The sequence below is a fragment of the Cynocephalus volans genome, chromosome 1 (assembly GCF_027409185.1).
Source record: "Cynocephalus volans isolate mCynVol1 chromosome 1, mCynVol1.pri, whole genome shotgun sequence".
NCBI lineage: Eukaryota > Metazoa > Chordata > Mammalia > Dermoptera > Cynocephalidae > Cynocephalus > Cynocephalus volans.
Genome location: NC_084460.1, coordinates 260,076,936 through 260,365,293, shown reverse-complemented (window position 1 = coordinate 260,365,293; position 288,358 = coordinate 260,076,936). Strand labels below are relative to the sequence as shown.

Sequence of the window (288,358 nt, the reverse complement as noted above, 5' to 3'; positions counted from 1 at the left end):
AATGCAAATAATAATAGTCTGAGATAATTTCTTTGCCCAAGTCTACATCTATTGTACATTAGTATGTGAGACCATTTTGAGCTGTGTTAAGCCCAGTTTATTTTCCTCTGGGGTCTTTTCTCATCATAGGTTTGAAATATACTGAAGGCAAGGAAGTCTTTTCTGCTCTATGTTCTACTATAAATTTTTACATGTAAACTTTAATAAGGCTTGTTTTCTCTGATTTGCTAACATATAAAAATGACTACAAAAACTTATTTAAATTTTTTGTTAAAAATGCAAAATTTAAACCAAATAAACAGAATGCATTTCTTTGCAATATGTGTCTTACAAAAGAAGCTTTTGATATGTAAATTGCATGATTAATATACTAGATTGATAACTAATAAAATAACTGTGTAATTCATAGTATTCAGTTTTTATTTTTATTTTTGTTCCAACAGGTATATGTAATTATTTCAATTATATCAAGTGCATACTTTAGGAAGAGAAGGACTAGAAGAGTAAAGCAATTTTCAACTAGAAAGCCACTGGGTCCTGCTGTATCCACATAGCCTCGCTCCAGGCTAAATAGCTGATCCAGTGGCCTTCTACAGCACTTCCAGGACCTGCTGCAACAGTACATATCTGCTTAGTGACAACAGCAGATCACCCACCCCAACAAGAAACCCACCTCAGCAAGAGGTGCTGAGGGTCCCACTACCAAGGCCACAAAAGCACCGACAGACAACTCTAAGATTGAATACAATTGAATCAATCATACAAAAGCTATGCTATCAAACTCACCCAGATCCAGACTGCCTGAAAAGGAATCCCAAATGGCAATATTAAAGAAACTCAAAATGATAGATGAAAAATAGATAGAAATCACAATGAAGTAAAAAAAAAAAAAAATTCCAGGACATGTATGAGAAATTTAACAGATACAAACAATAATAATAAAAAAAATTTAAAAAAATTAAAAAACAAGGAGAAATCCTGGAACTGAAAAATTCATTTAAAGGAATGAAAAATACAAGCAAGAACATAAACATCAGGCTAGAACAAGAAAAAGAAAGACTCTTCAAACTAGAAGACAAGTTTTTTGAATTAACATCATAAAGAAAAGACAAAAGAATTTTAAAAAGTGAAGAAAACCTGTGAAATTTTTCTGATAGCCGTCAGCATACAAACATCAGTATTATGGATGCACCAGAAGGGGAAGAGAAAGGAAAAGGCAATGAAAGCCTATTTAATGAAACGATAGCTGAAAACTTCCCAATGCTGAGAGATATATGGTCCTACAGATACAAGAAGCTCAAAGATCTCCAAATAGATTTAACCCCAAAAGGACCTTCTTGAGACACATGATAGTCAAATTATAAAACACCAAAGACAAATAAAGAATTTTAAAAACAGCAGAAGAAAAGCATCAAATCACCTATAAGGAATCCCCATCAAGCTAATAGCAGACTTCTCAACAGAAACCTTATAGACCAGGAGAGACTGGGATGGCATATTCAAAGTGCAAAAAAAAAAAAAAAAAAAGTGAGAAACACAAGAAAACCCTGCCAACCAAGAATACTACAGTCAATAAAGCTAAGCATTCCTTCAATAAAAGGAGAAATAGTGTCTTGCCCAGACAAACAAAATCTGTGGGAACACACCACCACAAGACTGGCCCTTCAACAAATCCTCAAGGGAGTCCCACATGTGGAATCAAAAGAGAGATATAGGTCCCCATAAATACACAAGAAAGAATTACTAGTAGAACAGATACATTAATGAGAAAGAAAAAGAAAATGTAATTTATCACTAAAAAAAATCAATAGGAAAGATAAACAATAAAAGGGAAAGAAAGGAACAGAAGAAGTATAAAACAACCATTGAGAAATTAATAAAATAGCAGGAATAAGGCAATACCTTTCAATGACAACCCTGAACAAAAATGGAATAAATTCCTCACATAAAAGATATACTGGCCAAATGGATTAAAAAACTAGACCCAACTATATGCTGCCTGCAAGAAACTTCAATAAAGACACACATACACTAATAGTGAAGGGATGGAAAAAGACATTCCATGCACATAGAAACCAAAAAAGAACATAATTTGTCATAATTATATCAGATAAAATAGACATCAAGCCAAGAACTATGAAAAGAGAAAAAGAAGGACACTATGCAATAATAAATGGATTAATGCAGCAAGAAGATATAACAGTCATAAATATATAAGTACCCAACATCAGAGCACTCAAATATATAAAGCAACTGTTATTGGATCTAAGGGGAGAAACAGACCCCAACATGGTAATAGGTGGGGACTTTAACATTACACTCTCATCTAGAGAAAAAACCGACAGAGAAATATTGGACTTAAACAGCACTGTAGACCAAATGGACTTGACAGAAATATGTAGAATATTTCATCCAATGACAGAATATACATTCTGCTCATTGGCACATGGATCATTCTCCAGGATAGACCACATGTTAGGCCACATATTAAGTCTAAACAAATTTTAAAAGATTGAAATCATGTCAAGTATAATTTTAAGACCACGATGGGATAAAATTTCAAATTAACAGCAAGCCAAACTGGAAAATATACAAATTCATAGAAACTAAACAACATGCTCTTGAATGACCACTAGGTCAAATAAGAAATAAATCACAAAATCAAAACAATCCTTGAAACTAATGAAAATGCAAGCACAACTTATGAAAACCTTTGGGATACCACAAAAGCAGCACTAAGAGGTAAGTTTATTACAATGAAAGCTTACATCAAAAGAATAGGAAGACTTCAAATAAACAACCTAATGTTAAATCTCAAAGAACTAAAAAAATGAGAACAATTTAATCCAAAAATTAGTAGATAGAAATAATTAAAATCAGAGAAGAACTAAATAAAAGAGACCAAAAGAATGATAGAGAAAAATCAGCAAAACAAAAAGTTGGGTTTTTGAAAAGATAAATGAAATAGACAAGACATTGGCTCAACTACCTAACAAAAGAACAAGAAGGTACAAATAACAAAAATAAGAAATGAAAAAGTAGACATTACAACTGATAATCCAGAAATATAAAGAATCATTAGAGACTATTATGAATTATATGCCAAAAAATTTGAAAATCTAGGGGAGATGCTTAAATTTCTGGACAAATAAAAACTATCAAGACTGAACCAGGAATAAGTAAAAAATCCTGTTCAGACCAATTTCAGGAGCAACGAAATTGAAGCAGTAATCAGCAGTCTCCCAGTAAGGAAAAGCCCAGGACCAGATGGCTTCACTGATGAATTCTACCAAATCTTTAAAGAAGAATTAACAACAATCCTTCTCAAACTATTCCACAAAATTGAAAGAGAACCCTTTCTCCCAAACACATTCTATGAGTCCATGATCACCCTGGTACCAAAATCAGGCAAAGACACAACAAAGAATGGTACACATAAATATCCTTGATGAACATTGACTAAAAAAATCTTCGACAAGATATTAGCAAACAGAACACAACAGCACATCAAAAAGAGTATACACCATGATGAAGTGGAAAGAAGATTATACATCATGATGTATAAAAGGTTATACACTATGCATAAATTATTATATAACATGATGATTCATCCCAGGGATGCAAGGATGGTTCAACATACACAAATGAATAAATGTGATACACCAAATCAATAAAAGCAAGGACAAAAACCATATAATTAAGTCAATAGACACAGAAAAAGCATTTGACAAAATTCAGCATCCCTTCACAATGAAAACCCCTAACAAATTAGGTATAGAAAGAGATTATCTCAACACAAAAGAGCCATGTATGACAAACCCATCACCAACATCATCCTGAATGGGAAAAAGCAGAAAGCTTTTCCTTTAAGAATAGGAAAAAGACAAGGATGCCCACTCTCACCACTCCTATTCAACAATTAAGTATTGTTGGTAAATGAAGTACTAACTTCTGGTAAATGAAGTATTACCCAGAGCAATCAGGCTAAAGAAAGAAATAAAGGGCATCCACACTGGAAAAGACACAGTCAAATTGTCACTGTTCACAGAAGACATGATTCTGTATATGGAAAAACCCATAACTTCTATTATAAAAACTACCAGAACTTATAAATGAATTCAATAAAGTTGCAGGATACAAACTCCATACACAATAATCAGCAGCATTCCTGTACGTCAATAAAGAACAAGCAAGAAAGCAAGCCCGTTTAAAATAGCTAACAAAAGAATAAATACATAGGAATGAATTTAAACGAAGAAGTGAAAGATCTCTACAATGATAACAAGAAAGCAGGGCTGAAAGAAATTAAAGAGGACACCAAAAGATGGAAAGATATTCCATGTTCATGGATTGGAAGAAGTAAAGTTGTGAAAATATCTATGCTACCCAAAGTGATCTACAGATTTAATGCAACCCACATCAAAATACCAGTGACATTTTTCACAGAAATAGAAAAAATAATCCTGAAATTCATATACAACAACAAAAGGCCATGAATATCCAAAGCAATCCTGAGCCAAAAAAATGAAACCAGAGGCATTTCACTGCCTGACTTCAAACTATATTACAAAGCTATAATAATCAAAACAGCATGTTACTGGCATAAAATCAGACATATGAATCAATGGAACAAAATAGAGAACCCAGAGATCAATCCATGTATTCACAGCCAATTGATCTTCAACAAAGGCACCAAGGACATAACACTGGGGAAAGGAAAGCCTTGTCAGTAAATCAGGCTGGGAAAACTGGAAATCAATGTGTAGAGGAATAAAACTAGTCCCGTATCTCTTGCCATATACCAAAATCAATTCAAAATGAATTGAAGACTTAAGTATATGTCCTGAAACTATAAAACTCCTAAAAGAAAACAAGAGGAAACACTTCAGAATGTAGGATTGGGCAAATACTTTATAAATGAAACCCAAAACCTCCATCAATAAAGGAAAAAAATAAACAAATGGGAAAATGTCAGACTAAAAAGCTTCTTCACAGCAAAGGAAACAATCAACACAGTGAAAAGACAACCTACAGAATGGGAGAAAATATTTGCAAACTATACATCCCCAAGGGATTAATATCCAGAATATACGAGGAACTCAACGGTAAAAAGCCAAATAACCTAATTTTAAAAATGGGCAAAGAAGCTGAATAGACATTTCTCAAACAAAGACATGCAAATGTCCAACAATTACATAAAAAAATGATTAACATCACTAATCATTAGGGAAATTAAAGTCAAATCCACACTGAAGTGTCATCTCACCCCAGTTAGACTATTATCAAAAAGAGAGAGAATAACAAATGCTGTCACAGATGAAGAGAAAGGGGAACCTTTCTCCACTCTTGGTGAGATTGTAATTTAGTACAGTCATTTTGGAATACAGTATGGAGACTCCTCAGGCAACTACGGATAGAACTACCATATGACCCAGCAATCCTAATACTCGGTATAAACCCAGTGGAGTGGAAATCATCATGTTGAAGGGATACCTGCACTCTCATGTTTATTGCAGCTCTACTTGCAATAGCCAAAAGTTGGAACCAACCTAAATATCCATTAACATATGATTGGATAAGGAAAATGTGGTTATATACCGCAATCTTCAGCCTTAAAAAAATGTGAAATTCTGGCATTCACAGTAACATGGATGAGCTTGGAGAAAATAATGTTAAGTGAAATAAGCCAGGCACAAAAAGTGAAATACCGCATGTTCTTACTCCTAAGTGGGAGCTAAGAAAGGAAGGAAAGAGGAAGGAAGGAAGAAAAGAAAAAGGAAAAGAAAGAGAAAGAAATAGAGAAAGAAATGACCAACCACAATAATACATTGAAATTTCACACAGAGAGAACAAATATATGGTCACTGTGGTGGGAAATGGAGAGAGGAAGAGGGGTCAGGGAGAAATGGGTAATTGGACACCAAAAGGATGATAATGATTTGTAATGATAAACATTGCTAATAGTATGCATTTGATCATCGCATATTCTACCCAAATACTGATAGTCAACTCTGTACCCCATACTCCTCCATAAATATGTATGAACAATTATCGTTCAACTGTTTAAAAAAAATATAAAAACAGAAAAAAAAGAAAAAGAAAAGGTGCCAGGAAGAACTCTTAAAAAAAAGAAATATATATATATATAATATATATACACATATCTATACTTTAATCTTAAAATTGGAATATTCCTTTAGTTGTATGATTACCACTATTTATTTTGCCAAATGTGCATCCTCTGAAAGAGTCAGCACTTGTAGACAGAAGAGTATAAAGAGGAAAGTTGTTTTCTGAGGATTTTTCTTGTTTCTGTTTTTGTCACCAATATGGTCAAACTCTGTCTGGGATCTAGTTCTTTGTTGCTTGGCAACATCTCAGAAAGATGCCAATGGCTTTTGGAAATCTCCAGCAAAAGAACTGTGTTACATCCAGTTATTTAGTAGTCAACAATGATTTATTCTACATTTTCAAATAGACAAAAGAGAGGATTTTGAATGTTCCCTACACAACGAAATGATAATTGCTTGAGGTAATGGATGTACTAATTACCCTGATTTGACCATTAGATATTGTATGCATATATCAAAATATCACACTGTAAACCATGAATACGTACAATTATTATGTGTCAATTAAAATAAAGTTCAGTACATTGGAAACTAGATTACAGGGGTGAGCCTCATCAATTATGTACAAGGTAGTACTCCTTCAGCTTTTCTTCTCCCGGGCTGTCCTTGTCTCTGCAGGCAGCCTTCTTTGAAACAGACTTTCACGAACAATTCAAGTTTGATTTCCTTCTGCAAAACTCATTTTCCCCACAGGAAAATGCATGCTTGCTTTCCTTCACAAATGGCAAATTTTTTTGCCAAACTGACAATGGAATTTCCTTTAAACTTAATTGATAATTTACATGACTTCCCTTTTCCTCTATTACTGCTGAAATGCAACATACAGTAACTGAGAAGCTAATAATATAAAATGCACCTGTGTAACAATATTTTTAAACATTTTGCCAGCTTCATTTATTACCAGTAGTTGCCTTGTGCTTTTACACCTTGATCCCCATATATTTAACTTCCTTAGGGAATAAATGTTATAGAGAAGCTCCCTTTATTAACATTTTAAAAGTTGCATAAAAGCTACATCAGTTGATCCCTTTCTAATATTCTTTATGATAGCCCTAGATCTATGCAAACAGTACCGAACTAAGAGAAACTACCATCTAAAACCTGTGCTTCCTAATTCAGAAGAGTAGGTTTCACAAGTAAAAGTTTTGAGGACTTCATGTATGCACCAATATTAAGCTGTTGATCATTGAAACTATATTTTATATGACTGTGGCATTATGTTGGTTATTATTATTAACAAATAGTAGCCCCTCTACAATGCACACAGAAACTTGGTATAACACGTATTTGAGTAACTTGGTTTGGAAGGAAAAATAATTGATATTTTGAGAAGACAACACAATATATTAAAAGAAAAAGACACAATATTACATCAGTTATTCAGCCAAAAGCTCAGTTGGAGTATCTCTCAAGTAATAGAATAGCTTTATATTTAGAGAAAGATTACTGCATAAAACTCATTAAAATAATAGAAGTGTCTTTAAAGAATTGTCTGTTTGGAGGTGCCACCATATTTCCAAAATAATTGAGTTAATAAGTTTTAGTATATTGATTATTTAAGCAAACATGTAATCTTATATTACCAAATGATTATAAATTCTGCTTCAATTTATGAGTTAAATTTATTAGGGTAGAAGAAAGTAATGAGAAGAAACTACGAATCGGTTTGAAGGAATGTATGTATGGATAGATTGAATGATTAAAAGCTTTCTGAGGAATTTAGTTAGACTTAAAAGTAAAATGCATTTTCCATAATTGATTGAACTGTAGCAAATAAATTGTGTAAAGAGTGTCGTCCTAATCAAAATTTCAGTATTACTGCTTGTGCTTTTTTCTTGCTAGTAACTAATTATTCACATTTTCCTCTTGGTTCTTCCGAATGCTACTTATATCATTTACTAAAGATTTTGTATTAGTTTAGTTAATATTTCTTCAGTGGATAAAATGTAGAAAAAAATTTAATCAAATATCTGAACAAAATAAGTATTTTTTTCAGACTCCTCCAAAAAATTGCATGGTTTCAAGCAAGATTATATATAAATGTAAGACATACATAAATCAATTTTTAAAAAAGCATTTTTACTTGCTTTTTTGTCAGCAACTACTCGTTTTTATGTGTGGATCGTTGGAGATGAAACACCACATCAATGATAAGACTTTAAAGCTTCAACATTGTAAAAGGGAAGAGAAGTCATATTTCAGTCCTGGACATGAAATAATTCAATAATTCACGAAGTACTAACAATTTCTGTTATCAAAGATTATATGATCAAAATCAATAAGTAGACATGTAAGTATAATCTCTGTACTTAAAATATTCATAAATATGACTTGAAGTCTACCTTTAAAATCTACTCTTTCTCATTACAGTATAATATTCAAAAATAAGTCAATTTAATGGTAAGTTACAAAAAATCTTTCTCTTTGCATACAATTTCATACTTGATGTTTATCTAAATGTTTTACCACCTGAAATGTGTCTTCAACTACTCACTCTGACAACTAGCTACTCTTATCTTTTAACTTTCTTTTTCTATGTGTGTGTATATATATATATATATATATATATATTTTTTTTTTACTACATGTATTTGTGGGGTACATATTCTACTGCAATGAGTTTCAGTTCTTAGCTTGTCCTTTTTAAATATAATTAATGTGAAAAAATATGAAATGATTAAAAACAATATTGGTAGTAAATAGACATACTGATTATTTTCTCTTTGTGCATAAGGCTTGTTAATATTTTCTTCAGTCTGAAAGAAATTAAGCTTCTTAACACCAACTAAATTTTCTCAATGTAAGTTAATAAAACAAGTTTCCAAGAATAGACTACTTTTATTTGGAAAATAAAGAAAGAGCATATAATTAATAATCACTGGACCAATTTTTCTGAAAATAAGCACATATAAAGACAAAAATAAGAAAACTCACAACATTGACATTTAGAATTTGCATTATCGGAATCATGACCAAAAATATTCACTAAACATGGTCATTTGAGAAATTGGGTTTAAATACTCAGTAAAGTCAAGAACAGTGAATTAACAATCACTGCTAAAGAAAAAGGGTAAAATTTAAAAGGCTGAAAAAGTCAGTCAAAAGGTGATTTAATCTTTAGGCATTCTTTTTTCTGAAGCTTAGCAATGCAAGGTCTGCTTAAAACACAAAAATAGAGAACAAAACTTTTACTGTCCTGATTGTTTCTGAGGAAGCCTGGTATGGTGCCAGCCTTCCGAGATAGCCCCTAATTATCCCTTTTGCCTAATAGTCACAGTCATGCATAGCCAGTCGTCTCCTACACTGACTATAGGGCTCACTTATATAACCTATAGGATATTATAGAAATCATAGTGTATGACTTCCAAGTTTAGATCATGAAAGACAATGCTACTTTCATCATGCTCTCTCTTGGATTACTCACTCTTGGGGACATGAAAATCATGATTTGGACACTCAAGCAGCTCTATAGAATGATCTGTATGTCAAGAAACTGAGACCTCCTGTCCACAGGCAGAAAGGACTTGCCAGTGATGTGAGTGAGACATCCTGGGATTGAATCCCAGCCCCAATAAGCCTTGAGATCAAAGCATGCCCAGCTAACACTTTGGCTATAAATTCACGAAAAATCCTGAGCCAGAACTAGCCGACTAAGCCTCTCGAAATCCCTGACCCACAGAAACTGTGTGCTATAATAAACATTTCTTATTGTATAAGCCCCTGTGTTTTGGAATAACTTTTACACAGTAGTAGGTAACTAATACACTAAGTTATCTCTCATCTCACCCTCTCACAAAGAACATACTTTCTTTTCCATTCTCCATCTTATAAAACATGAGAAGAATCAGAAGAATGTTACTGATGAATGGGGATAAGATAAGTGATTTATTGACTTCATTTGTAAAACATACTGGGCAAGATACATAGACATTCAGATTCTTGATAGAGGCACATGCTGAAGAATTAAAATTTGCTACACTTTATCAGTTAAAATAGTGAGAATGTCAGGGGGCAGGAAGAGCAGCGGGAACTCCCTCAGCTGAAGAGGACCACATTAGATGAACATGTACCAGACACAGTAAGTTGAATTACAAGCGATCCCTTTAAGCTGTAGTTTGGAGAAAGGGCTTAATGGACAAGGTCAAGGACCACCACACAGCCTGTCTTTTGCAAAACTGTGAATGGGATTGGATCCCTATTCATCATAGACTAAAGATAATAGGCCAATAGCAACCATCTGGATACCAAACATTTATAAACTTTCCCAGAAAATAGAAATATCTAAGCTAAAACAGTTTGCCAGTCAGAACAAAAATTATATTTTGTATACACTTTTTCAATAATATTAAATGCCAGAAGACAATTGAATACTATACTATTCACACTAATTTTGAAAGGATTCTAGAGGGTCAAGAAGGTACACTCATACTGTCATTTATTTTGGACAGTATTTGAATTGTTGCTGAGTCCCTATATCTTTTAGGAACAATTCAGGTCATCTTGAAATCAATACATAAAGACATACACTAGTAAAATCAGTGTAAAAAACTTAAAAACTAAAAGGCCGTGACACAAAAAGTCAGGAAATAAGCATTAAAATCACAGAAATAAAAGTGAGGTTAAATGATTTTTTACAACTGTACTAATCAAAATGATGGCACATGTTAAACAACTATTCTTTGAAGATATATGGTGAAAAAATACATTTGAAAAATCTGTCTTTAAATCATTTGATTATATTATTGAAAAACTGGATCTACATGAAAAATTGAGTGAAAGGGAGAGAAGCAGTAAAATTTCTTGAAGTCTAGGTGAGCATCTATCATTGTTATAATAAAAACAAAAATAATGAAGAGAAGAGCAAAGAACAGTTGAACCGATTAATGAAATGTTTGTGCTGAATTGTCTTTGTAAGAAATTACTTTCTTATGCATAAACAATATGATACATGTTTTCTATGTTAATTTCATAGAGGAAGATCCTCCAGTTTGCCAGAACCTGCTGTTTGACTTTTTCAGTGCCAGTACGCTATTAAATGTTTGTGCATCAGATATAATTCTTATTAATCCTTGCTTTTCTATTGAAGCCTCTTATTAGGGAGATTGTGGCAAAGGACACTTAAAATCCCGATTGTCATTTCTATTTTCTTTTTCCTGAATTTCTGTATTTTTAAAATAAAAATCTTGTATAAGTTGCAAAAAAAAAAAAGTTGACTCTGATTTGTTAATAAAGTCTCAGTTTATATAAAAAAAAAAATCCCAATTGTCTCTAATCACCAAGGCTGCATATATGTATAAATATAAGTCCCAAATTTCAAATGGCCAAATTAGTTTACATCACTTCTTAAAAATTGGCTTTGGATTTTTTTTTTTTTTTAAATGTGATGGGTATGAAATTGGATAACAGCTTTTTTTAGGAATACTTGATATGTTACCTATTCTTAATACCTTCTTCTTCTGTTTGAAATGCCCTGGGTGGATATCTATCTGCCCGTAGTTCTTTATAATTCTCCATTTCACTTTGCATTTTGCATCTACTGATTGATTCTTTTGTGTTAAAAATAAATTTAAATATTCTTCAAAGTATTGATATTTTAAATCCAAGATGTGATTCTCTTATACCTTATTATTATGTTACTAAACACAATCGATGCTTTCCCAATTACTGGCTGAGATTGTTTCTCTGGGAAAATGGACATTTTGATTAAATGGGCGTAGGCAGAAATACTATGAAGCATATAGCGTGACTTTGGAAGGATCGGCACTATTGGTGCCTCCAAACAGCCAGACAGCATAAGAACGCACCGCAACCATGTCGCTTTCCACACTGGAAGCACTTCAGTATTATTCATTGGTGTATTTCTAACAGAGAGTGCAGTTGCACCACTCTGTAGGTAAGTATATATATTTGTTGAATTCTTACCTACATAGCTGGGAATTATTGAAAAAAAATTGTTTCAAGAAAGAGGAAGCTTGGGAAAATGTCTCATGAGAGGGTCAAAGAAATTCCTTTTGTAGCTCCTTATTTTGCTATTTTTTTACGTTAGGATATATTGAATTTAAGCCCTGGAAGATTAGTATTTATGAGTCTGGGCAGACTTTTCATTTCCTCTTAGAACTTTTTTTTGACACTCACCATTAAAATTTATTTCATGTAAACAGTGTTTTCAGAAGATTTTAATATAGTTGCATTTATCAATTCTCATGTTAACTAATATTGGTTTGGGTAAATATGACAGATTTATAAACAGTGCAAATATCAACAAGCACAAAAAATTTTTCAGCTGAAGGGGAATTCACTCTGTATGAGAAATTAGTTTGAAAATAAAAACCTGTGCAATAATTTCTTATTTTCTGTTCCTAAATTTCTCTTCTTGATAGGTTCTTAGTATCTTTACAGATCATTGCTCTAATGTTTATTATGAGAGAAGTTATAAAATTTCCAGTTTGAATATGCTTATGAGATGCAAACTTGTTGAAAGTAAAGCTAAAGACTTGCATTGAAACTTCATTTTCCTATGAAGAAAATAATTTTGCCTAAATGTTTGTACATATAGAAAGTCTGAAGCACAGTAGTTAGCTGTTAGAGGTAGAGGAAGAGAAACTTATAAGCACCATACATGTCCCAAATTTATTAGGTATATGTATATTTTTAATATTAGTATCTATTAATATATATTATGTATTAATTACATATAGTATTACATATAATTAATATATACTATTGGTAATATATATATAAATAAATTATTTGAAGGCTGTCTAGTCCAGATTTGTCAAACTATGGAAATTAGAGGAGCCTAAGTAGATAAAATGTGGTTATGGCCCTGTTTCAATTTCTATTTCTAGGAAAAGAACACTGCAAATTATATAATTATAAATAATTAATAACAGTGTATACGTGGTTATTGATTAGTTTATTTGTCCAGTTGCTATATCAGTCAGCTAAATCCTACTAACAGCTTTCGTGGTTTTGACCATAGTACAGTTTTTTAAGTATTTTTATCTATAGTCATGTGTTGTTTATTAGAGAGATTTTTAAAGACAGGATGCTTAAACAATACTAACTGAAGAAAATAAATAAATAAAAAGATGAGACTTCCGCTTTCAGTTAGGATTTAATAAGTCATTACTATAGCAGCACTACTACTAAAACAATTTAAAAACAAAGAATAAGTTTTCTGGTTATAAACGAGTTAGGGGCATAGAATTTGGCATGCTGCCTTAAAAGTCTAGAACATTGGATAATGTAAATAAAACAACTGTTTTGAGGCACTGGAACAATAAGCAGTGCAGAACTGTGGTCTCTGAAAAAAAGGAAATCAATTTAGTGACCCTAGGAATCCTTTCGGCTTTTGGTCAGGAGAAAAATTTTGGACCTCAAAAAAGAAAGAGAACCCAAGCAGAGACTGGAGCTCACTCTGAGCTCAAAAGACAGAGGCAAGGGTGGCTAAGATTTATGAGGCAGAGTATGGGAGCGAGAAGACAAACTGCCAGGAAGCTAAAGATTGAACAATTCTTTGAACATAGACATGTTCATATTTTATTCAACCAAAGTAGAAAGATCTTGATAACCACTGAGTTATCACTGGAGACTCCAGAAAGGCCACACCTTAGAATGAAATATAAACTAGCTCTCTGGGTACATTAAACTCACCCCAATAAATCATAAAACAGACCTCAGGTGATGAAATTGATCTGAAAGTAGCTTAACTATGGGCCAAAACAAATTTCAAATTCCTCAAATGCAGACAACAAAATCTAAACACTCCATAGCATAATACAAAATGTCAGCACACAATCAAAAAATACTAGACATGTGAAAAAGCCAGGCACAAGAGAGCTTAATAATATCTTAAAAGGGCAGAAAGGAAAAAAAAGAAAGGAACGAAAACAGAATTTTATACTTATCACAAATGTCTTTGAAAAAGTAAACTGTAAATTAAAAGAAAAACAAAACAGTAGTCATTGCCTGCAAATGTTCTCAATAAGAAATTATAAAGGAAGTTCTTCAAATTAAATATGATTGATACCAGAAGGAAACAACAATTTCACAAAGTAACGGAGAGTGCCAGAATTGGTAAATACATTGTCATAGATTAAAAGTTTATTGATTTTTTAATACTTTTGAAAGACAATTGACTGTTTAAAATTGAAAAAAAAAAAAACTGTACGAATGTATCTACAGTGGGAAATTTAAAGCATATGTAAAAATAATTTATATGACAAAAGTATCAAAAAGTATAAAAGAAAATGGAAATTTGTGTAAGTTTCTTATACATGAAGTGGTTTATGTTATTTTAAAGTAGATATGATAATTTAAAGACGTATATTGTAAACATTTGAACAGAAATACACATACATGCATGTGCACAAATCAAAGAATTTTAGCTAGTAATTTTAAAATGAAAATAAAATGGAATTTCTAAAAATAACCAGTAACAGAAAATGAGTAGGAAACTCAGAGAATAAATGTTGTGATGGTAGAATTATCCAAACTGAATGGATAATTATATTAAATACAAATGGTCAAAACATGCCAGATAAAGGTGCTTATTGTCTGATGAATTAAAAAAAAGACCCAAGTAAATGATGTTTAGAGGAAATACATATCATCTATAAAGACAGACATAGGTTAAATTGATAAGGATGGAAAATTCGTATCATCCATACAGTAAGTTTCTAAGAAAGTAGTGTACGTACAGCGAAGTCAGACCTTCAAGGTAATTAAAACAACAAAAGAAAGACAAACCCAAAAAAGACAAATAGATAAATCTATAATTGTATTTGGAGATTTTTTAGCTCTTAGTTCAAGAATGTATAGAATAAGCAGACAAAAAATGGTGAGGAATATTATGGAAAATTTAAATAAAACCATCAATCTACTTAACTAATTGACAACCAATGTTGTCATTCATATGATTGTTTGTCTTCACTAAGTTCACTTGGCTCCATATCTAGTGTCCCTCAAGTAGTGGCAATGACAATATTCCCCCAGTCAGCTATTTCTTTTATTTTTGCTCAATTTGAATTTCAATTTCAAAATTATCATTATTTTTTTGCTTTACTTTAAACTCTGCTAGTCAGTTTCATCTTTTGATTATTTATTTTTGAAAATGTCTCATAAGTGTATCACTGGGAGATAAGGAGGCAACGTGCTATATGCTTTGATTTATGTGCATGAATGAACTGAATAGTATGTAAAGTCACCAATCACCAGTAAGCTGAAAAAAGTGACAGGATTGGTCACCGATCATGACACACATCTATTATTTATGCAGTGATTTGACGAGCTAGAGGTGAAATTTGAACCATAGTTTAGTTACACCGGTGTCATTTAACTAAACATCTATGCCTATCAAAAACCATAACCATGAAAAGTGAAGACTGATTTTTGTGCACTTTCAGCAAGATAATGTTTTAAGTACAAAAAGGACAGAAAAAGAAATTTTACAGTTTAGTCAGTAGTTCTATTATTGGAGCAATTTTGATATTGACTTTTTAAATCTATTTTATATAAATCTAAGGTTAAAGTAAATGAGTAAATATGTTGATGTTATTAGACAGATATCCAGTATAAGAGAAAAGAGACATTTACATAATCAAATATAAAACTGAAGACTTTAATAAAAACTTTATAACGTAAATTTTAGTAGATAAATAAGCATGACATGTTTTGAAAATATAATCCTTAGGTATCAACATTGAAAGGACCTAGGAACAATGCCATATACAACATCAAAATCTTTGTTTCTAAAGACGATTTTAATAAAAGGAACCAGGGATACTTCCAAAAACAAACAGAAAAACAAAAAACAAAAAACAACAGGAAAACTGCTAGTTATAGATCCAAGGCAGCAACTTCTTATGCCAGGAAGCAAGGGAATGTTCAAAGACCAACTGAGGCATGTTGAAAGGAAAGAAGGATCAGCTTGAAGAAAAGCCAACAAAACCCAACTAGATTCAGGCAAATTACGTTACCGTCAAAGTCTGTGGATAAACAGTGTTTTCGGAAAGTTCCAAAGTATTACTCCCTTGTTTATTTGCAATTTATAGAATGAAAACCAAACTTAATAAAGCAGAAATGAAAATCTTAACTAAGTGATTAAACTTGGAATCACTAATACTGGGACAAACAGCTATTTTTGTTGCAGGGAACCCTAAGCATTTTCTAATTGTTAAGCCTTTCCCTTTTTCTACTTGAGAAACTGTTTTAGGAATTTTATGCTCCACTGTAGACTCTGGCCCCGGCCATTTAGCCTGCCTGCTTCCTGGGCCCGCCCTCTGTGAGATAACAGCAGTCTCACACCCCCAGGGGCCAGAGGCAAATTAGGCTCCTGAAGCGACCAATGGACTGTGTCCCACAATCAGCCAATCCAAATTAGCAGGACAGCATCCTTCATTTACATAAGAGGACCTGAATGGGAGCCTGGGAAGGAAAAGGATGGGAATTTAGGCCATAGAAGGGGATCTTTTCCTTTGTTCTGGGAGACACTGGTTTAGGAGTTCTGCTCCCCAGTCCTTTCCTTGCTTGCAAGCAAAAAGAGGCACGTGCTGTAACACTGAACAAAGAGCTGCAACACTAAAATAAAGAGCTGTAAAACTACAACACTGATGCCGGTCTTGGATTCCTCTGTGCATTCGCCCCGCCACATTTTGTGTCTACTGATATGATAAAATGTGCAGTGCACAGCAAGATCTATTAAGCTGTTTGCCAAACACATTCAACTTAAATCTGTAAATTAACTTAAAACTAATTTCCATTTCAGAGGAAAACTTGGAATATAAAAAAAGTTAAATATCATCACAAAGAATTTAACAGACAAATCTAAGATGTGAGACATTCTACAAGACAAATAACTTACTCTATTCAAAAAAGGTAATATCTGAAAAATGTGTTTGTGGCATTTGAGTACTACTCTAAATTAAGGAGGTTAAAAAGATGTGAAAACCAAATTCAAATATGACTTTTGAATGGATCCTGGTTTAAACAAACAATGAACAAAAATATTTAGGAAACAATTCAGGAAATATAAATATAGGCGGATTACTGATTAATATTAGTAAAATCATTAGCAGTTTCTCAGAAGTGATAATAACTTTATAGTTATGTGAGAAACTAACATTTTTAATAAAATTGATCTAATAATGTGATGTCATAATGTATATCAATTACAAAGGACAAAAACTTTAACACTGGTTGAATCTAGATGGTGGGTAACTGATGCACATGATACCATATACTATCCTATACTGATATTCAGTGTGTTGTTCATTTTTTAAATTGTTTTAAAATTTTTACTAAAAAAGGTACAAAAATAAAATAATTAGGAAGTAAAATGATTAGGAATAAATAGGAAATAAAGTATATGCTCCTATAATCTGCTCTTCATTGAGAATGCAGAGAAAGTTTTTACACAGAGACACTTATAACTGAGCTTTCTCAGGCCGAGCACCAACCATAAGTAAAACCTGGCTGCATTAAACCTCTCATTGTCTGCACTCCATGCTCTTTTGATTTTTCCCCTTGTTTCTCATGTGATATGCTCTTTCCCATCTCGGGGATATTGAACTCTGTCTTACGTTTTCTGAGACCTCACGTCTCTCCTACTTCCACTCTTAACTCCACCTACTCACCCAGGTCACACACGAGTACTCAAGCTAATTTCTTTCATCCTCTATAACAGCTCAACTTATACTTCCTCAAATAAGTTTTCTCATATCCATCCAGGCCAGGCATAATGTCTTATGCTCTTGTCACATCTCTCTCCTTTCAGATTATGATCACAAGTTTGATTACATATTTTAACGTCTTTTTAAGGATTCCACATTGATCTTTGCACTAGGATATAAGCTCTGAAGGGGAAAATAGCACATATGTTTTATCACTGTGTCCTCGGATAATAGAACAGTCACTTACACAGAGTAGGTACTCAAAAATATTTTAATATATGAATAAAGAAAAACGTATTATGGGTATAAATTTAAATTTGAAAAAATAGTTACTTTGCCTTCCTCAGGTTTCACTTGATGTAATTGATAAATATGCAAGTTACTTTCAACGTTAAACTCAAAAACACTTGCTAATATTTAACAGCTCTTCTTTCCTTTTGTAGAGTCATCGAGAATAATAGTTTGGAGTTCAGGAGAGAGAAGAGATCAATTGTAAATCCCCAAATGAGGCAAGCGTCCAATACAGAATTGCTCCAACTGGTAAAATTCTGATGTGTTTGTTTATCTTCTTAATACCTTTAAACATACAGTGTGAAGGTCTGTTGATTGTATCGATCATGGAGCATCATGTGGAGTTTTGTGTTACTCCCTTCCAAATAACAGGCTCACCTTGAAAATGTAAAGGTTAAAACATGGTAAATGTTAAAACTTCTTGATTGACAAGCATTTATTTCTTTCATGAGATTAAGTTTCCCCTAAGTCATTGTCACTGATTTTCTTCTGCCAAAAGCTATAAACCTTGTCCAAAACCCATAGCAATTGAATGAAAATAAGGAACAGAAATAAATCAAACCAAGCCATAGGAGAATTGCCAAGGTAATCGGGTTGCTTTTGATATAATATTGCATCCTATCTTATATTTGTTCTAAGAGTTTTGCCCAACATACATTCTTATTTTCTAACATCCAAAACGTAGTTACTAAACTGGCCTTTGAACAATGACATACAATTATATAAGAAAAATCTTTTAAACACTGATCATGTCAGTTTCCTTCTCAAAGAAGTTTTAGAATGTAATTGTGAGGTATCTTTAGACATCATTTGAAACAATCAGGGTTGCTGATCAATGAGTATAAAGTTTCAGTTATGTAAGATGAATAAGCTCTAGAGATCTGCACAACACTATGACTATAGTTAACAGTACTCTAAACTGCACACTTAAAAATCTAAGAGAGTAGATTTCATCTTAAGTGTTATAAACACAATAAAATAAAAATAATAATAATAAAAGGGTTTGCATCAGGTTTACTTTAGCAAACCTAACTAGATGTCTCTTTTATTTACATATTGAAGCTGAAATTAAAAATAAGGAAACCGATAATACATAAATAAAAGAAAATAAAAATTAACAACAAAAATCTGACACAGAACCTGATTTTAATTATAGATTCACATAAGGCTGCAACATTTTTTGTTTGTTTGTTTTAATCATTATTTTTGTTTTTTAAGATTCAGCAAAAAGGGCTACCCATTCCAATTGTCAGTCCACATAGAATAATGCATTCATACTCCAATAATTGTTAGATAACACCTATTTCATTCAACAGTACCCTACACCGTGAATTATCCTACATACAGTCGGATCCAATTGAAGCCTGGCCCCTTTGCAGGGGTAGCATTCAAGGGCAGTGTTTGCAGCTTTCTCTGACCTCAGAAGGATTCTTTTTAGCTGTATCATTTCCTGGCTCATTCTCTTAAACTTCTAGCTTGTCTACCACTTTATTTGATGCCATTGTGGAACTACCAATGTCCTCTTAATTACTTACTACTAAAGATCTTTATTCTTTTCACCAGCACCCTTAGACTTGAATTTTCCTAGGTTTTATTTCAAATGAAGTTCCTCTTAGGGAGTGCTATAGAGCTCTTTGTTCTTATGAACTGCTTCTCTGTGCAACTGCTGTGCAGCTATCTGGGGCCAGGACAATAGCCCACATTTCTCTGAATCACATGCCTACTCTTCCAGTGGTATGCTGGATAGGGAGGGTAGTCCCTGGTTTTGGCTTACCCTTCCTGGCATGGTACCACTGCCATATGAGAAACCAAGAGCAGGGGACTCTCAGGGTCCAGTATTCTTGGCCTAGCACAGCTGAGCCAGGAAATCAGCTATGCAAGTGGGGGCTAAATGGAAGGAGACACAGACTTCTCGGACAAGCTTGTCTGAAATAGATCTTATGCAACATGCAGCTGGGGTGGATGACAACTGCTGTGACCTGTCATCCAGGGAGAAAATTTCACTGTAACCTGTGTCCCAGGGGGATAGAATGCCTTGTCTTCTTGACCACACCTGCCTAGACTAGAGTTTTTGTCATACTGAGTTGAAGAGGAGGGTGGGTGAAATGCCACAGACTCATCCTTCATGCTCAGATTTAGATATTTTTGAATAAATGATTCCCCATTTGCTATATGCCCATATGACAATTTCTTGAGAGCTTGCCTGGTTGCTTTTAATACATATATAATTTTCAGCAGTTATGGTTGTTTCACTAAGGAGATGGTCTATAGCAATCCTCACACTATCATTCTGCATGTGCTTCCTCATGTACTCTTGACAAATACATTTTGAGTATCTATTATAAACTAGCTGTTATGCCAAATGTTATATTAAATGTATTTAAGAAGGATACCTTGAATCACATTATTTGTAGTTTTTGGCTTTCTGTTTTGGCCAACAATTTGCAATTTTTATACTTTTGCAGAACAAATAGAATTAGAACCATTGCTTGACAATTGGTGTTGATCATGTGTCTCTAACAAATCTGTCATGTTTCTCGTGTTTCTGAGAGCTTAAGTTTTTTTTTTTTTTTTTTTTTTTTTTAATTTTATTTTGTCGATATACATTGTAGCTGATTGATGCTCCCCATCACCAAAACCTCCCTCCCTTCTCCCTCCCCCCTGCCCCCCAACAATGTCCTTTCTGTTTGCTTGTTGTATCAACTTCAAATAATTGTTGTTGTTATATCTTCTTCCCCCCCCCCCAGTTTGTGTGTGTGTGTGTGTATGTGTGTGTGTGTGAATTTATATATTAATTTTTAGCTCCCTCCAATAAGTGAGAACATGTGGTATTTCTCTTTCTGTGCCTGACTTGTTTCACTTAATATAATTCTCTCAAGGTCCATCCATGTTGTTGCAAATGGCAGTATTTCATTCGTTTTTATAGCTGAGTAGTATTCCATTGTGTAGCTGTACCACATTTTCCGTATCCACTCATCTGATGATGGGCATTTGGGCTGGTTCCAACTCTTGGCTATTGTAAAGAGTGCTGCGATGAACATTGGGGAACAGGTATACCTTCGACTTGATGATTTCCATTCCTCTGGGTATATTCCCAACAGTGGGATGGCTGGGTCGTATGGTAGATCTATTTGCAATTGTTTAAGGAACCTCCATACCATTTTCCATAGAGGCTGCACCATTTTGCAGTCCCACCAACAATGTATGAGAGTTCCTTTTTCTCCGCAGCCTCGCCAGCATTTATCGTTCATAGTCTTTTGGATTTTAGCCATCCTAACTGGGGTTAGATGGTATCTCAATGTGGTTTTGATTTGCATTTCCCGGATGCTGAGTGATGTTGAGCATTTTTTCATATGTCTGTTGGCCATTTGGATATCTTCCTTAGAGAAATGCCTACTTAGCTCTTTTGCCCATTTTTTAATTGGGTTGCTTGTTTTCTTCTTGTAAAGTTGTTTGAGTTCCTTATATATTCTGGATATTAATCCTTTGTCAGATGTATATTTTGCAAATATTTTCTCCCACTCTGTTGGTTGTCTTTTAACTCTTTTAATTGTTTCTTTTGCTGTGCAGAAGCTTTTTAGTTTGATATAATCCCATTTGTTTATTTTTCCTTTGGTTGCCCGTGCTTTTGGGGTCGTATTCATGAAGTCTGTGCCCAGTCCTATTTCCTGAAGTGTTTCCCCTATGTTTTCTTTAAGAAGTTTTATTGTCTCAGGGTGTATATTTAAATCCTTAATCCATTTTGAGTTGATTTTAGTATACGGTGAGAGGTATGGATCTAGTTTCATTCTCCTGCATATCGATATCCAGTTTTCCCAGCACCACTTGCTGAAGAGGCAGTCCCTTCCCCAGTGAATAGGCTTGGTGCCTTTGTCAAAGATCAGATGGCAGTAAGTGTGTGGGTTGATTTCTGGATTCTCTATTCTATTCCATTGGTCAGTGTGTCTGTTTTTATGCCAGTACCATACTGTTTTGGTTATTGTAGCTTTGTAGTATAGCTTAAAGTCAGGTAGTGTTATGCCTCCAGCTTTATTTTTTTTGCTGAGCATTGCTTTGGCTATTCGTGGTCTTTTATTGTTCCATATAAATGTCTGAATAGTTTTTTCCATTTCTGAGAAAAATGCTGAGAGCTTAAGTTTTGTTCTCCAAGATATGAAGGCTTTATCATGCCTTCCGAATATTATAATTATGCTAGGTGACAGGGCTGAAAGGCAAGTCCCTATTCTGAAGGATACAGAGTAGTAAGTTACCATTCATTGAATAGTGTGATAATTGTTGTAATTGGACATAAATGAATGTTAATTGCTTAGTAGTGTAAGACTTCACAAAAAAACAATGTATAATGGAATCTTGAATTATGATCAGTATTCTACAATTCACATGGAAAGAGTGCTACTGAAAGAGTTTGAGAGCAGAATACGTGCCAAAACAGTGAGTCCTGATACATTGTACTTTTTGTCCGAGAAACTTTAGTGACTGACAATAGCTAGTATACAGGTTAGGTGTGCTGGGATAATAATTTGAGATTACAACTAATATGTTTTTATCCTCTCTCCTTATTTTCATTTCATCTTGTAATTGTATCTCAATTTGGGTGAGATTTGGAAATAACAATTTCCTCTGGCGGGGATGAGGGTGTCGTTAAAGAGGGATTTATAGAACAAAGGTGACACCATTTTAGGCTTTATAACAGGTCTAAGATAGAAAATAAATTTCATTTTTTTTTTACAAATAGTAAGCTAGATAATTTCTTCACTGCTCTGTGATTTTAACGCTATATTACATTTCGTGTTCTCCTACAGGCCTGTTTTTAGACTCTTCCCTCAGTCTGCTTCACTAGACTATCTGCCTCTGTTTGTGCTAGTACCATGTGCTTTTAATTATAATATGAACACTGTTATATGACATTAGAAAACCTGTTAATTTAAAAAATCAGTTGAGGTAAATTAATATGAAGAAACTCGTGTGACTTAGATTTGTTATTTTTAACTCCAAGCATAAAAATACACAATCATTGCCTTTTCAAAAGACAATACTTTCTGCTTTGATGTGGGTTTTATGCAGGAAGTTCTAGATTGTCTTTTGTATAGCGTTCTGCTTCATTTATTGTTAGGTCCCTGGAACTGAGAACCTGACCGAAAGCCTCCACCCTTCGGTTTTGTTTCTCTTAAGTTTCATCCCTCTAAGTTTCCATCACCCTAAGTCTGTTTGCAGAGCAGGCTGAGAAAACTGTACCCAGAATGTAACATTGTAACTGCTTCCCTTCCTTAGCCCAAGGTTTCTGTCTCCCCAAATCTCTGTTCTCATGAACAGGCTGTACCCAGAATGGAACATTGTGACTGTCTTCCTCAGCTAGGACAGGTGCCAATCTTAACCCTAGAAAAGAAGACACCCAACTGCTTCTAGGTGCTTATGCCATTTTTCAGCTCAGCCAGCAGGTCTGCCTGCCGCTTGCTAATAAAATCTTCTTTGATTCCTTTCCCTGGTTAGCATCTCCTTCTTTAGCGAACTTACCTTTGTAGTTAGTTTAAAAATAGAATTTCAAAGACATTTTTGAAAAAAAAAATTGAGTGCAAGAGTCTAGTGTATTTTTAAGAATTTTTTTAGTATTTTCAAAATTGTCCTATCAACTCTTAATTTAATATTAAAAATTTTAAGTGACTCTTTTATTGAGCATTCCCTAAGTATTATACTTCATACCCATCTGAATTCTTTATTTTTAACATTAATATTTTATTAGTTCATATAATATTGAAAATGTGCAATTATAAAAAGCACAACTGTCAAAATTAGACTCAAAGGAAAAGCAAACATTATTCGTATTGTGCGTATAATTCAGCTGTTCATAGTGGTTTGAAGGTAAACTAGAGTGTAGACACAAGTAACCAAAATTCAAATATTTCTTAATCACAATGTTATACAAGAGTGCTTCAAAAAGTTCATAGAAAATAGAGTTAAAAGATAATATGAATCATACCATGAACTTTTTGAAGTACCCTTTTATATTTTACAAAATGTTTTAAAAGAATTGACTTGTGTACTAAGGCAATTAAATAATCAATATTTTGATTATAGAAAAACCCTCTACAAATCAATAGCAGCAATGGGAGACAAATGGAAAAAAAAAGGTAGTGGCAATTCATAGAAGAGAAAACCTACAAATGACCAATAAGCATATTTTAAATGTAAACGAGGGGGAAATCATTTGATTGCATTTACCTAAAAATAACTAGATAAGGGTCTACTGCCAAAAGTTTAAGAAATAGGTATTCAAGATAGAAACTATATCAGATTATAGAAAACCAAAGCATGTGCCATTTTTCATATAAAAACATTTGGCTTTGGATATTCATAGCATATTTATGGATAAAATTAAATAGTAAAAACAAGTTGAAAAGAGAAGCAAAATTCAAATAATAAAGTTTGTTTATTTTCTATGGCCTATAAAAATTGTCACAAATTTAATGTCTTGAAATAATCTAAATGTATTACCATATGGCTCTGTAGGGTAGAAGTTCAACATGGGTCTCACTGTGTTAAAATCAAGCTTGGCAGGGCTACTTTCCCTTCTGGAGGCTGTAGAGAAGATTCCATTTCCTTACTTTTATCAACTTCTAGAGGCTGCCCAGTCACAGGAGTAAATGATCCTTCATCATCAAAGGCAGCTGTCTGGCTATGACAAGGGCTACTGCGAGACTAATGTCCAGGAATCCTCATGGCACCAATTGTAAACAGCTCTTAATCCTGTTCATGATGCCAATTGTAAAGCTAGGCAACCACACCAGTTGTTGGGCTGTTTTACCTGCTGATAATCCTGCATCAACTGGGCCAATGGCTGAGCTAGGGCTGGGTCTGGAGCTCCCAGACCCCTCAAGCCCGTTCACAGACTGGGTCATAAACCCGTCACATCCCAGGCTGGGTCACCAGAACCCCACCCCCCCCCACCACCATGCTGGGTCACCAGACCCCTCCACACAGGTCTATGAGCTAGGCAACTGGCCACATGGTCCTTGGAAGCTTCAGGTCTGGAAACACATGGCCCTGCAGGGCCGGCAGCTGACGCAGTAAACACCAGCCAAAGCGGCGTGGGGGCGCACTCACTCCACCCACACATACAGTGTTTACAGAACCACCCTGATCCAGTCCGAAGGCAAGGGGAGCCTGACCAAATTGTTCCGTTTTGCCAACAGCAGCGATGTTGATATCTCTGGCCATTATGCTGTAGTCACATCCTCTGACTACAGCCAGCAAAGACCTTCCATTTTAAAATCCCATGGGATCAGATTGGGCCCACTGGATAGTCTAGGATAATTTCTTCATTAATTTAATCACTTATACAAAGTCTCTTTTTTCATGTAAAGTAGCATATTCAGGGATTAGGATGTGGACAACTTTGGGGTGGAGGTATAATTCTACCCGTTTTCTACCTGTTAGGGAAAGGTCGTGTGTGCATGACTTTTTATGTCACCTTCCAATAATTGGGGAGCAAGTGAAGAAACTGAAACGTGCGATGAGATACGAGTTTCTGTTAGTTTGAGAACATCAGTCTTATGGTGACATTAATGATAAATTGAATGGCAGTAAGCAACTGTGGCAAAATGCTCATAAGAAAATTCAAAAAGACGCTAAAGAATGGAAATTAACGTGTACAAGGGCACTTCAAAAGTCCATGTAAAGATTCAAATTATATTTTAATTCTATTTTTACAAGAAGTTTTTGAAGTACCTCATAAATTGGATGCCTTTTCTGATGGGGGGACACAGTTAAACATTTCCTTATGTTATATCCTTTTATCTTTTGAATAATTTAAATAACCTATAGCAGTGAGATAGATAAACATGGCATACTAAATAATATTTAGGAGAAGCTATTAACAGGAATTGCTATACAGGATTTTTCACATTACGAGGAAACTCATGGGAGTGGTGATTTCTAATGGTAAAAGAGGGTCTGAAAATTTTAAATGTCTGTTAAATATGACAATATAAAAGCTTTTCCTATAATCAGTAAGAGAAGCCTCACCCATTTATTAGATAAGAAAACCAGACACAGGATTCTAGGAAGTTAGTGAAAGTAAGAAGCAATAATAACTGCAATTTTTTAAAAGAAGCATGAATTTGAAGAGTACAAGGTAAACAGAACAACAGTTGAAATGAAATCAGCACCTTGTAATCGATTGATGGATAACTGTGCTATATATGTATGAATAGACAGACAGATATGCAACGGAATACTATTCAGCCTTAAAGAAAAGGGGTTACAGTACAGCTATTTGTGACAACATGAATGAAATTGGAGGACCTTATGCTAAGTGAAATAAGCCAGATACAGAAAGAAAAATAATGTATAATTTCATTTGTATAACTATGGAAGGTGAGGGATATATTAATTTGTTTGACTACAGTAATCATTTCACTAAGTACTCATATATGTATATCAAAGCATCATGCTGATAACCTTAAATATGTGCAATGAAAATAAAAATTTTAAAACTAATCAATTGAATATGTTTGTTATTAGTAGGAGTCAGTGAACTGGTAAAGTTTCAAATTAAAAGAACAGATTTATAAAACAACGTCTAAATAGAGGTGAATAGTGGGAATCTAGACAAACATTAGTAGAAAAATCCCAACATCTAAGATTATGTAAAACTTATCTAAATAAATAGGTTGAGTAAAAAACAACATATTTATATTGATATTCTTATATCAAAAGATTAACTTAAATGTGTTTAAAGTTTATAATAATATTAAAAATTTAAATAGACAAACTAATAAGGATAAGCAATGTAGTAATAAAATATAAATACTAATTTTTTTTTGTTGTGTACAGAATATAAATGTCATTCAGAATTTCAAAATGACAAAATTACAGAATTTTAAAATTGCAAAAGTTGAAACTCTTTGAAAGATCATAGAAGATTGTAGAATAGAAAATCAAAACACCAGGTAGGGTGAGCTTTGGAAAGAAACAATCATTTATTTATTCATTGTGAAACTGTACACACACTATGAAACTCAGTGAGAATTTAATATGTTCAGAAATGGAAAAGTGATCACAGAAATAGCTAATTTTGTTCTCAAGTGCTAGGAAATGAGCAAAGTGTTTTGGCTCATAATCTGATTTAATTTTCATGAAAACTCCTTAAATCAGTGTCTTTCACAAACCTTATTTTATAGCTGAAGATATTGAACCTTTTAGAGTTCAACCAAGTAGCATAAAATTAGGAAATATTAAGTTATGAAGCTCTCATTAAATTCAAGTCTGTGAAATTCTGGAGTGCTGTTTAATTGATATGTTATGCTGCCTCAGGATGAACATGCCAAGCAAAGAAACACACACACATGAATTTTAAAGGAAAGCTATTATAGGAAAATACAGTAACTCAAAAAGGTATGCTCATTAGTTTTTTAATGAAAATAATATTAAGTAGAACCAAAAAATGGCTTAGAATACAAATAATTCTTTTGAATCTTCACTCATGACAAATGGCTTTATGGTCATTATGACACAAGACAACCCACTCGATTAAAAAAAAGGGGATCTATTGTCTATGTCTATCTTTCCTACCTACCTATCCATCTGTATCTCTAGTAATTTAAAAAATTCCACTTGATAAACAATACTTTTATATCAAATTAGTATTATTATCAATCCAAGATTCAAATATAAACTTTTGGCAAATAAAATATTTTTAAAAAATTTAGAAGTACCTTAATTTCTTACAAGTCTCAGTTGCATCTTCATAAACAGGACAGTATATTACATGACTCAACAAATTACTTCCTTATCGTATCTGAAACTATTAAAAAAAGGAATTCCCTTAACAGTATTGAGAACAAAGCCTTCCTATTGCAAGGCAATTGTTAGATTTAAGGTTGGCTTTACCGTAGTGTCTCAAATACAATAGCGCTATGTTGAGAGAAAAAAGGGCACTTCAATTTGATCAACCACTTTTTGCTAAAACTGTCAAAATAAGGCCAATAAATGGAACTTTTATGTGAAGTTATTCTGAATTTGACATTTTGGCGTTAAGTTATTTTTGCTAACATTTCCCAGAGAATACAAACAGATGCTGGATGGCCATAACTTTGAATCACTCATCATATAATATGTTTTGCTACACGATTTCTTCAAAAAATTGTTATTCACTACTAAGTTAAAATCAAAGAACAGAAAGTGTTTTACTCCTTTATTTCATTGGTTTTTAACTTCCAAAATAATTATTTATTGTTTCTTGCCAAAAAGTTTACCGAAAACATTCCTGCTCATAGAAAACATAGGGTAAAATATTATATTTACTTTTTGCTTCTGCCGTGTTTATTTGTGCTGTGTAAAGTAATTATATTTTTCTGGCAAGGGACTCAAGATGGAAAACTGGTTAATGAAACATGGGTTTGAAGAAACTGGATGAAACAGTGAAAATCCCCTGCATTTTTGGAAAACAGGACCTCAAGTTCATGTTTTATTTTTGGTATCATGTTCACCTATCTGCTGAAATTACGTAACATTGGTCATGCAAAAAATAAACTCAAGAACACTTAATAGAAATTAATAAACATTATTTTAATTTTGTAGAACTAAAAAAATTATTTAAAGGAGGAAAAATAAAGAACACTGAAAAAAACATAAATTCTGATAATATATCATAAATGATGTACTGTATTCGCAAAGATATTTACAATATTTTTATTATTTATCACAATGTGTGGGCAATGTTATATGCTAAGGGACAAAGATTAATAATGTATGGTGTTCATCCTCAAGGAATACATAATGTGATTTTTTTTGTCTTCTGAATTTGTAGTTGCTACCCTGGCAGTTTTTGTCTCCACTCACATTACTCCACGCTCAGCACAAATTGGAGGGTCAGTCTGAACCAGCAGTAAACCAGGCGGTTTAAACTCCAAGCAGTTTAATCCTAAATTCTGTGGATTTCTTCATGGAACTGGAAGTATACAAGACTTCAACTAAGATAGTGAGTGAGAACTCAAAACATTTACAAAAATATGATGGCTGACCTTCAAGGGGATATTTATATAAATAGCAAAACTGAAGGTACTCAAATTTGTATTAAAAGAAATCTGAAGTTAGTGCAAAAGAGTACTTCTTACCATCGGGAAAGGATTAGGTTTTTATGTGTTATTATTTCACACTAGTTAGCTAATACGTTTTAACAAAATTATGAGAGTGTTAGAATAATAATAACTATTATCATAATAGCTAGCATTTTTGAGTGCCTGATATCTTATAGGCACCTTGCAGTTTGCATTGCACTCATTATGCCATTTAGTTGTTAAAACTGCCTTAGGGGCAGGTATTTTTGTCAAACTTCCCATTTAACAGATGATAAAACTAAGGCTTACAGAGCATAGTAAAAAATGATAAACTTCAAATGAATTTCAATATAGGATTAACATGTTAACATGTTAAATAACTGTATATATGGTTATTTGTGTGTATACACACATATATATATACAGACACGTTTATTCATGTACCTGTGTGTGTATGTGTATGTGTGTAGATTTAAATGTTTCACCACAAAAATAAGTAAATGAGCTGATGCGTGCGTTAAACTTGATTTAGTCATTCCACATTGTATACATATATAAGAAACATCACATTGTGTTTACATAATCATGTGCACAATTGCATACCTAATAATGTAAACAAATATAATTAGATATACGAATGTATACAATTATGTTTTGTTGAGCAAAATAATAGTAATAACAAAAGATTTAAATGACAGTGATGCCACAAATCAGGATATGATAAAAGTCAAATTAATTATACAGACAATAAAAATGGTCATCAATCAGTAGACTCTAAAGGCTAATCAAGTAGGTTTCCAAGAATAAGAAACGCCATTTACCAAGAAGGTATTATGTTTCAGTTACTTTTTATTTATTATTTAATCTTTACTCCAAATCTTAAAAAATATATAATATCCTTCATTTTAAAGCTGAGAAATATTAGGGTCAGAAATGTTAAATAACCTGTGGAGTGGTACACAGAATTAAGTTAGTATGATTAGAATTGAAACACTGTTCTCTATCTAGATTTTCCCACTGATTTTTAATGTGAATCAGATTCTTGTCTATACCTCTTTGACCCACACTTAAGTCCCCTAACTACTTGGCTATCTCTAGGAATTCGCTATGTAGAGAGGGGCTTGGAAGCATGTAGTGGGACATGTCAAACCTGTCATATCCACATATCCTCCTGCTTTGTATTAGAATTGTACTGAAGTTTCAGTGGCTTAAGAAACATAAGTGCTTACTTATACTATATGTCCTATATGTCTATATAACGGCATATTTGCCTGGGAGTTGGGGGGTGGTCTCACATTCACAAAGGCTGATGGAAGTATCAAACTCCTGTAGCTGCATCATCAAGACCCCTGGCCTTCTGGTTGCCATGGCAGAAGGAAAGCATGGGGAATCATCAGTGATGTTCTCACAGTGCAGAAGTGATAGATGTCATGTTTCTCATATTTCACTGGCTAGACTAGTTTTTGAAACATCCTCATATGCAAGCAGGATGAAACATATCATCTTTGTGGCAAAAAGTGAAGGAGGACTGTATATTGTTGAGCACTAGTTATGTCTACTGCATCATCCTCTCGAAAAGGTCCTGACATAGAAATTCATGAGAGATCACCTTGGCAAGGTCAGCGAAGGAAGACTTCATGTAGAAGGTACAGGTGCATAGAGTTTTTGATGGATGTGAAGAGGGCCAGCATAAGAAGTAACATAAACTGTACACAGTATAAGATTGCCTCCCTCAAGGCAGAAAACAATCTCTCGTCCCTATGCTGCAGATTGAATGGAAAATAATGATACAGTTTACCACTCCTAAGGATAAACAAAAGTCCTAGAAGATTGAAAGGCTCTTAAAAATAACCATTTGGTGGTATAATATTTTGTAATGGCTCATGGCTTTTATAATTGTTTCTCACAGTGCCTGAGAAAACCAGAGTAAAGCACGGAAAGAAAAACAAAGGCAGCCGTGGAGTCAGCAGTGACAGGCTTCCCACTGAGTGCCATAAGCTCCATTATCTTCTGTCACAGCAACTCCTCAATCAAAGAGAAATAGTGCTCTGGAAGCAGGAGATGAAAAGGAAAAATAAAACATACGCAAATGGCCCAAATTATAGCACAAGCTACACAGAAGACGCACTTAAAAATAATAGAAAAGAGCAAACATTCTGCTCCAATCCATTTCTTAAATTCTAGCAAAAATTAAATCCATTTACTCTTTTACATGAGATAGAATGTGTTCTCTCGGTAATCAAAGAGATGGTTTATTATTTTTTTATTTATAGCTGATATTTCAGAAAGCTCCTGCCAGTATTATAAACAGAAGTTTATAATATCAATCTGTTCTCCTCTTGAGCCTTCTACTCACTGTGCAGAGCATGAAGTGTCACAATTCTTTCATAAATATTTATATAATGGTTGCTGATATATACTTTTACTTCAGAGTGTATATTTATACATGATATGACTAATATGTTTCAATAGGGAAGACTTAAGCACACACACCTTGCTAATCCTTGTAAAAGTGCCTTCTATCTGAAAATTAGCATTTTCTATAAGCTGTGTATGGGCCTACCTATCTCTTAACCATGATAGGAGAGAAAACACCAGTTTTGTATTTACCAAACATGTGAATGAACAATAAACCAAAAATTAAAGAAAATACTCTTAAAGAGCTTATGCAGCACAGAAGCTTTTCTTAATATTTTATGTAATTTAAAAGGAAACTCTGTCTGCTTTTTGAATCATAAAGAGAATTGAAGGCTTTGATTTCTTTATCTGATTTCTTAATTTTTAAGTTACATAATCTGTACACTAAATACAGCTGGTCTACATTAATGACTGTACTCTGAATGACCCAATTTCCTACAATGAAAAGAATAAGACTATGTATTCGTTCAAAAGATCTTTTTCTTGTGTCCATAATTAACCCAAGTTCTAGTCACAATCATTTTAATTTGTCTTTTCATTGCATTAGTACCTTCATATTGTGCAAATATAAGAAAAAATCTTTTGTGCTGAGTCCAAATGGAAATCTCAAGTAACAAGTAAAGTGGAGTGATCAGGGAAATAAAATCATCATTTTGAGCTTATCCCAACAGCATTTCAGTTTTCATTAATATTCTATCAATTTAATACTGTAATCAGATTTTAAGTTCCATGAAAATTCAGTATCCAAGACCTCATTGTTGTTGGTGGGGCTGTCAATTAGTATAGACATTAGAGAAAACAGCATGGAGTTTTCTCAAACAACTACGGATAGGACTATTAGAACTACCATACGATCCAGCAATCCCACTTCTGGATATATACTTAAAAGAATGGAAATTATCATGTCGAAGGGACACATGCACTCCCTCGTTTATCACAGCTCTGCTTACAACAGCCAAAAGTTGGAACAAACCTAAATGTCTAACGACAGATGACTGGGTAAGGAAAATGTGGTTGTATGTACACAACAGAATACCACTCAGCCATAAAAAGGAATGAAATTCTGCCATTCACAGCACCATGGATGAGCTTGGAGAAAATTATGTTGGCACAAAAAGAGAAATACTGTATGTACTCACTCATAAGTGGTAGCTGTAAAAGGAAGAAAGAAAAGAGGGAAGGAAAGGAGGAAGATCACAATAAAAGACTGAATTTTCAGGAGAGAAGAGTCTGGTACTTACTAGAGGTGAGAAAAGCAGAGGAGGAGGAGGGTTAAGGGATAACTGGGTAAGGTACATGAAGAGTAATTATGATTTGTAATGATGACATGCTAATAATATTGATTTGATCATCATATACTGTAAACAAATACTAATAGTCAACTCTGTACCCCATAAATTTATATAATCAAAAATAAGTGAGTAACTTTTAGAAAAAAATAGTTCCAATAAAAAATAAATAATTTTTAAAAGTTTATGCATGAATCATACTGCCAATTCATCATGATTAATACCCCTAAACATAAAACTGATAAAGCTGCAAATTTGTAAGAATAGTCTGGCAATTTGAAAAGTCTTTGCAATATTTTCAAAAAATATCCTATTGAGTCCTTTACTGAATTCTTTGATGTTTTAAGAATACTCTTGAGTTATGGATCCAAATATTACTTTTTGCAAGTCTTGACATCATTGGGGATATTTCTGCATCTCTATAAAAAAATAGAAAATGCTTTGTAATTCAACCAGTGATTGTTATGAATCAGAATTTTTGAGGTTATTAGTATAGAGAATTAAGTAATTGAGTCAACCTAAAAAATTCCTTTATTCAAGTTTCAAGTAGGTTTCAAGTAGTGTAGGCATAGTCATAAAAAATATTACTCCTGGTAACATTTAATCCTCACTACCTGTAAATTACATACTGTTGTTATCCTTATTTTCTAGATCAAGAAAATAGAAGAACAGAGAGGTTCAGTAACATGCTCAAGGTTATTCAGTCCAGTAGTTAAAACCTGTGATTTAATCTCAGGTCATCTGGTTCCAGAGTCTATGTCTCTAATCATTATTACAAAGTGTCAGCTTTTATTTACAACCTCAATTTTTTTTTTTTTTTTTTTTTTGTCTTTTTCGTGAGTGAGTACATCAGCCAGTCCTATATAGGATCCGAACCCGCGGCAGGAGCGTGCGCTCCCAGCGCTGCACTCTCCCAAGTGCACCACTGCTCGGCCCTACAACCTCAATTTTACTCAAGTTTTTTTTTTTTTTTTTTTTTTTTTTTTTGTCCGTTTCGTGACCGGCACTCAGCCAGTGAGTGCATCGGCCATCCGAGTGCGCCACGGGCTCGGCCCTTTACTCAAGTTTTTTGTTTTGTTTTGCTTTCAATTTGGTTTTTCTCATCTATGGGACTTTTGGATTAAGATAACTTATGTGTTAATATTTACGGTCTTACAAAAAAAAAATACACAAGCAGAAAACATTACAGGATGTTGATTTCTCTTTTGACTGAGATACACCATCTGGTACAAGGCGGACTATTAATCTGCTTGCCTGCCCTCAAAGGAAAATCTCTTCTGTCTCTGAAATTTTTGTGTTGCAGCCAAGACTGCTTTTCTCCTGATAACACTAGGATGAAAAAGACAGAAATAGACCATAGACAGGAGGTGTGACTGCTGTCCTTTTCCAACTTATTTTCTTTCGGTTTGCTAATATACAATTCAGTCTTTCATATTTCATCTTGGCCCTTCCTAATCTTCACAGAATTTACTTATCTCATTAGCTTACCACTTGCAATCAAATAAGTTTTCACAAACTGAGCTACCGCGTACCTCTTAAGAAAGCTAAAACCCTCATTTCCCCTGAATTTATTAGAAAACAATACAAGAGAGTGAAAAAACTTATATATGAATGTCTTCATATAACTACATCCTTGTTTCCATCCACATTGTTGATAGCAGCTTCTTCAAATTCAAAGATATTTATTATTGTTTGACTGGTGGAAAATATCTTCCAACTTTTACCACGTATGCACGTGCATGTACACACAAAAACACAATTTATACACATTGATTGAAAAATTTGAACTAAATGTAGTGAAGACTAGCAATATTGCTTAGAAAAATATCTGATATAAAGTAATCTATAATTAAATAATGTTATTATGAATATTGTTATCATTTCTTTTGTGTGTGTGATTTCATTTGTCCTGTTAACATGGCAAAGCCTATCTGATTTATTTAAGCAACAATTATGGAAGGTAACAGTAGAGGAAAATAACTTGATCACCTCTTCATGACTAAGTTTATAAATATTGTTGCAGAAAATGATAGCCACTGTGAGCTAATATAAAGCACAGCATTCTTCTTTTTTGACATGGAAAATTTCACACCTTATTTGAAACTGCAATCCTAGGCGCCCAGGTGTAACATGATTGACCTACTGCAACACATTTCAAGTGAAGAGGAATTCAAGGTTACAGATTTGTCCAGGACATTTTCCAATGCAAAATGAATAAGAGAGAGACTCCAGTTTTATTTGATTTTCAATGTTACTTTTTCCCCTTCTATCTCTTTCTGGGATAGAAATGTGAACTTGAGCAAAATTGTGATAACCTAATTAGCAGACTCATCAAAATCTTCAAGTATAACAGTATGTGTAAGGACTACTAATTTTCTTCTTTGGTAAAGTTTATTCAGTTTTGATTAGAACCACAATTAAGAAGTAAGGTAATGGAGGAAATGCAAATGTCATTAACTTGTTTTGAAAACATTTAATTTAGGTGGACAAGATAATTTTTTATTGCATGATTAAAAATTATAAGTCCTGACCAAGAACATATTTTCTTAAAAGTAACTGAAAACATGTACAGAAAAAAAGAAAAAAAAAAAAAAACTATAAGAAGTTAAAATTATGTTATTTAAGGAACTGCTACTCTTCAAGTGCACAGCTGTATCTTTGATTATCTAAAATTCTACATATTCTTTCATACATTGGAATTTCTTTTTCTGCCTTTTTTCCACATATACTTTTTAATCTTTTCTTTCAAAGCCACTACCATGTCCAATTTCCCATATCACTGAACACTGAAATACTTTATTAATTAGCTGCTTAGCAGCATTTTTACCCTCCATTCTCTACTTGGCTCAATTTACCAATTTATCAGACTATAATTCTTAACACACTGTTGTTAGAGGCTGTTAGTAGTCCAATAAACATCATCCTTCTTTCCTTCTCAAGTTCTCAACAAATTGGAAATTGAGACAAAGGTCTAAAGCAAATTGGATAATTAAAAATCAGTATACCAATAAAGGCAATGTTGGAGAATCTAGTTAATATTAAAGCCAAAAGTGCTTGATATCTGAACTTACTTCATTCCTGAAGACCAGGGTGGGGATAAAGGCGGCTTACTGTGAGTTCATGTGAAATGGTTATTTTCAAATTCCCACTCAGGTAAACTCTAGCACCCCTGGGACAAAAGGAGTAAAGGGACAAAGAGAGCCTGCCTCCACACAGAAGAAAACTTCAGGAGTGGGGAAGAAATATTCTCACTAACAGCTGCTTTCTTGGTGCTGCTGCCACTTAATAATTTATATCACTTTAGCCTTTCATATCAAGTCCTAAATCCTCTGCATTTTAAGACACCTCATAAACTTTTCCCTCCCTCTTCTGACAACCCAATTTCCCAATTCCCTGCATTCTTCCACTATTTTGACCATTGGTGGTCTCTCACCTATACCTAATAACTTATTTTACAAAGTCCCTTTTTCATTTTGTCCTTATGAATCGTAACATTCCACCCGAAGCCCTATATTTTCCAAATCGGCATCCTAAACTATTTAACTTATCATTGATTTTTTTTCTTTCACCAAAGTTCTTTTATTACTAAAACGTTGAGTAATTAAAATTTTGTCTTCTTCACTGAACTGTGAGGCCTTTAAGATCACTGATCATACAAAGCACCTAACACATAGTTGACATAGACTGTTTACTCCCAAAGTGCCATTGAGCAATACAAATATTAAACAATTTTCACATAATCAAAGCTTTGAACATTTTGATGATTTTATTACTGTTTTATAAAAATTTAAGACATGACACTGTTATTTATGATAGATTGAGAAATACAATAACTTTTGTATACTGAACTTAATCCTACATTTCCATGACATTTCCCATCATCAGATCAAACATAAATTGCATGTAAGATAGAAACTGGAGATGTGGAATATATTTTTTCTCACAGGCATGAACAATTAAGGAGGGAAAAATTATCACATTATAAATGGTTAAGTCAAACAGGGTTTGGCAGATTCAGAAATGGTGCTCTGGCTTTTGATGTAAAGGTTTCATGATGATGGCAGTTCTGTGACAGAAGATTGAAGAAAAGTTTGTCTTTCTTCCCACGAATGATTTCCAGATGAAAGAGAATATTGGAATGGTAAGAGAATATCCCAGAGAGATTTGGGAATTGCTTATGAATTGAGAGAACTTACACCCGCTTAACACTACTTTTCTGAGTCATAGACCCCACAAATTTGCTTGTTGCTCTTGTGTCCTAGAGGAAGGAGAACAGAGAAACGGCTCAGTAGGGTGGCTAGATGAAGCTGGTAAATGTTTAACAGCCAGCTCTGGAGGTGAAGGGGAGAGGATTCCCACATGTAGCATTTGCTGATATTTCCCCAGTGTAAATATTCCCATCTGGCTGATTTTGAGCTATTAATATGAAGTCACTGTACAGGGTAACGGGAAGAATTGCACATAATTGGCTCTAGTAAGCTGGTGTGAGCAGCTCCAGCACCACACTGATAGATGAGTGGTGACAGTGTTCATTTCAGGTTTCCTCTGGAGACAAGTTTCAGGGGGACCCAATTTCTAAGCTGCTCATTGTGCTAATAAATGTACTGTGTGTTTAAACCTTCCTAAAATCTACATGTCCATTCATTCTTCATTATTTCTATGCTTCCTAAATTCATGGAGATGCAAACACACATGAGAATAAAAATGGAACTAATGTACAGGAGAAACAAAAATGTTTGAACAGGGAAGGAAGATTGGAGAAGGCGTTTTGACACTGAGTTAATTGTAACTGAATTGAATTAAATATTGACCTAAAGGATGTATTATTTTAGTCAGAATGAACTAGAATATCTGAAAGCAGTTTTCTGTTATAGATTGGAAATAGGGCACATAAAATAAATTAATATTTATTATTAAAATAGTGTTATTGCGCATTATCTGAGATATGACTATGCAGTTTTTGTATATCATACCAGGTGTGTAGAACTGAACTTTTCATCCCAAATCATTTTAATTTCCCACAGTTTTCATTCCTCTCATGCTCATGTCTCTCCCCTTTCTTTCCTTTCCAAACTCCATTCTCTAAGTCTAGTAAAATCTTTCCCCATTTTTCTCTCTCAATCTCTTCATTTTTCTTGTAAATTTCCACTATTGGTTTATCTGCTTCCAATTTTTGCAACTGTTTCCAATGTAGTTTTCATGTTTCCATTCTCACCTCATGCTGTCTATGCTGTGATCTATTAGTTCTATTTTTTTTTTTAATGTTACCCTTTTCTTATTGGATTCACATTTAACTGCAACTGGAGCTGCAGTCTCTTTGCCTGTCCTTTCCTCACAGTGCTCTCCACTGTCCCAAACAAATAATCACTATTCCCTATTTATAACACACACTTTTACATCTTCTTACCTTTATTGGGCTGTTCCCTCTTGCTGAAATACTCTCTTCTACTTATCTCCTTTGAATCACATCTCTCATGTCATTTCATTATAAAGTGACTCTATTCTGTGCACTTTTTTTGTGATACTAGTAAAGACTTACCTCTTTTTATTGTAGATGCTCTTTCGCAGGTATCTACCTGTTGAAAGATGAGATCTTGCAGCGCGGGGGAGATGTGTTCATCTTTGTATTACTCACACCCATTACAGAGTAGAAAAGGTGGCCATGAGATAAATGTTAATGAATCTGGGGTGAAGGATCTGTATGGATACCGAAAGCATGTCATTGTTGATCATGATGTTTTTCCTAGTAATTCTAAGGTAAGCTAGAATAGGGCTTATTTTTTTAGAAGTTTAAGGGGTTACACTAAGAAATTTTAGGGAAGGCAAATGAAAAGTATAGTAGAGCTCAAAGTTTAGGACAGTCATTTCCCATAAATGCTAGCTGTGAGGATATAAAAGCATTTAAAAAAAAAATAGCTGTGAGAAAACAAAATGCATTGTTATTCTCCCAATGCATATTGTGATAATAGTCAACGTTTTTAAGAGAATACTGTCTGGTTGCTTGTTAAATATCTGTTGTATTTTAGGGGGACTTTCTGAGACTTTAATAACGTGTGTTTCTATAAAAATGAATTTCAATTCATTTAAGGCATAAGAAAACTACCCATAGCATCAAAATCCTAGAATTAGAGTATGTACGATTTTGTTATCTATCAATTAATATGTAGTAATATCAATAAAACAACATAATTGCATATGTATTACTTTCTAGACACTGATATAAGTGTTCTACCTGGATTATATTATTTTAGAAAATATTATCCCTGTTTTATAAATGCGAAAATGAAAGTACAGAGTGTTGAGGTGATTTGTCCATGATTGTGTATAGTAGTTTAAAACTTGTATTAAAATTTATGCACTTTTTACTTAAAAGAACATACAGTCACTTGGATGTGCTACCTCTTTAGAGAGTAGTTATTAAGAATTTTTGCCTTTGAATTCAGAAAGTAGAAAGCAGTGTCAAACATATGGTAAGATATTATTTTACTAGCCATTCATAAAAGATTCCAATAATTAATTGTACTCTGTTAGAAATATATTTTGCATGATGGCTATCTATGCAGAAATTTCTATATATAGATTTCCAGTCAGAATTCACTGAATCATGAGAATAATTGAGGGAATTGGCTACTACGTGAATTGTTCTACTTGGCTGGCACACCAAAATCTATACTCAATCCACATCCTCTTCACAGGGGATTAACATCCAGAAAGATTCAACTAGACTTTTAAAATATGTTGATGGCATTACAGTTTGAACGCTTAAGAGGGGAAGAAGCATGTTACCTTTCACATGAATGTCAATAATGTAACTATAAATTTTGTATTCTCTCTGCCTTCCATCCAATGTCAAGAAGGTCGATCAGAACTATGCAAGTGCTGCAAATTTTTCCTAAATGAAGAACACATACAAAGCCTCTAAACAAAGAAGTGCCCTGTCAGCTGTTTCTTTATATAATTATTGTTTCTATCCCAATGGAACTAAGTTTCATTAGAGCAGGGACACACCTAGTTTGGTTCACCATTATATTTACCACTTGCAGCACTGTGCCTGGAACAGAGTAGGCATACGGTAAATCTTGATTGAAACAACTAATTACTCCTACTGATAACGGAAATAGAAGCTACCTGGAACCTACGTTTGTATGAGGTTCATAATAGAACCCGCTAAGGAAATAAGGTACAATATCTCAAACTTGGGAAGCTGCAGCTCTGCAGTGAACATTAGGACAGACTTATCTCTACCAAGGAATAATTTATGTGGACTAGTTTGTGCTAGGATTTCCTAAAGTGAACAATGAATAGGAAGTGCTCTTCTCCTGAAGGATGAATAAAGCATTCAGAAGGAACTGCTTGTGTTGGAGGGAAGTATACATTAGGTATCTTGACAATAGCCATGGCAATGATATCAGTGAGCAGGAGCAACATTGCATGTTGTGATATATTTTGAACTATATTCAGCAATATTTTCAGTCCCTTATCTTTAGCACAGTTTGCAGGAGGAAAATGTCCTAGAAATGAAAGAAAGATGAGTCAGTTCAAGTAATCTAATTGGTGAGAGTGTGTCACAAAATTCCCATGTGTGACCCCTTTCCTGTCCAAGAATAGTGTCCTGGGAAATGTGGTATCATGTTTAAACTGTAGAACAGTTTCATATTTAAAGTTTTATATTTATTACAGTTTGTTTCATCTGTTCAGAAGAAGAGAAGAGGAAATCCTTTTCAAAAAAGGATTTTATGAATCTAAGGAGTATCATAAAAATTTACAAGTTGTTTTTATTAATTTAATGATACCTCTTGTTCACTGTTCACTGTTGTTTATGGAGCTGGAGAAATGCACTATGAATTAAACTAGACATCCTATCAGGGTTTTTATATTCAACTTTGTCAGGACTGAAATCTAAACTCCAAATGAACCTTATGCATGCTATTTGCTCTAAGTTTTAAATTTTGGGTAGCTGATCATGTTTTTTCTAATCTGCAGACACTGAAAAACATTGCATGTAAGTTTCTTGATTAAATACATTATTCAGGTAGTTAAATCTTCAAAAGTATGTCACATGCATACTAAATATTAGATACTAGGCTTCCAGATTGGACTCAGGAATTCCCTTTCAAGTGACAGGATTTTAGCAAAGCTGGTATGTTGTAAAATGAGATATTTGTAATTAATTTCCTTTAAAAATAATGTTGTTCAAAGTTACATTTATTATTTTTACTATTGTGAAAGATAAACTATTATGTTTGTTTTTGATTTGCCTCTTTCTTCATTACTTGATCAAATTTTATTTTTAAAATAAAACTACATACAAATAAATCTATTCTTTTTTAAACAGGCCATTTAATTCCTGAGAATCAAATATTCCAGGCCATAATTTTATTTTTTAAATGTACCTTCAGAAAAATATTACATTTTGTATAACCTATTTACATTATTCTCATACCTTAAGATATATAATTTAAAGCTTCAATTTCATTTCAAAATTGTGTGTGTTTATGTTCGTGTGCATGGGTGTGTGTGAATGTGTTTTGTTTGGTTACATTCCCAGGGGAAAAAAGAAAACAACAGTGCTTGGTAGGTATGTGTGTATATACACATACACACACATGTGCGTGCACACACACATAAGATAAATACTAAAAATCCTTTGTTGAATAAATAAGTGAAACATCAGTATTATCCTGAAAAGTTTCAAATAGAGCCCTTGGAGAGAATTTGCCAGATTTCAAAAGCTAGTAGTGTTATTTTTCTGGAAATGTGATCTTGAGCAAGTTAAGTAAATGCTCTGAGTCTCGATTTCTCCATTAGAAAATAGAGATAATAAACATAGGGTTGTAATGAGGTCTAAATGAGATAATCTACATAGTAAGTATGCAATAAATATTAACTATAATCGTGTTTAAATTATAATTTCTAGAATTAATGAGAATGTGATGGTGATTTGTGAGGTTAATGAAGGTTATTAATCATAATAATTTATTAATTTATCCAATTAAGTGGTCCAGTCCTATGGTATTTGAAAGAACAAAAAGGAGGTAATTTTATATATGTCTTATAACATACAAATGCTGCTTAATAGTTCCATTTTTAAATTATGAAAAATTTTCAGGTATTTCTAAATCACAAGTTCATGTTTTAAATTTTAATTAGTGAAGAATATTTGTGCTTATCAAAGTCTTTTTGTTCTTTATTATCTTTGAGCTTTTTCATAACTTATTCAATATTGAGCAAGGGGTTTCTTCTCCTTTGACCTTAAACTCTTCTGTGAGCTATAGTTAACAAATGTACGTGAATACCTGAAAATTAGAATTAAACTTTTTTTTCAAGTGAATAAATTAAATATGCTTTTTTCCTACGAGGATTAGATTAGAAAAGTTTTCAAGACAAATCTTGTCCAAAAAAGTATAAGAAATCGTTTTAGATGTAAGAATTCAATGGTTTTAAGGAATTCTGTGGTAACTAACAGAGTGTTTATCAAAGCTGCCCATTGCTGTCCAATACTGTAGTCACCAGATACATGAGCACTTGAAGTGTTGTTAGTATGATGAAGGAACTGAATTTTTAATTTTATTTAGTGTTAATAAATTTAATTTAAATTCAACTATCCATATATGGCTAGTGGCATCGGATAGGGCAGCTAAAGTGAAAAGTTGCAAATTGTCAGTTCCACGTGGCAAGCTAGGACTATGATTCCCAATAAAGTACTACTAAAACTAAAAATAAAACAATATACATTTTCATTTTTTATAATAGTTTTATATTTTTTGATAATATTAAATCATGTATTTAAACCCTGGAGGCTCTCCCCTTCATTTTTGTCTTTGTGTGTGGCTTTCTATCTGTTTGTCTGTCTACATACTGTACAATCTTTCTCCTAGTGGTATGTATACAGTCCTTCAATAAAAGAAAGGAGTCCAAAAATATCAGCTAAATATATGTTGCACAGAGTCAGCAAATTTAATCCACATACAAATTATGTTTCTCCTTGTTTCTCGAGATAGGTAAGCATTTATTTTCTCGTTGAATGACAAATATAAACTGTACTGATCTAATTGTACTTTGAAACCTCCATTTCATAGGGTATGGAATTTTGAGAACAAAAGTATTCCTTTATCTCAAAACTCACTGCAACACAATTTAATGTTTTAAACATTTTGACCTACTGAGATTTAATCTATGCTTTCCCAAGAAGGGAGTAATTAATGTTTTGTAAGTTTTCTTAGTTTTGTTTGTTTGTTTGTTTAAGCCATCTGAAGAGAGAAAAAAAAAGCAAAATGTTGGTGAAATGACTTTTTTTTTGTTTTTTGGTCCTGCAGCCTATTGATATGATTTTCTCCCAAGGGCACAGAACCTGAAAACTCCATGTTTAGGGTTTGGATAGGTTTGGGTTATATAAATCATCTGAACCTACAAAAAAGAGTGTCTAGATTAATAAAATGTTTCACTAAGTATGATGAAGTATTTGAAACAATCGTAATTTGATTTACATTCTTCTGACAAGGATTATGGAAGAATTAAATCAATGGAACTATTAACTTTATGAATAGTCATGCTCTGGTGCAGAATAACTAGGAAAAGAAAAAGAGCTCTTAAAAAAAAGATGAGTTTTAGTTACAGATTAAGGCCACCAAAATTTTCATAACATATATTTTGTTAGGATGTTTTCTTGAGCTCAACGCCTCTGACTTGCCTCCCTGTCTCACTCCACCAAGCAGTTTTTAGAGGTAGCTGCAGAATTTGGTCTTATTACAGAAGGAACCTGTAGCACTATCTCTTCAGGAAAGGGCAGGCCGTAACCAGCAATAGAGCACAGATGCCTGGCTGCAAAGCATCATGCCATGTAACCGGAGGTGGGAAAGTTAACACACTAAGACTTTGTGTATTTTAAGGGTTTTTTTTTTTTTTTTTTAATGTCTCTTCAAAACACCTGAATTATTAGGTGCCTTCCTTTTCTTTCTTAGCTAGCTTGTATTAAAAGTTTTGGTTCTGTTAAAATATGCAGATGGATGTGATGTGATAGGCAGTCTGTATAGACTACTACACTCCTTTCCATAAAGGAGTGTATCCCACACACTCCTTTCAAAAAGACAAGATTGTGTGTGTGTGTGTGTACATGTTGTGTGTGTGCATATTCATGTGTGTGTCTAATTCCTGGTGATAGAATTACTAACTGAGGTGGTCTGTGACAGACAACACTGGGGAAAGGGAACAGCAACGTAAATGAAGATCATAAATAGACCAAGAAAGGGCCGAGCCGTGGCGCCCTCGGGAGAGTGCAGCGCTGGGAGCGCAGCGACGCTCCCGCCGTGGGTTCGGATCCTATATAGGAATGGCCAGTGTGCTCACTGGCTGAGTGCTGGTCACGGAAAAGACAAAATAAATAAATAAATAAATAAATAAATAGACCAACAAAGGTTAAAAATGAAATAAAATGTTAAAAAATATTCTGAGAGGTTTGAAGTCATAGCACACTAGTGATGGGTGTAGATCAGTGAATTGTATAAGGATTGTAACTTATTCTAATGTCAAGTAGAAGCATTCATTGGCTTTTTTTATTTGGGAGTGCCATAATGGGATCTAGCTGTGTTTGGGAAAATAACCACGATAGCAATGTGTGAGATAATGTACCAAGAAAAGAGGCTGAAAATAGGGTGAAAAGTTACAAGTGTCTGTAATTGTCTGGATTAGGGATGATGAGGTCCTGAACCTGAAAAAGGTAGGAAAAAAAAAAAATCTAGTTTATTTCCATGAAAATATACAATAGAGATAATATGGAAGTACATCAAAAATTAAAGATTTTGTAAATGTCTTACCCTCGTGACTGGAAATAGGGAAGGACACTTAAAAATATATAGGTAACAAGTAGAGAATGAATTTTGATGAAGATAATCAATTGTGTTTCAGATTACCAGTGCCAGCTCTGATAAATCCAGAAAACACATGTCTTGATTTTGGAGAAAGGTCATAAATACATATGACGGACTTTGGAATTATTCATAGGGAGATTATAATTAAATTTTTTGTGATGAATGATGTTCTCTTGAAAAAAGCTTAATGTTGAAGGGTGGATTTAAAATCTTGGACAGTGGAGTAGTTTTAAATGATTGGGCTCAATTTGTGTCCATTAATTAGGGGTGTTGAGACTGAGGAGTGGGTAATAGAACTCTTTGTTTGGTGGTGTTATAAAGGCCATCAGGCACTAAATTTTGTTCTAAAACTGTTTAATAAAAAGAGCAAAGTCCTTTTTTGTAATATTTAATTTTTTGTAGATCTGATACTTCAAATGTTTTCCATATAAATTTACATTTATAAAAAATGCGTGTAGTAAAATGTAGTATTTGTGTTCACTTAAATTTGTAAATTATACAAGTAAAATAAAATTGAATTTAAAAATATTCATCAGTCTTGGGAAACTTAACTAATTTTGGCTTGATGAATTTTACTATAATTAAAGCAACTAGTTAAAATCCCTTTCCTTATATTATAGAAGTTTAGGGAGAAAATATTTTCCAACCTATATAAATTGTATAGATTAAATCAAATAGTGATTACATTAGGAACATTCTCAAAAAAACAAAATGCAAAAAGTCCCACCCTGTTGTTTTTTTTTTTGACCGGTAAGGGGATCACAGCCCTCTGCATGGTGTGGTCTGCACCACGCTCAGCCAGTGAGTGCACCGGCCATCCCCATATAGGATCCGAACCCGCGGCCTCAGCGCTACCAGTGCCACACTCTCCCAAGTGAGCCACGAGGCCGGCCCCAAAGTCCCCTTTTATAATTTTCTGAAAATAAAATAATATCCAAGTTACTCTAAAATGCTTTAAAATAGCAAGGATGCATAACTTCTGTCATATTATGTTTTTTTGTTATTAAAACTATATGCCAATGCAAGAGACAACTATTAAAAGGTTCTTTTCAGGTAAAGATTTATAAAAAAATTACTGATGATTAGTCATTTCTCATCACTCAGAGCAAAAATCAAATTAGCCGTTTTTTTCCAAAATGTCTTAATCCTAAATATTTCTCAACAACCCCCCTCATACAGCTACCCTAATACAACACACTACCTTCTTCCTACGCTTTTTTTATTTTTCACATTTGACCTTCTAACTTGTTGTATTGACTTTACTTATTTTTCCCTTTCATTCTATATTCCACACAGAAAGGCAAGTAGCCGTTTTAAAATTCTGTTCAATACTCTTCAGTGGCTTCATTTAAAGTAACAGCAAAATATTTCTTATGGCCTGAAACCTTATATAATGTATGTCCCCATCATGCTCCTGCCTCCAAACATACTTGCTTTTCTTTTCTAATTTCAAGTCCTCCAAGGACATTCCTCATCCAGAGCCTCTACTCTTGCTGTTCCATCTGCCTAGAATGACCTTCCTTTGGATATTATATACCCTCCTCCCTCACCTCATTGTTTACTCAGTTAACCCCCACCTCAAAAAATATCAACTATTGCATTTTTCTATTTGCTTCCACTGATTTTATTTTCTTATGAAAATTTTCACTGTATACAATTAAATAAAATAGTAACTACTTTTGGTTTATTGTTGGCCTCTCCCAGTAGAAAAGAATGTCCATATTAGCAGAGTTTTTGATTATTTTATTTGCCTCTGAATTGCCAGTGACTAAAACAGATCATGGTTACTCTATGCTGAGTAAGTATCACTTATTAATACTCATTGTATGAATGGTGATGTATCGAATGATTGATGTCAAAGCTTTACATTAAAGGACACATTCCTATCAATCACAATATAAAAGCATTCAATTGTTGCCCATTCTTCTAGAAAAATACCTACAAGTGTTGCTTCTGTTTTTTCTCTCATGAATTCTATTTTTATGCAAGATTAGAACAAAAGGCATGTGAATAACACCTGGATGGGAAACATTGTTAGTTATATGATCTGTTTTTTTTTCCAATATGCATATTTCTTTTTCATCAGTAATTGAGGAATCAATATTTTATATATGCCTGGAAAAAACAGTCTTTTTATAGCCCTGAAAATCCAGTCTGCACTTATTTTATTTATATATTCCTTAAGATAACCTTGATGTTTTAGCTATATCTGAAGGTGTGAGTATTAAAATTGCATGCAACTCTGTGTAATATTTCCACTATTAAAATTTATGTTGTCTGATTCCTAGAAACTATTTAGTATTATGTATGGAAAAGTGTGTTAGTTGTGTTTTTTGGGATACTTTTAAAAGTTTTCTGGCCAATTTGAGGTATTTCTATGATTAGACCTTTGAGTAAGAGATTGGAAATTCAGATAACAAGATTTTTTATTTGGAAAATCTGAGACCTTAATCTTCAAATAGAAGGCAAAACAGTGGTAATTGAAAGATCTGTGTGCTTGTATTAAAAACTAAGATTCCTTAGCACACCCATAGATGTTCTAAATTAGAATTCTAGTGAGGTGGTCTAGGAATCTTTTTTTATAAGTGCCCTATGTCTTTGTTACTCAAAGTATGGGAATTTTTCAGAAATTCAAAATTCTAATCCACATTCTAGACCTAATGAATTAGAATCTGCATCTTAGCAAGTTCCACAGGTGGTTCCTGTGCACACTGCATTTTGAGAAGCTGTGCTTTAGGCGATTTTGAAGCCTCGCTGGATGTAGAAAACAATGGATTCTAGAAGCTCTGTAGTGCAACATTAGAGACTGTGGATAAAGGGCAAAAATTGCTGGAAGCAGTCTTTCACAGAAATGATTCTGAAATTTGACCATTGATTTCTGTGGCTTTTAAGCTAGAAAAGCTCTCTGTTCTGTTTCATTCCGAAGGATTTATCAAAGCAAAGCACATGAAACTACTAAACTCAAATTGTCTGAAATCAACATTTCTAATGTGTAAGTTCTTTTTTTTTCTCTAACATGTAAGTTCTTAACAGACATGACCTATCCATTTCTGCTTCTTCAAACTCTTACTTTATGAATATTTACTTCTTTAGATCTAATGATAATATATTGCTGTTCACTATAGGATTTTGAATATTTCTTAAAACTGAAGTTATATAGGAGTAGAATTTTAAAAATTCAAGGTAGTAGCAATTATTTAATGACCAGCATCAATGTCCTAAATTCCTCTTTTATACTCCTAACACTCCCCGAAATGCATTTCCCATTGACCCAAAACTCAATTATTAGGAATATCTATATAGAAAAATTTAGAACTCAATAAGCAAAATTAAACCAAAATATATTTATTTAGTTTACTTTTAAGGAAAAACTCATTTGTATAACTATACTCGTATTTAGTACAAAAGAGAAGTTATTAGAATTTATTTAACACCACTTAAAAGCTATAAGACTCCATATGCATATGTTATAAACTTAGAATTTTCTGGTCAATAATATAAGACTCTCTTCAAAGGTGAGGACTCTTACCTATGGAAAAAACAACTTTCAAGAATATTATAAAGTCCTAGAGGAAATTAAGACACCCTCATATAACAGAAATTTGAGAAATAAATGCTATGTGAAGAACTAAAAACACAATTCTATTTTATTATTTCTCATAAATTAGTTTAAAATTTAACTATATACTCCAACACAGTGTCAAAAAATTTCAATAATTAAATTACTCAATTCATCTTTAATGTTTTTGCAGTATATCAAAGTTTTATCCCTCTTTTAAATCAGATGATTTGAGATTTTGATTAAAGCAGAATCACTAACACTGTTCATTAAATTATTAGTATTAAGATCCAACAATAATTAAGATCTAAGGTCTATACCAACTCACACATTTTCATACATCTCATACACACAAACACCAAAAATTCATCTTAGTATTTTCTTTTCCTTAATTAGAGAGTCTTTAAGTTATGTAAATAATTGCTACATCATAGTAAATGTATTTTACTAAGTAATTCATTTGACAACTGTGGTGTTCTTCTCAGAAGAGTAGTGTATGATTTTTTTCTTCTCCCTATCACTCCCAAGAGAAATTGTTCATTCTTTTCGTCACTCTTTTTGTCATTCCTTTTGTCATTTCTAGCTTTCTTAAAAGAAAATACATATCCAGTGATTTCATTACACAAAGGAAAATAAGTGCTATTTTAATAGCTGTTAGAAAGAGAAAAGTGAAATACACACGAGAAATCATGGCATCAGTAAGTACTTAAGAAAATACATATGTCAAAAATTGCTGGACTGGTCTTAGGAAGATATAGATGGCAGCCTCCAGGGGTTTAACTGAGGAGAGTCTAATGAAGGGTCTCCTCACAGAGGTATAGACGGACATAGAGAAAACAGACAAGGGGTGGCCGGCTCCCCAGGGATCAGCAGCAGAGGGAAGCTGATCCCATCCCTCAACTTGAAGGGACACTGAGGGAAGGGACAGTGCTAGAGGTGGCTGGAAAGATGTTGGAACTTGGAAGAAAGGCCTCCACACAGCAATTGTAACCGCAGAACACAGCTGCTGGCATGTGAGGAAATGGAAAGATTAGGACCCCACGCTCCCTCCCTTGGTCAGAGCTTCCTGGAAGTGCATGTTCACCTCTAATGAACCCCAGGGGTGTTGGAACACAATTAGTGGCAACATGTTCTCATCCTGGTCCTTCATAATGTCTTGATAAGTGTGAATATTTTCATTCCATCCATTCAGGTTCAAAATGTACATCTAGGTGAGTTTCTTAAGAAATGAAAGTAAAGGAAAAAAGAAAACAGCATTGGATCAGTGAGGAAATAAGGGCCGACATTCATCTGTTTTTGGTTTTTAATTTAATTGACAAATAATTGTATATATTTAGGGGCTACAATGTGATGTTTAATATACGTATACATAGTGAATGATTAAATCAAGTTAATTAACATGTCTATCACCTCACATACTTATATTTTGTGGCAAGAGATCTATTTTAGCAATTTTGATATATACGTTACATTGAGACAATTCTTTATATACAGGTAATGATAATGACTCTTTATTCTTTTTTTTATTGAAGCATAAGTGATTATACATGTTTTGGGGGCACTACGTTGACTACCATAACGTTTGTACAATGTATGTTGATCAAATCAATATTATTAGCAAATTCATTATTACAAATCACAATTATTCTTTATGAGCCTTATCCAATCTCTCCCCATCCCCTTATCCTTCCCCTCCATCTCTAATAATCATAGATGTGTTCTCTTCTTCTGAAAGATTAACTGTTTCTCTGTTGATTTGTTTTCTAGATGGATCTGTCCAGTGCTGAGGGGTGTTCAGGTCCCCACTATTATCGTAGAGCAGATGCTTCTTCTATGACTCTGGAGTGTGCTTTATGGAGACAGACATCCTCTTCTTTTTTTTTTGGTCTCCGCTGATAACTCTCCTTGTGTCAATGCAATCAAGTGTCTGGCAGGCCACCTGCACGGTGGCTGTGGCTACTGCTGTGGTGTCTGGCCGTTTTTGCAGCAGCCATGGCTATCGCGGTGGCTGTGGTAGGCTACCCGCATGAGCTGGTGTTCTTGGAATGCTCCTTGGCTGTTGCGTGGTTGCAGGGGCGGGAGGGGTGGCGTTCCCTAGCTCCATACCGCAGGACCCTTGGCGGGGGCCATGGCCGCAGTGTGCCTGGTTGCAGGTAGAAGGCTCCACCAATAATTTTCTTTTTTATTCTTTTATTTGTCTTTTATTTTATTTTATTTTTTATTATACATAGATGTGGAGTACAACACTGATTTTTAATAATTATATAGATTGTGTGGTGGTTAGATTAGTATAGTTAGTGTATTCATCACTACAATACACAATCATTCTTTGTGTACATTGACCAATTCCTCATTAGCCCCCTTTCCTCCCCACCTCCCCTCCCCTTCTCCACCTCTAGTTTTCTAAACGTTCAATGTATTACTGTGATTGTTGTTTGTTTCTTTCTTTGTCTCTGTCTCTCTTTATTGTTCATTTGTTTACTTATGGATTCAGCTCGTAGCTATGAGTGAAAACGTGGTATTTCTCTTTCTATAGCTGGCTAAGGAAATTGTGGTATATACCCAATGGAATACTACCCAGCCAGAAAAAAGAATGAAATCCTACCATTTGAAGCAATGTGGAAGAGCCTGGAGAAAATTATTCTTATTAGTACTTTCTTTTTCATCAGTTGCTTTTCAGAGTCCCAAGCTATTTTTTTTGGGGGGGGGGCGGGGGATTTGGGGGGGGTTGTGTTTTTTCACTTCAGTATGCAAACTCTCATTCATTCATTTAACAATAATTTAATGAGCTCCTATTACGTATTCAAAAAACTGGGATGGGTGCCTTGGAATATTCCTGGAAATATTCATATTTTGTGTTTCTTTTTGGATTTCGCTTATACAGGAGGGATGTATTTGAGCAAAGCCTTTCCTTGTTTATATTTACTAGTTTTGAGTACCAAAACTTAAGAAGAGCAACTACAAACACATGTCCATCAGAGTAAAACAATGGGGGTGGTGGAGGGAGATATGACTTTTGGAAGTAAGCATGTTTAGAATCGAGTTAAGCAAAATTAGAGCTAATATTATAAGTTTAAGGTCCCCACCTTAAACTTATAAGGTCCCCACTATTTAAGTACTTGACGAGTTTATAGGTAGGGAGTATCAGACTGACAGAAACTTCACAGCTGCAGTTCCCAATTTGATTTTTCATAAGCCACTGTTATTTAGCCCTTATTACTGCTCACAGATGAGTTTAATCTTAGGTGGTGAAGAGGGTGTGATACTCCCTAATCCTTTGTCTAATAAATTCACTTTTGCAAAAATAGAAAATATGAGTGCTATATGAAGTGAAAAAAGTTGCTTAACTTTTTTAAAAAAACGAAAATCACTGTAACGCTTTTCATTTTTTTTTAAATACAACTTTAAAAATTATGTGTTAGTACTTTGCCTGCAAAGTAGTTTTCCTTAGTTTCTTAGTCTGCAGAATACCTTTATTTCTTTTTTGTTGTTGTTTTTCTTTCTAAGAACTTTCATTCTTCAGTTTTGTCATAAATGGATTATCCATTATTGCAAGTGATTTATACCAGTCAATTCAGTTATGCCAAATAAAACACAACTGTTGATTAAAATTGAAATCATCATGTTCTGAAGTTTTTTACACAAAGAATGTTTGATTATTATAGTTTACTGTGATATATTACATATAACATTTACTCTTGTTCTGGAACATACTTAGATATAAAATAAAACAGTATGATTTTATCTGTAATAAAACTAAATTAAAAATGAAAGCACCTGCAATAAAACCAAATTTACAATACTGAAAATGGTATATTTGCAGTTGCTACTTATTTTTCCCTGTAAATTTCTCCAATTTTAAAAAAACTAATATTTGAACTGTAACTAAAATGAGGTGACTACTTCATTTTAATGACTTAGAAATAAATCACCATATTAAAAAATCTACACAGTATTGTAATTGTTTCTTTTTCTTATTTATCTGGCAATTATTTTTTGTTATTTTGAGACCTTCTTCCCTTTTTCTAGTTGTTCTGACACTAAAAAATGTCAAACAATTTAAAGTTAATTTTCTAACTAAGACTAGCATAATGAAAGTAGTTTCTTCTCAACCTTACAATTTTAATCTATTCTGATTTTAATGTATTACTTTCCTCAAAAACTTCTGAAGGGATTAGAATTCTGTAAATCTTTATCAATTTAGGAAATATAATAAAGCAACACAAAATAAAGGTGGATAGTTCAGTTGTTAACCTATCAGTCAAAATCCTTGTTACACTCAACTCCAGTGTCAGCGTTATGCATAACAAAGTTTCCCGTCAGTCAAATGCTTTTTAAAAAAAACCTTTATTTCATCATATTCAATGATAAGGAGTCTGATTGACAGTTGAGACACATAGTTTGGGGGAAAATGTGTTACAATTAGGTGCACTTCTCTTTTAAAAAATAAAATTCTGATATGGCCATGATTTCACTAGTTGTTTTTGTACTCATCAGAGACACATACTGTAAGTGCTGTGTGCAACTTTTGAAATTTCCTCAAAGTTTAAGGACAAATACTCTTGTCAAAGTTGCAAAGATTCAGGTAATAAGCAGCCCAAACAGATTATTGTGTGATGAGTTCAATTACCAAAAAATGTTGATACAACGGAGGCTGGCAGTCCTTGCTAACTTCCATTACTACTGTTATATAATCATATAGAATGCATATATATTGATATTTTAAATTTTTAATGAATATAAATAATGACAAAAAATGCTTTATGCATATGACATTGGTTAGAGATGCTGGCTAGAGATAAATTTCATGTATATGGTACGTAAATATTATTTTTATTTCTGTCTACAATAGCTGACACTTAATATTTTCCTATTAAAAATTCTCTTAATTTAAAATTCTGAGGATGTTTTGGTAAAATATCTCCTTCCTATCTTGGGACCTATCCAACTTTAAGCAACAAATTATATTCTCAATATTCTTATCTCAACTTGCAGCCCTGAGATGTAGCCCATCCCTATTGCTTCGCACTCAATGTGTATTTCAGAGTGAGCACCACTATAACAAAAGATAGGATTTTCAACATTATCTTAATAAACAAATATGGCATGAGTCTAGTATGAGCCAAGTGATGAGTTAAGCATAGAAAACACAGAAATGAATTTAATAATACCTACTCTGACATTCTGACAATCTCTCCTTTATGTACGGGCTGACTACAGCTTCATCCTCTGATTTTCCTAAATTTCATAAGACTTTAAGATTAAAAAACAAACAAACAAAAAAAAAAGGTCAGGGGATTATTTTGCACTTTCAGGTTAAACAAAAAAAAACACCTGAAGATGCAGTAGTGTTCTACAAATTACTGATGGGGCCTCTTTAGAGAATGTGTGGCAAGCTTTACAGCAGCATATAGCTCAACAGCAACTCATGAAACATTGCAGGCTTCAGTGTGTAGAGCATTATTCTGATGAGTGAGACCAAAATCTTTCATTCAGTCGCTAACTAGATTAACCAATTTTATGGTCATTGCAGCTTACACAGTTTAAACCCAACTCTAATTAGAGAAATATTTCTAATTAATTGAAATATTTGGACACATTCTATTGATGGTGAGGAACATCAATAAAATGCAATATATAAAATAGCAACTTGTTCTGAACTTTCCTCCAAGATAGAATCAACACTTTCTCCAATATTCTGTAGCAACTTTAAAACTCTATTAATGTCACTGTCACATTTCTTTATATTTAAGTGTCTATCATTTACTTCATGTATTATAAGCTCATTCTTATCAGAAATCATGTACTTTCCATTTATACAATTCCTAAATAAAACATTTCACACACATAGTAGATGCTAAAGCATATGCTCTCACAGATCTTCTTTTTAAATGTGCTCCTCCTAACTATAGGGCTATATAAGTATTATCAAATTTGATAGTTACTACCTATCAAATAAGTATAAGGGAAGGGCTCACCCCAATTCCCCAATTCCACAATATCAAGGTATGCCTCCCACAGGAACAATATAATCCCCCATGTGAAAATCTTCTCATTGAGAAATGTCCCTACAGAGACCCTCGAATGGCCACTGTATTGGCAATTAAGGGATATGGGCATTCCAGATGAATTAATCATGGGCCAACTTAACTTTAAATTAATTACAAAGGATAAAAGATGCACTTACACAACTATAGCTTTGGGGGTGCCTTCCATTGGTTATCCTTCAGAGACCTCACGTCGACAATCCTCTCAAACAACAGGAGAAGCCAATACTTTTTGGTGACCTCAGAACCTTGAGTCACTGGAGTTTGGCTGCTCCCTGAGCCTTGTCCTGCCACTCAGGGACAATCGCCCCTTTACAACATTGGTGGTTCATTGGAATAAGGGTAACTCCCAAAGGTTCTTAGCCCTGCTGGACTCTGGTGCCCTGGTTCCCGTTATACTTGGAAATCTGAGTTAACATCCCAAAGTTATCCCATACAATCTATAGGAAAGATTACTCAAGGAAAACAAATCCTAATTTCTGCAACATTTCATTAATGTTCAAAAATGTTTTCATTAATTTCCAGTGTTGGTAGCTCCACTGCCTCTCTCTTTTTCCATTATAGGGATGAATGCATTGGTAGCCACTGCCATTCCAGCTGGAAGAAAATTACATCCATGGCGTTGCTGGTGGGAAAAGCTAAATGGAACCCCATACTGTTGCCGATCCCCATCAAGGTGGTAAATACATCACAATATCAACTAAAACAAGTTACAGAAGAGCTACAATAATCTTTTATAACAAGGGATTATTGTCTCCACTATTTCTCCCTTTAACAGTCCAATTTGGTCTATATTAAAAGTCACTACATGTGAATGGAGATAAACTATAGGTTATTATAATTTAAATGCCTATGTGCATTAAGGCCACCATTCCTAACACTGTCAAATTAACTGAAAATATCCAAAAAGAACCCGGTTCTCATTTTGCAGTAGTGAACCTGGCCAATGTTTTATTCTATTCCAATTTCAGTAAATACCTAAAGCCCGTTTGCCTCCACCTTTGAGGGAGCATCATATGTATACGTACACTTCTCTCCCTTTGGGACACCTGAATAGCCCAGCTATTGCCCACAACCTTTGCCAACAAGCTCTCCAACAATTAAAATTAAAATGTTGCCAAGGTTGGCACTACACGTGTGACATATTAAAGGGGTCTTCTAGAGAGACAGTACAACAAGATTTAAACATTCTAACTCAATATCTACAATTGAAGTTGGGCCATTGCTCTCCATAAAATACATGGGCCTGCCACCTTGGTCAAATTCCTTGGGATTATATGGTTGGCAAAGGATGGAGAAATCTCCACTATGGTCAAATATCATTTGCTCACAATCTGACCACAATCTGACATCTGTGTAAAGTCCCTGGCCACTCTGAACTATGCCTCCTGAAGCCTGTGGACATGACATGAAAAGTCTGGGTTATCCGTGGAATTCTGGATCAGGCGTCTATCACAGTACTCAATATATTCCTCTAGAATGCCAAATTTTGGCAACCTACTGGGCTCTTTTACAGACAGAAGTGCCCGCTGGCCTCTGTTTATGGATGCCATGCACATACATAAGTTCCTGTAATGCCCTGGGTTAGGGATGTTTCTCAGCAGAGGCTCTGCAGGACCATGGATGCCATCCTGTTATAATGGAAATGGTATCTTCAGGGAAGGACTAACCCTGATTCAAAGGCCCTTTCCAAATTACATGGGGGATGTGGCCTCCCCCATGGTCAGCCTCTTTCCCTTGAGGAACAGGTGATAACATCCCTACTACCTGACCCTCTGGCAAAGTGGGGAGCCCCTTGGGGCCAACTGTCTGACATGGAAAGGGAGTCTGTGCACTTCACTGGCACCACCATGGTACACAAGGGGGCCCGCTGGAGGGTCTCACACCTTCCCAGGGGAGGAATGCATTTCCAGCTCTGCCACTGAATTTGTAGCCATATACCTGGCTCTTAAAGAGGCCCTAAAATGTGACCTTCATGACTAAAGAATTTTTACAGATTCTTGGGCAGTGGCTAACGGGTTACCAGTATCATATGGTTTGGGCAATGAGAATGAAATAACTTTCAAATACAAAATAAGCCACTATGGGGCTCCCACATCTGGCAGAAAGTGGCCACAACTGCACTTCCTATTTTTGTGTCACTTGTCTCAATACAATTGTGATACTCCTGAGGCCCACTTCAACACCACCACAGACACCCTTGCCAAACAGGCCTATGCTATCTCGACAGGGAGGGAAAAAAATGTGCCATACCCACTAGCAGAATGGACCCACATAAACTCAGGCCACAGGACACTTTGAGCTTCATAGCTTGGGCCTACAGGAGAGGAACAGCCTTAACTTATTCCTTAGCTAAAACATTGCAGACAATGTGAAGCTTGTTCAGAAACAGAACTCTAGATGCTCCCCCTCTGGGGAAGAGTGCCTCGGGGAGATCATCCTTACTCACTGTGGCATATTAATTAATGTCAGCCCCTGCCAGTTGCCACTAGAGCTACCAAGTATCCCTTTACTACAGCTGACTGTTTCATGGGTCTGCTTTTGGCTTTCCCCACATGCCTTGCAACAGCCATATCAACCATTGCCAGTCTGACAAAATCTATGCTAGTTCCCTTTGGAGCACCACAAATTATTGATTCTGATGAGAGGACCTACCAGTTGGTGCTAGAACAAGGAATACTGTCGAACTTCCATCTGCCCTATTACCCTCAGAATGATAGGGTGATCAAAAGACACAAAAGCCTGTTGATAGATCAACTACTTAAGTTATTAGGGGGGTGTGATCCCCTAAGTAGACCACTATCTTGCCTTAGGCTCTCATTCTATTGAATTCTCTGCCTACCAAATTTCACACACCGCCTCCCAATTATACCAAACCTCCTACATTTCCTCTAGTGTTGGGCTCGAGTGACATAAATTTATGTAGAGGATGATTATATACAAATATTCACAAAGGATAAGTCCTTGCCTTATGTTTACAAACTCCTGCTCCACCTCCCACTAGTATTCACTAGCAACCAGATGTTGGATGAGTAATTAATTATGATCCTCTTACCATAGCAAATCCCAAAAACTTACCTGCTTGCTGCTTGCTCATTATTACCCTGGGGAACTAGAAGGTCCCTGACTATATTTACTGGATACAAGGGATGGCTATTTCGCCCTAGTACTCCTTATCTTTCACAAGAGGTATAAATCATTGCACCAGGCTCAGCAATGGAACAATTTGGGTCACTATTAGTGGCAAAAATTAATTGCTTCTAGTGGATGCCATCCACATCTGAAGATGAGCTGCTGGTACCCAATAATGAAAACCTTTAATCCATACAAGGCACAATAACCTGGATGGAAGTCTCCAAACATCTTTGTGTCTGGAGAAGGCATAACACTCCCTCAGCCACAGCACCCAGCTGCCTACCCTTCTGTTGATTAGATGAGTACTGTCTCCAGAGGTCAAGGCATACAAGTTATTACAATGCAAATGCTCACCATGGCTGTGGTTATTGTATTTATTTTGCTGTTTGAGTAGTGATGCTGTTTACCAACCCCTGAGGGCTACAAACCAGACCAGAGAATTTCCCAACAACACTGTGTTGGCCTACAATTGCACCCAGGGTGGCAGTGAAGAGACTTATGATAGTCCCTTCTAAATTATCTGAAGCCAGCTTGCCACCAAGCCTGGAAAAAAAAAAAATTATACAAACTTTTTATTAAATGGGTCAGATGGCATTAGACAATAGACATTTCTAAACCTATACACAAATGAAATAAAGTTCTTCTTCTATATCAATGGCCCAATGAACGCAATTGAATTAACCCCTGCATCCCAGCTAAATACCCTCCACTCAAATATTCCAGCTGTTTGCAAAACCCTTGACTGCAGAAAAGGACTTCACAAAATAGCCCTCCAATTGGCATACAATTGTGACCAACATATTATCAACTTTGGGTGGAAACCACTGGCTCATCTGAGTCAGAAGCAGCAAAGGCCTTTGTATGTGGTACGCCTAATGATCCACCAGAGCTAAGAGATATTTGCACTTCCAGCAGCCACCATAATATCTATACCCTCTCAGCACCTCCTGCATCCACAGTGCCCCTTCTGATCACCCACAATCTCTTGTGGCACAAGTCAATACTCCCTGATCCATACTATATATGCCTCGAAAACACCTTCCATCCTCTGCATTGTGCTCCACCTGTGATATCTATAAATCCACTACAGAGACTACAGCAAGCCTTTAAACTCAAGAGAGGTGCTAGATTTGCTACCCCATAATGATCCCTGATACACCACCCCTTCATATATATTCCATAGAAGCACCAGGCACTCTAGAATTAACCAGGAATTCAACATTACATTCACCCTTGTTATTACACTTATACTTTCCCAATATAGACTTCATCTGCAAACATCATGTCTTTATGATTCCCATTTATATAAATAACACATTATATTGCCTATGCAAAGGTTCCAACATGAATCACAATAAATCTGGAAATCTTTACACCAAATCCAAATTTAGCACATATTATGTGATAAATAACAAAACCATAGGATTTTATTGTATCCCCCATAGCAAAGGAGACCATTATGTACATTTTGAACTGCCTATCAATTAATTTATTCCCTGAGGACCAAATGCTAAATACCATATATCCATGGCTCGTTGATTTTTCAATACCTTTTACCTATCTGGCACTTCATCATTCCAAAGCTACAGGACCAAACAAGCCATCTTTTCCCCTCCTCTTAGAAGTCCCTCTTACCATGGGCTTCTCAAGATTGAGCACAGGCATCACTGGGCTCAACTGACAAATTCTATATGCTAACCAACAACTGTCAGCCACTCCATCCCAACAGGTGTAAAACTTTTATGGAATATTAAGTCTCATGCAACAACAATTAGATTTCCTAGCCCAAGTAGTATTGGATAATTGATTGGCTTTAGATTACTTACAGGCAAAAGTGGGCAGGTTTGTACAGTACATGTCACCTCCTGTTGCATATTCACTAACAACTCAGGTTAAGTACAGTTTAATCTACAAAAAATGTCTCATGATAGTAACATCTTTAATACCATCACCAAAATTCTTCCACAAATACACAGAATAATAGAAATCCCTGATGTTTTTACATGACTCTCAGCCTATGCCTGGGAGACTGGCAGCTCAAGTATTTCCAAATAATAATTTTGTGTTTATAGCCATCTTCATAATAACTAACCCTTTAAATGCTTAATCTGTTGTTTAAATCATATTATTCCCCTTGCAGTCAATATCTCCAACACCCAAACTGAAACTGTCTTACATTTAAAACATTATGATGAGACATCAATGGATGGATGGTCATAAGTTTGTTTGATGAGATTGCTTCCTCAGCATAGGCTTTTAGGCTTTACATAAATTGTTTAAACCCAGTGGTACCTTGTCACCTTTGGCCTAGTTAAAACTCTCCTCACTGTGTGGTTACTTGCAATGTATCCCCCTTGTACCTCATGTTACTGACCCACAACCCAGAACACCTCACAGTTGCTGACTATAATAAAACATAATGGTCAACACCAGAATCATGCAAATAAGTTCTCCTTTCACATGTGATTTTTCTTTAAACTAGTCAATCCACAACTCCCATGGGAAATTCTAAGAGAGAGTGCCCATGGCTCTTCATAAAGTCATAGTCTCACAAGTCCTCTTTGTCTCCCCACAATTTGGTTGAGTTCTCTTCCATATCCAGACTTCTCATCACCCTCCCTTGGGTGCTCCTAGATTCTCCTAACTTCTCTGGGGCCTGTAAGTAATACATTTCTTCTGTTCCAGACATTTTGGTTTCACTTCCTCATTGTCAGCACCTGACACACATGCCCAAATCTAACTTTCTTTTCAGTCAGGGCTCCATCTTAGAGAGTGCTGTCCTGGTAGGAATAAACTGGATATATGTCAGACAAGAACCAAAAGAACATCTACCAGATTTCTTGTGAGGCACCTCTGGTCATAGGTTGGGCCCTTAGGCATTAGGCCATCTTCTGGGATAAAGAAGTATCTCATAAAAGGTACAATGTAAAGATGGAAGAGCAAATCCCGTGAATTTCTGGTCAGAATAGGACTAGAGCTTATCCACTCTCAAGATAGAGACCTCGAGACCAAATTAAAAAGAAACTAGAACAATAGAAATCATAACAGTGCAAATTATTTTAAATGCATTATTTTAGTTAAACTTTGTAAAGACATAAAGAAGTAGGTACTGTTATTATTGCATTTACAGATGCAGAAAATGAAGATTAAAGTTTATATGAAATATAATATAACCATTATTGGATAGAAGTAGAATTTGAACCAAGAAAGCCTGATTTCCAGGACCTTGCTCTTAACCATTGTTTAATATTCTCCCAGAAGGCTTTTAAATGAGCTGAACGTGAAAATTGTAAAAAATAATAAGAAGAGGGCCGACCCCGTGGTGCACTCGGGAGAGTGCGGCGCTGGGAGCGCAGCAGTGCTCCCGCCGCGGGTTCGGATCCTATGTAGGGATGGCCGGTGCACTCACTGGCTGAGTGCCACACAAAAAGACAAAATAAATAAATAAATAAATTAATAATAATAATAATAATAATAAGCAAGAGGAGAGCTATATCTTAAGGAAAGAAAAACCATTTTAAAAAAGAAAGGATAAACATTTTGGCAAACAGAAAATAGCATTATGAAAAACTGATTAAGAAAGTCAGATTTGAATACAACAGAAAGTCCACATAGTAGTTTTAGAGCAAATAAGTCTTTAGAGTGTAACCCTATTTAAACCAAAGAATATCAAATGATTAAGTTTTTCTATGTCTCTGTTTTTGGATTTCTCATATCTGAAGGAAATGTAATGAATATAGATACACAAATTCTCAATAAAATACGAGCAAAATGAATCCAACAAAACATTAAAAGGATTAGACACTATAACCAAGTAGAATTCATCACTGGATGCAAAAATAAGTCAATGTACAGAAGTCAATTAATTTGATGCATCATATTAACAGAATAAAGGATAAAAATCAGATGATTGTCTCAATGTATGTAGAATAAGAGCTTGACAAAATTCAACTTTCTTTCCTATCTATACACATATTTCAACATCTATAATACTGAAATTCATGGAATCAGAGAGTAGAACTTTGACTGTCCAGAGCTGGTGTTTAAGGGAGAAGTGGGAACTTACTAATGAACAGGCATAAAGCTTCAGTCCAGCAAGATGAATAAGATCTAGAGATCTGCTACACGACATTGTAACTAAAGACAACAATAACGCATCGCACACTTAAACATTGTTAAGAGAGTAGATGTCATGTTAAGTGTTCTTACCACAATAAAATAAAATGAAATATATGATAAAAAAGGAAACAATGGAAATATTATATGAGATAGAGGAGATAGAGCAAACAGATGTGAACTTGGGTCCTTAATCATGTCACTGCCGGTCACGAAAAAAAAATGTCATAGAAGCTATGTACTGGCTTCCTCTGAACCTCTCTTACATGAAAAGCCGTTCAAATGAATGTGTTTAAGCTAGAGTTTTTATTTTACTTGCAGTTAACCAAACACACACTCATATGCTATTGAAGTAGAAAGTTTGTGCAATCGAAGCTTTGTTTATACAGGAAATGCAATGTACTGAGAAATACTACTTGGATAATTTTAACATTAATTTATGTGTGTGGTTAATGGAAAGATATTCTCATGATTATATGGAAAATAGGAAACTGAAAAATGTACTTGTACTCAGACGAGTTCAGAGGCATTTGAAAATTATCCTTATTTTGAAGATAATGGATAATGAAACCATGCACTGAGCTCAGTTCTCCACCTTACGGTTATTTATGAAAATGTAAAAGTTAAAAAAACTCGCATCTGTTCATTGTTTGTTACCTTTGGTTTTCACTTTTTAATTTCCACATCAATTTTACTGATGATTTCTTTCCTGAAACATTTACATTTGAAATTATTTTCTTTACAGACTTCTTTTATTGGCACTTGAAACATTTTGATTTTTCCTATACCTCAGACTCTAAATTAAGGCTAATTCACTTCATTATTTGCAAACAAAGTATCAGTTTCCTATGAATACAGAATTAAAATGATCTGGCTATCCTAAAAATATAGCATGAGTCCACTAAAATGCTTTTATTAAAACAGATGCCAGAATACAAGCCTATTTCTATGTTGCCACATAATTTTGATTTGTTACCTTCCGTTTAAGTTTCAGATTGTGTATACAGAAAGCAGAATCTTTAAGTACATATAAAATTCTAGCTGAATATTTTGGAAGTCAGTACAAACTCATCAAAGATGATTGAGCTGGAGAAAACTGCGTAGATGTTGGTTTTCCACAGATGCACTAAGAATCATTAGTACTAGGTTATGATGAGCTCAAAAACATTTCAACTTTTGAAAATATAAACATTCACAGTAATGGTATGCAAATTACAGTAATGGTGGTAAAAAGTTTTAGCACCATCACAATATTCCATTTTAAAGTAAAAACATCTGTGAAATACAGTAATTCATTTTCATCAACTGACTTTGTATTTTTTCTTCATAGGAACATCTATTTTGTAATGAGCAACAGCTAAAAAGCAAATAAAATTAATGATACTATATCCTATACTCCTTGCTTCAGAGTTGTAACCATTTTATTTTGTTTCTTCAATTTCCTTTTTATATGCAATACAAAAAAAAAAGTTTGTTTTGCAATTACATACTGGCTTCTAGAAGAAAGAGACCAAAGATTCATCTCAGCTCACTTTTGTCCCAGGCAACTTTGGGTTTCCTTGCTTAGTCAAATACAGCACTTGTAGGCTCACAGGTTTCAGCTTAGATCTCCAGTTATGAGTTTTACTTCAGATTTGATATAGAACTATATTATAAGAGGCACAGTGATTATTTTCCCAGGACATCCTCTCCCATATGTCTTTCTAAGCCTGTGTTTGTTGGATAAATCATGGATATGCTGAGTCTTAAACAGCTAGCATTTTCTACTTTTGAGATATAATTTTGATCAAAATTACAGGTTTAATAAAGAAAATTATCTTCCATTATTACTCTATATAATATTAATCAGGTTTTGATTCAGGAATATTTCTAACGATTTACTACAAAATTCAGAACTTTGTCTTCTGACAACCCATTAAAAGGCCTATTTTGAGAGTTTTGCTTACTTTTTGCCTTCTAGAACACCAAAAGAAAACCTATTTCATAAAATGTAAAGACTGAGATGATTTTGTGCATGCTTTCTTTCTTTTTTCTCCACAGATTGTGGCTTTACTGTGTATGTTTCCCTCTCAAAACTTTGAGAAGCACGTTTAAGGTAATAAGGAATTTCATTACTACAGACTGTGGCATTGTGGATGGATTATTTTTTTTAGCCTTCTGCTAGAATGGAGGATAATGTGGTACCATTAATTTTTTCCTCAATCTTGACAAATAAAATTATCTGGAAACCACCACTGTAACACATTGCATCTTCTTTACTACAAGGAACATTGAGTTCAGTGAGTGAGAACGCTAGTCATATAAATGATGTTTTGGAAACACAGTAGTGGAAATGGTCATATGTGCTTAAAGAGTAGAGACAGCATTCCCTCCTGGAGCACACTCTATTGGCAGGGATTATAAATTTTACCTTTGTGCATGTCATCTCCAATATTCTGAGAAGGCTGCCACAATGATACTTCCATTAGAATCTGAGAAGGAAGAAAATTCTATTACCCTCTATCCTGGGGGTAAAGACAGCAACAGTAAAAATAATTTCAAATTCCCAAATTCACTTTGCTCTTTAATCTGATGTAATAACATTGTATTATGAAGAATAAGTTTTAAGGACATACTTTGATGCAGTTTGGTTTCTCAGAAATTTTTAGAGATCTTTTTGAAATGCACCATGACTGGCAGTATAGTAAATTTCTTTCTTATAAACAAAGAAACAGAAGCTTTCATATCTGCTAGGATGTAATACATCAAATTATGCTACATCTCAATAACATCAGGTGTTTCAAATATTTAAAAAATTTGTTTTTAATTGACACATAATAATTGCACATATAAATGTTTATGGGATACGGTGTGATGTTTCAATACACGTACACAATGTATAGCAGTCAAATCAGGGTAATTGGTACATCCAACACCTTAGATATTTATCATTTCTTAGTGGAGAGAACATTCTTGCTATTTTGAAATATATGATATATTGTTGTTAACCATTGTCACCCCACTGTGTATTGGAACACTAGAACAGTGGGGCAATGGCAGAATGGATCTTTTAATTAAAAAAAAAAAATTAAAAAGCTATAACTTAAAAAAAAACTGAAAAAGGAAAATTTCTTTAATGGTTAACTTTTTTAATAAAAGGGAACTATTCTGAATTATATTCTTGAACGGAAAATAATCACTTAAAAAGAAAGCGGATTTTTTAAATCTGTAGAAACCATGTGGAAGAATACAACTGTTCATAAAGAACCTTAGGTACGTGACAAACCACATATATGCACAGACCACAAATAAAATTTTCAGTATTAGTGAATGTTACTGATTTTTAAAAATCTTTCATTTCTAAATTATTTTGTTGTAAGCCATCCAGAAATAAAGACAGATATTATAAGACTAGGGCACGTTCTAGAAATACATACTTTTGCAATTCCCCTTATGCTCCTGTGTGTAAAAATAATTATGAGAGGATATAAGCAAATTAACTAAAGTATTTTAAAACTAAATGGGTTCTGTTATTTATTTACCATAGTTAGCTAGCTTTATGCAAATTATAATGAAAAGGTGTTAATTAAAAATATTTACTTAATATAAATAAGAGTGATGAAACACTCTGGTACACTATGACACAATATTTAATTTTACTCAAACATTTTAACAAAGTTTAGTTTGTGTTGTCTTGCCAATTTGGCTTGTTAGATGAATTTATAATTAAAATTTTTACTCTTTATTTCTAAATAAACCACTTATTAGAAGATGATGGACTACATATAACTTCTGTTTCCCTCCATGAATGATTAATTGCTACAGGAATAAGTGTCCCACTGTAAACTAGTAGCAAGCTAGATAAAGTATATGAAACAATAATTTTCCAATTTTAGACAAAAAAACACTGCAAGAGTGTGATGCCTGAAAGAAGGAAAACAAAATAGATGCTGCAATTGCCCAGCTTATTGTCCAGAGGTAGTTTCCAGGCCATAGCTCAGGTAAATAAAGTGAAACACAGCCCAGCAATGTTGCATGGGTTGAGATGAAAGATATTAGAGCTCAGGGAAACTAAGAATTTTCAGGGTAAAATACCAAAAAATGCAGTTCTTCAGAAAGAGAGAGAAAGAGCACTCCAGAAATCTTCCACAGAGTTTGCTGAAGATGCTGGCTTGGTGGTCATGTACACATGTGAGAGAGGAAATCCTCATGGCTGGGCAAATGACCACCAGGAAGCAGTAGAATGAACAATTCTCAGATATTAAACAACACTGGGAAGACTGTTTTCATAGAGTGCACAGATCTTGAAAGACATTGGGCACTGGACAGAGTCTTCAGCAAAATGCCTTCCAAAAGGGGTTAAATTAGACACAGAACAAAGGCTGCTATGGAGCCACTATTAAAAGCAAAAACAAACAAAAAACTTAAAAGCAAGCTTTGAAAAGGTCAGGTACTAGAGTAAAACCAAGTACCGTTTAAAAGAATACATTGAACTCCTGCAGCCAACAATGTAAAATTACAATATGTGGCATCCAATTAAAAAATTGCCAGGGGCTGGCTGGTTAAACCTAAACATGACTAAAAAGAGTTGATGAATGAGTTCAATAAAGTTGCAGGATACAAAATCAATAAACAAAAATATTTGTGTTCTTATATCCCAACAATGAAGTAGCATGAAAAAAAATCAAGAAATCAAGCCCATGTACAATAACTAACAAAAAATATTAAATACCTATGAATAAATTTAACCAAGAAGGTAAAAGCCTCTACAGTGAGAATTTCAAAATACTGCTGAAAAGAATTAAAGAGGACACTAAAAGATGGAAAGACATCCCACGTTCATGGACTGGAAGAATTACCATTGTAAAAAGGTCCATAATACACATAGTTATCTACAGATTCAGTGCAATCCTGATCAAAATACAAATGATATTCTTCACAGATATTGAAAGGCAATCCTAACATTCATATGGAACAAAAGAAAGCCTCAGATAACCAAAGCAATCCTGAACAACAACAACAAAAAAAGCCTGAGGCATACCACTACCTGACTTCAAATTATTCTACAAAAGTATAACAACAAAAACAGCATAGTACTGACATAAAAACCAGACACTTGGACCAATGGAACAGAACAGAGAACAGAAATCAATCCATGTACTTACAGCCAACTGACCTTTGACAAAAGCACCAAGAATGTACATGGAGGAACGGTGCTACAGCCATATGTGGAAGAATGGAACTAGACCAATACCTCTCACCATATACCAAAATCAACTCAAAATGTATTAAAGACTTAAATATTAGACCCCAAAGCACAAAGATTCTAACAGAAAATAAAGGGGAAACACTTTAGGAGGCAGGACTGGGCAAAGAATTTATGAATAAATCCCCAAAAGCACAGGCAACAAAAGACAAAATAAACAAATGGGATTATATCAAACTAAAAAGCTTCTGCACAGCAAAAGAAGCAATCAACAGAGTGAAAAGACAACCTATAGAGTGGGAAAAAATTATTTGCATAAAAATTTATTCAACAAGAGATTAATATCCAGAATATACAAAGAACGCAAAAAAACTTTACAGTAAAAAAAACAATTGTAACTGATTAAAAAATGGGCAAAGGATCTGAATAGACATTTCTCAAAGGAAGACATACAAAATGGCCAACACATACGTGAAAAATGTTCAACATTACTAACCATCAAGAAATGAAAGTCAAAACTATATTGGGATATCATCTCACCCCAGATAGACTGGTTATCATGAAACAGGCAGAGAAGAACAAATTCTGGCAAGGATGTGGAGAAAGAGGAATGCTTCTATACCTTTGGTGGGACTGTCAATTAGTACAGCCACTGTGGAAAACAGCATGGAGGTTTCTCAAACACTACAGGTAGAACTGCAATATGATGCAGCAATCCCTCTTCTGGGTATATACCCAAAGTTATGGTAATTATCATGTTGAAGGGACACCTGCACTGTCAGTTTTATCATAGCTCTATTTACAATAGCTAAGCTATGGAACCAATCTAAATGTTCGTCAGTGGATGACTGGATAAAGAATATGTGGTGTACATACACAACGGAGTGCTAACTCAGCCATTAAAAAGAATGAAATTCTGCCATTTCCAGCAACACGAATGAGGAAATTATATTGAGTGGAACAAGACAGGCACAGAAAGAGAAATACTGAATGTCCTCACTCAAAAGTGGGAGCTAAAAAATGAACAAATTAAGAAAGAGAGGGAAGGGGGGGAGAAAGAGAAGGAAGGAAGAAAAGAAGAAAGGAAAGACAATCACAACAATACACTGAACTTTCAGAAGGAGAGAACAGAGCTGTGGCACTTACTAGAAGTGGGAAACAGGGAGGTTTTGGAAAAACCGGTTAATGAACACGAAGAATGACTATGTTTTGTAATGATGAATATGCTAATTATCCTGAGTTGATCACCACATATTGTACACAAATACTGATATTTTACTCTGTACTGCACAAATATGTATAATTAATCATGTTTCAGTAACAAATAAACAAATAAAAAAGAAACAAAAAATTTTAATAAAGCTCTATTTACCATTTTTCTTTAAAAAAATTGCCTCTATGCAAAGAAGTAGAGATATATAACCCATAACCAGGTCAAAACAATAGCAATCAAAAGAAATAACTGAGAGATAGTGAGGATGATCCAATGATTAAAGTCCTTAAAACAGAAAATATATTTATAATATCTCATAAATATTTTCGAAGATGTAAAGAAAAGTATATACATGATGAAGAGACATATGGGAGATATTCAAAAGACCAAGGGAAACTTCTAGAGATGAAAAAATTCTGAAATGAAAAATTCATTATATGGTGTTAAAAATAATTAATACCATATAATTAATCATATAATTTGCAGAGGAAAAGCCTAGTGAACTCAGAGACATAGCAACAGAATTTGCACAAAATGAAGCATGATAAGAAAAATAGTAAATACAAATAGATCTAACCTCCATGACCAGTGGGATATCAAGCGATAAAGCATTGGTACATTAGAAGGAGAAAAGAGGGAGGGAAAAATAGCAAACTACTTACAGAAATAATGGCCCCAAATTTTCCAAACATGTTGCAAACTATATCATACAAATATAAGAAAGCCAACTAAATTCAAGCTGAGGAAAAATAAAGAAAACTATACCAAGGCATTTAATAATCAAATTGCTGAAATATGGAGTTAAAGAGACAATCTTAAAAATAGCCAGAGAAAGAAGAAAGAGCACCAAAAATGGTAAATATGATAGGCGTAGTTTACATTTGAATCTCTTTTAAAGATAATTGAATAAATTTAAGAAAATGTGGGGTTTATAATATACGTAAAATGAAAATGAGTGAAAACTTGCAAAATAATAACAGAATAAAACGTAAGTACATTGCTCTGTTTCTAATACCATACATGAAATTGTGTGTAGACTATGAAAAGTTACAGATGTATATATTAAAACCAGGAGTAAACACTGACAAAAATAAAATAAAATGATAAAATAAAATAAACACAGAATTCAAATGCATGAAGCAAAATTTGATAGAGTTGAAAGGAAAAATAGATAAATAGATACATGTACAGGCATAGTTAGAGTAACACTTCCCTATCAGTAATTAACAGAAAAAGTAGACAAAAAATCAGTAAAGCTGTGAAAAAACAGAAAAAACCAACTTGTTCTAATTGACATTTAGGATATCTGCAGTATACCCCACTTGACATTCATTTCAAGCATATGTGGAACTGTCATTAAGATGAACCATATTCTGGAAAATAATATAACCTTAATATATTTCAAAGGATTCAAAGTACATGAAATATTCTTTCTTATCAAAATGGAATTAAACTATAAATCAATAATCAATAGTTATCTGGAAAATCCTCCAAATATTTAAAATTTTAAAATGCACTTTATTTATTTTCATAGCTGGCTGGTGTGGGAATTTGAACCCTTGACCTTGGTTTTACAACACCATGGTCTAACCAACTAAAATAAACAACCAGCCCAAAAGATGCACTTTAAAATGACACCTGGGTCAAAAAAAAAAAAAAAAAAAAAAACCAAGAGATAGTAGAGGTATAATTAGATCAATTCATATAAAAAACCATCATATCAGACTTATGAAACACAAAGTATTGCTTAATATAAAAAGATAAATATGACATTAACTGCTTATATTAGAAAAGAAGAAATGGTTGAGATCAATTAAGTTAATTAACTTTCTCTTGAGAACATAGGAAAAAGGACAAATTGAGGAACAAAACAACAGAGTATTGATTATAATACAAAATAAAACAAATACACGAGTTTATTCTGATATGAATAAATGATTGACTAAATGAGTAAAGAGAAGGAAAGAAACAAGTTTTCCTTAGAGCATTCCAAATAATATATGGAGATATTCTCTTCTCCAGGAGATAGCATTAATCACAATTCACTGACACCCCCACTCCCACCCCCACCCCAAACCCCACCTCCATCTTGAGTGTGGGCTGTACTTAGTAACTCATTTTTAAAGAACAGAGTATGAAAAGGGAAAAATAGTAACTTTAGAGTTAACAGACCAAGCAGACATACCGTAACATTACCTTAAGTAATCGGTAAAGATTGATATGGCTGGTGATGAAAGGTCGATGTTTTTGTTCCCGATATGACATTATGAGAACAGCACTTTACCTCTGTGATCTCCTTCCCAAAAACCTATAACCCCAGCCTAAAGATAACAAGATCATGAGAGAAACTCAAATTGAAAGGCATTTTACAAAATAATTGACCACACTGTCTTCAAAGCAGTAAAGATCATGAAAAGCAAGGAAAGCTGAAAAAAATCATCACAGACCAAAGGAGGCTAAGAAGACATGATGACTAAAGTCAATGTGGTATCCTGGATTTGATCCTGAAATAGGGAAAGGCATTACTTGTGAAAACATGAAACCCCAAAACAGTCAATGGTAATGAACCAGTGTTGAGCTCTTAGCTTTGACGAATATAGCATGGTAATGTAATATAAGATCTTAACACCCGGGCAAGCTGAATGTAGAGTATAGAGGAACACTCAAAAATTGTCTTTGCAATTTTTCTGTAGGTAAATCTAAAATTATTCCAAGATAAGTTTATTTTTTTAAAGAGAAAGCTATTGGGGGTATATTATGATGAGAGCAGGTCATTCGGTCAAAGAATATTACTAGAGATATGAAGCTCATTTCTTATTGATAAAGGAGAGAGGACATAACAATCCTCAATGATTTTTGCACATAAAAATAGTTTCAAAATACCTGGAGGAAAACCTGTTAGAACTGAAGGGAGAAATAGACCAATTTACAACTATATTCAATAATTTCAATGCCTCTATCTTAATAATAATTGATACAACAAGTAGACAGAACATCAGTAAGGAGATAGAAGACTTGAGTAACACTATCAAACAACTCTAGCAATGAATAAATAACTTTTGAGATTCTTAGCACAACACCTTGCACTTTAATGATGAAAAAACAGCCAAGGATGAAGATACACAGAGCTTGTTTTTATAGAAGAGTTGTTAGAATGTTTTGGTATTTGATTTTACAAAAACCTCAGAGAGAGTTTGATTTAGTTCCCATGAAATCTGAGTGACATGGGTGTCTGATACACAATTTATGTCTAAGTTGTATTCAGGAAAGAACACGGCTGAAGCAGCCTCAGTAGTGGAATAAACAGCTGAACTAAAAGTATGTTGCTTCACTCTGCAGACTAGAGAGGGCTCTGCAGATGGGGATCAGGCTGTGTTGATTGAAAAAAAATCCCACCCAAGCAGGAGAGATGAAGCCAGCAGAAAGAAGCTTGAAGTTACTCCTTACTGTATATGTAAACTGTAGCAGAAATAGTCTGCATGAGGCACCCAGATGAAAAACTCAGCCTTAGACATACTGTAGTTGGGGATCTTTCCAGTGGAAAAATATCTGGGAAAATCGTGAAAGCACCCCATATGAGAAAGTTTAACTTTATATACCATCCGTGCTCAAAAGGAGCCAAAGCCAGACCATAATAGTATCCATCAAGGCAATTATTTCTGTCTCTTAGTTCTTCACTCACCCACCTGCCCATATCTTCTGTAATCAAAACATAATCCCTTTTGTCACATTTACCGCTCTTGTTACCAAAAAGAGTTTTAGGTTTTATACTACAATGAGATATCAGGAAAATGTTCCACTGTATTTAATATTATTGTTATTTTATTATTTTTTTTAAATACCAGGCTACTCATAATTCCTCATGAAAAATTTATTTTAAGGTTCAGCAATTGCAGAAAGAAGGTATGTGAGCATTGCTGTTTTAGGAGAAAGTGAAATGAACAGTGGGTGAGTGAACCCAGATTCAAGTCTCATCCTTGGCACTTAGTATTAACATTTCTAGTATTACCAGCCATTCAACACTTCTTCTTTAAAATGAAGATGTTAGGGGCTGGCCCCTTGGCTCACGTGGGTGAGTGCGGCGCTGGGAGCCCAGCGGAACGCAGAGGCCAAGGGTTCAGATCCTATATAGGGATGACTGGTACGCTCACTGGCTGAGCACGTTGAGGGTGACACCAGGCCAAGGGGTTGCAATCCCCTTACCGGTCACACACACACACACACACAAAAATACTAAAATGAAGATGTTAGATAAAATGAATTCTTAGTCCCTCTCTTCTTTGAAATTTCGTGCTTCATACGTATTCATAAACATACATTGTATGTGCAAACTCTATTCAATAACATTCCATTAATATGTCTTAAAAAATATTACAAAAGAAAATAATACAAAAAATCCAAGATAATTTTCTATAATAATATGATGAGAAAATTGGCTATGGATTTACAGTTTCTCCAAATAAATGTTTCAAATTACTAGTTTTTTTATCCTATGTTTATCTCTGAGAGCTCATACTAACACCTACTTGTTTGAATCACAGACTTGATGAAAACTCTGATATATCTCAAGTCTCTGATATTTTCTCCATACTTCCCTCCCTGAGAGGTTTGTTTCCTCTTGGGAACTCACCAAATCTCTCTGTATGGAGTACGGTATATGGTGGATTAAGAAGAAGTGGCTGCCAGGCTTTCTCTCTTCATGCTGGCTCCTGCTTCAGACTTTATTTTCATTCTCTCTCACTGTCCTCCAGCCATGCTCCATGCTTGCTCCTACCTCGGGACCTTTGCTCTTGCTTCTGTTTTGCTTGAAAATTTCTACAGTAAATCTTTGCACAGGTTCCTCCAAATCATTGATGTGTCTATTTACTTCTTACATCTTCAGAGATGCTTTTCTTATTACGCCATCTACAGACAGTGTCTTCCACCCCCATCTTTGTCTATCTGTTTCACTACCTTATTTTGCTCTAAGAAACACCTTCTCATCTGAAAATACCTTTTCCATTTTTCTCTTACTTTATCACCTGTCTCTCACCCTCTAAACCTGAGTGGTCCAGTACATAGACACTAGCTACATGTGGCTAATTTAAATTTAAATTGAATGAAATTAAAAATATAATACCCTGGTCACATTAGCCACTTTAAATAGAAACTTAAGACTCCTCTGCCTCAATATCCAAATGTGGCTGGGGGTACCATATTAGTCAACACAGCCTATTCTGTCATTGTGGAAACTTCTAATACATAGCGCTGTTCTATCATGTAAGGTTCATGAATTAAGCTCTGTGCTGATTTTTTCAGTGTCACAAGTCTAAATCCTAGAAGAGTTCCAGCCACACAGCAAGTATTACATCAGTATTCGTTGAATAGATTGTTAAGTAAAATCCAGCACATTTTAGCTTCCTCCAAGAAGAAGAAATTCAACAACCTGAAAATGAGGAAATACCAAAAGAGCACAAGATCTATTAAAGATACAAAAGATATTGCAGATCTTTGGTAAACATTTACATTTCAGAGAACTCAATCTCTTGTTCTTTTGATCCCTCTTGTCCTCTTTCTGTTTCAAATAGACATAGGTAAGGAAGCAGGAGGCAATTATAGAAATTTTCTTTTATATTTCCTAAAGGATATAAGAATATGCTGCATCTATAAAAATAGAGAAGGCAGTTATAGAGAAAAATCAATTTAAGAGAAAGAGTAATTACATATAAATGAAAAACATGATTGGTAGATACAAGTCCTTGATTGAAGCAGTAAACAGCAGACTGATTAGTACAGAAAGCTAAAAACTAAAGTAGAACTGAGAACACGTTGCCTAGGATTCAAAACTGCTAGAAGTTAAACTGTGTAAGTGAAGAACATATCCTGGAGATCCTCTTTATTTATAAAAGGAAACATGCAGATGATTGAATGGACCAGAGGTAATGAGTTAAAATGTTAACCACAGAAGGAAGCTATCTTGATTTAGGGAAAATGTGAGTTTTCAGACAGAATTTCAGATAGAAATTAATTAGAGGTGATAAGAAAGTTTTAAAAAATAATTGCATTTCTAAAAAAGAGGTAAAAAAAATCCTAAAGTTTATACCCCTCTACTCTCACCCAACACTACCAGAAAGACTTATACAAAAGTGTTACCAGGTGGCATATCCAGGTTCTCGTTTCGTGAGAAAAGAGTCTTTCACTGACCGGCAAAAGAAAGGAAGAGAGAGGGGACAGAGAAAGGAACATGACAGGGTTTTATCACCAAGCGAAGGTGTGCCGAAGTGCACAGGCACCTCCTCCAGAGAGAGACGCCCGCGCGCCCCGCCTTCTCCACCCTCTCCGTCCCACCTGCAGACTCCAATGGCTCACCTCGGCGCATCCTGTCCCACCTAGTGAGCAGGCTCTGGCCGATTAATATTTAAAGCAGGCTTCCTAAGGCGTATCCCTATTTTACGCCCGCCTCAAAGGAATTTAGGGCTTTTCTGCCACAATAAAAAACTGAATAAATAGAACAACATCTGTAGAAGTTTCCTTTTGGTTAAAAAGGGATCAAAGGAGTGAATGGTAAGAATTACGGAAAAGGGCTCTACGTGCACCCGATTGTATTCATTTGCAATTAGAAATTAAGGTGACCTTTGGCCTCTACCCAATCTGAGAGTTCCAGACAAAGTTGTCCATTCTATTAAGGTGTCAATCTCTTTTACCTTCCAGGTAATCCTGCCGACTGGGCCAATTGTTGAGCTAGGGCTGGGTCTGGAGCTCACAGACCCCTCAAATCTGTTCACAGACTGGGTCACAACCCCCTCACACGCAGGTCTATGAGCTAGGTAACTGGAAAAAATGTCCTTGGAAGCCCAGGTTGGAGAGCACGGCTGTGCTGGGGCTGACACCTGCAGCAGTTGACAGCCAAGTTGTGGCTCTGCACAGGTGCACTAACTCCACCCCCCATACACACAATTTACAAAGAATGCACTGCACTACTCCCAACTGGATAGGCAGGTGAGGGGTCTGATTAAATTATTCTATTTTCCCAAAATAAGGGAACCAAGAAGGATCAATAATCAATGGCAATAGAATAGATTCCACTCTTACTGTGGTGGTGAAGTATAAATGGGTATGTATTGAGCCATGTCTGATATCTGTCAGAATTCTGATTGTTCACAAAGAGTAAAGAAATTAAGACTCTTGATCATTTTATCAAGAAATAGCCTCTTGAGATATTTTCACAAATAGTGTTAATACATAAGAAGCCTGATCCCTGCTATAGTCACTGAATTGTGGTATTAGACCATGCGAAGAGAGTTTCAAATATGTAATGTAAGAATGTATACTGCCTTATAATCATCATAGAAGAAGACTTTCCTCCACCAGAATATCTGAGTAGCAAGATCAATTGTTTCAACTCCCAATCAGGCAGTCATGAAAGAGAGAGGAAGATCAATCAACCAACCAAACAAAAATCAACAAACACAGCAGAAACTTTCTTACCTCCTTCTTCATCATTTAAGGAAAAGGTAATATTATCTTCCTCAAAAGAAGTTCACAGGTAAGGTGATTAATTCGATGGCTGAACTATTTTATCATGAATCCAGAATCTTTCTATCCTGCCATTCTCAGATTTGACTTCAAGCTAGCTCCTCTTGTGCTGCTAAAATTCCCACCATGCTTCAGGCATCATTTGCTGACACCATAGAATTCATTTTAGGAGAGGAAACTTTATCTTCCTGCGTTTGTTGCTTTTGTTGTCTGGAAGCCCTTTCCAGAAGCACTCAGTAGGCTCCCTCTTTTATCTAATTGACTGGGATTGGTCACTTAACAGTTGCTCAAATGATCATTGGCAAAGGAGATGAGGTTACTAGGATGAACTTCAACTAATGAGAATTTACCTCTGAGCTGGAAATGAAGTCACTTCAAGTGGAGTTAATTAATTTTGTAGTTTAATTAGTAAGAAAAAGAGGAAGTAGATGTTGACTAGGCAACTAACATTGCTGCTGTATGACTCAAACCCTGAAACTAGTTTACAAAAATAAATGGCATCTGTAGCAAAAAGCTGCATAAACAAATGGAGTGTCCTAAAAATCTGTTGTGTTGTGGCACAGTAACTGCTGGTTCTAACTCATCTCTGCCAGTTGGGTGTTGATAAACAATAGCTGGGCAGTAGTTGTTTTGGCCTTCTCTGAGTGTAACAGCATATGGCAGCACCACAGGGCATGGAGGACAGGAAATTGCTATTTATAGCCTGAAGTAGAGAGACAGGTAACAATGCCAGGAAGCAGTAGGTCCATGGAGCTGAGGTAGCTTCCACTTTTCTGACAGATGGTGGCACACAGGGCAGAAACAACCTATTGGTCCCATAAGGCTTTGATCTAATTAGGTTCACTAGATGCAGTAGTGTATTTTGAAGCTGAAATGGATAAAGGTGTTGGAGATCAGATTTATGTTTCAAAAAGGACATTCTCCCAACAACACAATAGCTGAATTGTACAGTAGGAAAATGGAAGTGAAGACTTTTTTGTTACAATTGTCTAAAATCATTGACTAAAATATTATGTGTGTATATGTGTGTGTATATGTATGTTTATATATGTATGTATATATGTACATATATCTTTTATGAGTCAAAGAACAATACAAAGTCATAAAGTCCTTCAGTATGGTGTCTACAAACTGCAGTGCAGTCCTGCGGTTTCAGGCCTGATTAATAATGTGCTCCAGTGTATGGAAAGCTAGCCCTTGACTTCCTTTCATGAGATTATCGCCTGGAGTCATCTCATGCATCATTTTATACATATATTCCAAAGGAAAAATATACCATTTATTTGAAGACATTGTACACTATAAGGGTTTATATCTTAGGATTTTAAGAATTATGCCAAAATACTTTTTAGAAAAAAAAATATTTAATTAAATTTAGCAATATAATATGAAATGACAAGTCTTATCAATTCAGATGACAAAAGAGGAAATTATTTTAAAGTTTTGGCTCACCTTCAGAAACGACTTAGTTCAAGTATTATTGAAACTATCTTCCATTATAAGAATTTTTTTAAAAAAGCTTATTTTACAAAATATAATTGTATTTTGTTGCCTAATATCCAACAATAATAAAGAGTAGCTACAAATGTCAAAAATGTACTTTTGATTTATGTCCACTCTATTTTTTTAATTTCTTATGCAAAATAGCAAAATAGTTTGATGCTATTTTTGACCCTTTACCTTAGATCCTTTATGCATTTTGCAATAATATTGTGAATGTAAGAAATCATTTGGGATTATTTGGGGCCTTCAATTATTGTTATGAGAAGAAAATATTAAATGATTATTTTGGGTCATTTATTTATGTTATGCTAATAGACACTTGAAAAGAGTAGAAATGGTTGCAATCTGCAGAAAAAATGATATACTATTCAGCATATACAAGTAAATAGAAGTCACTTGGTAAGAGGATTATTTAAATAAATGAGGCTTTTTCACTATTAGTTTCTTCTAAAATGAAAAAATATTAAAAATGTATCAAGCAGAACATTTAAGAGCAATAAAAAGAGAAATTCATCTGAAATGACACAAAAAATCTTAACGTAATACATACTAAAAGTATTATGTATATTGTAGTACATTTACAATTGCAATAATTTAGGTGTCTTGTATAGCAAAATTAACTTAAATTGCTGTCTCTAAGGAATAAAAACAACTAAGAATATTGTGAAAAATAAATTGAATGTTACAGATGATTATTTGTTTGGCCCACTTATCATGTTAGTCTCCACACATAATTACTTTACATTTTAGAAGAACTGCTATATACTAAATAGCAATACTTGCTAGGTTGTTCTTTGTTGAAATAGTCATAATAATTATGCTCTATAGATTTTTTTAAAGTCACCTACTGTAAACTGGTTATACCGAACTCTTCCACTGCAAAAGAATTGTTTATTTACAATGAAATTGAATTGTAGTATATAAGCAAGAAAAAGGGGGAAAATCTTGTAGTTAATGTAGGTTTATAAAAATGTGAATGTAACAATTTTTAAATGTGAATTTCCGTAGTAGGAAAATGATGCTAGAATGATTTTCACACAATTTCAATGTGTTTTAACTTTAATGATAAGTCGACACATATTTATTAAATAGTGTGTGTTCAGGACTAAAATATAATTGCATAAACAGTATAATTTGAGATAAATAAATGGTTAAAACTGTAGCTATGTGATTCACTTACTCCCTTTACCTGGAGGAGCAGAAATGGTGCACCTGGGAAGCAAAAACTCAAGAGACCCAGTCTAGTTTCCTTGTAAATATGCTAATGGCAGGTCATCTAGCAAAAAAAAAAAAAAAAAAAGTCTCTAGCAAAAGAATGCTAACCTATGAACTGCTTATGGCAGGTAGGATTACTTATGGTAAACACACCTGGAATCTATGCTTTATGGAGAATGGCTCCCTGGAAAATGACACACAAATTATGTAAATGTCTAAGTATAAAATGGTGATGTTTGATGACTTAAATGACTCCTTCATGTGAGTAAGAAGCCGATGCATCTCCCTTAGAAACCTCAGCTGGCCTGATATGATGCAGAAGAAAGAACCTGGGAAACAAACTGAGGATCCTGGACTCCTTCCTGCTTCTTGATTAAATTATTAGTAAAGTTTGATGAGAACTATAATTAAAATAGCTCTGATTCTAATCAGGATTTGACTGTTATTTAAATTGTCTTACATCTCACCTGGCATTTATTGTATAATTCAAGTTGAAAAGTACAAAATACATGTGCAATAGTAATTTGTCATATGCTGAATATAGTTATTCTGCTCAAAATATCTTTTGTTTCAATTCTAACCTGTGGTTTAAATTTTTTTGTATAAGCCTACCAATATATTTAATTTAGGCAACATAGGATTGCAGGTAAGTGGGAAGGCTGTGGAGTCAGTTTGAATCTGGCTTTGTCACCTAAATAGAACTCATCCACTTTGGTTTCAGTTTTCACTTTTGGGAAATGGAAATAGTACTAGAACCTCATATATTTGTCCTGAGATTTTTATAGCATGTTATATATAAATCACATAAATAATGTTATAAATGTGAAAATGTAATATTAGAAATGTTAAATATTATTCTCTTTTAATTCATTGTTATCTAAGAACCTAAACCGAAATTGTTTTTAGAAATACATTAAAACAAGTATTTTATGAACATATGACAAAGTTTACTAAAAATAAAATTTGCATATATTTATTTATATGTAAGATATTATTCAAATCTTTTGTGTAACTATTAATTTCTCATCAATTTATTGTGTTATAGACTAAAGAATTCAGCTATATTTGAGTTCGTTTTTTCTTTTTACACCCATTGTTATGTGTATGTTTTGTACTATGCAAAGCGCATATTTATTAGGGACTGTAGGCAGAGAGCTAACAATACACAAGGAGTCATGCTTCTCTTCTGTAGTGCAGATTTATTGCTGGGAAGCAGATGCCCATCCAAGGAATACAGTTTCCAGAACTTTCAGCATTTAGGAGGAGCAATGTGATTCTTACTAATAGAAAGGAAGCAAACATGTATCCCTTTAGAGCTGCGGTATTAAGATGATGTGACTTTTCCACTCCATCTTTTGCCACAACCTGACCAGAAGCAGAGAATTCCAAGGCCTTCTCATGTCAGGGAGCTGCAAAATGGGGGAAACCAGGGATCATGAATCACAGCATGGAATGCCACTCACCAAACCCTTGCACTGATCCGGTGAGAAATAACTTCTTTCTTTTTCCTATTGTGTTATTCTGTGGTGTTATATTTGCTAAGTTTGCAGTTAGCATTACTGGCTATAAGGGTTGTACAAATTGAAACTCTTAATTAGTTAGGTAGTTTAATTGGATTTGTATTTGCTGTGGTGTCCATGAAAATGCATCTTATGTTCAGGTTTGGATTTTAAGGATACTTGATAAAGGGATTCAGAATGTGTGGCCAGATAAGTCAGAGATGCACTGTGAATAACTTGGCCAGTTGGAATGACTCATCTTTGCCTTACTTTCTAAGAATGCCAAGTGGACACTGACCTTTTCCCACAGATTCAGCATCACCACCAATCTAAAAGTTTGATATATTCTTCCATATTTTCAGTAACATATTAATATCTAACTTTTATGTCTAATCACATGCCTAGATTTAGCCCTTTCAAGTTATATATACTTAGAAGACCAGTGAGCCATCATAACATTACCTCCTCTTTTCATATCCTGCACTTTGCTCAAGACATTTAGTCATAAAGGGAACAGGTTCTTTATCTTAATTTCACTTCTGCAATTAATAGGCACATCTACAATACAAACAATTGTCAGCAATAGTTAAAGACTGACTGAAAGAATAAGCTACACACATTGTTTGGATAAATCAAACAATGCTTACTTTTCTAAGACACAGATGAAAGTCAGTGCTTTCACCGTCAGCACGTGAAGTTGGGTGATATCTTACAAGAGGTGTGAAACTCTCTACCCGCAGGGGTAAAACAGCAGTCATCCAAGAAATACATTTTCCAGAATTGATGATTTTTTTAAAATTAATAACGGTTATATTTAAACTTTTGCAAGCATAACTGTTTTCTTTTAGGTCAGTCTTGTTGGAACAGTATTACAGGAAAGTTACCTGGGATGCATGCCTAGAGAATCCACTAAAGAACCCACAAAAATATCTCATGGCATGAAAACAGGCATTCAAAAGCTATCAGGAAACAACAAATAACATAAGCAAAAGGGACTTGGGCCCTTTCCCCCCATCCAATTTGAGTAAGAGAGGAAGATGGGAAGAGTAGGATAACTTACTTTTACTTGCGCTTAAAGTAAGTTAGGGAGAAGGTTGGAGAAACAAATGAAAGAACAGACATCAACTCTACCACTGCTGGTCTCTGGAATTCTTCAGGGGCTTAAACTGCTGGTGGTGGTGGTGACGTCATTGAAATGGATAATTGATTAATAATTTGAATTTGGACCTTCATATTCAGTTTCAGGAATTAAAATGGGACTGTTCATACCTAAAACTATTTAAAACCTTTATTGGCTATGTTCTAAATGTCTACAATGTTCATGGTAGGAAGAGGTGACAAAAAGGGAAAACCCATACTAAAGAAGAAAATTAATACCATTTTCTGGTTGTTGCCTATTAATTAAAGCTCATTAAATAAACCTGTAAAGTTATATTTTTTTAATGTACATTGTCTGATAGTATCCTTTCCCATTTATCTAATGGGATTTTTAAGCTTAAAATACAAAACAAAGCAAAAGAATCCATTAACTGTGTAAAATGCTGTATTTGTATTTTTCAGTAGTTAAAATATTTTAAACACTGTAGAAATATGAAAAGATTTATGATATATGTTAAGCTTTTTAATAGTCCACTATACAAAGAAAAGCAACAAAAATAAATTTCCCATTTATGTGTAACATGTAAAAACTAAAATACCAGTTTTACTGGATTTGGGTAAGAATTTGGGCTACTTTTAAATATTTTTAAGGATTTTACAGTTTACTATTTTTTAAACAAAATTGATTGAATTAGCTTAAAATTAAAAATACTTGACTTTTAGGAGAAAAGAGTTATAGAAAAAAGCAGTATAAAATATCTAAATGAATATAAAATTGCTTCACTTCACATTTATTGAAGAACAATTTGAGTATTAAATTGATAAAACTTGAGTTTGATACTTTTAAAAATATACTTTAAGTTTCTTGATTCCTCACAGAATATGTTTTTGACAGATTTTTTACACAAAAAGGAAAAATAACTGATTTAAAGTATTACTTGGACAGAACTGTCTATATGATCCCAACATGTTTTGACATTCTTTAGTTTAGGTCACTATTTCTGAGTGACATTAGGCACTTAGAAATCAGTACAAATAGGGTGAAAAATCATTTGCTCTCTGAGAATGTCCTGTCCTTGCAAACAAGAAGTATCTATTATAAGGTAGCATTTGACTGGCACAGTTAAAATCAGTGAAGAGTTCATTCATATATGGTAAATGTTATGTAAAGTCAATGATTATAGCCTTTTTTGTGCATCCTTATTTGAATGAATTCCTAGGATTAAAGGCTTATGTACAAGTATATATATACATATGCACGAGAGTACTTCAAAAAGTTCATGGAAAAAATAGTATTATTTTCTAATTCATGTGTGTATGTATATATACCTTAAAGTATTCTAAATGTTGGCAAAATCATTTTGTTGCAAATTACGTATTTACTTAATGATAAATTCTTTTCTTAGAAATTGATTCATTTCAATATCACTATCTAAATAGTCCTTAAGGGCATTAAGAAGGAAACAAGTTTCGTAGTCTATTTCATCCCTGGAAGTGAAACAGAAACTTCTGAATAAAATTAACATGTGACAAATTGTCAGGGATTGTTCAATTATTTGCTTAAATGACAAAATTCTGTCTAGTTTCACATACTTACTGCATCGGGACCATTCTCCAGTCCAACAAAAATTAACGGTGCTTCATTGGCCAACTCTATTCAATCAGATTACAATTTACTGTTTATTTTAAAATATTGATATACAAAGTATTTGTCTATCTTTCAAAAAGTCAATAGCATTGTTCCTTTTGATATGCTTTCTTTATAAAATTAGCTTTAATATCTGTATGAGTTTAGCCAAATCAACTTAGTCCAGATATTTAATATATCATTTCTCGAAACTGATGTATAGCTATTAATCTCTGAATATTTTACAAATCCATCTCATTCACATAAATTAAAACACTACTTAATTTCACTTTTACCAGGAAATCTTGCAAAGACAAGACGTGTGCTGATATATAAATTCTATGATTTTTTTGTTTCATCGAATGAATGTATTCTATTTTTCATTAAATTTTAAATACTAAATAAATTATTTACTAATTACATTATAGAAGTTATCTGTGTATCATAAAGTATTACATTGGGTGACATTATCAAATTAGAATTCTTCTTCACTTTGCACTATTTATATGGAAAAGTCTTCAGATTTGAAGGTCTAATAAGTACCATAAAACATAAGGAAAAATAAAAAGACCTATCTTTTAACAACAGAGCAAATAACTTTTTATAATAGTTACACTATTGTGTGTTAAATGGCATTTAAACTATTTTTTTTAAAAAAGATAGTTTGAGTACTCCAAGGAAAATAATAAACTACAACAATGCTACTGTGGCCTGTGTCTTAGAAAAGCCATCCTGGAGGAGATAGCATTTTTGAGGACTCCAGGTGGAAATGAATGGATACTTGAAAGAGCAGGCCTCATTTTGTAAAATGTAATTAGTCCCATGTTACTAGAGTTTAATATGGAATGTTTTAGTTTAGAAATAGAAGGGAAATTAAAAGCTTGCATGAGAAGTGTGTGAAGTGAATCTTCATTTTTAAAGCCATCAGGAAATAGGCTGAACCTTAGTTTGAGTTGGAAACTAAAGTGTGCCTAAGCTAAGGAAATTACAATTTACTTATAGTTTTTGCTTTTCCTCATATTGATCCCTTAGGGAGTGTTCATGGCCAAAAGGATAAACTTGACTTTCAACACTCAATGGAAGGGTTACTAACTGAAAGCTGACATAGAGCAGGAGCTATTTCTGTTGAAACTCATTTTGTATAGTCTTACATAGCACTAAATAAAGCCAGCACGAAATTTTCCAACTGCCTCTGCTAATGTAATCACTTAGGTTAGAATCTTCCCTATGATTATTGCCCATTTTAGCTTACTAAATGTACATTTACATACTTTGTTTCCTTTTGAGGATAGAAGTTTCTGTGCTAGGCCTGTGACCTGAATTTGCACTTTATTTTCTGTCTTTCACATTTCAGATCTGATTTTATACGCAGGTAAGCACATCAATGGGCTTTTACATTTTATGCAAAAGGTTTCTTATATCAACAAGTTCTTCAGTTCTCATAATTATTAAATTAAACGTCTTTATTGATATAAGTGTATTGATATTTCCTGAACATTTATAGCTTATTTTCTGAAATGAGATACAAATTGAACTGGATAAATTGATTTTATTTCTTTACATCAGTGCTTCTCAAACTTTAATGTGTATTAATGTAGAATCTCTGGAGGAACTCAAACATGCATTCTAAGTCCCACTTTCAAATATTCTTATGTATTAGAGATAGGATCAGTACCAGGAATCTGTAATTTTACCGAGCACTTCAAGTGATTCTGTTTCATATATTCATTCTCAGGCCATATTTTAGGAAATACTAATCTATATATTATAAGCAATGATATTTGGGGGAAAAAGATATAGGTTTTTTAATTGTTATTTTTGTTTTGTTTTGCTTTCTTAACCATTATATAAGACTGGCTAACTGTTAACACAAATAAAGAAAATTATTCTTTATAAGAAAATAGATTTCATGTTTGGTAATTTATAAGGTATAAATTAATATAGTGGGGATTTTTTAGTGATAAATTGCTTTTCCACCCTGCTTTGGGTGACTATACATATTTATGAATAAATAATGATTGTATAAATGTGTTTGTTCTAAGGGGAAAATTGAAAACAATTAATTTCAATTAGAAACTGAATTACAAACTGATTTAGGTAGGAGAATGACAGTTTAGGTTACGTATAGTTTTATTGTTGTCACTGCAGTCGTTACTGTTTTTGAGCTTCTAAAAATCCCAGATGGGGATCTAATAATTGAGTATTGCCATGGTTATTATTAGCATTGCTATTTTAGATGACACAATATCTATGATAAGCTTAACTGTGATCCCAGAAACATAAATTTATATTTTTCACTTCTAAAATTAACTGTACTCATTTTATTAAGACGGCACATAAAAGGATATTTATCACATAATTGTAGGGAAACTATAAGACGTAAGTCACTGTTGTAAAACAAGAACTGACTTGCTTTACAGTTTAAGACACCCCTAACTATCTCCTACTGCTTGCTCACATCATTAACTGCATTTCCTGCAGGGGGTTTCAATCCATCAGGGTTTACCAGGAAAACAGACACAGCTTTACATTTTTAAAAGAGACAACATTTATGCAGGGGATTGATTACACGGGTCATGGAAAAGTTGACAAGCCAATGGGGGATGGTGAGACCAAACTGAGATTAGGAAGAGCAGGAGGTCACTACCCTCCCTGCATGAAGAATAGAGGGGAGACCGTGATCCTTGGAGGCCAGCACTGGGCTCCTGGGGAAGATGGAACCAGAGGGCTCTTCTTCAGGAAACCAGAGCTTAGCGAGACAGTCTGAGGCAGAAAGGAGCAAGGAGAAAAACCTTGGCTTTTTCTTAGGTTCCTCCCTCTAACTGTGCACCAGATGTCTTCATTGAAAGTAACTAGACAGCATCTGAGCAACAGACCAGCTACTTTGAGATACTGGGCAGAGTAATGAGGACACGGACTGGATCTGAAGACAATAGCACCCAGGACATGCACAAGCTTTCATTGTACTTATGCTTTTCTTCTGCACAGTTTCCTCATTTTTAATCACTTTACTTTTAATTCTAACAATTTTCTAATGCTGATTTTATCAAAATCTATCACAGATTCCTACATGTTTGACCATTCTTTTCTTACTATCTCCCTGTAATGGATTAACACTCTATCTCTACTTTTATCAGATATTTTAGACACAACCAGGAAGTGTCTCTTCATTCGTAATAGCTAAGTTGATGATATTTTCCAGTTTGTCTGGGAAAGTATGGATTTATAATACTAATGGAACAAGCTTTCATCTCAAAAGTGTTGCAATGTGCATCATCCATTCTGTGCTTGACCTAATAATAGCTCCCCTTGGAGAACGCTTACTGAGCCCCAAGCATGCTTCTTAGTGTTCACATTGAGTCACAATCTCAGCACTCACAACTCTGTGAGGTTCAGTGCTATTGTGACTCTCACCCTACAAGTAGGAATACTGAGAGACAGTTGATTTAGGTGTCTTGCCTACAACATAGTAGAGTTAGCAAGTATTTCAGCTGCCCTCTAAACCCCGATGGTCTGGCTGAAGGGATTATGCATTTAACCATGTTCCCCACATATTGCTCCCTTTAGCCAAAAAGGCATTTTATTGATGAGCAGGTCCAAATGCTAATGTTAACCTGGAAGAAGTTTGTCACAATCCAAAAATATTTGTGTTTATTTGCAATTTGGTAACATTCCTTTCTATAAAAATGGGAATCAAAAGATAAAACTCTGTATTATAATGATAATGGTGATGATGATGATGATGATGATGATGTTAACAGATTAAAAATTAAAGGCTAGGATAAGTTAGTCTCTTGATCCCATTCAGAGAGGAAGCATGTAGATGAGCTGGAACATGACCATAGGACATGTGGCTTTAGAATTGACTCCCTTTCACACTGGCTCTGCCATAGTTACCCCGCTGTTAACAAGAGAGAAGTCTTTAAATGTTTGGTGCTGCAATGAATAAATAAGGATTTAACGTTTAAGGAAGTTTTGAAAGATATTACAGAAAGTCTAGTTGGAAATTTTAAGTCAAAATAAAGATATGATCTTAAATTGGGAATGAGTTGTTAAAAAAATAGATTTGAAGCTGTGTTCATGTCTTATATATTGTGATTTTGTTAAGATTTTATTTGAAACAAAGCTTTGCTACAAAAAGTAAAGGTTGAAACCACTAATTTAACATTTAAAAATCCATGTTCAAAACAAAAGGGGACTATAAAATATGTAAGTTACAATGTCACGTAAGAAAAAAATAGAAAAAAAATGTTAGTGCAAAGTTTTTTTTTATCTCTAATAGTTCATTTGCATTTACAGATGGCATAATTATGAAGATTATTAAGTTTTATACCAAGATAATCTGATAGATGTGTTAACAAAAGACCAAGAAATCTATGCAAAAAGGAAAGGAGAGAACTTTATTTTCAGAGGATGATGTAATCTGCAGATTGGGGAACACAATCTCCAGGGAAAACTGAAAGTTACACGCTCTGAAGAAGGGAAAGGGAGCTGGCATTTACATCTTACAGGGTCAGTCTTATATACATATTTAGCAGGTTTGGGGAAAAATCTATGAATATTTTATGAGGGACATCAAGTAACCTACAGTGAGTAAACATATATGTAACATACAACACATGTTCACTTCGGGGTGGGTTTGTAGTATTAAAATGAAGCGGAATTTGGAAAACTTGCCCACAGCCAGGTACCCCACCGCCACCAGGGTCCTGAAGTATGGAGCCAGGGGAAGTTAAACCTGCCTGCAGCCAGGTAAAGAGCACACCAAAAACACCATTTTCATGTGGGTAGTGCACCATAGACACCACAATTGCCACAGCTTCCGTAAAAGCGGCTAGTCACCATAGCAGTAGTCACAGCCACGGAGTTGGTGGCCCACCAGACACTCAATTGCACTGACACAAGGATAGTCAACAGAGGAGATAGGAAAAAAAAAAAAAAGAAGAAGTGGAGGATGCCTTTTTCCACAAAGCACATTCCAGAGTAATAGGAGAAGCATCTGCTCTACAATAATAGTGGGGGACCCAAACACACCTCTCTCAGCACTGGACAGATCATCTAGGCAACAAATCAACACAGAAACCATTAACCTATCGGAAGGAGAGAACAAATCTACGGTTATTAGAGGGGGAGAGGGAGGAGTATAAGGAGAGATTGAATATGGGGCGTAAAGAATAAGTATAATTTGTAATAAAGAATAAGCTAATAATAAAAAGAAAAAAGTTCTGAAACTAAAGAGAGGGTGGTCTCACAGCATTATGAGTGTACTAAATGCCACTGAATTGCACACTTTAAAACAGTTAATTATATGTTACATGGTTTTCACATCAATTTAACTTTCAAAATAAAAAAATACTGAAAAGCAAGGAAAAAAATTTGCCAATCTAATGGATAAAAAATAATAATAAAAAAAAATGAGGTGAAATCTGGCTCTTAAGTCAAAAGGCAAACAGTAGGGCACAATGATGGTTTGCACACAGTGCCTATAAGCTTGCCAAAATTGATTTTAGGTTTGTGGGTGCTTAAAAGCACAAGAAATAAAATTAAAAAATAAACAAATGAGATTATATCAAACTAAAATGCTTCTGCACAGAAAAAGAAACAAGAGTAAAAAAACAACCTATAGAACAGGAGAAAATATTTGCAAACTACTCATCTGAGGAGGGATTAATATCCAGAATATACAGGGAACTCAACAACTTTTCAGTAAAAAAAAACTATATCAGAAAATGGGCGAAGGAGCTGAATAGGCATTTCTCAAAGGAAGATACATAAATGGCCAACAAACACATGAAAAAATGCTCAGTATCACTAATCATCAGGGAAATATAAATCAAAACCACTTTGAGATATCATTTCACCTCAGTTAGAATGATTTAAAAGACAGAAAATAACAAATACTGTCAAGGATGCAGAGAAAGGGGAACACTCATATACTGTTGATGGGACTGTAATTTAGTACAGCCATCATGGAAAACTGTGTAGAGGTTCCTCAAACAACTACAGATATAACTGCCATATAATCCAGCAATCTCACTGGTGGGTATATACCCAAAGGAATGGAAATCATCATGTTGAAGGGATAACTGCACTCCCTTGTTCATCACAGCTTTATTTACAATAGCCAAGATAAGGAACCAACCTAAATGTCTTTTGACGGATGACTGGATAAGGAAACTGTGGCTTATGTACACAATGGAATATTACTCTACTATAAAAAGGAATGAAATTCTACCATTTGCAGAAACATAGATGAACTTAGAGAAAATTATGTTAAGTGAAACAAGCAGGCACAGAGGGGAAAATACCACATGTCTTCCTCACTCATAAATGGGAATTAAAAATAAACAAGTAAATTTAAAAAGCAAGCAAGAAAGATACAACAATCACAGTAATTCGTTGAACTTTCAAAAGAAAAGTACTGAGGCTACCAGAAAAGGGAAAGGCAGAGAGGGATATAGGGTTAGTGAGTAATTGGTGAGGGACCACAAAATGATTATACCAAGTAATGTTGAACATGCTTGTTATCCTGATTTGAGCATCACATAATGCACACAGGTATCGATAATCAATGTTGTACCCTCAGATATCTACAATTAATTATGTTTCAATAAAAAAAAAAAGAATGTGAGTCCGATTCTCTATCCAATTGGGGCTGTGGCAGGGCCACAAAATGGGGGGCTGGTGTTGGGTGGTTGATTGGAGGTGAGGTGGGGAATTTCCAGCTGTAGTTGTTTCAACACTGTTTTTCAGGACCTGGTTTCTGCTTAATTACAGAAAAGAAAAACCTTGTGGCAGTCAGTAACATATATTTTATGTGTGTGAGTGTGGGGGTAGGTGTCTAACATTCCATCCTGCCATGGCCATTGGTTCTGTTCTGGAGTTTGCATGAGTCTCACTTTGGGCTAGGGAGTCATTTTGTCTGTCTGTTGGGGTGTATTCTAACAGTTGTTTTATGTCCTATACAATGATAGAAGGTTAAGCACATTTACAATTAGAACATTTTTGTTTTTATGAGTTATTCTGATCTGTTCAAAGAATAGAGAAGACTGTTGACGGTAAATTTTTTTTTAGAAAATTTGTTTTAAAATCACAAATTATTCTTTGTAAAGTTTTATATGCTATTAAAATGATTTTTTTGTATTTTTTAAATAGTCACACATTCAACAAAATGGCACGTAACAGCATTTATTGCAAAATCCACAATGTTGATGATATAGAAATATTCTTATAATTCTTATCTAGAGAATTTACAAGCCACAGGTAAGCAAAAAGGCACAGGTCCCCCAAATCTTCCATCAGCTTGCAAGATGCATACTGTGGCAAGGCACTGTAAAACATTTAATGGGCTCATGCTCCACAGAAGAGACTGTACTACTTTTTCTTCCTTTTTATTACTTTTATTTTTTTAAATTAGGAAATAAAAATTGTGTATACTTAAAGTGTATAACGAGATGTTCTTATATCATAATGAAATGGCCAAATCAAGCTAATTAACCTACTACCTCACATAATCATTTTTTTGTGGTGAGAATATTTAAAATCTATTCTCATAACAATTTTCAAGTATATAATACATTGTTATTAAGTATAGTCACCTTTCTGTGCAACAGATCTCCTGATCTTATTTATTCTGTTTTACTGAGGTTTTGTATCTTTTGACCAATGTCTCCTCAGTCCTTCTGTGCCCACTCACCCTGGTAACCACCGTTCTACTTCTTGCTTCTGTGAGCTTGACTTTATTAGATTCCACATATAAATGAGATATGTAATATTTGTCTATTTTGCCTGAGTTATTTCACTTAACATAATGTCTTCCAGGTTCATCCATGTGGTCACAAATGACAGGATTTCTTTCTTTTCTTAAGATTGAATTAGAATTCCATTGTGTGTATACACCGCATTTCTTTATTGATTCATCCATTGCTGGACATTAGGTCGATTCCATTTCTTGGCTATTGTGAATCACACTGTGATGAACATGGGGGTGCAGATATCTCTTCAACATACTGATTTCATTTCCTTTGGATGTATACCCAGAAATGGAATGAATTAAAGACTTAAGATCTGAAACTGTATAAATTATAGAGGAAAACATTAATGTAAAGTTTCTTGAAATTAATTGAGCAAAAATTGTTTGACTATGACTCAAAAAGCACAGGGAACAAAAGGAAAATAGACAAATGGGATTGCATCAAAATAAAAAGCTTCTGTTTAGAGAAGAAGACAATTAACAGAATGAAGAGACAACCTATGGAATGGATGAAAATATTTTCAAACCATACATTTGATAAGGGATCAATATCCAAAGTATATAAGGAACTCAAACAATCAATAGCAAGAAAGCAAATAGACTGATTAAAGAATGGTCAAAGAACCTGGAGATATATTTCTTGAAAGAAGACACACAAATGACCAACAGGTATGTGAGAAAATGTTCATTATAATCATCGGGAAAATGCAAACTGAAACCACAGTGAGATATCTCCTCACACCTGTTAGAATGGCTATTAGCAAAAACGAAAGAAAGAGGTTCTGGTGAGGAGGTAGAGAGAAGGGAGCCCTGTACACTGTTGGTGGGAATGTAAATTAGTATAGCCATTAAGGAAAACAGTATGAAACTCCCCCCCCCCAAAAAAAAAAATTAAAAAACACAACTACCATATTTTTCTTCCATTTTATATTGAAGTGTGAAAAATACCTTGTTACTAGGAGAACTAGTAAAAAAAAATATTGGGAAAAGTTGCAATTTTGCGGTACAATAGAACCAAATTAAAAAGAGACACATTTTATTGGTTATTTTCCTAGTGATATGTAAGAGCTTCACAGCTTCCCTTTGGCCAAAAGATTTTTCTCTGCATTGAAGCACAAATTAAGCCTGAGCTGGCAAATTTATTGTTCTATTTTCTAGTTTCAAAATTGCTTTATGAAGTATGTGAGGAATAAATGTTGCTGTAAGAAATCAATGTTTCTATGTGCTTGTTGTCCTAGAAATATTTAGGTAGGCATTTTATTATTAATAAAAATCTAGGGATATTTAAAAAACTATAGTGAAACAATAATTTATGTGTGTCTAAGAACAAGTGTATGTGCTACAAACATCTCAAGAAGATCAAAATAGTACTCAGAATGTATGTGAGACTTGTACCTGACTAAGAGATTATGCTTCTGATTATTTTACTTGAGCTGTGATACTTCTGATTTGAAATATGTTTGAAATGGGTAAGATTATTAGGAAGAAAAAATAACCTAAAAATATGTAGAATTTAATATTCTTATTTTACAAAAAGAAAATGTTAAGACTTTCCTAATATTTTAGCTTTTATATAAACAGGTTGTAACATAACTATTCTCTGCCCAACATACAAAATTTCTTAGTTTAACAAATTTAAAAAAGAAGGGGGATACTTAGGAACATGGCATTTTTATTTCTTTCTTTGCTGCTGAAAACATTTATGGTCGTTGGTACAATCACACACACACGTCTCAGCATGCTAGATAATAATTACTTAATCTATTATCTAATTATTTTGGGAAATACTTGTAATGTTCTGGGAAAAATTAATGTCAATTTACAATATCATTAAAGAGACAGAATATTGCTTTTAAAAAGCTCACAAAATCCACAAATGTCTTCTAGCAGTAAAATGCAATTAAGAAAAAATTTTATTATTATATCATAACTTTATAAAATTTCATGAATGAGAATTGTCAGACCGCTCTTTGGGATACCTTGAAAGAATTAATGCCAGAACAATCAATTTAACTGACTGCATAATGGCTAAGAGGAAATCAACACAGCAAAATGCATCTGCTTTTTGATATTGAGATGATATCTTTGCTTCTTCAAACTGCTACCATGTCAACCAATTGAAAGTAATGCTAATTTAACTGATTTATCATAAAATTTACATCCTATTTAAATTTTGATTGGGATGTAAGATACGAAAGATTTCTGTGAGCACAGAAGTCTATGTAATTACCGAATATAATTAGCATCAGAATTTCTAATATTTCACAAAATTGTAATGATTTTCTATATTGATTAGCCAAGTACCCCCACTTTGCAGGTTGTAGAAGGAAAGCCGGCCACTGGTTGACCCATAGTACCTTATGAAGTCACCAAGGCTTCCCTTAATCTTTTTTTGTTTTGGTGCTTTAACTCTTGATTGCTTGATATTAGTAATTTGAAACAACTAAATTACTCTAAAAATAAAACTTGCCATAGTGCTCAAAATAAATGCTAAATGTAGTCCATAGAAAATCTTTAATTTAGCAATATAACAAATATACAAAATAATCATATGGTCCAATCTGGCAATGTTTTAAAATTTCATTATGACTTTTGTATGTAAATTTTTAAACTTGGTGTATAAGACAGCTAATATGTTCTTATCACTACTTGTCATTGTCTTGCATAAATGCCTCTTTGAAATTAACTGTAATATAGCAGGAGCAACAACAACAGCAACACCAAAATTTCCAAGGAAAACAGAATTTCTTCAGACAAATTTCCAGGCTGTTTCTATTTCTTCACCTCCGTTTCCTTGCTTGTCTCTTTGGTGCTCATATCTATAACCCTAGATTTAATTGTGTCTTTTTGCTCTTCAGTTTTGGTGACATGTTCATACAATATGTCTACCCAACAATCATGTCTTGCCCAACTATGACACCCACCAAATTCTTACTTCTGCAAGCTCCCTGATTTTGATGTCAGCTACAGCCTCAGAAGAGAAGGTCACTGAGACAGCAAAAACTTACTCTGCAAGGCTAACCTTCATATGCCCCAAGAAATGAGAAGTTACTTTATGTGCCAACATCTACTAAATACATAGCTCTATTCTTGTTACTGAAGATTTGGTATAAGATAGTAGAAAGTCCTCAGTGAGCTTAAGGTTCATCATACTCCTCATATAGCACATAAGAACACACATAATTATACAACCTAAGTCAAGTTTGTAAAACATATTGTGAAAAAAACATAAAGAAGGGCAAAGGGTAATCAGTGGCCTAATGGGTAGTATTTTAAATAGCATGGTAGAGTGGTCAAGGAAGACCAGTAGGGAATATTTGGATACAACCTGAAATTGTAAGTGAGCGAACAATGGGAGTATTGGGAGAAGTATACCTGCCAGGAAGTTCTAGTCCAGAGGAGGCTGTAGTCATTGAAACACTTGAAGTCTCAGGATTTAGCACAAAATGCTATCCCAGGTTGGACAATGGTACAAGTTAGCTCTTTTTCATGTCATGACTCAGAGGTTCAGGTTGTTTTTATCTGGTGGCCTCAAAAAGTTGTTTGAGGAAGAAGAGAGGAAAGAAGTAGGCATGCTTCTTTTCAATGCCTCACTCTAGAAATAACACACGTACTCACTGCACTTTGGCCAGAAGAGTCAGATGATCCCAACCTAACTTCAAGGAAGGCTGTGAAATACTGGTAGTTGGCACTGAGCGTGAATGCTGTACAGGCATTTCAGGCATATGGAGCCACAAGTATAGTGTCTTATGTTCTCCACTCATTAACCTTGAAAAACTCTATCTTGTATTAAAGAAAAGGGAGAACATAACCTTCATGACCATTTATCCTTATTTGCTTGCTCATGGCTGCTGCCCCAGTGTTCAATGAAGTTCAACATTTGTCCTGGCTTAGGTGTAGTCTTGGAATTTTTTTCTTTTTTGTTTCTTTGTTTTGTTTTGTTTTGTTTTCTAATACATCAATATATGCAACTATGGATTAGGTAGACCTCAACTTTGAACTTTCAGCTTATGCTAATTTAAAATATGTTAAACCTAAAAAAATTATCTACATGTCTTTCTAACATCTTTATGCTTTCCAGGAGGGTATACATAAGGCTAGCTAAATAAAATGAGATGAGTTCAGATATGAACGATTACAAAGAACTAACAACTTTTATATTTGGGTGGTGATGAGAGAAGTATTTGATGGTGCTGCCAGCTGAGCTACTTGGCATTGGCATAACAGACAGTTTTATACAAAACCGTAAGGCTACCAATTTGGTGGAGTCAGTAGGAAACATGGGAAGTTAGGTGTATATGAAACATGTGCAGGAAACATGCAGGAAGTTGAGCATCCCCACCGTATGGCATATAGAAAATTGACTTGAATCTTTCATATTGGTTTTACAATCATTTTAGGCCATAAATATTCAACTATCTACTCATATTATTGTTACGTAATGCTTTTTAATTGTGCGACAAATCCTCTAACAGAAAAAAGCTAACAAAATAGAACATGTTTAATAATTTTCTATTTTTAAGGCAGTTGATGATTAATATGTTAGACAAAGTGTTTTAGACATTTAACATCACCATGGGAGCAATAGTTGTATAATGACCACGGGAAATCAGAAGACATAACCTTACCACATTAAAAAAAAAAAATTTAAAAAGCACAAGTCAAGTGAAGAAACTTTAACATTTTTCATCGTTATTTTAAGAAGTCTGTGCCTGAAGATAACTATTTAACATGTGCAATAACAGAAATGCTGCTACTTCAATAAAAAAGCATGGCTTTTCATTTAGATCAAATGAAGATTCTAAATTAGGTAGCTCATTTTCTAATCCAAGTCTTGTTTTGCATGCGAACTGTTTGCCACAGTTATAAATTGCTGATATTCTTGCTTCATTAACAAAGAGTTAAAAGAGGGCAGTTTTAAAACAGTGTTCTCAGATGGTTCGAATAGAACATCACAGGATTCCAGTAATCTTTCACTTTTTTGTACAGTTCATGGAATAAAAGCAAACCTTATAAAAATTCACTCTGTCATTATTGAAACATCTTGCGTTAAGAAGAATGTTATAAATTTACTAAAATGCTCAATATTGAAGATAAAGTTATATTTTTACTTTTATAATATGACTACAGAGCTCGAGGGAGTGAATTACCATGGTAAAAACAGTCTTCTTTCTAAATTAAGAAATGTTTGAAACAGAAATATGCCAGGAATTATTTGCAGTACATACATAAATTAAAATTGCATCTAAAAAAGAGCAAATTGAAGCTATCAATGTCAAAATGTGCAAATATTTCTACATATAGACAGAGTAATTACATGTTTAGAATCTTTTTATGAAAAAGTTTATTTTGAATATGCATTCATGTCCTTCAGCATGGATATCGCTGCTTTCTCTTTCACAAGAAATCTGTCCACCATTAATTGGGTTTTTGAAATATTTAAACCTTTAAAAACTATTTTATAAATCAGTTTACATCCTAAAAATACTGGATTTTCTAAATAATATCTCTTAATTTTCTTCCATTATATTCAGTATCAGTTGGAAATTCTTAATAAAAACATCCAGGAATTACAGGACCCAAAACTTCAGTTTTGTCACTTTTATGAAGTTTCAATAGTTGAAAACAAAGCTTGCTGTAACACATCATCTCATGTTGTCAAATCAGATTCAGATGAATCAGAGATCTTATCCAGTATCAAGATTTACTAAATACTTTTAAAGGTAGAAAGATCAAAGACTCAGAAAAAGTAGAGAGGGACATAGGGTGACTATCTAAAAATATTAAAGAACTGTGCTGGATACGAGGCTGGAAATAGACCATCAAGCAAAAATAGAAGTGGCTTACAGACTATTGCTGTAAGCCAGCGATGCAGGAGACTGAATAGAACAGAAGAGATACAGTATTTCCTCATGACATGAATGTGAATCTCGTGTCCCTTTATTGGGAGTTGTACCTGTTGAAAGCAAAAGGCATGTTGCTTTTTAGGATTTGAAATATTGTAGAATCTATTATTGCTTAAGCCCCCCCCCCAAATCAATTATTTTAAAGACATTTTGAAAAATATACATATGTTTTCACAAGAAAGGAAAATATAAGATTTCTTTGCACAGAAAGAAATATATGTATGTCATATGCATATATGTGTGCCTATATATACACAATGAAAAATTTCCCTAAATAAACTTCTTTTAAAAGGAAACAAACAGAAAATATGAACAGATATAAAAATAAAACATTTTTGTCAAAGGAAAAAGTTTTCAATAGTTATATGTTTTGGAAGGTATTGTCATAGAGATACATCTTTATATTAAAAAGATTTAATAGGCAGATAAAAAGTTTATGTAAATTTCCATTGAATAAATTCAAGATATTTCTAATATTCTGCTTATGTATTTTAAAATGTAGTAAGTTTTTCACCATAATGATGTATAGCAATTTATAATTCAAATAAAAATTTCTAATTACTGAACAGGCTTACTGTATTTAGTTTACTATGTACTTTTATTTAGAATACCTTCAATAATTTAATTGCATTTACAGAAAGGAAACTATAACAAAATTGAACAGACAGAAGAACTTTTATTAGATAGTGACATTGTTTTTCTTGAGGACTTCATTTGCAACCAGATAAGACCACTGTATCAAGATTACTTTACAATTTACTCCTTATTGAATAAAAATTTAAAAAGTAAAATTTAAGTTGGGTATATTATCATAATATGTTTTACTGAATTACTAATATTTAGGTAAAACATTGTCAGAGTAGTGAGTTGATTTTTTAGAGAACTCTCCCATAGTTTCTGATCATAAAACACTCCCCAAATGTGACTTCCAAATGGGAAGAGCCTAAAATATACTGAAAGGAAAATCTAAATTAGATGTAATTTCATTCTTATTATGAAAGTGCACTGGAAAGTTAAATTAATAAAATAAAACTATTTGGGGGGTTAATAAAAACAAAGACATTTGTTTGGTTGTTTTACCTTCAGTGATGGGTCGATCATAATAAAAAATTTAGTAAACTTTCCTGAAATTTAGTCAATTTCTCACTAAAGATGTGGAAGATCAAGTCTCATATCAAGTTTCAATAGTCAGTAGGGTAAAAAAAAAAATGAAGTCATCATCTCCTTTTGCTTTAGCAGACGTTTAATAACAAGAGTCCATTTCTTATTTCACTGTCAAGAGTATAGGATGCAACAATATTTGTTTATTCATTTTTATTTTTCAATAGCACTTATATACTGCCTTTAATGAGTCAAGTGCATGATAAATATTTATTAAAGTTTAGAAACACAGGTTTGAAAATAAGCACTCAAGGTATGTTATAGTTTAGTTAAATATAATATCAATTGCCTAAATGTGTGATGTAATGTGTTAGCTTTCAAAATTATTATGCTTTGGAAAAACATGCCTCCTTTTCTTTTTTGTCCATGAAAAAATTCTATTTTTAGTAACACAAGCTGTTTACAACTACACAATTTCTAATATCATTTTGAACAAACCAGAAAGGTCTTTAGTTTTCTGTTTATGACTTCATGTATGTGTACAGCAAAGAGGTAAATTGTATTGTTGATTTAGGACTTCTTCCTTGAAAAGTTAAGAACATAATTAAAGACTTAAGATTGCCCATATTTGTGGTAAAATCTTGAAATCTTTTTATAAGAGTCTTATACCTAAGAAGGCCACATATAATTTAGTAACTGTGGGGTGGATAAGTCTAAACATTTGTATCCTCTTTGTTCAAAATTGAAGCATCTAAAACCACAACACCTACATTTTTATTATACTGCTCAACTGCTTATTATTTCAAATGTATCTAAATAATTTTATAAATAAAAATGATAAAAGACATTTAAAAGCCTTATTTAATATGTGGAATTTTCACAATGACCTAGATATATTATTAATATTATTATTATTATTTCTATACCATGATATGTTTCAGTTGTTAATCTAATCACTCTGCTTTTATGTTAATAATAATCTTATTAAATAAGGGCTTCATTTTTACTTAGTTTTTCTTTCTCTTTTCTGCTTGCAATGTAAAGAAATATACGATCTGTTCTTATGAAAATTCATATTTAAAATATAGGTAACTTCACTGGATTTATATTTAAAACAGGTAACTTCACTGGATTTAAACTAAAGCAAACACTCAGGACTAACAAAACAACTTAGACTTAAATACTTAAAGTGGTCAGGCTTAAAAAAATGACAAACGTTACAAGGATTTTAAATCTGTACTAACTTAAAATGACTCTTCCTGTGGACATTCTCACAGCTGTCATACCTTAACATGTTAGATTTGCTTTAGCAGTAACTTCCATTTACTTATAGCTTCATAGGTTTTTGGTAAATATATAAATAAAAATGATTTTCAGGGATCTGATTTTGTTTGCTTTAAAGGTAGTTACTGAGAGTAATAAAAGGCCCACTAGAATGCACTAGGGTTGTTTATGTGTTTTGGAAAATTATACCCAAAGTACAGGCCCCTATCAGTTTACTGCTAAGTGATATGCCCTGATGCCCTGTGATTATCCACAAGTAGAGCCCTAAGGGTGTGCAGAGCTTGCTTTCCACCCATGCCCAGTCCATCACAACAGTCTACCTTCTGAGGTTGATTTATAGGAATTTTGACCTAGTCATAGCCCTAGTAGGTTGGTGTTTCTGAGTGAACAAATTAATTTTTTATAAAAGGAGATAATGAATCTGTTATTTAAAAAGTGGCAACTGGCTAGTTCCATCCTGTTCTTCCTAGAGTATGTATGGGTTGATAAGCCAAACTATCTTTTAATTTTGCTGCTTCATGAAATTTGCACATTTCTGTTCTTGTACGTAATAAACATTCACACTCGCACCAAATTATGAGAAAAATGGACATTTGAACTAATTAATTATTATTCCCCTCAAGCACCTTAAAAAGACAATTGTTTTGTCTTTTCTGTAGTTCTGTGGCCATTTCATCACAAACATGTTTAAAAGCATTCAAGGAATTTTATATAAATTATGTTAGGTGGAAAAAAAGTAAACCAAAGTGTGTGTGCGCGCGTGTGTGTGTGTGCATGTGTGTGTGTGTGTGTGTGTGTGCGCGCATGTGTGTGTGTTTTAAAAAAGCCTCTATGCATTGCTTCTAAGTAAAAGATAGACTGAGTGGAAATAAAGAAAAAGTTCTGACCAGGAACCAAGGTCTGACTTGAGAAATGCAGTGATCTGTCTCAGACAGACTGACAGATTGCCTAAATTAAGAGACACATCTGAAAGTTTAGAAGAAGCATGACCTTTAAATTTTCTTTTGATTCCAAGAGTCTACAGAGTTCTGAAACTTGAACCTGAAGAGTGCTTGAGAATAAACTACAGCAGACCATCCTGCCATGAGCTCTTCAGGGAAATTGGAGCCATCTATTTGTGAAGGTGATGAAATATGGAAAGAAATGTTAGGTCAGCTGACAGCAGTGGGTTATTCAAGTCTGGGCCATGTGCTTTTATCCTCCAGCAGACTGACCTCAGAGTTCCCAAGAGAGCAAGCGGGAGCTCATGACAAACCCAGGCTAGGAAAAAGCACACCACCTCCTCTGCAGCATTCCGTTGACTAAAGCAAAGTCAAGAGGCTAGCCCAGAAGAGATGGGGGAAAACTTGTAAGGGGAAAGCTGCAAAGTCACGTTGAAAAGAATAGTATAGTAGGAGGTGGTTAAGAAGGGTTAAAGAATAGATAGCAATTTCTATTAAATCAATCCAACATCCATGTTAGAGAACATACTTAGATTATAGATTATACTTAGAATATACTTAGATTATTCCATTATTTATTGGCTTTACCTTCCATATTTCAATGATTCCTTTTAGATATTTTGGTTTTTTTCTTCTTGGCAGAGTTCAAGAAGGCAATTAAAAAGAGTCATTGTGTGATAAGTTTTAAAAGGTTTCATATTCCAGATAATATTTTACCTAAATTTAAAGGATTTTTAAAATACTTTTAAACATTTTGAAATTGTGTCTAGTGTTTTCTATAAAGTGGCATTTCCATTAAATCTGTCATCAATCTGAAATTTGCTTCCTTGCGTTTGAGCTGCTCTGTTCTTCTACATTTGACATTTTTTCCTTGTTTCTGATATTCTTAGTTTCTGTATAACATTTCTAATTATGGGGTTTTGTTTGTTGTTTTCTCACTTATCTTTTCTTGATACTGCAATGCATCCAGGTGATAATTCACACCTTTAAGTGTAGGTGACAGCCAGTCATTAATTCAGGAATTCTTCCCATTTTTTATTCCTCTCTCTATAAAACTCATATTACATTCTTCAACACTATTTTTATCCTCCACTGATCATACTTTTTTTTTATGATTCCTATCTCTTTATCAATTTTTGGTAGCTTTTGAAATAAGATATTTGCTGATCTTTTAATTCTCTAATTTGTTCTTTGTGTTTTGTTATTCTACTGTTCAGTCCAAACATTGAGGTTTTTATTTCAACTTTTATATTTTTTATGTTCAGTTTTTCAGTTGGTTCTTTATAATGGCTTCTCTTTGCTTAAGTTTCCAATATTTCCTTTTTTCTCCCCTTCTATCTTTTGAGTTCTTGTTTTAGTTGATTTATTTGTTCTGATACTTCTGTTTTAAGTTGTTCAGTTTATTGGGAGTATTTTCTTTTTAATAGTATTTGTATTCCTAAGAGGTCTCATAAGATTTCCCGTTAGCTTATTTTGCATAAAAATTATTAGACAGTATGCTGGGGTATGAGACTTTTGATCCACCTGGTGAATTAAGGAGACTAAAGATCTTGGGGTAAGATAAACTTTCATTCTGAGATGTGGGTTTATCACCTTTAACTTCAGGAAACCTCCCAGTATGTCACCCAGTCACCCAGGCATTGTCCTTTTCTGTGGATTATCTCCTCCTATTGAACTAATCTATGCTATTTGGGTGGGAAGAAAAATATGGTATGGCAAGCTGAACTGTACTTGTTAAAATGCTGTTTAACCCAGCCACATCCCACTTCTTCCTAAGGATGTAATACCTTTTGAGTCAGAAGCTTACACTTCTCTTTTAATGGTGGAAGTGGGCCAGGTAATAATACCTCTATGGCAGTGTGAGTGAGGAACAGGAGTATGGCTAGGAATCTGTCATGCCATCTCTCCTGCATTTATGGTGTCTGGTCTTCCACCTCACTAGGCTATTGGTTTATTCCACTCAAGCTAGTTTCCTGCCACATTCTGTCTTTCTGAGAGTTTCCCGAGGTTCTGTATGTTGGTGGCTATGTTTTACAACTGTTACTTGGCTCTGGAGTCTATCACCCTACCTGTCACTTCTATGCCATTTCCAAGGGGTAGGTCTGAGAGGAACTAGCAGTTCTTTGTTTATGACATTCTGCCTAGAGGCAACTTTTAAATAATTGTTATTGTCTATCTCCCCTAAAAATTAGGGGCACTTTCTAACCACAGTCTAAATTCTCTCCTCCAGTTTTAACACAGCCCTCACTGTAAATGTCTGTAGTGTATGATTAGAGTAGCATTTATTGGCTTCTCAAAAGCTTGCTGAAAAGCAGCCCCACAGCATGGTCTAATTTCTTAAACTTTCATGTAGAAATATTATTAAGAATTTACATCCTCAGGCCTGGAGTAAGGCACAGGGCTATGCAATTTTAAAAACCATCCTGGTGATTCTCGTTTATTTGGTTCACAGCCCATATTCTAAAATAATTGCTAAGAGCAATCTCAGCTCAGTGAGTCCAGTGCAGTAGAAGCCAAAGGATATGTTAGCAACTTCCCATCCCCCTTCAAGGCAATAACCTAACTTCCTGAGAAATTGTATGCCCCTTAGGCAAAGACAAGTAACATTTTCCATCATGCTACTTTACAAAGGAATTGCTTAGACATATTTATTCCAATAATCTCACATATCACTGGCTCTCTATATTAAATATACTACCCCAAACACTGTACCCCTCAAAGTCGATAATGCTCATTTCATAATTTTTTACAAATTTCACTTAAATATGATGTTGTATTCCCAGTAATATTAGGACTCATCTCAGTTCAATTTTTACTCCCTCGTTGTAAACAGATTTTTTTATTTTTTTCTTTCTCTCATAATGTGAGTAGTCTGTCTTAGCTCTAGGGTGAATACTTTATTCAAATGTAGCATTGCACTTAAAATGTAACCCATAAATCTCAAATCTGTCCAGATTTCTAGTATCCCCACCATTTTGCCTAGGTTTTCTCCATTACCTTGCCAATTTCCTATCTCAGGATCCTTTTTTAATTGCAAGAAATTATGCTCTCACTTTATAATCATTACTGTGATCATTGGGGATTGTACTAAATATACTGTAGGGATTATAGAGAAGGGTTTTGTCATAATTACCCCATGATACAAAAATTCATAAATCTTATTCAGTGTTTGACTTGCTTTAATGAATGTCAGAATACAAGAGAAAGCTAGGTTTTGCATCCTGTTGCAAGTAATTTCAAAATAAGTTTCTGAAATTTAATCTAGATTTTCCTGATCCATTGTTTATATGAATGAACTTCGTTTGGGCTTCATTCAATCACATATAGTATTAAATGTCTTTTCCTAAATTGTGACTGAAATTAATAGAACAGTGTAGAAGGACTCTTTCACATAACACACACACACACACACACACACACACACACACGTACACAGACACACACAGACACACACACACACACACACACACACACACACACACACACACACACACACACACACACACACTGAAGTTCATCACCAAATTTTCTGTCCTTAAGAGTTTGTTGGTCACCATTGTTTATTTCCTGTTTTTCCTTTCTTCTGCAGCACCCAACAGCTTCTATCAGGAAAGTTCGGCTTCTCAGGAGAAAATTTATCTTCCCATAGTTTCATGAAGAGCCAATCAATTTGCTTGTCTTAAGCTTTGTGCAGCAGGCCCTGAAGTCTCAGTTTCCCATGCTTTCCAATCTAGAAAAAGTTTCCCTTTCCAAGCCTATTATCTTAGAAGACCCAGCAATTTTTTTCTCTTCCAACCCTCAAGCCTCAAACAAAATTTTCTCCTTTTGAAAGTTTTTTTTTCCTTTTTTTCCTAACCGTAGAACTATAGTTTCATGTATGTTACCCTTTCTAATTATGTCATAATTTCCATTGCTTAATCTCTATGTGATTCATTGTACAAAATTCTTCAAATGCTTAGATCTATCACCTGGATCATTAATTCTTTTCAGCTATCTTATATTTACTGCTTAACTCATGTCTTGTGCTTTTGTCATTCAATTATTAATATGCATTTTTATTCTCAAAAATCTACTTGGTGCTTTCTCAAATATACTTGGGAACTTTTAATAGTCCCTCGCTTTTTACTCATATTTTCAATTTCATACTCATATGCTTAATTTTTTAAAAAAATCATGATTTATATATTTATAAGAGTATTTTCTATGTATTTATACTCGTATCTTAAAAACTAATATTTTAATTGCTTTTTTATTTCTAATATCTGAAGCCTTTATAGAACTGATTTCAAAGGACTGATTTCATTTTGTGATTTTCATGCGTATTGAAACTGTTGGTGGAAATTTTCAAGTCTTGGGCTGAGCTATGTTCTTTCCACAGAGGAATTAAATTTATTTCCTTAAGTTGCCCAGGGATACTAACAACCTAGGGCCACCTAAATCAAAATATAGCCCTGATGGATTTTATGCTATGCAGGTAGTGTGGATTCAGGCCAGGAATCCGTGTGAAGGATGGCTGTTTTTCTGTGGAGACATTTTCCTCCTTTACTCAGAGCCAAGATCTGAGCAACTAGGTTTTTTCACTGTCCCCCTTTGTTGAGTTGACTTTTATAGATCACTTGTTCACTGAGTGCGTAGTCTTTTGAGGCACAGGGATTTATGCAGGTGTCTCTGTTCTGCCTGTTTCCTGGCATACTCCCAAGTCTTTGCCTCCAATTACTGAAGATGACATTAGAATTGCAGATTGAAGTTCCATGAATTTTCAGAACATAGAAGACAGTATGCACATTACGATCTGTGTTTGTTTATTTATATAGGTTTTTTGAGGATTTCCTGTACTTTTTGCAAATTCAGGCCTGCATTATGACGTTTTTGTATGGGTTGGTTTTGTTTCAATTTTAGTTTTGAGAAGTGAATTTTGAAATGCGAATTTTCTCTGAGATTACTTCTCAGAAATCAGTTTCTGTCTTCTGAATGCCCAAGTGCAAATTCATAGGACCTTATGCATGATGTTATCTAATAAACGTTAGAACTTTATATGTAAACCATTTGTTTTTAAGTCCATATTAAACTAATTAAGGGTATTTATTTTCTCTCCTTCATTTACTCATTTTAATATCGTAGCAAAGTGATTGGTATATATTTGGCTCTTAGTAATGAGTGTCAAATAACAATGACCCATTGAGAAAAAAGAATTTGAATAGAATTCCCTTCTTGATAATACCACCCTGTGGAATAGTATGATGACCTGATGACATCCAGATACATTTAGAATCTATATAACAAATTAAATATAGAAGAAAAATAGTGTTTATCTCATTCAAATCTTCTATCCAGATTTATACACAATTTTGTTCTTTAGTTATTTAAATATAATATGTGCATACACACATACATGCATATTTACATTCATGTATACTTATATGTGCGTACATATACTTATAAAAAAGTGTACATTTATATATTTCTACGGCTGTATATTATGTAATATATACAGGTATAGGTACTAGTATATAAAAAAATATAGATATACATATATGTGTTTATACACATATATATGTATCTTGAGGGTAGGAACTAACCTTTAATTTATTTCTGCACAGAATGTGCTATATAGCATCATGTATATAATGGTGACTCATTAACAAATACAGAATATAATACAATAAAAGGATACTTCAAAAAGTATAATGCATGTTAAACTAAAAGAGAGGAGATCAAATGTTCCCATCACAAATAAATTACTCTTTTGCAATGAAGAATATGCCAATTATCCTGATTAGATCATCCCACATTGCATACATATATTAAAAACAAGTCTGTACTCCATAAATCTGCAAATCAATATGTTCCAATAAAAATTAATAATAAAAAACTTCATAGAAAAATAAATTTAAACAATGCAAATTTTTCACAAACTGTTTGAAGATCCCTCGTTTATTAAGAAGTTCACTTTGGTGGTAATTTGCAGTTTAATTTATTTATTCAACAATTGTTACAATAATATAAACTTTCACATGTTTTTGGAAGCTTTCTGAAAATTAGAAAAAGAGAAATAAACACATTTGGATACAAACTAAATTAATGCTCTTGGATTTTCTAATGCAATAATCAACTAATTCTAAAGGTCGCTCAATGCTTCATTTTTTGAAAATGCACTAGGATATTCAAAAATTCGTATCAGTTACTTTTTTAGCGAAAACACATCTTTACAATATGTTATAATTCCAATTGCTTTGGAATTATTCTTAGTATTTTCCACACAAGAGTTGGTGGCAGAGTTATAGGAATATGTGCCTTGTCTTCCAGATAATTTTTCAGATTTCACAGTACATATTATAGTAAAAATTAATTTTTAAAATCAACAAAATAGCAATCTTAAATGATTAAATTACATTTAGATTTTACAAAAAAACCCATCTGTTTTGAAAAATAACCCATTTTCAAGCCCCTTCTTTGCCATAAGCATTCTTCCGTAATAATGAGAAAATGATGCCTTTTTTAATGACACCATACACATTATATTTGCTACTCACTTTAGAGAAAAATAAGTGGCATTTTTATTTAAGTTAAAAATATAGGAGAAATAAAGATGTGTGACAAATATTGTAAAATTTTAATTACACTTTTATAGATTTTTATAATTTATAATTTATCTTGAAATAATAGTTGTTTCTGAATTCTGCCATGTTTTCTTGGTGTGTAACAGAATTCAGGTAAAATTCTGCCCAATAATGTAAGCATGTTACATTTATTTTTGGATAATTATGTTGATAAAATCTTGTCCAACTTATAAAATCATTTATAAGGGTAAATTAAATGAAAAAATAATTACTTTCCTATAAAAACTATGTTATGTAAGTTCTTATAAAATAGTATTTATTATATTACAGGTTTAAGTCTAAAGCAATAAAATTTAATATGAGAAAGTGCTAATAATAATGATAACTATCACTTATTGAACATTAAATGAGTGCTTAAATAAGTCCAGAATAATTTGCTGTATACACAAAAATAAGTGGAACATAAGTCTTAGCTAACATTTAACTATCTAATTATATAATGTTATTTGGACATGCACATATGTAAATTATATTTTAAATAAATTTAATTTAATAAAATAAAATCTATTTTAAAAATCAGTTTAATTTTTAAAAATGTTTTATTTCAATTGTTGTAAGCAGAGTTTTTCCCTTTCTACAGGGAAACGTGAATATAGTAACATTAATATTTTAAATATATACACTCATATATATAGTGTATATACATTTTATTTCGTTGGATAACAATATTTTGGATAAGAATTCATAAGAATTGGTAATATGCTTGCTTTCATATAAACGTATAGGGACTTTATCATCTTCCTTCTACTGTTCCCTCCCAATTTTGAAGGTAATAATTTAGTCTTGATATACTTCAAATCCATAAGTTGATCATTGATCCTAAACTGGTACATTCATCTTGACTGTGTGCAGGAGATGTGTTATGCTCATTTCTACAGGTGGTAGAAGGTAGTAGAATGTTAGCAGGGAGTAGAATGCCTAACATGTAAGGGGCTCAATAATTATTTGTTTAATTTATTTGCCTTTAATATTATAGTGGATTTCTAATGATGTATGATTTAACTCATTAAAAAACAAACAAACAAACAAACAAAAACAATTCACGGGCCCTTATCAATGAGAAAGTCTAACTTTTGGTAAGCTTATGTTTTTCTGGTGAGTGCACGCAGCTCCACAGCAAGGTGCAGAAACAGAGTTTTCTTCTCTTAGGAGTTACAGACAGTAAGTCACCAGAAAAACAGAAAACGTAAAGGAAGACTAAGTGAAAGAGGCACACACGTGCCTTCTCTTGCAGCGCCTCTGTTTAAACCATTTAGCAAGATACATGCCAGAAGAATTTTAAAATCTGACCTTTGGGAAATGGTTGATCACAATCACAATGTGTATTTTAAAGAGTTATGAAATCTGATTAACAGTTGTCTTTAAAATAGAACCTCTATCCTTATAATATCTCAAACCATTTATTGGCATTCTCTGTGAAGTGTTCTGCAATCAAAGCCAAAGTTAACAATAAATCATAAAAAGTTTTCAATCAAACTTTGTAGATAGTGTTGCATGTATTCTATAGCGGCATTTCCTTATTCTTAAATCAGTTGGCCAAAAATTATAGTACCATCTAAACGAACCATATCATCATTATTTCTAAAGAAAATATAAATAAATGATGCCTCACATGACCTTGAAGAGAACTAAAAATCAATGATTGTGAAAAGGCCGTCACAAGGAACTCACTAGTTTACTTAATGAGATCTTCATGGGAGATAAAAACAACAGATTTTAATTCAATGGTAGTTTACACTGAAACGAGAATACATAGGTTTCCATGTGATAAAAGATTCACAAAAAATTTCAGTATATATACAGTTTTTTAAATATGTGATTACTTACAAGAACCATGTTAGTTTTTTTATGTCCTCTGAACCTCTGAATTCGTTTTTTACTGTTATACAACATATTATCAGAAATGTAGCAGCATAAAACAACAAAAATTTTTATTATTGCGCAGTCTCTCAAATTAGGGTTTAGGTGAGTGTTTTTTATTATTTTTTTAAATTGTGGTAAGAGCGCTTAACATGAGGTGTACTCTCATAAAAGATTTTTAAGTGTGCAATATAGTATTGTTATCTGTAAGCTCTATGCTGTACAGTAGGTCTCTAGAATGTATTTATCTTACAAACTGAAATTTTATTCCCAATTGTAAAGCTCTTTTACCTGCCTGTAATCCTGCTGACAGGGCCAATTGTCCAGCTAGGGCTGGGTCTGGAGCTCACAGACCCCTCACGCCCATTGTCCAGACTGTGTCACAAACCCTTCATATGCCAGGCTGGGTCCCCAGGCCCCTCACACACCAGACTGGGTCACAAACCCTTCACAAGCAGGTCTCTGAGCTAGATAACTGGACAAAAATCCTTGGAAGCCATAGGTTCAAGAGCATGGCCGTGCACAGCAGCTGCCCAAGGCACTTGCCAGCCAAGCCGCGGCGTGACGCAGGCACACTAATTCCACCCACACGTACACAATTTGCTTACAAAGAATGTGCCAGGGGCCGAGCCCGTGGCGCACTAGGGAGAGTGCGGCGCTGGGAGCGCGGTAACTCTTCCGCCGCGGGTTCGGATCCTATATAGGAATGGCCCGTGCACTCACTGGCTGAGTGCCGGTCACGAAAAAGACAAAAAAAAAAAAAAAAAAAGAATGTGCCACACCACCCCCAAACCAGACAGACAGGTAAGGGGAGCCTGATTAAATTATTCTGTTTTTCCGACACCAATGATTTGCAACTCTCCATTTTCCTCATCCTCCAGCTCCTGACGATCACCATTTTATTTGCTTCTATGAGTTTGTCTATCTTTAAGTAAGACTTCTTTCTCTTCAGCTTCTCACAAGGCTGAAATCAACGGGTCTGCCAGACAGTGTTCTTTGGAGGCTGTACTGGGGAGGAATTCACTTCTACAGTCATCCTTTGGCAGAGTTCCTTTCCTTGTGGCTTTCTGACAAGAGTGCCTGCCTTCTTGCTGTCTATTGGCTGGTGATCACCCTGAGGCCCTAGATGTCTCCTGTTGCTAGTTATTTCCCTGCCCGGGGTGGCTCTCTCCTTTGACAGCTTATAAAAGGGCAGTTTGCTTTTTTAAGGCCAGAAGAAGAAAAGCATTTCTAACGTGTTCTATACATTGAAGTAAACTTAATACCATTATCTTGGCCATATAATGTAACCAAACCAAGACAGTGTAATCCCATCACTTTTGTCATATTCTATTGGCTAAAGCATTTATAGGATCCACTAGCACTCAATAAAAGGGAGTTGTACTGAGGGTCACCTTGTGGTGCCCTTGCTATACCCTCACAGTATTACAATTGCCTATTTTTCCTAGCATGAAGAAAAGTGAGTACAGAACGTTGATAGAATGAAAACAGATTTTCTACATTAAAAAATATTTTCACAGTGCATTAGCTCTAAACTATCATCTCAATATCCCTCACTTAACAAAAAACCCAGGGTCCAGTTTTGTCAAATTTGTAAAAAGAAATTTTGTTTTGTTCTACAAATGAGAATAAACTGAAAACATTCCCTGATATTTTATTGTCTGGAAAAAATAAAAGCAAAGGTCCTACTTACCAATTAAATTACTGAGAAAAGTGGAAGTCAAAATACTATTTTTTCTAGACTTAAATAGTATCCATGTTTATTTGTCCACAAAGTCAGGTCATCAATAAAATAAAAAAGATTGTGTTTGGCAATGAAAATTATCAAGAGTTTGTGGTTTATGCAGGTGTTGAATGGAATATTTTCTGAATGAAATTTTCCCACATATTCTCAATTTGTAACTTGCATCACTTTATTTTATTTCACCATACTACATTCAACAAAATCAATCAGACACCATACTCATTTGCTTTGCTATTCTTCATTTTTATTTTTTTTTCTTTTTCTGCCTTTTTACTCCAGTGTTTTATGTTCCCTACACACTTTCACTTTTCCTGTTCCAGTGTAGCAATGTCATGCATTAGCAATTTTCTTGAATAAGGCAGAGCATACCATGAGTTTCAGCATTTATATTAACTGCTCTCTTTAGTTGATGTTTATTTCAATCTCAATATCATATGAGGTACAGAGGTGAGAAAAAGAACAGAAAAAATGATAGCACTTTCCTTCAACTAACAACACATAGTAGAGATTTAAGATAATTGAAACAGACAGGCACAATAAAGCAATTAAATTTTTATTTCTTTTTTAAATTTAGCTTCTGGCACTCAACTAATACAAATTCACACACAGATGAGGTAGGATAGGGACTGGGGTAAAGAAGATTGAGAAAGCTAAACAACAATAAAAGAAATCTAATTTTATTTTTATTTGACTTTCAACCAAGAGACCAAGTGTTGAAATCAAAACAAACCCTAAGGCTTGTAAATGGCAGTATCCAATGTTCTGAACAAAGCAGCAACTTTCAGTATTATATTGAGTAAACAGCTTCTTGCCTGATGCAGAAAATAAAAGAAAAACTCTAAACAAGTTCTGTTCAAATTTGGATTACGAATTTTCATGCTATATAAAGAAAAACAACAAAGTAAAAACTTAAACTAAACTGACAAACAAATAGAAAAACTAAGCTACTTTTGTTTGTGAGGGTAAATCTTAAATATATTAAGATTTATAATGGATTTTGACTTATTAATATATTGCATGAACTGGGAGAATGTCTTTTAAAAGTTAATTTAACTGTGTTTACATGGAATTATAGGAAACCATTTTCAGATAATATTTGGTGGTAAAACTTTCATTATTCTACTTTTAAAAATAATGTTAGTAAGCAAGCATTCCACACAGTTGTTTATTACACTAATGTTCTTATAATATCAATCCAAAATTGTGAGGTCCATCATCATAAATTTGCATAAATCCGAAATAGTTATCGCGACGAATGTCATACAGAATTCCCACCTATGCTGAGAATATGTATCCTCATTTGCGAAGGCTATATTTAGACGCACATCTTTTTAATCTGTGAAATTAATAAAAAGTTGATGAAGTTAAAGAGAATGTATATTAAATTACTAGTTGGATAAACTAGTTCCAAAGTTTAATATGTTAAATAAATGAAAAAAATGCAAAAAGAATGAAGTGCAATAACTGTTTGGAGCAAAGCAATATATTTGGGAGACAAAGATTAGCAACAAAAATTGACAAGGTCCAATTAACATCTCAAATTTAATGTATTCAAAACTGAACTTATGATCTTCTCCTCTAGATGTGATCCTCCGCCAGTGCTCCCAATCACAGTAAACGACATTTCCATTTTTTATGTGGCTCCAAGTAGAAACCTGGTTGTCATTATTTATTCTTTCACACACACATTCGCATCCAATCTGCCACTGAGTCCTGCTGTTTTATTCTGCTTGTATCTCAAGTAGTCCTCTTTTCCTCATTGTCACTGCTGTCACATTAGCCCTAGCTGCCATCATTTCCTCTCTCTTCTACTTCCCAAGCCTGACAATACCTCTTTCAACATCTGTGCTTACCTTCCTCAGATTTTCCTTATTACAGTAACCAGAGTAATTTTAAAAAATACAAATCAGATCATATTATTCTTGGTTTTATAAGACTTCACATGGATTTGCAATATATGAGGGAATGTGTTCAGAATCGTAAACATGACTGATGTATTTCTGCATGTTCTTGTCCCAGAAAATCCCCCAGGCTTTTCTATCCGTTTCCTTTTTGTTCACTCTGCTTCTGTCACAGCATCGTTCCCTGAATAACTTCTCCCTTCCCAACTTTTCATTTGGCATATTCTTACCTATCTTCTGGTAACTGATCTAATTTTGCTTTATTATTGATCCTGTTATATAGGTTGTTTCCTATGACCTTGCAATCCACTTGTTTTGATTAAATTTTATTATATAATTTTTATTTTAGTGTTTTTGTGTGATTATTACCTTATTGTCATTATCTGCCACCAGACTTTAAGGAATATAAACTGAGGAAGTTTCTTTGGTTACCTGCTATCTATCCAGTATCAGGAACTGGGCTAGCTCATAATAAGCAAAGAATATTACTCTTCAATAATTTAATAAGGAGCTAAATATAATCATGTGTTATAAAGATGTAATATTTAAACAAGCATTGCCATTTTCTAGCATGGTACATTTTGAAGAAATAATAGAGGAACCATGGGAATTTAAAGTTGGAATATATTTTAAAGTTGCCTAGGTCATCCTTTTATTACCAACCAAGTCTCAGAGATGATACACTTATTAGCTATCATGACACTATTTAAAGACAGAGCAAGGACTGCTCTGTCTTCTGCTCAGTGTCTGTGCTACTGGTAATTTGGGTCTTATTACCATGACTGCATGAATTTTTTGATAGCGTGGGTATCACTTTTGTATCTACAGGTCTTTCCAGTTAACTATTTCTTGCAAACAGAAATTAATCTTTGATATTCAAAATAGCATCTTCTCATTTTGCTACATCTGTGACCATTCTGGTTTTTAAAACCACTTTGTTGTGGTATTATTGGCATGTAAATATCTATGCATATTTAATGCATAAAACTAGATGAGTTTGAGGATAAGTATGCACCCGTGAAACCATCACCACCATCGAGGGCCATAGATATATTCATCACCTCCAAAAGTTTCCTCCCATCCACCTCTATTATTATAATAGAGTAAGAACACTTAACATAAGATATGTCCTTTCAGCAAATTTTAAGTTTACAATACAGTATTGTTAGCTATAGTCACCATGCTGCACATTAGATCCCCAACACTTATTCACCTTATAATTGAAAGTTTGTACCCTTTGACTATCATCTCCAATTTTCTCCTCCTACCAGCCCCTGGCAACCAACATTTCTACTCTCTGCTTCTATGAGTTTGACTCTTTTAGACTCCACATATAAGTAAGATCAGACATATCTGTTTTTCTGGGTCTGCCTTATTTCCCTTAGCATAATGGATAAACCTGGAGGACACTATTCTTGCTCCTTAAATGTAGCTGTTATTCAAGCTTCTGCCCTTGTTCTCTCACACTTTTCATATTCTGTAACATTTCAGGGTGATTCCTTATACTCCAAATCCTTCCACTACCATATATATGATATTTTTGATCCAAACATTAAATCCCAAGGTAATCTCTTTTTATTGTCTTCCCAAACTAAATAACCATTTATAAGATATTGCTAGTTGGATATCTTATAATGTCCTAAGCAAAATAAATAAATAAATAAAAAGTTGCTGTTCAGAATAGTCTTCTATAATCTGAGACTTGATGTGTATTATTGTCTTTTTTTTTAATGCATGAAAAAGCTTGAAAAATGAGAAGTATCTTATTCTTCTCTGTCATTCCCACTCTGTGCCTCACTTCACACAATTTTGTTATTAGCTTCAGTGGGCTCTATCACTTAAGTATTTCCAGGTCTTCCCCTTCCTCTCTAACCCCATTGCCATTGACTTTCTTTGTTGCTCCACTTCTATTAACTAGTTTATTGCATCAAATTTAGCTGCTTAGCCTATTGCTAATTATGATCTCTTCAAAACATACTTCAAGGCATGTCCAGATTCCTTTTTAAGCTAAAAGTTTGTTGTGCTGAATCCAGCACAACAATATTAAATCCTTCTTATTTAATATCAATATGAGACAGCATGGATGAACCTTGAGGACATTATGCTAAGTGAAATAAACCAGTCATAGAAGGAAAAACAACACATATCCCACTTACCTGAGGTATCTAAAATAGTCTGACTCATAAAAGCAAATAATAGAATGGTGGTTGCTAAGGGCTAGGGGAAGCGAAAAATGAAGAGGTGGCTAATCAACATGTATAAAAATTTACTTATGCAAGATGAATAAGTTCTAGAGATCTTATGTGTAACATTGCCTTGGATTGAGTGTCCCTCCAGAACTTGACCCTCACTGTGACAGGGTTAAGAAGGTGGGAAAACTCATTATGATAATTGAAAGATGGGGCCTGGAAGGGGTGATTAGATTATAGGACCACGCTGTAGTGAATGGATTAAAAATGGTTGTCAGAAGTGTCGTTCTGAGGCCTTTAAAAGAAGAGCACGTGAGAGGTTAGTCTCTCTCTGCTTCCACCATCTTGCAACGTGAGACCCCCTAGGTCACTGTTGTTGCTACCAGGTGTGTTCCCTGGAATCTGACTACTTCCCAGCCTCAAAAACTGTAAGCAATAAATTTTATTTTCTTATAGATCACTCAGTTGCAAGTATTTGTTGTAAGCAACAGAAATGAACTAATACAAACATAATACCTATAGATAACAATACTATATTGTACCATTAAAAATCTGTTTAGGGTAGATGTCATGTTAAATAATCTCAACACAATAAAAAAGAAAGTTTATCATGGCATTCTCTTCAATCAAATGCTTTACCAGAAAATATTTCACTTGTCTTTAATTGCAAACATTTTGGTCTATTCCTTAAAATTTTTGGTCACAAGCGACAAACCCAACTCAAATTAGTTTGAGCAAAAAAAGAAATTTATTGGCTCATGGAATCTAAGGAAGGGGTCAATAGTCAAATCACTACTGGAAAGGCAAAGATAATTGTGGACCTCAAGAATAACTGAACACAGGAACTCAAACACTCTGCTTTATTCTCTCACTCTCCCTAAACATTGATGTGATTCTCTCTCACTTTGTACTCACTCTTTCGAAATGAAAGGAAGACAATTACAGCCAAAGCAAAGAAGTGATAGAAACAGGAGTAACTCCATCATTACTGAACTACCGTATGAATCCAAATGCTTTAAATAAAGACTTAAGCAATTTAACCAGTGTGTTATATTATACATACATATATATATATGTATATATGTATATATAAACATAATCTTGTGAAACTGTGTGTATATATGTACACACACACACACACACACACACACACACACATACATATTGGTTCTATTTCAGTAACATTACAAAGCTTGACCATTATTTTCTTTCTAATGGTATAAATTGACTTGCATGAAAAGCTGCAAATATCTTTCACGGAAAGAAAATGAACTGTGGTTTCAGAAAATATTTACAGTACAATGTTGTCCCTGCAGTTTTGTTCAATAAAGGACTACTGTGTGGCTGTTGCTGAAAATGTGAAGCCAGATCTTTCCTACTGTTGTTTTGTTAGCAGACTCATGCAATTTACAATGGCATACAAAAGAAAGTAGCCTTTCTCAATACTCCTTAATTTCCACATGTAGCCACAGAACTCAGCACAGTATGCGTTTGAATCTAATTTGCTTCCTTTCTTATTTGAACATAAAATATATGGTTTCTAAATTGGTTTAATGGAAGCAATTATCAGAACAATATTCACTGGAAGTGCTATGTGTGAGGAAAATCCATAAGAATAGAAAATACATTTTCCAGATAGAGTTTTATAACCATTTTAGCTTAAGAAGTAAGCAGATCAGCACTATGTGATTGAATGGCATCCTTACTAATCTATCTTGAATTCAATGTATTCTACTAGAATCTAAACTCCTTGAAGATTGCTGGGATATTGTTTGTTTTGTTCAATGCTAAATTTCCATTGCCACAAACAAGTAAAAATTTGGCTATTGTTTTCCTATACATGTGCTTACTAATGTTCAGACTTTTAATCTTATTGTCTCTTTCTTTTAAATCACTAACACCCAGGTTTAGAGAGTTATACATCAATAACATGTGTAGTTAGTATCTCCTCCGAAAGCCTTACACTGAAAGCTGGTACATATTTAAGCTATATAAAGGTGGGTTTGTCTTTTCTGTAAATCAATTAACACTTTGTACAAGTAGTAGCAGAATTTGTTATTTATCTAGCAATTAAAAAGTCATGAAGAAACAACAATCCAAAATAGACCATTCATATCTAAATGGAATATATCTCAGATTTTCTGGATCTGAGCCTATGTATTTTCCAGTAATTTTGAGTGGCTAGAGTATGTGGGAAAACTGGTTCCTGAATTTCAGTTCTATCCATTTTAGTAACATCAGTTATCCTCAAAATAAGGAACATCTTTCTTGCTTTTTTTATGACGAATTTATGCCCCCATTTGTTCCCCTTTAAACTTCAACCTCATATCCCATAGCTTTACAGAGCTTTACAGAGTAAATCCACTATGCTAAATTTTTATTCTAGAGAAATAAGAATGAAGATGCTGATAGTGTTTACAAAGAGAAAGTATTAAATATAGGTAGGATGTCATTGAGAAATAAAAGGCCCTTATGAAACTGTTACTTTTGGAATATGAAACAGAAGAATGAAAGGTAAGTTGGTTGGTAAAGTAAATATTATTCACAAAAGACCATGAGATCTACGGAAGAAGGAAAGGAGAAAATTTTACTTTCAGAGAAAGAGGCAATCTGCAGATTGGAGAAGGCAACCTCTGGGGAAAATTGAAAGCGCGTGCTCAGGGGAATGGAGGCAGAAGCTCATAGTTATGTCTTACAGGGTCAGTCTTACATACATACTTAGCAGGTTTGGAGAAAATCTATCAATATTTTTGAGGGAAGTCAAGTGGGTGCACAATGGGTAAATATACAAGTAACATATATCCCATGTTCACTTTGGGGTGAGGTTTAAAGTATTAAAATGAGCTGGAATTCAGCTCTTTATGTCAAAAGTTGCACCAGAGGGACAAAGACGGTTTGTTTGCAATTTCTGTAAACCAGCTGAAACTGGTTTGAGGTTTTCAGCAGTTTATAAGGAAAGAATGTTTGTGAAGCCTGATCTCTGTCCAATTGAAGCTACAGCAGGGAAGAAAAATGGCAACAAGAACATACGTTGGGTAAAAGAACTGCCTCTTCAGTAAACGCTGCTGGTAAAACTGGACATCCACATGTGGAAGAGGGAAACAAGAGCCGCACCCCTTGCCATGTATCCAAATCAACTCAAAATGGATTAAAGACTTAAATGCAAAACATGAAACTATAAAATTGCTAACAGAAAACATAGGGGGAACACTTCAGGAGGTAGGACTGGGCAAAGACTTTATGAATAAGACCCCTAAAGCATAAGCAACAAAAGGAAAAAAATAAACAAATGGGTTTATATAAAACTAAAAAGCTTCTGTACTGGAAAATAAACAATTTACAGAGTGAAAAGACAACCTACATAATGGGAGAAAATATTTGCAAACTTTGCATCCAACAAAGGATTATTAATATCCAGAATATTCAAAAAAGTCGAACAACTCAACAGTAAGAAAACAAGTAACCCAATTAAAAAATGGGTAAAGGAGCTGAACAGACATTTCTTAAGGGAAGATATACAAATGGCCAAGAGATACATGAAAAAATGCTCAGCATCACTAATCATTAGGGAAATGCAAATTAAAACCACATTGAGATATCATCTCACTGAGTTACACTGGCTATTATCAAAAAGACAGAGAATAACAAATGCTGGAAAGAATGTGGAGAAAGAGGAACCCACTTACACTGTCAGTGGGACTGTAAATTCATGCAGCCGTTATGGAAACAGTATGGAATTTCCTCAAACAACTACAGATAGAACTGCCATATGATCCAGCAATCCCACTGCTGGGTATATACCCAAAGCAATGGAAATCATCATGTCAAAGGGATACCTGCACTCCCATGTTCATTGCAGCTCTATTTACAATAGTCAAGAGTTGGAACCAACCTAAATGTCCATTGGCAGATGAGTGGAAAAGGAAAATGTGGTATATATAAGCAATGGAATATTACTTCACCATAAAAAATGAATGAAATTCTGCCTTTTGCAACAACATAGAGGAATTTATAAAAAATTATGTTAAGTGAAATAAGCCAGGCACAGAAAGATAAATACCTCACGTCCTCACTCATAAGTGGGAGCGGAAATAAAGGAAGGAAGGAAGGAAAGAGAAAGAAAGACGGAAAGGGAGAAAGAAAGAAAGAAAGAAAGAAAGAAAGAAAGAAAGAAAGAAAGAAAGAAAGAAAGAAAGAAAGAAAGGAAGGAAGGAAGAAAGGAAGGAAGGAAGAAAGAAAGAGAAAGAAAGAAAGGAAGGAAGAAAGAGAAAGAAAGAAAGAAAGGAAGGAAGGAAAGGAAGAGAAAGAAAAAGAATCACAATAATACAGTGAACTTTCAAAAACAAAGAACAGAACTGCGATTATTAGAGGTGGGAAGGGGGGGATTAGTGAGAAATTAGTTAAGGGTACAAAGATTATGTTTCATAAACATGATTATACTAATCATCTTGATTTGATCACCACATTTTGTACACATGCATTGATATTCAAATATGTACCCTACAAGTATATGTAATCATTATGTTTTGATAAAAAACAAATCACTATCAAACAAAGTAAAAACAAACAAACCGACAAAAATGGGGTCTCCATCCACTGACACCAGGCTCTTTGTTGGAGGTCAGCTGGGGAATTTCCAGTTGTATTTATTTCAACATGGTTTTTCAGCAACTGATTTTTGCTTAATTACCAGAGAGAAAAACCTTGTGGCAGTCAATAACACTATATATTTATTGTGAATATGGGGATACATACCTGCTATTACTGTTTGGTTCTGTTTTGTAATGTTGGTGTGTCTCATTTTACAGTCAGAAAGTCCATTTTGCCTCTCTTTTGGGGGTATATTTTAGAGAAATCAATAGAAAATAGGTAGAGGAATTGATATATGCAGACCTACTTGTTGGTCTCTCATTTATGCAATTCTAGAAATATAATTCCAATCAATACTTCTTATAATTTTAGCCATCACTACATGTTACATAAGGTCTTATATATAAGTTACCTCTCAAATGCCTACATTGAATAAACCTAAAGGGAAAAATGAAATATGTATTTTCTCTAAAGCATCATGTAGACAAAATGTGGAAAGCTTCAGAAGCTCAAGAGAAACTACAAATATTTTGAAATAAAAGTTGATTAGAAATATCAGAACCTAGAAGTAGTGTTGAAAAGTATCGTAATATTCAAAGGTAATCAACTGTAAAAATGAGTGATAAAAATGTAATCCAAATTTGCCCCTTGATCTCCTCTTTGGCTGAAAAACCCATAGTAAAGTCTGAAGCTAAAGTCATACCAAAATTGCGGTTTTTAATATTAGGATTTGAAAGCAGAAAATGGAAACTCTCCATGACTCCATGAATTGTCTAACCATGTGTTTCAGTATTCCCTGCAAGTGATTATGCTCACAAACACTATTCATTTGTTGGCTAGGGCAGGTTTTAAAATTTGTAGGAAGAAGTCAACCCTCAAGTAAACACTAAATAATTAGTTTCTGTGTATAATTAACAGAGAGGTTAATGATATGAGGATAATAGAACAAAACTAATTTTAAAAATTAAATGTAAAGCTACTTTTTTCCTCCCTTATTTTCCCACGTTGTCTATGAAACAATATTTTGAGAGACAATCCCAATATTCAGTATCTACCAGTCTTATCAGCAGTGTCTTCTTTGTCTTTTCCCTTATTATGCATCCTTCTACAAAGACATTTTTCTAGAAAGTACTCAGTTCTTCTTGGTTTTGTTTCTTTTAATTAGATTTTTACCTTTTCTTAATTTGTTTAAGTTTTCACATTTTTAATGATCATAAATGTATACTGTCCCAAAATCTTCCTTGGTTTCCTGAGTGGGAACTGACAATGTACTCATTTCAATCTCTTTAGAGTATTTATGATTTGTATGCCACCTGTTACATTATTTCTGTTAGTAATAACTTGTACCTTGTTGTGTGATCTCTACTACTAGATTTTAAGTTCCCTTAAAACAATCAATTATTTTCTTTTTCCTATGCACACTTGAGGATGACTTGTACCATATAGACAGACTATCACATGATTTTGATTAAATTCTAAAAATATATACCAAACTGGCAAGATTCTGTGATTAAAGCTGGTAATTGATTAATTATCATTAGGAAAACTTCTAAGTTATCTCATTATATAATTGTCACCTTTAGTTACTTTTCATTTACACTTAGAGCTCATGACAAAGGATGACATTCTGAAATTCAGGACTGGTCATTAAGAAAGTTACTGTATTTAAAAGGATATTTCTCCTGAAAGGAGTTTTGACTATAGGCAGGATTTTGTATCTCCTCAAAGAAAATTATGATACTTAACATTTAATCATAATCATTTCTCAAGTTATTTTGTATAATGTTTCTTTTCCTTCTTAGTCAATTAGTGACTATACAATGAGTAGCACTGTAAATCATGTGTTTAGGACTTTATTTTAATTACATATCAAAGTATTATGGTATTTTGGACAATGTGTTATATTAACATAGGTGTTCTTTTTTATTGATTTAAATTGTTATAGAAAATTTTTTAGAAGTATATAAAATATAACTCCATCTTCTTTTTTTTACTTTTTTTCTTTTTAATTTAATTTTATTTTGTCAATATACAATGTGGTTGATTATTGTGGCCCATTACCGAAACCTCCCTCCCTCTGCCCTCCCAACAATCTCATATCTGTTCGCTTGTCGTATCAACTTCAAGGAATTGTAATTGTTGTGTCTCCTTCCCTCCACCCACCCCAGTTTATTTGTGTATTTATTTATTTATTTTTAGCTCCCACAAATAAGTGAGAATATGGAGAACATGTGATATTTCTCTTTATCTGCCTGACTTGTTTTACTTAATATAATTCTCTCTAGGTCCATCCATGTTGTTGCAAATGGCAGTATTTCATTCTTTTTTATAGGAGAGTAGCGTTCCATTGTGTAGATATACCACAGTTTCCGTATCCACTTATCTGATGATGGACATTTGGGCTGGTTCCAACTCTTAGCTATTGTAAGTAGTGCTGCAATAAACATTGGAGACAAGTATCCCTTCGACTTGAGGATTTCCACTCCTCTGGGTATCCCAGCAGTAGGATAGCTGGGTCATATGGTAGATCTATCTTCACTTGTTTGAGGAACCTCCATACCATTTTCCAGAGAAGCTACACCATTTTGCAGTCCCACCAACAATGTATGAGAGTTCCTTTTTCTCTGCAACCTCGCCAGCATTTATCGTTCAGTCTTTTGGATATTAGCCATCCTAACTGGCGTGAGATGGTATCTCAGTGTGGTTTTGATTTGCATTTCCTGAATGCTGAGTGATGTTGAGCATTTTTTTCATGTGTCTGTTGGCCATTCATATATCTTCCTTTGAGAAATGTAACTCCATCTTCTTAATCATGATAACTTTAAGAATATTCCAAAAAGGCAAAATACTGCCTTGTCTTAGTTTTGGAATAATATATAGATATGTTTATTGTTAATACAGAGAAAAAAATCACTGTCCAATATTCTATATTTTTACACATGTATCATATCATATTTAAAACCTATTTTATAATGTGATTTATATTATTAATAATGTAGTTTATTACATCTGCTTGAAATATGTGTTAATTCACAATGCCCTATAAATGAGCAAATTTTTAAATAAAATTCCATGACATAAATAAATGATTTTGTCAGTAGAAGTGCTTTTAAAATAATATTAATTTACATTTTAATTTCTCAGGTCATGTATCTGATTTCCCAATGATGTAAAGATGCATTTGTATATTCTATTTAATTGAAGTAAAATTTAACTTTGCATCAATCAGTCAGTAAGATTTTCTACTCCCTTTATCATATGTGGTTTTCTGCAGGGTTTAAACACATAGCTCCACAAACATCTTTTATATAAAAATTATACAAGATAAAAAAGACAGCAAAATAGGAAAAGCTTATCTTATCCAGAATTAAGTGTCCTCTATTATTATCTTCGATATGCCTTAACCTATACAGACATAGTTTATATTTTGTAACTGAAATTCTGTTAAAGAAAAGTGCAGTTAATAGCCAAGTTGTCTAAATGCGTGTGGAAACTATAAGCTTTAAAATTATATGATGAAGTAGATATACACTTATCAAATATTATAATTTATAATATAAACCAACTGATCTCAAAGTGTGATTAAAGTACCTGTGGAGTTACACAGACTTTCTTAGGGGTCCATGAGATCAAAATTCTTTTCCTAATTATAATTATGAACTTTTCCACAATGTTGTTATTTGCAATGATGGGGCAAAAATATTGATGGCTAAAATTGCTGATGCCCTAACAAGAATTAAGGTGGTGATGCTGCACTATACTAATTATGGTATGCTTCGCCACCATGCACTATATCACAAGGAATGTACCAGTGAAAATTCAGAAAACATGTAGTACTGCTCTAAAATATCACAAGCCAAATCTATACTCTAATGAATATTTACTTTCAATTAGATAAGTGATGCCACTTCTTAATCTGATATTTGCACTAATGTCTAAATATTATGTAATATATTAAAGGAGTAGTCATAGATTTGTAGATTTTGAAGAAAATAAAATATATATTATTTTTAAAAGCCTAAATACCACTTGTCAGGCAGCTAGTTATGAATGCAAATATTTATAAACTCTCCAATCTATTTCCAAAGAGTACCAAACCAAACTAATGTCAAATAAAAAGAAGCAAAGAAGAATAAAAGAAAGACATAGATTTTTCTTTTTGAAAGAACATAATATAAGATTTATCTCAATTACTGATTCACGGACAGCTAATCATATGAATATCTTACAATTGGAATTTGCACTGCAGACATTCAAGAAGGTAGAGAATAACCACCTTCTAGTTGTAAAGTACTAGTTCTATATTAGATGATAGCAGATAAATTAAGTCTTAACACTGATTAAATCTGACCCTCATTTTTTTCAACATTCGTTAATATAGTCCAGTAATGGTCACAACTTGCAGTTTTGTTATTCCATACAAATCTGCAGAGACTGCATCATTCCTTCATTGAACTCTAAGCCATTGGTACGATTGCAAAGCTAGCAATGTTGTAGTGTCGTGGGTGATTAGGTCTTTAGTCTACTGCTGTGCTCAGAGCTAAGAATCAATAAGGAAGCAGGGGAAGTAGGAGGTGCAAAAGGAGAACGAAGGTGTCTTTCCCCAGGAATTTACTATCCAGTGAATACTGGAGACATATTTCTGCATATTGAAACAATAAATAATTTTTGATGAAGCTGATTTTTAAAGTAGAGGTAAGTTAGAGTCATTGGAGCAATGAAAAATGCCAAAAAGATTTACAAAAATACAGTATATTCAGGACAAAATTTGTCAAATATAAACCTAGAAATAATTTATGCGACTATTTATTACTCAATATGTAGTGAAATAAAATAAATTGTACTGAACTATTTTTTCCCACCTGTTAATTTGACTTGACTCATCAGGGTCAAGTAGCTAACAACTCACTAATAACGGAACTTCTGAAAAAAAAGGAATTAAATTAAAATTGTGAAAGTGTTGGAAATTTGCAAGCAGAAAGTTTATCAAATATGCTAGAAAAGGTTTGCTAGAAATCAATGCATACAATGGAGACCTACCACTTTTTGGAAGACCTTTTGCTCATTTTAGGAAATGATTAATATTAAACAAAGCCACATTTTCATGCATGATTTTTCTCTTACCATTTAATTAAAATGGCATTAAAAATAAGAAAGAAAATATTATTTGCAATATTAGACCACTTAATAATTACAAGATCCTATTGCAGTTTAATTTCTCCCCCAAAAGTGTCTACCTATGAGTGGCACAAAACTCCTAGCATTTAAAAGGGCATTTCTTCCATTTAAATTCCACATAGATGAAAGAAATAAAATATTCATAAATACATATTAGTATATGTGTATTAAAATGTCGAATATCATAAAGGTGACATGGCAAAGGGAATGTGTTATTTCATAAATGAAGCTAAATAAATTAACTATTAAAATAGAAAAGAACAAAATGCTTTAACCTCAAACCTACAGTGTGTACCAAAATATTGCACTTATAAAATAGAATAATGAGATGATTATTAGTGTATATTCTTTCAGGATTACAAATGACATTTTGGAAAAAAACCACAATTAAAGAACAAACAGAAATCTAAACAAAATTTCAGAAAGACATAAGATTCAAATTCAAATTTCTTAATTTAAAAAATAAAATACAGCATAAATTATAATTAAAAATTGATAAAATAATCAATAGACTTATGTCAGAAAACAGTGATTTACCCTAATATATAAAGTTTTTATAATTCATGTGATTTTGTTATTTTTTGTATTAACAAATTAATGTAAAACATTATAAAAGCACACAGTAACGAAGGAAGGGTAAAATGAAATATATTCAGACTCATTTTCAATAAAAAATACAATCGAAAACAGAAGTTTTAAACTTGCTTTGAAATTGGTAATACATAAGTCAGAAACTACTAACTTCTCTAATTCAATGGCCTCCCTAACCTGGACACATATCTAGACAATATAGACAATTGTCTTTTCCCAATTTTATATACAAAATGTTTTTACATTTTTACCAACATGCTGCATAGATAATGCAGGTAGTTCTAGTTATCTGGTCAACGGGCAAAAAGAAGGAACTTGAGGTCTTCAGCTCCAATCTTTTGTTTATTTCTTATTTCCAATTCATTTCTTCTCGTTGGATGGCTCAACTGGATGATGGCAGAGGTGGTGAACCAGCATTTATTCAGCCCAGCCCTGCTCAGCCTCGGGAGCAGAATTCTCAGCTCAGCGTATCAAGTGCCTTTCTTGCTTTGCCATCTTGTGGTTTAGGCTTTTCTGGGCATCTGCATGGGTAATTGAAGTTGCTGTGGTAGTAATCTTGATGTGGTTGCTGATTTTGAGTCCGTCCCATCTCCTTGATTTTCTTTAACCTCCTCCTTGCCATCCTTTCAAGGCTGTCTTTGGCTAGGAGGGCCCCTGCAGAATGTTGGTCTCTCACCACGCTACATGTTGCTTTGCCTCCCATGGATTTGTCGCTGCTTTTCTCTTGGCTGATGGAGCCGCCAAAAATTACTCCAAGCCCATCTCTTCTGAGCAGTGAGAAGCCTTGAAAAGGGGTTAATCTTCAGGAACCCTCAAGAGTGAGGCATCCCTTCCATTTGGGAAATTAACCATGAATTGGGGTTCTCTTCCTGCATTTATTCTTCAGACCAGGAAGTTACAGGAAGAGAACACAGGTGGGGTTTTTTTCTAAGTACAGTTTAACAAGTTTAACAATAAGCATTCCATAATGAAATTTTCAAGAAGTTAAGTTGATCCACCAAAAAAAGCTTGATCTTAGCAAACATGCTCTTCTTACAGCAATTCCCAGTATTTTTACATATCAATCAGTAACCTGTCTTTGAGCCAGCAACCTTGCTATGTTACAATTCTTTATCTTACAACAGAGATGATATAGCCCAGGGAAAATTTCCTGTCCTTTGCAAGGTCAATTCTCGAAACTTCAAGGCCTTGGAAAACTAGACCCTGTGAAGGATATTTGTTTTATGCATACCTCACAACTACATACTCTGTCTCACTGGTCTACCTTGTACTCCTGTACCCTGGTTGTCAGCACCCTGCATCATTTCTCCCAGCATAGGAAGGTTGGAACAGAGTGGTCACCTCCCATAGAGTCTTCCCAAGTAGTAAGGTGGGAGCCTTCGCCTGCTCTAGGGCCAGTCTGGTTGGGCCTGGCCTCAGGAGCCCTCCCCATGCCTCCTTCTGTCTCCCGCTCTCATTATTCTGGTCATTCTGCTGGTAATCAAGTGCAGGACCCCTAGATGTGGATAGCATCTAAAATGGTTATGTCTGCTGCACATTTACAGCCTTGAACTGGACTCCACCCCCACCTGGAACAGTTGCTGCCTCTGCACCCTTTTCTCCTTCATTGAACATCAGACTCCACAGTCCCTCCATCTTCTACACCGCCAACGTCCTTCCTGGGGTTATGTTTCTTTATGGCAGTCTGGGGTACAACGACATCTTTGTTGGTGTCATTGCTGTTGATGAAACCATATCCATTTCTTACAGTGAACCATTTTAGTGCTCCCCAAACCTTTCCTGCCATGAGTTGTCACTGGCAGCCCGTGTGCTGATGTGAAGCCACCCGGGCCTCCGCTCCCTGCACCGCTGCCAGTGGTGCCAGGGCTTGGCCTCGACTGCTGGGTCTTGGCTTCACTGTTCTTGGTTGCCGTGATGATGACTGGGGACAGCTGCGGCAGCTGCAGCAACTCCGGGGTGTGATGGTAACTAGGCCAGCGGCGGTGCTGGGGCTGCTCAGGGCTCTCTGGGGTCCTCTCTCTGCTCCCACTCACAATAGAATGTCATAGTCTTTTTTTTTTTTTAAGGTTAACCCACATAGTTTACCCTTTTATTGTTTTTCATTTTATTTTGAATCTTTCATTATCAAAAATTATATTTAAGGCCATGGTGTAGTAACAGGGAAAACAACTAAAAACTGGACGAAAAATAAAACAATGGTTTTCATGATTGGTCATCAATCAATGAAGGACAGTGATCTCTGAGAGGTGGGAAATTCATGAGATGAACCCTGCAATCACTGCAGCCTATTATCTTAAGAGTTTCCAGGACATGGAGCAGAAAAGGAGAACTCAAGCAGCAAAATTTCAGACAAGAATCCTAGAAGTGCACTGAGAGAGCCCTCCGGAGATCTACAGAGGGCCCTCAGAATATTGAGCAGAGTACTGAGCAGGGCATGTATGTGAGAAATGACTTAGGCTGGGGAAAGATGCACTGAAAGGCTTAAAAAGCGTAGTACACAGGAACTTCAACAGGGTCAGGAATAAAACCTGTTCCTGTCATTCTAACAGGAAAATCTTATAACTCACAAGACATAAGGTGGAGTACTCAGCAAGGTCTTGGCCAGTAGTTGCGATCAATAAGGCCTAGACAAATACTGCTTCAGTCCAGCCTAAAAAAACCTTAAAGCAAAGATGTCACTGTTTCCAAGTAATCGAAATGCTTCTAAGAACAAAGCTGAAGAATATGTATAATACAAAAGTATCCAGCACCCAAAAAAGTAAAATTTGTAACATCTGGCATCCAGTCAAAGATTATTGAGCATGGAAAACAACAACAACAACAACAAAACCAAAAAAAACAAAAAAACAAAAAAACAAGAAACTACCAAAAAGAATGAGGAGAAAAGTGAATCATCAAAACTAACCCAGAACTGATGCAGAGGTTAGACGAACAGAAAGGGACATTCAAACAGATGGTATGATAGTATGATAGTTTAATAAGTTAGATGAAAATTTGAACGTATGTTAAAGATATGCAGAAGACAAAGACACAAATAAAATACTTTGAGGTGAAAACTATAATTGATGACAGTTTAGGCATAGCAAAGGAAAAGAGTGGTGATCTTGAACACAAAGTGATAGAAACTACCCAAAATGAAACTAAAAAAGAATAATGCCTCAAAAATAATTAAAATAAGCAGAACATCAGTAAGTTTTAGGACAACCTGAAGAGCCCTAATATATGTATAACAAGAGTCAGTAAAAGAAACAGGAAGGGGAACAGAAAAGAAATTATGGCCTATAGTAATCAAGGAAAAGTCACTATCATTGTTTTTTAATAATTTTGTATTTGATATTTTAGGAAACACTAGTAAAATATACATGAGAAAGATTAGAACTTACCTAAATTGTTCTTATATTTGTTATGGCTAATATTTTCTATTTTGAATTGCATAGTTAAGAGCACCATAATTATTTTAGTGCTTTGTACCTTTAAAAATCTCTATTGAGTTCTGATGTTAAATCTTCAGATTGTTTTAAATTCTGAGTGCCTGAAGTTTTCAACATATTTTTTACCCAGACATAGTGAAAAAAAAAGTAGTGAAAAGGAATTCACTTTCTTGTCCTTAGATTTGGATAAAAGGTTCAGCAACAGGCCTCATTGGTCCTTTTCTTTTTCAATTCAGAATGCCACTTTGCAAACATGTGGTATTTATATACTCTTTTCAGTCTGTAGTTCCCAAATCTGACTGACCAACAAATTCCATCTATATTTCTTTTAACTTAAACTCAACCTTATTGCAGAGGCATTAAATCAGCCAGAAGTATGAGGCATCAGAACCAGGAATCTTTAATTTAATAAGATTTAATTTAAATTCTACGATCTCCCAGTTTTGCCAGTAGGGTCTAAGCTATCAAGGCATGATTCATTTTGAGAGAGTCAACCCATCATATTTCAAAAGGTAATGCTGGAGGCAAATTTTGAGCTACAGCTCCTTGACCACTGAAGGAACAGAGCAATTGATTAAACAATTTTTCAGATAAGGCATCTGGAAATAAAATCTTAACACTGTCACACTAAGAAAACCCAGTAAAATTCATAAGTTAGTTTGGCATATATCATGTCAATTAGAATACATTATTTAAGTTGGAAATAGAATAATTCTATCCTATGAATTGCATTGGTGAGTATTGTTTTTACGACTGATAAAGAGGAAGAGCCCATGAAGAAATGCTTAATTTTATGGATTTTATAACTTATTATTTTATGTAAAATTTTGTTATTCATTTGTCAACTGTAAGAAAAGCTACAAAATATTACAGCATGCAGTATTACTTGTCTGGAATATAATATTACTTCTTTAGCTTAATCAGCTATTTAAATGTGCACCAAAACCATAAAAATAGTTTTCCTAAAAGTTGTTTTGTGAAATAGTACATTAAAAAATTTACTCAGGATTATTTTTAACTCTGATTCTATCAATTCTGATGTCCCAAAAACCTTATATTAAAATCTCCTACTGTTAGTATTTGCATAATCTTAAGTAACAATAGATTAAGGAAAACATTTGGTTTTAGAAAAAAAAGGGAAATGGAACAACCAGGCAAACGATGGAGCCAGCTCCCGGGGGTGCTGAAACAGGGGCCATGGGCCTCAAGCCCCTCCTCCACCCACCACAACCAGGAAACAGCTTAGAATGTATTGATTAGCCATGTGTGTTTCTTTGGGGTGTGTGACTTATCTGCTCATATCCTTCATCAAATTTCTGCTGAGATTTTTCTAATTCATTTTTAAGAGGTTTTTTTTTTTTGCATTAAGGATGCAAATCTTTGTTAAATTTTTTCCTTATCAATTGATTTAAAATTTAATTTGTGATGTTTCCTTTTGTTTCTATGTTAGAAAATTATTTTCTACTTAAACATTAAATAAAAATAAATAAATAAATAAAAGAAAAAAAGGGAAGTACATTTTAATACCAAGGATTTTGACCCCCAGTTACATGGGCTCATTAAATAATAATTTGATTTATATGGAAGCCTCAAAATCAAAGCTTCAATATGATTGCTAAAAGCAATACATTTTGTTCAAAGTTTTGCAAAACCTAAAATTTGTAATTTTCAGTGATTAAGAACGTGGATACTTATGTTGGCATTATTTTCAGGATTAATAGAGTTATGTAATTTTATGACTGAAATGATTCTGAAAAAATCGGGTCTGAAACTAATTTTATCTATCTGTCTATCTCTCTATCTCTCTATCATCTATCCATCCATCTAATCTATCATCTCTCTGTATATTTAGTAGCGAATATGTATTGAGTATTCTTTGCATTGTTCTAGGAAGCATAGCATTTTGACATATTGCTTAATGAAGTATGCATTGGTTTAAACTTACTGAAAGACAATGTATCAAAAGTTTTGAATATCCAGGAACACAGCATCTAAGAACTAACTCTAAGAAAGTAGATAATGGATATGTACAAAGATGGAGCAAGAAAGATGTTCACCAAAGCACTACTGAGAATAAACAGTAAAGCATAACATATTAAATAATAGAAACTCTTGTAGGTGGCTTTATCCACAGTGCCACAGGAACACAGAACCTCTCGTAACTGAATCTAAGGAACACTTTTATTCATATTTTCACGTTATGATAGAGGATATCTTTGTCCTTCTAAAAATAAGGCATGTGATTTTGTCTCAGCTCCAATGAGTATCTGTTGGCTTTTTTTAAGCTTTCCTGTTCTCGGGTTCTTTGTCTTGTTAATTCCCTCTGCTTCTTCCTTTCGCATGTTTTTACATGACATTGTGGCTCTTACTGCTTTGTCCCTATTTGCTTATACTTTGTGTTTCAGTGAAATGCATTCCAATTGAGTTTGTTGTAAATATTGTCCATGGATGTTCTATATATTTTTAGGTGTAGATTCAGGAAGATTCAAAATTAGGTGTCTGTCACTACCACCATGTTCTAAGAATTCCTGTGGTTATTTTATATATGAGAAAATGCAGTTTTCTTCTTATTGAAGGAGAGATGGAAAAACTAGAATGATATTTCCTAAAATAAATCTATAACTGAAACCATGGAAAAATAAAAAGCTCACCACATACATCTGTACTTTAGTAAGAAAAAAGATGAATTCCTTAATTGATTATCATAATGACTAACATCTAGGTATTTACCACAGATGTTCTTTCAAATGTTTTTTGTTTGTTTTTTTTTTTTGTTTTCATTGTATCTGATTACTGTGGCACAGACAGTTTTCTTTTGGAGATAACTACTCCCTGAAATGTATTTACTCTAGAATCAATAAAAATGGCATATGTGAGAGGAGGCAAATTTTTCATAAAAGCTGTGCAAATGCTGGGAACAGACTTATAAAACAGATACCTATTATGAGTGCATAGATTTGAGTTAACAATTAAACAAATATGCATTTATGACTTTGAGGAATATACTTCATTCACAGGTTTTTAAAAAGAATATCAAGTTCGTAATTGTTATGCTAGTAAATTGTAGGATACTGTTTAACTTTCTTTTTTTTTTACTCCCACTCTCAATCTCTCTGATGATATAGCAGTTCCAGCAAAGAACTGGCAATGATAAGATTAAATGAAGTTTCTAGTACTCTAATATGTCAATTATCAGCTTCAGAAATCACAAAGAATAGGAGAATAACAAGTATATAACATTCAATTGTTAAGAAAATGAAGATATTAGAACTGTAAAAGCAGTAATAACAGTATTAGGTTAAAAACCTATTACATTGTTCAGATTCTGTAAGCTTTTAAAAAATTTTTTGTTAATGCCAAATAGCAATAACTGCATTGCTTTTCCATTAATTGGTCTTAATGAGTATGACTAGTATCTGTCACTATGTAGCAGTGTTGAAAGCTCGGTAGCCTTCAATTGTATGTAACCTCCTTACTGTAGAATGGAGCAGATGATATTAACTCTAAGGAACTTTATACAGAGTGAGCACTTAATAAATGCTAACTGCCTGTATTAAATCTCGAGGGCAAAGAATCCCAACTGGCTATATCCACAAGTTTTGGATGCTCCTTTTGCATCCTTTGTGAGCATGTAGAAAATAGTGCTCACTTGAGGGTACTAGGACACTTCTTCACTTCTCCACAGACAAGATAGGAAAGGGAAAGGGAAATTTCAAAAAGCTGAGACTGGAAAGTCAAGCCTTTAAAATCTACATCTACTGGATTAGTTTAGATAGGAAGAGACTACATCATTTCATATTCTCCTACAGAATACCCCGTTCCCCAAGGATTTTAATAAGGCCCCACACGTATTTCCTTTTTGTAGTTGGCCTAATGTCCTCTTATTCAACTTTTCTACTTTCTTGCTTCTTTCCCCAGTCACCTGTCTTATGGTTTTAAGACAGAAATAGCAATATCTCCCACTGCATAGCCCACATTTTTAAATGTATTACACAACGCAGTTTGGCAAACCATATACATTCTGCAAATGAAAGGTAATGTAATGACAATACTTTGCTCCCACAAAACACTGAATTTCCTCTTATACAAGTTTTTCTTGGATATTTAATCCTGTGAAGTATTAATTAGATAAAAAGCTATTTGTATAGTTAGAAAATACAACACTTACTGGGGAAACTGTTGAACAAATCTCATACATAATTAATGATGCATGCCATTGTGAACATCATCATGTGGCAACGGAGGTCACAATTAATGAATGGTTTAAGTGACAAGACAAATAATGGATATTAGCTCTTCAAAATTTAAAGGGGTTTCACCTGGGTAATTTATTGGCAGCATTGTACAGAATACCACTCTTATAAGAATATCTCTGTTTTTAGTATATAATTTTTTCTGTTCAGGATCTTTATCTCTGAATATATCTGGACACGTAAAGAATGGGCTATACAAGTTCATATATGTTTTTATCTTTAATGTGCTATTATGGATATTTAAATGAATACTCAACATGCAAAAACATTCCAGAAATAAATTATTCCCACTATTTTTGGCAGTTAGGAAAGTTCATTTGAAAGTTAATGCCGGTGACTGTCATAGGTGAACTACTAATGAATTAGCCTCAGGAAGGGATATGACTTTCTTTGCTGTTTTACCTGAAGACTTTGTAAGTGTGTTATGTGCCTTATGCTTATGAAGATCATTAAAAAGTTCCAACATTAAAATTCCTTGCCTAAATCAATTAGTAGCAATTTACAAAACACTATTTTAAATCCTTAAATTTGAACTTTTTTTCCTCCATATGTTTTTGTATCATTAACTGTTTTATTGGTTATAATACCAACTTGTATTAGTAAGTTAGCAGACTAGCATTTGCTTTCAGGTGGAGGGCAAAGAGTGACAAAGTTATATAAAATCTTTTTATAATTTTGAGCTTATATGGGAATCATATTCAAATTTGTTGTTATCTAGTGTAGTTTAATGTATATACCCCATGTCAATTAAATTGCTTATGAAATACTGGTTTCAAACATATATCTCAAAATTGAGAACGTATCATCATAAATACAAATATTTATAGTATTTACTTTGCTTTTATAAGGGCGATTTGAAAAGGAAGCATTTGAAAGCCCCACTTCAGTCTCTTACTAAATTCTGGTGATATATTGAACTCTTTTCCTTCTTAATGTATTCATAAAAGTAACTGGCTCCTGAACAAACCACTCAGATCTTTTCTGACCTGCTATAACTATCAGGAATTAGAGTGACAAAGGGAGGAAAGAAATTTCAACCATCATTAATCAATGGATTACTTTCTTTAAAAAGTCAGTGTGAAAGGCATGCATTTAAATTTAGCAATGTTATTAGGTGAATTAAAATTGTAACAATCCATAATTCTTTCCTTAATCATATTTTCTCATGTAAAGGTAAGCAAGTGTAGAATAATCTGATTATATAAAGCTTCTAAATTTTCTAGCATTTAAAATTTTTTTGAAAAGCAATTAAAAGATGTCGAAAATAGTTTTATTCACATTGTAAAGGTGAATTAATCTAGTCTATAAGTCTAAGCAAATTGCAACATTAATTCAGCGGTGATAATATTGTATTGACTACTTGCTTCATACTTTCATGGGAACATTCAAGAATAATAAATATAGAAATAAATATAGAATACTTGCTATGTTTTTTCCATGAACTGTGATAATTTATAAAACAAGATAGGTAATTCTCACATATTTATCTTATTCATTAATTTATAGTTTTCTAGTGTTATCACTTTACTTATTACATGATTTCAAAATTGGATTATGTGTTCCACCTGTCAAGTCAAATGTTTATTGTTGCTTACAGAAAAATAAAAACTCACTTTAAATAAAGAATGTCTCCATAGGCACAAACTCATTAATTGCAGAACATTAGGGAAACGAGACCAGACATTAGAATTGTAGATAATAATTTTTGGATCCTGGTGGGGCACATCCTGATTGTTTGATGTGAACATTGAACTTTACCTGAACTTCAGTTTCCTCATATAAAAATTTGGGGAAAAGTATCCAGAAAGTAGGAACAAAGACAAAATTTATATAGTGTTTAGCCTACAATATTTTTTGAATAACCTTTATATTTTGGAAGAGCTGAAGATTTATTATACAGTAAGTTTCCTTATATCCACACCTAGGTACTTCTATTATTAACAACCTTGATTAGATTTCCTTAGTTTTTACTTAACATCTCTTCTCTGTTCCAGGATCTCATCCAGGATACCACATTACATAATCATCATGTCTTCATAGGCTTTTCTAGACTGTGACAGTTTCTCACACTTTCCTTGTTTTTCATGACCTCTACAATTTTGAAGGGTACTGCTCAGGTATTTTGTAGAATAACCTTCATTGGGTCATTGTTTCCTCATGATTACACCAGAGTGTAGGGTTTGGGGGAAAAGGTCACAGAAAAGTGTAATTATCATATATCAAGAGCATAAGCTATCAATGTGATTTATCACTATCGATACTAACTCTTGATTACCTGGCTGAGGCAGTGTTTGCAAAGTTTCTTCACCATAAATTTACTCTTAACTTTCCATGACTGAGATTCTGCACAACTCACACATAATAGGTGGAGAGTCACATTCCATCTTTTGGAGGGGACCATATTTTCGTTTTATTTGGAATTTTTCACTGATCCATGTGATACTGGATTAGAGTTAGAGAAAGTATGAACTCATATGCAGCATGAATTTAAACTACTCTCCCTGTTTTTTGTTTGTTTGATCATTTGTTTATATCAGGATGAACTCATGGATATTTATCTGTACTACATTATATATTTTGTTGCTCAAAGTGTTCTGTCTTGGCTATTCAGACACTTGACAGCTTGTCCTTTTGACATGCTTCCATAGTTTTGTTTTTTGGCACTTTCTTGCTTTCTGGCACTATAAGATGTTTTAGGCTCATCTTGTATATTCCCTGCCCCAGCCTTAGAATCAGTCATTTCCATTTCTATAAGGAGTCCTGGTTCCTTTAATTGGAGAATAGTATTAGAAATCAAGATATGGGTGATGGCTGTGCTTGTTACTGCAGTGTCCTTGTGTCTAAGGCCTTCCCACAGACAGAGCAATGAGATATGTATGTGCATACTAACCTGTTTTTACACATGTATCTATACATATCTGCATATGTATCCACCTGTATCTGTATTAAGTTAATGATGAGTTCAAACTGATGCCTCCAACTTTAACCTGGTATTACATGGATCATTCTAGACTTCCCCATTTGCTTCTCTGTAGTCGCCCACACTGACGTAAACTTTTCTCCCAGCAGCTGCCATCTATTTACTTAATAGTTTAATTCCAGTATGTAAGAATATAAAGTTCAACTTGCTAATCCATACCCCATGGTTGAGAACTTTGCCAACTAGAATAGACTGCTTATGTATGGTTTCTTTTGCCTTTAGTCTTACAGTGTCCATTAACTTCCAAAGTTACTTAAGTCATCAGTTTTTCCCTTAACTACATTCAGTGAGGTTATTACATTTGTAGTGCAATTAGATTAGTTTGTCATAGTCTACTTTCCATCCTGGTATCCCCTGACATCTTAAAAGATTTTTAAAATTTGCATGTATTAAAGTTCACTCTTTGTACCGTAAAGTTCTATGGTTTTTGACAAATGCAGAGTGTTATGTATGCACAAATACGATGTCATACAGAATAGTTTCCTGCTCTTAGAAATCCTTTGTTCTTCATCTATTCAATCCTCCCACTCCCAAACCCTTTGAAACCACTGATCTATTTACCATCGCCATAGTTTTGCCTTTTCCGGAACGTCATATAAATGGAAATATAAAATATGTAGACTTTTCAGACTAAGATTTTTTCACTTAGCAATTTTGTGGTGTCTATTTATACCTTTATAACTTTGTCCTAGGCTTAATTGCTGAAAAATGTGTTTAGTTTTTTCTTTTGGTTTAGATGTCAATTTCTCTTGTTTATTTTCTGTCCATATGTTTTATGCTCTGTAACTCACCACCCTGAATCATTAGTTCAGCCTTCCTCTTTTCCCTACTGCATAGAAAAAAGAACTAACTATATGATAACTAATGGCAGTTTTGTTGTTTATTTTGTACTGAGAATATAATAAATGTTTAAAAATCATTTGCATAATTTTTCATGCTAACTTTATTTTGCTATGTTTCTTGTTAATCTTTATTTCCCATTTTCATTTTTATTTTTTCTTTCTTTTATTCCAAATTATTAATTTTCTTTTGTAGTTAATGTTTATCTTCCCTTCTTCTATTTCAGCTTTTGTATTTATTTTAAAATTATGTTTTGTCCTAATTGTTTGAATTTTAATTTTTATACTTTGCTTTCTTCACCTCTCAGTTTTCCTGTCCAGCCTCCTCCCATGGCAAATCCTTGCATCATTTGGTGTCCTGATTACTATAATATATACAAAGTGGTTAATATGAGAAGAATTTAGTGAGAGAAGTATTTTCATATGTGGGTAAAGGGCAAAGAAATGGAGTGGCTTCCAGATTCCAAAGAGGATAGCAGTATGAAAAAGGATGCATAATAACAACTGTGTTATTAGGTAGATAAAATAAATAGATGTCTGAGCACGATTTGGAGGGAGCAGAAGAAATATATAATATGACCTCATTCTCTTCCCACCCTCTGATCTCCTTCTAGGGCCTTCTACTGGCTGAAAACAAGTGGAAAACAGAGAGCACATGAATCCATTCATGTTGTACACACACATCAGCCTCCTGGAACAAATACCAGGCTCAAGCAGGATGGAGAGTAGATCCATCCAGCAAAGCATTTTATGGAATTCCTTTTCTCTGTTTTATTTCAACAATGTGAAATTTTACACACACATACACATGCATACAGATCCATACTTCTATCTAAGTATCTACTTACCTACCTACCTACCTACCTATCTATATCCGCTTTATAATGGTCCAAAGGAAGTATTAGTTTAATGAGATCTTTGCTGCTTTGAAACATCACAAATATCTTAGGATAAATCTCTCTTTTTCAAGAGCCTCAAGGGTCTCCCCCACTCCCTTCATCCTAATAATTCCGATCTAACTCAATTTCTACCTTAATAGACCACCAAAAAAGTGGTGAGCTATTATGGTTGTCCAGATGAAGGCTGGTATACAGGTTTTCACCTCATCAATTAAGAGATTAACTCCTTTTTCTACTCCCTCCCTATTGTTTGAATATGAAAATGTGTGAATGAGTCAAAGCAATTTATCATATTCTTTCTCTTGCCTTTTCTTTCTTCTTCCATTTATATACATGGAAAATATGGGATACCTAGATCCTGCTAACCTTGGGAAAAGTTTAAGTCATCTCTCTTGTATTTCTTTTCTTTCCCTTCTTTCATATGACAGCAGAGTTTGAGAAAAAAATCTCAGCTGGAGAAAGCATAACATAAATGGCCTAGACCTAATCTAGGTAAAAAGGGGAAAAAATAACTTCTTCTGTTTCCTTTCTGTCTAAATACTTTTTATTAGGAGTAACGTCCATTTTTTCCTATTAGTATAGGAATTTCCAAGGCTTGGCAGAAAAGATAGCGAAGGAAAATATTAGTATGCAGGAATTTTTGCATCTCCTAGCCTAATACTATCATAAGTATTAGGCTTTTTCTTTTCTATGTGTCATTCCTAACAATGGACTACGTGGATAAATAATAGTTCTCGTTGCACTGAAAGTTCTTGAAAAATGACTTAGTATTGTGCTACTTTGATCACTTTTTGTATCTTTAAAATAATCAAAAGTAATTACATTTTTTAAAAATTAAGGTATAATATAAATGAATAACACTCATCCCTTTAAGAGTAGAATTCTGTGAGTCTTGAAAAGCATGTGATCATGCCCACTACTGTAATCATGATGAATAATTGCAACATCTTTTCAGATTCCCCTTTGCTCCTGCCTAGTCAAATCACCCACTACTCATAGACCCTGGCCACCACTGATGTGCTTTCTGACCCTTTAATTCTGCCTTGGTATGAAAGCCAAATAAATCGTATAATATATAGCCTTTGAGATGGCCTTCTTTAACATTTATACATGTTGTTACATGTATCAGTAGTTTGTTCTTCTTTATTGCTGAGTAATATTTCATTTTATAATGTAACATAGTTTATCCAGTCTCCACTTAAAGAATATTTGATTTGTTTCTAGTTTTTGAGGTTAAAAATATGGGCAATATCAATATCCAATTGCAGGATTTTGTGTGAATATAGGTTTTAAATATCCAAAATAAAATAGAAACAGAAGCATAAAATTGAAGCTCATTGCATAAAATGTGTGTAACAAATTTATCTGCATCTGTCAGCACTTGATATTGCCATATAGAAAATATTTCTGCCATTCTCATAAGTTTTTAGTGTATTTCATTGTGGTTCTAATTTACTTTTTTGTAATGTCTAACCATGTTGAAGATATTTTCAGGTGCTTGTTTGCTATCCGTATAACTTATTTTGCAGTGTCTGTTGAAATTTTGTACTCATTTTTATTGAACTGTGAATTCCCTTATTCTTGAGTTATGAGATTATTTATACATTCTTGGTAAGGGTCTTTTGACAAGATACGTGATTGGCAAATACTTTCCACCACCCCCCACCCCCTCACCCCTGTTTTAGGGCATGCCATGTTATTCTATTAAGAGTATCTTTTGAAAAATACAAGTTTTTTATTTCAATGAAGTCCATTTCATAACTTGTTTTCTTTTATAGATCATGCTTTTGGTAGCATGATTTTACTCATCTAGGGTCACAAAGAATTCCTTCCATGTTTTCTTCTGAATGTTTTATAGTTTTAGGTTTTGCATGTAAGTCTGTGAATCATTATGATGTTAAATAGGAGTGGTCAGAATAGACAGGCCTAGTTTCCTTCTAGATCTTAGAGAAACAGCATCTTGTCATTTACCATTAAGTGTGATACTAGCTTGAGGGTTTTTTGTAGGTGCCCTTTATCGGTCAGAGAGAGATCAAGCTTCTCTCTCTTCTCATGGTGTGCTAAGTGTTTTTATCATGAAGAGATGCTGAATTTTGTCAGTCTTTTTATGCATCAATTGAGATGACCATGTGGTTTTGTTCTTTAGTCTGTTGATGTGATGAATTGTTATTTAAACAAATTTTTCCTATAACCAGTTTTTCATTTCAGCTTTCTCTTATTTTTCTATTCTCAATTTCACCAATTCTTTATTGTCTTTTTCTCATTCCTTTTCTTTTTCTTGACTGGGGTTTAATTTTCTCTTATATTACCAGCTTCTCAAGGAGGAAGCTTAGATAATTTATTTTAGACCTTTTTTCTTTTTTAACATCAGCATTAAGTGTTCTAAATTTTCTTCTAGTTTCTGGTCCAGCTTTTATTTGTACTTTCATTCTATTATAAATATTTTCTAATTGCCCATGTGATTCCCTTTTTGATTTAGGAGCTATTTATAGCTTAATTTCTTAAGTATCTGTGGATTTTCCACGTATCATTATGTTAATAATGTTATTGATGTACTGATGTTATTAATTAATTATATTATGGTCAAAGAAAAGATGAAGTATAATTTTAATATTTTAAAACTTATTAAAATTTGTTTTATTGCTCCAAATATTATTTGTCTTTGTGAATGCTTCATGTGCACTTGAAAAGAATTTGTATTTTTCTCCAGTTGAGTATAATTTTCCATAAAGTATTGATCATATCTTCTATAGTATTACTGATTTTCTCTTTACTTGTTCTGTCAGTTATTAAGAGAAGTATTGATGTCACCAGCTAAACTTGTGCATTTTTCTGTATCTCCCTTCCATTCTATTTGCTTTTGCTTTATGTATTTTGAAATTGTCTCGTTTGCTGCATGCATATTTTGGATTGTTATGTCTACTTGAATGTTTGACCCATTTTTTACTGTGTAATTTCCTTCATTATCCTTGATTTCTTGCATTTAAATATCCTTTATCTCATATTATATATACTCCATCTTTCTTTTGAGTAACATTTACATCATATATCTTTCCCATCCTTTTTACTTTTAAACTTTATACTTAAAATGAACTACTTGTAAGCCATGTACAATTGGGTCTTCCTTTGTAATGTAGTCTAAAATAAATTTATTTAGTTAATATGTTTAGATCATTAATATTCAATGTAACATTTGATATGGAGAGAATAAATGTATCATTTGCTTGCATTTTCTTTTTGTTACCTCTATTCTTTATTTCTTTATTTTATGCCTTCATCTAGATTGTGTGCTTAATCATACCATTTTATCTCCACTATTGATATATTATTTATACCTTCTTAAAAAAATACCTTTAGTGGTTGCCCTAGGAGTTTATAATATACATTTTTTATTAAACAGAATCTATCTAAGTAATAATGTACAACTTTACATATGGCATAAGGATTTACTATACGTGTAGTGTAAACATGTAGCCAGAGTAGAAAGCATGAAAGTTAAAAATATTATGTACTCATATCAAAAGGACCTAGGCCCAAACTTGGAAAACTTCTGGCCAGAGATAAGAAGACCTGAATGTCAATAAGAATAATAACCATGATGGATTAAAATAAGATTTGTTTAAATCCTTGGGTTCAAAAAGGTAATTTAAAATAGAAAAAAAATATTGGTCACTTTTGAAAGATGCTAGAGAACTTACTTAATACTTTTAAGATCATTAAATATAGGATAAAAATCCAGCATTTCATCTGTATTTTTCAGTATTAATTGTATCTTAGTATAACCAAATTTTTAATGAAAAAAAATTTATTGTTATAGTATTATAAATCAAGGTTATGCATTTTTAAAGGGATGATAACATTAAAATATCTAAATTTGTCTACCCTGAATGAAATGTTGGCTCTGGGCAATGCTCTAATATCATAAACGTAGGAAAGACCTAACATTATGTGTCTCCTGAGGAAAGAACACAACTCTGAAATGCTCTTACTAAAAAAAATATGGCCCAGACTCTCATCAAGCCCCTCTAGGTCTAACTAACCATCTACAGGAAAGAGAAGGAACAAAAAAACATATTCAGTTACACCACAGGGGTCATCTGCGATGATTCCGATGAAAGGAAATGCTGTGAGATAAACCATTAGTTTCTTTAACAAATACTGGAAGAAAAAGGGTGGAGAAAGTAAAGGGCAACCTGTATATTAAAAGAGGCTCGTCAACCAATTTAAATCTATTGATTTTATTGGATCCTGATTCAAACTGGTGGTTCTCAACCAGGGGGTGATTTTGATCCTCATATGACATATGGAAATATCCAGAAAAATTTTTGGTTGTTGCAGCCAAGGAGGAGTAAAACAAAAGACATCTAGTGGGTACAAACTACGGATGGTGCCACACATTTTACAGTGACCACCCTACCCCATAACAAATAATTATCTGGCCTAAAATGGTAAAATGTCAATAGTGCTGAGGTCAAGAAACTCAGATTCAAACAAATAACATTTATAAGTATTTTTTCTTTTTGTTTTTTTTCTGACCGGTAAGGGGATCGCAACCCTCGGCATGGTGTCGTCTGCACCACGCTAAGCCAGTAAGTGCACCGGCCATCCCTATATAGGATCCGAACCCGCGGCCTCGGTGCTACCAGTGCCACACTCTCCTGAGTGAGCCACGGGGCCGGCCTTATAGTATTTTTTCAATACACATTCTAATTCTCTAGTGGAAGGCATAGATGTACATGTACACAAGACTGCTGAACGAATAGTTCAGTGTAAATGGAGGAATGACAGGTTAATATACTCTTCAGTTTTACCAAATAGATGTAGAGTATAAATATTGAATTAGTTATTTTATTTTATTTGTTAACCTTGAATGCTGAGAGGGTGGGAGAGAAGGAGGGAGGAGGAAAAAGGGAGAGAGAGACAGAGAGAGAAGAGAGCTAGAGAGAAATAAACTGTTGTACTCACAGGAAGCAGTCTTACTATGTTTACAGGTCATGTGATGACTACGAGACATGGGTAAACAGATGTTGAGAATACATTGCTGCATGGTAAAATATACTTCACAGGATTTTGCTAAATAATTAACTTTTCTAACATATGTCCTGAAATTATTTATTTAGTATTAGTAGGAGAATTAGATGATTTTGATATTTTTCCCTAATGAATATTTATTGTAGAACAAAAGAGATGATTTGAATTGACAATTTTCTTACTTTTATAAGTAAGAAAACAGTAATATATGCACCATTTTAGTACATTCTAGATAAATATTAACAGTAATATATGCACCATTTTAGTACATTCTAGATAAATATTAACAATAATTATTTTTTAGCACTAACTATATTCTAGGCATTATAGTATGTACTTTGGATTCATTATCTCATTTAATTCTCAGGTACATATTCCCACATATAAACTACGGGGGAGAGGCTGGCTGGTTAGCTCAGTTGGTTAGAGCTTGTTGTTAGTAACATAGGTCTAGGGTTTGGGTCTCCATACTAGACAGCCACAAAACAAACAGACAAACAAACAACAACAAAACAACCTGTGAAGGAAATGTTTTCAATCCCAATTTACGTGAGAAACAACAATGATAAAGTAAAATGACATTCACACACAATATTTTCCTGTGAAAAAGTGATGAAGCCAAATTCAAGCCCAATTCTCTCTGATTAAAACCCAGTTTTTAAGCATTGGTTGTAACGGTACTGACACAAAAAGTAAACAAAATCTAAGATTCTTCATTGCATTCCAGGTGAGTTTTCTTAGCTATAATATGAGGCTGATGACAGCCATCCATAGGCTCTTACCACTCTAATTTTGAAACCTGTCCATGTGGAGTACACTATGTATGTGGTTATGAGAGAAACATGTTGAGTCCCAATGGGTATCCACTATTATTAATGCGTATTATATTTATCTAACATGTTATCTTTAAATTTACTAATGTGATATAAAACATTAATATTGTTTGTGACCATAATGTATTATATTTCTGTAAAATATTTTTTTTACTGTCTTTGGTTCTTATGACAAAAGAAGTTCCTGGGAAATTACAATAAAATATATTATTGATCTCAAAGAACTACTATGAATGAATCAATTGCAAATAACCAGTAAGCGATAGTCTCATTTTCATAGATATGGCCTCATTATGACTAAATACTGAAAATGTATGAAGACACTATTGTTTAGAGTAAGTCTTGTAGCACTTGCCTTTCCGCTAACTCATGTAAATATCTTCTCTCATGTTTAAAATTAAATGATCTGAATTCATCATGCACATGAGGGGACATTCCAGATTTTCACTCTTAACTATTAGTCCTATTATTTGTGTAAGTTTATTTAAGCCTATATTGCCAATGAACTGAATAGAGCAGATGTTTTGCATATTTTTAAGTAAAATATGCTTCTTTTCAAAGTTGTAAGCAATATTTACCTTTTCTTCCTACTTTTGATTTAACAAATTAAATGCAAGATGATGACCTTTATCCAAATAGCTTGTTATGAAAATAAACACATATCTTTTTCTCTGTTCTTTTACCAACTCCTTAAGCCTATAATTTCTGTCCACCCAGACACTTGCAATTACACACAGTGTAAGGGTATCTGCAGTTCTACACTTACTTACATAGTAAATGCTTAATAACATCTCTGGATATTTCCTCTACATGCTTTTGTAAGGAAAAATGATTACAACTTTGCCTATTGGTATAGGAGATAATCAATTTATGATGCCTATGATTAAATAATAATAATAAGAAGAAACAAGTAATTCCTTTCTTTCAAAATGTGCCTGTTACCACTATGCCCTCAAGGGCAAATGTAAATATTTTGAAAGTCCTCATTAATAAATAAATAAGAAATATAGAACATCTGCACAAAGACAAAGACTTTGTCACTTCAAAAGTAAAAATCCAGAGGAAGATATGAGCAACATAAAGGGGATACTAGTAAAATGAAATATCACATATTTACAATAACCACCCTAAATTGACACCTACTATGTTCTATGTACTGTACTAAGTACTTGATATGTACTAAATCAATCCTTATAATAATCTTGTAAGAGAGTAGCTAATAAACTTGCCCAAAGTCACACAGCAAGCAAATGGTAGACCCCTGATTTAAAACAAGGAACTTGGCTTAAGGCCCTGCTTCTGTGCTTAATTGTAGGGTGGCCAATGGCATCTTCATTTACTATGTTAGAAGGGACAAACTGAAGCTAAGACAAAGCATCTGGTCCAAGGTAGCAAATTATTGACCACACATGACTTGCTGACATAAGTTGTTTGTTTTACAATGTCAAAAAGGGTTTATAAAGGCAATAAGCCATCGTCATTTGCTGTAACATAGCATAAATCTTTTGCCTTACTGAATATTGCTTCATTCACTTATGTTATATGCCTGCACCTGCAAGAAACTGAATTCTCTAGGCAACAAAACTAGATAGGCAAAAGCCTATCTGACAAAGCTCTTACAAAATAGCCATAAGAGTTCCTCTGATTCTAACTCATATTCTTCTTTACTCTTATTTTCCACAAATTCTAACAAATACATTTACCAGATTTCCTAGTTTCCATCAAATTAGAGATAATAAGAGGAAAAAAGATGCAAGTGTTATTTATACTCAAAGTGATCGAAATTTATAACTGCAACTGTCAGCATATATATAAGTACATATGAGTATATGTACAGCAGACAAAAAGTATTTTTCATTAATCTCATTTTAAAATATGTGTAGGTGGGTTGCTATCCTAAAAGGAATGGCAATGATTAAAGTACAAATTATGAGAGAGAAAACTTTTAAACTTTTTTTTTAGGAAGTAAAAATTAGTTTTAAGTTATTTTCAAACAGCTGTTATGCACAGCAAGAATAATTTTCACTTTGAAGACCTCAAAGATAAAAAATTACATATTTCTCTGCCACAAAAATGTAATGCTTTATGCTTGGACTGTTTAGTCCATCTCATTTTCTCTGTCACAAATTTTCTCTTATCAAGCTTTTTTGTGTGGAAACATTGTCTATAGCTATTTTCCACGTGAAAACAAACAAGGGAAATATCTACTTCCCATTAAACCTATGCTAGCCATTATAAAGCTATGAAGAATCTATATATTTAATTTGGTTAGCACATTGCATTACATGTACTGAGCTCAATAAGTGTGGCTGTTATGATGATGATGATGATGATTTTTATCATTATTATTAATGTTATTGTTAATGGTATGTCATAGGGGAGCTCCAACAAAGAAATATAGGTAAACAGTCTCTTGGATTTATAGAGAATACTACCTTTCAAATAAAAAATTAAATTTACTAAAGAATTTGCTGACAGGTTTTACGTTTAAACTAAACTATCCCTTCAGTAGAAGCTTTAGGAAAGTCATGTTTAGATCTACTACCAATCCTTAAATTTTATAACTTCACAAGTAATTAGCTTTGCCACTGGCATATTAAGGAAAAAGTAGAAAAGATCATGTGTATGTACATACCATGTAGAGCTTTGCAAGGGAATGTACGTGTCATGATAAATCACAGAAAACTTGCCAAAGACTGAATCAAAACAGGCTGAAAAAGGTATTTCTTTCTTATGAGACAAGCAGCCTGACAGAAGTCCCTCTGTGATACCTGAAAAGAAGATTGGTAATCATCTCTTATTTCTCCCAAAATGCCTTTCCTTGACAACAGGAGAGATGATAGGAGTAAGGCCCTGATTATGGGTAGGTGTGGGTTCCTCAGGCTGCAGACCGTTGACAGCTTTGCTGTCCAGCTCTTCCAATCTCTATTAACATTGCTCGTGTTCCTAAAATTACCTGAGATCACACAGCAGTGATGATAATATATTATCTTCTAAGACATGAAAAAATGCTACTGTGTAATGAAGTCAAGTAGCAATCTTGAGATAAAGTTTGCATTTAGTTTTTTAAATATGTAAGGAAATAATCTATAAATTACTTCTGAGCATTTTGACCAGCAAGATATTTAACAAGTAGTAATATTTGAAGCTAACTCTAATATTTAAAAGTGATGTTCTGTAACATTTTATGTACAATTATTAACCTTGGAAGTTGAAAAAAATAAAGTTGTTAGTTTTCTGAACTTATAGTAAGGCAGTTAATGTATAGACTCTAGAGAAAAACATCTTTGGTTCAAAATCCAAGATTTTCCATTTAATAGGTATCACTTAAGTTCTTTGTGGCCAATGCCATATCTATGTTCTAGGGATGACCATAGTCTGTACATCAAAAGATTAAATAAACTAAGCACCTGTCCAGCACATAGTAGGCACTGTGGAAATATTTAGGTATTCATGTATTTCTCACCTCATAAAAACAGAAGCAAGGTCATAATGAGGCATAAAGGTAGTTAATAAGTATAATTTGACTCAGAATATACCAAGAATAATTATAGTTAGGTAGTGACAAATAAAGCTCAAAGAATGTTTTGCTTTATTACATTTATTTGCTTAGAAATTAGCAAAATAATTGAGCAATTAGTAATTAGACTTTTACTCTTTTTATTGTATTTTAGGAGGATCTAGACCAATATAATATAAGTCCTTACAGCTAGAGAACAACTGTACACCAAACCCATTTCTTCTTCTTCTTTGGCACACAGCTACGTTTCTCAACCTGCTTTCTAATTATCAGAAGATACTGACTGAAAATCAGATAAATGACTGAGTTATAGCAAAAAAATTTGAACAAAAATGGAGATCACTATTTTCTACCTTAAACAAATTTCCCAATTACTCACAATCTCCCAATTATGCCCAATTACTTACCTTCCTGTCCTTCCTCTTCCACTGGCTAATTACCTATAAAATGATATTTTTGGAAGTCATATGTGGAAAATAATGGAATTAGAAGATGGTAGTGGTCTTTATCCCAGACTTACTGCTTGTAATAAAGGTGCATGGCCACCACCAGTAGGAAAGACTGAATATACACTTGACATGTGTGAGATTTAAATATCTATACTTTCTCACTATCAATTTTTTTTGTTGTTGTTGTTTTTAGAGACTAAGAAATGAATTTAATATATCTCTGCCCCAGTTTCTGATGGAGGTGAGACAGGCCACTGAAAAATATTTTTTCTCTGAGTGATGGTAGCTTTGTTTACCATTGTTTCAGATTTTCATGTCCCCCAATCTTCTCACCCTCAGATGCAATCACCACCAATGACAAATCAAGGCAGCTCATCTTAAAAAAGCCTTAGTACCCAATCCCTTGTCATCTGCCGATGAAGCATCAAAGAATATTTGAAACATACTTTTAGTCATTTTTTTAATAATGGAAGTTCTACTATGTCTTATCTTGCCTGCTCTTTTATGAGTCTTTTATAAGGAAACAGAACACATCTCAAGTCCATAGGCTGAATTCAGTTTTGTAGTTTAAGGATCCTGCTTATTCACATTTAAATAAGACATCCATTAGCAATAATGAGTCAGTGAGTAACCTACTTCATTTAACTACTTGAGGAAAGTAATAAAGTAATAATTTAGTCAGTTTCAAAGGATAAGTTGAAATCATAGTGATTTTCTCTCATTAAAAAATGCTAAAGAATTGGTGTTTTTTTTTTGTATTTGAAATCATTACTCATGATGTTAACTATTTTTTTAAGTACTATGTCTGTGTACTTGTATGTAAATATTTTTGAATAAAATGCTCTGGAAGATCATTAGGGGGAATATTAAATAAAGCACAAGGTGAAGGTGAGGAAATTATAGTGTAGAGAAAATAGCTTTCACTTCACAAAAGAGCAAGACAGAAATGTAACTGGGCCATTTTATCATGGATGCAATAAAGGTACTTGCCTTGAAGATATACTTAAAAAGATGTTTATTTTTTCTGAATTCTAGTTATACATTCTAGAAGACAAAAAAAAAAAAAAAAGAAAAAACAGGAAACTGGAGTGTTCTAAGTGTTTTCTTGTGTTCCCCGGTCATTTTATTTGATTTAAAAAAAAACAAAAAAAACCTAAAAAGTTTTAAAAGACAGAGTAATTTAATGGAATCATTCATGCTATCTGTATTAGTCCGTTTCTGTTGCTCATAACAAAATACCTGGAACTGAGCAATTTGTAAAGAAAACACAATTTATTGCTTATAAGTTTCTGAGGCTAGGAAATCCACTGTTCAAGGAACACATCTGGTGGTGGTGACAGTGACCCAGGATTCTCACATTGCAAGATGGTGGAAGCAGAGAAAGAGAGAGAGAGAGAGAGAGAGAGAGAGAGAGTTCCTCATGCAGTCTCCTTTTTTTCTCTCTTTTTGGCAGCTGACTGGTATGGGGATCCGAACCCGTCACCTTGGTGTTATAACACTGTACTGTAATCAACTGAGCTAGCTGGCCAGCCCCATTTTGATACAATTTTGAATACAGTGTGAAGATTCGTTTTTTGGCATATGGATGGATGTTCAACAGTTCCAACACAGTTTCTTGAAAAGAACATCCCTTCTCTACTGTCTTTGCAGCTTTGTCAAAAACCAGTTGGCCATACTTGGTTTGGTCTATTTCTGGATTCTGTATTCTGTTCGGTTGGTCTATTTGTCTAACCTTTGCCTCCATTGTCTTGATGACTGTAGCTTTATAGCACATCTTGAAATCAGGTCATCAAATCCTTCTAACTTTGTTCTTATTTTTCAAACTTGTTTTGGCGTTCCATAAGATTCTTGACTTTTCCATAAAAATTTTAGGATCAGCTTGTCAATGTCTACAAAGAAATCACACTAGGATTCTGATTGAGATTGAGTTGAAATCTATTAATTTGGGGGAGAGTTGATATCTTAAGAATACTGTATTTTTCTTTTTGTGAGCACAGTATATTTCTCCATTTCTTTAGGTCATCTTTGATTTTTTTAGCAGTGTTGTTTTTAGCATACACATCTGCAGACATTTTACTAGCTTTATACCTAAATATTTCTTTTTTGTGTAAAATTGTAAATGATACTTTAAATTATTTTTTCAATTTCTAGTATTCTAGTACATAGAAATTTTCTAAACTCATTTGTTACAGGCACTTTTTTTGTACATTCCTTGGGGTTTGCTACATAAATAATCATGTCATCTATGAACACAGGCAGCTTACTGTTTTCCTTTCTGTTCTGCCTTTTTTTTTTTCTTTCCTTATTGTACTGACTAGATCATTCAGTATGAGCTTGATTAGGAATGAAAGTAGGCATTCTCATTAAGTCTTTCACCATTAGCATGTCAGCCTTAGGTTTCTTATAGATTCCCTTTTTCAGGTTAAGGAAGTTCCATTTTATTCCTAGTTTCCTGAGAGTGTTTATTGTGAATGGATGTGGAATTTCATCAGATGCTTTTTTCAGTTTGTTATTGTGGTGAATTACAGTGATTGATTTTCAAATGTTGAACTGGACTTGCATATACCCTCCCTTTTGGTTGTTATGTATGATTCTTTTTATACATTGCTGGATTCAATTTGCTAATATTTTATTAAGAATTTTTGTGTCTTTTTTGAGGATTATTGGTTTGTGGTTTTCCTTTCTAACAATGTCTTTGAATGGTTTTCTTATCAGGGTAAAGCTGGCCTATTACGTAGAGTTGAGAAGTGTTCCTTTCTCTTCTATATTCTGGAAGAGATTGTACAGAATTGATAATATTTCTTCCTTAAATATTTGGTAGCATTTACCATCTGAGCCTGAGGTTTTCTAGTTGGAATGTTTTTAACTATGAATTCAGGTTCTATAATAGATATAGGACTTTTAAGTTACCTGTTTCTTCTTTTTTTAAAAATTATTTTTGTTTGTTTTGTTTTGCTTTTATTGGTTTTGAATATTCATGGGGTACAAAGCAAATTGTCACCACTTGTGCATAATATGTGATGGCTAGATCCATACTGGCAGCATGTCCATACCACAAACTGTGATTATACCACGTGTCCCTCACCCAGTTACCCCTCAATTATCCCTGACCTCCCTCCCCATCCCCTTTCTCCACTCCTCTTTGTATTCCTAGGTGTGCTCTCTCCCTCTGCAAGTCCAACGCATCAATGTGGTCTTTCTTTCCTTCCTTCTTTCTCTCTTAGCTCCCACTTATGAGTGAGGACATGTGGTATTTATCACTCTGTGCTTTGCTTATTTCACCCAATATGAGTTTCTCCAAGCTCATCCATGTTGTTGCAAATGGGAGAATTTCATTCTTTTTATGGCAGAGTAGTATTCCATGGTGTATATACACCACAGTTTCTTTATCCAATTATCCATCGATGGACATTTAGGTTGGTTCCATATCTTGGCTATTGTGAGCAGAGCTGCGATGAATATGGGAGTGCAGATGTCCTTTCGACATGATGATTTCCATTCCTTTGGGTATATACCCAGAAGTGGGATTGCTGGATCATATGGAGGATCTATCTGTAGTTGTTTGAGAAACCTCCATACTGTTTTCCGTAGTGGTTGTACTAACTTACAGTCCCACCAACAGTGTAGGAATGTTCCCTACTCTCCACATCCTCACCAGCATTTGTTATTCTCATTCTTTTTGATTATAGCCAGTCTAACTGGGGTGAGATGATATCTCAGTGTGGTTTTAATCTGGATTTCTCTGATGACTGGTGATGTTGAGCATTTTTTCATGTCAAGAGAGTGAAATGGCAGCCTAGAGAGTGTGAGAAAATTGTTGCTAACTATGCATCCAACAAGGGATTAATATGCATAATATACTAGGAACTCAAGCAATTATACAGTAAAAAACAAATAACTCAATGCACTATCCTTTTAAAGCCAGAACCACACCCATGACTGCATTTTTAATCTGTTCACTAGACATGGTCCTGCAATCTAATCACCTCTTCAGGGTCCCACCTTTCAGTTACCATAATAGGACTTCCCACCCTCTTTACATTATCACTGGGGGCTAAGATTTGGGGAGATTTTCAACCCAAGGCAATATCTTAAAATGTTTTAATTTCCTACTGATATTAAATATGTCACAAAATATATATTTTTCTAAAGTCAAAAAAGTACAAATCGGCATTGCTAATATCTAGGAGGTATATAGACTATTTATTTGTTTATTACCCTTTAGCATCAAATTTACTCTTTTAGGCTACTCTGTGGAAATTAACTTTTTTTTTTTTCTTAAACTTGAATTCAAGTAGATAAATATAAAAATATAGAAACAATAACTGGTATGTAGAAAGAATTCTAAATACGTACTTAATTCTTTTGGCATTGGAATTTATTTTTGTTTGAGAATAAAATATACTGATAATAAAGTGGTTGTAAAGATAAAAGCAAAAGGGGTACCTTTTATACAGATTTATAGAAATTACAATTTCATTGACCTATCCACCTATCTCTCTACCTATCCATCTATTTTTCTGTATTGATTTATCCTTCTATCTAGTACTCTATATATTTTGTAGAAATAGAGCAGAGTAAGTGCAGCTTAACTTCAAGTTAATGTGAGGTTTTCAGGCATACTCTTCTTTCTAATAATAATGTTGTTAATCTTAGATGATATAATATTTAATAATTTATATTCCCTAAAAATTATACTAAAATTATACTAAATTGCTGTTTGTCAACAGAGATAAGTCATTATCTAATGGTAAATCTGTTTGTAGGCAGGCAAACTGGAAAGAACACAACTAAATAAAATAGTGGTACAACTTAAAAAATGGAAAAATTTATTTTACAGTGTGTGATAAACAAATATTTGTGCCACATGCCATGACAATGTCAAATGTTGTTTTAGAATTTAAAAAAAATTATAAAGTAGACTCTAAGTATTAGTAAGTAAATAAAATATAAGTTAGTGATATTTTATATAGTTTTAATAAAATATAAAAAAATATCTAATCCACTTAGGAATTTACCTTCAGTCTGTTAGTATTCCAGTGCCTCAGAGATGTAGCCAATATTCTCAGTTTTATTGATTTTTTAAACAAAAATATTTGGAGACAGGAAATTAACTTCCCCTGTAATAAGAACAGTGTCAGTAGAGATATCTGTGGAGAAAATTTTTAAACTCTCACACTTTTCTTGGATTTCCACATTCAGTTAAAAAGTAAGGACAGCTCTTGCATCACTTTCAAACTATCTAGTCTATCATATCTCATTTCTAATAGACAAGCTTTTCTTTTTCTTTCTATCATCCTATCACTTAAGAAAATGTTATTAGTAATTTCATTTTAACTTAGCACCATTTCACCATAGAGAACACAAGAATTTCTAAAGAATTATTCTTTTATCCAAATGTGTCATCTATATTGATGACTTTCATGATTAAAAATGTGTGCGTGCGTATTCACATATGAGCCACAAAACCAGTTCGAGACCCGTATCCTTATTTAAAAAGATAACTATTCATGATTAGTAATAGCAATTGCTAATTGCAGGAAAGAATTTTCTTTGCTGAAGTCTTCTTTGCATAGGTGGCTCCACAAAATTATTGCATGCTTTCATGTTATATCGGTTCCCCATTGAAATTTTTTTTCTGAAGTTCATAGTTATGATTTGAAAAAACTCCATTCCATATAATTTTTAGACCCATCCCTTTGGCTAGTCAGACAGCATTTGTTAATATATATCATAGTATACAATTTTGTTACATTAAGCATAATTTTAGTTTGGTATGAGGGAAGTATTAGTTATTATTGCCCTTTTTACAAAATATTCACTATGCTTATAGAGAAAACAATATTAAACCAACATCATATAATTAATTCATACACATTTTCTGAGTGCGACTGTTTTGAGGGCAATAAGTAGGCACTAAGTAGATATTCTGAGAAGAATAAGATTTTGTTTCTTCCCTCAAGGAATATATAAATTTAGAAATTAAAAAATAACATATATTATGTTGTGTCAAATCTTTTTATGAAATAGTCTCTCTTTTTTTTTGTTTCTTTTTTATGAAATAGTCTTTGTGCAAATACAGATTTTCAGGGTCACTTAAAAGTAAAAGGCAGGACATTTATTCCAAGACATTAGAAGAACAACTATTCCCTTTTCCTCGGATAAGGATGTGCTTTTGCTGATGCTAAGTTTCGCCCAAGAACAAGAAAAGCCTAACGTTAAACATTTCCTTATATCAGTGTTTGTAAGTTAATGTGCCTTTCTTGAATGGAGATGTAAGTTTAAGAACTAAAGGCAATAGCATAGGACGGCTTTTCTTCATCAGCTTTGCTAGGACATTACCTGTGAATAGTGTCTTTAGCAGCAGTAAATTTCATAGGAGATTTAGAGGCAAGAGAAAATAGATATATTTCCACAAAAGATATATTACCACTGGATCTGCTATATGAGGCTTTCTTTTATGATTAATATTTCTATCTTTATTAAATAAATTGGTGGCTTATAATAGGGATGTGTATGTGTTTTCTCGTTCTCCAGAATCATAACCCAAACGAGTTAGGTTAAAAACATAAATCATGTATAAATTGATGAAAACAGACAAATCATACAGAATATCTTGTATAAGAAACCCCACAAATAGATTGTTCTAAAACTAAAATGAAATTTACAATGTCTACATAATATTTTATTAGCTAGATGTGAGTGGCTGTGGATACATGTTTTTTTTTCTACATGTTTTTTTTTGTTTGTTTGTTTTTTCATTCCAGGATACAGGATGAAGTAGCATACCCTATTTAGGACATGATTTTTACTGAACAGAAGGAAAGAGAGCAAGTCAATTATATAGTAGCTCTTAAAGTATCTGCTAGGAAGTGGCTTATGTCCGTTCTTCTTAGCCCACGGAGAATGGAGAGTGGAGGTTCACTCCCACACAAGCTCACTTAAAGCCACAGGGTCACAGGAGAGAATGCACAATCCTACTGGGAAGAGAGAGCAAATAATTGAGGGCCATACTGCAATCTAACTCAGGTAGGCTTAAGAAAGTTTGCATACATAGAGTTATCTTTGAGATCAGTCTTGATTTGACCAAGGAAACTGATTAGGAATGTAAGGGAGGAGTACAATGTCAGATAGTTTGTTCTGGCAGAAGGAAAATCTAGAAGCAACAACTAGAGATAGGAAAATAGAGAGTGTATCCTAAGAATAATCAGGCAAGACTAGTATTACTGAAACTGCTCAAATTTACAGTATAATTATTGTTAATATACTGGGGATTCAATGAAGCCTTCCAATGTTCAATTTATTTTGAAGTCTGAGCCATCCAAAACGAATTTGATTAAAACTCTCATTCTTCTGCTCACCTCCAAATACAATTTTAATTTACTCAAAATTTGTTTGCTTTTTATAAAATATGAAACATACAGCTTTGCCAAAACGAGGATGGAGGGTATTGCAGATGGCAGGGGGCAGGGTAAATATCTTTGTGAATTCACATTTCCATATAGAGACACTGCATGAGAAACATATTCCTTACCTATCTTCCCACCTTTCTGTACAGGATGAAGACCAATGTATCATATTGATTGATTTTGCAAAAAAAAAAAAAAAAAATTGATCAGAAAAGGTTTAAGCCTTTCTGGGGATTTTGTGATATCATATGTAATTGAGATGAAAATATTATTAAGCAGTTATACAATTTTTCTAATTAAAAAATAATTTTTATAATTTATACATTTGAAATTCAGCTCTCTATGTCATGTAGTATCTTCTTTAAAATAATTTTCCATACTCTTTTTCTCCAATTTCTCTCTTCTAATTCTATCTTGAATTTATACCAGTCTTTCACCAACCCCATTCTTCCCAAAGACCTACACATTACTGAATCTAATGGCCTATTCTATCCCCAGTTTTACTTGTTTCAATTTGCCTAGTTTTATCTGCTATTTTGATGCAGTTGAGTACTTCTTCCTCCTTCAACTATCTCTTTTACCATGATTCTAGGACACTGAGATCTCCTGATTTTTCTTCTTAGCTTTCTGACCTACCCTTCCATTTTTGCTGAATTATTTTCATCTTCTTGAAGTCCAACCAGTAGAACACACTGGGGCTCATGTAAGACATCTTGGCTTCTGTATTCACAATCCCTTGGTGACCCACTAGTCACGTGGTTAAAATAATTGGTGGGTCTTGTGAAATGAATATGTCAGTTCATGGAATTTCCTCACCAAGAAATTTAAACCCAAAGTTTTGCATCCCACCCAAAATAAAAGCCAATGTCTCATGATGGTTTAGAAAGCCCTATTTTATATGACTCTACTGACTCTGATTTTTTTCCTTCTACTCTCTCCCTTGCTCACCATGGCTATAGCCACGCTGACCCATTATTATTTCTCTAACATTAAAAAATACGTTTCTTCTGACTGGAATAGTCTTCCCCTTCTTCTTCTCACAGCCCATTTCTACATAATTTACAGATGCTTTAGTTTGCTCTTGTTTTTAACAATGTTCTCAGTGATGCTGTGCCTGATCATTGTTTTTTGTCATGCAGTAAGGGCAACTGGCTAGACAGCACCCACAATCAACGTGCTGGAGTAATGCTCATTTGAGAAAATTCAAGGAGAAAGGACTAGTATCAATAGATTGGGTATTCTGTTGGCGATTCATTCTAGGGCAGCACTTTGAAACCAAGTATAAGTAGACAACAGGTTTTTTTTTTTTTTTTTGCTGTTGTTTTTATGTCACACTTTTATTTTTATTTATTTATTTTTATTGAAACATAGTTGATTGTACGTCTCTGTGGGGTACAGAGTTAAATATCAATACCTGTGTGCATTATGTGATTCTCAAATCAGAATAATTAGTATATTCAACGTTATATAATGTAATAGGTTTTCATTGCCTTTTACCGATTTCTCCCTTATTTTCTCCTTCTTCCCCCTTCCCACCTCTGGTTACCTCAGTTCTGTTCTCTCCTTTTGAAAGTTCAAGGTATTACTGTGATTATTGTATCTTTCTTTCTTTTTTTAAAATTTATTTGTTTATATTTTTAGGTCCCACTTAGGAGTGATGTGCTTTATTTCTCTTTCTATGCCTGGCTTATTTCACTTATAATTATCTCTAAGTTCATCCATGTTGCTGTGAATGACAGTATTTCATTCTTTTTATTCCCTTATGTAAATATGCCACATTTTCCTTATCCAGTCAACCAATGGTGGACATTTAAGTTGGTTCCAACTCTTGGCTATTGTAAATAGAGCTGCAATAAACATGGGAGTGCAGGTATCCAGTTCTTGAAAAGAACCTGACACTTGGAATGTAGAGCTACATGATAAAGAAGCACCAGTCTTTCCCCAAGAGAGGTTAGGGAGCAGCAAGCCAAAGCAATATAATATAAAAGAACCTTGCCTCCATCCTTAACCTGCAAGATCATTGTTTATGTTTGGAAGTTTTATTACTTGTTATGAGACAGGTTTCTGGGATTCAAGCCTTTTGGTTGCAGCTCTATGATGAGACAGCTTCCAGCAAGACTAACCACACCAGTTTTCAGTGGTTGAGAAAACACTGGCTCTTTCCTGGCATGATTGGCAGCTGAGATCCAAAGCCTTCAGTTAACTGGAATTTACTGCCACAGGAAGGGATATATTCTACTTCCACGGAGCTTTGCAGGAACCTAATATCTTTTCTGAGCAACAAACATACAGGAAAATCAGTCTTGAAAAAGTTGGACCCAATTCCCTCCAACTTACTTAATATTGAAATAGTGCTTCACTTACCAGCACTCACTAATCTTCTTTCCTGCTTCTTTGTTCTCCAGAGACTTACCTGCCATCCGTAATATATATTTTAATTATTTGTGTATTGACTGTCTCTTCCACTATAATATAAACTCCATTAAGTGATTTGAATCAGTTTTGTTCAGAATCTAGAAAGGCACCTGACACCATTAAGATTTCAGTGCATTTTTGTTGAATATAAATGAACTGAGAATTAAATAGAATAAAAAAACGAAGGATAAATGATAGCCCCCAAGATCTACTACCTCAAAATGTGGAATTAGCACATATATAGGTACATATATATAAAGCATGTTATGCTGGGGTATTACCAGTACCTAATATCTCACTGGTGTTCTTTTGGAGTGACTTAAAGTTTAAAGGATAAAGGAAAATATTGATAATTAAGTTGATATAACACTTAAAGGCAAATACTCAGTAGTAATAGAAAGGATTGTAGAGTTGGCTGACTCTTCTCAGCTGCCATAGAAATCTTAAAAAAAGAGAATGCAATGGATACAAAGGCCATTGTCATTTTCTTGGTCCTAAATTCATAATCAGGGCTGATAAAAAGAACACTCATAGAGATCTCAGGCATACAAAATAAAAGCTACCTTGGTAGGAAGGTCAAATGCAAGTTCTTGAAAGTACCCACAATCCCTCCTCCACCCACCATGAGCCAAGTTAGACTTAAGTAACACTGCACACTGGCTGGGATTGCAGAGATAACTGATACCCGACAAGGGCTATGGTCCTTATCACAGTCTGTTCAGTTCACCAGGATGACCACTGCAAAAACTAGATGAATAATGGAAAATGACGGTTGACTCCTGAAAATGTAATAAAGTGATAATTCCAATCATAGTTGCTGCCCTGATGGAAGTCTGCACTTGAACATACTGTCACAGCCTCTGGAACGTGGTATGTGACTATTGATCTGGTGAATACATTTTGTCAATCCCCATCAGGAATGATGACCAAAATAGTTTGCATTCACATGGGAAAGAGAGTAGTTCATATTCACTAGGTTATCCCAGGGCTATGTTAATTTTGCTCTCTATTACAATGTGGTCCAAAGGGACCTTGATTGACTTGACATTCTGCAAACATTTGCAAATATCACACTGATCCACTATATTGATGACATTTTGCTTATCGGACCTAGCGTACAGAAAAAGGCAGGTACTTTGGATGTCCTTGTAAGGGAAATGAGTTGCAAAATTTGGAAGATAAACCTGAGAAAGATTCAAGGTTCTGCAAATTCATGAAATTTTCAGAAAGTTATTCATCTGTGGTATGTCAGATAGTCTCCTCTAAGGTAAGGTAAGGGCAAGCAGAGTGTTTTATAAAACTCTTTGTATTTTGGAGGTACGATATAACACACTTTGAAATACAGCATGTATCACTCTTATAAATACCATTTTAAACCATTTATTTGATTACCCAAAGGGTTTCGGTTTTGAGTGGTGTCCATAGAAGAGAGGGCTCTATAGCAGTTTGGGACTCTCCCACGGGCTGTACTGCCACTCAGGCCTGGATGATCTCATGGTTTTATAAACAGATATTTGCAGAGTTGATAAAAATTTCTTGAGTAGCAAGGAACTATGAGAATTAGAAAAGCCCTTCCTGGTAGGCTATTTGACCCAAATAGAGAGAAAAGATAACCATGGGATATCAAGTGACCACATAATAGTAATTAACTGTCCTGCGCTGAATATTTTCAAATCAATCAAGTCAAAAGTTCAGGAGCAGCTCATTATATGATGGAAATGGCTATTCAGGAGTTGGCCTGAGCATATCCAGAGCACTTAATTATACAAATAGGTGTTTCTGATACCATGTCATTTACTTCCATTGCACTGACAGTTTTTACCCAGCCAAACACATAGAAAATTTTCCTAATACATGCTGGTAGTAAAAGAAAAAAAAAAAAAAATTGGACACAGTTTGTGGATGATTCAGCTTAATATGATGCTGCAACTTGACTTGACTGTTGCCTCACTACAGTCCACCTCAAGGGTGGCCAGAAATCGCAATGGTAAATGGGCAGACATGTGAGCAATACACATGGCTATCTCCCTGGTATGGAGGGAATTGTGATATGCAGTTAGGCATATGTTCAGGAATTGGCCAGTGCTTTGAATGTGTGTCAAGCGTCTGGAGGAAATAGACAATTGGAAAGTGGGAGGTCTGGGAAAAAAGCATGTTCTATTATTTTTTTTTTATTGTTGCTGGATCAAATCACACAAATTCAATGGCTTAAAACAACACAAATGTATGATTTTACACTTTTGGAGGTCAGAAGTCCAAAATGGGTCTCACTGCCCTAAAATCTAGGTGTAGCAGAGCTGCATTCCCATTGGGAGGCTCTAGCAGAGAATTTGTTTATTTGCCTCTTCCAGGTTGTAGAAGCTGCCGGCATTCCTGGGCTTGTAGCCACCTTCCATCTTCAAAACCCAGCAATGGCCAGTCAAGTCTTTCTCATATCATGTCACTCAGACACTCTCTCTATTCTGCATTCCTCTTCCACTTGTATAAAAACACATATGATTGTATTATATTGGATTATCTGGATAATCCTCAATAATCTCCCCATGTGAAAGTCAGAAGATTAGCCACCTTAATATCATCTGCAACCTTACTTTTTTTTTGCCTTGTATTTTAAAGTATTCACAAGACTCAGGGGTTAGAACCTGGACCTCTTTGGGGAGCCATTATTCTGCCTACTACCCATGTGGATAGTTCTGTGGAAGTAGGCACAATGTATTTAGATATTGGGGTCTCATGTCAGTGTCCACCAGAGAGCCTCAGCTACAGAAAAATAGTTGTATGCAGTCTGACTTATCTCATGTAGGTCACCAGCTTGTGTGCTAAGCCACCCAGTGTTTACGTAGTTTTCCCAAAAGGCCCTCAGCAGGTTTAAGCGTCATTTGCCTACAGCAGTTGTCTTTGCTGTCTTTTCTCTCTCTTCATTCTACCTGTCCTCACTCCTTTACAATAATTTTTAAAATAGTATATATTATATATTATTCCATTATTTTAAACTAATATAGTGACTAAGCTTGGGAGTCAAGAAGATAGTGAAATAATATAGCGATTAGGCTTGAGAGTCAAGAAGAAACTGGTTTGAGTCTTGACTTCTATACTTAATAATTCTGTGGCCTGTGGTAATGTGTTTAAATATTCTCGTCATTAGCTGAAAAAGAAGATACACTAAGAAGTATGTTTATGGAAAACTGAGAAAAATGCTAGGCATAAAAAGTTCTCATTAAATGGTAGCTATTGTTATTAGTTGTACTAGTATTAGCTATTTTTTGTTATAGAGGACCTTTAAAGGGTAGGGAATGTAAATTAAACCAAATATTTATAATAATTATATTTTGCCTGCTTTTTATAGTGTGTGTGTGTGTGTGTGTGTATACATATATATATAAAACATATCTTATTATCATAATCAGAAAAAAGTCATTAAAAGCCCTACAAGAACTAATTTTCATCAAAGACATGTACTTACTTTTGTTTAGTCTTTCTCACAGTGTCGGTGGTTATTGAATTACAAGCTGCCATGAAAAAATGCACTGACAGTATGCAATTGCTGTATAAATAATTATAATAGCCATGGGGAAATGCATATAAAGCACTCAGGTCAGGATTACAGATTATCCAGGCCAAGACAGGTCATTAGGACAAAAATAAATAGATCTGGGTGAAAATAACACAAAAAGTTTGATGTAGTCTATGAAATACGACCATGGTAGAATGTTGGAAGGCTACAGTTTTTAACAGCACAAGTAGAATATGACTGTGGAGACCATGGAATGCTCTCATCATTATACAATATGACATTTAACCCAGGCATAAGACTTTTATTGTACTTAATGATGCAATTACTAGGTGTAATATTGAGTACTTTGAATATCAAGCATGAAATGCTGTGTAAATGACTTGAGAGAATATAATTGTGTGAATGGGTTTTGCTAATAAACTTTGCTCCTCAACTCTGCCCTTGCAGGGCAAATCTGCCAAATCTGATGTCACCAGTTCAAGAATTAAGGTTTGGAGTGGGAGCCAAATTCAAGAATCATCAGAGTTAAACAAGAGAAATCAAGGAAGAAAAGCAAAGTTCAGTAGTATAATCATTAAATCCCATCTCACAATGTGTTGCTGGTTTGAGAAAGCTTTAAAAGATCTAGGACTATGCCTTGACAGACAATTCCAGTGCCTTAAAAAATAACATCATACAAATAAGTGTTCTGTATCTGATGAGATATATGTTACATTACATGTTACATATATTCACAAATGTATATGTGTGTATTTGTAAAGATATTGGGCTGCTGTCATCAAAAGCGTATGTCTCACAATGATTTTACAATCTAAAATAGTTTCATCTTCAAAATAGCCCTCCTTTCAATGAGTTACAGATGTCAATTGCTGCTGGCTTCATCAAGATCCTTGATTGGGGATATCATAGGTAGAAAACCACACCCATAAACATGGAGAGGCTCTAAATATTGTAAATATAATCAGCGGCTTTCTTGTTGCCCCAAGAGATTAACTAAGGATGTATTTCCAAAACTGCTTGGCTTCAGGAATAGTCATAATGTTAGAAAATGAACAAAAACTTCATTTCCTCATGATTCTATATGGGCAGGCCACAGATTAATCTGTGTAGAATAATCAGTAAGAGTATTGTGCTTTCACAAAAATGTATTAAGAATCAAAATGAATTAATTTTTTTATTCACATACTTTAAGTGGTGTAGAATTTATAAACCAGCAAATACACTAATTTTCTAATTCAGTCTTATTGCAAAAGGTCTTATTTTTTACTATCCTTGCTCCTCCTTGCTCAAAAAATGTTTTCCTGAAGTTTTTTTTGCCAGTTTTTACAGAATGTTTGTAGTATAGAAATTACCTTATGTTGAGTAAACCCTGAATAATTGAATGACACTATGTATGTATATATATACACACACATCAGTAGGCAGATATACATATATCAGAGTACTTCAGAAAGTTTGTGGAAAAATAGAATTAAAAGATAATACAAACCTTCTTTCCATGAACTTTTTGAAGTACCCTCGTACGCATACACATACATATACAAATAATTAGGTATCTCTAGCACATTCGGTCTATAATAAGGATATATTTATGCTTAGTCTTCTAAGTCATGCCATAACGCTAATGATCATTAATCTAGATACACTTCTGGACAGAAATTTTAATCTGGTCCCTATTGCTCATTTCTGTGAAGAACTCTCTTTCTCTCTTGTTCATTGTACAGAAGATTTAAACTGTCTTTATTGACACTAACATTTATACAGCAAAATAAAAAACAGAATAAAAATAACATATTAAATTAAAATTAAGTTCAACATTATTTAGATGACATTCAAGAACTTACTGATTAGATAATTGATTGCAAATCTCAATGTTCTTTGGCCAGAAATTCTTCTCTCCTTATAATTAAGCAATTAGAAAGTAAAAATATAAATGTCAAAGAGTATTTCTCTTAAAATCACGATAATGTATATTAGATTTTTTAATGTGACATTTTTTGAAAAGGGCAGTTTCTCTATTGAAGGACAAATAAACATTTTCAAAATGATTATTTGTCCCCTTCTAAAATGTAACTTGCTTATAATGAGAACATGAATTCTAGAAAATTTCTCAAGTAAACCAAGATAAAAAAAAAAAAAAAAAAAAACCTTAGTGTTTAGGTTAGAAATAAGCACAAATACTTCATAGGTCTTCACAACAAGAGTTGTAGTCTGTTTTCCTGCCCTTTGAAAATGGGCTTTGTGTCTTGCTTTGACTAACAGAATATTGCAGAAGTGCTGTTGTGTTTCTTCTGAGCAAGACCTCAGAGGCCTTCAAAGTCCTCACAGTTTCCTTGCTGCTCTCTTAGATTTATGACACTGGATCTAGACATTTTGATGGGGAGGAAACATAGAAGAAAAAGGATGCGTTTTGGTCAACATTCACAACAAATTACCTGACAGGTGAGACATGCAAGTGATAGTGCCACCACAACGAACCATGTTGCTCCAGTGACCCAACACAAGACTGCCGCAGTGTGAGTGACATGCAGCTGAACTCAGTCTGAACTGCAGAATTTAAGCATATTCTTGGTTGTCATTTTAAACTTCTAAGTATAGAGGTAGCAAATACTTCAAAAATATTAATAATTAAGTGTTTTATATTAAAATTTTTCTTAAAATATCTGTCTCTATTTCTCCTTTTTCCTACTTTGTAATTCTCATACACAATAGAGGAGCATAATATTGAGTGTGGACATTAATCAATTTCACTAGCTACAAGTAATAATGTGAATAATCAGCATATGTTTTTACTCATATAATAAGAAACTACAAGTAAAAATACATTCATGGATTGACCATAGTGAAATATCTAGACTCTATACTAGTCTTACCATTTGTATTTTTAATGAGAGGCCCTGAGAAGTACAGTCAATACAAGCTGGCTTCCCAATTCACTTTTGAGTAAAGTCTTTACCCAGAGAAAGCCCCAATTAAAAGGCAAATGATATCTGGAATATCACTGTTTTAACTGATACCATCTTCAAACATATTAAATAGTGGCAAAATACTCAGAATAATTTATACAAACAAAACTTGCAAATTTTTATTTAGAAAGATTTTGTACAAGAAGAGACAATTGACAAGCAGACCAAAATAAGGTAATAAATGTGAAAATAAACTTGTCTTTCACAGTTCGGCCTGGGGACAGGCTTGATTCTAATGATTTATTTGGGTACCACTCATTTCTCTGTTCTAACAACTCAGTGCATCTACTACCCTAGGTTACACCACTCTTAAAAATATTTTAGTGAATTTTTAAGTATTTTAAATACATGTGTAGTTAATTAAAATTTGTATTATAAACCGGGAAAGTATTTTCAAATTATATCAGTTGATAAATACATTTCAAGGTATAAAACTAATTATACAATATTTGGAACTCTCTCTTAGCTATGAATTAGCCTATAACCTTAAAAATTATGAACATGAATAAATATCAGATAATAATATTTAATATTTGAGTTACATGTTAGAATGAATAAATCCAAATGAACACATTCATATCTATTTCTTTCTATAAACAGCAGATTTTTCCTTTTCAGAGCTTTTATGTGAAGAAAAACTATAGTAGCAAAGTCATAAGAAGGTAAAATATTTATTTCTACTTCTGCATTATGTGTCAATTTGTGGAAAATAAACATAGAGAATGTTTTCAATTCCAAACTTCACCTTATTCAATAAATATTTGCTAAGGTGGATCACCAAATTTTCTCAAAACCCTCATAATTTTTACAAGAACTAGCAAAATCAGTCATTGTTAGACTCATATAGACAATATCAAGCAAATCATATATGATCTAGCAGCTTTTTATAACTCTATATAGAATACAGTTATTCATATGTAAGTTTAATATTAGTTCCTATTATTTTGTTCTGATCTTTTCCTAATTACTTTTGTGCATTTGCATTTAGAGAAAAAGATTTGAAGTGACAGCCACATATTTGAGGAAAGAGCGTGGTACAGTAACAAGTGGCCTTGGAATTTTAAAATCTAAAACTGATTCCTAAATATTTTATACTTATATTCCATGTTGATGCTAGTGTTTCTGTGCTTTATGCATTAACCATATTTTTCTAGTAAGGGATCATTTTTTAGAAGGAATGCCTTTATTAAATTTGAAATAGCTTGTGACTAAAGAGAAATAAAAAAAATATATCTGCATAGAATTGGACATTCTTTCACCTTGAGCTCTATAAGAATTTAATGTCTTCTGAGCTGTCTAGGGTGGTTTGAATGCTTCATTTTCAGGAAGCACTGTCAAATCAAACAGGCGTATAAACCGGAAACAACATATATATGCACACTGTATTTTTTCATGTTCTTTGGCAAATTCATTTACTCAACAAACTTTAACTGCTCTTTGTGATGTTCTAGAATAAAGAGGTGAAAGGAATAAATAGTTATGGGTAGGGGAAGGTGAATGAGATATTTTATGACCTTGTGTGTTCTTGTTTTATCGCCTATCTAAATATAGTCTCTTAGAAAATAACTATGACAAAATTTGCTGTGGACAATAGAATTATGGTGAACTTAGCAAGAAGAAGGAGGGATTGGCCCTATTTTGAAAGGTGAGAGTTGGAGCAGACTGGAAGATATTGGAAAGTAAAGAACCAAGAATAAAACAAGGAATATACTCTTTAGAAAGCAAGGTCATGATGGAGGCTTGGAAGTCAAAGCATATTGCAGACATGGTCATGCACTGAGTGTGAAAGTAGCTTAGAATATGTGAATGTACATATGGAGGAGTGGAGAGTGGGAATGTTGGAAGAAAATTCATGAATCATGAAATATGAAGGGTACAGAGAGTAAAATAAATATTTCTGCTTAAGGCTTGGGGACAAAAAGGAAGTACATGAAGATCTTCCCCAAAATACTGACTTTTGATATATATCTTGAAAGAATAATTTTTAAAAAATTGATATAAGAAATATAGTGTTTAATTTTTATGCAATAAAACTGAAGTTACCCAGGGAGAATTTACACAAATTTAAGAATTATAAATTAATTCTATCAAAACAATTTATCTGTTATGCTACATTTTTTAAAAGACCTTAAGAAGAATAAAAGTGTGAGGGCTATTGTCAGAATTTGTAACCTAATGTGTGAATATTCCTTACTTGGTTTAGTAACCACAGGTATTCTAAAAATAGTCTCTTCCAGATTTGTTTCTGTGGCACACATAATTCCTCGTTAATGTTGACGCAGGGAGATGGTTTTTTGTTTGTGCTCTATTCAACAAAATACGGCAGAATTCCAGTCAGTGAGCCTAAACTCAAAAAAATAAAATAAAAAATAAATAAACAAACAAACAAAAAAAACAAAAACAAAAACCCAGGTCTTGTTTCAGAGATTGTAAGGTAAAAATATGTATTGAAAAGTTATAACTTAAAATAAAATATTTTGAACTTTCTTTTTTATGAATCCTAGTCACAATTAGCTTTCTCAATTAACCAGCTGATCTCCAGTCCTGATGGCATAGATCTTCTCTGTCTTATTCGTTTCCTTTTTCTTTTTTATTGAAACATAATTGATTATACATATTTGTGGGGTACAAAGTTGACTATCAGTATTTGTGTACAATATGTCATGATAAAATCAATATTATTAGCCTATTCATCATTAAAAAATGTAGTTATTTTTTGTGTCCGTTACCCAATTTCCATACATACATAAACCTCTTCCTCCACTCTCTCTCACGTCTAGTAACCATAGTTCTGTTCTATCCTTCTGAAAGTTCAACATGCTATTGTGGTTGTTAAGTTTTTCTTTATCTGTTTGTTTGTTTCTTTCTTTCTTTCTGGGCTCCCACTTATGAGTGAGGACATGTGGCATATCTCTTTCTGTGCCTGGCTTATTTCACTTAACATGACTTTTTCCAAGCTTATCCATGGTGCTGTGAATAGCAGAATTTCATTCTTTTCTTTGGCTGAGTAATATCCCATTGTGAATATACTCCACACTTTCCTCACCCAGTCATCTGTTGATGGAAGTTTAGTTTGATTCCATATCTTGGCTAATGTAAATAAAGCTGCAATCAACATGGGAATGCAGGTATCCCTTTGAAATAATGATTTCCATTCCTTTGGATATATACCCATGAGTGGGATTGCTGGATCATATTGGAGTTCTATCTATAGTCATTTGAAAAACCTCCATTCTATTTTCCAAAATGTTTGTACTAATGTACAGTCCCACCAACAGTGTGGCAAGTTCCCCTTTCTCCACATCCTCACCAGCATTTGTTATTTTCTTTTTGATAATATCCAGTCTAACTAGGGTAAGATGATATCTCATTGTGGTTTAAATTTGCATTTTCCTGGTGTTTAGTGATGTTGAACATTTTTTCATGTACCTGTTGGCCATTTGTATGTCTTCCTTTGAAAAATGTCTATCCAGCTCCTTTGCCCACACTTTAATTGGATTATTTTATTATTTACTATTAAATTGTTTGAGTTCCTCGTATATTCTAGATATGAATTCTTTGTCAGATTCATAGTTCGCAAATATTTTCTCCTATTCTGTGGGTTGTCTTTTCACTTTGTTAATTATTTTCTTTGCTGTGAAGAAGATTTTTAGTTTGATATAATCACATTCGTTTGTTTTGTCTTTTGTTGCCTGTGCTTTTGGGATCTTATTCATAAAGTCTTTGTCCAGTTCAACATTCTGAAGTGTTTCCCTTATGTTTTCTCCAATTAATTTTATAGTTTCAGGTTTTATATTTAAGTCTTTAATCTTTTTTGAGTTGACTTTGGTATATGGTGAGATGTATGTGTCTAGTTTCATTCATCTACACATTGACATTCAGTTTTCCCAGCATCAATTATTGTAGAATTGGTTCTTTCCCCGGTGTATGTTCTTCATGCCTTGAAGATCAGTTGGCTGTAAGTACATGGATTTATTTCTGGTTTCTCCATTCTGTTCCATTGGTCCATGTGTCTGTTTTTAAGCCAGTTATGATGATTTGGTTACTGTAGCTTTGTAGGATAGCTTGAAGTCAGGTAGTGTTATGCCTCTGGCTTTATTTATTTATTTATTTCTCAGGATTGCTTTGGCTATTTTGGGTCTTTTATTGTCCCATGTAAATTTTAGGATTGTTTTTTTCTATTTCTGTGAAGAATGTCATTGATAGGGATTGCATTGAACCTGTAGATCTCTTTGAGTAGTATGGACTTTTTCACAACCTAATCTTCTATGCCATGAATATGGAATGTCTTTCCATCTTTTGGTCTTGTTGTTTCCTACCTCACTTCTAAATGTTGGAGTTCTCAACCTTCTTCTCTATTTTTCTTGTCTCTGCCCACACCCTCCGTAATCTCATTCTTTTCTCTAAACGAATACCATCTACAAATAGAAAACACCCCAGTTATACACACAATCTGAACACTTTCTCTGAAATCCAGACTCATTCCACATGCATCTCAAAACTAATTAACTAGCCAGATCAAACACATTACTTTGTCCTCTCCCTGTCTTTCTCATTTCCTTAAACAGAATTTTTGTTCACTCAGCTGATGAAGCTTGAATCCTGGGAATAATTTTTAAATTTATCTTCTTTCTCAACGCATATGGATAAACCACTAACAAGTCCTGTCATTTGTATTGATAGAATCATAGATACCAAATCTAAGCTCCGTACATTCCAACTCTATTGCCCACCCTTGTCCAAGTCAGTATCATTTCTTACGGAGTACTGAAAATAATTGTATTATTGTCTCTCTATTTCTACTCTCTGTCCCCTACACAGTGGGCCCTTTGGTTCCACATCTGCAGATTAAACCAACTGCAGACCAAAAATATTTTAAAAGCTAATTAAAAATAACAATAAAAATAATACAATTAAAAATCGATTCAGTATAACAACTATTTACATAGCATTTGCATTGTATTAGGTATTATAAATAATCTAGAAATGATTTAACTACAGGAGAAGATGTGCATAGGTTGTATGCAAATACTATAACCATTTTATATAAGGGACTTGAGCATCCACGAATTTTGATATCTGGGCCAGAGGTTCTGGAACCAATCCCCCTCAGATACCGAGAACAACTGTATTCAATTCTCCACTCAGCTGCTATAATGATATTTTTAAATATTCACTGATTAAGAAATATAGATAAATGCAGAAATAGATGATACAGATATAGGTTAATATAGATGTAGATATAGATATAGACGATATACAGTTCCTTGAAAAATATTTGAATTTCTTTCCATGACCTAAAGTTGATGAGATAAATGCATGATCTGGACTTTTACTGCTTACTTAACATAAGAGGTTAGCAAAGCACATCAGACTATAATTACATAGTTTGAACATTTTTGGCTTTAGTGTTTGTTATTTAAGTATCCTTAAATAAGTTATTTAATCCTTTGTACCTTAGTTAAATTGTATATTGTGTACAGCTGGGCTAATAGTAGCAATGTATTTTTTAAATGGCTGTGGAGAATAAAAGAGATAATAAATATAAAGTGCTTAAAACAGTACCTGATATATCATGTCAATGAGTTGCTTACTATTATTAATATTTTAAGTATTATAACTCTGCAGACCTCTTGGTGCATCACATATGTCAAGCTCTTTTCTGACCTAGAGTTTCACATTCATTTCTGAACAGGTCACTCCTTACATCATGGCTGATTCCTTCTCAACCTCCATGCTTTGGTATGTTCTCTCCTCTGTAGAGATGCCTCTCTGACACTCTTGATAACTGGGCCAATGCCTGTCCCCTTTCATTATGCACTTATTCTCTATCACTAATCACTTTTGTTTTCTTCACAATATTTAACACAGTTAGTAATTATTCTCTTTTTTGTCTGTTTTCAGGCATATTGCCTGTATTTATCAAAGATTATTAGCTCCACAATGTCAAGGAAGTGGACCAAAAAAAAAAAAAAAAAAAGTAGTTAATCTGTGTCCCCTCATTCAAACTCTGTGGTATGTTCTAGATCAAGGGTACCTCAGATTCAAAATGTCTTTAATTGGACTAATTGCCTTTCCTGATGCTCTTGACAAACCACCTGATGTATAATTAGTTTTCAATAAAATTAGCTCAGTGAACTATTTCAATTTTCCAGGGAGGCCTCTACTCAACCGAACTGCTATAGGTCAGCAAATTCACAGGTTGTGATTTGTTTTCGATCAATCTTGATTATATCCATGGTCTAATCTTTGTGAAAGTCTTCCTTTTCATTAAGTAAAAGGCCAGATACTCTTACTATCCTTTGACTTGACAGTGAATAAAATACAGATAGCTTTGTGGCATCAGTGACACAGTGGTTTGTTTGTTTGCTTTGTTTTTAATGAGGAAATATCATTTAAAAAGAAAAGAAAAAGAGTTCTAGTAGTTGGTAGACCAAAAAAAAAAAATTTTGTTTTTATAATAGAATATGGGATTAAGAAACGAAGCTGAAGTTAAATGGTTCTAGGTTTTGTAAATATGTAAGAAGCAATAAATTAGTGGATGACATTTGGGTAAAGTGCAGGGATGATAAAAACAAATCAAGAAGTTGGCTATGTTCAAATATCATGTAGTTATTTTGAATCAAACTGGGACATATAAAATGAATATTTGGAGAGGCGTGCTGATAGATTCTTTTGGGAGTACATAGGGTAAAGGTATAGCTAATGAATCTGAAGAATATTTACATTTGAAAAGATCTTCATTGCTATTTACTCTAAATCCATTATTTTTCCATTAAGGACACTGAGGCTTAGAGATGATAAGCTATTTGCTTATGTCAAAAAGCTATTTAATAGCAGTTATTAAGACATGGATCCAAGCATCAAATTCCCAAGTTTGAGAATATGGTGTGATGACCAATGCCACAGAAAAATTTTGTCAGGGCTTTTCTGCAAAGTACATTAATTCTTCTAATAGTATTTTACACGTGCAAAAACAAGCCCCTTTAGCATTTTGTAGATATTTCTTTTCCTAGACACAAAATAAAAAAGCTGTGTTACAGACCCTTTAACCTAATAACATATACCTGTATAAATTTAATGTTCAGGTAAGGTATTAAAATCCTTAAGGACCACTTTAAACAAGAAGAGAAAAGTAACCTTGAATCTCAAGAAAGGGAAAGAAAAATATTAAACATACTCACACGCACAGCTATTTTTCAAGGTGGATCAGCTCGATAAAAATTATGACCTTTTTCTGTACCTTATTTTATTTTTCAGACCTAAAAATATTGCCAGTGCCTGAGGCGTAAGTCAGAGTGAACCTCCATTATCACTCCAGAGACTTGGCATTTTCCTCATTAGACACCATAGTATCTGACTGAGTGACCTTGTTTGGTGAAAAGACACAGATGGAGACTGTCAGTAAATCTTGTTAATGTAACAAGTATTCCTACCGTTAGATGAGTGTTGCATCTGATACTGGCATTTCTTCCCTTAGTAAACAACTCCTATTCCCTTTCTAACATGGGTCTCTTCCCTCATGTCATCAAGTTTTTCAGCATTAGCTTGTTCTAAGGATTATCTAAAAGAATATCTCTTGCTGTGAGAGTGTAATCCTCTGTCTTTTCCATTAGCAAAATCGTGCTGGCCTTTGAAATATGTAAAGATGACACTACATGTGGCATACATAAACCTAAACCGAGTAGATCATCTCCGTGCTAGAAAGTTCAAGTGAAAAATAAGATTAATTACCAGATAAAAATTGCTCTAATTTGTCATTTCTTTCTGTTATCATGTTTTATGATATAAAAGATAAATCTGGAAGAAAGGAGATAATCTCAGTTTGGGAAAGAAAGTCTGAAACATGCTTCAATGCATATAATTATAGTAGTACAGTGGCAGGCTGTATCATGAACTTTGGAAAAGGCATTTAATTTATACTAATTTCAATATCTTTATATGTAAAATTGGCTAATAATTACTAAAAATAACAACTTTTCAGGTCTAGTGAGCAGATCAAATAAGATAGTTTGAGATAAACGTATGTTTAAATTATAAAATTCTTCTCATATCTACTTATAGATATATGATGTGAAAAGAAAAAGTCACAAATGCACAGCCAGAAGAACATTTTGAATCTTAGTGGATATTAATATGTAAACATTTTTATCAAAAGGGAAAGTTTTTTGAATCTTAAAATCAGAAGACATCTGCAAAATATAACAGATTGTAATGATTTACAAATAATACTAATAACTTATTTACAAGTAGTCTTAGTTACATTTTTATTGAGAATTGTCTAACTTTATGTTTTCATTTGAGATAACTTAATAACTACTAACCAAAGAAAATATTTAAGGTCCATAACTTTTTAATGGATCTAATCCCGTTTACTAAATAAAAAGTACTGCAATACACAAGCACTGAGGGTCATTAGAGGATCTGTGTGTAGAAGGGCTCAGTAAGAAAATAACTTTTTCTGCAGCACCTGCAATGCCCCAGACACTGAAGTGAAAGGAAGACTTATGAAATTGGAAGATTAAAAAGTTCTAGTAATGAAAAGCTATGATTAGAGATGGAGCAATTCCCCAATACACATTATATAAAAGGTCAGAAATGGGAAAATTAATCAGATGGCAATAGACTGGGAATTTTAGCAGGGCATCTAGGAAGTTTATACTTATGCTGAAGTTTAAAAGTTGAGTAGGATTAGAGATGCCAGAGAAAATGCATGCCAGTCATTGGAATGTCATCTCCAAAAGCTCTGAGCTATATCGAAAATGCAAATATTTTCACAAAAGCAAGCTAGAAGCTTAAAATATCACTGGAGATGTAGGTCTGGGCCAGAGATTATTGATAATTTGATTCTATACTAAGGAGTATAAACTTGACCAGAAAGCCAGAAGATTTCAGCAGAGGAGAGTGATGTGATTTAATGCCAGTGAAATCCCTGTTGGGTAGTAGTATAATTACGATTTGTTAATCAAAAAATATGTTTGAAGAAATTAACTTGCTATTCAAGGTCAAATGCCGATCCAAGCCATACATCCAATGTAAGGTAGTAGATCCGAAGCATTAATCCACCTGGTAAAGAGGCATAAATAAATGGAAAGATCTAGCTAATTATGCAAAGCAACATACAAAGAGTCCCACACAAGAGGGAAGACACTTCTAGAATGTGATGTGAGGAGCCTCGTGGATCTTCTCCCTAGAAAAGCAATCATAACTGACATAACTGATGAAAGTTTAATTCACACATGTGCACACACTTACACACACACAACTAAAGTCTCTGGAAATTGTTCTGAGAAATATTTATTCAAAAAAAAAATACTAAATCTTGGTAAGAATGGTGAAAATCTAAAGAATTTAAACATTTTTTGGTTTATTTTTTTCATTGTACATGTTTATGGAGTACAGTTTATTGCTTCAATACATGTATATATTTTATAATGATCTAATCAGAATAGTTAGCATATCTATCACCTAAAAATTTATCATTTCTTTGTGGTTGTAACATTCAAGATTGTCTTTTCTGGCTGCTGTGAAATATACTATATAATACTATCAACTATTGTCACCCTAGAGCACCAGAATTTATTCATATTATCTAAGTGTAACTTTGACTTTGTACTGGTCTATCAAACTTATCCCAGCCTCCTTCCCTTTCTCTCCCTCTGGGAACCACTATTCTACTCCCTATTTCTCTCTTTTTTCTTTCTCTTTTTAATTTATTTTTCTTAATGAGCCTATGATAATTATATATATTTATGGAGTACAATATATTTGGGTACATTCATATTGTGTAAAATGATCATATTGGGGCTCTTAGCATATCCACCACCTCAAATATTTATCATTTCTTTGTGTTGGGAACATTCAACAGCATCTAGACTAGCTGCTCAAAGATACATAGTACTTTGTTGTTAACTGTAGTTTCCCTATATTACTATAGAACACTAGATCCCATTCTTTCTTTCTCTCTTCTATTTTGTACCCACTAATGACCCTCTTTCCCCCACCAATCTCTAGTAACCACTATTCTACTCTACTTCTATGACATAAACTTTTTAGCTTCCACATATGAGTGAGAACATGTGATATTTCTTTCTCTGCACCTGGCTTATTTCACTTAATTTTCTCCAAGCTCATCCACGTTGCTGAAAAGGGTAGAATTTCATTTTTTTTATGGCTGAGTAATATTTCATTGTGTATTTTCTTTATCCAATCATCTGTTGAAGGATATCTAAGTTTGTTTCAATTCTTGGCTATTGTGAATAGAGCATGATAAACATGGGACTGCAGGTGTCCCTTCAACATGATGATTTTCATTGCTCTGGGAATATACCCAGTAGTGGGATTGCTGGATCATATGGTAGTTCTATCTGTAGTTGCTTGAGAAATCTCCATACTGTTTTCCATAATGACTGTGCTAATTTGCAATCCCACCCACATAAGTGATCCCCTTTCTCTGCTCACCAGCATTTGCTATTTTCTGTCTTTTTGACACCTGAGTGAAATGGAAGCTCTCATGTAGGATGATGCACCAAGAAGATGGCGCTCCCTCTCTTCCTCTCTCCCATCTCCCAGTATGGGATTACTGTCCTCACCTTGCCACTAGAGGGGCAAACCAACACGTATCTCATAACCCCACAGCTCTGTGTTAAGAAAGCTCTGCTCCAGGCAAGCACAGTCAGAGACCAGGGGCTGCCTCTTCCACTCAGCTTCTGTTGTTAGGGTGGAAATTCTACAACAGGCATGGTGGGCCAACAATATTGGGTACTGGTCACCCTTGCCCTAGCTAGCTCTGTAGTCAGAGGGAGGTTTCATGTTAGGAGAGGCAAATTAAGAAGAAAAGGCCTCCCCAGAAACCTGACTACAGAGAAGGATGCCATACCCCCATACCCAGAGAAATGGGCTGCTATTCCCACTCCCAGTCTACAGCAATGCCACACAGTTTATGCCCAGGGGGAGCTGAAGACCTTAAGAACATGAAACATCTTAACTCTAACTTTTGATTTTGAAGAGATCATGTGAAATGTAAAACTGACTTTTCACATGGAAAAAATGAAGATGACGATGGTAAGCAATTAAGTGAAAGCTTGTTGATACCAACATATATAACATATATAAACTTTGTATATATACACAAAGTTACTTCAAAAAGTTTGTAGAAAAATAGAATTGAACAATAATACAAATCTTTCCATGAACTTTTTGAAGACCCCTCATATTTTGTGTGTGTGTGTGTGTGTGTGTGTGTGTGTGTGTAATATACAACACTGGTGAAATAAAAAATGGGAAAGAGAAAATAGAGCTATATAGGATTAAAGTTTCCATAACTCACTGGAATTAAAGTAGTATAAATCTGAAGTAAATTCTGATAAGTTAAAATGTATTTTGTAAGCCCTAGAGCAAAGAATTTTTTTAAAAAAAAGGAAAAAGGAAAAGAGGGGTAGAAAAAATGAAGCATATATAAATTAAAAAGTAAAAGGCAGACATAAACCTTGCCATAAAATAATAATATTTAATATGAATAAACTGAACAATTAAATCAAAGTTCAGAGATAGACTGAATAAAAAAACAGAATATTACAAATAGATTTATGGTAAAATGTTGAAAAAGGATATGCCATGCAAACAGCAATGATAAAAGAGCTGGAATGTCTACACTAATATACAAAATAGACTTTGTAACAAAACATGTTGCTATAAATAAAGAGGACATTTTATAATGATATAAGGGCAATCTATCAGGAAGATATAACAATTATAAACACATAGGCACACAAGAATAGAGCATATAGGTATATAAAGAATAAACTGAAAAAATCAAAGACAGAAAGAGACAATTCAACAACTGTAGTAGGAGATTTCAGATCTTCACTTTCCATAATAGAACAACAAGGCAAAAGTTCAACAAGGGTATAGAAGACTTGAACAACACTATAAAACAATTAGCTCTGGCAGACCTGAGAGGAACACTCCATCAATCAACAGTAGATAACACATTCTTCTCAAGTACACATGGGATATTCTCCAGAATAGATCATATGCCAAGGCAAGCATAAATAAATTGAAAAAGATTGAAATAATACAAAATATATTATCTGACCACAGTGGTTAAAATTAGAAATCAAAAACAGACAGAAATTTGAGAGAATAACAAATACATAGAAACTAAACAATTCACTCCTAAATAAACAGTGGGTTAAAGAAGAACTCACACGAGGAAAAACAGAAAATATGTAGAGGTTCATGAAAATGAACACATGTTGTAACAATACCCATTGAATGTACCAAAACCAGTGCCTAGATGAAAATTAATACTTGTAAATACTTATATTAAAAAGGAAGAAAGTCTCAGATTACTAATCTCACCATTCACCATAAGACACTAGAAAACAAAAAAATAAAATAAACCGAGATTAGAACTGAAATTAATGAAATAAAGAATAGATAAACAATTGAGAAATTCAACAAAACTAAAAATTGGTTTTTAGAAAAGAGCCATGGGATTGAAAAAGACTAGCTAGTTAGACCAAAAGAAAAAAAGTACAAAGAAGACTCAAATGCTAAATTCAGGAATGCATGAGAAGTTGCTTTGAGAGAAAATAAAAATGATTTTAGAATAGTAGAAAAATCCGAATGCTAGAATATTCGATAACTTAGGGGAATTATAAAAATTTCTAAAAAGCCACCAACTTTCAAAACAAACCCAAAAAGAAAAATAAAATCTTAAATAGAGCTATAAAACATAAAGAGACAGAATTAACAATTTAAAAATGTTTACAAAGAAACATCCCAGTCCTAGTTGGTTTTACTAGTAAATTCTATCAAGTGTTTGAAGAAGTAATACTAATTCTTCACAAACTTGTTCAAAAATTAGTATTTTTATTAGTTATAAATACTTTCTAACTCATTGAATGAGGTCAGTATTGCTCTAATTTAAAAAACCAGACAACACTAGCACAATGAAAATGAAATTACTGACCAATATTTGTTTTTAATATAGACCAAAAATCTTCAAAAAATATTTGAAATGAATTCAACAAAATATAAGAATGATTATATAATATGACCAGGTAGGGTTTATCCCAGAAACGCAAGGTTGGTTTAACATCAGAAAAGGAATTAATGCAATGCACTATATCAATACTCTAAAGGATAAAAGCCCTATGATCCTTGCATAGAGGCATTTGACAGAATCCAAACTTTTATGATTAAAAAAAAAAAAAACCCAAAAAACACTAGAAAAATGTAATGGGGGAAAATGTCATTATTCTGGTAAAGAGCAACTATTGAAATCAAACAGCTAGCATCATATTTAATGGTGAAACAAGATTTTTTCTTCCCCCTAAGATCAGTTACAAGACAGAGATACTTACTCTAGCCATTTGTGCTCAGTATTGCTCTAGAAATTCCATCCAGAGCAATTAGGCCAGAAAAATAAATTATAATCACCTATTATGAAAAGGAAAATGTAAAAGTGTTTGTAGATAAAATATTCTTATATAGAGAAAAACTTTTAAAAATCCACAAAAAAACTTACCAGAACTAAAGGACAAATTTAGTAAAGTTGCAAGATAAAAGGTCAATCTACAATAATAATATTTCTGTACACTAATAATGAGGATTTTAAAACAGTAATAAAATATATAGGAATAATTTTAATAACAAGAAGTACAAATCTTGTACTTGTAACACTGTAAAACAATTTTACAGTTTGAAGCAATTAAAGAAGGTCTATATAAATGGAATAATATCCCATGTTCATGAATAAGAAGACAATATAGTTAAGAACACTACACCCCCAATTATCTGCAGATACAACACAATTTCTACCAAAGAAGTTGATAAGGTGATCCTAAAATTTATATGGAAATGCAGCTACAGAGATTACCAAACAGATTAGGAAAAGAAGAACAAAGTTAGATGACTCATGCTTTTTCATTTTGGGAGAAATGGAAAGGATGACAGTTCCCCTGGATGGATAACACTGCTTGTATATAAAAAAAAAAAAAAAAAAAAAAAAAAAAAGGATACAAGAAGTTCAACAGATAACTAAGTAATGTGCTAGAGAAAAATCATGGGAAACAATATGTACCTTGTACCCAAGAAGAATTAATAAGCATGCTCTTCTTGAGGAGTCAGAAGTAGCTCAAAGAAAATGTCCTGATCTTGGTGGCAAAGTGCCAGGAATAAATCTGTGAGAGGCCTACAGTTTCCCCAGTCTGTGGAAATTTATACATAGAAAGTGCACTTCACTACTTGGTGGAAGATGGTCATGACTTAAACACAACTCACACTGAGGTGCCATTTCACTGCTATTTTGTAGTTTGAGACAGGGTATATCTCGGTGCCCACACAAAAAGTTGAAGTTCAGAACTAACAGAGACTTTACTCTTGTTTTATTCCCCTATACATAACAATATTTGGTATATGTGCAAAGATTGATTTGGTAGGGAAAGGTGTGAGAAGTACTACTGAAATTTTAAGCTTTTTATTTTGCAATAATATTAGTTTAATTATAATTTAACCACTATTTGATGTAATACTGGTTCAACTGGTAAGATTAATTTGATTGTAACAAAACCAAGGTAATGCTGATATTGCTAATCAAAGGAACTGGGACCTTATGTCAAAACCATTACAGATATTCTTCCAAAGTAGTTAATTGGGCAGAAGAAGAACTAGGTTTAATTAATAATTGAGTAATTATTACATGAAATCAACCTATTAACACTCATTGTTAAGGTTTAGGTATGGCACTTGAGGGAAGTAAAATATGAGTAATTTATTACCTTTTGGTGATGATGAACAAGTCCGTGCTTGATTATTTGGTAAACTGGAATATTTCTTTAAACTAATAATGATACCTCATTGGATAACCCAAAGGATTGCAACCGTATGTTTATCCTCCTTTTTCTGCTTTATATGCGATATAACTGATGTAAACAGATTAAAGGTGATGAGTGATTTATTATTCATCACAAACAAGACTTGCCAGGTGTCAGAGGGGTAAATAGAATGTGTAAGTACAGTGTTAACCTCAAAATTTTGTCTGTGAAATTCATAAGGTCAGAGCATGTTGCTCTAGTTCATTCATTTTCTTGCCCTGTGGTATTTCACCATGTGCGTTTACCACAATTTGTATCCATCCACTATTGTGTTAATATATGTAGAACTGGCAATTTTGTGTGTTTGTTTCTTTGAGCCAGCTTAGCAAAATGAGTTCTGAATCCAGAGATAGGGCTCTGTTATTTACTAGCTAAATGATTTTGGGTAAATGAATAAATCTTTTTTTCACTTAAAAATGTCCCTGTTTGTTTAAAATACACACACAGATATGCACATATGTACATATATATGTACTTTATACTTATATATAATGTCACTCTTAAGACTGTGTTGAGGGTTAAATGAATTCACATAATGCAGAAGAGAAGCTCATGGTATTTCATAAACGCTTGGTAAATCATAGCTGTTATTAGCACTTTGCATTTAAGAACAATGATGCTATGTACTTTCTTGAACGTGTCTCCTATGAATAGTGTTTTTAGAATCTATCCTAAGAATGGAACTGCTTGATCAAAGAGTATGTGCATACATTATTTTCTCATTAGCTTTTTCTCTTTTTATCCAAAATGTTTTTCCTTACTTTTATTCCTGACAGTAGCAATATATAAAATAGCTGGTTACTTCACTAATACTTGGTCTCTTTACCCTTTATAGCAATTATTTTTGTTTTATTAATTTAGTTAAGAAATATTTACTAAATACTTACTTTACACTATGTGATAGGCCAAGGAGATTTAATGGGTACTATACTGCCCTCAAGGAGCATGGTGTGAGGTGGGGGTATAGGCACATAGATATATACTGTATACTGCAAAGTGTGATTATGCAAGAAGCACAGTTTTGGCCTGTTCCTCAGCCTCGGAATAAATCCATGTATAAATCTCCACAGAATGTTCATATTTAATGACTATTCGTGCTGTATTCATAGAAATTACAGTAAGCCACTTATTTGTTTTATTAGCCTTTAAGTTAGTTTTTCACTATGAAAAATAATGCTGCAAACAATATTTTTGTACGTAAAACTTGTATGATTTTTGGATACATTTGCTCATTTCTTCATTTAATTAAAATGTATTTACTAATTTTCCGCTATGGCTTAGGCCCTGTAGGAGCGCAGAATGCTCTGCTAAGAAGATAACAGATACAGATCTGACAGAGGATGGGAAGGACAAAACATTCAGGAAGCATACATAAATCTTACATTTTTTTTATGTTTGTTCATGTTATAAATTTTATCTTCTAACTAAGATATAAGTCAAATTTAGCCAGTTTTTGGCTCTTTAGCTGTATAGATAAATTATGTTAGAGAAAATTTGTGTTGCAGCCATGCTATTCTCCTATGATCATGAATGAATTGCACCTGGTGTCAGTGGTGGAAATTTTCACGAAAGGAATCCTCTGAATGACAGGTCTAATAGCACCTTTTCTCTCCTCCCCTTCATTATTGACATCCAAACATCTTATAAACATAGTTTGAAACAGGAAAAGTTTAGATTTTGAGTTGAGCTTCGGGTAGATCTCTCAACCAGAACACTAAGCTCTTCTGGGAGCTAGAAATTGAGAAGTCAATTTTAGGTAAGTGAAAATCAACTTGACAGAGAGATAAAGAGACAAGTGAATTGATGTTTGAAATATTTCAGACAAGAAAAACTTTCACTCGATTTATTTTCCTTAAACTTGCTTTTCTCTTGTAAAAAATTCTACTTATATTTGTTTTTACATCATATTTAACATGTGTAGATATTCTGTTCTTTTATGATAAGCAGCATGCAGGAGATGATGCACTATAGCTCCTTAAATAAAAGAAACACTGCAATGTCTATGCAGATTTCTATTCTGTTGCAGTTGCTTTAGTAATAGGCAGTATAATTTTATATTTTGATAACATTTTCAATTTATTTTTAGTTTTAATGGAATCATCTTCAGTTTTGATTTTCAGTATGCAATTCAGTTTATCCAGCAGTAGTACTTATTATACATAATGTTATAAAATAAATTCACTTGATGTGGAAGACTTCAATTTACTTTGAAATGCAGAAGCTCAATCCTATGTATTATATTCATTTTAGGTCAAAATGCCTGAATACTTTGATATTCATTTGTAAGGGTTTTGATGAATCCACTTATTAAAATATCTGTTTTAAAAAAAGAGGATTTCACTTTTCTAGATCAGCAAACATTCTTTTACTTAAAAAGACAATATTCTGAAAGTATACTGAACTGAATGCTGTATTTATAGTACTATATAATTCTGATTTCAAGAACTTCAACAGCATAATGCTTTTCAATTAATGTTACACATCACTGATTCTGTTTTTCTCCATAGCAGGCTCTTCTGCTTTTCAACCTGCCTATGGGCTTTTCATCAATATTCTCTAAGCAATGCAGTGTCTCTGTGAAGGGGGATTGGTGATTTCTCTACCTGTGCTTGTCTGTACAATTCTTTTAACAAAGACTCTGTCATGAGAGTTGAGTCCTGTCTGGATATTTCTCTGCCATTGCACATGTCAAAGTTGGGTTGAACAGACTTGGGGCCAAAAACAACAAACAGTTGACATTTTTGCAAAGTTGCCTCTTTCCCTGAATGCAATATTTCCCAAAGTGAATTGTTTTCAAGAATTGACCAAGTAAACTAGAAAAATAAAGTATTTATTGACAGCTATCTGATGATCTGCTTTAAATTTATTCTTAAATTAGTTTTCTAACATGCCTAGATAATAATAATAATAATAATGGGAGCTCACATTTACAGAGCGTTTATTATGTGTTCTAAATGTTTTATAGGTAGCAAGGTATTAATCCTGAATTACCCCTATTTCATATGAGGAAATTAAAATATAGATAGGTTAAGAAACTTGTACAAGTTTACTGGTAAGTACAGTAGCCAGAATGAAGATCCAGGAAGTCAAGCTCCAGAATGAACATTCCCAACCCTCTGCTGTATTCCCTTGGTCCTGGATCCTAAGAATCATTTCCTGGTGGTTCTGTTCCTCCCATAGAAAAGAGAATGGTGTAATCATTAAACTAAATGAATACGACTTACTATGTGCGCGCGCGCGCACACACACACACACACACACACACACACACACACACACAATTTTCATAAGTGAATGTCAGCACTGCATTTTTAGTTAAATTATCAATGTTCTGACAGAATTGATAATGATTTCCAAGTGCAATAAATTGCTAGGTGTTTGCACATGTCAATGTGGGTAAAGGAGTAACAATAATTGCCTAGTGATGTTTCAAAAATGACAAATTTATAAATTCATATGTAAAGATATGACCTGCTGTAATCTGAAAACAAAAGACACTGGGTAGAAGGCGGAATACTACAAAACAAAAATCTGAGGAAATATTTTAAAGGAAAAAATAAAATCTATAGTTGAGTGTGTGTGTGTGTGTGTGTGTGTGTGTGTTCTGAATGACTACTTTGAAATTGGTGTCAGTCATTAGGTTTTACATTGTGCATTTTGAGAGAGATTCATATAAGGATTTCATATTGAAAGTCCAGAAAAAATAATTATACACAAAAAACTTGTTGAAATTTGTTGAATGTCTCAAAGAGGTAACACTTTTTTAAAAATGAGTTGAGAAATAACCTAGGTAGACTTATTTTTTAATATGAAAATTTATTTTGGGGTAAAATACTTTGTTATATAATTGATTCTCAGTATAACTAGCTACATTATCATTATTCTTTGTGGGGAGAAAAAAAGATGGATTTCTGTAACATTCCTATTCCATCCTTTATGGTCAATAAGAATGCCAATTTCAAACAGTTCCATAAATATATATTTACTAGACCTCTTCTTCCCTTGAGAAAATCTCTTTCTTTCTTTGTTAGGGCATGTAGGCTAGACCTGTTACCAGTTGCCACTGTTTCCCTAAATCTACTCTTCCTTTCCTTGTTTTTATGATGACTTGTAACTTTTTCTCTAAAAGAGGGGGCATAAGGAGCAATTTGATAAGGGACACAAAAAGTAATTATGATTTGTAATGATGAACATGCTAGTTATATTGATTAGAACATCACCTGCTGTATACAAATACTGATGGTCAACCTTGCACCCCCATAAATATTTATAAATAAAAATTATTTAAAAATAAAAAAAGAATTAGATAAAAACAAATGAACAAATGAAAAAAAATGTGTCCAATAATGTGCTGTAAGCCAGATCCAAAAGCTGTTTAGAGCATTCCATTCTTGAAGACAGGTCTATTACAGCTCTCATTTGATGACAGAACAATTCACACATGTAGAAGCTGTGTCATTAAAGAGAAGAGGTGCTAGCTGCAGAGCAGTGCAGGAGAAAAGGTGAGCAGGCCCTATGGGGTCGCAGCAGTGGCAGCTCAGCTCTCGGAGCAAGTCTCTATCTTAATCTTTTCAAAAAATTCAAAATTTCCTCTGCTGTTCTAAATCATTATACTCACCATAATTGAACCTGGTTCTCTGAAATGCTTAACCAAATATTGCCAATACATTTAATAAGACATTTGGGAAATGCCTTTTGTAAATTGGTTTTACTTTGATTTATGCATATTTCTTATTTGTCCTGATATACAAAGTCTTATCCATGGGATTGGATTATGTCTAGACTGCTTTTATCTTAATAATTGTATTATTCTAAGTGAATTTCCAATATTAACAATGTTTAAAACATCGTGATATCAAATGAAAAACTAAGTTATGCTGTTTATTGTTGATGGAAATACAAGTATATTACAATAGTATGTTAAGTTTACATTAATGTAACATTAATGATGTTAACATTAATCATAATAGATAGATCTATGTTTGGAGAAGAGGTTTGTGGTCCTCTGTAGAGGTAAAGATAACAATTATATGGGTGCCAAAGAAAAATTGCACAGGTAAGAAATAGGTGATTCAGGAATATTGCAACGGGGACAGAGTTTGAACTCAACTCTGCTGAAACGAAAAGTAGGAGGATTTTAACACTGGAATTAACTGATGAAAAAGTAATGGGAGATGTTAGGGGGTAGGCTGGTCAATGTGATTAGGCCATATTTGCTTGGTAATTGTTGCTTAGTAAAGTTAAGTTCCTACCTTCTGGCAGAGACAGGGGGATAGAAGCACTATCTTTCTTGATAACTACATTTCAAAGGATGACTCTCAGTCCCCTGAGAAAGACATTCCTGGGCTGTGAAACTGGCAAGAATCTGAGAAAAGATTTACATCTTAAAGCAGCTGAGAAAGAATTTAAACTGCAGGGTTTTTTGAAGCAATGAGCTAAGAAAAGGGAGGTCAGAGGCCTCTAGTCAAGAAGAAACCTGTTTGCAGTTTAATCAGCTGAGGGGAACCTCAAGGCCATCTTGGATATGGGTAATGATAAACCTGATCAAGCCAAAAATTGAAACACAGTTATTATTACAGAAGCATAGATAGCTTTACAGAAGTAAAGTATTTAAGAAGTAATTTAATTTGTATTGGGTGCTTGAGGGAAGAGTGGTAGGAGTGGTCTGTCAGGGAACTGTTGCTTTTTACTTTAAACCTTTATTTCCTGATTGACTATCCATGTTTATATATTACCTTGACACAGTTTTTATATACATATAAATTTATATATATATATATATATATATTTATATATGTATATGTAAAACTGTAGTGTCCAGTCAAAGTCATTACTTTTTATGGCCCCTGCATTATTATACATTTTTTTCTTCATTTTGTTGATTCTTCTATTTGCCTTAATTCTCTTATAATCTGGTTTTGCCCTATTATTCTTTTATGGTTTTCATTTTTATTCATTGCTACCACTTATTCAATGTCATTTTCCATTTGTTTATCATCACTTTTGTGTAAGTCTAACAATTACACTGAAAATGGTATACTGAGATTTATGTATGCTTATTTATGTAAATATAGGAATGGATTTATATTAACAGTAACATTTTCTCAGATTTAAGACAGAATACAATAAAAGCGGACTGGATTTTCTTGTAAATATCATCAGTTTGTTGAGAGATTGATACAATATAAATAATAAGCAATACCTGCCTTGAAATAAGTGATCGATAACTATTCCAATCTCCAAGTTTTTTCTATATAAATATCTCATTCTCTATTATCTTGTTACAAAGAATAAAGATAGGAAGAATTATAGCAGAAAACAAATTTGTGTTAATTTTTTCTGTTTTGCATAGATTCAATATTGCTTAGTTATTATACTGTCCCCTTTAAGTGGTATAATTTAGAAGAATAGTTCCAATGAATTTAAAGCAATTTCCAATAGAAGAAAACAATGATGCATTGTTTTTCTCTACCCCCATCAGATATATGTACACGTATTGAATATCTTCCTCCTAGGTTATCCAAACAGGGTAATCTTCTATTTGGGCACTGGTTGAGTGTGACACTGTAAACGTTACCAACAAATAGACTTTAGTCTAGACAGAAAAATACCTTATTTTTTCCAATATATTAATATAACATGGCTAGTAGTCATTCTGTAGTTTTTATTATTTATACTGTCTGTAATAATTTTGACTTAGCAAAAGCATAGATAATGAATTTCAAGATAAGCTATTGTGGGAATGTAAAGAAATTGTAGTGAAATAGTAAAAATATATATAACTTCAATGTACACAGTTTTGTAACGAATGCCTAGGTAAAGCGGCTTCTAAAAGGCCGTAGGAAGGTCAGGCCCGAGCATACTAGGCATTCCAAGGGAGGGAAGGTCCCCCACCCAGTTCCAGGGACTAACTGGTTCCTTATCAAAAGGCCACCTGTCCAGACCCCAGGGAAGACAAACGATTGAGAAATGTGCTGTTCCTTATCGGGGTCAGAAAAACTATAAAAGATGTCTGTGCTCTAAATGGGGGGTCGCATCTGTCAAAGAGACAAGGTGACCCCAGCATGCTGGAATAAAGTCCCTCTTGCTTGATTGCATCGGTCTCAGTCTCTTGGTCTTTGTGAATTGAGCCGTCCCAGTCTGTAGGATTTGTGCATGGTGCACGGGTCTTACACTATCTATATGACCTCATGAAAACAATTCTCAACCAAAGCAAAAACTAGGCGAACTCCAACAAGGTTTAATTATAAAACAATTTTTTTTAATGCTGAAATATAATCCCACTACTGGGTATTTATCCAAAGAAATGAAAATCAGTATAACAAAGAGATAAATGTACCCCATGTTTATTGCAGTGCTTTTTTTACAATAGTCATATGGAATCAACCTAAATGCCCATTAACAAATGCGTGAATGAGTGAATACAGAAAATGTGGTATATATGCACAATAGAATACTACTCGACCATAAAAAGAATGAAATCACGTCATTTGTGGCAACATGGATGAGCCTGGAAGACATTATGTAAAGTGAAATGATCCAGGCACAGAAAAATAAATACTGCATATTCTCACTCATATGTGAGAGCTAAAAAAATGTTAACTCATAGAAGCAGAGAGTAAAATTGAGGTTACTAGAAGCTAGAAAGGGTGAAGAGGAAGGAAATAGAGAGTGATTGATTAATGAATACATAATTACAGCTAGATGGAATAAGTGTTAGTATTCTATAGTAGTGCTACAATCAACAATTTATTGTATATTTTCAAATAGCTAGAAGACAGGAGTTGAAATTTTCTCATCACAAAGAAACAATAAATGTTTGAGATGACTGATATGCTAATTAGCCTGATTTGATCATCACACAGTGCATGTATCAAAATATTACTATGTACCCCATAAATATGTATAATTATTATGTGCCAACTAAAAATAAATAAAATAATTTTAAAAGCTGCTAAAATATGTACACATTAAATTTTTTAAATATATTTTAGGATCAAAACAATCTTTTCTATATGAAACTGTAGAAGTGGGTAAGCTGAAAGTTGCATTAGGTAAATTACAAAACAAATTCTTCAATATTTTAATAGAAAGCTCAAGCCAACCAATATTAGCAAATAAGCACATTTTAATGTAAATGTATCTCCTATCTTCTCAATACAATGTTTTTCTAGAAACTACTGTCCAAGGATGATCATCATGAAGTGAATTGAGCATACGCTTGTGTCCATTTCTTCCAAAAAGCAGTATAATTGAATAAAGTAGAAAATGTATACAAATGAAAGTATAACTATTTGTGCCACAGCACAGCCAATGGTGCTATGCTAAATACCAAATATGTAACTAATTAGTTACATATTTAAGGTGTATACAGCCTGATGATAGGAAGTGAAGCAACTAAAGGATTCTGAATTAAAAGTCTGCATCATACTCAAAATTGATGTTGATTTACCTAAATAATTATTCTGCATCTCTCTTCATAATGGTAATAATAACTAGTACGTCTTGCTGTAGCATGCAGTACTTTAATCCTTAATATTACTTGAAACTGTGTTGAATGCTGTGGAGAACACAAAGCTAAAATCAAAATAACTAGGCTTTGAATATTTCTGAACTAAATAGATAAGACACACAAACATAAAAAAATGAGTAATATGGAATAGATCATTGCATATCAGATAGCTTCTAGTTACTAAATGTGCAAAAACTGAATGAGAAAAAAGGCCAAATTCAATTCCTGTCTTATCTTTGGAAATTTCTTTGGTTAACTCAGCAGGACATATTATCTTCACTGATCTCATCTTTATATATATATATATATATGTATATATAATTATATATGTGTGTGTGTGTTTTCAATCACTTACATACATGTGCATGAGTATATATCCATATACATCAAAATATGTGCACATATATGCATACATCATATACATGATATATAAGTGATTTATTACTCTATCAACTAGATTCACAAATTTTTAAACTCATGTTCCATTCAATTCATATTTCCTTGGAAATTTTAATTTAGATTTTACAAAGTAAGAGCTCAATAAATGTCTTCTGATTTTAGGCCACAACGGTTGGGTGGATTATAGAGACATGGTGAGGTCAGGCAGCTGCCGAAGGGAGTCAGCTGCTTATATACCAACATGCCCTACATACTGTTTTTGCTTTAAAAAGTTTGTTATTGTACATGTGTGGTCCACAGATTTTTAGTCCAAGAAACTTAATTTATGCTAAATAGATATGGTGTATGTTTGTATGTGTGTGTATGTGTGTGTGTGTCCCAGAATGGCGATTCCAGTGTCATACCTACCATATCTAGGGCAGACGTTTTTTAATACTGCTCTTTCTCTAGACAGCAAAATTATATTCAGAAATAATCCTGTAATAATGAGTACTAGACTTTCTCCTTATTTATTATTTTTAAAATAGTTAAATCTTTAAAAATAGATTTCACTTTTAAAGTTATTTAATATTTATGTACAGGCTAAAATTTACACATGACATAAAAAATAACTAAACCTTATCATCTACACTGTTTCACAGCTTAAAATTTTAAACACAAACAAAAATTTCAAGTCACAACATGCTATTACAGCATTTTAGAACCTCAAGTTCTGTTGCTGTGATATCGTTTATTCTGAAATTGTTGCATAACTTCAGAAATACGAAGGGCCTGGAAACCCAAATTTCTCTGGAAGTGTGCTTAACAATTCTCTACTATTTTTAACTTAACCTCAAAACAAGTACATATAGCTGAGTCCATGTGTGTTGGTGGGTAGCTGTACAATTGAGAGTTATTAGAATTAATTTCCTTGTGGATTAAAATGTGTATAAAAGAAAAAGTCATAAAATCTTCCAATTTGACACTTGTGTATGTATTATTAAAAATTAACAGTAGCCACAAAGATTGTTTATAATTTAGAACAATGAAAGATATATTTTTAAAGAAGTATTTCATGAACGACATCATTTAGAATTGCTTGCACATAATCATAACAAAATGCAGGCTTAAAAATATATTATTTTATTATATTTATATAATTCATACAGACTGTTTAACCTAGTTTTTCTTGTTCTTGGGACAGAATGTTCCCCACCAGATCACTTTGATTGAGTGTTTTTAATTGATCCAAAATTATTATTTCATGTAGTAATCTCTTGGCTTAGTCCCACAGCTTCCCAATTATAGGTTTGAGGGGCATTAATTTACCACTGAAAGAGCAATATCATTCTCTTTATGTTGATATTCTTTGAAAGAACCTTTGATGCAGGTTTTTATGCACCACCAATGGAAAAAGCGTCATCTTACAAATGCATTGTGTTAAGTGAATGCTTCAAAATGATCTTTTATTTGTGTTTTTCAATAGTTTATTTCAACATGCCTGGAAAATTTTTCTGGATTCAGCTCAGAGAGACACAAAGATAAACAAATTGCCTACCAAAGAACAGCAATTACATGACAACAGATGTTGCATCAACAGTAACGGTGGTGAGATGGCAGCAACAAAAGGATTCAGAAGAAATATGCACTTTTAAACCAAGAATTTTACTCTTAAGAGAATTTTTAAGTCTTAGAAAACAAAGCCATGACAGGTGCAAAAAAAAAAAAAAAATGCTTCATGGTTGGAACGAATTGGAAATGTATGTGGTGTTTTATGGAATAAGACTATGGAGGCAGGACCACAATGCCCTATGGATTTCAGACTTCTCAGCACCCGCAACCAAATAGTCAATCCTTAAAATAAATCAAATACTCTCCATCTCCCAATCTCTATCTCATCTGTCTATCCTATAGTTTCTGTTTCTCTGAAGAATCGTGACTGATAAAAAGCATTAGAAAATAAAAGAAAAAAACTCCCATACAGTCAAACATCTACTTTTTTGGTTGTTATACTGAAACTTCCAAGAAAAACACCTAATCAGATTTGTCCTCCTTAAAAGATATCTTCACTGAGGCAATAAGAAGAGTATTCCCCTCAATGGTCTCTGATATTTGGCTTCTCTCCTTGTCTCCTTACACCCTCAACACATACCCCAACCACAGATATTACTAAGAAGAACTGCTCCTCAATTCACTTTTAAAAAGTGCTTGAGTTCTCAGAGCCATGCCTAGTCCATGGAAGAAATGGTACAGCTAAGAATTTCCCAAGACTTAAGGTAAAGCAACAGAACACTAAATATTTTAAATTTTAGTAGATATCAATCAAGCCTCTACCAAATTATCTGCATGCTGGTCAGTTAATCAGAGGACAAATGGATAAAGATCGCCAAATTGTGATAGACTTGAGGATTGTAAGGACTCTGAAAGGTGTAAGACAGAAAAAAAAAAAAAAAAGCAAAAAACAAAAAACTAACTAAAAAGGGGGGCTTTGAAAAGACAGACAGGTAGAAGGGAGTCATGTGCAACTCTTTCTAGACTTCAATAAGATCTGTGTCTGTGCTTAGAGATCACTCAAATGAGGTTTGCTTCCCTATTTTGCTACAGCACATCCCTGGAAAAGGTAAACAGAATGTAACATTTTTCTTCAGATCTTGCATGTCTGAATATATCTTTATTAAACTTTCACTCTCAGTTGGGAGTTTGTTTCAGTAGAGTATTCTATTTTTGAAATATTTTTCTAAGTAGTTTGAAAATTTTCTCCATTATTTCCAATTTTTAATGTTGCTAATAAGAAATACCATGCCATTGTATCCTTGACTCTTTTAATTTGACTGGATTTTCACTTTACCAAAACTTTAGGATCATCTCATTTTCCATGTTCATATTTCAGGATGTGGGTGGACCTTTGCTGTAGGACATTTTTTATCCAGTTTTTTGTTTTTTGGGGGGGGTTGGTTTTTTTTGGTACTTAGTGTCTGGAAGTTCATGCCCTTCAGTGCTGGAGAACGTTCCTGAATGTCTTTGATAATTCTCTGTGGAACATTCTCTCTTTTTCTTGGACTCATTATATTTCTCACCCTGAACAAATCTTCTGATTTTTTTTATCATTTCTCTCTGGTTTTTGTCTCTGTCTTTTTCTCCTCCAAATTCCTGAGAAAATTCTTCACCTTATATTCCAGTAGTTATATCGAAATCTTTATTTCTATTATGATAATTTTAATTTCCAAAGGATCTTTTTGTTTTGTTTTTGGAATACTTCTTCAATCTTTTTTGTTTCATAGAGGTAATATCTATTTTTAGATCTTTTAAGATATCAGTGAAATATTTTGGGAAGTTTACTCTGCTGTACTTTGTTCATTTCCTCCGAGTTTATTTTCCCTCCCTCCCTCTCTCTCTCTCTCTCTTTCATTTTCTTCCCCCTCCCTCTCTCGCCCTCTTTTCTTTCTCTTTCCCTTCTTTCCATTTTTTTCTTCCATCCTTTTTCCTTCCTTCTTCTCTTTTGTTCTCTCTGTTTCTTTCTTTCTCTCTCTCTTTTTCTCTTCCTTTTTGGATCTTTTAAATATTAGTTTAAAGCTTTCCTTAAAAGTTTGTTAATCTTCAGCTCTCTATTCATATGTAAGGGTATGACACTAAAATACCAACTGGTAGCTTTGTGTATAAATACAGTTGTTGCTGGCTGCTGACTTTCAGCAAAAATTCTATGACTTGGTCATTTAATTGGAAATCCACAAATTACACTATCCTCTTATCCTCCTTTATCTTAGGCAGGTCAGATATTTCAGAGAGATTTTACAAATCTCCTACCTCTTTCTATCTGACAGAATTCTGGGAGCCTAACCAGGAAGAAAACTCAGAAATATTATATTGAAGAGGAAGATTTATAGAATAATTTTATAAAATATACTGAAGAAACTATACTAAATAGAAAGATAAATTTTTTTTCCGTGAAATATATGCAAGAGCCTGAGCCATTATTTGTAAAAATGAAAAAAATGGAAACAGAGTAAATCTTTATTAATATATTTATTAATTTATTTATTAATCTTTATTAATATATTTATAAATTTATTAATAAATTTAAAATAAATTATTGAATATTGAATAGTATTGTAAAATCCTATGCGGTAATTTTAAAAATTACTGAACATATAAAATATAACAACTCTACATTTTATATGATAAATATAAAACATATAGTAAATTATTTAACTATTGAATAATATAAAAAAATATGACAGTTTAAAAAAATCAACTAGATCTTTATGCATAAAAGTAGACAGAGCTCCAAAACAAAAGATAAGTTCAGAAATGATGTGCATAAAATATTTATATAATTTTTCTAAAAATAAACTTAATAATATTTCATGATGTATATATGTATTTGTATTCATTGTATGTGTAAATGTATATAGCATATATCTGTCTATCAATAACACAAGCCACACAGATATATAGATCTTCATAAACTATGTGTATGTGTGTATACAACTGCAAATGCAAGTGTATTTTTAAAAGTTTATGGAAAAATGGAATTAAAAGATAATAATGAATCTTTCCATGAACTTTTTGAAGTACCCTTGTATGTGTGTATATGTGTGTGTGTGTGTGTGTGTGTGTGGCCACAAAAACTCAAATAAAAAATTGCATGCCAAATATGTGAGTTTTCTGTGGAATGGGAATTGTGCTGAGGAAGGAGACCACACAAACCTCAATTTATCTGTAATGATGCTGTACTTTACAAAATGTTCTTATGCAAAAATTACTGAAAGTTAACAATTGTTACTTCAGAATGGTAGCTGCATAGATTTCTTTTTATTATTATTTACTTTTCAAAGTTCTTTAAAAATAATGATAATTTATTTAAAAGAGTAGCAAAGTATATGACTTTACTAGGCACCATGTTATCCGTGCTGCTTAGCACCATGTATAAATTTCTAGAAGAAAGTGGATATTTAGGCCCCTAATTATTTCCATACTTCTACTTGTGGCATTTGTTGAGTGTGTAAACAAATGAATGAACAAATGAAATGATTCCCATGAGTTTCTTAACATTTTGCATTTAAAAGCTATAGTCTCAGACTGTAGTTATAGACCTTGACTATGCATTTATTTAAACAGAATATCAGGAAGTGGAGCAAGATGGCTGACTAGAAGGATCCACCAGTCATCAATCCCACAAAGGAGAAAACTACAAATATGCTACTACGCATGGATGAAAATAACTAAAGAACAGATCAAGAACATATGAAAGAAGTAGCAGAGACACTGGTGAGTTCAGAAACTAAGAATAGTCACATAGAAAACAAAATTTTCCTGGCTTCCACCACCACATCACCCAGCCAGGAGCAGCAATGACCCAGGAAGAGTTTCTACCTGCAGGAGGGAGGCAAACAAGCACAGTACCTTGGCTTTGCTGTTCCAAGCCACAGGGGAGTAGTGCCTGCCTGAGGAATTGCAGGGAGCCAACATGACTGCCTTGATCTGAGCACAAAGGTCACACTGAGCAGCTACTACCCCTCAGGTCCTAGGATGCTGCAGTGGTCACCATTTTGGGATTGAAGCCAATACTTGAGTACATTTTGCCTAGGACCCAACAGCCCCAGTGTTGCCACAGTCTTGAGGCCGCATCATTGCCTGCACCAGAGTCCACATGGTATCCTGCACCCTGGGAATAGTCCATTCAGTTCAGCAAGGGGGTCACACTCAAGACAGAGAGGGTCAGTGCATGCACTTTCTGGAGCCAAAAAGCCTGATCAGGGCCTTCTGACACTGCTGGTGGCCTTGACATCCTTGGTAAAGTACCCTTGCAATTCTCACAGACATGGTGAGTTTCTCTGGGGCTCTAGAAGAACTGAGCAGACCCAAGCACCACATCTCTCTTGGGCACAGACCCCTGCCTGCAGCATAGTGAGCCCACCTAGGGCTGTCTGCCTCAGTAGGGAGGCTGCAGAGGGACCCAGCATCTCTCTTGGGGCACAAAAGCTTACTGACAGCCCCAGGAATCTCATTCAGGGAAGCCCACCCCAGCTGAGGAGCTTCAGAGTGAACCAATGCTTCTCATGTGGTCACAGTTTCTGTCCATGACCACAGGAGCCTCACCCAAAGTGGCCCACTTCAGGTGAACTGCTTCAAAGAACCCTGACATCTCTCTTGGAAATACAGGGTCCTGCCCACAACCACAGCAACCTTACTCTGGGTCGCCCACTCTTACTGAGTAGCTGCAGAGAGGTCCAACATCTCTCTTGGGGATACAGGATCCCACCCACAACCCCAGAGACCTTATCCACAGTAATACACTCCAGATGAGGAGCTGCAGAATGATCCAGCATTCCTGTTGGGGGTGAAGTGTCCTGCCCCAAACTACTATCACCTTGTTCAGAGTGACCCACTAAAACAGTGGTGCTGCAGAGCAAACCAGTGTCCTTCTTGAGGGTGTAAGACCATTTGCACGAACCCAGCAACCTCACCCAGAGAAGCCCACTTCAATGCTGACACTGCAGAGTATCTTAACATCTTTCCTGGGTGCATAGGTTTCTATCCACAGCCCAAGCAACATTGCCCAATGTTTTCCACTTTAGTTGCAGAGCTGCAGAACATGCCAATGCCTCCTTTGGAGGTACAGGGCCCAGCCCAAAGCCTCATTGACTCCACTGTGTCACCCACTATACCTGAGGAGTTTCTGAGCACTTCATTGTCACCTTGAAAGTCCAAGGTCCTAATCTTAGCCCTGAAAAGTTTTGCCTTGAGAGTCACCCATTTAAGCTGAGGAGCTGCAGAACACTACAGTACATCTATTAGGGACTTGAGATCCTAGCCAGGGTGTGAAAAATCCCACTTCCCAGGGTCACTTACTCCAGCTGAGGAGTGGCAAGGCATCCTGGCACTTCTCCCAAGAGCATGAGACCTTGCCTACAGCACCAGTGGTCCAGCTCAGTATCATCCCCTTCAACAAGCAACTGCTGAACACATCAGTGCTTAGGCCATAAAGACACTCATAGACAACTTCTACATTGAATACAGTCAGAGAAATCACACAGAGACTACACTACTGTGTCTACCTAGAACCAAAACTAAAGCATTCTACCCAACTGTCATTATAGAGAATATCAATAAGGAGTCTCTTCCCTCAAAAGCTATACCAGAACATTAGAAAAAGCAACTGTTGAACCAGATGCCCAGACATAATCGCAGGAATACGAAAAATATGAAAAAAGAAAGAAAGAAAGAAAAAGTAAAATATGACAACCCAGAAGGAATACAATAATTCTCTAGTACCAGACCTTAAACAACAGGAAACCTATGAAATGTCTGAAAACAACAACAACAACAACAACAACAACAAAAACTTAAGGCAACTCAGTTAGATGCAAAAAAATTAAGATAGAAAACACAAAGAAATTTGAAAAGCCATCTGGGATCTGAAGGAGAAATCCAAAAAAGAGATAAATATATTAAAAAGAACCAAGTAGAAATCTGGAAGCTAAAGAATTCATTCAACAAAATAAAAATGCGAATGAGAGCTTAAGCAACAGGCTAGAACCAGCAGAAGAAAGAATTTCTGAGGTCAAAGACAGCCTTCTGAAATAACCCATGCAAACAAAAGAAAAAAAAAAGAAGAAGAAGAATTTTTTTAAATGAAGAAAGCCTACAAGATCTATGGGACAATCTTAAGAGCATACAGACATACAAATTATGGGTGTTCTGGAAGGGGAGGAGCATTGAATACCTATTTAATGAAATAATAGCTGAAAATTTCCCAAGTATTGGGAGAGATATGAACTTCCAGACCAAAGAAGCTCAAAGATTCCCAAACAGATTAAACCTAAAAAGGTCCTATTTGAGATAAATTTTAGTCAAATTATCAAAAGCCAAAGACAAAGGCAGAATTCTAAAAATAGCAAGGGAAAAGTTTCATGTCACCTATAAGGGAATCTCCATGAGACTAATGGCAGATATCTCAGCAGAAATCTTTCAGGCCAGGAGAGAATGATGATATATTCAAAGAAAAAAAAAATTTAAAAACCCTGTCAGCCAAGAACACTATACCCATCAAAGTAATCATTCAGAAATGAAGGAATATAGTGTCTTTCAATGGTATCATGCATTTGAAGAACAATAATTGCATTTGAAGAGCAATATTAAATATGAACAACAATAATTTCCATCATGAATATACTAGGAGGAATAAAACCCACTGGTATAGCAGATTCAGAAATGAGAAAGATAAAGAAAGTATATTGTACCACTACAAAAAATCAGCAAACAGCAAAAGCAAACAATAAAAGAGAAAGAAAGAAACAAGATTATAAAACAATCATTAAAAAAATCAATAAAATGCCAGGAATAAGGCAGTACCTTTTACTAACAACACAGAATGTAAATGTATTGAATTCTCAACATAAAAGATATAGATTGGATTCAAAACCTAGAACTACATATATATCGCCTATAAGAAACACACTTCATCTGTAAAGACACACACAGAATAATAGCAAAAGGATAAAAAACAGTTATACACACAATAGAAACCAGATATCAGATAAAATAATCTTTAAACCAAAACTCTATAATGAAACAAAAAAGTTCATTATATAATAATCAAGTGATCAGTTCAGCAAAAAAATATAACAATTGTAATATATATGCATCCAACATTGAGGCACCCAGATATATGAAGCAAATATTATTGGATCTAAAGGAAGAGATAGACCTAAGTGAAATAATAGCTGGGATTTTCAACCCCCCCCCCTCAGCATAGGACATATGATCTAGACAAAAAGTCAGCAGAGATACATATTTAACCTACACTCTAGACCAATTTATAGAACACTTCTTCCAACATCTGCAAAATATATATTCTTCTCATCAGCACATGGAACATTCTCCAAGACAGACCACATGTTAGGTCACAAATTGTTTTAATAAATTTTTTAAAAATTGAAATAATATCAAATATCTTTTTGAATGACAGTAAAATAAAACTATAAACCAATAACAAACAAAACTTTGGTAACTACACAAATACTTGTAAATTAAACAACATGCTCCTGAATAAGCAATGGCTTAAAGAAGAAATTAAACAGGAAATCAAAAAAATACCTTGAAACATATGAAAATAGAAGCACACCATACCAAACCCTGTGGGATACTGCAAAAGCAGTACTAAGAGGAACATTTACTGAAGAAAGTGCTTACATCAAAATAACTCAAAGAGTTCAGATAAATAACCTAACATTAAACCTCAAGGAACTAAAATACCAAGAACAATCCAATCCCAAAAGTAGAAGATGGAAAAAATAATAAAGATTACAGCAGAACTAAGTGAAATAGAGAACAAGGAAACTATGCAGAAGATTAATAGAACAAAACTTGTTTTTTAATGAGATAAACAAAATTGACAAACCATTACATAGACTGACTAAGAAAAACATAAAGAAGACAAAAATAACAAAAACCAGAAATAAAAAAGAAGACGCTACAACTGATACCTCAGAAATACAAAATATTAGAGGCTATTATGAATAACTACATGCCAACAAATTTGAAAATATGGACAGAATGTATATATTTCTGTACACATGCAACCTACCAAGACCAAACCAAGAAGAAATAGAAAACCTAGGCATCCTAGTAATGAACTGTGAGATTGAATAAGTAATCAGAAATATCTCAACAGGACTGGATGGATTCACCACTGAATTCTATGAAACTTTTAAAGAAGAATTAATACCAATTATGTTTAAACTATTCCAAAAAGTCAAAGCAGACAGAGGTCATTAGCCCAAACTAATTCTCTGAAGCCAGCACCAATTTCATACCAATATCAGACAAAGACTCAACAAAAAAGAAAACTACAGACCAATATCCTTAATAAATATGGACGGAAACATTCTCAACAAAAATACTTGCAAACAGAATTCAACAGCACATCAAAAAGATTATACAACATGATGAAGTGGGATTCATTCCAGGCATGCAAAGATAGTTCAACATTCACAAATCAATAGATGTGATGCACCACATCAACAAAATCAAGAACAAAAACTATATGATCATCTCAATAGATACAGAAAAAGCAATTGACAAAATTCATGGCTTCATGATAAAAACTCTGAACAAATTATATATAAAAGGAAGTATGTCAGTGCAATAAAGCCCATGGATGACCCAACCACAGCTAACATCATCCTGAATGGGGAAAAGTTGAAAGCTATTCCTAAAGAAGAGGAACAAGACCAGGTTGTCCACTCTCACCATTCCTATTTAACATAGTATTGAAAGTTCTAGCCAGAAGAATTATGCAAGAGAAAAAAATAAAGGGCATCTGAATTGGAAAAGACAAAGTCAAATTGTCCCTGTTTGCAGATGACATGATCTTATATATAGAAAAACCTAGAGACTCCACCAAAAAACTCTTAGAGCTGGTAAATTAATTCAGTAAAGTTGCAGGATACAAAATAAATATACAAAAATTGACACCATTTCCATACATCAGCAATGAACTAGCAGAAAAAGAAATGGAAAAAAAAAATCATTTAAAACAGCTACCAAAAAAATAAAATATCTACTAATAAATTCTTCCAGAAGGTGAAGAAAAATCTACAAAATTCTCATGAAAGAAACTGAAGAAGACACAAAAGGTGGAAAGTCATATGATGCTCTTAGATTGGAAGAATTAATGTTGTGAAAATTTCCATACTACCCAAAGCTATCTACACATTCAGTGCAATCCCCATCACAATACCAATGGCATTTTTCACAGAAATAGACAAAAATAATCCTAACATTCACATGGAACAACAAAAGACCCCAAATAGCCAAAGCAATACTGAGCACAAAAACTAAAGCTGGAAGCATTATACTACCTGACTTCAAAATATGCTACAAACCTATACTAACCAAAAGAGTATGGTACTGGCAGCCAAACAGACACATAGACCAATGCAACAGAATAGAGAACGCAGAAATTCATCCGTGTATTTGCAGCCAACTGATCTTCAAAAAAGGCACTGAGAACATACATTGGGAAAAGGACAGCCTCTTCAGTAAATTGTATTGGAAAAACTGGATATCCATTTGTAAAAGAATGAAACCAGACCCCTATCTCTCATAATCTACCAAAATAAGCTCAAAATCGGTTCAAGTTTTAAATAAAAGACATGAAATTATAAAACTCCTGGAAGAAAACATAGGATAATGCTTCAGGATATAGGACTAGGCAAAGACTTTATGATAAGACCTCAAAAGCACAGGGAACAAAAGAAAAATCAAATAGGTAAAATTACATCAAACTAAAAAGATTCTGCACAGCAAAGGAAACAATCAACAGAGCAAGAAGGTAACCTGCAGAATGGGAGAAAATATTTGCAAACCATGAATCTGAAAAGGGATTAATATCCAGAATATACAAAGAACTTAAACACCTGAAATATTATATAAAAAAAAATCCAATTAAAACATGGTCAAATAAGATGAAGAAAAAATTCTTAAATTCTTTTAAGAAATAGAAGACGTACAAATGGCCAACAGGCATATGAAAAAATATTAAACATCACTAATCATCAGAAAAATGCAAATTAAATCTACACTGAGATATCATCTCACCCCAGTTAGACTGGCTATTATCAAAAAGACAGAAAGAAATTCTAGCAAGGATTCAGTGTGAGGGGAATCCTTTTACACTGTTGATGGGATTATAAATTAGTACAGCCATTATAGAAAACAGTATGGAGTTTCTTAATTGCAAATATGACTACCATACAACCCACAAAATATATTTGTGGGTATATATCTAAAGGACTAGAAATCTTCATGTCAAAGAGATACCTTCACTCCCATGTTTATCATATCTCTAATCACAATAGCCAAGATATGAAACCAGCTTAAGTGTCATTCTGCCATTTGCAACAATATGGGGAAAATTATGTTAAGTGAAATAGCCAGGCACAGAAAGAAATACTGCATGTTCTCATGCATAATAGGAAGCTATAAATTAATTAACTAATTAATTGATTAAACAAACATACAAACAATAATAAGTTGAGCTTTCAAAAAATAAATACAAATAAAAAGAGAATATCTAGGCTATTTAAATTTCTATTTAGTAAAAGTAAACTCTCTATATTATTGATTTCTTGAGAAAGCAAGTTTATGTATGTGAACTTTGCATAATCTTGGAGGATTACATTAAATATTTAATATTATATTGTTATATAATTTGTTCTTATTTTACCAGAAAATTGCTCTTCTATCTAAGTAATTCACATCAAGTCTTTAGACAATATATTTTATTTTTTTTAAATATCTTCAAAAATGAGGGATGTTCCAGATACAATACTTTTCTGAAAATTGGATAGAAATATACCTAATTTTGTTATTTGTAAATGCATTGCTTAGACATTTGTTGGAGTTTTTGTTTGTTTATTTGCTTTTAATTTGATCCTAAATATAGTTATAGGAAATTCAAGCACTATCAAGTTGGGTGTGCAGGAGTCCCTCTGCGAATTTTAAAAACTTTTTATTTTAAGTAAATGTTAAGTAAAAGTATTATAATTACAATAAATTAAATGGGTAGACTGTGATGGATTAAGACATCAAATCGTGGAGTAGGAGTTGTTGCTCTTCTTATGGTTATCAGCTGGTCTGTAGATAAAGACTTAAGTACAAAAAGTGCAAAGATCCCAATCACAAAAAGAGTAGAAAATTCACTGGCCTGGCCATCAGATACAAACAGTTTGTATCATCTGTTAGCAAGAACTCTGATTCAAAGAAATTACTGGACATTGTACAGTGTCCATTTTTGTAGCACTTCTCTTGACTTGGCTCTTTTTCAGAAACATCCCAGTATTCTCCCAGCTCAGATATTTTGGTGTCTATACCTCCATCCAAATAGTATTGTTAAATTTCTATTTACATAATTGTCTCTCTCATGATTGTATGATCCTCAGAGCAGAGATGGTATTTTTTTTTACCATTGTGGTTGCAAGAACCACCACAGTGCAGAATACTACTCTTCGCAAATGGTTAAATGGAGGGAGGATTTAAAGGTTCATGGCTTGAGAAGTGATTCAGAAGTTAAGAAAGTGGACTTATAAAATATTTGATGATGGTGATTTAAAAACTATGATAGAATGCAAAGAATTGGGTTATTTTCTGATAGGCATTTAGAAGCAACTGAAACTATTTAAAAAAATGTGATGATAGTAGTATATTTAAAATTATATGATTTTTTAATATATGAAAGGTTGGAATTTGGTGATAAAAAGAGTATGGAGACAAGTAAAGAAGTCATTATAACTGCAATAACATATAGTAAGGATCGCAAATGGGGCAAAAAGTAGAAGGATATTTCACTAGTAGAATCAAGAAAACTTGATGACTAATTGAATGAGATGAGAAGTAATCAAGTATGAATCAAGGTATATGAAGAAAAATAAACAATATATATAAAAGTTCATTACATTCCAAATATATCTTATGTTGAATATGAAAGGAGATGTTAGGTTTATCTCCTTTCTACATTTTCCATAACAATTCAGGTAACCATGTACCAGATCTCTTTCCACTATGGTCAATATTGTTATAAGCATATTACATTTCTTTTTCTCTACTGCAATACAAGTATTCAGCTCCTTATTTGCTTTAATTGAGAGATTTATTGTGTCAGTTTGTTTGTACTAACTCATTCAGGTGATTATATATTTATTTTTTTGAGACTTTATTTTACATGATCCCTTTATCCTGCTGCTTCAAAGAAGAAGACTTTGAATATAGTCACCCACAAAGACCTAGCATGGGAATCATTATTTTTCTCTAATGCAAAATACCTATATATGTGGAAAGGAATATGTAGCAAATAAAAATTAAAATTATGTATTAAGGAGAAAATATTTAAAGTACACAGTATTTTACTTTTGGCAAACATATGTTTATGCTATCAATCATAGTTCAAATAAAAACTAAGGCACATTAAATATGGTCAAATTATAGGATAAAAATAACCCAAGCACAGCATTTTATATATAATCATAGTTTCACAAAGAAGGAAGTGGAAAAGAGAAATTTTGATACCATATAGATTTGTATTAAGCTATCATGCCAATTTTATTATAAAATACAATATACATTTTTGTTTGTATGTGAGCTTACTAAGAATATCAAATAAAAACAAAAATCATATGCAAAAAGGAGATAAATATGTCAAATATTGAATTTGAAAACTTTAATTTGCTGGAAACTTTCTAGACTAAGAAATTGGAAGAAAAGTAACTTATACCTACAATACACATAAAGCAAATATTCCTGTTTTTAAATAAGTTTTATTATCTAAAAATGTACCAAATAGCCCTGTACTATAACTTTGGGAAGTCCCACAAAATATTCTTTCACTTTTGTCTTCTGTGTCTACCATTTTCTCTTTTTGTACCACTTTGTACTACACTATCTCATTTCTGTTTATTAGCTAGCATGCAGAACCCCAAGAATTATTGCTCTTATTAGACATTTATTGAAGTGGCATTGATAAAACTAATATATTATCAAAAAAGATTACATTTTCCCATTAAACAAAATTATGGTCACTGAACACTATAGAAAAGCCTGACTGTTGACTCACTCCTTCTGTAGAGTTTACTTTTCTTTAAATATATATTTCTTACTCTATTTTATTTTTAATATTGTCTCAGAAATCCACTTTATCTATTAAACAAAGTGATTCAGTGTGAAACTGGCTTTCTGGTTCATATTTTCCTTTGTGAGCATAATCTAGGGGAGGCAAGAGCCTGCTCATCATTTGTCAATCAAGACAATCCATCATGTTTTCCCGTTAATTATAATCTTCACTCCAAAGAGTCTGTTGCTCTCTCCTAACACGCAAGAAATATGGCAGCGATTTTCTTTTAAATGGACTTTTTTCCCTCTCCAATAAATATAATTGTCATAAAGTGATAAAAATGAAGTTAATCAAAACCTCTAGGGAAACAACTTTTCTCCTGATAATAAGTGCTGGCTGATCTTTGTTGAGTGACAACTTATGAAAAGAGCATTGAGAAATGTCATCAAGAAGGTGGAATAGATCACTGTCTCTCACGACCAATTAACTTCCAACTACTAAAGATCAAAGACTGTCAATATGGAACTGTTGGAGCTCTAGGGAGGAGAAGCAGAGACCCACAGAGTTTGTGAAAGCAGAGGTACTGTGGTCAAAGAACGAAAGGACCAGTCTGTGGCCACTTCAGGGCTGGACCTGGTGGAGGGTGGGAAGAAGTTATAGCACACAGAGCAGGAGCCAACAAAAGCTGCAGCTGAGCCTTTGCGTGAAGTTACTGGGAGTATTGAAGGGAGAAGAGAGCCTTAGAGTACACCATACCGTCCCCCAAGCCAGCAAGAATGCTGTCAGAGTTCCCAAGGACCCACATGAAAGCAAGGGCTACAGCTGACCAAAGAAAGGAGAAACCCATAGGCCAATGAGTCATTACAAGGGACTGGTGCACTGCCCACCCCAAGGGAAGGAAAAAGACTGTAAGCCAAACATTCTCTATCAAGCAAAACTAACCTTCAAATATGAAGGAGAAACAAAATCTTTCCCAGACAGAAAAAAAAAAAAAAAAAAAAAAGCTAAGGGAATTCACCAACACTAGCCCTGTCTTACAAGAAATGCTAAAGGGAGTTCTTCAGTCTGAATGAAGACAATGCTAAGGTCCAGCAAAAAAATAAAAATAAAAATAAACACCTGAAGGTACATAACTCATTTAAGATAAGTTCTCAGACAACTTCAAAATCCTCCAGTGTCATAAGGAGAGTGAATTAACCATGTATGTCCTTAATATGAAGACTAAAGGATAAATCTAAAGGACAACAACAAATACAACAACCACTTAAAAGATAGGCAATATGAAAAGATGTTACTTGAAACAACAAATTTTCAAGAAGAGGGGACGAATGACACCAAAGTATAGAGTTGGCTTTGGTTCTTTCTTTTTTCTTAGATATTAAAATAAAGTTATTAATATAAAATAATGAGTTATAACTATAACATATGTATTAGTCATTTTTGTTGCTTACAACAAAATACATGGGACTGGATGATTTATAAAGAAAAACAAAATTTATTGCTCACAGTTTCTGAGGCTGGGAAGACCAAAGTCCATCTGGCGGAGGTGACAGTGACCCATGGGTCTCACATTGCAAGATGGTGAAAGTAGAGAGAGCAGAGAGAGCAAGAGAAGACAGACTCTCCTCTTTTAATGCCCTCAGAACCATGACCCTAACCATCATTTTTAATCCATTCACTACTACATGGTCCTACAATCTAATCACCTCCTTAAGGCTCCACCTTTCAATTACCATAATAGGATTTCCCATCATCTTGACAGTCACAGTGGGGGCCAAGTTTCTAATACATAAAACTTAGGAGACACAATTCAAGCTTCAGTGAATTTTGCAGGGACATTATTCAATCCATTACTACATGTTTCCTGTGTGCCTCATGGTAACCATAACACAAAAAGATATCAGACATAAAGTAAATAAATAGTGAGAAATTGAAATACACAGCTAGAAGACACCATTCAATCACAGCAGAAGACAGTAAGTTCAGGAAAAAAAAAAAAAAAAAGACCAACTAAAGACCAGAAAAAAGTAAAAAAATAGCAGGAACAAGGTAACAAGTCCCTATATATCAATAATAACTCTAAATGTAAATGAAATAAATCCCCAATAAAAGACACAGAGTGCTCAATGCATTATAAACCAAGAACCAACAGTATGCTGCCTACAGGAAATTCACTTCACCTATAAGACTCGCACTGACTGAAAGTGAAGAGACGGAAAAATATACTTCATGTAAGTGAAAACCAAAAAAGAACAGAAGTATCTATAATTTTATCACATAAAATAGACTTCAAGCCAAGGAAAGTAAAAAAGACAAGGAAGGTTATTACATAATGATAAAGGGATCAATTCAACAAGAGAATATACAATTCTAAATATATACACACCCAACTCAATTATATAAAGCAATTACTATTAGAACTACTGGGAGAAATAGCCTCAGACACAATAATGGTTGGAGACTTTAACATCCCACTTTCAACAATGGATGGATCATCCAGAAAGAAAATTAATGAGGAAACATCAGAATTAATCTCTATTCTGGAATGCTTGGACCTAAAGAACATATGCAGAACATTTCATCTGGTAAATCTTTAGCTAGACTAACAAAGAAAAAAAAAATAAAAGAGAAGAAGATTCAAATAAATACAATCAGAAATGAAAAAGGAGACATTACAACTGATACCACAAAAATAAAAAGGATCATAAGAAACTACCATGAACAACTGTATGTGAACCAATTGGGAAACCTAGAAAAAACAGATAAATTCCCGGACACTTACAACTTACCAAGGACAAAACATAAAGAACTAGAAAACCCAAACAGACCAATAATGAGTAATGAAATTGAAGTGGTAGTAAAAAATCTCCCAACAAAGAAAACCCCAGGAACAGATGGCTTTACTGATGAATTCTACCAAACATTAAAAGAAGAACTAATGCCGATTCTTGTCAAACTCCTCCGGAAAATTGAACAGGAGGGAGTACTTCCATTCTACAAGACCAACATTAACCTCATACCAAAACTGGAAAAAATATATGACAAAAAAAGAAAACCACAGACCAATAGACCTAATGAACACAGATGGGAAGATCCTCAACAAAATACTAGCAAACACATTGAAAACATCATTCAACATTGGAATTCATCCCAGGGATGTAATGACGTTTCAACATATGCAAATCAATAAATGTGATACATAACATCAGCAAAAAGAAGGGGCAAAAGCATATGATCATATTGATAGATGCAGAAAAGCATTTGATAAAATCCAACACCCCTTCATGATAAAAAGAAAACAAAAAACAAAAAACTCAATAGGTATAGATGGAATACATCTGAACACAATAAAGGCCTTATGCATCAACCCCACAGATAATATTATACTGAATGGGCAAAAATGGAGGCCTTTCCTCTAATATTTGAGCAAGTCAAGTATGCCCACTTTCCCCACTCTTATTCAATATAGTTCTGGAAGTTCTGGCTAGCATAATAATAAGGCAAGAGAAAGCAACATAGGGCATCCAAATGGGAAAGGAGGAAGTCCAACTATCCCTATTTGCAGATTGTTACACTTCTCACTGTGTAACAGGGATATAAAAAAGGATTACTCAAAGCACCATGAATGCAATGAGAAACCCAAAGGAACTTCACCTCAGCAATTCCTCTGTTAGAAGGAGAAAACTGGGTAAAGCCCTGATTCAAAGTTAGTTTCTGTTTTTGGGGTTTTTTTTTTTTTTTTTATTGTAAAGACAAGGAAGTTTCACACACACACAAAAAAAATCAGTTGATTCAATCATTTCAAAAGGACACAAAGACATGCGCAATGTGACAAAAGTTATCTATAGCTAAGTATAGCTTAAACAATGGAAACTAGTAACATTATTACAATTAACAATGTGACATTCCAAAGTACGATTTGTGAAAAACTAAGTTGATCAAACTGTGATCATTATCTAAAATATAACCTCTCCTTAAGTGATTTAAGCAAAAGTTACATTCTTATGATTAAGCATAATTGTTTCTAAAGATTCCAACGACAAATAGCTTGCTCTTAGCAAACATTTTTCATATTTTTCTCTACAGAAATTCTTAAAAATCTCTTAACAGGATTGGTATGTCAACCACCTGTTTGCTCTAAAATCATTAAAGTATACAAACCCATACCTAAGCAGTGATTAGAGTTCATTAAATGTGCTGTTGCCCACTGGCTGTGGGCTTTTGGCCCCTGGCCAAGGACTTTTGTCCCATACATGCATTACCTAAAAACCCTATTCTAAAAATCAAATGAGAATCAAGATTTCTAACCTTCTACATCAGATGAACTGATCCTATACACAGAAAAATCTAAAGACTCCACCAAAAAATTGCTAGAACTAATAAATTAATTCAGTATAGTGGCAGTATACAAATAAACACACAACAATCAGTAGACTTCCTATATACCAATAACGAAATAGCTGAAGAAGAAATCAAGTGAGTTATCTCATTCACAATAGCTCTCTCCAAAACGAAATAACTAGAATAAATTTAACCAAAGAGGTGAAAGATCTCTACAATAAAAATTATAAAACATTGGTGAATGAAATTGAAGAGGATATAAGTAAATGGAAATATTTTATGTTCATAGGTTGGAAGAATTAACATCATCAAACCTCTGTATTACCCAAAGCAATTTACACATTCAAAGGAATCCCTATTCAAATACCAATGACATTTTTCACAGAAATAGAAAAAACAATCTTAAAATTTGTACAGAACCACAAAAGACCCCATATAGCTAAAGCAATCTGGGACAAAAAAATAAAGTAGGAGGCATACTTTCTGACTTCAAAATATACTATAAAGCTATAGAAACCAAGAAGCATGGTCCTGGCAGAAAAATAGAAAAATGGACAAATGGAACAGAATAGAGAGCCCAGAAAGAAATGCACCCACTTACAGCCAACCGATTTTTGACAAAGGTGCCCAGAATATACACTGGGAAAAGGACAGCCTCTTCAATAAATGGTGTTGGGAAAATTGGATATACACATCGAGATTGATACTAGACCCCTATCTCTCACCATACACAAAAATCAACTCAAAATGGATTAAAGACCTAAATATAAGAACTGAAATTATGAAACTACCAGAAGAAAACATAGAGATATGTTACATGAAATGAGAGTGGGCAGAGATTTTTTTTTGAACAAGACCACAAAGGCATAGGCAACTAAAGCAAAAATTCACAATGGGACTATATCAAACAACAATGCTTTTGGACAGTAACAGGCACTGTCAACAAAGTGAAGAGATGTATAGAATGGGAGAAAGTGTTTGCAAATCACACATCAGACAAGGAGCTAATATCCAGAATATATAAGGAACTCATAGAACTCAACAGCAAAAAAAAACCGAATTAAAAAAGGAGCAAAGGATGTGAATAGACATATTTCAATAAAAGACATGTAGATGGCCAACAAGCACATGAAAAGATGTTCAAAATCACTAATCATCAGGGAACTGCAAATGAAAACCACATTGAGATATCATCTTATCCCAGTTAGACTGGTTATTTTCAACAAGACAGAAAATAACAAATGCTGGGGAGGATGTAGAGAAAAGGGAACCTCCTATATTGTTGCTGGGAATGTAAATTGGTTCAGCCATTGTGGAAAACAATGTGGAGGTTCCTCAGTGACTGTCAGGGGTTAGAGGGGAGAGAGGAATGATTGTGCAAAGCACAGAAAATTTTTAGGGCAGTGAAATTATTCTGTATGATACTGTTATGGTGGATACATGTCAGTAAACATTTGTTAAAATGTACAGAATGTTAAACAAGAAAGGACTGTAATGTAAACTATAAACTTTGAGTGATACTGATTTACCAGTGTAGGTTCATTGATGGTAAGAAATGTACCACTCTAGTGTGGGATGTTAATAGTGGGGGCTGCTGCCTTGGAGAGGGGGCAGAGACAGGGAGTATAAGGGGATTCTCTAATTTACTGCTCAATTTTGCCATAAATATAAAACTGCTTTAAATGTCTATTTTTTTAAAAAAATTATTGAGTGGCCTGGTAGATGTCATTAAAAGAAATTTTATCAAAACTAAAGAGAAAGTCCTTATCCATATCTTGTGAAACATGAAAAAGGGCTTTTGCTTGGATTAGATGTTTAAAAGAAATATAGGCATTGTGTAATCATCTCAGTGCTATAATCTTGGGAAATGTTCACTTGTTATAAAGATTGCTGAAGATAGAATGAGCACACATCTCTTGATTTTTGGTCAAAATCTGATCTTAAGATCCTTATCATTATAACAGACAAAGTAATAAAAAGGGAGACAAAAAGAGTTTAAAGTATCTAGCAGTTTTCTATTTTAATAGTGATTGAAACATTTCTATATTTGGGGAAACTGGAGCCCTGAAAAAAAAAACAATTAGGTGTGCCAGATATATAAAAACAAAGCAAACAGAAATGGAAATGTTTCATAACTGTGTCCAGGGATTTAAACCACTGCTTTAGAGAGGAAGAAATAAACAAAATCAAAAATTACCATCATTGGGCTGGTCCCGTGGCTCACTCGGGAGAGTGCTGCGCTGGTAGCGCCGAGGCCGTGGGTTTGGATCCTATATAGGGATGGCCGGTGCGCTCACTGGCTGAGCGTGTGCAGACCACACCGTGCTGGGGAAAAAAAAAAAAAAAAATTACCATCATCACCACATAAAAGGACATGCACACACACATAAAAACACAGAGGCATAGGCACACTTGCACACATACACGGTTTGAAGACATGTCAAGTCAGATCCCAAGAAATTAGTTTACTCTTGACATAAATGGGTAAAACTGAAGGCAAGTAGGTTAACAGAGGAGACATTTTGGGATTGGCTATCCATCCAATTGTTTTTATCTCTGAAGAATCAAGTTCCAGAAGTCTGGTGACATCTTGTAAGAAGGTGGTATCAGAAGGTGCTTGGGTGATAATGTGTGTCCATACTTACGAAAGTGATTAGTTTGCCTGCCTCTTTGTAGATCTGACTTCTTTTATGACACCCTGGAGGTGCTATGAACATCTGGATTGCAGTTCTTGCATGGACTTTGTACTTTTCATGACCATGACCTTTGAAAGTTTATTATGGTTATAGTGTCTTCAAGGAGAGTCATGAACAAGGGATATTAACATATGATAGTCAGAAGGAGGAGAAAAAACATGGACTGATTATTATAAATACACTGTTTTCTGAGGATTACACACACACACACACACACACACACACACACACACACACACACACAAATACTGTAGGGCAATTGAGGGCAACACAGTCCTGCTTGGGGCTGTGGGTAGGGGCAAATAATGAAATTTATTGCAATTTGGGCATTCCTGTTAGAATAAGTTCATTTAAAAGTTTTTATTTATTTTTAAGTCCAAATTGATAGTCTGTCTACATAAGTTAAATTTATATCGACTTTGTAAAAAAAAAAAAAAAAACCAGTGAGAAATTTTGTGGCTTTCTGTGTTAGTGTTTGGTATATTTCTAGTTGTATAGTTATTTAATGATTGAACTTTAAAAAAATAAATTAACACAGACTACATGAAGAAATAAGGAAGTTTATACATAAAACTATTTTAATTTAATATTATTCCTTTTATTTGTAATTTGTCAAGGGCTGCACAATAGTTAAGTTTGGAATTTCATTCAAGGGAATGTTGGAGGGTTGAAATTCAGCGTTGCTCATTTAAAGAAGGCTACGTCCTCTGAATATTAGATATGAATACTCTTGTAGGACATCCAACTTTTAATTTAAAAAAACTGTTTGGAGTTGTTCTGGCATGTTTTATGTAGTCTACATAAAGAAAAGTAGAAAATTGAAGCAAATATTCAGTTAAGTAAAGCATGCCCCTCTACTCTCCTCTTGAATGACAACAAAATTCCCAATAAGATGACTGAATTTTTTAATTTTTCTAGTGTCAGTTTGAATGATTTATGTATAGTTTATCCATATAGGATGTTTCATTTCTTTACATTTTAGACATATATAATTATAATCTATTTTTATTTTTAATTTGCTTATAATTTTCAATTTTGAAATTTATTAAGTTGTATTAATTATGACAGTTAATGTAACAAAATATTCTCCCTAAAAATGGATTGAAAAACACATGTATTTCTTTAACATAGATTTATTTTTTATATTCTAAACTAATTTATCTACATTTCTTTCCCAATTTAAAGTTCCACAAGGACATGTAAACAGGAGGCAACAAAAAATCTGAGGCAAAAAATATCCAGCTAGTAATTAAATAGTGTTGCATTTCAAAAATCTACAAGTTGCATTTGGGCACCACACCATCTTCTGTTCAGTGATGATGAATGTAGTTATTCTTCAACTGAATGGATTAAATCCAATTTTAAAAATTTAAAATAAAATTCACTGTTTAATACTGTTTTGAGACTCCAAAGACTTGATCTTTGATATTACATATAGTTTTCAGCTATTTAATCCCTTATATTTTTCTTTGTTCATGTTTAACAGAGATAATTAGACCCATTTCTAATAGAAATTCTGAAAAATAGCTCACAAAGTAGGATAGATTTACGATTTTATTAGACTTCCTAATAGATGTTTACATAATTCTAACAAGCTCATATAAGTGTTCCCTTATATTTTGAATATTTTGATAGAGAAACTATATTGAAAGCAGTGATAAATGTGTAGTAATATTGTATCTATACATTTCAAAACAAAACTCTACTTATTTGTCATGTTTGTCTAAAAGTATAATAAACTTTCAATTATTTAGCACTATTGTTCTAGGAAATTATGATCTAGCGTCAACTACATTTACAAGATTTATTACATTTGATCCACAGGAAACTAAAATAGTATGGTAATTTTATTACCATTTTATAAATGAAGAAATTAAGCTTCATAAAAACAAAAGAAGAGTGGTAGAAAATACATTAGACATTTTCTAGTCTCACCCCACACAGTAATCTCTAATAGTTGGTCATTGTGGAAGTTTCATTATTTTAAAAATATTCACTGCCTTTCCTCTGGGGGAAGTACACATCCTTCCACCCTCATTCCACCTCTTTCTTCATATACAAACTAATCTCAGGCTCTTCAGTGAATTGCTTTGGACAAGGAATGAATGACAGTACCATGACTCACTTCGGAACAGAAACGTGCAGTCGCTGAGTGGTTCTGCCATGTTCTGTTCTTAATTTGCCACGGGAGAGCAATGTCCCAAAAGCAGGTTTCCCCATTTACTGGGTCCAAGAATGAGAAAAAGGTGGAACGGAATTGCAGCTCATCCATAATGGGTATGGTGCTTGATCAATATGACACCCCAGGGAATGGGAGGGTAGGTGGGGGGAAAACATACATTTTCTACGGTAAGCCTCAGATAGTTGAAGTGATTATTTGTTAATACAGCATAATATAGGCTAAGATCATATATAATTATAAAGATTCTGATTCGACACTTTTAACCGTATGGGGGAGCTTCTTAATTCATGAGAAAATACCATGATATTTTAGGTAACTCTAACGAATATTCTACTTTATTAACTCTCATTCCTTTCCCTTGGTCCAACTTCATTTGAGAGCTTTAAACAATAGTATCTTCTATCTGACTACCATTAAATATTTGATCATCGTGTCTCATCTAAGGTTCATTATTTATCATATAGCTTACAGATATATCAGACCTCTGTTAATTTGTATAATGAAAGTAAAAATTATCTATACAGCTTATTAACTATATTAATAAGCTAGTCCACCTTCTTCATCAAAACTCCTTTATTCTAGGAAACTCTTGCTCGGGAGGGTAAAAGTTGCACATATAACTTTATTGTTAATTCTAGTAACTTCATGAGACTTAAATACTCTTTAATAAAAAATGTTAAAATGACAGTTTACCCGGAAAGACTCTTTAATTCCTCACTTCAAAATTATCACCTCATTCTGCCAGCAATACTAAATTATTACACAATTATTCTTACTTAATCCTGATCAATCCATGTATATTTAAACCACTCTACATCAAACATCAGTATCTTAGTAATATCTTAACATTGTCTTTACTTCTCTGAGAGCCTTCTTAGACACTATTGCAGAACCATAACCTATTTATCAACATATTATTTGGGTGATGTTTTGGGAATCCAGTATTTTCCAATAGGAGAGAAAAAATACTATCAAAAGTGTTTCTGTAGCTGTTTGGGCCTTTGGTTTTTTTTGTTTTGTTTTGTTTTTTTCTTCCTACCGTGACCCTCAACTATCAAGAGAGAAGGGGAAGAGTTGAGAGATATTTTAATATTAAATTTGAACTACGACCTGATGCTTTAAAAAGTTATTCAAATTATAGTCCACGAATAGTACAAAAAGGAAAAAATAAAATTATATTTAAGTTATTACTTCCAAGTTCTTACTCAGCCAATATTCAAAAAATTAACTTAGCCTTTTGTCCACTGAATAATTTGTTGGGATAGTCTAGATAGGAGTAAATAATTAAAATTAAGTTTACAGGAAAATAAAGGAATAAAGACCAAGAGGAACATAAACAAACTAAAGGGTGAAAAGAGAATGATTATGTAACTATTGGATAACATGTAGGAAAAAATGAGGCTGAAAATGGGGGTTAAATGAGTGTGAAATTCACCTTCACTAAGACTCTGATGCTTTCAAGATTGTCATTAAAAACAAAAGTTTTCTATGATTTATTTGGCCTTTCTTCTGTATTCTCACTAATTCACTGGTTAACAGTGTGGAAAATAATGTTGGGTCATATAAAGGTATTTCAAAAAGTTTACGGAAAGAGTTATGACATCTTTAATCCTATTTTCCATGAACTTTTTGAAGTACCATCATATAATTCTTTACTCTAATAATCCAATTATTCCTCTTCTCAAACAACCTTTCATTGGGACAAAAATTTTTAGTCATTTGGATGAGTTTTTCCTTCCCTTGCTGATGTGGTCTTACCTTGGTACCTCGCTGGTGACCCCTTTTGATTCTCACGGAAATCTGCAATCTCTCCAGACTCTAAAAGAATCATGCGCAGCTTAGAGAGCTAAACTTCAGATCCTTCCTCGGCGTGATCATGATGTGCTGTAAAACTGTTGTGACCACATCCTAGGCTGTTACTGGTTGTGAAGGAAGGTATCTCTTTTCAAGTCCTAAATGGATAAAAGGGCCAATAGCACCTCTCTTTTTCCTCAGAAGTTCTTTTACTCATCAAATACATCACCCCTTTTCCAAAAGGCCAGAAATCAGGACTCACATTAGATCGTATTAGATAGTGTGTCTCGCTTCCTCTCCCCCAGTACATTCAAGCTGGGAAAGCAGCTGACTTTCCTTCCAATTCTCTATAATTTTGCTTAGCTGTTACTGGCCAGCTGCCAAAAATTTTAAAAAATAATAAAATAAATTATATATATAATTTATATATATATTTAATTAGCTGGTATGGGTGAAGATACATCTTCACCTCACCACAGGGAAACTCAATTATTGTAATCCTCTGTAGGACAGTGTTGATATGGATAAGCAAGAATAAGAAACTTGGAAAATCCTTTCTCAAGATAATAGTTGGACTTTCAAAGGTGTTTTGTGCATAATTCAAATTGAATATGAAAAAAAAATATTCCTTAGGCATTTTTCTTTTAATTTACTTGTATCTTCACATTTTATTCTTTCTCTAAGCAAGTGGATGTCTATGATAGTCCTGGGCAAAGGCTAGGTACCCAGAAGGGCAAAAACCACTATAATTTTTAGATCAATTACTCCTGTAAAAGAAGCTTATTTAAAAAGTCACCAGATCTGTCTACAAAAAATCATTCTTCTTGTTTAACTTACTTTACTATTATACTTTGTCAGCACCACGCTCAGCCAGTGAGCAAACCAGCCATCCGTATATGGGATCCGAACCCGGGGCCTTGGTGTTATCAGCACCGCACTCTCCCGAGTGAGCCACGGGCCGGCCCTTACTATTATACTTTGTATGTGTTCCTTAATCTTCTTCACTTAATTAAAAATATTAAATATCTAGAAAATAAGAGCAATACAAGGTTTATAATAAAATACATCACTTCTCTCCTCTAGCCAACCAACTTCAGAAATGCTTTTCTAAGAAGTACCTACTTTTTCTGCTTTTTAATAATTAAGGTAAATTATGAATTTTAAGTTTGTTTAGTGAGTTTTGACCAAGGAACACACCTGCCTGTTAAACCCACTCCTCAGAGAACATTTCCATTAACCTCAGAGAATTCTCTTATGTGCCTTCAGGGTCTATTTCCCATACTTCAGAGGCAAACTATGCTCTGATTTGTATCACAACATATTACTTCTGCCTCTGTTCTTAGAGTTCATCTGAGTGAAATCTTAAACTATGTACTATTTGTGTCTTATTCCTTTACCCCTCAATATAGTGCTTTTGAGATTAATCTATATTGCTGTATCTGTTAATATTTCATTACTTTTTAATGCTGTATGTCATTGTAAGTATTTAATTTCTGTAGCTTCCAATTTGAGGCTGTTAGAAATAATGATGCTATGAACATTGTTTTTTAAGTGGTTTTTATTTTTATTTATCTGAGGGTGGTACCAAGGCATGAAATTACTAGGTTATAGGGTAGATTTAAAATCGAATTTGTAGTCAACTGCCAGTGTTCCAAAGAAGTTCTACCTTTTAAATTTAGACCCGCAATGAATTGCAGTTCCAGTAGCTCTGTATCTTTGTCAATATTTAAGGTTATCAGTTTTTCATTTTAGCCATCCTTGTGAATTTGTAGTGATATCACATTATAGTTTTAAAATAGTACTTTTCTGTTCATGAATAATGTTGAAAACATTATTATGTGTATATTGGCCATTATACATATTTTTCTGTATAATAGTGTTTATTTTTTTACTTATTTTTATTACTAAATTATATGAACGTTTTTATGCTGTGATAAGAGCTATTTGTCTGATTTTATACACACATGTATGTGAGTGATTATCTTCTCTCTGTGACTTACATGTTCATTTTCTTATTGATGTCTTTTGAAGATCATTAGTAACTTTTTTAAAAAGGGAAATGTATCCATTTATATTTCTTTAAAGGTTAGTATTTATACACATATTAGTTTTGTATTGCTGCTATAACAAATTGCTGCAAATTTAGTAGATTAAAGTAACACTAATTTATTATTGTATATTTTTGGAAATCAGAAGAACCAAAACATGTTGGCAGGCCTGCCGTCCTTCAGGAGGCTTTATGGGAAAATCCATTTCAATTTCCTTTTCCAGCCTGGAGAAGTTGTTTGATTCTATGACTCATGGCCCCGTTCTTGAATCAGTCTAACCTCTGCCTTATCACACCTTCTCCATTCTTCTTATAAGGACAGTTGTGATTACACTGGATCCAGCCAAATAATTCAGCATATCTTTCCATCTAAAGATTCTTAACCATATCTGAAAAGTCCTCTTTTTCATGTAAGGTAACATATTCACAGTTTTGAGGGAGTAGGGCATGTACATCCTTCGGGGGCTATCATTCTCTCTATTATAGTACTTATTATGTCCTACAAAACATTTGCTTTCCCCAGGATCATAACAACATGTTCCTGTGTTTATGCTAGAGTTATATGGTTAAAGCTATTACAACTTGGGTCTATTTTTTATATCAAATTAATTATTGTGTAAAAGGTTGAAGTTCATTTTTTATTCACACATTTGCCCAGTATTTCCAGCGTCATTTGATGAAAAAAGTTTCCTATTCTCACTGAATTATTTTGACTTTTTTGTCTAAAAATCTTTTACCATGTGTGTAAATCTCCTTCTGGGATTTTGGTTTGATTACAAAAATATCACACCGTCTTAATTATTGTAACTTTATAGTAAGACCTGAAATAACATAGTAAAAATCTTCCAGTTTTAATTTTCTTGTAGAAAGTTGTTGAAATATTTAATATCCTTTTGCTTTCATATGTAAAATTTAGATTCAGTTAGTCAATTAAAACAATCTCTTAGAATTTCATTTAGGATTACAAATTGGGGTAATTACAAATTAACAATACTAAGGCTTCCAATCCATAAAAATCATATATCTCAGATTTTTGGTTTTGATTTCTTTCAGCTAAGTTTTATAGTTTTAAAGGGAGAAGTTTTGCAAATCATTAGTTAAATTTACTCAGTTATATATTTTTGTAAGCTACAGTAAAATGGTATTTTAAATTGTAGTATGGAATTCTTTATTTCAAGTGGATAGAAGCACAACTGATACTTGAAAATTGGCTTTATATACTATAATCTTGTTAATTAATTTATGACAATTAGTATATTTTTTATTAATTTAATTTCCATGATGTCACCCATAAATGAGTGTTTTACTTCTGAATTTCTCTTTTTTTTAATATATAAATATCCATGGACAAATGGTTGGATAGAGAAAATGTGGTACATATACAGAATTGAATACTACCCAGCATACATAAAGAGAATGAAATTCTGCCATTTGTATCAACATGGATGAGCTTGGAGGAAATTATATTAAATGAAATAAGCCAGGCACAAAAAGAGAAATGCCACATGTTCTCACTCACATATGGGGGCTATAAAAGAGAACAAAATGAATAAAGAATAATAAGTTGAACTGAGTTTCTAAGAATTATTCCTATTTCTTTTTTAATCACACTGAACAGAAACTTTAGTAAAATATTGCATGTAGTGAAAATGGAATCTTTGGCCTGTTTCTGATCTTAGGTAAAAGGGTAGCTCATTTTACTGTTAGATTTATTATAACTGTAGATTTTTCACATATGATCCTTATCAGGTTAAGTCACCTTATTTTACTTTATGACATCATTAGAGTATTTTTTGAAAGTTGTTATATCTTTCTTCACATCTTTGAGGATAATTTTATTATCTTTTATTTATCTAATGTGGTGAATTACATTTATTGTTTATTAAACAAACCTTATTTTTAGAACATTTTTAGGTTTTCATAAATGATGTGGAGATAGTACTGAGCTCTTATACCCTACACCTATCTTCCCATATTAATGACTCTTACATTAGTATTGTATACTGTTACAGTTAAAAAAACAAATGATGATACATTATTACTATTATTAACTAAAGTACATATTTTATTCAGATTTCCTTAATTTTAACCTAACACCATTTTATATTGCAGGATCTCATGCAGGATACTTTACATTTTGTTGTCATGTCTCTTTAGGTTCCTTTTATCTGGAACAGTGGTCAGAATTCCCTTGTTCATAATGACCTTGACAGTTTTGAGATATACTGGCCAGGTATTTTGTAAAATGACTAATTGGAATTTGTCTAATGTTTATTTCATGATTAGACCAGGGTGTGGGTTTGAGGAAGGAAGACCACATGAGTAAAGTGTCATTTTCATCCCATAATGTCAAGGATACATACTACCAACATGATTTAACAATGCAGATATTGACCTTGATTATCTGACTAAGGTAATTTTTTCATGTTTCCCAACCTAATGGTTACCTATCTGCTCCCTTTGCATATTGCACTCTTTAGAAAGAGGCTATAACTATGCTCGGCCCATACTTAAGTAGTTATTTTCCACCATTTTGAGGGCAGGGGACCTACATGAATTATTTGGAATTCTTCTGCAAGAGAGATCTGTTCCTTTTCCCACTGATTTTTTTTATTTTTTAATATTGATGCACCCTTGTATTAATGGAATAATTGACATTTGATCATATATTATTGGTTGTTTTAGTTTTATTATTCTGTCAAGGAATTTTAATTCTTCACATCTTGTGAGATAATCTGATTATCTTTTATTTATTTAATGTGGTGAATTACATTCATTGTTTATTAAATAAACTATTTTTAGAACAGTTTTAGATTTAGATTTAGAACTGTTCATGAGAAATATTATTCTTTTATTCTTTTACTTTCGTTGTATGTTTTTGCCTTATTATTATTATTTTTTTTATGCCAGTGATAGATATGCTAGACTCAAAAAAATGAGTTGAAATGTTAAAAAAAAATGTGCAAGGTTTGTATCATTTCATCTTTTAATGTTTGGTAGAATTCACAAATGAAGCCATCTAAGACTAGAATTTCCTTTGGGAAAAATTTTGATTACAAATTTAATTTCTTTAATACATAAAAAATTAGGGGACAGGTTTAACAATTTTATCTATTCTTCTAAGTTTTTCAATTTATTGGCCTGGAATGTCTAAAAATTTCCCAGTTGAATGGAGTCTCTATGGTGCCCTAAAAAGATCTCTTCTTCTTTTGTTTTACTTTTATATAAACCTCTCGCTTTGATTATGGGATCTATTTGGTGATTTTCTTCTAACAGGTAAAGCATATCTATGTGTCACCTATTTTATGTTTAGTTAATATTTCATAATACTTTGAAGTTAAACTTTAAATTTTACTGCTGGATTTCAAAGCACTTTTTGAATAAGACTAACTTGAACCAGAACATTAAATTAGAGGGTGAGAGCATCAAAATTTTAGATGATAAAAATGAACACAGAGAGACTATATATCTATTTAAGATTTCACTCAGTTTTCAAAATGACAAATTTTTAAAATTTTCTATTCTATAATTTTTTTGTCTCCCCCCCCTCTCGGTTTTTGGTAGCAAATTCATTTGCAGAGAACAGATGTGTAATCTTCTACAGTATTCTCAATTTAGTTTTAATGATAAGCACTGCCAAATAACAAAATACTTTGATTACACAATTAAATGAAAGTTCAAGTTTTCCATAAGGACTTTAACACATTTACTTATTTTCATACCTACAAAGTTGTACTCTGCTTTCTAAAGTATGAAGGCAAGTAAGCAACCTCAACTGTTATCTTTACAACTAAATAAATATCATTGAGCTTATAAAAAAAATATTTATTTCAAAATATGGTTATTTTAAAAACTTTTTTTGTTTCAGCTATTTCATCCATATCAAATTATAGATTCCAGAAATGCATGTTATATAAGTTAATAATAAACAAGTATCTAAAAATAGCTTAGTAGAATACTACCAGAATCTTTGAATCCCACAATCAAATAGGTACCTTACCAGTAGTGCAATACATTGTTTTCAAAATCCATGGCTTTACCACACAAAAATTCCATACTAAATATTTAACTTTTTCAATTTAAAAATTTTCACCTATATATAAATTATATCATATTGCATGCATTTTCTATATCTTGCTTTTTTTTTTTTTTATTCAGTATATATTTTGTGAGAATTCATTCAGGTCAATACATGTAGCTATAGTTCTTTATTTTCACCTGGGTGGAGTGTTTCATTAAATGGTTATGCTATAAGGTATTAAATCCAATTGGGAAATTTCTAGATTTTAACTTTTAAAAACAATGCTGCTATGAAAATAGGGAAATTACTGATAGAGTTCATGTGTAAGACTTTTCTAGTACATATACCTAGGAATGAGAGTGTTGGGTCATTACACTAGTTTATACTCCATCTAGCCTTCTATAATAAACCTTGTTTCATATCCTCATGAAAACTTGACATTATGACATTCAAAAATTTTGGCCACTTGGTTAAGATTAAATTTTTTGTGTGTTTTTATTCTTTATTTAAGTGATCACTAATACGGCCGATCACCTTTTTTGGGGGGGGGGTTATTTACCAATCTTTCTCCTTTCTTAGAAATTTTTGAACATATATTTGATCATTATCTTCATGTACTCCTATGTTTTTCAACTGATATTTACTAGTTCTTTATAAATTCAGGATATTAACCATTAATCAATCAACTTTATGCATTCTATAATTGTCCACGTTGTTGCTTGTCTGAATTTTTTTTTTTTTAAATTTTTGATTAACTGGCATACTAAAATTTTGAGTCAAATAATTTATTTATTTTTACATTTTTGGTTTCTGTGTTTTGTATCTTGTTTAAGAAACTCTTTATCACTCTGAGGTTTTGCCATTATTATTCAAGCTTTCATTTTAACTACAAAAGATTTTTGTGCAGCTTATGAACTAGTAACTAAAAACCATGTTTTAAATATTAGGACAATCAATATTTTGGAAAATTTATTAAATATTCCTTCATTTATCTAGAGTTCTGTTGCTGTTTTTCTCATATATCAAGCTTTCATATCTCTATATGCATTTTGTATATATATATATTTAATATAAGACATTGAATGCAATAAAAAGTGCTCTTTCCTTTTATTTTTAATGAGCATATTGTTTATTCTTGCTACCAGTTCTTCCTTTTAGACTTATTTTATGAGGTTCTATGAAAAGCGTTTTTGGAAGATTAATGTAATTCCAATATATTTAGAGATCCACATAGGAGAATTTAATCCTTTATAGTTGAATTTTCCATCTATAGGACTGATATAGTTTTTAATTTATTAGTTCTCCCAAGGTTAGTTTTTAGTTTTCTTAATATGGGTATAGTTTCTGTAGCAGCTATGAAGTTCCTCATATTGTCTCTTTTTGAGTAAGCTTTGATAGTTTGTATTTTTTCAAGTATTTTGTTCATTTCATTAAAGTTCTGTTTAAGGTTTTTCATAATATTGCTTCTTTTTCGTTTTCGAGGCATACATTACATAAAGTAAGATTCTCCTTTCATTGTAGTTGAAAAAATTTTGGATGGAAAATTGAAGGCACATCACCACCACCAAAATACGTACAGAAAAATACAAAATACACCAAAATAACCACCACAAAATACTTACACCAAAATACACAAGTACACAAACTATACCAAATACAAAATACACAAAATACAGTTATGTCATCCTTAGAGTGCTTCTTCATAACATTCTGTAGTCAACTCCTTCCCTTACCCCCATTTTGACAATCACTGATTTGTTTTCTGTCCCTATGTTATTGCCTATTTCAGAATTTCATATGTGTGTATCTAGTCATTTGAGTCTATTACAACTTAGTAATTGCACTGAGATTGATCTAGGTTGTTGTTGCATGTGTAGTTCATTTATTTTTTGGTTACCGAGTAGAATATCACTGTATATATAGACTTCAATTGTCAGATAAATGACATTGTGATATTGTAATTTAAAATGAAATATATATTTGGTTTTTACTCCAGTTCCTGGTACAAAGCTCCTAAAACCCATGTAGTTTCCTTAGAGGTGGAAGTGACAGAAACATCTTTTATTACTCATAATAAGCCCATTTCAATCATGCCTGAGTTTGTGCTAATTAAATGACTCTGTGTGGGCCACTGGATGGCTTCAGAATGGTGACTGGTTGCCAGAGGGACCAGCCATATGGTTAGAAGATTGAAACTTTCATCCCCACCCCTGGAGGGGTTAAACATTAAGTTAATCACCACTGATGAATAATTTAATCAATTATGCCTATGTAATGGAGTCTCCATAAAGACCCCTAAACAAAGGGGTTCAGAAATCTTCTGAGTTGGAGAATATAACTGAGGTACTGGGAAGGGCATGGAAGTTCTGCATGCCCCCTCCCCCATACCTCACCCTGTGTGTCTCTTCAATTTGGCTGTTCCTGAATGTTATGCTTTATGATAAACCAGTAATAGTAAAGTGCCTTCCTGAGTTTGGTAAACCATATTAGAAAACTATCAAACCAGAAGAGGGGGTTATGGGAACCCCAGATTTATAGTCAGTCAGGCAGATATATGAGAGATCCATGACTTGCAATTGGCATATGAAGAGGGACTGAGTCCTTAACTTGTGGAGTCTGACACTAACTCCAAGTAGATAGCATCCAAATCGAATTAAATTCTAGGATACCCAGCTGGGATGGAAGAATTGATTGGTGTGGGAAACACACACACACACCCACACACACATACACACACATCTAGTGCTAGAAGTGGTGTTATAGAAAGAAGATCAGAGCCCCTGTCCTTGTGCCCCCCCCCCTAGTTTTTGCAGATAATACAGAAAACCAGAATAAAGACTTGAGCACAGGATTTGTGTGTACATGAGTTTTAATTTCTTCTAGATAAGTACATAGGAGTAATATTGCTGAATTACATGGTAAATGTATATTTAATTTTATATGACATTGACAAAATACCTTATACTTTCTTGCTTTTTTTGTATATCTGGTAATTCTTCTTGAAAGCTGAACATAGGGATTTTTGTATTTTTAGGTGCTGGATTTTGTTGTATTCTTTTAAAGACTGGGGTTTTTTTTGTCTTTTTTTGTTTTTATTTTTGTTTTTCCTAGCATGTACATTAATCATTTTGCTTTTCTTTACAGTCTACTTTCAACCCCTCAATCCAAAAGTTATACTTCTAAATTGTAAGTCAGAACATGTTGCTCCTTTGCTCAAAATTCTCAACAACATCATAGTGCCTTTAAAATAGCCAACAAGGGGCCGGCCCTGTGGCTCACTTGGGAGAGTGTGGCACTGGGAGTGCCAAGGCCGCAGGTTCAGATCCTGTATAGGGATGGCCAGTGCGCTCACTAGCTGAGCGTGGTACGGACCACACCATGCCGAGGGTTGTGGTCCCCTTACCGGTCAAAAAAAATAAAAATAAAAATAAAAAATAAAATAAATAAAATAGCCAACAAGGACAAAATATGATCTGGCACCCAAATTGGTCCTAGTTCGTAAAGTTCTACTACATAAATCTAGTTCAGCATTTGTGCTGCCATATCCAGTTATTCCCTTATATCATGGTTTTCTCCCCTTGTGACTTAATCACAAGAATATCTTAGTTGTTGATTGAACATGATAAGTAGGTTTCTGCCCTAGGTATTTTGTTTGTTTGTTCTGTGGCTGGCGTGTTTGAGGATCTGTACACTTGATCTCGGTGTTATAAAATCGCACTCTAACCAACTGGGCTAACAGTCCAGTCTGTCTTAGAAATTTTACATATGTTGTTCCCTCTCTCTGAGAGGCCTTTCACCAGTTATCCTTGTAGATAACTTCCTCACTCTTCTGAGGTTTCTGCTCAAATGCCATCTACTTTGTAATTCAATGATAAAACTGTGTTAGATTTTATGTTTATCTCATGCATTACCTTGGAGAATACAGTATTAGTAGAGTGAATGGTGTGTAAGTTAAGGTTATTTATTGGTTTTTATATATGTTTTTCAAATTTAATTTGCCTATTTTATTAATTTTTATAGCAAAAGACTAGATTTCATCTAAAATTAGCTACTAAACATTTGATTTCAAAATACATTTCTGATTTTGCCCAAATATAGTGTCTTGGATTACATAAATATAGATGTGGAGAAAATCAACATTTTAAGTGAATAAAATAATGCTGAACTGGAGAAAAAATAGGAAAGCATATAATGTGGCAATAATAATAGCAAAATTATATTAAAGATGGAATATTCAATTTGATTTTTAATTTTTCAGTTACACTGTATCTACAACTCTAGTCGAAAGTAGTTCAGAACTAAATTAGAACATTAGTAACTTTAATAGCTAAATGTGGCTGATATTTGTTGTTCCTCTTATAATGCCCCTCAATTTACTGACCCTCTCACTTCTGTCCTCTCCTTCCAAACTTCAAAATGTGGCTTACCAAGTCTGACATATTCTGGCTCCTGTCACTCTGATCTCATTTCCTATTCTCTTTTCACCCCCACAACTTCTACTGTCTAGACTTTTTAAATTCTGAGGACAATCTGTGTGTATTTTTGTGGCCTGTTCCATTCGCTAGGAATGTTCTTCCACAGGTATCAGCTGTTGCTAACAATGTTCAGCCATACAGAGAATGGTTAAAATACCTCCTACTCAGAGAGATCTTTTCTTTTTATCCAATCAGTCTTCCATTGTAGATGGCATTTGAGCAGAAACCTGATAAGAGTGAGGATTATTTTCTAGTATTTTATTTCTCTCGTTAGCACTAAACACATTTTGACAGTACTTTTGTTGTTGTTGAGGTGAATTTACCTTAAAAATAACAAAGCTTAAGTTTCAGAGTACTTGTTTTACTTGTTTTTGTGTACCACACAAATTGACCTGGAACGTGTCCCAAAAATGTGTCCATATGTTCAGATGTTTTTGCAAAATTTTCAGAAGTATTGAAATGGTTTCGTTATACTGTTGTCCCTTTTTATTCTTTGTCATACTTTTTTTTTTATATCACTTTGTCATACTTTTTTTTTTTATATCAAGCAGTGTTAAGTGGCCATGAACATTTATATGTTTAAGTGGAATTGAGGTTTGAATATATGTAGTTGGCTTAATGGGACATATTGGTGTGGTTTCTAGTAACTTCCATGCATATTGCATATTTGATTTACTATGAAGCAAACTGATGTAGAAATGACTTCAATAAATACTTTGCAAATCTTACAGACTCACCTGGATTCACATAGCATTCTGACACAAATATGTACTGATAGTGGTCTTTTCTCAAAATTACATGTCTTATTGTACCTAGCATTGATAGTGGAGAGTATATGGTAGAAGAGAAACAAAAATTCTCCTAGTTTATGGAAAATGCTTCCAATCATCAGACATATAGAATTGTAAGCAAAGGATTTATTTTCTACCCAAACTTAGTTAAAATTGAGGTTTTTTCCTCATAGAAATATACTTAATAATGTGATAATATTTTTATAGGATGCCATATAGTTGTAGGAGGTTTATCAAACAACTATATAGAATCATATAAGAATATTTTAAAAATTAAATTGGGAGCATGCAAAAGAGAATTTATCAAAATTCTAGTGTTTACAAGGGAAAAGTGCAGCACTTTACAATTGAGAGTTAATTCTGTCTGTGAAATAAATGTTTTATGCATCCCAACACACCAGATAGGTCTTTAGTATGTAATAAATTCTGTTTTAAAGTTTTGTGGGGTTTCAAAGAAAACAACCGACAAAAACCACCTGAACAGGTGTCACAGTTTAAAAATTCCTACACATATTCATTAGTAAGCCAAAGAACATACATACATAGTGTCAATTTCAACATTAATTTTAGTTACTTGTGGCACAATTTTTGTTTATTTTTTATATGACAGGGATAATTATTTTCATGGAGGATATGAGAATGTAATCTTAAAGAAAGAAAGAAGACTGATAGGCACTGAAAATGACAAAAATGTTATTTAACACAATTGAATATGAATGCTAGAATTATGAAGATAATAAAAATACCAAGAAATACACAGAATGTAATTAATAGCAGAAGACATAAAATAATTTGTAAGAATAAGGATACTATCCAAGAGTAAATAAAAAAGAGGATAAAAAGTCAATGTAAAGAAAAACACAAATTATAGTCAATAGAAAACGCACAAACATTAGTACCTTCGTTTTGATAAATTCATTAACATTGGAAAGTAGCATATTCTTTCATCAAGGCCTGTTTTGATGAATAATAATTTATATCAACACCATTTAATAAAAGGTATTTTGTCTGTTAAAATTACTGATTACAATAAGATCCTCAGACAGACATGCAATGAACAAGAGATATTTCTCTAGCACATAAAATCAAAAAATAAAATAAAATAATTTCCAAAATGTTATGAGCTTGTAAATGGATTTTTAACAAAACAGGTAATATATCAGGTGGTTTTTCAGACTAGATGAATATGCTGAGAAGCTTCAAAAGTTATGAAAACACAGAGAAAGGACATGGAGAAAAACTTGGCAAGCATATAAGGTGGCAGCAATAAGCAAAATTCTACCACAGATGGAATATTCAATTTTATTTTTAACTTTTTATATACTTTGTATCCACAACTCCATAGAGCACAGGAGATTGTACTTATTTGGATTATATATTTGGATCAAATAAAATGAACTAGGCCAATATCTATAAGAACAAATACAACAAAATATTAAATATTATTTTGAAATTATGAAAAAAAAATGTTTGTTACATTTATTACTTTTTCTACTTTTGAAAGTGGAAGAGATTTTTCCAAAAATAGTTTTCAAAATAACTGAAATTTAATCTGAGTAAATGCTGAATCTAATGTATTGTTGTGTGAATACTTGAAGAACTGTTAAAATGAAAAAAATAGTGATTTATTTCAAAAGTAGTGAAGAATTAATTAACATAATAGAAAAATGTTCACAAAATGAATTGATGTATCAAATAAAATAAACAAAAAATGCCCTTTACACAAAATACTGACTAGTTAGCAACCACTGTGCCCTGTTGTTACAACAGAAAACTTGGTGATTTTTAAATTTTTCACTAAAGAAAACTCTTTCTGTGTGACTTGATTCGACCAAGTGAAACAAGTTCTGGATGACTGTAACCTGCTTTTGAACAATATTCATCACCAGTCACATGACAACAAAGCTGTTTATAAAGGTGTTATAAAAGGGCTGATGTGCTTTTTAAAACTTTAATTATACATAATAAGTGCTGTGTACAGCTCATTGCTTTAATCTTGTTGAAGAAAACTCACAGCTCCTGAGTTGTTGACTACTTTAGTATTTTGAAATAATTATGTGTTATTTTCAGTTCAGTGATAGATGGAGTATTTTAAACACACTTGAAATTGATTTTTTAATGGGTAAATGTAATGATATCTTCTGCATATTATAAAGCTCTCCAAATCTTACAATATGAATAAAGCAACATCTTAAAGACTCGGAAAAGAACTCAAATTCAAACAAAATGCAAAACATTTCTTTAAGGATCTAATTAAGTTAAAAAATTTTTAAGAGCAATTTGCGGAGACATTTGTACTATTTCGATAAAACAAGTGAAAAATTGAAGAATTCTGGTTTGTATATATGTGAATGGTAGCATATTCATTCGCAGTTACATTTATTTAAGAACTGAGAGAAAATTTCAAATAAAATGTAATGGAAAAAATATGAAACAGAAGTGATAAAATTAATAATAACAAATAGGAACTATGTTGACTTTCAGAAGAAAGCTAACAAAACCATTTTTATATCATACAAATAAAAATAATTCATTAACATTGAAAGATACATTTACATAATTAAAATAGTATCAAATGAAGACTTCGGAAAATATTTAAGTTTCTTATTGATTTGACATAAAATACAAAGTTCAATGAGCATAATATAAAATCATAATATTTTGTCCTATAATGAAACATCAAAGACAAAATGAGTGAGCATTACCAATTCCAAGAGGATTTAAGTTACCACACAAAAAATTTTTTAAATGCATAGAGTGCAATTCATATATATAAAAAAAACTTGATTAAGGCTTTCCAAAATTTTACTACAATTCTAACAAATTGCCTAACATTTACAATAATGAATTTTAAAGTTAAAAGAAACTTTTCTAAAGTATGAATGATAATAACGATTAAAAATTTTAATCAACTATTCAAGAAGAAAGACCAATTATTTTTGTCTCTGTTTTGAAAATAATGTTACAAAATTGTTGAGACATTCAAAGTATGTGTAGCCAAAAGTGTAGAAATAAGAAACAAAAAGCATGTTGTTGCTGTTGATGATGTTATATTGTTTTGTCTGTGGCCATAAAAACAAAGTTGATTAACTGAACTATTTCATTTTTGAATCAAAAACTATGGATTCTTTTAGAACTCCTTAGTATCTTTTCTAAAATGAATTATTCCCTAATTTATATAAGTGTATATAGCTGGTAAACATCTATATTTTTTTATCTTAGGTCATGGACATTTTAGAGTAAGAGGCAAAAAGATAGAAAAGGTTAGGAAGGTGGTAAAGAAGTAAAGGGGTTTGATGAATGAAGAGCATTTTGCTTTGTCTGTAAAAGACTGAGTGTGTGTGAAAGTTATTCACCGATTAAATGTGAAACTAAATGAAAAATACAATATTAACAGTCGCTAAAACTGGAATCTTTAACTCCTTGCTAAAACTTGTCATTAAAAGTCAATTTTATCCCACTGTTGGGAATATACCCAGAAGAATGGAAATCATCAAGTCGAAGGTATACCTGTTCCCCAATGTTCATCGCAGCACTCTTTACAATAGCCAAGAGTTGGAACCAGCCCAGATGTCCATCATCAGATGAGTGGATACGGAAAATGTGGTACATCTACACAATGGAATACTACTCAGCCATAAAAACGAATGAAATACTGCCATTTGCAACAACATGGATGGACCTTGAGAGAATTATATTAAGTGAAACAAGTCAGGCACAGAAAGAGAAATACCACATGTTCTCACTTATTGGTGGGAGCTAAAAATTAATATATAAATTCACACACACACGCACACACGCACACACACACACACACACACACAAAAAAAACTGGGGGGGGGAAGAAGATTTAACAACCACAATTACTTGAAGTTGATACGACAAGCAAACAGAAAGGACATTGTTGGGGGGGAGGGGGGGAGGGAGAAGGGAGGGAGGTTTTGGTGATGGGGAGCAATAATCAGCCACAATGTATATCGACAAAATATAATTTAAAAAATAATAATAATAAAATTAAATTTTAAAAAAGTCAATTTAGCTTATAAAGTGATATAACTTTTATTTTAATTTCTGATAACTCTTTTGGACTTAACTTTATCCCTGCACCCCTTCGCCCCATTCATTTGTTAAAGTCCTAATTCTCAATGTGACTGAATTTGGAGACAGGGTCTTTAAAGAGGTAATTATCTTAAAAATTAATTCACAAGGATAGGCACTAATCCAATGTGACTGCTGTCTTTATAAGAGGAAGAGACACCAGGAATCTGCTCACAGAGCCAAGGCAAACTAAGAACACAGAGAGAAGCTGGCCATGTACAAGAGAAACAAAACTACCAACACCTTGATCTTGGACTTCTCCAGACTTTGAGAAAGTACATTTCCATTTTTAAAGCTACTCAGTCTGTGGTAATTTGTTATTTATGGCAGACCTTACAAGCTAATACAATAATGATGAATTTTGTTAATTAAACTTTGTTCTGCTTTATGTGATATCTACTGTTGTAAATAAAAATATGCACTATGAAATGTGTTACTTGCATTTTGAGAACTAAAAGTTAGCTATTAATCTCTATGAGAAGTAGTATAATAATTGCAGATTGCCAATAACTATCTGAAAAGTGTCCTGATCGCTCATAAAAATATATTCAGGTTCTTATGGTGATTTTTAGAAGGAATAATACTTTATAGGCTTATATGTCAGTGAAATTAAAAACATGCCATATTCATACCTTTAACAGAAGCATTTGCATTATGTGTAGAAGGAATTTGATTTATTTGTAGTTATTTTTAAAGCCTCATTTTTTAATTATTTCAGCAAATCATATTTTAATTACAGATAGTGCTTAATTTTCACAAAGTATTAAATAAAACTTTATTATTAATTTCTTTTTAATTAACTTGTAGAAACAACCATGAATGCCAAGCTTACCTGAATCACTGATTAAAACTTTAGTCTAGTAATGCTGTGGGCTTGAAGGGAAAAGAAGATCAGATGGAAAAATGAAATATGTGTTGATGCCTTAAGAATAAACCATGCTGATAGTAAGTGGTAACTAATAAGAAAAAATATACCTTAACAAATATTTCAATGTTAAGAAAAATGTCTTTATAACATTTAACATGTATCATTTTTAAATGTACTATTGTATTTTGCATTGATTCATATTTATTTGATTTGGCTTAAAGGTAGAAAAGCAACCCCATGATATTTTTATTATTAAACAGAAAAATTGAGGAGATAGTGCCGACAATTTCTATGAATATCCCTGTAATCACTGCAGTTATGCTCACTCTCTTTAGTGTAGTTTGTCTACACAGTTTATTTGAAATTTAAGAGATTTGTCTCTTCTACTCCATTTATTAATTTCAATAATCATGTATTTATATAAATACATATTAACAGTACTTCATTGTATTGCTGAAATTATTCCAGCTTTGCCTCTGCAAACTCTTTTAGTCAGTTTCTGTGCCCCTTTGACATATTCCAGCAATGGATTTTTTTGTTGTTGTTTTCATTTGTTTGGTTTTGTTGTTGTTTTGTTTGTTTGTTTGTTTTGTTTTGTTTGTGAAGGCTTCCTTAATTTCTAACACTATGAGATGCTCAGGGCTCATCTGATACTTGTACATTTCCTGCCACAGTAAATGAAACATTCATTTCTCCAAGGAGCCCTGGTTCCTTTTATTGGCGACTGATATTAGACACAAAAATCTGGGTGCTAGGTATATTTGTTACTACTGGAGTGTCATTCTTAGGCCCTCTTAGCTGACCAAGAAAGGAGATATATGTGTGTATATTAGCTTTTGTATATATACATATCTGTAACTATTTGTGTATGTAGTCATCTGTATCTTTATTAAGTTAAACATGAGTTCTTACAGATGTTTCCAACTCTAATCTACTACCACATGGATCATTCTACTTCCTCACCTTGCTGATCTTCAAATTTCCACTCCAACAATTGGTAACTTGGATCTCAGATTCACTACGCAGTTAGTTAATTACTCAATTCCAGTATACACGTATAGTGGTATCAGAGTAATTAACACAAAACCTTGTGGGAAAACTTAAGTATACACTACTTATGTGCAGTTCTTTTTGACTTTAGACTTACAAACTCCACTCATTTCCAAAGTTACTTAGGTCAACACACTTTCTCCAACCACCATCATTGAGATTATTTTATACATTTTTAAATGACACTAGAATCTCTTGTCATGGTCTGCATTCTTTTCTGTGATCCCCAGATATCCTAAATGATTTTTTTAAGTTGCATACTTTAATGTTCTGTCTTTATGTTGTAAAGTTCTAAAGGTTTTGATAAATACTTAATGCCCAAAAAAGAAGGCATATGTTTTTGCTGGTGAATTCTACCAAACATTCAAGGAAGAAATGATACACATCATGCACTATCTTTTCCAAAAATATAGAAACAGAGGAAACACCTCCCAATTCATTTTATGAACTCATCAACTTTACCCTAACACTAAAACCAGATTAAGGCATCAAGAAAGAAAGAAAAACTACAGACCAATACTTCTCAAGAACATAAGTGAAAATATCCTTAGCAAAATATTAGCAGATTCCAAGAACATATGAAAAAGAATTGTACACTATACCAAATTGGACTTATTTCAGTTATGCAAGTCTGGTTTAACATTTGAAAGTCAATGTAACCAACCACACAAACCTACTAAAACAGAAAATTGCTATAATAATATCAATTGAAGTAGAAATAGTATTTGACCACATCCAACCCTGATTCATGATAAAAACTCTCATCAAACTATGAATAGAGGAGACCTTCCTAAACTTGACTAAAAATCCTTCAAAATACCCCCTGAAATTAGGAGCAAGGCAAGTTTGTCCTCTCAGCAGTCCTATTCAACATTGTACTGGAAGTTTCAGCCACCATAAGAAGTCAGGAAAAGAAGATAAAGACCGTACAGAATGTTTAGACTTGATAAAAAAATCCTTATTTTTTAAAAAATAATAAATTGGAGTTATGAAGTTGAAGAGTAAAAATATCTATGAAGACAGTTTTATCCAGAATATATAGGGAACTTTATCTTAATAAAACAACAAGCAATCCAACAAAATGGACAAAAACATTAAAAAGACAGCTCACAGAAATGATATACGAACAAACAGCAATCAAAATCAGCTCAAAGTTATTAGTCATTGGTGAAATGCAAATTAAAGCCACAATGGGATACCACTACATGTCCACCAGAAAGGCTAAAATTTTAAAAACTGATAATATTAAGTATGGGTTAAGATATGAGGCAGTTGGGATTCATACAAATTGTTGATAAGAATGTTAAATGGTAAGACCTTTTTGTAAAATAATTATCAGTTTTTATAAAGTTAAACATACCTTTGAGTTAAATTGATCCACCAATTCCACTCTTATGGATTCATCCAAAAGAAATTAAAACATATATGTATCTACACTAAACACTTGCACAGGAATCTTCATAAAAGCTTTATTTATAATGGACTGTCATTCCATTTAACAGGTGTAACACACTGAGAACTATTCAAAAGGAAAGGACTGCAGATATATACAACAACAGAGATGAATTTCAAAAACAGTATGCTGAGCAAAAGAAGATAGGCGCTAAACAGTACATACTTTATGATTCATTTGTATGAAATTTCAAATAAAATAAACATAATATATAGTGACAAGGAAGATCAGTTTTTGCCTGGGTCAGAGGAGAATGGAACTGTGTACATAGATGACTGAGGGAAAATTGTGAAGTAGTAGAAATATTGCAGACCTCTGTGTGGTAGTGGTTGCATGGTTGTACATATTTGTCAAAGCTCATAGTGTCGGGTCAGCCGGTGGCAGACCCGAACAGCCCTTGCCTTGCTATCAGTCCCTCCCTTGTTGTCCCTTCTGGTGGGCGGGCAGATTGCCCAGATTCCTCTTTCTCGAGTCCCCGTTGGGAGGAGAGGGAGGAAGAGAGCCGTGAAGAGAGGTGAGCACAGCACTGGCCCCAAGCAGCTCATTAAAGGACACTCAGACGCAGCAGGGGTTCTGTTGAGCAGTTCTGTTTATTATCACATAAGCAATTGCTTTTAAAGGCAAATGGGGAAGGGAGGTTTTTACATCCTTCAATCAGCTTAAAGGTTACCAGAGCATGCATCCTATCTCAATGCCCAGTTATTGCAATCACGCAGTGTTCACGAGCGCAGAAGAGCATATTTGGACAATAAGGGCTAAGGCAAGGTTCCCGCAGACAACCCCACCCTACTTCCTCCGGGCTCCATCTTAGGCTGCCACGTTAATACGCCCTTGTGGGCCCATAATGGCACCGCTTGTAATGTCACTTAAGGTGGCGTTAGTTTTTAAGGCCTGACACTGTAGAACTCTAAACTTAAAATATGTCTTTATACTCTATGTAAATTATGACTCAATAAAGGTAACTTTAAAAAATTTATTGCATAGTTTAGATATCATGACTTCATAAAAAGAAAGGAATTGAAAAGGTAAACAATTAGCTCATTTCTGGACATGTTGGTGTCTTATTATCTTCAGGGAATTTCTGGTAGAAAAATGTGCTTATGAGAGTTAGAACTTCTGATCTGTACTTTATAGGAAATGATTAGGGTAAATACATATATTTGATAGATTTCGTAATGTCATGTTATTTGAGCCCATGGAAATATATAAAATTGCCTGAAGAGAATAATTTAGTATGACCCTTAAGCCTGTCACAACATTCTGAAACTAGTATAGACACCACCAAGCAATCTAATTCCAAGGCAGGAACATCACATACTCAGCAGAGCCACTTCAATGCCATAATCCCCAAACAGGTACCACACGTGCACAGTTGACTACCTGTGACTAGTGGTTACTTAACTGGCAATCCCATGTGTCATCAGCTAACCAATAAAATTCAGGGAAGTGCTGCCTGGTCTTTCAGCTTTAAAGAGCTTATCCCATTTGTCCTCCCCTGAAATTTATGCTAGAGATCCTCCCTGGACTTTTCCACTATATATTCAAGCTTTGGAATCTAGGAGTATACATGTATGTAAGTATGTATGTGTATGTCTAGATAATTAAATGAGAACAAAACTCTGAAGCTCATTTAATATACAAAATTTAGAATATAAGTGGGCAATGGAATCAGAGAGATAAGAAGCAAATAAGAAGCACAGCAAAAAAAAATAAGGATGAGGTAATTTGGTATCAAATGTTGTGAAAATACTGAAAAATCTTTCAAAAAATACAGCAGTTAGCTGCTAATTAGTGAAACTAAATTAAAATTCCATTGCATTAAATAATGAACATGAACTTACAAAATTAGTGTAGGTAATTATTTGAGAATGATAGAAAGAAAAAGTTGATAACTAAAGAGGTTTGAGGAAGGTTCTTCGAAAACATGTGAAAAAGCAGCCTGAGAAGGCATAAGGGCATGATATCAGAAAGGTGATAATACCCATGAAAATGAGAGTCAAAAGCTCCACACTGAGTGCTCAATGACTGACTGGCTGCTGGTTGACTTTCTGACCAACTGTGATAGGTGTACCTGACATCTTAACTAATAAATATTTTTAATAGGACTTCCAGTTTTTCATCAAAAATTATTTTCCAAGAAGTGCATAATTAAATATATTAGTTTAATGTTATTGATGCTAATTGCTAGGTTGTTCTAAAAATAAATCCACTCAACTTTATTTCGAGTATCTCTAAACATGATTGAAACAAAAACTAGGAGGAAGGGAAATAAAAATGAATGAATCCCTCTTTCAGAGTGTAGACTCCAGATTTTCTTGTTTTTCAAAGAGAAAATAACAATTTTCTTCTCTCAATCTTATCTCTGCACTTGATAAATCATGCACTTTGTTATTGAGAATTTGCTACTAATGTACCCCAAAGTAGCTATAATGCTCATGGGCTTAAAAAGCAAGTTTGCTTCTAACTAAGGCTATCGTTGTGTAAATCTTAGCTCTAAGAATGAAACTTTTAAAGAGCATATGTAAGCCACTTATACTGTAAAGAGTAAAGGTTTAACAATATATAAAGTGATTTTGTCCCAAAGTCAATGGCCTCAATAGGAGGAAATTTATTCAGGTAAATGTATGAGAAAGTCTCAAAATAGTTCCAAGCCAGTCTGACTAGGTACATCAAAGATAAGATTCTTACAGTCTGCAAATCCTACCAGATAGAATCCGTACTTATAAAATGCAGTCCATTATTTAGCTTCTCTTTGCAGAGCTACAGAGAGCTACATAGATTTGTTGTTACATGATGGGAAAGGATTTACTGTTGAACACCTTGAGTGTTGGAAGATAAAGTATGCTATTAGACTACATGTACACCATTCTGCCACTTTGCCTTTTATTAAAGACTATTTTGACAGTCCAATCAGGGTTTTCTGAGGTTGGGAGAAGTGAAAAATGCTCCTCTCTTGTCTTTTTCTTGCAGAGAACACAGACAATCAGGCACCACATTTGACCAGATCTGCTCTCAGGGTTGCCAAATGTCTATAGCAAAAACTGGCAACTACTTTCTAAAGCTTCCAGGGAGAATTTTTTAGAGATAAAATATTATGTGTGGGCTTTTCCTATACACATATACCAAAATTAGTATCAGTGTATGTCTACAGAGATTCCTTAAATGATCTCTTTTGGTTATCATTTATGATCAAACTAAACATGTAATGAGCATTTTTTACATGCCACTCATTGTTCTAAGCACTTTATGTACATTATCTCGTTTAACACTTACAGCACCCATATAAAAAGTTAACTTCAATTACAGAAGAAAATGTGCCAGGTAAAACGATCTACCTCCACTTCAGTGCTTAAGACCAAGGACAAAGTGGGCTAGGTCTTAGGAAAGACAGACTTTAGATGCCAAGAGTCTCATATGACTTGTTAGTAAATTTGGGAATTGTCTTAAGTCAAGAACAATCTTGATTGGCTGTTTATCTCATAAGCCTGGGAACACTCTCTATTTCTCTAGTCAGCTTAGCACAACCCAGCAAAACAGGAAGCACTTGCTAAGTGCTGTGGGATAACTGCAAATTCCTGAACAAATAGGTTGAAAACTGTGTTTACCATGTTTCTTCAGATTCAATTTTTAAATTATTTAAAATCCAAACTGATCTTTAATAGCAAACATGTTGTACTCATGGACTATTTCCAAGTATGCAATATTCCATAAATTCTGCTTGTAAGTTTGCTGCTCTTTTCACCTTGCAGTACTGTTTCTTCTCTTTATAAATCATTGCATTATGTCTGATCTAATTTCAGAAAGAAAGAGAAAATATTTCTGTGTATGGTTATAATTTATACCAAAAGCTGATTTTAAAAATTCCATGTATTTTATTATTTCCTTTATTGTTTTAGTAATTGAAATAATATAAGCTTCAGACTAGGAAAGAAAAGATTAATCCCAGGTCAAATACTTTATCAAAAACTGTATAAAGAACACACTGCCAAGAAGTAGGACCCAATGCTAATACTTTTTCAAATGCACAGGTAATTTTCACAGTGCTGAGGTCTGGGCAAAATCTGCTGAACAAGGGCTCTGTCTCTGAATAGATTGTCAGTTTGTGTAATACAGAAATTGCAATAGTGTCACATGATGGTTACTTTATAAGAGACACATATTTGAAAGCTTTTTCGAAAAGAAGAAATAATTTTATGTAAGTGCATGACCCTGGTAGAAGGAACATGATTTTTAAGCCAGCCACATGGAAAACTCAGAGCAATTCATTAATGCTCTCCAGCTTCATTCTTCCCTTCTCTCTGTTCTAAATTCTTCCTCTTGACCTTGCTCATTCCATTCTCTCAAGACTGCAACATGTAGGCATATTGCGGGCATGCTAACATTATATCAGAATACAACTATTAGAATTCTATATGCAGTTAAAGTTCTCTTTCAGGCCCAAGAATGTATCCAAACTTTTAAAAGTTCAAAGTCCTTATTGAGTACTGTGTTTCCCTATGGATATTCAAAACATGTTAATACTAATGTTGTCCTATGGGGTAATTAGATAGGAACTACAGAAAGACAAAAACAAACTATAAAATAGCCTCCATGAAAAATGGAAACATATTGGGAAATTTTGAGTTTTCTTAGAAAATATATACTTGTGAACACTTTGTATAAAGGCATTAACTTTAAAGTAAGAAAATCAGAATAGATCAACATCTGTAATTCAGAAAAATATAGTCATAATGGAGATAGATTTACAAGGAGTGAGTTGTAGATGATAATAGAATCCTTAAAAGTGAATGAAGCATTCAGAGGCCTTAATAAAAGAACAGTTACTGAGAAATATAGTGGGGAATAAAGATGGAATTATCTTCCTATTTCTCTCAGAGAAATATATTCAAAGGCACAAGGGGGGCATTTTAAAATAAATGTTAGAATCAACCATTATTCGAGAAAATATTTTTGGATATTTTCAAAGAATGGGAGAGGGCATGTCTCGTAAATAACATTTTTGTAATCTCGCTCTCAAGAATTTCACATTCTGTTTATTTGGAGATAATAGTGAATAAAACTAAGCATAAAATCCTTTCCAGTTTCAATGATTGTTTCTGTATAATCCATAAGACTCAAGTAGTGTTTTCTTTTTTCCATATATTTCATCAGTATATTTTTCCTGATTTTAAAAGTAATGTTTTTTGGTTTTTTTGGCAGTTGGCAAGTATGAGATCCAAACCATTGACCCTGGTGTTTCAAGGCCATACTCTAACCAACTGAGCTAACCAGCCAGCCCTTAAAGGTTTTATACTAATTTTTATACTAACTTAAAAAAAAAAATTTTATACTAATATTTAGGTTGCTGTTTTAGAGTGTTTTTGTTTTATTTTGCTTTTTTTCATGTCTGTTTATGTGTGTTTCTCATTTTAATATAAAAAACAGGAAGTTAGGTCAATTTCTTTGTTAGTAAAACTGTAAAACTATGAAAATGATCAAATTGCTTTTTCATATAATCAGTCAATAAACAACATTACACCCACTTATTTTTTCATGGTGTTATGCACATTGTTGTCAAATTGACTGACAGCAACAATAATAAAACAACAAAGCATAGATAAACACTACAGAATGAAACTGAAACAGAAAACCCGACCCATATTTTCATGGGGCTCTCACAGGCCATTCACTAACAATAAGAATGATGAATATGATGGCTTGCATATCAATGAATTTTCAATAACACTTTGCCGTTGTGCTCACACTCATATTTATCCAGTTGATTAAGGCAATTTGCATAATTTAGAGGTAATTTCTTTCTGAAAGTCATGATAAAATACTTTGATTGCAGTATGCCACGCTCCTTACACGTGCAAGTTTTTCCAAGGAAGCCTAGAAATGAGCAGTAAAAAAGGTGAAAATTATTTCTATACTCCAAAGTTGGCTTTTAAAATCCATATTTATTCTTCATCTCCTTAAATCTTTAAAACATAAAAGTTCATGTAACAAAGGTATGATTTAAAAGCCCAATATTTCATTCTGTGTCATTGCTTGTGAGTATGGTAGGCAGACTCTAAGATAGTCCCTCAGTATTTTCTCACAAAACTCACAAAACACCTCCTGGTTACTTTGCATTATCCCCTCCTCTGAAATGTGGGTTGGACTTGGGTTTAATAACTAATTTCTAATGAATAGAATATGGCAGAAGTTATGTGATGTTAATTCTCCGCTTAGGTTATACAAAAGACTGTGTCTTCTACCTTGGGGACTTTCCGTCTCTGTCTATTGAATCCCCCACTCATGAAGAAGCAAACTGCATGGTATGTGCACTCCTACGAAAAGACCCACAGGACAAAAAACTGATGTCTACAGACAACGGCCAGTAAGTACCCAAGGCCTGCCAAATGCCATGTGAGTGAGTGTAAAAATGAATCTTCTCCTATTGAGCTCTCAGATAAGACAACAGCCCCAGCTGACAGCTTGACTATAATTTCATAAGAGTTTTCATACCACAGACATCCAGCTAATCCAGGCTATGTGAGGGTTCCTGACCCACATAAACTGTGATACAATAAATACTTATTGGTTTCAGATGTTGAAAACAACATCTTTGTAACTAATTTGTTGCATAGCAATAGATCATTAACAGAGAATATTTTTATTTTATTTTATTTTCATTGCCATTTGCAAAGCTGTGAAGTGGTAAGGCCAATAGATTCCCTCTAAAATCTTTTATGAGTGACTTTGGAGAAGGTTCTTTACACAACTGTGCCTTAAAGAGTGTAAAAAATGTCCTTGGACCACATTCACTCTAGGAGTAAACCAATTTCTCACCTTAGAGATTCACAGGAAGAATAATTGCAGAGCAGATTCTAGTTAGATAAAATATATACAGAATTAGGATTGCAATGGTTCTCAAAGAGTTCTCCATTTTTGTTATCTACTGAATTCCTTTTCTACCTATGAATTTTCCTGTCATTTAGCACTGAGCTGGATCTTTTGTATAGAAATAACTCTTCAAACATTTGTGGTGGTAAATATTATCCTAAATTAAAATTGTAAAGTGTCTAAATTTATCTCAGTATTGATATATTTCCTTTCCTTTTGAAAATTTTAAACAGTAGGGAAAAAAAGCAGTATATTTTTCTCACCCATCATAAGGTTCATGATTGACACCCCTGTAACAAAAGACAGATTAACAAGAGAAGAACATACAGTTTTATATAATGTAAATTTCAAACGATACAGGAGTCTCCAGAAATGAACACCCAAAGACCCAGGGAAAACTGTACATTTTAAGGACAGTTGTGCAGAAATATGATGGGAGAACAAAAGGGTGCGATCCAGTTTATGGTAAAAAACTTTGGAGAATTTAATGAGACCAGTTTGTTCAAAATCTTCCTGGCATCTTTCTGTGACTTTCTCTCCCTTAGAGCAGGTATGTGTCCCATGAACGTCTTCAGAAAAAGAGGGAGGGAGGAAGTCAGAGAGTTACTTTTCTACTTCCATGGTTTTTTCAATTTCCTTCAGCTTAAAATACTTAGTATGCCAAGATGCCATATTTTGGGGCATCATGTTCTGAGCCCCAACAATCCCTTTTCACTGATGCTTTAGGCTTGAAAAGACCTCTTGTTAGCTCTCCATTACTCTAGTGTTTCAGTCCTTTTAGTTTATTTGCCTCCTCCCAGCAGGAGAATCATTGTAGTCTGGGTACAGCATCTTCTCAGAGGTATCTGGTAAAGTCTCGTGAATTAAAGGATAATAACCAATAAAAATGTGTGTTAATGCGTTACTTGTTATATAATATTTGCCTGATTTATTCAGTCAACATTTAATGATTAGCCACTAGGTAGGTGTATAAAGAACAGAGGTTTATTTGGCTTACGATTCTGGGACAGTTGCATCTGGCATCGGCTTCAGGCTGCTTCTACTCATGGCAGAAAGTGGCAGGCAGCCGGCAGGTACAAGCAGATCACATGGCTAGAGAGGAAGCAAGAGAGAGACAGAGAGGAGGTGCCAGGGTCCTTTAAACAACAAGATCTGGCGGGAACTAATAGAGCGAGAACTCACTCACTACCCCTCCTCCCCCAGGGAGAGCATTAATCCATTCATGAGGGATCCGCCCCCCTCACTCAATCAGTTTCCAACACTGCCACATTGGAGATCAAATTTCCACATGAGTTTTGGAGGGGACAACACATCCAAACTCCATCAATAAGTGTGCTAGTTATGGATCTAAGTAAATCCTTATTAAATAACAGAGGCAGCTTGGAGAATTAATTTGTGGAAAATGGGGAACTTTTCTAACAGTACTCAAATCATATCGACCATGCCATAGCTAACTATGAGGACTAAGAGAAAAACACTCTCCTAAGCATTGTAGAAAGCTGCAGTAGATAGACTCAACTGAAATACTGTCACATATTGATCTTCCCTATTTAGCCCTAAAAAATCTTTCCTATAGGAAGCATAAAATATTAGCATAGTTTTGAGTAGATTTTCTATAATTGTTGTTGTAAGAATGAAATAGGATAGAGAAGGTTAACTAAATGGAGAGAAAGGGTCAGTCTAATCCATTTTTTAGAGAACATTGTAATTTTAAGCAATGACTGTAACTTTAGGTCTGCAGGTGAACTTCCTTATTATTTTGCTCTTAAAAGACATGTATGCACATATTACTTATTTAGTTGTTATTATCCAAGAAAATCTTGTTTAGAGAAACAAATTGATAAATGCCAATGGGAAGTCAGCTTACTAAAATTTGGCCAAGGGTTTTTAACTTGATTGCCTGAAATCTCACTCTTAGGTCAGAGTGAGAATTGTGGAATGCTTGGACTTCCTGAAGTTGACATCAGTGCTCTTGACTAAGCCATTGTGCCTACAATTACGGTAGCTGAAAGTACCAAAGAAACTCCAGGAAACAGCTCATGAATCACAGAAAATAAAGAAAACAATCCTACTTGAAGTTACAGTTTTGTCTGAGTTATCTTGATACTACCTTGATACTGCTACTTACTTTCTCAAAATCTCACATTTCCTTTCAAAGACTCAGTGGCCTCATAACACATCCCTTTCTCACGCACATCTTCACCCCAGAACCTGGACTTGCACTCTGCTGTTAAAAGTGAGACTGAGCTTGGAATTCTGTCTTATGTCTTTTTTATCTCAGGTACAAGTTTGAAATTTAATTCAGGAAAAAAACAAAACAAAAAACACCTCACTTGCTTTATAGGCCTAAAAGCTCTATAAGAAATTAAATTTCAATAAATGAGATTTAATAAAAATGCAAATATAATATCAAAATTAGCATTAATAAAAGTCATAAAGGAGCTTATAACTATTTCTTTTTACCTGAACTACAATTTGAATTACTTTAAAGAGCATCAATCATTTAATAGTCAACTGATATTACTTTAGGCACAGTCCTAGACAAAAGATATATAGTCTGTGGACAAAATACATATATGTGGAGTATACTTACATTTATAAAGTAAATATATTTCACAGGACCTGGTTTTTTGTAGTTTCAGGTTTAGATTAATTAAAAGTACATATAAAATGTTGGCCTTGCAAAAGATAGGACATTTTCTCCAGGCTATAGTCTCTGTTGTAAGATAAAGAATTGTAGCACAGCAAGGGTGCTGGCTCAGAGGACAGACAGGTTACTGATTGATATGTAAACATACTAGAAAATTGCTGTGGGGAGAGAGAATGTTTGCTAAGATCAAGCTTTTGTTGGTGGATTGAATTTGTTCACCTCTCACAAATTGCATTATGGAATGTCATCTTTCTTGTTTTATGGAATATTACCAGCCTATATTGTTAAACTATAACCCCAACTATGTTCTCTTCCTGTAACTTCCTGGTCTGGAGAATAAATGCTGGAAGAGAACCCCAATTCATGGTTAATTTCCCAAATGGAGGGAATGCCTCTCTCTTGAGGGTTCTGGGAGATTAACCCCTTCAGGGCTTCTCACTGCTCACAAGAGATGGACTTTGAGAAATCTTTGGCATCTCTGTTACCCAGGGGAAAAGGGGTGACAAATCCATGGGAGGCAAAGCAACACAGATAATCCCTGACCTCGCTCTAGGCATTATGCATTGTAGTTAAGAATTCAAACTGCATTGGTTTGAATTTTGATTCTGTCACTTATCAAGCTGTATGAATTTGGGCAAATTACTAAATTTGTTGCATCTCAGCTTCTTCACAGGTAAAATGGGACAAAATATATACAAAATTCATTGGATCATTGTAAATAAAGTACAGAAAAATAATAATTCCTCTTATCATATACCTTACAGTCTGGTAGCAATTAAACCAATAATTAAGAAGGTAATATGTCTATGAAGATACTTATGTTACTGTGGAAGTATAAAACAAAGGTATTTAATTAAATCTGCTGTAAAATTTTTCAACGGCAGCAAAAATTCTTTCTGGTCTTTATGTATTTTCCTTCTCATAAGGAAGTAGTAAAATTCTTAAAGTTGGTGCAAGATCTCCCCTTTCAGTGCTATTTATTACTTTCCTAATACACTACTATATATTAGTTCTCTAATGTTTCTGTCACTGATCAAAAAAGGGAACTGCTTCACACACACACACACAAAATACTTATTGCTAAATAAATAAAAATAGAATTTCTATTAATGCTGTCCTTTTTGAAAAAAAAAGAACATTCAAATTTTACTTTGTGTCTTCAAGGTTTTCATCACCACAGCACTCCAAATTAGCAATAATATTTTCTTAATATACAGTAAAAGTTAATTTTGAGTTTCACTTTTTTTGTAACTAAAGGTTAATTGGAAATTGCTTTAAACTTTACTCTTTAAGAAATCACTACCATAAAGAAGAGTTGTGTTTACATGTAAATTGTGTTTTTTTCATACAAATGAGTGCTTGAGGTGTCTATAGTAATACAAATAGAAACAGAAATTTGATCCCTATTATTTCAAAAGACCTTTTATTATTTCCTTTTAAAAATTACATTTAAAGAAACAACAATGAACTGTGATGTTTGGTAGAGTATTTAATTTGAATTTGATATTTAGAAATAGAAGTAACTTAAGTGTGTTCATAATTCAACTCTATTATCAAGAAACCATATATGAGATATTCAACTAAAGATGATTCAATAATCCATTTAACCTTAAATAGATAGACTAGGTTTTCTGCACTTGTTTTCTTACTTTGTGTTATTATAGTTTTTTTGTGTTGTTTTCTTTTGTTTTTGTTTTTTGTTTTCACTTAATACTGTCTAGTTAGTCCCTTACAGAAATAAAATATATATACATTATAACAGAATGGGGGATGGCAGGGGCATGTTTTGCTACTTCAAAATATTTCTAAGACTTATATGAGAAAATAATTTAGTTGGAATATAATCACCATGTTGTAGTGAGCAGGACCGAAGCCATGTTGGGACCTAAAACTCCCTGGGCTGCAGAGGCGGGGAGGATTTTTATAAGGACAGTTTTTTTCTCTCCACTCTTGCTTTCCATCCCCTGACTTTCTTATCTTGCTCACTAAGTAGGAAAACAAGGCCGAGAAGCTAATGAGTGCTTTGCAAAGCTAACAGTACTTTTTGTGAGACGTGTAGAGTTTTGAGAAATGATCAAGGCCAAATGACTGGAAGCTGACCTTGGGCACCAGCCAAGTACGCAGGGTCCAGAGATAACAGCGAAGATGAGAACAGAAACCAGACCAAGTCTTGATGAGACCTTGTACCTGATCCATAGAAACAGACTCCTGGTAACTCACATCTCCTTCTCTCCTGCTTTTCACCTCCCACATTCCATTCCATCAACCCCTCCTTTAAAAACCCCTCAGTAAATCTAAATCTTTGAGCGCCGGCCCGTGGCTCACTCGGGAGAGTGCCACACTGGGAGCGCTGAGGCCGCGGGTTTGGATCCTATATAGGGATGGCCGGTGCGCTCGCTGGCTGAGCGTGGTGCGGACCACACTGTGCTGAGGGTTGCGATCCCCTTACAGGTCAAAAAAAAAAAAAAAAAAAAAAAACCCTAAATCTTCGAAATGGGTGGGATAGCCTACCAACTCCTTCAGCTGAATACAGCTGCTTTTCTAACACCAACCATTTGACTTCTGAGTCTTTTTTATTTCCTTCTCATGGCCGTGGGCAGCTGGATCTGAGTTTGGTAACATCTAGAGTTGAGACTACTGCTTTAGGATCAATGTAATAAAACTATTAAATTTCAGTAACTAATCAAGTTAATATATTTTTTGAAATATCTGAGGGGCTGCTATTGGAAATATGATCCAGATATTAAGCCCTAACACAGCTTATCCCAAATCATCCAAAATTACCTATTAAAAGATAAAAGAATAAAATACAACGTTCAACAGCACAGAAAAATAGACATGTAATATCTTTTCATTATCTGGAAGTAACAATTGATTACATGAAGCATGATCAAACTGGAAGAAAAAAAATAAGTATTTCACTCTCCATAGAATCATTTTGATCTCCTAAGGCAAAAGGTACCACAGCCTTTTCTCATTAACTGTAGAAACACAAACAAACATTCTTTTCCTCTTTCAGTGCTTTTTTTCTGTTCTTGTACTGTGTTATATAACTCAAGTTTGTGTTTGCTAGATTTAGAGACTTTAGTCAAAGGAAAAACTAGAAGGAATTAGGTATGAGAACATAGACAGTAATATACAGTTTTTGGGGAGGCATAGCTTCTGAATTTAATTGCTAGGTATTGAAACAAAAGTAACAGTACTGATCTACTGATCCATGTATTTGTGGGGAAACACATTTTCCTGTGATTTGGCATGCTCCACATGAAGTTATGGTAACAATAGAAATTTGGCTGGCAAATGTAAGCAACCACCAACAATTCAGATATGAGAGATATCACCAGTATCTAATTAAACTCAGTGTAGGGACAAGTTAAATGCAGAAATTTAGTCTATTAAAAATAATCAAATATGACTATGTGTCATTTTGAACTAGCATAGATCTAGTTAAAAACGAATAAACAGAAGCATTACAAAATAAAGAAACATAAATATGATCCTGAAAGATAAATAGCATAGCCTCTCTAAAATATATATTGTCTATAGAAACTAGAAACATCAAAAAAATAAAAATTTAGATTGAGACACTGGGAAGGAATTTAAAGATAAAAAGGAGTAGACAAGGATGAGATAAAATAACATGTTAAATGGAAAAGGCAATCATTTGATGGAAAGAGAATAGGCTGAGATAGAAGGAAAATGAGTAGTTAAGGGAAAATTTTAGGGAAACTCGAATAGCAACTGTATGTTGGACAAGAAAAGCCAGACATGATACAGGACTTACTGTATGATTCCGCTTACATGAAATTCCAGAATAGGCATAATGACAGAAAGCCCATCAATGATCACCTTGGCGTAGGGTAGCCGGGATTAACAGAAAACAGGTAGGAGAGAACTTTATAATGATGAATAAAATATTCTATATTTTGATTGTGTAATGTTTAAACAGGTATATATATTTGGCATAATGCACTGAACATTCAAGGAGTACCTCTAATTGTATACAAATTATGTATCATTATATTTGATAAATAATGACAAAATATAACATAACATAACATTACAAATAAAAGTAATAGAAGTAAAGACATTATTAAACAGGGGGAAAAATTAGGTGATAAAATAATTTGAATATATGTCAGTTAGAGTTTACTACATTTCATATAGAATGAATGAGATTGATCTCATACAAAATTTTATCCTAGTAAAATGGTTAAATTTTATGTTTAAAACTTAAATATCTGATATTTTAAAATTTTAAATTTTTAAAATTAAAAAATTTTTAAACATGAAGGAGGAATACTCAATACCTTTTTACTTCAAGATAAATCACACTGGCTTCCTATAGTCAATATTTAATGTCAATGGAAAAATGTCCTTGCTTTGAGGAGAAGCTAAGTTGCCCTTTTTATACTACTACTACAAAAAGTACATTTTTTATCAATAAGAAATTACAAAGAAATCAGTCTTAATGCCTTTGGTGAAAATATCTGAAAACATTCTCCAAGTACAAAAAAGTTGTACTATAATTTATGAATCAAGAAATTGTTGAATAGAAACTTTGAAGGTGAATATTAAAATCAGTTAAATAATTACCATGTTGTGATTTTTAAAAAATCAATGAGAATATCAAAATGAATCCTTACAATGAAGATTTATAACAGTATCTGAATTAGCATAATCTGGTTTTAAATTCCAGTTTATAACAAACTAATTTTTATCAGATGATCTCTATGATTTAACATTAAAATCACTGCAACAGACCCAATATATGCTATTTTTAAGAGATGAAACTAAGAAAAAAATGGCATAGATAGGTTAAAACTGAAAAGTCAGGAAAATTGGTAATGAGAAGCACATGTTCAAACTACTTTTTCCTGTTGCTTGTTCATGGTAATAATTATATTTTAAGCATAAATGGTTAAAACAATGGCAAAATCTCTGTGTACCTTGAACACTAGACCAGAGACTAAGACATATATGTGTGGCTGGAAGTCATGATAGAGTCACTGGCCTTTGGAGGGGAAAATTCTATATTCTCTTGTGGGCAGTTTGGAAGAAAGATAACCAATATATGGGACTCAATGAAATGAGATGGATTGAATCCCCCAAAACATGGGGAAGACTTGATCCCACAATCTTGCAACACATGAATCCCATTGCCACTGGAGAAGAATGTTTCTCCTTTGATGAATTGATAGATCACGACCTTCTCCAATTGTGCCTAGAGTCCACAAATGTAAGAACCTCTCTTATATAAATCCATAATTTCTAGAAAACAAGTATGTTCATTGTGGTACTCTCTGGGAGATGAAAGATCACCCTTACTTTTACCTGTCTGTTGAACAACAACAAGCCTGAAAAATCCAACAGTTACTGATCACTTACCTTATGGGATGGGAGTTTTCAGTATGATTTAATAAGCAATTATATATTCAAGAAAGGTTACTGTGATCTGAATATCAAAATCTCCTCCTTTTTGACCAGAAGCTGAGACAGATCCTTTGAGGTTAAGGAAAAACCCAGAGCCAAGGGCTTATGATTTGGTCAGCGTGGCAACTTCCTGAAATCCTGCTGTTGCAAGAAAGTCACATTCCTTCTCACACCCTACTAATCAGGCCAGTAAGGGGAGCTACTTGGGCTGAAAATGCTGTAATGAAAATACCAGACCGATAGCCATTATCTGAGCAAAAACAGTCTCCTCACTCTTGGGTTGGTCAGTCCCCAAATCTGGCTTCTCCTTCCAGGGCTCAGTGCAAATTTCAGTCTTCAGAATTGACCTTTAAACTATGCCTCATAAGCAGCCAATCCTGATGCAACATTTGATTGGCTTATTCATCTGCATAAGAGGACGTCAAGGACAATTTCAGTGGGAAGTTAGGGTTCTTCTTTTTTTTTTTTCTTTTGCTACATAAGGCTACCAGTTTTCTTCATTGGAGAGCACTTTCATTTTCCTCCAGAGGCTGTGTTTCCCAAGCTCATAAATTGTAATCACCAATAAAACTTTCTTTTCTATTGTTTGAGTGAACTGGTGGTCTTTCGGATGACATTACCATTTAACATTGCCAGAGACCAGCTCCAGTCGAGTTGTGGGTTCTTGAAAGAGGGATGAGGAAGCTGGCGAAAATAAAAAACACAGACAGAGACTTCAATGCATCAGTATGCACGTTCTCTCTCTGCGGGCTGTCAGCGTGTTGCAGCTGGAGCCCAGTAGAGCATGAGACAATGCCATTTATTTAGATTTTTCTCTGCAGGGGCGTTTTGGGGTACTATTTTTATTGTATCAGCAAGCTTAAATCAATAGTCCGAAAAGCAGGGAGGAAACTTTTTTAGAGGTCAGCACGTCTTAGGTGATCAACTTGTGCTTCTTTTTCCTGGAATCAGGTTTATCAGATTCAAACCATCCCTTCATTGTCTTGAAGTTATCTTGTAACCTTTTTCTGTTAGCAAGCTGTGGTTAATATCCACCCTATTAACAGGGTGGCAGCTATTTTGTAGGTAACCTATATCTATTCTTAAATGTAAATACAACTTTGCTAAAAGGAAAAATGTTAACATTTCTGTGGCCCTGTAATCTTGATCTAAATGTCAAAGTGTCCTTGTGCACAGCACCATCCCTCACAAAACCACTTACATTTACGTCTTAGGTCTAATTTTGCAGGTTTAATAATTTTACAGCATATATTTTTATCCCAATATCTAATTCTTAATGATTTATTTAAAACTGGATACCACCAAGTAAAGGGGGTTCTACAGTTTCGTTCCCATATACTTAATTTGTCCCAATCATATAATTTCCCATTAATACCAACCATTCACTTGCCATTAATATAACCTCCAGTAAATGATGTTTGCCAACTTACATTAGGCTGTAGCTCATATTTAGTCATGAGCGGTGCTTTTGGAACATATGCTGGTGGTCAATTTATCATAAGGGGATAATTTTGAATTGTCCAGTTTACTCGGATCCTCTGTGGGAGTGTTTAGTTCAATGACCGTATAATTACTGGTGTTATTTTTATAATCTTTTGGGAATTCAGAGAACTGCCACGCTAACCAAAATATCGAAAGAGAAGGCAAAAGCCACGAAGCCGAGGCAGGAGCCCTTACGGTTGTAGCAAGTGCTTGTAGCTGCGCCCTTGCCAGCAGCTCTCCCTCCGGTGGACTTGCCAACTTGGAGAGGGCAGCCCAAGCTGACTCCTTTAGGATCCTGCCATGGCGTGGACCGCGCCATAACATAGTGATTCTTTGCTGAGCATTGGAAAATCCATGGAGTTACCAAATACTGGTGACTAGGACTCACACCTAGAGACTCTAATTTAATTAGAGCCCAGCCAGGTTGTGAATTGTTAAAAGCTCCTTAGGTGATTCAAATTAACAATGTTGAAAACCACTCTGGTTTAAAGTGATGGAATGTTATTAAGCAAAACAATTATAAAAGTATATCATACTAAAGCAAATTTCATGGGAAAATAAACAACACACACATTTGATGAGTTTTTAAAGATATTGAAGATGTTACACATACATAATGGACAGAACACATACCATATGATCCAGCATCCCACTACTGGGTATATACCCAAAAGAAAGAAAATCATCATGTTGAAGGGATACCTGCACTCCTGTGTTTATTGCAGCTCTATTTGCAATAGCCAGGCTGTGGAAGCAACCTGAATGTCAATCAATGGATAACTGGATACGGAAGATATGGTATGTACACAATAGAATATTACACTGCTATAAAAAGAAAAAAAAAGAATGAAATTCTGCCATTTGCAGCAACATGGATGAGCTTGGAGAAAATTGTTATGTGAAATAAGCCAGGCACAGAAAGAGAAATACTACATGCCCTCTTTCATAAGAGGGAGCTAAAAAAGTAAATAAATAAATAAGCAAATAAAGAAGAAAGAAAGAAGGAAAGAGTGAAGGAAAGAACAATCACAATAATATGTTGAACTGAGAAGGAGAGAACAGAACTGTAGTTACTCGAAGTAGGAATAGGGGAGTTAATGAGAAATTGGTTAATGGATACAGTGAATGAAGAATAAGCTAACTATCCTGATTTGCACATCACATATTGTATACAACTATTGATAGTCAACTTTGTACCCTACAAATATGTATAATCAGTTATGTTTCATTAAAAAAAAAACCATTAATTTACTACATGTTATCAAATGGTTAGAAAAGAGTAGATCAAATGCCCTCAACACAAAGAACTGGTTACATTTTGTAATGATCCAAATGCTAATTATCCTCATATGATCGTCGCACTTTGTACACAGTTATTTTTTTTTTTGTCGTTTTTTTTTTTTTTTTTTTCGTGACCGGCACTCAGCCAGTGAGTGCACTGGTCAGTCCTATATAGGATCCGAACCCGCGGCGGGAGCGTTGCTGCGCTCCCAGCGCAGCACTCTACCAAGTGCGCCACGGGCTCGGCCCATACACAGTTATTGATATTCAAGTCTGTACCCCACAATATGTATATATAATTCCATTTCAATAACAGAAAAAGAATGAACTGAATGCAGGATCAAGTTCTTTGAAAAAAGATGTTTGGGATAGTGGCCTTGAAGAATTACATAACATCATAAAACAAAAATACAAACTATGGGAGAGTAGACATGGAAGTTAGATCAGGAGACCAAATTTCTGTAAGAAAAAAATTCCAGCTGAGAAAAGAATAAAGAAAAAGAAGAAAAGAAAGTATACAATATTTCAATTTTTGAAGGCTTTTCACAGCTTAGAAGTGATTCTAATGTGTTTTGTCAGACAGAAAAAAATAGACATATTCTGGTTGAATTAGTGAACAACGGGGCTAATAAAAATTCTACCAGATTTTAGGCAAAAAGAACCTTACTAGCTTCATTTTCAGAAAAAAAAAATCTTTTCTGTGGATTTCAAGATAACTGTAGAATCTCTAACACTTTATATTTTCAGATTTAAGTCTTGTAATTTAAAAAAAGTAACAAAATTGGGATTCTTTGGCTTTTTAAAATTTATCAGACAGTCTCTGAACCAACATCGGCCACATGAAAATAATCTTACACTGGATTACATAAACACACATTGAGCTAGTTTTGGAGTTAGTTTTGTCCAAAGCATATAGTGCCGGAATGAGTAAGTAGTGGTTCCCCCAAAGCCAAACCATGGCAGAAAAATACTCATAATTAAGCTCTTAAAAAATTTTATACAACAGACAACTTGGTATTAAAATATACAAAGTGAAACAACTTATAAACAAAAATATATATTGATAGGTATAGAGGACCTTTGGCAGCCACACTTAGTCACCCAAAATTGTGGAGAGTCATGTACAAAAGCCAGGCTATTCTGAGCTCCATAGAAAGGTATTCAAATGAGCTAAGTGAGAGTCGGCAGACATGAAGGGACTGGTGGCCAGGATGAGTATATAGGGGATATGAGCAAACACTGCACCCTTGTGGATACTGGGCGATATCTAAAGAGACATGCTGTTACCTTGTCACTAGAAATAGCTATCATAGGATGGATAATGGAAGATCACTCATCTAACAAAATTGGATGTGCCAAAGTATCATTAATCATGGGATTGTTTGTTGTTTTGGCTCAAGCTCACATCAGGAAGAACCCCTTTGCAATTGACCGCTCTATTTATCAATGATAAATGTAATATTGTTCAAACAGCTTTTAAAAATGTTGACTTTTCTATCATTTGATTAAGTAATTGTAATTCTTGACAGCTATCTTTTGAGAATAATCAACCAGGAATAATGTTTTATATAAAATTTATTTATCTTAAAAAGAATACAGTATTTAGAATATTATGATTTAGTTATATGATGAAATATTTTGGAATGATAAAATGTATATCTAATGACAAGAAAAATGCTCTCAATACAATATATGTTAAACGGTCAGAATGCAAAACTATATACACAGGGCAATCCCACATTTGAAAGAATATAAATGGAAAATTTTTTACTCCATCTATCCATTTATATAACTATATATCCTTTGCCTTTCTTTATCTGATTTTAATCTATGGTTATCTCTGATCATTAAAATTACAGGAGATTTTTATTGTATTCATTATATTTTTATTATTTTATCAATTTTAGTATGAGCAACTCTTCTATATAATTTAAAACATAACAACACTAAACAAATGCTATTTTATTGGTTTTAACTTCTTTTATTAAAAACACACATGAACAAACAGTTTTAGAAAATTTAAATCATAGATTGTATTTTCAATGGGGAAAATGTTGATTCTAAATTGAATTTTTATATCGCAATCACCAAAGGACAGTAATTTGGCAGAAGAAAATCCCAATGACAATGGTGTACACAGTAGACATTTAATTTGTTGAAGAATTGACAAAACAAGGAGAGGCATCAAGCAGGGAAATAATAAAGGAAATGGTATATCAGGTGGTTAATTACATTAGTTTTGTAGGGCTGCCATAACAAATTACCACAAACTGTGTGGTTTAAAATAACAGAAATTTACTCGCTCACAATTCTCAATGCCAAAAGTCTGATAATCAAGGTGTCAAAAAGTTTACTCCTTCTGGAAGCTCTGAGGGAAATCTGTTACCTGCCTCTCTCCTGAGCTTTTGGTGGCTGCTGGAAATCCTTGGTGTGCCCTGTCATGCAGATTTGCATCGCTCCAATAGCCATCTCTGTCTTCATGTTGCATACCTGAGTATACCTCTGTATATCTGTGTCCTATGTCTAAATCTCTCTCATTTCTCTTATAAAGATTCTTGTCACTGAATTTATGCCTCACTGTATATCCAGGATGATTTCATCTTAAGATCTTTAACTAGTAACATCTGCAAAGATCCTATTTCCAAATAAGGTCATATTCTCAAGTTCCAAGTGGGCATGACTTTGAGGGGGCCTATTCAATCCACTACAGTAATACATTATTACAATCTCAAAAATTAAATTATTCACTGACAACCAAGATAACAAATTTTTAAAAAAGATTTTAATATTTGTATTCAAGAACATGACATAACATGACATCTTTTCTTCTGATATCTGAGTGATCATTTAGGTGCTGATTTGAAAAATGAGTAGAAAGTTTAAAGTTTAAATACTTTGAGCATAAAGATTGTGAATATAAGTCCATGAGTATTTGTGTTTGTTTATTTATTTTTAAAATATAACTTGTATCTCTAAAATATTGAATGATTTACTGTTACTTATCAACACATATGAATCCTAAACTTTAGCAATATTTTTAATAAAAGAGATACAAAAGACATTTTTGTTTCAATAAGAGTTTCAGGAAGATTAATATTACTTATTTAATCACATACATTTATAGTAAATTAATCAAAGAAAGTAAACCCAGTTGAGTTCAAAGAATTTAAAACGAGGAATTACCATTCAATAAATTAATACGAAATGCATTTCAACTTACAGGCTTTAAATAATTTAAATTACATTGGTTTTCAGATTTAAATAACTGTTTATATGATTTACATCTTGTCCTTAACATATAAGAATATACAGTATAGCTTTAGACTGAAGGAATTGAAAGGTAAATTTATAAACATAAATGTGTAAAGTTTTACAAAATTTATGTCATTCTTTCTTCATCCTATTTGATAAAAATAAAATTTGGATAGATAAAATGAAGGCATTTATTTTAAAATCTATAAATACCAGAAATTAATTATGAGATATAGCAATATATAGTTTCTTTGGTCATATTTGCCAATAGACTAACAAGGCATATGTAGATAGGTGTAAAAGCAAGAAAATAAAATCGTCTATGAAATGTTATTTAAATCCTAATCTAAAAAACAAAACAAAAACAAAACACTTTGAAATACCCTGTAAATTGCTTAAAATGGGCTTGAAAGCATAACCATTCAGTAGCTGCTTTAAGGGCTGGCCGGTAGCTCAGTTGCTGAGTATGGTGTTGTAATAAGGTCGAGGGTTCAACTTCTTGCGCTGGTGGGCCACTTAAGAATAAAAGTAGCCATTTTAAGAGAGACAGAGACAAACCTGTTTTTTGTTTGTTTGTTTGTTTGTTTGTTTGTTTGTTTGTGTCTAGTGGTACAGGGTTCCGAACCGCCATTTTCTTGACCAAAAAAATGTATCCACCTGATACATGATCACGTTTGACGTTCTTCCTAATAGTTATTGGAACTTTATGGGGCACGGACCTTCTAACGCCCATTCCATGATGCATACAGTTTAGCATGTGTGGACTGAGCACCCCTCCCCAAGATAATGACAACTGGAGGCTCATGTGTGCTCTGCTACTTCCCTGCACAATCTTTTTCCCCAGGGATGGTGCTTTACACTTATACCACGTGTTGTTAGTGATGTAGTATCTGAGTCTAAGCCCACTCAGCATTATACACTTATTACTATCGCTAACATATATTAAGCTAACCATAAATTATTTGACAGCATAAATGATTATGATATTATCGGAATTTGTACTATGTTCATCTGTCTTCAGGCATAGAAATAATGTAGTCAGTTTGTATTTAAGACTGTGCATAATATAAGATGTAGTGAATTTTTTAAGGCACAGACATCTACTTACACTGCTGGACCTATAACTGATAGAAGGAAAAGCATCTAAGAGTATCAAAAATGTTCAATAAAACTTAGAAAAAAAATGTGTGTATTTGGCCATTTTTATTTCCTAAGGGCATTAAACTTGAGAAATATAAAAAGTGAAGAAATTATTTTCACCACTAAAAATAATGCAAGAAAACACAATTGCTGCTTTTACTGTTTTTTTCCTGATCAGTGATAACATAGGATGGTATTCAACTTTTGTAATGTCACGGAAAAGTACTGCTTTTATTTTATTTTATTTAGATATTTTGGCACATCTTTGGTTTAGAGACTTGAAAAATATCATGAGACACAGAACAGAAAATTGTTAGCTCCCTGTTTCTCTGGAGAGAAATCTAAGGAGTAATATTAACGAAACCTTTTTTTCCCTCCCTTTTATAGTACTTTCTATTTTGAACACAATACTTTTTTTTTCCTGAAAAGCAGAAGAAAAATTTTACTGATCTGACCTTGCAAAGAACAAATTCACCAAAGTATGATAATGTATTAATAAGGATTTAGAGTAAGAGAGTGGGAGGTGCATGGTATTCATGTCAGAAAATCGCTAACATTTGCCTGCAGGTTAGATATTATCCTTGCTATATTTAGTTTATATGGCAAGAAGGTCAACTGGAAAAACACTCATTTGCCAATAGGTTCACTATTCTTTAGAGTACACCTCTCGATCCCACCCTGGAGCAATCTTGTCTGCACCCTGTTTGACAGCAGTTAAACCATATTCAGGCAGGGATATTTTGGCAAGTATGTGTGTCCTTTTACTTAGTTTTTAGTTTTCATAAACGGTTTGCTCAGTCAGCCATGAAGTACTTTTCGATTAACACAAAGAGATTTGACAATTTTAATTCATTCTATGAGGAATACCTATGAAGGACCTCACAAAAACTACCAGTTTGTGTTTGCTTATACTGACTAAACTGGGGATTGTCATATATTTTATTATTTATACCAGTAAAATGAATTATTATCATACACTCACAGTACACATACATCTATTTATTTATAAATCATTTGTGTTTATATACTAATATAAAGGCTTTAGAAGACGTACATTTAAATGAGAAAATGTAAAAGGATACAAAACGAATATACATAAAGGAAAGTTTTATTTTCTTACCCTATCATTTAAAGTGTGCCATTAAATGTACAAACTTCATTGCTCACTATTAGTTACTTCTGAGATTGCTTTTTAGCATTGCACATAGGTGTTAGGTTTCATAAGATGATGTAAACAACAGGACACTTGAAAATATAGAAAAAGAAAACATTTTGATTGAAGACCTATTATGTGTCAGTTATATAATTGGTGCTCTCACATGTCATTTAATCCTTACAAATCCCTATCAAGGTATTGTATTTATTCCTAATTTACAGTTTAGGAAAAGTAACTTAAAAGTTTCCCCAATGACAAGGAAGTGTTATGTTGGAGAAAGGATACAAAGCCAGATTCTAATTAATAGTTAATCCTGTTATCTTAACCCTTATTGTATTAGTCAGGGTTCTGGAGAGACAGAACGAATAGGATATATTATACATATGAGAGGGGATATACAAGAATTAGCTCACGCGATTGTGGAGAGAAGTATCGCAATAGGCCATCTACAAACTGGACATCGGTAGTGGGGCTCAGTCCAAGTCCAAGGGCCTCAAAACCGGGGATGCTGATGGTGTCCTTGGTGTAAGTCCTGGAACCCAAAAGGTGAAGAGATTCGAGCTCTGATGTCCACGGACAGGAGATAAGAGTATATCCCAGCTCCAGTGGATGGAGAGAGAGATTCACCCTTTTTCTCCATTTGTTGTTCTCTCCAGGCCCCCAGCGGATTGGATGGTTCCTGCCCACACTGAAGGCGGGTCTTTCCCACCCAGTCCACTCAGGCTGTCATGCTAATCTCTGCTGGAAACACCCTCACGGATACACCTAAAAAGATAGGTTTACCAGGTTCCTCAGCATTCCTTAATCTAACCAAGTTGACACCTAGAATTAACCTTCACATTCACTATGTTTGAACCCCCGTGTAAATGATGCCTTAGTCCCAGTTATATTATATGGAGAAATAGTCACACATGGTCTGCTGAGGATAAATATTTTCCAAATGACGCTCTACAAGTGTGCCTCCTTATCAATGTGCCTTTATATGGCTACCTTTGTATAGCTTGTTCTTTGAATATTAGAGGAGGGCATCTGATTAACTCATATTAAGATAGCTCCGTGTTCATTTATGTGGACTTGGATGACTTTAGCTGTCATCCCTCTCTGAGTGATAAAGTGCTGGTCCCTTTATAGTGTTTTGTAATCTCCTCTAGGCAAAAGAGAGCTGTCTCAGAAAGAGGTGAATTAGAATTGATAAGTTTAATGTTGGCATTTGTCAGCCTTCCCTTTAAGGGGTGCAAATTGAGTGATTTACTATGAACAGATAATAGTTTAAGTCAAGTAATAACCATTTGGTGGGAATTAACAAAAGCTTAAATTGTACAAACATTTAAATGAACGCTGTAATTCACTTTTTCTCAAAATTGTCCTCCAGTAAAAAAGAAAAAATAAAAGCAAAGGAAACAGCAAAAATTCAATTAATGATAATGTTGTTTTAAATAAAAATGGGTTGTATTTTAGCATGAAAGGACTTAAAAATTTTTGAGTTGATGTGAGATAAAGATTAGTCTAGGAGAACAGTCTTGTACAACTTCCCATGATTGGTATAATTTATTTATTTCCATATTTAAACTTTGTCTCAAAGACAATATGAAGCAAAGTTGCAATGTAATATATATGAATACTAATAGTTTCAAGAATCATTCTTTATGCCTCAATGCATTTACATTTTAGAAAAAGCAAAATTCTAAAACAAAGGCATAAAGAGACATCCAGGAACCTAGTGGACAATATGTCATGGGTACAAACGCTTTCTTTCCCTCCCTTGATTCAAGTCCACTTCAGTACTCCTGAGAGTGTATACACTATTCTGTCCCTCTTTGTATTACCTGAAAACAGATAATCCTTTTTAACTACTTCCTTTACAATAATTTCTTCCTTTTCCTAAATTTATGAACTAAATTTTTCCTTAATTTTTATGATGATTTCTTACACGCTCATTGTTCATTGAGAAGTTTTCCCCCTCTTATTTGCCTAACTTACATGCAGGAAACAAAGGGGAAGCTGCTCTTCATAGACAGCTTGGATACAGAATGGTTTTCCAACATTTTATCTTTTCAAAGTACATTTTTAGATTTAAATTTAAGGCTATTTGTTGGGGAGGAGGGGGGCGAGGGAGGAGGGAAAAGGAGGAGGGTGGGAGGCTTCAGTAATGGGCCACAATAATCAACCATATTGTATATCGACAAAATAAAATTAAAAATAAAATAAAATAAAATAAAAATAAATAAATAAAAGGGCTTGACAGAGGAAGTTCAGCCTACTTGGCCTTCTGCCTTCTGCTGATGGAGGACACAGTGGTCCTTCCTTCCAGAGGATGCAATCCTTACCAGATAACTGAACCTGCTGGTGCCTTCATCTTTGACTTCCCAACCTCCAGAACTGTAAGAAATAAAATTCTGCTCATTATAAATTAAAAAAAAAAAGTAGTTCATAGAAACTTTTCTACCTTTATAAATTACTTTGGGGCCTGGATTCACAGTTGTTATATAGAATGAAGACTAATGATAAAATTCTCCAAGAAGATTAGATAAAATAATAGACACATTAAGGAATGTAGAAGATAAGAATAAAAAGAGCCAAGAAAATAAAGGAGAAATTTTTACAAGCATTTAGCAATAAAATGATTATTATATACAGGTGGCAAAACATTCTAACATAATTGGAAAAGCAATAAAACAATGCAGCCAAACTGTCACTCAATTATTATAACACTCATATTCAAGAATACATACGTGAAATAAAAGAAGATATGTATTGATGTATAAAAAGGATACAGTGTGTAAGTGGAGAAGTCTACCCAGAACATCTCTGAGACATAACCTAACAAAACTATCAATGTTAAAAAAAAAAAAAAAAAAAATCTTCAGGCCTTCAAAGAAAGGATAAAATCATTTACCAAAAAAATAGAATCCAATTGTCATATGACTTCTTATTAATAATATTCAGAACAACAGGGAAACATTTTCAAGAAACTGAAAAGTGTAAACTAAGGATTTTATTTCCAGCCAATATGACTTTCAAGGATCTTCAATAAAGATGTTTTAAATGTAAATGTATTTAAATACATATATGTAAAATTATATAAAATAAAATTGAATATAAAGGATCATTAATAAAATTGTTTTAAATGTGTAAAATGTTTAGAAATAATTTCTAAGAAATAATTTCTAAAAAATTAATTCTTAAAAATATGTTATGGAATAAACTTAGTGGAACAAAAAAATGATCAGCAAGAATTTGGCAAATGATAATTATTTAAGTGGGAATTGTGATTCTAAATGGAGATAAGGGTGAAAAAATATGTAGATGCTATATGTACTGAAAAAGTTGAAATACCCAATTAAAAAATGTGGGAAGAAAAAAAAGGGAAATGATTGATTTTTTTTTATATTAGTAAAATTTAAAAAAATAAATAGAAGAGAGAAAAAATAGAATTAAATCTAAGTTATGAAGAATTATTCATATTTTACAGTTAAAAAATCATAATTCTCTCCAAAGATGCTAAAAGCTGTCAAATAAATTTAAAACACATTCTTGATAAAAATACCAAATGACTTTTATAACACGATTAAGCATGTAAACCTCAGATCAATACCTATAATCATAAAACAAAACAAAATAAAACAAAAATCTTAAAGAATTCCCGTTAATGTCAGAAATACTGCAAGAATGTCCACTCACAGCAAAGATCATAAGAAAAAAGAAACATGAAAAAAAAATTCCATATCATCTCTATTATCTAACATTTCACTGACAATTCTAGGCAATATAAAGGAAAAAAAAAAGGCATTGGGGTTAGAAAAAAAATAGGAATAAAATTGTTATCATTTACAGATGGCTTGATTGTGTGCTTGTAATGTAAATAATCTTCATAATATTTATGTTACTGGAGAATGCATCGATATCACTGGATACAAAGTCAATTACAAAATTTAATTCTATTTCCATAAACCAGCAACAAAGAGAAAAGTAATTTTTAAAAAAATACCAAACTTAATTGTACCAAAATAAAATAAATTTCTAAAAAAATGTCGTCATTTACCACAAAAACTTCTGCTATACTTTGTGATTGTATTGAATTTACAGATTAAATATGATGAGGTTAGTTACCATCGTAAAAGTATTGAGCTTTATAATCAATAAACATTGCATATCTCTCCACTCATAAAGGTCTTTAATTACTTTCAATGAAGTTTTATAATTTAGAGACCTGTAAATGACAACCAGCTTTGAAATTTGTAGACAAAATCAATAGGCTAAGAATAACCAAGGCAATTAGGGAAGAAAATATGAAAAATGCTAATAATTTTAAATTTAGTCAGCATGCATGCACACAGTTTTATAGTATCAGCTACTCAATTTTACTCTGTTTGAAAATTTTTGCAATAAAAATTCCTTAAAAATAAAAATAAACTACCATTTGGATTTGGAATAAAATGCTGCTGTTTTAACTCTCCTTTGAAACTTTTAGTCAACCAACCTCAGTCACCTTATGGCCTGATTCACTGCAAACATACCTAAGTTTGGATGGTTTTAAATTTCCCCAACACCTATCTTTGAACTATTCATTTCCCCTTAAATGTATCTCATATTATTTCTCTCCTGTGATTTTTTTTTTCATACTGTTCTTTCAAACAAACAAAAAAATCCCATTTTTAAAAATCTCTTCAGTGCATGTATATTTTTTCTTCATTGGTCTTAAAAATATTTTTATTTTTACTGCTCTCTCGTATGTTTTATATAGCAATATGATTTTAAAATTTGTTTGCTTGCTTATATTTTTGTTTGTTTTATATTGTGAAGTTTTTCTAGATCAGGAAATGTATTATTTCTCTTTCAACAACCACACACACAGAGTACTTACGTGTATAAAATGCTGTTTGTACATATTTTAAATAAAAAAAATACCAAATTCTGGTGATTTTAAAGTCAAATCAAATGCTCTCTTGTTCTGCCAGTGGGTCCTAAAGTTGCTCAGAATTACTCAGTATTGCAACACTTTGGACCTAAACACCACAAATTTGGGCACTTCCTTAAAGAAAAAAGAATAGCTAAATTTTATTGCAGTATCATATTATTCTAATACCAAAATCTTTAAATCTTCTAAGTATTTAACGTTAAGGAAAACTTAAGAAAAGTCTTATTCATTGAACATTTGTTTATAAGCAATAATTCTAAACAATAACAAAAAATAATATGAAAATATTCACGTGATATAGTGTTAACATAAGAAAATATAATTAGGTCTACACTATTATAGCAAGAGGTACAAGCTTGAGTCTAATCGGTCAATTTCAAGCAATAATTACTTTGTCATGTCTGCAGTACGTGGTTGTTGATTGGTCACTCTTAGTATGCATTTGTATGAGATAACCCATACATTTTTGGAGAGATGATATATTTTTTGCATATACAGTCAGGTATTAATTAATGACAAGGATAACTTTCTGAGAAATGTGTTAGGCAATTTTGCCTTTGTGTGAACATTATAGAGCATCTCACACAAACCTAGATGGTATAGCCTACTACACACTTTCAGCTCCTTTATAATTTTCTGGGATCACCATTGTATATGTGGTTTGTCGTTGACTGTTAATCAAATACACTTATTTTAACAATGAATTTTATTCTTTATAAAGGAAAATTTGTGATCTTGGACAAATAAGTTGGTGAATCACCAACCATAAGCCTCACCTTTTTCTTGCAACACAGGGATAATAATAATTTTGGACCTCGTGGGTGCCTATCACAAAGTAAACAAAGAATAATTCCATTATTCTTGGGTATTACTCAGTTTGGACTTCTGAACTTGTGCCTGACAAAAACAAACGTGACATCAGGAGCATACAAGGCAACACTGAAATGCATATAAATAAATATGTCATAAAGAAGATGTGTACTGTGTCTCTGAATGAAAGGCACCAATAAATCAGTATAATCAAGGATCATTTTGATTTTAAGCACAAATTGATGCTGGTTCATTTCTACTTTGGTTAGTATTAGAGGGTATAGCAATAACAATAATAAAGACAGGATCAGTGGCAAAATTGTGAAAGCTCTTGAAAACGAATCAAGGACTTCATAGGTTTCAAAGGCCTGAGCACGAGACATGAAAAGAAAGGCCAGTGCTGGCCACAACACAAGTAAAATGGTAAGAGTTTCATGATAATTGAAAAGACTGTGGATATGCATGGTACATTTGGGGACTTATAGAAATTGTTAGCTAAAACTTAAAGAGGATACAGACTTTGCATAGTTAGGAGCAGTGACAGCAATATAATTTGTCATTATTAATGTGATCTCGTTTTTACCCCTCAGGATTTTGTGGTCTGAGGAATCACAGATTACACTCTGATAATAATTATAAAAAACATACAATTTTCTTTTTTTTTCTTTCTTTTCGTGACACTTAGAATAGGAATAAAGTTCACTGGGCCCTTACTGTGCAGGAAACAACCTACTCTGGGCATATGAATCATGGACAGAATTACCAGTGGAGGGCAATGGGTTTCAGATATTATTATAGTTGTTACAGTTTTAGGAGTGGACTATGTGAAATCAAAATACTCCTTAAGGGTGAAAATTTTTATTTTTCAAGAACTCATAATGGAATCCAAAGTCTAAAGGTGTAGATCAAAGTCTTAAAAAATGTGCTAAATGATTATATATTTAAAAGGCAACATAAAATTCTACTTCCAGCAGGTATAGTGTATTAGTTAATTCAAACTGCCATACAAAATACCACAGATGGGGTTGCTTAAACAAAAGACGTTTATTTCTAACAGCTCTGGAGGCTGGGGAGTCCAAGATTAAGGTGCCAGCAAGGTAAGTTTCATTCTGAGGCCTCTCCTCTTGGCTCGCAGGCAGGCCCCATTTTGCTGTGTGCTCACACAACAAAATGCACAAGCAGAGAGAATGAGTGAGACCTCTGTTAACTCTTGTAAAGAAGGTAAACTTATGTAATCAAGGCTCACCCGAAGGACCTTATTTAACCTTAATTATTTCCTTACTCCAAACAGTCATACTGAATGTTATAGCTTAAGTATATGAATTTTGGGTGGACATAAACATTTAGTCTATAACATATAACAATATTTTATTCTATCATTCTATAATAAAATATCTTCAATCTACTTTATTATAACATTTACTTCTGATAAAGAATTTTAGTCTGTTGAAAGAAACACTTTTGCAATTTTGCAACAAATGTCAACAGAAAGATTGCATAAAATCATGAGGATTTGACTTGCAGCCAAATTCAATTGGCTAATAAAAATAATAAGCTCAACCTTTATCTTACTATTTCAACATTTATTAATTAACATTTATTCAGCAAATGCTAAATCTAGCCAAAATACATTTTAAAAAAAACATTGCATTCTTATTTTTTTCTGTTCTCTCTTTCCAGAAACTCAACATTTTTCATTATCCTGCAACTACAACCACTTATCTGATTGGGTATACAGAAGCAGAAATAGCCAAAGCTAAACATTTGAAAATAACAAAAGAATATATGGAGATTTAACAGTTTAATGCATTAGCATAATGCAGACTGAAACTCCAAAGAATGCAAAGAATTTTCCAGGGTTGGCTTACAGATGCTGAATCAGATATAAACAAGTCCTTAAGTTCTTCTTAGGTTACTGTACAGAGTTTCACTTGCTGAGAGGGTGAAATTCATGAGGACTGTTGAATAAACCCTGAAGACTTTCAGGCAAGAGCTTTAGGGATTGTTATAGTTCCCATTCTTTACTTGGTGTCAAAAATATAACAAAGATAAATCTCAGAGTATGGTAGGCACACACTGGGCAGTTAATAGCTATGGTTATTTATTTATTTTCACAATGGATATATGGAGCATTTGCATTTAAACTATACATCATTCATAGTTTGTTTTAAAAGGCATATAAAATGGCTAGAAATGGGGTACTTGACATAGAAAATATTTACTTACCATTAATGTGGTTTACTGAATATGTTTAATATTTATTCCCAGGAGATAAAAGAGAATGGCAGTAGAATCATTAACAGTGAAATTAAACAGTCTTGGGTATGATTATTGTAGAACATAATCTCTCATAGATATATAGATATATTCTAGTTATAAATATATAGGTGTAGCTTGATATATAAATATAGGCATAGATAAGTTATAAATATAGACAGATGTATTTTATGATTATACATTATATTCATATATTCCGGTTATACATTCCATATAATATATATTATATATAATCTATATAATCTTATATATATTAATAAAGAGAAAGAGAAATTGCACAGTTCTTATGACTATAGCAGAAAGATTAAAAGGGATCGTGTTTTTATAGAGTGCTTATTTCTGATTCTAATAAGTTGTATATGATCAACATATAACAGGTACTATTGGCTTTTATTCCTCATAAATGTTTCAATTTGTATAATAAAGTGAGCATTTATTCTGTTTTAAATCTAAACAACCATTACTGCTTATTTTCTTGGACACTTGAGGAAAAGGAGGAGTAAACAGAAGTTGTCAAATGACTGGGCTCATTCTGCACTGAGGTTCAGGGCACAGGACTAGGAAACTCTGCTGTGCCTTAGGGCTGATGGAGCCATCCTGCACCTGAAGTCACAAATGCTCTTCTGTAGAGATTGGCCCCAGCAGAACTGCTATTTGGATGGACTCCACTTTTACTTTCCAATCAACTATTTTCAAAGTGGAAAGTGAATTAAATATAACCTCATTGCTGAGCAGTCTGCACATTATGATTTTATTTCCTTCAGGCAGCAGTGCTGCTTTTGCACCTACGTCAAACATAGAGATGTGTCCCCTTACCCTTCATCTCTCCCTCTCTTCTTTACAATAGAAAAAACCCACTCATTTCAAAGGCTTACACTATGCATATTCCCCAGTTATATGAATACAGCTTTGCTCAGAGCCAATTATAGTGCAAGTCTAAAAAATCACCCTTCAGTTTATGTTACATGTACAGGGGTAAATTTTAAAAGTACAAATGTGATCCAGTAAGAGGAGTTTTGGGAAATTCCACAGAAAGCCACACATAATTTTGTATATGTATCAAAGGTAAAAAATATGCGATTACTTACTATTAAAGTCTGTTTTTCTCCTTTCTTTTTCTAAGTAGAACTTGAAAGTGGATCTTAAAATAAATAGTTGTATATTTTTGTGGAAAAGTTAAATATCTTGATTGTTAATTAACATATACTTAATAAAGCCATAAGTTATTTCTAATGTATCACATGTCTAATTTTTAAAACAGCGTTAATCTTCAATTCTTATTATGCAAAATTTGGAGCATTGATATCTTAATGGAATACTGATACAATGTCGGGTGTTTTAGGAAAGATAAATTCATTAAATAATCTTTGGTTTAGAAATCTTTGCTTGGTTGATCGTTTTAAGTTTCTAATCCACTGTGATATGATACTTTTGTAAAATGTAATGAAATAAATTATGAATAAAAATAAAGTGGACAATAGACAAAATAAAAATTCCATTTTAGTTATTAGATACAACAGATATTAAAATATATGCATATAAGATTCTATAAATTACATAAATATAATTAGAGGAAACACAGGGAAGAATAAAATAAATACAAAACTCTATACATTGTTCCTAGTGTGTGTGTAAGTGATTAATAAACAGGATTGTTATCACACTCATAAATCATCATCCTACAATTGTATCTAAACAAAAAATTATGAGAGAATAGTAATTGCCCATTTAAGTGCATATGTACACACTTAAACAAGCATTCAGGATATCTGAATTTGAAGCTGTAATTGTGACAAAGGAGCATATTGCTTCCTTGTTAACCGTCCTACTTAGGTTGGATTAGTAAAAACATTAATCATAGATAATAATGTGTATCTATATGTGGTATATGTATTGTTCTAATAATACTCATGGTAGAGATTTATAAGCAATTTCTACAAACTCTAGTTATCCGTTGTTATATTTTTTCTATAATGAAGTAAGATATACCAAATTCTGAAAATGCATCTTCAGTCCTTTATCACTAGAGTGGTCTAATAAATTCTCCTATACAGTTACATTAAGCTTAACTTTATACGACAAAAATAAATATGGGATCTATTAAGCTTCTGCATATTTATCTTTTTTTGAAGGAAAATAAAATTCAATGAGTTTTAAGGAGTTCAGTGATAATGTTTTACAGATCTGCGAGATCAAGAACATTCATTACTTCATTGATAATTTTATTCAAATTATCAAAAATGACAAAGTTCTATGGAAACTTTGTTCTTCTCTAAATAGAAGTATCCAAGGGCTGGCCAGTTAGCTGAGTTGGTTAGAGTGCAGTGTTATAACACCAGGGTTAAGGCTTTGGATTCCTGCACTGGCCAGTCACAAAAAAAGAAGTATCCAGACCATTAAAATAGTCAATGGCCAAACTCAATATACCCATTAAAGAAAAGATGCTGTATATTTTTTCATGTCATATAAAACATTGAAAGAACATTGAAAGAACAGAGTTGCTTCTGAAAAAAAATAACAAATCAGTTCATTTCTAGCCCTTTAAATATACAAATCGGACCACAAGATTTTATTAGCAATCTGAGTATGTGTACATTCATCAAGCTGCATTGCAAAACGTTTTGCTAGCTTTATTTCTTCAGTGAATTGGTCTTCCATATTTCTGGTCAGTTCTTGTATATGGTGAGCATTGGTGTCATTGAAAAGTAGTTGTTCTTTATAATTTGTCATAGTATCACCAAACATTTCAAGCAAATGTCTTTGGTGCAGCCTTTCACTAATATCTTCACAGGCCAGTAAAGTCCTTTGCACCTATGCTATTGTGCCATTTAAATTCAAAACTTTTTCAAAGATTTTTGCTGTTGTTGTTTCTTGGTTTTGAACTTAATTATTTATGATTAGTCTGTAAATGCTGCTTATGTTCTGATGGCTTTATTATTTCATTACCCAGTACATCTCTGCAAGTAAACATATATTGGTTTTAGCACTACAATTATGATTACAAAACCAAACTTGTATATAAATGACCACATTCTGGATAAAACTAGTACAAACACTTTAGACTTCTTTATTTCTTTATTTTTAAAATCACTCCCATCATCATTCTTAGGATTTAAATGAAATAGCAGATATTGTACTTATCTAAAGTATTACTTTTTAAAATATAAATAAGATTTTAAAATTTCAAATGATTATAAAATAACGAATTATATTAAACAATAAATTCATTTAATCACTTTTTACATGCTTTTGTGGTAAAAGCAACAGACTACAATTAAAATAAGGAAAGTTGTAATGTAATCCTACTTCTTATTAGTATACAGATTGCCCCACATTTAACTCACCTGGAAAATTCAATAATACTTGAATTGATTCATACACCAATTAAAATCCTAAAAATGTCAAATTACTGCAAAATTTTTGAAACTCTTACTGTCAATGCCTGTGATGATGTTGTCGTGAAAAAGTTAAAAAAGAAAGTTTATGAATCAGCACCCATTCACAGACCACACATTTAGTATTGCTGTCCTAGAAGATCCTAGGATAATTTCATGACAATGTCCAGGGAATTTTTATCCTAGGAGAACCTTGGATAATATCCTGGTAAGGTCAAACTGCTAAAAAAAAACGTCAAAACACTTGCTGTCAATTTTTGTACTTATCTTGTCACGTATATGAAATAAAAACAGTTCATGAGTCAGCACCAGTCATGGGATACCTTTGGATAATTTTCACTTCATAAACCTGAATTCCTTAATACCATATATTTAATGAGATTTTGTCTGTATTTTATTTCCTTTAAAACCTTTATTACTTTAGCTTGTGTTTTTAGATCTATGACCCAACTCAAATAATTTTTGAGTATTGCGTGGGGTAAAGTCAAGGTCCACTATTTTTCCCTATGGTTATCCAATTATTCCAACACGTTTTTAGAAGACTTTCCTTTCTCTATTGGATGGTTTTGACATTGTTATCCAAAGGCTAATGACTGTGTAAGTGGGTTTATTTCTGGTCTCTCTCTATTTTCTTTCATTGATAATATATGTCAATCCTTACTCTAGTGTCATGTTATCTTGATTACTGTAGCTTTATGGTAATCCTTGAAGTAAGTTAATGCAAACTCCCCAGTGTTTTTCCTCTTTGTCGAGATTGCTTTAGATAGTAAAAAAAAAAAAAAAAAAAAAAAAAAAAAATTCATTTCCATATTATAATTGTTTTAGGAATAGCATTGAGTTTACAGGTGATTTTGGAGAGAATTGACATCTTAACAATATTGAGCATTTCAGTCCATGCATATGGGATATTTCTCTGTTTACATAGGTCTCTAGGTTTACATAGGAATATACTGTGGTGGTTATTGTTGAACTCTTGAGCATATTTCTCATGTTCCTATTTATATTTGCCAGAATAACTTTCATAAGGGACTTTAAAATTTGTGTCTGCTAGTGTCATCTTGAGGCTCATTGATTTTTTTTCTTTGAGGACACCCACATTTTCTGATTCTTTGTACAAGTACTTATAGATTGTATCCAGGATGGTTTTGTTGTTTTATTATGAACACCTGGATTTGTTATATTGTAGACAATTGACTTAGTTTGGCTCAAACTGCTATTTCTTTGTCATTTTTGGTAGCTAAAACCTCAGTTGAGTTATTTCATTCTTATCAGGGATCTGTCCCACGCATGCATGGGTTGATGTTACTTAGGGATTAGGGCAGAGTTTATATACAGAATACAGGTCTCCTCACCTTTGGTCTCTTCTTGCTGGTATCCCACCTATCTACCCAGCAGTTGTGGTTGCCCCAACTCTGTGTACTACTTCTTCAGAACAGGAAGTCTGAAGGTTTTCTGTTGTAACTGTAAATTCCTTATGCTGTTCTAACTTTGCCTTTCTTTAGTCAAAAAGTAAAACAAAGAATTAATTCTTCCTGTCCTGATTCCTTATTCTCTAGAAGCTGCCTCCTGTTTTTGTTCATTGTCCCAACACTGCAGGTTCCCTTTTTTATTATTATTATTTTTTGCTCTGTTCAGAATTTAGAGTTGTTATTTGTGAAAGGTAGGGTCAAGAAAGAGTTTGCTCAGTGATACAGAAAGCTTACCAGTGGATTGACATTTAACCTGAAGTTTAACTTGACAAAGGAGATTGCTTATATACTTCATTTTTGCGATAATCTGTAGGAAAAATCCCTTTTCCATTTGAATATTTTCTAATCTTTTCATCTCTATTAAAAAATAGGGCATATAATTAGAAACAAAAACAGTGCTAAAAAGAACAAATGCAAGCTATACAATATAAGATTTAAGTAATTCTGCTGTTTTTATTTTGTGAGATACTTAGGATGCTGCAAAGATAATAGATTTAAATTAAGAATAGTGACATGTTATGGAATGAATAAATGAATTGTTTACATTTGATTTTATCCATGTTTATATACTATAGCAGAATATTGGAAATGAGGCTTTTATATGAATACTATGAACAGTACTGCTTCCTCTGTGGGACTCTATTTAGTGACTGCTAAGATATTTTTAAAGTTTAGTTTCTCTTATATTAATTTTTCCTTTGTATAGTGGTCGGAAGAGAAACTCTGTAATCACATGGTCTGTCAAGTCCCAGCTCTGTCATTTGCAACTTGTAAGAACTTTAGCAACTGCCTTAATCACTTTAATACTCATTTATAAAATTGTGCACAAAAGTGTGCAACAGATAGATTTCCAATAAATGAGAGTTAGAATTTAGTCAAATATCATATTGACTTTACATATTTATCTCACTGTTTTGCCTCATTAATTGAAAAACCTAAAGTCATTGAGAGTGTAGTTCAAACTACATTTCCCTCAAATTACTGAGTCATTTACCTTTAAATATTATTGTTATACCACTATAGCATAACCAGTGTTCTAAATATGCTTTCATGTATAGAGTTCCAATTACATTTGTTCCTCTCTGTTATTTCTCTTAATCGTATCTTTAGTCACATAGATGTTTCTCACTTGATATACATACAAAGATTACATGTATTCTCAGTCTCTTGTCATTTGGGTGGTGGGAGGGTGAATTCATATTGTCCCCTTATCATACTGTGCTTTGAATCTCCATAGAATAAATATGTTAATGACACTTTCTTTTTAGAATATGTGTAATTCAAATTTTAGTTTTTGTGAATTCTTTAAAGACAGGTTAGGAAATCCAATCTGCTTGCTTCAATTGGAAGTTATATTACCCAAAGCTCCATCAGCCAAAAAGCAAAATGGAGAGTGCAAGTAATGACAGGCGGCGCTAATGATTTTCAAAATATCTCCTATTAACTGGGATGGACTTTGCTAAAAGATTGAAAGTAACATAATTTCTCACAAAAGATTTTAATGTCAGAATGTATAAATATATACAGTGTATAAGGAAAAGTATGTGCTTGTCTGCCATAAAAGTAAGCTGAGCTATGCCTCTTTCCTTTCCTAAAAGGGAAAATATTAAGGGTGCTAGAAAAAAGTTTATTTCACTATTTAAATTTTGAGGAATACATGAAATATTTTTTTTAAAAAAGGAGTATTAGGGATCTATAGACGTCAGAGATAGGAAGGATAGGTCTAGTAACTGTAAAAATAAAAGGATTCTGTCCATATATACTGACAAAATATTTAAGTGTAGAGTTTATCTAAGAAGGAAGCTTTTTCCCCCTTGAACACTTATTTTAATTTTCTCTAAATAGCAATTTATTGTGAACAGTCTGTCAGACTTTAACTACAGTACAGCGATGTTACAAAGGATTGCGGGTAGTGAATACCAAAATATTATACACAGTTAAACTCTTGTGTTTTGTTAGCCTTAAATATTTGCACTTTGGAGAAAGTTGTCTATGTAGTTTCTTGAGTTAATGATGCCAATATAATTAAAACTACTCTTTAATAAGTGCATTAATGCCTACTGTTCTTAGACTAATTTCACCAATTATGCTTTTGGTTAAGTACCCTACTATTCATTTAGCTAAAAGACACATTATGCCATGATACTTAAATGCAGGTCAAGTGTCACAATAAATGTCTCTTTTTGTTGCATTAACAAACTTGGAAACTTTTGACTTCTAAATAATTAATTAAGAAAATTTAAAAATTAGTTAACGTGTTTTTATCCAGAGGTCTGCAACTAAAAGGCAAGGCACTTACTATTACACATTTAAAATTTGTCTCTCACACAATCCAATATTGCTATTTCTACATGAAGATAGTCTCATAGAACATTAAATAATTAAATGTAAGGAAATGTTAAGAAATAGGGAATAAAGAGTTGGTGCTGCGATTAACATTCATTAATACTACCAACGTAAGTACAACAAAAAAAGATGCCAGTCTTTGTAAAAATATTACCCATTGAGTTAATTAACACAAAGACTTGTCTAATATTTTTGGATGGTATATAAAGGTCTATTCTTTTTAAATAAATGGAAAAGTTACGGTAAATGAGTTCTGCACAGTTCATCACACAGTTTCACAATAATCCAATAATATAAGATGGGACATATTAACTTACATTTTTAAAACTAAAGGAAGAACAACTCAATTGTCCACCAAAATTCACTCTTAGTTACTGTGTTTGGGGGTCACCATCCAATACTGTGTCTTCCTTTGATACAGAACTGTCCATCTTTTGTAAATACATATGCATAAAAAATCTAGGTGTAGTAAGAAGAGCAAGGATTAAAGAAGTAAGCATGTCCATAAAAAAGACATACAAATGGCTAACAGGTTTATGAAAAAAACAATGTCACTGATCATCAGGGAAATGCAACTTAAATCCACAATGATATGACTCCTCACATCTGCAGTATGGCTATTATAAAAAAAATTAAAAGATAACAAGTGTTGAGGAGGTTGTGGAGAAGTGGAACCCACATGTGCTACTGACAGCAAGGAGAAATGGCAGGGCTGCTTTGAAACACAGTATGGAGGTTCCACTAAAAATAAAAAAAAAAAGTTAACTACCATAAAATCTAGTACAAAATACTTCTGGGTGATTGTGAAAATAATGGAAATCAGAATCGTAAAATGATATTAGCATTCCTAAGTTCATTTTAGCACTATTCACAATAGCCAAGATGTGGAAACAACCTAATGTCCACTGACAGATAAATGGATAATGAAAATCTGGTATATACTTATGAGTACAATGGAACACTCTTTGGCCTTTAAAAAGAAGGAAATTCTGCAATATACAACATGGATGAACCTCATGGATAGCATGCTAAATAAAATGTCAGTCACAGAAATACAAAGACTTTGTGATTCCTGTTACATAAGGTATTGAATGTAGTCCAATTAATAGAATCAAAGAGAGGAAGAGTGGTCGCCAGGGGCCATGGGGAGAAGGAAATGGGTAGCTCCTCACTGATGGGCATAAAGTTTTAGTAAAGCAAGAGGAATAAACTTTAGATATCTGTCTTATAACTTTGTACCTATAGTCAACAATAAAGTATGGTACACTTAAACATTTGTTAAGAGGGCAGATCTCATGTTAAGTGTTCTTACAACAGCATAATAAAATTCAATTTAATTTAAAAAAAGAAATAGGCATGCAATTAACTTTGATAAATGTAAGGTATAAATTAATAATTGTTGAAATCATATTTTTAGTTTTGTAAACTTCTTTATTCATGTAATATTGATATGCTAATTTTATCATGTAAATTAATGTTTTATTTTACTCTCACATTATCTTGGAAATAGAAAAACACATTGTTTTTTGTGTTTGTTTGTTTTTTTTAAAAATTTTGTTTTGTTTTTATTGGCTTTGATCATTAGTACAAAGCAAATTGTCACCACTTGTGCCTAAGATATGATGGCCAGATCCATACTGACAGCATGTCCATTACCACAAATTGTGGTTATACTCCATGTCCCCCACCCAATTATCTCCTCAATTATCCCCGACCTCCCTCCCCATCCCCCTTTCTCCACTCCACTTTATATCCCTAGGTATGTTCTCTCCCTCTGCAAGTCCAATGCACAACTGTTGTCTTTCTTTCCTTTCTTCTTTATCTCTTAGCTTCCATTTATGAGAGAGTACATATGGTATTTATTGTTCTGTGCTTTGCTTATTTCAGTCAACATAAGTTTCTCCAAGCTTATCCATGTTGTTGCAAATAGGAGAATTTCATTCTTTTTCATGGCAGAGTAGTATTCCATGGCATATGCATACCACATTTTCCTTATCCAATCATCCATGATGGACATTTAGGTTGGTCCCATACCTTGGCTATTGTGAACAGAGCTGCGATGAATATGGGAGTGCAAATATCCCTTCAACATGATGACTTCCCTTCTTTTGGGTATATACCCAGAAGTGGGATTGCTGGATCATATGGAGGATCTATCTGTAGTTGTTTGAGAAACCTCCATACTATTTTCCAGAGTAGTTATACTAATTTACAGTCCCACCAACAGTGTAGGAGTGTTCCCTTCTCTCCACACCCTCACCAGCATTTGTTATTCTCATTCTTTTTAATTATAGCCAGTCTAACTGGGGTGAGATGATATCTCAGTGTGGTTTTAATTTGCATTTCCCTGATGATTAGTGACGTTGAGCATTTTTTCATGTACCTAGTGGCCGTTTGTATGTCTTCCTTTGAAAAATGTCTATTCAGTTCCTCTACCCATTTTTAATATGGTTATTTAATATGGTTATTTCCTCTACCCATTTTTAATATGGTTATTTGTTTTTTATTGTATAATTGCTTGAGTTCCTCGTATATTATGGATATTAATCCCCTGTCAGATGCATAGTTAGCAAAAATTTTCTCCCACTCTGTAGGTTGTCATTTCACTCTGTTGCTTGTTTCCTTTGCTGTGCAGAAGCTTTTTAGTTTGGTATAGTTCCATTTGTTTATTTTTTCTTTTGTTGCTTTTGCTTTTGGGCTCATGTTCATAAAGCCTGTTCCCAGACCTGGTTCCTGAAATGTTTCACCTTTATTTTCCCTTAGTAAGTTTACAGTTTCAGGTCTTACACTTAAGTCTTTAATCCATTTTGAGTTGATTTTAGTATATGTTGAGAGGTGCATGTCTAATTTCATTGTTTTTAGAATTAACTTTTTAATTGATTTTTATTTGCAATTCTGGTATTTGACAAGGTCTACAATGTTTTTATGTTAGGCAGATATATCTCAAATGAGTGATATGGAGAGTATGAAGAAATGTAATGGCAAATACTGATATAAAAAGAAATAAAATTTTGAAAAATTAAGTAAGACCAAGAGAATTTTTAAGCCAAATAAAGTTATTTGACCTGTCTGCTCAATCACTTTCACCCAAATAAGGAGATGGGAATCATGCAGATTTTTAATGTTTCTTGTTGTTTGCTCTCTTTTCTCCTTACCTCACTTTCTATCTGCTTTCTCTTCTCTTTCCTCCTTTTTTATCCAGTTCTGTGTTTCTCCCTTCCCTTTTCTCTCCACGTTCTACATGATTTTCCATAATTATGTATTTTTTTTACCTGATATCCTCTGTCATTAAGATCAAAATGTAGATTTGAAACTAGCCAAAAAGAAAAATAATGTTGTTTACTATTATGTCAAAATTTTAGCTTGATTTTTGTAATCAATTTTGATACTACCAAAAATTCACAAACCTCTATATAAACACTTTATATAACCATGCCATTTTAACACACATCAGTGGTTTTTTTTTTATCAGCATAGAGAGCAGAAGACAGACAATAAATAATCTTTATTTTAATCGTTTTTTAAAGACCCCTGCCCTATGCCAGTATTAATACTTCAGGCCAACAGAAACAAAACTGGCTCCGCAAATCCAGAAAGAAAATTAAAGTAAATATTTTTTCTTGTTGTCAATGACAAAAATCCAAGGAAACATTAATTTCTAAACTTAAACAGTCTCTGGTGACTTAGCATTCCAGTAAACTTAAACACTCTCTGGTGACATGTGAATAGATTATCAGTTCAGCCAATATGACAGTTGCCTTCTAATTGGATGATGTGCTGTGGAAATGTCAGGCAGAATTTGCTGCCTTAGCAATAACAAAAAATTCCATCTGTCGTGTATCCTTAATCATTAATTACCCCAAAAGCAAGATTCTAAGAAGTATGCTTGTTGCCTTTCATAAACCAACATGCACATTATTATGTAGACACAACAAATGTTTTTAAATCTTGTATCAGAAGAAAACATGCAGCAGGCAAATCAGATATTATTATTGTTAGCATTTATAATTTTCCTTAAATTCCAGTGATGGCATTAAGTATTTGTTACCAGAAAAGACAACTTAAATCTGTTGTAAAATAAACATGCATTGCAGATTCCTCCACTCTTCTTTTTTTCTTGCTTAGGTAACATGCTACATCAGGAAATAAGGACTTAAAATATAACTTTTTATGCAAAACAGAATCCTGTGATTTTTTCAAAATGCTCATGATGGGTATAAACTAGCTACTCTCATCAAATTAGCTCAATTTTATCATTGGGAGTTAGACATACTGGATGAGAAGGAAAATATTATTCGTGTTATGATTATTAACATGGGTATAGGTGAGTCAACTCATTAATCTAAGAAAACTTGTATAGAATATTATGAAGGAATAAACTAAAACAGAAATAATTCTAGGTATAATACTCTTAAGTAACCAGGGTTTCATGTAACTTTAAGTAATAACAAGAATATAATGTTTCATTATACTTATGCATATTGACAAGTAAAAACAATTGCTAGAGATAATATTGAGAAGAGAAAGCAAATGTCATCATTTTCCTGTTAAAATGATGCATTCAATATTTATAAGGTCATTTTACTGGGCTTAGTATACTATACACATAAATTAACTTTCTGTATCACCCCATATGCAATAATATCAGATATTCCCCATAGAGTAATGTTTAGGGTATCTTTTCCGTGCAATGTGCTGAGTAGCACTTCACAATTTTTTTTTTAGGAGCCTGTTTACACTACAGTAACTGTCAAATCTGAAAAGGTGGCTGGGATTTGAGAAGGAGAGTTTGCATGACTTATTAAATATACATATCTCAAGATTCTGCGAGCTTCACCCTTTTGTTAAGAAGATCAACAAAAACTCAGATACAAAGCTAACAATAATTCTAAAATCCAAATCCTGTTTTATGAAATTATATTTTAAGAAATTTGCATGCTCAGAATTCACTGAAGCTTGAATACGACAGTCATAAATGGTTCACCTCTGCAAAACGTTTTATGGAAGTTATATTTCCTATTTAAAATCTTGTTCATTATGGTATTCAATACCTTCTGCAGTTCCCAAAGAAATTTAGGTCAGGAAAATCTTGATTTACTATTTAATTGATATCTGTAATATTAAGGCCATTAGAGTAATGTAGCTCTATTTCTCCTTTTGCCTTTTTAAAATCTCAAATATAATTTTTTTCTAATTTTCTGTTATATTGCTATATACCATATCATTACATTATTCAATGTGTCTTCTATAGTCCTCAATAAAATTAAGATGGAAAAAAGTGATGTGTCATTGATTATAAAAGTTAAAGTCATATAGTTCTCTTTATTCCTGCTTTTGTCCTATTTTAAATCTCAGATATAAATCTGTCCTCACTTAATATAGCTTTCCTCAACCACTATTTAAAAATGTTTTATTGTAAAATACTTTAAGTGTATAAAAGCCTTTACAGAACATATAGTGAACATCCATGAACCAATGACTGTTTTTAAAATATTAATATTTGCTATTTAAACTCAAATCTCATTTATTTTAGAAAAAAAAAATATTTCACCCTCAATATATTCCCAATATATCCTTCTCTAAATGGCATTTCTTTTTCTCCCACAGAGGAACCATTTCTTTGAATTGCATGTATACCATCCCAAAGCATGTTTCTACACTTTTATTTAATATATATATATTATTTATATGTATATATATTTTATTTAATATGTATATATATATACATACACATACATACACACATATGAGGATAATTCAAAATGTTTGAGAAAAATTAAAATTAACAGATAATACAAATCTTTCCGTGAACTTTTGGAAATACCCTTGTGTGTGTGTGTGTGTGTGAGTGTGTGTGTGTATAAAAATATATTTATATATGAGTGCACATATATATATATATATATCCATGAAATCTGAAGATAAATTTTGACTTTCTAGATTAATTTCTAGGTTAATTAACTTATTCATAGATTTATAGATTTCTATGTGAAAGTTCTCATATTATGATATGAGTGTTAGCATCTGTGAATATCCAGTCATGTCTCTTATTTTTATTCTTCAAAATCCTTTGTAATTTTCATCAAAAAGTATTTGTATATCTTTCTGTAGATTTACACATAGAAAATTTATGGAATTGCTATTGTGTAATTCTGGTGCCATACGTATTTTCCACACAGTTTAAATGTAAAATAAGTTTTATTTGGTAAATTTTCAAGCACAGAAGCACCAAAGCACTCAGCATTCCCCAAACTCTCATTACCCCAAAAGAATTGTGCTTAAGCTATTCATGAGAGTCTGAGGAAACACCATAAAGAATACTTCAGAAGGGTGACCAGCCCTAGCAGTTCCACAAAAAGAAATGAAAACTTTCTCATCAAGGACATGGTCATTTAGGAAGAAGTAGCCTACAAAGTTTAGGTGCTAGTAGAAGCTTATACTTGACTGAGACAGCTCAAAGCTGATGAGATAGTTTCTTGGTAAACTACTAAATGGGGAGGCAGGGGGAAGACACAGGTAGCACTTGTATCAGGTGGGGTTGTTGTCCCTCAGAAATAAAATTGATATCAATTACTATTAGTTTTTAATCTTGCATCCAGGAACTTTACTATACTCTCAGTATACAAAATATTTTGTCTCTATATATCTTTTGGTGTTCTATATAAACAATCATATCACCTGCAAATCTAGACAGTTTATCTTTCCCTTCTGCTATAACTGTCTCACTCATCTTTTTCTTGTCTCTACAAGAATGCATCTAGATTTAACCTTTAGGTGTGCTGTGTGCTGTAGCTTTTGCCTGAAGACATTTATCATTTTAAGGAAGTTCCCTTTTACTTTTAGATTGCTAAACATTGTTTTATTTTACATTCATGAACTAGGGGACAATTTTATCAAGTGTTATTTTTGTACTCACCAATATTATCTTTACCATTATGCAAATATTGAAATAATTCTGAATTCTGATATAAACCATAGTTTACTTTTTAAAAATATTTACTTTTTAAAATAACTGATCTATTTAATTTGCTAAAGTGTTATTTTAAATGATTGCATCTAGGTTTTTATGCTTTTATTAATCAGTAACTTAACTCTTTTGAACTTCCTCTCCATCCCATTTTGGTGTCAAATTTGCTCATCTCAACAGAAATAAGATGAATAGCTTCCCCAGTGATATGAATTTTTTATTTTATTTTTAATGGTCATGGACACATTTAGATTTTATCTTTCTCTTTCAGCCAATCTTATTAATTTTTATTTTCTAGAATTTAAAAAATATTTTACATTTAAAAAAAATTTTGGCATACTGTTGTTCAATGTATTATTTTACAATCACTCATGTTTCTTAGGATTGCTCATCTGATCATTCTCTAAACATGTTTTCTTGATAAGATCTATTAGGGAGTTGAGAGGACACACAAGTGTGACGGTGAGTGATGAAAGAGTATAAAAGTTACCTATTGTAGGTAAAGTGTGCAATCACTTACCTGTTTGAAGGAGGACACTCAGGACCTAGCAACAATTTTTGCTTCAGAGAAACAAACACATCTTGGTAAAATTCTCATGGAGACTCTCCATAGCCTGATCCTGATAGGGATTTAATGGGGACTTTTATTCGTTTTCTTAAGACTTCTCTCATCCTCATGATCCCTCCAATTACTTCTTAAGTTTCTTGCTATATCCCCACTTATCACCTGGTGCAGAGAAGAAGCTCAGCACACTCCTGAGTGTGTAAAAAGACACAGGGAGGAGCGATCAATGCTCAATTGTCCATGATTACACACTTACAGAAGCTCAAGCTATGTTTTCTAGAATTTGTCTCTTTTGTTGATATTCTTAAATAGCTTATGTATTATTAATCTTTTCTGTTAATTTCCCCTACTTATCAATTTCTACTTCTTTGTTTTAATATTCCGTTCTCTTTAAACTCTTTAATCCATCACTTTATATCTAGCTTCTTAAGTTTAAATATAAGCTCAATTATTTTCAATGTTTTCTGTTTTAAAAAATGTATATAATCTTCAAATAGAGATTATTTCAATTTTTCTCCTGAGTTCCTATGCCTGTAATTGGTTTCTTTTGTACAACTGAATTGTCTAATGGAGACAGTGGGTGTCCTCGCCTTGTTTCTGATCCTACTGAATATGTTAGAGGGACACAGGAGCTGACTTGAGGGGAATTCTCTGGCCGAATTTGGGATAGTTTAAGTATCAAAATACTAATAACAGTAATGATGGCCATAAGTTATGCTGAATAAAAAAAAAGAATTTGGGGGCATATAATGAAAGTGAAGAAAGGATATCCAGAGAGAAGATAGAAGGCATTACCGAGTGCCTTTTATTCTGTCTTCTCTCTGTGCTCACAGTGATATTGACTTAGTGCATATGATTATTGCATTAATCTAGAGCTTCACTTATTACAGAACAATATCTCGATCCCATTTCCTGGTACACAGGATCATTTCCTTTGACGTTCATATTTCATTCTAACCAGTTTGATTCTTGATGCCATGCTGAACTTTCCATGTTTTCCAAATAACCAAGGAGTTTTATGCTTCCTTGACTTTGCTTATTTTGTTTTCTCTCCTTACAATTCTACCAAGCAAAGGGGAAGTTTTCCCTCTGTCAGAGATGTGGCTTCCCCTGTGCTAATGTGCCAATGACATAGACTATGAGGGAGGGCCCTGGTACCAGGTTGTGAGACAAAATAGGACAAGAAATAAAAAGGGAGCAGGGGGATAGATTTACATGCTCCTCTGAATTTGAGGTGTTCCCTTTTCTGCTCTCAGACCAGAACTGAATACTCTGTCCTTGAGCACCCCTGTCAGCAGCACAGTGCTCCCTTCAGTTTCCTCGAGTAAGCATGTCATTTACCTTCTTCCTGGCAACTATAGTTGTTTTCAGGAGGAAAATAGGGTTAAGAAGAGTATATTCCTGTGGGGAACGTTCACATTTTCATTTTGCAGGCAGTAAAGCTGGTTAGGTTCACAGTGCAAGTTCTGCCTTACTTTGTGTGGCAGTGAATCCAGTATCTATTGAGTTTCAAAAGTCTTGCAGGCACTGTTTGGGTGTTTCCCCCCATGCCCCACTCAAGAGCTGATTTGGGTCTCAGCGTTCTTATTATAATGCAGTTCTCAAAGCCTTTGCTATACTTTCATGGATTAATTCTGTACATGTGCAGCGTGGGACTGTGCCCAACATGTGTGTCCATGCACACACAGAGTTAGAGACCTCCTTCCCTAGTTCCCTCCTTCCTTCCAGTATTTCCTCCACTCTTTTTATGTGAATAACATCTCTCACAGTTGCTGTGGCCAGAAAGATTGATTTCTCTTAGAGTTTTAAGTTTCAGCATTCAGAATAATCACACAGTGACATCTTCACCCTGATCGAGGCCACGTTCAGGGTGAAACAGAAAAAAGAGAGCAAATCAATCAATTAATCATTCATGCTCTTGCACAGCCAGGGCCGTTTCCCTGATTCCTTCATCCACAGGAACAGATTTTCTCTAAGGTGGTGATGGCGGTACAGATCTGGGACTGGAGGTGACTTCAGGGTAGGTAAAGGAAAGAACAAAAAGAACAAAATACTAACAACAATGAGGATTCTCTCTACACTCTCTGGCTCCCAGGGGCCCTTTTTCCTGATTCCCTGTCCAGAAAGATAAAAATTCCAAGAGAAGTTTTGGTTGATTCTTCCTGCTGTGCAAATAGGGATTTAGCGCACCTTTGGGCCATAGCTGGGAAATAAAAGTGGGGGAAACAGAGAAATGAAAGGAATGAAAACTTACCTGCACTGTTGTATTGATCTTTCTCTGAATTTTGACTTTCCTTCCCCATTCCCCTGCCATTATTTACTTTTCAGAGTCTTCAGGCATTGTGTGTGTGTGTGTGTGTGTGTGTGTTTCATTGTGGCCAGAGGTTGTGGGAGAGAAAGTTTGCAGAGGGATCAACCCATCTTCCACAGAACTGGTAACTGTACCTTAAGATTTTTATTAAACTTCATATTAACTGCTTATGTTAATCTCACAATAAAATAAAGGAATGTTATTGTGTTAGATTTTGATCTAATTATTTTATGTTTACTGTTCTCCTAGGCCATATGTTAATATCTCCTTTTTATGAATTTGCCAACAAAAAACCCACAAAACTATACACTGTTTATAAGAGATGTGCTTTAAATGTAAGGATCAAAAATGTCTAAAGTAAAAAAAGTATAAAAAATACATCTACACCTACCAAAAGAAAGGTGATATAAATTCCAAGACAAGAAATATCACTATATATTAAATAGAACATTTGTGATGATAAAAGAGTAAATTCAACAGGAAAATGTTTAAACATTATACACTAAGAACAACTTCTCTCTATATGTAACAGTAGATTTAAAAATCCACAAACATAGTTGGAGATTTTGCAATATCTCCCTTAGTAATTGATCCAATAAGTAAACCAAAGTAAAACACAGTCTTTTCAAATTTATAGTCAATTTTCCATCTTAGATCATATCCTGGGCCATAAAACAAGTCTCAACACATATGTAAAGATTAAAATACTGGATAGTTTTACTGCCCTAGAAAGCATCTCTGCTATGCCTGTTCATTCCTTCTCCTCTACCTCCCATCTCTAGCAATCGCTGATCATTTGCTATCTTCATATTTTTGTCTTTTTCTAGAGTGTCATACTGTTGAAAACATACATAATGTGTCTTTCAGATTGGCTTCTTTCACTGAGTAATATTCTTTAAAGTTTCCTTCATGCCTTTTTGTGGCTTGTTAGCTCATTTCTTTTTAGCACTGAATATTCTATAGTCTGTATCCTCTATAGTATATTTATCCATTCACTTACCGAAGGACATCTTGGTTGCCTCCAAGTTTTGACGATATGAATAAACCTGCTATAAACATCTGTGGGTAGGTTTTTGTGTGGACATAGGTTTTCAAATCCTTTGGGTAAATACCAAGAAGTGTGATTGATGGATCATGTAGTAAGAGTGTGTTTAGTTTTGTAAGAAACTGCCAAAATGTCTTCCAAAGTAGTAGCACCATTTTGCAGTCCCGTCAGCAAGGAACGAGCTCCTATTGCTCCACATCCTTCTCAGCATTTGGTGCTGTCACTAACCTGAATTTTGACCATTCTAGTAGGTCTGTTTTGGTATCTCACTGTTGTTTCAATTTGCATTTCCCTAATGGCATATGACGTGGGACATCTTTTCTTATGCTTATTTGCCATCTGTATATCTTTTTTGGTGAAGTGTCTGTTAAGGTCTTTGGTGCAATTTTAAATTGGGTTGTTTTCTTATTGTTGAGTCTTTATCAGGTAGGTCTTTTGCAAATATTTTCTCCAAAACTGCAACTTATCTTATTATTCTCTTGGTGGAATGTTTCACAGAGCAAAAGATTTTAGAATTAATATGATTCAGCTTATCAATTCTTTCTTTCATGGATTGTAACTTTTGTGGTTTATCTAAAACATCATCTCCAAACCCAAGGTCATTTAAGTTTTCTCCTATGTTATCTTCTAGGAGTTTGATAGTTTTACACTTAGGTCTTTGATAAATTTTTCAGTTGTTTTTTGTGAAGATTGTAAGGTATTATTTAAGTTCATATTTTTGCATGTGGATATCAAGTTGTTACAGAATCATTTGTTGAAAAGCTATATTCATATTATATTGTCTTTGTTCCTTTGTCAAATATCAGTTGGTATATTTATGTGGGTTTATCACTAGGCTCTCTATTCTTCTTTATTGATCTATGAGTATTTAATCTATTTTTTTCACCAATACCACACAATACCAATATAATTTCTATTACTATAGCTTTATATTATGCCTTGAAGTTGGGTAGTGTCAGTTGTCCCACTTTGTTTTTCTCCTTTAATATTGTGTTGATTATTATGAATCTTCTCCCTCTTTATATAAATTTTAGAGTCAGTTTATCAATATCTACAAAATAACTTTCTGAGATTTTGATTGAGATTTGCATTTTTTTAACCTGAAGGAGTTCTAAATGTTCTTTAAATTGCTCTTATCACATCACCATTTTTCTTGAAAATCTTTTCATATAAATTTATGTAGGTTTTCCCCATCATTAGTTGCTATACGCTTAGTTTTCCATAGTATGATGTCATCACCTATTAATAGGTTTATAGGATATTTCAATTTACTTTTTCAATATTACACAGTGATTCAATAATCATATATATAATCATATATAGGGACACATGCACACACATACACGCATATGCTTATTTTAGATTATAGTCTTGGATATGTCTACTTAAATTTGATGTATGCTGCCAAATTCTTTCAAAAATACTTTAATATTTTGCATTCTTGTAATCTGTTAATAAATGTGTCCATCTCACCATATGGTTGCTTACATAATTTTTAGTAAACTTTTGAATGGAAAAAAAGTATAATTTTATTAAATTTGCATATCCCTTATTACTTCTGCAGTTGAGTATATTTCCTTAAATGTACTAGTTATTATAATTGCTTTGTGATTTTACCACATCATAATTTTATAAACCTCAAAGAATTAATTTTGTACCTCCCCTTCAATCCTTGCATAGAAGAAGAAAAAATTATTTTCTTAATTGGTTGTAAATATTTTTGGATCTGTTTTAATAGGCTACCAAAATCTATTGTTAAACACAGAGTATAGAATTCAATATTTGTGTGGACAGACTACGAGGAAGACAGCATGTAGTCAGGATTTAGGTGAATAAATTGAAAAGTGGATTATTGAATGGTGATTGAATACCAGAAATGTACACATCCTGTTAGAAATTATGTGGTGACAGTGTGCCAGCAGCACTACGTGAGACAATATCCTTCACCGGATTCTAGGGCCTCTTGATTATATCCTGCTGGTAAGATGGAAATTCGTGTCTTAACAGTTGACTGTCCCTCACAATGACTGCAGAGAGATAGGTTTTACTCCCTTTCTCTACATGGATATTCTTTGTGGACCGTATCCTAGGGTATGGTACTCATTAATCCCCACCACAGATGCATGCATTTTACTTGACTGGTGGCTTGAAGAGGCCTGAGAACAGCGTTCATGCATTGTTCTCATTGTAGTGGAGCCAAGCGTCTGCTGCTGCACCTGCTCACTGTCTGCTGGCTTCCCCAGCTGCCACCTGGAAAGCACAGGTGACTCACTTAGAAAATGTAGGGAGTGGATGTCCACAGGGCAGATTTGGACCCATTAGAAATAGAGAACGGTAGTAACTTTTGGGCTCCTGTAACAAAATACTATAAACTGGGTAGTTTATAAACAACCGAAATGTATTTCTTATAGTACTGGAGGGCAAGAAATACAAGATTAAGGCATCAGCACATTCAGTGTTTGGTGAGGACCCATTTTCTGATTCATAGTTTCTCACTATGTCCTCACGTGATGGAAGGGACAAATGAGCTCTCGAGGGTCTCTTTTATAATAGTTCTAATGCCACTTATGAGGATTTTGCCCTTGTGACCTAATCACCTCATAAAGTCCCCACCTCCTAATGTCATCACTTTGGGGGTTAAGAATTCAATATATGTATTTGTGATGGACAAAAACATTCAGACCATAGCAATTCATATACCAAAAACACTTAGAAATTTCATTTGCAACTTATAAACTACCTTCTGACTTTTCATAGACCTCATGGAGGATTGTTTCTCCCTGTGACTTCCACAAAACCTAGTCTTTGTGACTGCCAAGGCTACAACTAGAAGGTATAACCTACTCTCCATCAGTGAGTTTAAAGGGGAAGACCTAAATTATTGCTCCTTCTTCAAGGCAACATTTTAACATTTGAACCTTCTGTTTCTAGAAGGCCAATATCTACTACTCCTTGAATGTAAAGATGAGATTAGAGTCTAAGTACAGTGTATTTTAAAGTGGCTCTTCCTAAATTAGAATCTCAATTCTGACTTTGAATAGCTGTGTGTCCACAGGGGTGTTAGTTAACTTTCCCATACCCATTTTCTTATTTGTAAAATGGAGGTAATAATAGTTGTGACATGGCTGTGAGGATGAAATGATGTATAAACATTTAGAACTCTGCCTGGTTCAAAGTACAATGTAAGTTTTAGCTATTATTATTTGTTATAATAATTATTATTTTTTTATTGGTGATGAATATACACAGGGTAAAAAGCTGATTGTCACCACTTGTGCCCAAGACGTGATGGCCAGATCCATCCTGGCAGCATGCCCATTACCACAAATTGTGTCTTACCCTGTGCCCCCCACTCAATTATCCCCAACCTTCCTCACAAACCTCCTGTCCCTGACTCCACCTTATATCCTTAGGTATGTTCTCTACTTCTGCATGTCCAACACCCCACTGTGGCCTTTCTTTCCTTCCTTCTTTCTCTCTTAGCTCCCACCTATGAGTGAGCACATGTGGTATTTATCCCTCTGTGCTTTGCTTATTTCACTCAACGTAAGTTTCTCCAGGCTCATCCATGTTGTTGCAAATGGGAGAATTTCATTCTTTTTTATGGCAGAGTAGTATTCCACTGTGTAGATATACCACTGTTTCTGTATCCAATCATCCACTGATGAACACTTAGGTTGGTTCCATGTCTTGGCTACTGTAAACAGATCTATGATGAACACGAGAATGCAGGTATCCCTTCGACATGATCAATATAACAGAATATATTGCTCCTATTGTTGAACATTTGCATTGCTTTTCATTTTTTACTACAAATACTGATTCTTAAACATTAAAATATGAAATATAAAACTTTGATAGATCAGAATAAAATTTGACAAATCAAATATTGTGTTATGGAGGTTATGATGTGCTTAGAGAGAAAAACAAATTCTTGTCTGTTTTTTTGTTATCTTAGTAATTATTGGTGGCCAATGCCTAGGTCCATTATTTTAATAGGAATTACAAGTAGTTGATTTTTCAATTCTCTCATTTCTTCTTTATTTATTAGCTAAAATTATTCTGTAAAGAGAGTCTTGCAGTCATTTACTCTTTCATTATGCAATGACGTATTTCATCTGGAAAAAGTAAAATGAATACATAACTCTTCCATTTGCCTATTTTCAAAATATTATTCTAGTTCACATTCTCCAGTAAGATTTAATTAGTATTCATAATGTCAGAGATTTTTATAACACAACTGAAGTGCTTCAATCCATTGCAGTTATGATCCTTGTGATTATTATTTTAATGGTTTATTTGAAGAATTTCTTAAACATTCTCATATTAAATCGTTTTTTCTTTTGTTCAGTACTTTCGTTTCCTGTTTAAGAAAACTTTGCCTATGAAAATTTCTTGAAGTTATTCTCCTTTATTGTCTTCTAGAAGCACCAGAAGTTATTTATATATATACTTCTTACTTTTTACATATGCAGGAGATACTAGATTTTTTTCATAATAGTGGTTTAAGCTCAGAAAACATATGCTTTATGATCTCAATCACTTGAAATTTGGTGAAACTTGCTTTGTTGTTCAGTATATGGTCATTTTGCATTTTGTATATGTTCTGTGTGTACACATTGTGCATTCTTTAGTTTTTGAATGCATTGTTTTATGTACATATATACATGCACATACTATCTTTTAGGTTCTTCTTTTGTTAGTAATTTATAGGGATTTGTTAAACATCTTTCCTCTAATTGTCTCTTTTACTTTTCAGTTTTGTCAACTTTTGCTTCATGTAATTTAGACTACATTATTCATTCACACAAATTTAGAATTATTACATCTTTTGGTGGATTGACATTATTAGAACTATTCCTTCTTGTTTACTTTAAATCTTTCTACATCCTTATACTTAACCCATTTTTTTGTAAGTGTAACTTTATTTTTAATCCAGTCTGACAGTCTCACCTTTTATTTTGAGCATTGGATCTACTTATATTACATATATTTTAATGTGCCTTTTACATTATATCCCTGCTTTTAATGATTATCATTGCTAATTTTAAACCAGTTAATAGATGTTTATCCAGAGGAAAGATTTTTCCAACTCTTCACATTACCATTTTGGAAACACAAATAATTGCCATGAGTACAAAAATATTTTACAATAGTTTAAAATTTTTCTGCATTGCCAAACTGATATATATTTTGGAATATTTCAGATATGCCAAAAAGTAAAGATATAATATAATGAACGTGCTTGTACCCCCTTCCAAAACTCCTATATATTAAGATTATATTATTAGGTACAAATTTTAAATTATAAATATATCTATAGTAAATTTTCCCATTTATTATTATGTTGATGGCATCTCCTCCCTAATAATACTTTGAATATTAAAATATATTTCATTGGATATTAATATTATTACCCCTCATTTTCTACTTATAACACTCATGTGATTTCTGATAAAATTAGATTTGATTTTATACTTCTTTCTCTATTTCCAAGATTGCTTTAGTTTATATGTTATTTTTAATTATTCCTTTAATTTCTCTTTGAAGTATTGTAGTTAATTTTCAATTTACAATTTGGCAACTTTTATTTGGAAATTTTAAAATTTTTAAATGCTATTTGGAAATTTCCAAGTAGCAAATTCACAGTATTCCAGTTTTAAATGTAAGTTTTTAGCGCAGATTGTAAACTTAACAAAGTATAAGCTTAATAGATAAAATTTTACTTTTTCAAAAGTGATATAAGTATTACACTGCTTACATTGAATGGAGTCTATTGCATACTGTAATTTATTTTCATCCCACCTTTAGTCTCCTTTTGTTTGATTACCCACCTTAATATTACTGTCTAGTGTTTGGATAGTGGGAATATTACTATCATAAGCAGGTATGTTGAAAAAAATATGCTTTTGTCAAGTATATACCAAGATGTGGACCTTCTTATTTACTTATTTGTTTAGTGTTCTTTGTATTAGCGATTTGCTTATTTGTTAAATGCCATTTGTATGAGCTCTTAGGTTCTCAGAATAGTGTAAATCCTAAATTAAAAATAAATAGACAAAGATGGTCTGTATCCTGGTGTAAAGGTGAAAAGACACTCACAGACCATTAAAAGAGCTAACAGATTTTAACAAAAGCAGTTAAAAATGAATGTATGTGTATTCAAACTTCAAAAACATCATGGAAAATGTGTATAATGAAAAAATTATGCATGAATTTCAAAATTCTTTTGCACCAAATTAAAGTCACACTAACTTGTAACAAGTCTGAACAGGATTTAGTCTGAGGCACTGGAAAAAATAGGACATAATTTGAAAAGAGCTCCTATCAGAGCAACATGAATTCTGCTAAAATTGAAGAAAGATCAGACAGACATCAAATCATGGTGAAACATAGGTGGAAAAATGGTGAAACCATTAATGCTCCACAAAAAGTTTGTGGGAAAAATGTCCCAAAGAAATCAACAGTTTACGTTTTAAGAAGATGAAGACTGCAGGGGCGGGCAATCTACATCAATTTGGAAGGTAAAAATTAATCTCATTTATGCCCTAAGTGAAGAGGACTGAGGAATAACAACAGAAACAATAGCTAACACCATAGACATCTCAAGTGGTTCAGCTTACACAATTCTGACTGAAAAATTACAGTTAAGCAAACTTTGGGCTCAACTGTTGCCCCCAGATCAGCTGCAAAGAGCAAGTGGGATGAAGATCCTGAAGTGTTTCTTTCAAGAACTGTAACAAGATGAAACATGGCTTTACCAGTGCAATCATGAAGACAAAGCACAACCAAAGCCATGGCCACCGAGAGGGGGAAGTGGTCCAGTCTAAGCAAAAGTGGACTGGTCAAGACAAAAAGTCATGGCAATAATTTGGGGGGATGTTCAAGGCATTTCGCTTGTTAACTTTTCGGAGGGCCAAAGAGTGATAACATCTTATTATTAGGACAACATTTTGAGAAAGTTAGACAAAGCTTTAGCAGATAAATTCATAGGAAATATTCACCAAATAGTCCTTCTCCATCTTGACAATGCTCCTTGACAATGCTCATTCCACTCATCAAACAAGGGCAATTTTGTGAGAATTTTGATGGAAAATCATTAGGAGTACTGATTTATCCCCTTCTGACTTCTTTTTGTTTCCTAATCTTAAAAAATCTTTAAAGGGTACCATTTTTTCTTCAGATAATATGGTAAAAAAGGCTGCATTGATATGGTTAAATTCCCAGGAACCTCAATTCTTTAGGGAAGGACTAAATGCTATGTTATGGACTAAAAGCAGTGTTATCATTGCTTACAGAATTATCTTGATTTTGATGGAACTTATGTTGAAAATAAATTTATATTTTTTATTTTTATCTCTTAACTTCATATTTTCATGGACTTTTTGAAGTCATCTTGTATACTAATTTTTAAAATATTATGTAATATTGTATATAATATATAGAATTGTATTACTGTTTTGCTATTATCTAATATATATCATATGTTTATTATAAATCTATATTAGTCACATCAGTTATCAAATGATAGTTATTATATAGTGTGCTATGGTGTTAGTTTCTGTTGCTTACAACAAAATAGTTAAAACTGGGTGATTTATAAAGGAAACAAAATTTATTGCTTACAGTTTCTGAGGCTGGGAAGTCCAAAGTCCATCTGGTAGTGACAACAATGACTCACAGGTCTCACATTGCAAAATAACAGAAGCAGAGAGAGTAAAGAGAGAGAAGAGAGATTCTTCATGTTCCCCTATTAAAGCCCTCCAAACCACACCCATGGCCACCATTTTTAATCCATTCACTACAGCATGGTCCTACAATCCAATCACCTTTTCAAGGCCCCACCTTTCAATTACCATAATAGGATTTCACACCCTCAACATTTACAGTGAGGATTAAGCTATGATGAAGTTGGAGCAGGGGGGCTTCCAGTCTATAGCAGCTATATAAAAACCAAAGTATAATTACTTAATTGTGGTTAATTTCCACTTTTGAGAAGAATTTATTTTAGTGTGTCAGGTTACACTGAGTTTCTGTTTTTAGTGTTTTTCTACTCCTAGAATATTCCAGGATTAGTAATTATTTAAGACCTAACACTGTAAGTTTCATATTGAAATATACTATCCTTTATTCATTTTGAAATTTACTCCATTTTTCTTTA

The 288,358-nt window shown here is 33.4% G+C and overlaps 1 pseudogene; it reads right to left on the bottom strand.

Moving 5' to 3' along the window:
• Nucleotides 1–124,512: 124,512 nt before the first annotated feature.
• Nucleotides 124,513–251,027, bottom strand: LOC134369576 (Y-box-binding protein 1-like; annotated as a pseudogene).
• Between the last annotated feature and the right edge of the window lie 37,331 nt (nt 251,028–288,358).